Below are 203,421 nucleotides of genomic sequence, written 5' to 3'. Positions count from 1 at the left end.
GCCTGAAGGCACAATTCATCTACATATTGGTGCAGCCACTCTTACATGGAGGCATCAGCAAGGGCCATCATGTGGATCTTTCTCCCTCCTTGATTGCTGTTGCATTTTGAATCATTACTAGCAGGTAGGAAATACAGATGACTTTTGTGTATCTCCATCAAGCATTTTCTTTCACTTGGATGGGGTTGGATTGGAGAGGAGGGTAGTGTTTTTATTAATCTCATTCCTAACTCTCTTTAACCTATTGCCAGTCCTTCCTTGCAATTATGCTTGCATGGGAGTAGATCATGTCTTAACTTTGTATAAAGACAACTGATGTGGAATCCAGCATAAAGGTTTCATTACTAATTTCCCTTCATTCCAAAACAAACATATGAAATGGCAGACAGCTCCTTTTTGGTTTTTTAGGCTAAGAGACATGTTTATTGCTAATTCACCTGGTCCTGGTCTTCTGTTGTCAGAAGCATTTGGCAGGTCTTAAAGCAGGCATGAAAATTATGTGGCTCCACTTGTGCAAAGTTGTCACTTGTTGTGGCTTTACTTCGTGAACGAAGATTCGGGAAGGACCCATCCGTGCTTTCTACAAGCACGTTGATGATGTTGGATGTATCCTTCCAGCCTGTGCAATGAATTTTTCTGGTGGAGCACAGCGTGCACAGAACTGGCCTCACCCTTTAAACCCGAGGTTTGACTGCTGAGGCCTTGACAAGCATAGACGGTGGCAGCGAGGTCCTCGGGTCATACGTTTGGTTAGAGTTACATTCTCTTAGATGGTTGACCTTACAGGGTTAGACGAGCACCATCTGCCCGGGTTTGGGATTAGAGTTTTCCTTCTCCTAGGATGGTTGCCGTAAGGCTAGAAGCCCATCCTGCCCTTTGGTGCTCTTGTCAGACCCTTCGGTTGTGAGCTGTCTGGCATGGGAGGCCCTACCGGTGGCTATTATACCACCGCCAGCATAGCTCACAACTTCATTAGGGTATGCAAGCCTCTCCCCCACACAGTCAGAGCATAGCTGGAGGGGAATAGGAGGCCAGAAGATTACAGTTAAGGAGGGAGGAGCCTCTTTCTTCAGGCTAGCCCTGATGGAGCTGGGCCTGCCTGATCACTCCCTCTCAGGCCAGAAGATGACAGTTAAGGAGGGAGGAGCCTATTCCTTCAGGCTAGCCCTGATGGAGCTGGGCCTGCCTGATCACTCCCTCTCAGGCCAGAAGATGACAGTTAAAGAGGGAGGAGTCTCTTCCTTCAGGCTAGCCCTGATGGAGCTGGGTCTGCCTGATCGCTCCCTCTCAGGCCGGAAGATGACAGTTGTCACTTACTACAGATTAAATGTCACCTTTTTGTAAAATGTGTTGTACCTATTAGGTAGAAAACAGGAGAAAAGCGCCATATGCCCTGAAATGGTCAACTGTTCATTCAGGTTTTTTTTTAAAAGACCAACACGTTTTGGCCACTGCTTTTTGCTTTTCAGTGGTCTTTTCATTACTACCTATTAGGTAGCCATGGAGAGTAGCTTGTCCATTACTCTGTATTTGTACCACATCCACAGTGAAGTAGTCAAGAGAAACAGTATTGCAATTAGTGTGAAGTCGAAGACTTTCATGGCCTACATCCATAGTTTTTTCTGGGTTTTTCAGGCTATATGGGCATGTTCTAGAAGAGTTTATTCCTGATGTTTCGCCAGCATCTGTGGCTGGCATCTTCAGAGAATGCATTTACTTTGCTCTGCTGTTATGTAGGCTAAGAGTAGGTATTGCATAACTCTCACCATAGGTGAATTACAGAGTTGTTTTTATAACCTTTGACTCCTGCTACCCACCTCCTTTCCCTAAATGGCTAGAAAAGAAGAACTGCAGCTAGAAGTGTAAAGAAGCAGTGGTTGTCCTTCAAACAAGGTGCAGCCTCTCACATCTTTGTAAGCCTACAAAACAAAGTGTACTTATAGCCACTTATGTTTTAATTTTGGAGTGGCATGGCTTGTAGCAGGTCCCACACAGAGAGGAAAATTTGACACCAGACCTTTGAAGCTTGATTGCCCTTGATGTGGACGAAACATTATGTTAAGACGATAGATTTTACCATGGGGAAAATAGGGCTACCGTCTTCAATTTTTTGGGAAAGATAAAAGGAGTAGAGTAAGGGAGAGCAGGTTACACTGTGTACCTTATTTCATTTTAGGTGAATGTATACCACCTCTTCAGAGGCTCTCGCTCCAGAACTCATGATCAGACTAGCACACTGAAGCATGAGTAGAAGCTGGTGCTGTTCTTTGAGTATAGGTAATGTACATTCTTCTCAGCTAGTTTGTACTTAATATTGTGGCAGTTTTATCTGGGCCAAATGAAGTTCCCAAGCACTATTCAAAAGAAACCTGACATTTGTAGGAAATTTGATCCAGAGAATACTGCATATGTGTATGTATACATGCTTTCAAGTCACCTATTTACTTAATGGTAAGCCCATCAATTTCATTAGATTTTCTAAGGCAAGGAATGTTCAAGAAGTAGTTTCGCCAGTTCCTTCCTCTGAAATATAGCCTACAGCGCTTGATTTATGTTTCATTCTCCCATCCAAATACTACACAGGACTGACCCTGCTTAGCTTTCAAGTTGTAGTGCCAACACAAGGGAGCTCTGGCAGTGCAGTGGTTAAATGCTGGTCCTGCAGCCACAAAGTTGTGAGTTCAATCCCAGAGGCTCCAAGGTTGACCCAGCCTTCCATCCTTTGTAGGTTGGTAAAATGAGAACCCAGCTTGTTGAGAGCAATTGGCTTACAGATTGTAAACTGCTTAGAGAGTGTTGAGTTCACTGATAAGGGGTATAGAAATGTACATGCTATTGCTATTGCTATACAGTGAAAACAGATAGCAGATCCTTTACCGAATTTTACTTCTTTACCAAAATTATGAGCCCCTTTATTGGTACTATTAACAGATATATATATTTAAAAAAAAGAAATACAGGAAGAAAAGTCAAATAAAAGTACAGTTGTCCCTCCATATTCGCTAGGGTTAGGGGAACAAGACCCCTGTGAATATGGAAAAACAGCAAATAAAAGCACTTTTTTTACCTGAGAGGACACCTCTCTAGGAATCTCTAGGTCCTCCAGTGCAACTCTGTGGTCAATGTCCAACATACACTGACCATAGAATGGCACAGGAGTAGCTACAAATGGTCTTTCAGTGCAACTTTTAGTTAAAGTTGACCACAGAGTTGCACTGGAGGACCTAGACAGTCCTAGAGAGAACATATTAATGAAATCCATGAATAATCAAATCTGCAAATATCAAAGCCGCAAATATGGAGGGATGACTGTATTCACATTAAATTAATATAAAGCAATATAAGACATAACTAACGTGCCCTCTTTGCTACATATCTGTGCCTCTTCTTTTTCTTTTGGCCCCTGCAGCATTTACCACTGCTACTAAATTTCAGCAGCATGGTGGCAAAAAACGATGATTTCATCTTAAAATAAGAGGCATGCAGCTCTTTTTTGTTGCCACTGCTGCTTCACCAAAATTGGATAGTGTGGTGGTACAGCATTAGAAGGGTGCAAGCCAAGTACTGTACATTCCTTAGATATTTGTACCCCCATGGTAAGCAGAGCAGTTGTACATGAAAATGAAGCCTAAGCTTCTAGCTGCTCCATGCTGCAGGAATATACATTTTGCAGCACTCTTGCAAACATATATTTTTGTGATCTCAGCCTTAATGATTAACCAAACTGTAAAGATAAAGCTCACTTTCCTTTGCTTACATTCATAGACATAATGTCTTTCTGCTGGGTTATCTGTGTTACTCCCTTACAAAGGAATGCACCAATGTTTATCATTAACGCAAATACTCCCTGTGCTACCTTTTCAGGCAAAGACTTCCAAAATCGTTCACAGAAGAAAAGCATGAATCAATAAAATAAAAAGACAGTTACTTAAAACATTAGAAACGGTCAGAAAATTATAACGGTAAAACTGATTTATTTAAAGAATATTTAAGATCTAACTTGAGCAATGAGGCTTATTTAAAAAGAGGGAGGGCGCCATTCACACACAGGGCTGCAAGTGTATCTGCAAGTGATTTCCCCTAAGATAGCATATACTTTATTTTTTAAAAAAAATAACACACATTATTGGTGTACATTTTCTTTGAAAATATATTGGGTTTCTACAGCTTTCTTAATGAAAGACAGCTTCACAGAATTTGCTAAAATGGAAATACTAAAGGATAACAGTATTTTGGTTCATGTATTGCTTGATAATTGTATAGCTTCTAAATAGGTTCATGCTGAAATGTGAACCGAACACGTATATCCCCTATTCGTGCTATAAAACCTATCCTACAGCACATGAAAAGGTACCCAAATTTAATGGAGATACGTTGGTTTTACTTCTTGGGAGTAGTTTTGGTTCTATAAAATGGGCCAACATTATAAAGACACGTGAAAAATAGTGTATGCTGTTTTTTGTGCTACCTTGAAATTTGCAGAGCTGACTTACTATCTATACTCAGCTATAAGTCCAAAAAAATAAGCCCAAAAATGGGCTCCAAAATCCTAGGTTGATTTATATACCGGCCAATACAGTAATACTGCTCCGTGAGCCTTGGAAAAGCTAGTGGGGAAGGGAGGGAGGAGAGAGAGAAAGGGAGGAGTTTTGTTTCTTCTTCGTGGTCTCTGCGAATCACACAAATGGGTTTTATTCTGCGCCTGCGCAGCAATACTCGGAAACTTCTAGAATCTCTGGGCAGAATGCAATGTATCTTTCTGCAACTTTTTGGCGGTAACTCCGCCCATCCCTATATAAGGCCCCTGGTGGCCCGCTCCTCTTCAGTTCTTTCATTTCGCCACGCTAAGCAGCTCGAGGAACTTCGCTAGCGTTAGCTGTCATTCTTTGAATCTCTGGCTTTGGACTTCGATTTCACGTCTTGACCACTCTTTCGGACTTCGGTTTTACGGCTTGACCATTCTTTCTGGACTTCTCTACCCCTTCGGACTTCGGTTTATGGCTTGGCATGCAGCCTGGCTCCAACCCTTGTCAGTCCCTGGCTCTCCAGGGTCAAACCGATTGGATGGCTGCTTGACCTCGATTTGCATCGGTCCCTGATTCTTCGGAGTCATACCGACTGGATGGCAGCCCGACATCGATCCTCGTTGGTCCCTGACTCTCAGGAGTCATACCGATTGGCTTCTAGCCCAACTTTGAGCCTCGTTGGTCCCTGCCTCTCTGGGGTCAAACCGCTGGCTGGCTGCACGACATGGATCTTTATTGGTCCCTGACTTTCCAAAATCATACTGATTGGCTTACAACCTGGTTTCGACCCTCGTCGGTCCCTGACTCTCCGGGATCAAACTGATTGGATAGCTGCTTGATTTTGATCTGCATTGGTCCCTGACTCTCCGGAATTATACCAATTGGATTGTTGTCTGACTTTGGGCCTCGTTGGTCCCTGACTCTCCGGGGTGAAACCAGTTGGCTGGCAGCCCGACATTGATCCACATTGGTCCCGTACCGACTAAATGGCAGCCTGTCATCGATCCTCATTGATCTCTGATTCTCTGGAGTCATACTGATTGGCTTGTGGCCCGACTTCAAGCCTTGTCAGTCCTTGACTCTCTGGGGTCAAACTAATTGGCTGGCTGCCAGGATTCAATCTTCATCGGTCCCTGACTTTCAGGAGTCATATCGATTGGCTTGTGGCCTGACTTTGACTTTTGTTGGTCCCTGACTATGGGATCAGACCAATTGGCTCATAGCCACACCTTGATGTTTCAGGGTCAAACCGGTTGGCTCACAGCCTACCTCTGCCCTTGTCTCTTCAGAATCAAACCTATTGCCTCGCATCCCTGCTTCGATGCTCGTTGGCCCCCGACTGTCTGTGGAGTCCCAGATTGTCCTACAGGTGATCTTACAGGGCATCTCACCCGATTATCAGGTGGTTGCCAGGATACCATTATGATATGGCTGCATTTCATTCTCACACTTTTTTGAGAGGACAAATATTCAGGGCCCAACATTGGTTCCATTTATGCTGCATAAGAGGACTTGAATGCAGCTGGCCTCTCAATTTCTGAGGGCCGTTACTGGTACCACCACTTGCCCCTCGCTGCTCCATGCTTACTTTCGTGGCTACAATTAGATGTTCCCTCCAGCCAATGTGACTGTTGTTGGTTCGGGTTCGAGGCCATAGTGGCTCCCTCTGTACCAAGGTCAACTTCTAGCAATCGCTCTGCCAATTTGATCCCATGATTTCCCCTCTGCACATTGAGGTACACCGCTGGCTCTTGCCTCCCTGACTTGGGACCATTGTGTTTCCTCGGCACGGAGGTTCACTATCTGCAAGCACTCTCCCAGATTCAGGGCCATGTTGTCTCTCCCTTCTCAAGGCCCTCTCCGACTCCTACAATTCGTCCCTCGAACCATCACCAGGGGTCCCTTTGTTGCTTCCAAGTCAAAAATGATCCCTCTGGCACATACTCACCTTAGGCCCATTTCATTCAAAACCCAGTTCTGTTTCACGATATCATGGCATCGATATCGAGAGATGCCATCATCATTGGACTGGTAAACAGTGTCAATGCTCCTTCCGTACCAATACTTGACATCATGGCCATTTCTATATAGCTGATTCGGGAAACATGGTGCCCTCTCCACACTGAGGGAAGACATCATCATTCCAACATTACAAATTTATGAGGATATCTTCCCTCTCGGGCTTTATGGTACTATGTACAGATACCTTTGACAGTTTAATTTTTATTCCACTACCAGAGATGACTGAACATCATTTAATGCGGACTCTCAAGCCTGTCTTCTGGGTTGTCCCCCATAATCTTGGGAGCACAACTTGCGCTCTTTGGTACGGATAATCCTTCATATGAATGGCCTTTACGATTGTACAATCACTCATCAATTGATTTGCTCCCTCTATGCCTAGAGACAATACCATTGTACTCTCAGTACCAGCATGATTGTGATTGTTTTCCCCCTCCATGGGGTTTTTTGGTACCATCACCATCATTCACAGGAAAAAGGGTTTTCCACATCCCAGTACGAATGTCAGTTAAGGCACTTTTTGCCTTTTACCGTGGGCCACTATATATGGTGAGGAATACATGTCTGTTTTCTATCCCTGGGTCCATCCATGATGAATTGACACCATGTCACTCCTGCCACACTGTTTGCTTATCAGTTTTGGTTGTTCTGGCTGTGTCTCAGATCTGCAGGCTTCATTCTGATAGCCCAAGATATTATGCTCAGATACAGCATGTCTCATGGGTCACAACAATTGGACTTTACAGTCTTCTCATTTCTTTCTGTCTCAAATTTGTTGTGATTGCATGAGGTAATATTCCTCCTCTCTGGTGTCCACCTCTGTTCCAGAAATTATTACTGGAGCGCCTCTCCATTTCGATGTCAATAGGTTCTCTCTCTATGGATGGATTTCCCAACCATTTCGTTGCTGACCACAGATTGTCTATTTCATACTCTGTTAAAGACGACATTCAGCCCTAGACTGCTATGCATCCTAGGCTGTGTTTGTCAATGCCATAGTCTCCAAATAATGGCTTTGAGAGGCTTTATCAGGTCCTTTTTCCTTTCAATGACATGCTCAAATTTAAGGGCTTTATAAGCCCCTCTTTCCTGGTTATCAACATTCCAGCCTGTGCATCCTTGCATTGCTGTGAGCCCCTTTCCCTTCATGTTGGATTCAATTCACCCTTTGGATTAGACAATGTCTGTATACCAGACCTTCTTGTTTGTTGTCTTCCCCTAACTGCTTACAGTAGTGAATTTCCTTCTGTTCCACGTCACCTACCTAATTGGTAGCTTTGGCATAATCTCCATTGCATAGAAACCTGTGCTATCTAGGTTGGGACTTTTCCCTGACCTTAGTTTACACTTGCCATTTATTAAGGACCATCATGGTCTACCCACAGTCTCTCAAACATACGGTTAGCTGGCAAACCTGTTTTTCTGCCAGTGGGCATGTTTCACCTGCATTGGTGACTGTTTCCACTATGTCTCAGTAATGGATTTCTACATGACTCTGTAGAGTCGTCATGTCAGCAGGACTGTTTGTCCCCATGTTTACCTGCCCTTTGGTTTGGTTTCCCGACTGGTGATTCTATTTGGGGTCAATATGCCTTTCTAGTGTGGCATGGCACTCTCACCTCCACTGACCTAAGCTTGCTAGTCTAACCCACTTGTGTGATTTGCAGAGACCACGAAGAAGGACAGGTTACTTACCTGTAGCGGTATTTCTTCGAGTGGTCATCTGCAAATTCACACAACCCGCCCATCCTCCCCACACAGTCCTGCCCTGCCTGCCTCTCCTTGGGTCCTGGGCTGCTCCATGGAACTGAGAGTTTAGGCGGGGCTACCGCCAAAACACCTCTAGTCTCTCCAAGAAGGTTCCGAAGCTAGCTGTGCAGGCAGAATAACCCGTTTGTGTGAATTTGCAGATGACCACTAGAAATACCGTTACAGATAAGCAACCTGTCCATGTCCTCAGTAAGTATTAAGGAAATTCCCACTAAATCCAAACACTGCAAAGTATTAGAAAGAGAACCTTTTTGATCCATCTCAGAATTCAGTACTGCAGTTAGGCCTGGAAAATTGATGGTAGAGTAACCATTGTTGCCATTCACCTTTGAAAATCTTGAAGTATTTGCTTATAGGACAATGAAATTAGAACCTTACTGCTTATATAGAGCATAGCAGACCCTGAATTTTTATTTTTATTATTAATGAGAGAGGGAGGTTTTTTTCTATAATAATAAACTAAAGAAACTAAATGTAAAGGACAGCACAAATCTCAGTGTTAAGAGAAATGGCTGATTGAACAAACTTGTTACACTGAAAAGCTCTCTTTACTTAACGTCAGTTTATGAGTGTCAAACTTATACAGTACTGGAAAGCTTAGATTATCAGTTAATTTTTTTTAATGAAGTACCATAATTCCCAGAAACTGCCAGAACCAATTTATAGTTCTGTACAGTATTTGTCAGGTATGTCAAGTTTACAGACCGTTTTTGAAGCTGTACTTTCTGAACATTGTAACATTCTGGAAACTCTTATTTTTATTCCTGCACCACTCATTATTTATGGTAATTTTTCACTTTCTGACTCTACTGTCATAAAGAAAGAGATCTTGTACTGCTATTTTAGTCCTAGAAGCCTGTCATAAATACACAGAACCCAGCTGTGCTCAGCTGAGTGCTCTCCAAATCTGTTTGACTACAGCTCCCATGATTCCCATTGCTATGTGGGCTGAGGATAATGGTTGTGATCTAGCACATCCAACATGCACCATGACTGATGAAGGCTGGTATACACACATGAACTAATAGAAAATATAAATTACATTTCTCATCTAACGTGTGGCTGTATACCTGTGTGAAATAGTTATACACTTATGCAAAGCTATTAAAGGTTTTACAGTCTAAGGTAAAAATCACTCTCGGATGGCTTTTGCAACCCTTTTTAATAAGGATTTTAAAATCCCCTGCAATTTGTTTTTAAAATAATTTATTTTCTGTTCATTTCATTCTGTATTTATTCATTCCTGCCATCTGGAGGTGACTATATCACATTGCAAGGAAATGCATTATGTGTGGTAGAATTCAAAGACGTAGCCATGTTAACCTGGAAAATTAATATGCAAAGGGACCTTGCAGCCCCTTTGAGACTTAACTGAAAGAAAGAAGCTGGTAACATGAACATTCGTAGAATTAAGTCTACATCCTGAGATGGATGGAGTGGAAGATCCAGGGACAGGCGTATATAAGTAGCATGTGTGTGAGAATAGCAATAGAAATGTGAAAGTTGTGTATTGAGATGAAGTGAACAGTTTTAACAATGGTCATTGGAAGACAAAATCAGGAGGTTGCCAAATGCCAAGGTGAGTAGACAATCATGTCAATGAATATTGGTATATAGTGTGGGAACCAGAAAGAAGACTTGATAAACTGGCCAAGAAAGCCCTCTTGAGGCTGGTATGGTAGTGGTGGTGGTTAGCTAGTGCTATAATATGTGTAGTATGCCAGGAAACCATTGTCATTGTTCAACCCACTGTGGATGGACTGGAGATTGTGGATATATTTCAATTCTGGTGTTTCTCTTTCCAGTTTCCCTTTGTAGTTTTTTGTTCCAGGACCACTCTTCTGAAGTTCAAGATGTCAGCAATGACCTTCAGGACTCTACACTGGATTAACAGGCCAGTCTCTGTGCCAGAGGATAAATGGATAAATAAATCAGACATTAGGAATGGGAATATACAAAAAACAGTTGCAGAACACTTCAGTCTCCCTGACCATTCCATCTTACTGTGATCCTAAGGTGGACCTATAATGGGGTTTTCTTGGTAAGATTTGTTCCTCTGAAGCTAAGAGAGTATGACTTGCCCAAGATGATTCAGTGATTTTCTATGGCTGAGCAGGGATTTTAATCAGCAGTGGAGTCACTAGGGTTGGTGTCACCCAGTGCAGTAACTCATGGTATCGCCCCGTCTCCCAACTGACCTCCTCCCATACCACACTGTACAGAATCATACCATCCTTAGTAATGGTTTTTGTACTAATTTACTTATAAATCATAATTCCCATATACTGAATGTAGTGGTAATACTTGTGACATAAACAACTTGCAAAATTAAATTTATACAGACAGCCCTCCCCTTAGGCAGGCTTGCCTTCTGTGGCTTTGAGCTTATGCGGATGGCAAGCCCTGGCAGAAGTAATGGGCGTGTATCTGCGCTGCACTCCATTATTTTCTATGGGGCTTGAGTATACATCCTTTTCTCCATAAGCTGGGGGGGGGGTAGGTCCAGAATGAATCCCTCACGTATGGGGAGGGCAGACTGTACCTTTAAACTATGAATCATATACACAGAATAAATGTGTTTACATATACATAGTTTCATGTGGTTATAAAGTGAAAATTTGGTAAAATGTGATCTTTTTAAATTTTTAATATTTTTAGATTAAAATTTGAAATTTTAATTTTGTAAAAAAAAACCCTGGGGCCTTTCTTTTCTCCTTCCACTGAGCCATACCCCAGTCACACCATCTCTTCAGCATTTTAAAGAGATAGAGGCAAATGCCACAGCCCATTTCTGCCTAAATGCAGATGTCTGAAGAGCAGTGGTATCCCCCTTTAGAGTGTCACTTGGTGTGGTCCGCACCTCCCCCCCACCAATGTGATGCCACTGGACTCCAGAATCATAATCCAACACAAACCACTGCACAAAACTGGCTCTGTAGATTTCATTAAATATTAAACATTCACAGATACTGAAATTATCAGGGTTTCTTTTACCAATGATATCTTTAGTAATCCTTGTAATGATTTTATTTATTTATTTGTTTTAACGTGCCTTGTGATTTCAGCAGATTTGACTGACTGGAAAAAAGAAAACTAACCAGAAATGCACTCCCAATGTAATGTAGCTAAAAGGGAGCCAAAATGAGGACATTGCCCTGCCGTAAGAATTCTGCTTCCACAATGAAATGTTCTATAATTCCCCATTTTCTAGCACCGCAGTAATTTAAAACTTTAGTTTTAAATACAGGTTTGAACGATTTTTAGTGTTTCTGTAATACTATAAATTTGAGGAATGAAGGAAAAAATTGGGGGACAGAATTGTCATTGGCGGTCATAGGCCTCATTTCCCACTCCTCCCCGCTACACCTTAAACTTTAAACTGCTTCATTCTCAAGCAAAGGTCTTTGCTATTTCGTTCTGGCATGGGCTTGTGAAATTTTGAATGCTGATCCTCACTGAGCCATATATATAAGTGCAAATCAAATCACGCATTGGCTCAGAAGTTAAGGCCAACTGAGGCCCATAGGCTTTCTCCCCCATTAAATGTGCCTTGAATTCCAGACTTAAGCCCAAGTTTTCTGTTTAGGCAGTAGATGTTGTTATGACCTAATTCACTGAGATGTTGATGATGACTTGATAAAAGACTGTCTTTTGTTCTTAAAATGGAAAGCATATCACAGCAAAATATTTTCCAAAGGAAGCTGATCTGGATTCTTTCCAAAAAGCAGCCCTTTCCAAATGATACTCCTCCTTGTGCTGTGTTGTTCTGGTTGCTGAAAAAAAAATAAAATAAAATATGAAGCATATTAGATGCCATTAGGGCATTATTTAATAATACAAGATTACAGTATAAATATTTCGGATGACCAGCTAGATTATCTGTGAAGCACAGAAGGGAGAGATGGTGGTCTGATTTATAACTGATTTGTGAGTTTTAAATAGAACAAATGCTGTGCTTAACAGAGATTCTTTGATGAACTAGATGGGAAATGCTACTTTTTTTTTTTTTTTTTTAAGAAACAAAGTTTTATTGTGTTATTCTTCAGGGCCAGCCAGTTGTAATCGGACTCCCAACTTTCATCAGTCTCACATTATTTACCAGCATAGCCAATGAGCAAGGATGATGGGACTTGTCAGATGACATCCAAAGAACCAGTGGTTCCCCATTGTTTCTTTAGGGAATTAAAGAAAACCTGTTTGTTTCCCCGCATTTTCAGAAAGGACTCTAGACAGCTAAACATTAATTAATAATTATCTTGTTTCATTGCATTTATTGTTTAGATGGTAGTAGAATATTTTATCATTCAAATGCCCAATGGGATCTGAAATATATCTCTAAGAAGATTTTAAAGGTGGCTATACAGATAGCAAGGTCATAATCCATCCTAGACTTTGACTCTTTGAACTTACATTTCCCTGCTGGATACTGGCTCTGTATTGGAAAACAGAGTTCCGATCCCAGTTCAGCCATGGAAATTCACTGGGTGACCTTGGGCAAGTCACACTCTCTCAGCCTCAGAAGATGGCAATGACAAACACCCTCTGCAGAAACTTGCCAGGAAAACCCCATGATAGGGTTGCTTTAGGGTTACTGTAACACATAAATGTCTTAAAGGCACAGCAACAATTATTTATTATATAATTTGTATGCTGCTTTTAAGAGGACAAATCCTCCCAAGGTGGATTTCAAATAAAGTTGGAATAAAATAATAACCAGCTAATAAAGCAAAAAAACAAAACAAAACAAAAACCCTCCTCAGGATCCTTCCTGCAGGGCAGCTGGTTGGAAGAGGAGCAGAGCTCTGGCATAACTTTGGCCTACCCATGTACCTGCCTCCAGCCTCTATATTGGGCTGGACAACTGTGGCTGTCCAGATGGTTTTAGATTACAACTCCCATGACCCCTCCCCATTGTTTATGCTGGTTATGGCTGATGGACAGTGGCTCAAATTTGGTGTATATACTAAGTGGCAAACATGCTTCAAACCTGCGCCTTTCACCTTGCTAAATAGTACCGAGAGAACAATTGACGGCTCCTAAAAATATTAGTTAAGGAGTGTAGGCATTCTTCTTGCAGGCAGGGAAGTACGTTTTGTGGCATATTTTAATTTCAGAATTTTCTACACCGACAGAACCAATTCTGCTCTTTTAAACAAGAAATTGTTTAAAAGAAAGGGGGGAAATGACTACATTCTACATGGAGCTGAAGAAACAGAATATCTCAGGTGAGATAATTCTCCATTCTAGCTGTCTGTCTTGCAAACAACCTACTTCTGTTTGCGAGAATGCTCATTCTACAAAGGCATAAATGTAGGGAGGAAATCATTTTTCAGTAGCAAAGTATATACTAAGCATTCTAAAAGCTGCAAGTCTGTTCATTGGTACCTGCACTTAGAGAGAGAGAGAGATCAAGTGGTTCAGTATGTGGAAGACCAATGCCTGAGACCTGCTCCATGCATAATATTAGTTTCATATTACTTTCATTGACATAGTTCAATTCTAAGGAATAATTGGGCTTGGTGAGGAACTTAGAAGACAGCAAGATACTTTGGGGAAGGTGTGGACAATTAGATCAGTTTTATGCTGTAGTAGAGCCAGTTATTCGAGGTACTTTGGGAACTGTAGTTCAGGGGAGAGGCCTATAGCTCCCTAGCAGACAATTCTGTGTGCTTCACCAAACCAAAAATCCTAGGATTTCATGGGATGGGGCCATGACACTTAAAGATGTATGAAACAGACACAACTGTAGTGCAACTAGTGTTTTCTGGAGATGGATAAGTATAGAGGTCCCAAAGGCAGCTTCTGTGAACAGGTTCTTCTAGAGTAGACCAAGCTCCTGCTTGCACAATGGTTTTTGATTGCAGTATTTCCAGCTCCCAGCCAGCATGTCGATTGCCAGTGATTCTGGGGATGTTGGAACCCCCCCCCCTTCCCCCCAAAAAAAGGAACTCAGGGAGGATTATGTTTACAGGGAGCTCTGTAAATGAACAAAATAATTCAGTAAGCTCAGGAGTAGGTGTGCCAATTTTGCTAGTGAATTATGTTTGAATTTAAACTAAATCCTCCAGAGATAAAATGAAGATCTAGCTGTAGTTTACTTTGGGAAATGTTATGTTTATATCAGAATAGTTAATTTTACAACTAATTTCCCACAATAGTAGGGAGGGTTTAAGTTTGGGAATCTGAAATATAAATCCTGCTACACTGTGTAAGCAGAGAAAAATGGGGAAATTATATGTATTTTTCTGTTTTTTGTTTTTTAAAGCTTAGAAAGGTTACCCTTGTGCTACAAGTGAATATAAAGGCTAGGGAATGCTGGATATTGTGATCCTAAAGGTAATTTTTCTAGGCTCTGGTTTTGCAATTTGTTGCCATTAGGATTGGAGTCTGTACATACATAGCTTGAAGTGAGTGCCTATCATTATGTCAGGAAGAATGATAAACTTTTACTAGAAACTACTAGTATAAATTTATATATCAGATTCTCCCTCCTCATAAAAAGGAAGGATGTTAGGAAAGTTACTGACAGCCATATGAGAATATGTCAAAATATGTTCCGTTTCTGCCAGAAGAGGACTGAATCACTAGTGTCTTTGCTGTACCTTTGCCTTATATGCCATAATAAATTCATATAGAAACTAATTTTTCAGTTCACACACTTACTGAATTACCAAATTTGCATCTGATAGTAGGGTTGGAGAGAATTTAAATACAATAATTTGTTGAGGGTGTTATTTGCTGCCCTCCTTGCTCTGTCCTTACCTCCTGCAGTTGCTTTTCAACTCAAATCTTCTTTGTTAGTGATTTAATATTGTTGCTTGTTGTTTTTGCATGCAACTTTAGTACCTCTGAATTATTAATATCAGGAAGTTGGAAACCCAACAGGTTTTTTTCCATCAAAGGGAGCAAAAACATGCTTTTTGGCAGGGACTGCAAACACAGTTCTGAAAAGGAGGAATGGCCTAATACCTAGCAGCACAACTCAGTGGAAGAGTATCTCACTCAGCCACTATCATCTCCAGGTAGGACTGGAAAGGACTGCCTGAAACCCCGAAGAATCATAGCTGCCAGTCATTACCAACAATATTTGGCTAAATAGATCAATGGTCTGACTAAATATAAGGCAGCTTCTTATTTTCCTGTGGCACCTAAATAAAACACAGAACCTATCTAAGGAAAAACTGTCAGGATGTTGAATTTGAATGTTGGAGGAGAAGGACTATATATATAGCAGCTGGAGTCCCAATAATGTTGGGTCCCATTTCCCATGGGAGCCAAAGTGCATCACTGTCTCTTGAATTGTTTGAAGCTCTTTAACATATTCGATAATTGGACAGCAGAAGGGAGACTGGGATCTCTGAGTGTCTTAGGTAGATTAGCAAGAACTCCTAAATCTCAGTGGTTTAACAATAGCCATAAAGAACTCCCTCCCCATTCAATCCAGAAAGTTTGAGGAGAAACAAATGAATGTGTGTGAGACCTCTAATTCTGGTACTGAAACCATTTCCCTGGGCTGAAAACAGATTCAGAGGTGCCTTCACTTTTACTTGGTTCCAGCTAATGACTTTGTAACACTGTTTTTATATTGTAACCCGCCTTGATCTTTGGAAAGGCGAGCTATAAATAAAGATTTTATTTTATTATTTTATTAATAGGCCTCAGGGTTATAATGAAAATGACAAAGTAGACAAAGTAGTCTGCCCCACACCCATATTCTCTGGAAAATGGCTTTATTTCGATAAAAGACTAAGACTTAGTTTTAATCATAGTTTCTTGAAAGAACCAGGATCTGGTCCACCATTGTTTAAAATGCAGTTTGTTTTGCTTAATATTGGTTGTCCTCACCCCACAAAAATCTGGTGAATATCTGGTTGCTACACTTTCATCTTATATTAGCAAGGAATAGAGACAATGTTTCTCAGATTTGCAGTTGACAGCTAACTGGGAGGGGTGGCTACTACCTCAGAAGACAGAAATCAAGATTTAGGATAATGGAAAACTGGCTAGAACTACAGTTATAAAATAAATTTTGACATTGATGCATATAAGGCTCTATATTTCGGAAAAACCTGCTTGACAACAGTGTATGAGTTAATGATCTAGAATTTTTACAAATTAAACATGAGTCAACAGTGTAATGCAGCAGCAGAAAGAACTAACACAATTCTAGTTGCATTAACAGAACTGTAGTATCCAGAGCAAGGGAAGTAACAGTACCACTCTATTCTGCCTTGGCCAGATTGCACTTGGGATACTGTATCCTTTTCTGGGTACAACAGTTTCAAAAGGGTATTAACAAACTGGAATGAGTCCAAAGGAGGGTGGCCAAGTTCGTAAAGCACCACGAGGGAAGATGTGGTTCATGGACCACATGAAACCTCCAGATCTGTTTAGGGATCATCCCCAAGGATCATCCACTCCATTTTTTCTTTTTTGAAAAAAAAGTAATCATTTAAATTTTTTTTAAAAAACCCAAATTAACCATTTGCACTCTCTAATGCAAAAGTGGGAAATATCCATAATGTAAAATAATATTAAAGGGAAAGACACCCTCCTCATGAGTTAAGCCTGTGGTGCCTTGGCTAGAGTAAAACATTATGCAGTATCTACTGAAGGATAAGCAGAGCTGATAAGTTGTAGGGAAACCAGTGCAAATTACCAGGGCCCAGGGGTTCACAGGGGCACCCAGAGCCCACTTGTGTTCCATATGGTTTTGTTTTTCTCGTTAACATTGTTATAATTCTAATTATGTACATTAGGCATATTAATTGCTGCTTTCATTTGTTTTTTTTGCTTTGCTGCTACTATGTTTCTAACATCATATGACTTTTTGTTTTTACAATTACAACCGATCTGAGAGAACCAATATAATATAGTCCAAGTGCTGGACTTGGAACAGGGAGGCACAAATTCAAATCTCTGCTTAGTTGTGGAATTAACCATGTGTCTGTGGGCCTCAGGGGAAGGCAATGGTGTCAGAGGCAACTCTGAACTAATCTTGCCAAGAAAATCCACAATGGGGTTGCCATGAGTCAAAAACTACTTGAAGTCACACAACAACAACAACAGGGCACCACTACCTCTCAACAAACCTATCTTGCAGGATTGCTGTGAGGCTTAAAAGAGAGTAGGAAGCTATATGAAATGTACAGGTGCATTTGTAGCACAATTCAAATAAAAGAAGAACAGAAATAATACTACCGTAACTTCTTGTGATGCAGTGACATTTCCATTGGTATGCTCATGAAATCACTATTTTATGCCATTAGTTTTTCACTGATGGCAAAAAGCTACATATTCATGGAAATGCTCCAGGAAACCCCTGAGAGTGACTTGGCAAAATGCTGAAGAAAGTAGGAACAAATAAGTGTTAAAAGAAAAAATGTACATGCTAAGCTGATCATTTTATGGTAGGCTGTATGTGCTCCCACTTGGTTATTGTTTGTTAATGCCAGATAGTGCAATGATCCATTTTTGTACTTTTTACATTAGCACTCCTTTTCTCCTCATTAATTACATCCTCCCAGCTTAAACATATATAGTTATCTGCCAACTGAGGCAACTCTCCATGCATCTCATGGAGAGGCCTGCAGTCCACAAAGCTTATGCCAAAGAATGCTTCTCGGTTTTTAGAGTTGTATATACCGTTGGATAGATAGGTGAGGGTACCAGGTCCTGTTGTTTTTGCTGCATAAGATTTAACACAGTGCCCCTCCCCATAAAAACTTTAAAAGCGATTCCTTGGTGTAAGAACAACAACAACAACAACAAAAGATCAAAATAAGTTACAGTCCAGTGTGGCAGATGTTTTCCCTGGTAACACAATCCTTCTACATCTTGATGTAAATCCTTTCTACACCCTCATCCTCATAGCTGCTGTTTTGTTTTCCTGACAGAGTTTACATTGTAGAGGTAAATAATATTCCTTTCTTATGCACATTTGACTTAGCAGGACATATGTGTGAGTAAACAGTTTAAAAGCCCACATCATACTTCCTAGACAGTTAAATGTGGAATTAATTCTTTAAAAATATGTTATCCTTACTTTATAATTGTTTGGATCAATTTCCCTCTAGTTTGACGATTCACATCATGCATCTACCTTAATAATATTCTGTTTACTATCTCTTCTCTTTTCTCTGTCTCCTTCTTTCCTCAGAGTAGCATCATTAGGTGGCCAACTCAGGGAGCAAGGCAGGGAGCAATGAATTTCCCTCTTCCCACCCTCAACTTTCTTCCTGCTTCTGTCATGCCCCCACTCTCTTGTTTGCCTCACTTCCTCATAATGTAGCCTCCTTTGCTTCTTGTGCTTTGCTGCTCACCCTTCTGTCTCTCCTCACTCCCCTTACACCCTCACAGCATGCCTTGGTTGCTTCTTCCTCTCTGCTGCTCATATCTTTTACTCTCTGGTCTCTCCTATGCCTTCTGTTGCCTCACCCTGTGTCCTCATTTGTTCATTCCACTCCAATGCTCACACCTCTCACTCTCCTATCTTTGCTACTCCCTTTCTCAACTCATCTCCTCCCCTAATGATGCATTATTCCCTTGCTTCTTGAACCCCCCCTGCTTGCACCAATCACTCTCCCATCTCTCCTGCTCCTGGCCTCATCTCACTACACCTTTTCATTGTGTACCCCACACCTGTTCCTTTTTCATTGCTGCTCCTGCCTCCTTTTTCAGTTGCTCTCCTGCCTCACCCATTGCCTCCTTTGCCTAGCTGTGCACCCTTTACTTGCTTCTTTCACTGTGCCACTTGTTTCACTCAGTCTTGCTTCCCTTAAAATATCCTGATAGGCATGTTTTTAGAAGAACAAATTGACAGAAATGTGTCTCCATGTTTGGCCCCATATCTCAGATTCTACAAGGGCAAGAGACCTTTTTTTAAAAGAAAGAAAGCTTTAAATCTAGACCAGGGATGGTCCAAACAGACACCAAGAGGGGCATGCCTGAAATCCAGATAAAATCTGGGTATCTGGATGACATGGCAACCCTACACCCAGTGAGTACAGCTTTGTCCTCCAATATCTAGTTGCTCCTCCCTGCTTCCTCCCAACTTCTACTGTCTGTCCAACTTCCACTCCCTGCTTCCTTTTGTCCCTGTTAGCAATTGCAAGTTCTGCTATGACTGATTGATGAAAACTTTCATCATAGACTATTTTTTAAAGTTCATGATAAAAGCTGTTAGCTATGAGGAAAAGATTGATGTTCCAAAAAGCATGACTTATGATGGAACATTTTTACAGTGGCTTCTGAAATGAATTTCAGTACTGAAACTACTGTAGGCAAGCTGAACATATCCCTTGTCAGAGTCAGTGCTAATATGTTTTACATTTGAAAAAACCCTGAAGAACACCAGCTGGTTATAAGAATATAGACATGGTACGATCCAATCTTGTTGTTACATGAAGCTTCAGTTAAATTGACAGACTCAAGAGGGTCAGCTGATTGCTTGCTTCACACATTTAATGGAAAATTGATTTCTTGTTTCTAAAGATCAGGACCAAGCCAGAACAGTTAGTCAACATGGATAATTTCAATTTCATTGCTTTCAACAGAAATTAGTCATAATATAATTTTGCTTGATTGGGACAAATTAGTGTTTATTTTATAAAGTGCTTTTTGAAAAATGGAATGTTTAATTAAGATAAGCTATTACCTTCATGGGGAATGCTAAACACACACACACACACACACTACTTTGTCAAGGTATCTAAGATAGATAAATATAATAGATTAATCATAGAATCATAATATTAGAGAGGGCCTCAAAGTTTATCTAGTCTGGCCCACTTTAGATGCATGGGATCTGTTACTACAATCTCCTGAATAGGAACCTATCCACTCTATGCTAAAAATCCTCTAATAACATCAATGGAGGGAGTATCTACTAGCTTCCAAAGCACTATATTGAACTGTTGAACAATTCATATCATCAGAAAGGATCTGTCTATTGACTAGTGCTTTTTAGATTGTTCATGAATGTTCTGGAATTAGGGGTGAAAATGAACTGACCAAGTATTGGTTTGTTTCTTTGTCCCATGCCCTCCACTGAGCAAAAATGCCTTTCCTCCAATGAGTAAAATTAGCGTATGGCTGTCCTCCTCCACTCCACACTATTCCCCTCAAAGTAACCATGTGAGGTAGATCAGGCTGAGAATGTGTGGTTGGTGCAAGTGAATTATATTTCAACAAAGTAATATTGGGCTCAGTGGTCACTTGAACCTGGACCTTCCAAATTCCGACCCTTCACTAACCACTGCTAATTCACAAAGGACTGAGGCAACTTGGATCTCAAGAGAAGCATCTCTTTTTGTCTTGCTAATGAAATTTTAAAATTCTTCATGAAGTACCCGCAGCTTGATGAAGGAGCCAGTGAGGCTTTGAAAGTTTGCAACATGTATTTTGTGCATTTTAGTTTGGCCAATAAATGTATCACTGTTTTGTGGATTTTAGATGTTATTGTACTAACCATTACAGTTAGTCTCAAAGGTGTAATAGGATTCCTTTATATCCCTTTATATAGCCACTTGTATGGTTACATATTGGAATACTACTACATCACACAGGCACCAACATTATTCAGGATGATAAAAAGGAATTGCAAAATGTTCCAAAAGACATCTCCAATTTCAGTGACTCATACCACTCTCAAAGGAAGATTCAGGTTGAACATATAAGAAAGGGTAAAGGGATAAGTGGTATATGGCATGGAGTGAGGAGTTGTACTGCCAGGGATTGGCCAGGAAAGCAATGTTAGGGTTATGGTGGATACCACAGCAACAGTCACAGGTACAGCTCATAGTGCAGCAGGTAAGAAAACCACCAAGTCTATCTCGGAACTCATTATCTTAGCCCACATTAGAAAGCGGATTAAAAATAAAATGGCCATTATCATAATGCCTATACCTGGAATAGGTCTGGCTGCTACACTTTTTAAAATCTCTGTAACTAGAAAAGATGCAGAGAAGAGCAACCAATACAATTGAGGCTGGAACAGGGCTCCTAAAATGAAAGGCTGCAACATTTTTGGCTGCTTCAATTAAAAAAGAAAGAAAGAAAGAAAGAAAGAAAGAAAGAAAGAAAGAAAGAAAAGGGAGTGAGGGTATGTGAGAAAGGGTTGTATAAAACTGATGCAAGAAATTGAAGTACACTCGGCCCTCGGGTTACGAAATTAATCCGTTCCGCCGCCATTTTCGTAACCCGGAAGGCTTCGTAAGCCGAGAAAGCCATAGGCGCTAATGGAGAAAAGCCGCGATTTGGTGCGAAATAGCGCCGAAAAGCACCAAAAGGTTATTCGTAACCCGGAATAACCTTCGTAACCCGGAAATATTTTTTTTTTTTCGTAACCCGGAAATTTCGTATCCCGGCGCATTCGTATCCCGGGGTAAGAGTGTAATTGAGATATTTCTCCCTGTTTCCTGTAACAGAACCCAGGGTCATCCAGTGAGTGTGTGAGAAATACCCTCAAAGAGGAAAGAAATGAAAGTGGATGGAAGAATACAGAGAATATGCCAGAGGCTGTGAGCAACTGTTGATACACGTAGATTACATGAAATCTAAAGCCAAAAGAAGAACAGTAGATAAATCTGCTCATGCTACATGAAAAAAACAAACAAAACAAAAACAAAACCTAACCGTATGAAAGTCTTTGCGTTCATCTTTCTTTTATAGTGCAGTCATCAAAGTAACGATACATTTTTCCTTGTGTAAGAAATTAATTTGCTCTCCCATCAGATATTGATATGCTGTCAGAATATAAACCCCATACTCCTGTAGGTTGTGAATCAAGTCAACATATGCTAAACTCCAGAGGGATACAGAAGGTTAGTGCACTTTTATGTCCCAATTAAGCTTGTGAAATGAGAAGGGAATTAGTCCTGCAAAATAAAGGCTGCTTAACATTATCTTCTGAATAAAGAATTTAAGTGGTATTCCAGGAGTATTAACAGAATAATTTAAACTGAATAACAACAACACTTGCTAGTTTGTTTTCCATCCTGAATATTTTATGTGTGGGATGACAGTATGAGACATCCACATGGTTTCAATTTTAATTATAGCAATGAACAGAAATGGCATCCTTTCCAAAACACAACCTTTCATATAAATGAATAAAGACAAAGGGCAAAAGATGCAGGCTGTAAAGACATTGCTCACTGCATGGTTTAGGGTAGGGCTGGGGCCTCCCTACATTATTGGACTATAACTCCCATAATTCCTGACCAGTAGTTTTGCTGGTTTTGGAGGCCACCAACAGTTGGAGACACAGATTCCCCATTCTTGGCCCATGAAAATGAATGGGAGATATCCAGGACCACAAGATTAATTTTCTGGTAGATTGTGACAAAAGTATCTTTAAAAAGAAAGGAACACAAGCAATTCCAGTGAGATATTTAAATTCCTCCAGGCCAGGCTTGATATTTTTTAAAAATATTCTTGCACTTTAATGAAGTGAAGATTCTGTGATTAAGAATCTTGTTGGTTGTTGTTGTGTGTCTTCAAGTAATTTCTGACTTATGACAACCCTAAGGAGAACATATCATTATTGTATTATTATATTTATTTATATTCCGCTTTCCCCCCAGAACTGGGACCCAGAGTGGCTCACAACATTAAAACAACAATGCATATCATGGGGTTTAGTCAGCCTCAATATAATCTGTCTGCATTGAAGAACAAAACTGACAGTTCTTGTAGTACTGTTTTTTGTTTATAGAGGGCACCAATGAACCTTCCAGATCTTCCAGATCTATAGTGAAGAATTCTGAACTTGCAGGGATTTAAGACCAGGAGTAACATGACTCATGTAAGTAGCTTCATACTCTAATGGAAAGATTAAAGCAGGCAAGTTATTAATATGTTTGAATGCTGGCAACATACTTGACCCAAATAGTGGTGTTAGTATGGAGGTATTCACTTTAGAACCAAGTTGAGTATTAATACTATTACTACTACTACCATCATTATTCTCATGGAGTTTTATGTAAACAATTATAGCCAATGAAGTCATATATTAATTTCCTTCATCTGGACAAGGGAATTAATGAATGGAATTCTATACATTAAAACCAATAGGAAAGTTAGCTTGGATTGCTTTTATTCCACCAGGGGCAGAAAAAGATGAAAACCTGCACACATAACAGAAGGCAAAAGCTTCCCTCTATAATAATATGAGGGCCTGTATGCAGCATCATTGACAAGGAAAAGGTACAGCAGTCAGACTTGATGGATTGTACTTGGTATCTATTGACTGCCCTTTTGCTTTAAAAAATTGTACAAGATGATTTCAAGCCAGGTGTCCAAAACAGAAATGAAATATATACACAAGGGGGAAAATATATAGTAATTTCAATGAGATCTTAAGTTGTACATTAAACAGTTGCAAGAAGACACATATATCTGTGTTTTTAAAGTTTTTAGTTATATTCTGTCTACTTTGCATGTCTACTCTGAAGTTGCAATTCCTTGAAATGTATTCTCAAAGATTTCCTTTCTTAGACATTGCCACTTTTAGTACAGACTATTTACTTTTATTCTGGTCATCTCAATAAAAAAAGAGCTTGGGAAAGTTTCTCTTTTGGACTATACCTCCCAGAATCCTCTAGCCTACATTGGCACTGGCTAAAAGATTATGAAACCTATATTGCAAAAAAGGAACTTTTCTAATCTCCACAATGAAATCAGTAAGACTCTACAAATGGACAGAAGTGTTTAAAAACTTGAAGACAACCATTCACCTCAACTATGCCCTTTGGGTGTTTTAGTTTTCCTTCAGTTCTGTATTTTGAATATCTGGCTGCTTTTTGAATTGCTTGCTTATTGTTTTATAGATAGTATTGCTTTAATAAAAGTTATGAGCTACTTGGGTTGTGTATGAGGGGCCAAAAGGCAAGATATACTGTAAGTATTTTAGTAAATAACAAAAGCAAGTTAATTGTGATGCATGGTCAATTCAGCATGATACAAGAATGAAAAACACTACTCATTGATCAGCTTTGAAAATCCATTGTTAATTAACAGCATTCCAAATTTCTCTGATTTTCAACATTTCAGTGGAAATAACTGACACAAAATACATTGTTAAACTCCTTATTCAGTCATTGTAGAAAAATAGAAGTGTGTGGGACATTCTTAGTACAAAATGTTGACAAAGCTTCCCTACTGAAAGCATCAGAAGCTTTGGGTTTTTTAAGCATATATTACAAAAAATGTGATTCCATAAACTTTACATCAGATGCTTCATTGATAATAACAAAAACAATTCAAGAGAGACTTTAAGCTTTGTGTCTCACTTGCAACATTACAGCTTACACATGCATGTGTGTCAGAAGGATGTGGTTTATTTTTCTGTGCTAAAGGGCACACAGAAAGCTTAAAAGGGCATTCAACTCCAGTTTTAACAGTACACATTTAAAAATAAACTTAAGAAATTTACCAAGATCCTTCATAGAAAGGTGCCCTTTCCCCCCGAATTACAAGAGCAAAAATTTGGTTATCTCAAATAAGACTCTTTGTGTGCGGAGGATCCCTTTCACTTCCTCATGCATTTCCATTAGTATAGCAAGCTGGAGACACCAATACTAGAACTTTCTAAATTGTTCCCACCTTGACTTCCTCATCTGATCTTCCCTTGAGACTTTCAGTTAAAAGGCTACTTTCTAATATATGCTAGAGCATTGCCATGAAATTTGAGAGGAAACCCTTTCCTCTCAACCTTTTCCTTTCCACCCTTCAAGCTGCAGCTGAGCAAAAGCAGAGCTTGGAAACATTATTTTAAAAAATGTAATGTTACTCAATTGATGTTATTTTTGCTGAGGAATGTGTTATTTGTTAACATTACTCATGAATAAGAACAACAAAAAAGCAACACGTCATTAACATTATTTTTAAAAATACATATATATAACAAAAAAAATAACTAAAAATGGCAAAATCAAAACCATTTCCCCCCCAAATCTCCCCCCAAAAGTAAAATTTCATAATAAAGAGAAAATGTTACTCATTATGCAAACTGGTAACATTTATGTTCCTCATTGCTAAACAACAAAATAAAAAAGCAATGTGCTATGAGTAACATTTTTACTCTAAATAGCTATTTGCAAGCTCTGGGCAAAGGCATTATGTTCCAGGCCTTTGTTCCTAAGCCATTAGGCAGCAGAAATGTTTTTTTAAAAACAACATAGTGTTGTTTTCTGCTAGGGGTGTAGCCACCGGGTGAGGGGGAACGAGGACATTTCTCTCCCTCATATAAGAATCCTGCCCCCCCCCCCCCATAAATTTTTCCTTGAGTTTCTAAATTTTTAGCATTGCATTAATTCCATTGGGCATTTAGAAACACAGTTTAGGCATCCAAAGAAAAAGGAGAGGCACAGAGGCCTCTCCAGGAATGTGAGTATAGCAAATATAAGAAGTCTAGGTCTGATGGATTTTCAGTGTTTCACTCTCTACAAATGCTGGAAATTTGGAGACTGAAGGAAAACTTCATGAAAGGGGGAGAGTTGTCCTCATTTTGCTCCCCTGCAACTACATCCTTGCCTTCTGCTTTGTGCCTCCCCTCCTTGCAGTGTGGTAGGTAGTTGTGGCTACAACCGGTGATTTTCTGTAAATGCAGTCAATAACTTCATCTGTCATGCAAACTCCTTGTGCCCCTAAGCACAGCTTTAGAGATGGATGTCCCAATTCAGCAAAGGAGAGCCACATGCATAGCTGATACAGATGCAGTTGGGATGCTCCTCCAGTCCTCACTTGAGTCCAACATAGACATGTCAAATGGGAGTATACATCCTCATCTAGGGGTACTAGTTGCACATGACCAAGTGCTACTAGAATTGTACTGGGGTCAGGCTGAGCTATATGAACATACATAATCAGTATAATCAGACACCATGACAGCATACAAATGGCATCCAATTACTTATTAACATTATCTACAATGAAACCAACTTTACTTCAAAAGTGGAGAATGAAAGAAAGTAGCAATTTCTATACCTTTTTGGTGAAACCTGTCAATCTGGAATATAAAGACACCAAAACACGTCTTGCGGAATGGCCATGGTAGTTAAAGCCATACGGAGGGCACTTCTTTGTGAAAATGACTGGGAAAGGGAATGGATTTCCCCAAATCCAATAAGAATGGATGCAGATGGTTTTATCAGTCCAGCGGTAAAACAACATAACCTAGAAGGGAAAGCAGCTTCTAGGGATTGCAAATTACAGATTCATCGTCACTCCATGTAACAACTGGAATTCTACTCATCAAAAGTCAGTATACAGATGAAATTAATGTGAAAGATCTATCACAGTGCAAAATTTCTACCTGCCAACTAGATTTCTCCTGAGTTATAGCTTTCAAAACATGATTTTATATGCTTTTCTACGAAATTTTTTTTTTAAATTCTTCTGTTTACTTTTTTATTTCCAGATTAGGCAGGCATAAACACAAAATTAAGGCTGTACTAGTTTGCTTTCCTCTTTGAAGGAAATGTTTCACTTGGTTTGAATGGGCATTTGCACTATGTAGTTACAATTGTCTTATGCTCACACAGTTGTCTTTTTTTCCTGCCAAATTCCTTACTCGGACTGAGCAGTACTTTACCCTGATTGCTATCAAATTCCATGCATCTACTTTAGGATGATTGTTTTCAAGTTCATTTGGTCTACTTTACTTCTATTGAAGGAGAATTTCCAGAATTAACATAATATAGGTCCCTTGTTTTCTGTCCTCAACAACTATAATAACAACAGAAACTCTTCTTATCCGTTTTTTTCTCTGATCAAAAGGTTAATACATTTCAAATTATACTCTTCCTGAACCAACCAGTGCAATGTTTTACTATTTCACATTGCATGGATATGAATATTTTGTGACAATGCAACAATTATGTCATCAGCTCACATGGTCATCAGCAGATGCATCATTACGTTACTGGGACAATATCTTCAACAACACAGACAGAAGAGTGGATGGGTCAAAGAGTGCTTGTGATGAAAACGAAATATAAATGGTGTGAATGGGACTAATATTTATGCATGCCATAATGTACAATGGAGAATGTGTGTCTCTTGTGATATTGTTGGAATGCAACTTCTATCAGCCTTCCTCATTTGCTATGCTGGTGAGGGCTCATGGGAACTGCAGTTAAATAACATCTGAATGGCTATACATTTCCCATCCCTGGCATAATAGAAAATTCCAATTCTGCCTAGCATGCCGGTGAATTAATTCTTGTATCCAAACTTACATCAAAAGACATTCAAGGCAGTTTCCTACATGGCATATTTTACTGATGCCTGCTCACAGATTCATTCTCAGGAAAAACAATCTAGTGATCTTGTTCTGAAAGATTCTCCCCCTGTATTTGCCTTTATGGGGTAACCCTGAAAAGGAAGCTGGAAATATTACATTGAAAACAAGCCTGGTGGATACCAGTCAGATAATATTTGGACATCTTATTGCTACTGCATATTTATTTGGGATGGGGCGGGGGGGGGGGGACGCTACAGTAATATGTGACAAGTTTTCCTAATGGGAAAAAACACGATAACAATGAATTTTGACAGAAAGGTTATGCGGTGATTTAAATAACACATGCAGATGTGTAGAGAGGTCTTTTAATATGGCAAAACATTGGTAGGTTGTTGTCATACCCATGAATGTATGGAAAACTTTATTTAGAGTATTTATTTATTTAGTATTTATTTATTAAGTTGCTACGCATTTGTCTACATCTTTTGGGAGAGATTCAGCATCATGAGAGAGGACTCATCCTCAACTGGTCTTCCCCTCTGCAGCTCTACATGTGCCTCAATTCTACTCTGGAGGGCAGAGGACTTTTTAGAGCAGATCTGGGAACTGAAGTACTGCAGGGGAAGTGGAATCAATCTTCCCAAGTTTCATGAATGGATCCCATTCTGCTAGTGAGAGAGACTAACTGGATACATTCCATTAATTGCTCCTTGATACATTGCATTGAAAATTTGTTGTTGTTGTGTACCTTTAGGTCATATTGACCCTAAGGCAAACCTATCACTGGGTTTTCTTGACAAGATTTATTTGGAGGGGGCTTGTCTTTCTCTGAGGCTGAGAGGTCATGGTTTGCCCAAGGTCAAATGGGTTTCCATGGCTGAGCAGGCATTTGAACCCTGTTCCACAGTCCTAGTCCAGCATCCAAACCACATGCCACAATGACGTAAACATACATTATCCTGTAAGAATACCATGGGACTGAAGGGAGCAAGTTTAAGAGCTTTAGATATAGTTCTCCTTCCTAATGCACGGGTCTGGGATCTGCACAGTTGAATATACATGTGTGTGTGGAGGGGTGACCTCTGCTGTTTGCAGTGGCACGTGCACCCAGTGCACGCACCCTTGCTGGGCACACAGGAGCATGCTCCATTCAAGCCTATGTGGCTTGAATAAGCATGAGCCTCTGTTTTCTTGGGGGGAGGGATCTGGAATGGATCCCCCACAAAAATGGAGGGTCAACTGTATTTTGTTCTCTGGTGATCCAGTCATGAAGATGAACTAAGTATTTAACACTGCTCATTATCTTTGTAGCAGGAGCTAGAAAAGTGTGGCTTTTCAGGTATTGTTGGAGTACAGATGCCATTAGCCTTTGTTGGCATAGCCAATGATGACTGAAATCACAAGCCAACAATATTTTGACAGTTACCTGTTCTCCCTCCCTATCTTACAGGTTCAGTGGCTGGGACAAATTAGCCAGTTTGTTCCAATGTAAGGTTCAAATTGAACATATACATGGTGCCAATAAGGATACAGATGCTGTACCGAGTCTAGACATGGTGTCTACTCATTGGCAGTTGTCAACCATTGAGAGAATGTGACACTGGAAAGCACTTAAGGCACTACTCATAAGTAAAGATGGCAGAATGAGGCCTACAAATTGTGCTCACTGACAGAAACTACATGTGTGAGAGGCTGGCATGCTGGTATCTCATGAGAGATTTCTTTCTAAGGGTTGTCCAAAGGTGCAGCTCTTTGGGGGAATATTCAAGCTATATGAAGTACCTATTATGTTAATGAAATTCAGCTGAAATTCAGTTGTTTTCTTTCAGACAGAATGTCAGGTGAATATGTTCACTTTTGAATGATGTATAACATTCAAAAGTTTCCATGGCTTATATAGGTTATCTATCTACACAGGGTTTTTTTTTTTTAAACTGCATGGTTTTGAAAACCAAAGAGTTTCCCAAGGTATTGCACTTAAAGAGTAATAGCTCAACACACACACATCTCTTACAGACAAATGCCACACAAAGAAATTCTTGCCTTTGACAAGAATCAGCCACAGTTAAATTCTCGCTGCACAGCCCAAGTAACCATAAGTGGTTTCGCCATGTAACATGACAAAGAACAGGATCATTTTGTAAACAGTATCACAGTATATCAGGAATCGTGTTATAATTTCTTCACCCTCACCCCCCAGACCTATGGCTTTTTAGAGTTAGGTAAATCATCGCTTAATAAAACAGTGAGGTACTCTAAACAGCTGCCAGTCTGGTACAATGAGGAAATTGACATGCATTAAACAGGGCAGTTATATCAGGCTGCAAAACAAACTTGAATTAACTGGTATTAGAATAGAAATGTTTTCTTCATGGTGGGTTTCATTCTTTTTTGCATCCTATTATGTTCTAATTATATGTCTAAACTTACATTAATTAAACACATATATACATTATTTAGAGGTCCTTTACTACAGTACTTTTGTACATGCTGGGTTTATTACTAAACTCAAAGAAAAAGAAATTACATAAGGCATATATATGTACAGTATCTCACTGAACTGCAAATGTTTCTCTTCATCTTGGGTCTTAAAGCTGCAATGCAGGCATCTCATTCAAAACTGTCTTGGAGGAATATATTTAAAAAGCTGAAGTTAAAGCTTGGGACATGAACATTACTTACAGTCACTCCATTTGTTTTTGGCCCAGGGTAATAAACTTCTGCCCTTAATCTTAAAAACAAATTCTAAACCATATACCTGCATACAAGGACATTGGTTGTTTTTTTTCCCAGTTGAAAAAGAGAACAATGATAAGAGAATATATGGTAAAATAAGGAATATTGCAGCTTTAGTCAAAATGTTTGCTTATCTTTTGGCCAGGCAGACATTTTAGTCCTTAAATCTATGTTCTTCCTTCTCCATTGAAAGGAAGATATGTTATTTTCTGTCCCATCGTAAGTTCTAAACTTTGGACTCATTCTCTAAATTGGCCACATCGCCATTCCTTTCTGTTTGTTCTTCTTGGCTCTTGGCCTCCTCCTCAGGATCCATTTCGGCATGCTGGTCTAATTGGCTGGACACAGACCACGTAAGGGGCAATTCTGCTTTACTGGCCATCTCAGCCAGTTCTTTGGCACTACAAGGTGGTGTGTTGGTCTCATATGTTTCATGAAAATTGTTGTAATCAACTTCATAAAATCCATCCTCTAGGGTGAGGACAGGTGTGAACCGATAACCCCACAGGATCTCACTGGTAACATAAGAACTTCGGGCTTGGCATGTCATTCCTGGGAAGAAAAAAAAGAAAGAAATTAAAGACATCAAGATACCAGAAAAGTCTTCTATATAGTTTGTGAGTAAAGAGCTGAGGTTGAAAAGAATGCTGAATTCTGCAAGAGAGTAAACTATTTGCTACACTGAAGATCTACCAGGGTACAAAAATGATGGAATTGTATTATGTAAGGAAAGCAGCTGGAAGAATGTTCCTTCAGGCTGCATCTGCACTGCAGAAGTAATCCAGGTTGACACCATGTTAACTGCCATGGAATGCTATGGAATTCTGGGATTTGTAGTTTTGTGAGATATTTAGCCTGCTCTGTCAGAGAGCTCAGATATCCCACCAATCTATAGATCTCAAAATTCCATAGCATTGAGCCATGGTGTCAAACAGCATTATTTCTGCAGTGTGGATGTCACATCAGAGTTTTCTTATATCTCACATATACATGGTATAATTATCAACTGACAAGCGACTTAAACACTCAGACCCATACAACCTCACAAATTGTGTCAGAAAATCTTAATAACATGTATGTCAGCATGAAATGAGGTTCATTTTTCAATACTGAAAAAAGGGTCCCTGATGGATCCATGTACACTCATTCTTATATCGTGTGGTGCATCCACATGTACAATTTTGGCACTTTGATACCAGATCAACTGCCATAGCTCCATCCTATGGATGCTTATGATGTGTTATTTTTAAAAGATATTCAGAATCCTATGCCAGAGAGATCATACCCCTCACCAACACTACAAATACCAGGATTCCATAGGATTAAACCATGGCAATTAAGTCAAGACAGTATCATTGTCCTCTTTTTCAAATGGAAAAAAGCTATAATTGATGCATCCTTGTTGGTCTTTGTTCTGAAGTGGTATCTGAGTAATGCCTTTAAAAGAAATGTTATGAAAGTTAAAGTAGACCCAAGTTTACACCAGAAATAAAAGCACTTACAATCAAGGTATCATGGCAGCTGGTTTTATGGAACTGAACCGTTCCCCCTGCAAAACCCATAAAAATGGTTAGGCCAAGATCCTGTATTGGCAGACATAGTTATGACAAGGGAGTTCTGCCATCGTAGCTACTTCTGCAGATATTGCCCCTAGAAAAACCTACCTTTTAAGCTAGGTAGTGCCTAAGTGAAGGGTTTCTGAGCCACTGTAGATTGGAGCACTTGGAAAGGATGGCTGCAGTGCTGTCCCAGAGTATGTCCCAGGGTATGTTGAGACAGGCAGCTGGAGAGATCCTTCAGAGTCATGTCACAAGTGCTTCTCTCAATGGAGAGGTCATTTACCTGCACCTGAGTCTACAGTGTCTCAGAAAGCCTTAGGCTGGAGTACTGCCTGACTTAAGATGTAGGTTTTGGGGGTCAAGTTTGGTCACTGATGGTCTTAAATGTGAATCCTTAATGTTATGAGGTCATACCTCCAGCTTGCAGTCTCATAAATACTGACCAGTATGCCAGCCATTCGTTCAACCAAGTCACCAAGAAGGCCCTCTCCGTGTCCGTATCAAAGATGTCTGCCATGCTGGTGGGACTAAGATAAATACTTCCCTTGAGGATCTTAAACATTGGGCAGGTTCATATTGTATATAGAGTCCCCATTCAATGATGGTTCTACTCTAGCTGAGACTGATTAATAAGATTCAGACCATTTTTTCTGCCTCTTCTCTCTCAACAATTAGCATGCATGGCACTGGCTTCTCTCTCTCTCTCTCTTTCTCAACTATTATCGAATGGGGCATTTGAAAGGAAATGCATCAGCAAATGCTCCATGTAACTGTGCCCTTGTGATTTTTAGCAGTTTGGGGGGGAAAAATCCTTTTTTGGATCAAAACTCTCAGAATAGTCCAGCTACTGGCCATGTAGAACAATAACTCTTTAAGCTTTGGGGTTTTTTTTAAGATTAAAAGCAGACAAAAGATGTAAAAAGAAATCCTGGTGAGGAAAACTGTGAAGAACCAGACTAGATGTGGCATTAGTCCTGTGGCTTGGGTATTCTTCTATTAGCAAATAGCTGTGGGTGACGGAGAGGGATGGTTTGCACATATCAGACGGGGAACCTGGCATGGCAGAACTTGGGGGGGGGGGATGTGCAGGAGTGAAAGCAAAAAATTCCACACAGAACATAAATATGGTTTGAAACAACAAGTAGTCATAGCAAGATACAACCATCAGTGAAGCAGAATAAAAGTAGAATAATGACTCAAACTAAACCTTTATTCTTAAGGTCTTGTGGTTCTGATTAAAATCCCAGCTGACCACATTTCTTTCTCATGATGAGAAGAAAGCTGAAGAAATCCTGAAAACTATACAGCAACCCAGAGAACTAGTCAGGAATACCCAGTAGAGTGAATGGAAAATCCAGTCTGGGGGTTTGTGATGAATTATTTATCTTAGAACTCTTTGCTGAGGCTTATACTAGTGCTCGGGAGACAGACATTACAACAGACTGATGTAACAAGTTGTACCTCTTCTCAGAATTATTGTGACCCTCCATTATAGCATCTTAGGATTTGATTATATATGGCAGATGAGAAGTACATACACAGCTGTCTGGTTTTATAGACGAACCAGTCTTTCTCATGCGTGGAGTACAACTTTTATCCATTTGGCCGAAATGGGATTCTGTTTCTGTCAAGCAGGCAGATGTCTTTGTAAAACCTAGGATAGCAGTACAGCAGAGATAGAAAATTGCAGGAACCTACAGGGCTACATTAGCCCCCCAGGAGACCTTGGATGGTCACCCCCAATTAAAAAATAATGTTTTGCCCCCAAATTCTCTATAGGATGCTGTCTTTTTGCTATATTTTTGCCCCTCTGGACCATTTTCAGCCCTGGAGAGAGTATTCTGGAGCAACAGTGAATGTTCACCAGTCACTTACTATTTTTAAAAGCCCCCCCCCCCACCAAAAACGTACGTTGCCCACCTATGCAGTAGGGGGAAAGACAGGAAAATATCTGCCCTTCAGTTCATATCTCTGTTCCTGCGCCTGTTGCTGAAGTCCAGCCAACATCTGAGAAAGACTATTGCTCATCCTCCAGTATTTCATAGATGAAAACAGGGGGGGACACATGCAACCAAACAACATCAGTGCTGCTTGGAGTCACTTCTGGGTCACCAGGAACACATAGATTCAGCCTGGTAAGTGAGGGCATCAGACCAAAAATTGGTCTCCTGGAGAGGAATACTTTGACATTCTGAAGCCTGACAACAAGGCAGGTAAAAATGGATAAGCTAGGGAGAGATGGGACAGAGAATAACTAATTCTCAATATAACATGCTCTCCAGCATTTCACAAATGAAAATTGGGACACATGTGGCCAAGCATCACAAGAGTTATGTCAAAGTGCCAAAGTTTATTGAGGAAAAACACACAAGAAGAGTCTGCAGGAGCTTGCTTTTGGTTCAGCCTACTGGAAAGGGTAGGATTCTATTCCCTCGTCTCTGCTCCTCCTATCATGTTGAGTGCAATTTGAGCCTAATGTTTGCACAACATTTGGAAGGCTACATTTCCCTGCAAGGGAGGGAAATGCTTGCCTTGTCTCTTATATCTTCACATAGATTCCCTGATTGTATGGAACATTACATTTAGTTTCAAGCGAATGCTTCCATTTGTTGTTGTTGTTGTGTGCCTTCAAGTTGCTTCCAAATAACGGCGCCCCTAAGACCATAACTATCATGAGGTTTGGTTGGCAAGATTTGTTCAGAGGAGGATTGTTATTGCCTTCCTCCGACCCGACAGCATGCAACTGGTCCAAGGTCACTCAATGGGTTTTATGACCGAGCTGGGAATGAAACCCTGGTCTCCAGAGTTAGAGCCCAACACTCAAATCACTATGCCAAACACTTCCACACCCTCCAACATTTCATAGATTAAAATCAGGGCACTTGTGGCTAAGTAACATCAGAATGTGATGAAGATAGCAAAAGTTTTTGTTCTCATTAATGAGGAAGTTCTCAAAAATGAGGAAGAGCTAGGAGAGGCGGCAGTAGTTTGCTTCTGTCTGAGCCTACTCAGGAGTTTATCACATTGGCTTTGCTCGCACAATAGATGTGAGATGTAACTTTAAGAAAGGGAATATCATTTTATTTCCCCATTGCTGGGGAGTACACAACCCATTTGCAACCCAGGCTTCTCCGGGCTCCTCCTGCACCTTTTCAAGAATGAGATTTTCCCATTCTTAAAAAGACGCGGCAGAAACCCAGGCTGCATATGGGCTGCGTACTCCCCGTTGACAGGGAAATGCGATAAGATCTCCCTTCTTAAAGGTACGTCACGGTTCTATTGCAAGAGAAAAGCCATTGTGATAAACTCCTAAGTAAATAGAGTGCAAACTATTTTTGCACTTTGAACTCAGTTTATAGTAACTGAAATAAGCTCAGGACAAAGTGGGAAAGTGGGAGGAGGAAAGAGAAACTGGGACATTTTAAAAACAGCTGAAAAAGTGTGATGACAGGATTGAGATTGTCCCTGCCAAACTGGGACATTTGAAAGGTATGCACTTCATGGAAATCAGGAACTGGGGGATGAGGAGGAGGTTGAAGAAGGGATCTCTCTACCTCCAAGTAACCCTCATACATTCAGGTAAATTCCTAAACAGAGCTGTTATACTACCACATGGAAGGTTCAAATAGATAGTTTGCTTTTCTCTTGAAAAACTCATGTGGATTTTAAACCCTGACATGTCATTTCTTATGAGTATCATTAGAATGGTCCGCCCTCGAAGGCTGATGGAACCCAAAAGGTTCTAAGAGGCCCTAGAGGGTCTTATGGTTGGGAAAGACAGTGATTCTGTCAAAGCCTTGGTTGATACTTGGAATAACAATCTTACCAGGGCTATACACACCATCGCTCCTGAGCGTCCTTTTTGGCTCACTTCTAACAAAAAAACAACAAAAACATGGTACACTCAAGATCTCCGAAAAATGAAGCGAGTTGCGCAACGACTAGAACTTTCCCTCTAGATCCCTGCCCATCATGCTGACCGCCCAAGGAGGAGATGCAGTACTAACCTTACTTCAAATCATTATCAATGCATCCCTCAGGGAGGGGATATTTCCATCTAAACTTAAACTAGCAGTGATTAAACCACTCTTGAAAAAACTCTCCCTTGATCCCCTGATTAGAAACAACTATAGGCCAGTCTCTTTGTTACCATTCTTGGGCAAGGTGATTGAGAGGGCAGTTGCCTTCCAACTCCAGGCTGTCTTGGATGAAGCTGATTAAGTAGACCCATTTCAAACTGGCTTCAGAGCAGGTTACGGAGCTGAGACTGCCATGTTCACCTTGGTCGATGATCTCCGTCTGGGCATCGATGGGGGAAGTGTGACCCTGTTGGTGCTTTTGGACATCTCAGTGGCTTTTGATACCATAGACCATGGTATCCTTCTGGAACACCTGAGGGAATTAGGTATATGGGGCACTGCGTTGCAGTGGTTCAGATCCTACCTCTCTGGCAGATTCCAGATAGTGATGCTGGGAGACAGGTACTCTCATAAATGGGAGCTGACATCAGGTGTCACTCAGGGCACCATCCTGTCCCCCATGCTGTTTAATATTTACATGAAGCTGCTGGGAGAGATCATCCAGAGACACGGGGCATGGTGTTATCAGTATGCTGATGACATCCAAATCTATCTCTCTGTGTCCCCGATTGCTGCAGTGACCAAGGATGGCATCTCTCCTCTAAATGCCTGTCTTGAGTCGGTAATGGGCTGGATGAGGGAAAACAAGCTCAAGCTGAATCCAGAGAAAACGGAGGTACTTACGATAGGAACCCCTGGCCTGGTTAGGGAGTTTTGTCAACCAGTCCTGGACGCGGGTCACACTTCCCCTAAAGGACAAGATTCGCAGTTTGGGAGTGCTCCTAGACTCGTCTCTACAGTTGACATCCCATGTGGAGGCGTGGCAAGGAGTGCCTGGTATCAACTTCAGTTGATACGCCAGCTGCGCCCCTACCTGGCTCAGAGAGACCTTGAAGCAGTGGTACATGCACTGGTAACCTCTCGCTTAGACTTCTGCAATGCGCTCTACATGGGGCTACCTTTGTACCAAGTTTGGAAGCTTCAATTATTCCAAAATGCTGCAGCCAGATTGGTCACAGGAACATCAAGATCGGACCATATTACACCAGTATTAAAATCTTTACACTGGCTGCTGATTAGCTTCCGGGCGCAATACAAAGTGTTGGTCATTACCTTTAAAGCCCTACATGGCTCGGGCCCGAGTTACTTAAGGGAATGCCTCTCCCTACACAATCCGCCCTGCACTCTCAGAACCTCAGGGAAGAAACTGCTGGAATACACAAAAACTAGACTGGTCACTACTTCCCAGAAAGCATTTACAGCCGCGGCTCCAAAATTATGGAATAACTTACCGGAAGAGATCTGTCTTATTACCACACTAGAAGCCTTTAAGAAGGCATTAAAGACGGATCTCTTCCGGCGGGCATATCCACCTGACTTGCTATAGTTTAATATTCCCACTCTGATTTGATAATATGGCAGACAGACGATGATTCAGATGTTTTAATTCATCTACAGCAACACTGCTGGTTGATTAGTATTGTATTGTTATATAATGTTGTTTTTATTCCACTGTGCACTTTGTAATTTGTATTGTTGATACTGCTGTGATCCCACCTCGATCCGCAGGGAGAGGCGGGAAATAGAAATAAAATTATTATTATTATTATCATTATTATTATTATTAAAGTGATCCTCTAGACTAGAGAAAAGTATTGCAATGGAGCCAGAGCTGTCCCTAATGGTGTCATAAAAGGTCAGCAAATTGTTATTTATTTAATTTAGTATTACTTTATTTTTAATGCCAAGAAAGAGGGCTTTAAGGGAGATATTCTTTCTCAGGACCAAAATAACTTGGCCAGTGAATAAAACAGAAGATAAAAATGGCACCATTTGCTGCTCTCTCTCAGCCAACAAAATGTCTTTGGTTGGCCCGATTATTTTATTAATTTATTAAAATGGTTTTTATCCAGCCTTTGTATCCTGAAATTCAGGGAAGCAAACAGATAAAACAATATAAACAATTTAAACAATTCTAAATTAAAACAAAAAAATAATTAAAATAAGATAAAAATACGTTAATCCATTCAAACAAATTAAAGGAGCTTAAAAAGGGCAAAAAACCAAAACAAAACAAAAAAACAAAACAAAAAAACAATGAAAAGCCCCATAGGCTTTATTGCTTCCTTTAATAGGGTACCATTACATTGTCTGTTCCCATCATATTGCCAACATTGGTGGGATACAGAAAAGAGTCCTTTTGGCAGATCTCAGTTTTCTGGCAGGTACATGTAGGTAGATTAGAATGGCCACCTCTTCAGCTATGTAATTGTAACAACAGTGCACAACAAATGTGAGGAGGTAAGTATATTCTTGATTTTCTTTCAAAGCCCTACAAGCTGTAAAGGCTGTGCTTGACCAAAACTTCCTTGTACCTATACAAGGAGTATTCCTGAGATCTTCAGAAGGGGATTTAGATTTCAGCATAGAGATTGAGACCCATGTCATTTTGGGCCTATGCCAAACCGGCTTGTTTTTTAAATCAGCAAATTGGAGTCTAGCCCAGAGCTTGGAAAATTTACTAAACTAAAACTTCCATAAATGCATGTTATGGGACTTCTTGAACCAGAAAGGAAGCTTCCAAAGGTCTGCTCCAAACTAGATCTTGAGGCGTAGTGGAAAGGAATTAAAATTTCTGCAGACCAAATAGTTCCTGACTCTTCATCCTGAGGAGGTCCTTCAGTTCACTGACATGCAGTGGCAGTTCAGTTTCGTATTTGCGGTACCGGACATTGCTGTTGCCATTTGTGGCTTCTATCAATTCTGTGGAGGAAAGTGCTTTGTTCAGCCAAACAGATGTTAATGAAACCTGATGTCTGGAAATGTAGCGTAAAGCAAAGACGTGCTCTTCCGCCCTAGATCATTTGGCTACATGGCACGCGGTAAAATCTGCCATTTAGTGGGGTCAGGCAGGCAGTTTAGTGGCAAGGCTGCTGCTTTAAAGTGAGGGGACAGAACAGCAAAATGGGTGCATGTGTTCAGACATGAATGCACTGAATGACAGTTTTCCAAGTGGGGAGCAGACTGCCAGAAGGATACAGAGCAAGGGGAGGCAGCAAATAGAATGAAAAAAGAAAGAAGGAAAATAGCCTGGTGCTTGGAAGCAATGCATTCCAAGTAACATGTTCATTTAGCGGTAACAAGGACATCATGATGGCCTTTTTGAAAATACTGTAATGGCTGATAATGTATCCCTGAATCCTATTGGTTGGATCAACTAGAACAGATCCATTAAGTCTGTGGGATTTCCACAAGGGTTGATTCAACAGATCTACCCCTAGTTAGGCCTAGCAATAGTATCTTAGCTCTAATTATTATTTTTTTTCAAGAAACAAGTGAAGATTATTCTCTCTCTCTGATATTTACAGCAGAAATGATTGTGGATATTTTGAGGATAACTGTACACCTCCCAAATTTTAGACTACTTCCTTATTTTTTAAAATGAATTTTAAAAAGGAACTAAAAAGTCATAGAAAAGTAATGAGCAACAGAACAAGTAAAGTAGAGACTGGATGATGGATCAAGTTAATGGAGAAACAAAGCAATGTGGAAAATGAATATTGAGTAACAACAGTAATTGCTTTGCACCCATGTTTACATGAAAAGTTATTTGCTGAGAACTTCCAGGTCAGTTTTACTTTCATTTTTACAACTGAAAATGAATAGCAGCAGGTGAGGGAAAGGGGAATGTCATATTAAACTTATTTCAGATCACCTCCTCCTTTATTCCTATTCAGCCTGCTGAGAATTCACTATGAATGCCTAGACACTTTCAAGTCTATTTTCAGAATCTTAAGGACTTGAAATTTGCTTTTGCCCCTTTCAATTAAAGATTTAAAAAAACCAACAAGAGAAATACTTTGTACTGCACCTGGTACCAGATTTTCTCTTGGTGAAATAGCTAAGCCCAGAGGCACAGTCATTCCAAGAATGGACTCCCCAATCTACCAACAGGGCTTACTGCTGGGGTCTTCCTTTAAAGCCCCCGCCCCCCCCCCCCTGCATTCCATATGCTGGAGGCTTGATGAGAAATAAAAAATATGCTTCCCTGCCACCCACCACTAATGTGGCCTTTGTTGAAGAGCTCTTCAAATTTGAAGTTAGCCTTGTTGGTGCTGAAACAAAATTACAGAAGTAGAGCATGCCCACAGCATGATTATGGCATCATAAGGGCTCCTACATCTAGCAGCATCTGATTGGCTGCCTTATAACTTTTCAGGAGGTTGCTTAGTTATAGGCCTGCCATAAACTCTGCCACTATGTTTCTGTTCCTGTGGGTTTGAGCATTGCTGATATCTGCCCGATCTGGTGGGAAAAAGGATGACTATGAAAAAAGGTGAGTTGACTGACTTTTTCAAGGGGTAAGAGATCAAGAGTGGGCTATTTCTGTCATTTGTTGTTTGATGGCACCACCCATCACCCTTCATCCTTGGCATCTTGGATGGGGCTGATAGGAGTTTATTTGTTTATTGCATTTATAGGCTTTGTTTCTCCCCGAAGGGATCCAAGGCAGATTTAAAAAAAAATTACAATTAAATTTAAAACAGATAAAATCATCTTAACACAATATAAATTACATTTAAAAATATACAGAAGTTAAAAGTCATGACAAATACACATGCTCAATATAAAAACCACTATGGCATTCTTGTGTTTTAAACTCTTGCTTAAATAAAAACATCTTAGCCTGTCCTCGAAAAGACAGCAAGCTCAGTCTAGCTTCCTATGGAAGAGAGTTCCAGAGAGTGGGAGCACCCACCGAGAAAGCTCTCTCCCATGTCTTCACCAAGCAAGCCTGGGATGGTGGTGGGATGAGAGAAAGCTTTCCCCCAATCATCTTAGTATTCTGGCAGGCTCATATGGGGAGATACTGGGTTCAACAACACATGAAAGGTCTTGTGTTCCCCACTCCTGTGCTGGGAGAGGGAAGAGTGAAGGAACACAGAAATGTAAAGTCTTTGTTCAAATTAAATCTGGGTGAACTGAATGTCTCTGGAGCCAACTGTGCTTCCTTCAACTGTAATCTCCATCAACTGGTGGAACAATTACTTTGGGTTTTGCATGCAGGAGAAGTCAGATGATGGCAGATTTGTTTCTCAAGTTACTTAATGGGGTTGCTACAAAGAAGAGAGTAAAGGGGAGTAAGCTGTCCCCACAATATTCCCATGACCTCTCTTCCAGTTTCTCACAATTTCTGGAAGTCAGTAGTGGTCTACAGAGAAATATACTTTGGCCATACAAATGATACTCTATAATTTATATGATTTGCAATGTACATAATATAATACATTATATACAAACTAAATATAATTTGCCAGAGACGAATGTTATAAAAACTGATAGGATTTAAAGTATAGTCCTGACTAGTAGAGCTACCACTGGCTAGTTGAAGCTGTGATGATTTTAACTCCTCTGACCTATGCTCCATTCAGCAAGTCCTCCTCTCCCAGAAGAAGACATCTTCCTGCCCAACTCTACCTGCAATTTTAGGAAACTTGCTTGGACTGTTTTAACTCAGTTTATCATTTAATCACTTTTTATGAATTTGATTATGTTTTTATGATCGGGGGGAGGGTTGGGAGATGGTTTTTTTTATTGTACCATGTTTTATGTTTATACTGCTGTAATCCACTTTGATTCCTTGCGAAAAAGCAGAATATAAAGAAATTTTATTATTGTTGTTGTTGTTGTTGTTGTTATGTGTCACAGGAATCAGGTAGTTAGAATACAAGAGCTGCTGAGTAGTTGATTCAGTCTAGGTCAGTCATAGCAGGATGACTGGAGAAGTAAGAGGGTGTTCAGCAAAACAGAAATCTGGCTAAAAAGGCCAGGATGAAGTGAATCAGGATCATAAGTTGTTGCCAGTCCAAGGTCAAAAACACTAACACTGGAAAGTGCTGCTAGTTGCCAAGAAAGGAGGGTTGACAGCAACACGTTGCCAGGGAGTGATTTGGAAGATTTATAGGCAACTGTTTCAAGATCCCAGGTGTCTAATTAGGTCAACATCTCTTACTTAATAACTTCTGGGAATGGCACAATCTTTCATTGTCTCCTGGTCATTTGATGAATGATGGCAAGTGATCTCTAGAGCCTGCATCTTCTTGCTAGAGAGCATGCCCCCCTTGTGTATCAACCCCCAGTTCCTCTGACTCAGATAGAGTCTTGTTATCAGCAGCTGCAGATTCCAATCCAACCTCCTTCTCACTGCCTGAATTGTCAGACTCTCACAAGTCAGTTATGACACCCTTCCACTCTAAAGATGCAGTAAATGACTTAGGACTCCCTTCATCCTTGTCTAACTTTGTGCCAGTGTTGTGGCTAAGTCCCTGGGTTGAAGGAAAATTGGATCTGGCATAATGCAGCCCCTGGTGCCATTCTATCTTCTTCTTTTTTTGGCTTTCTACTGGCAGATCTTAGCCAGCACATCATTTTTCCTGGCAGATTTCGCTTTGTTGGCAGATCTCTGAGATCACCTGGCCAAAGAGGGTTCTGTAGATTTAGACTTATGCCTACAAACTGACACATTTTTGTGCTAGGATCAGCCTCTACAGGGAAAATATATTTTAGGTAGACTTGCTAATGCAAAATACACGGTCATTTTGCTTTCAGAAACCCAAATTGTGGTACAAAGCAGCCTGCTTTTGTGCATTTTACCTCTTCTATGTGTCTCCCATCATTTTTTTTCCTAGTGCTGCCACTTGGTGATTTCCTTTGAGAATTATGCATTAAGTATAATACCCTAAAAGGAGCTGGACAGACATCTCTGTGCTTCTGGACATGTCAACATGTGATAGGGAGATAGGTTTAAGAAGAATGATCTTAATCCTCTCTACCCCTAGAGGACTTTTGATTGGGGGAACTTCTTAGGCCTTTTCCACCTTCATCTTTCTCCTGTACTGTTGCACCTGACAAAGGTCTTCTATATCTCTCTGGTTTTGAGTTGAGTGTTGTCATCTTCTAGGTATTTGGCAATAAAACAGCCATCCCGCAAATCTCTTCTGATAACATCTAATTTCACTTTCTGGTCACTTTCACCCATTTCTCTCACTTTGACCCTGCTACAGTCTTTGAGAATAGTGTGTTATTTCAGAAAGAGATAGAGAAACCCATGAGGAAAGGCTGAATGGCAGTAAACAAAGCACATGACGCTATTCCAAATAATCACTGTGAGATTGTTGCCTCCATTGTCTTCCTGTTTTATATGGGTGAGTTAAAGACTGTGATCAGTTAAAAATTGTGGTGTAAAACAAATTTGGAAACATACACATATGTTGTTCATGCACAAGCAGTATTGTACCTTACCAGGGCAGCTTTAGTGCTCAGGATTCCACCAGATTGAGGAAATGTGCCAGGAGGTTGTGATATTGGCTGACATGGCTAAGAGTTTTTTTTTTTTTAAATATCCAAATGTCTCTGTTGTCCCAGGCTATTTTGTTACAATTGCCAGCACCTGCTGCAACATTCTCCCCCCCCCCCCCCCCCGGCCATCCTCAAACAGGTTTCTTTTTAATTTTAAGATAAAGTGGACCAGTATGTTTCTTTCCCTTCTCCTTTCTTTTAGTTTTTTAAAAGAGTTACAGTACTACAGTGTACCAGTGAAATGGCAGTTTTGCACTAGATAACTTTAAATTTAAAAAAATTAAAATTCAGAGAGGAGAAAATTTTTCTTTCAAACCACAGGACAACTTCAGCAAACCATTCCCTTGTCTACAAAAACAAAACAAAACAGATCTGAGAAATTACTATAAACAGTTGGTCGTTCCTATAGAACGAGTGGACATGGATTCCCTATTCAATCATGGAAACCCACTGGGTGACCTTGGGCAAGTTACACACTCCCAGCCCCAGAAAACCCTGTGATATGTTCAACGTAAGGTTGCCATACATTGAAGGCAGAGCAGCAGCAGCAGATATTTAACCCTCATGCATCAGAATTAAGAGAAAAACATGCACGGAGTGAGTTGTGGTACATATTCTGAACTCAATGAAGATTTCAGAGGATGAAAGGTCTTCTACTTTTTGACCCCAATGAGAATGCCTAGGTCCCTCTGAATGGGGTCAGCCAACGTTGCTGGATTATAGTTTTCCAAACAAAAACAGCAACAACAACCCCCAACCCACAAAAGAGTATAGATTTTTTTTTGAGCTGCCATAAAACGAAACAATACTGGCAAAATCCAATAGATTTGCTGGGTTTTTTGTTTGTTTTTTGTCTTTTTATTGTATGCAATAAGTGGCAGGAATTTTGAAATTTGTTTTTAAAAAACCTACTGTTCAAGTGACAATGCACAGAATGTTTGCACTGTAGATCTCACACTGTTATCAAACTTGCCAAAGCAATGCTAATGTGTGCTGTGTTGATATATACTCAACCTATGGCTGAACGTGTCTATTTTTCATTATCCTAACATTATCTTGTCACTGCTATGTGAAAGTAATAAGCCACAAGATGTAATCAATTTATTGGTACGGCTAATTAATTAAAGCATTGTTCTTAATTTTTTTAAAAAAAAATCCCAGTGTGATTTAAAAAGGCAGTTTTGCACATGATAAGGAGAAAGTGACAACTATTTTCATTGGATAATTCCAACTTCTTTTGTTCTGGGATTTTCTGGTAACATTCTGTTGTTGACATTCTCTCTTTTTAGCAGTTAACATTATTATGAATATTCTGTAATATCATAGCTACAGAGGGAATGACAAAATATACTTGTATCTAAGCAGTAGATGTTTTTCTGTATATCTGAATGTGCCACATATAATTTTAACTGAATCTCACTTTAATTGAATTCAGCTAAATGAATGGATGCTAACTTCATCAGACAGCAATAAGAGATGGAAAGATTATTCTTTGAATTTACATTTTTGGTTGACCAAAATATTTATTTCGCATTCTATGAATTTTACCATAAAGATCATTTGGTTTCTTTTTGCACTTAATAAAATGGGTCCAATCATCATAATGTGAAAATTACCTTTGTCGTTTGAGGGGAGGAGAAAGAAATTTAACTGTCAGCAGTGAGAAGACAATTAGCAGATTTCAGAGAGTCAGTGGGACAGTTAAGACAGTGTTGGAAGAGAATAAATGGGAAATGATGGATACATCCAGCTGCAGTAAACATATGGTGAAACTGAACAACAAATTATCAGGAGATGCTGAAGTGAATATGCTGAGATTAAGTGAGCGGAGCAATGAAAATAGTTTAATACTAGGTTTGTAAGATATCCTTTTAGGCTGGTGGATATATTTCCCCATGTATTTGCTTGCAAACAGGAAAAATGTCTAATATATTGCAGCTAATTGTTTTAATTAGAATAAATAAATTCATAACTGTTCAGCATTTATTTGCAACTGTTGGCAAACTCCATCTTTGGCAACAATCTCTCATACATGGTCTACTCATAGATGGGAATAGAGCGGACTGGTGGAATGGCAGACACACAGACACACATGACAGTGTATTTGCACATCTCTAGCATGTTGTGTCAGGAGCTCTGTACATGAAGATGTCATTGTTTTCATTTGATAATTGTGTGCTAGTGAAGTCCTGGTTTCTCCTTAATCTGAGAAGCAAAAGGGTGTCACTAGCTATAACTAGTTCTATAATCAATAAGGCCACAGTCCACTGGGTGTACTTCCACCAGTGGAATTGGCATGAGGACAATTCTCCTCCACCCCCGTACAGGGTAACCCAATATCCCACTGCAAAGGAGGACAAGGCACCAGAAAATGTAGGACATTCAAGAAAAATATAGGACATGACAAAAATCAAAGCTAAAAACACTAATCTAAATATAAATTCATGCTTCCTAGTCATGCTCAAAAGGGAGGACATTTTGGAATTCCTTCTGGATAGAAGGTTGAAATGGTTGAAATCCTAAAAAAGGATATCTGATTACTCTATCCCTATAGCTTCCCACATGCTCTAGAAACTTGTTCTTGAGGTATGGGAAACTCTCTGGAATGGGTTTCAGACACCACAGAGGACTGTGGGGCAAGATAAGAAAGGGTGCATCTGCACTGTAGAAATGATGTTGTGTGACATCACTTCAAGTGCTGTAGTTCCATTCTACGGAATCCGGGGATTTGCAGTTTTACAATCCTTCTTTGCCAAAGATTTCTGGTGCCCCATAAATCTACAGATCCTAGGATTCTGCAGAATGGAGCCATGGCAGTTAAAGTGGTGTCAGATGGCATTATTTCCACAGTGTAGATGAACCCAAAGTTTTGATTCTGCTGGCAGAAATAGCAAGATCAAGCTGAAGTACACTGTTGGATCCTGTCCTAAGGCTGGGGTTGCGGGGTAGTTCTAACAGAGAATCAGGACATTGTCCTCTAGTAAGAATTCTGCCATCGCTTCTAATGAATTTTTCCTCAGTCTCCCAATTTCTAGCATGCTAGTACTGTAATGTAAAACTTCAGCTGAGCATTTAGAAATGTAATGTAGCAAAAGGGGCAGGCAAAGTAACCAAAGGAATGCAAACACAGCAGATATAAGAATTCTAGGTGTGCAAGTTTTTCAGTGTCACTCTCTGCAATGGTAGACATTTGGGAACAGAAGAAAAAAAATCATTGGGAGCCAGAATTCTTATGGGGGGGAGCAATGGTCTTATTCCTCCCCCCCATAGCTACATCCCTATAAATCTGCGGCATCTGAACTATAGATGTTGGAGTGTGGCTCCCACCATCCCTGACCACAGGCCATGTTGGTTCCATATGTTCTCTCACTGCTACTTTAAGGACAGGTTATTCTATTGCCTTGAAAAGTGGGGTTTAGTTATTTATTTAAGGACTGCAAAGGGATCTTGCAGCACCTTTGAGATTATCTATGTAAAAGAAGTTGCAGGATAAGCTTTTGTAGATTTGGTCTACTTCCTCAGATGCTTGGACTGTTAGCCTCTCTTTTTATGCCTGTCTTAAAAGCAGCCAAGACTAGAATAAAAAAGTTTTACAAAAGCAGGCGGAGTAAAAAGAAGATCAAGTATCACAAAGTCAACAGCTTCAATCCTAAATTCCTGTGAACTGAACTTCTTACATGGAATGCTCCCTCTCACGCAAGGGTGAGCATAGTGTCACCCAGCAGGTTTCACGGCCAAGTGGGGAATCAAATCTTGGCCTCCAAAATCATAGTCCATCACTCAAACCATTACAGCACACTGGCTTTATTAAGTTTTAGATATATTTTTAATTGTTTTTAAGATTGTGTTTTTAGTAGGATTGTTTGTTTATTTTTTTTTTAAAAATTCTACTGATAGTTTTCTTTGTACCTTATTTACATTGGATGTAAGCCATCTGTGAAAGGAGAAAGGTGGGATATAAATTAAATAAATGAATAATGTAAATAAATAAATAAATAAATAAATAAATAAAGAATACTTGCATAGATTAACATGTCACAAATCTTATATTCCTGCTTCAAGCATGGTTGGTTACTTTTGTCTAGAAAACTGTAATTGGATCCTATTTTTAAAATCTTTGGCACCTCTAATCACAAGGAGAGCCAGTATGGTGTAATGGTTTGAAGGCCAGACAGATCAGGAATCAAATTCCTGCTCAGCCATGGAAAGGGACTGGGTGATCATGAGCAAGCCACACTCTCTCAGCCTGAGAACAAGTCAAAGTCAAACCCCCTCTGAACAAATCTTGCCAAGAAAACCCCATGATAGGTTCATTTTAGGGTGAGCATAAGTTAGAAATGACTTGAAGGCACAGAACAACAAACCCCTAATCACAAGGTGTTTGGTTTGTGTGTAATTCCCTCGCTGTGACTGTAATGCAGTAAAAGCAGGTTTTAATGCAGGTTTTCAAAAGTGTATATGTGTGTGCAAGTAGAGGGATGACTTTGTTCCTTATGTGCCAATCCATGCAACTCCCACACACTGTTCCAAGTATGTGGAATTTAACAACTTGGTTTTAAAATTGTTCATTTTCAGTTATCATGGAAATATATAACAGTTTCTTAAGCTAGCAGAGGAGACAGTGTCATTGAAGTCGAGCCAGTTATGTGGGTGTAAGATGATTAAGGTGGATGCGATGTAGGAGGAAAAGGAATAGTATTTTTTGTTAAAAAAAGGATTCTGTTTCTAACATATTTGCATTCTCTCCTAGAAAGGTTTGATTTATTTTTATTATAAAGATATCGCCAGCAATAAATCTAGGGCTTAATTCATTGTCACACTACAGTCTGAGCACCTAGTTACAGCGACACCAAATATAAAAATCGTGTCTGGAAACGACCAAATCAGAATGTAGGTATTTCACACTCTTAATTGGCACTTGTTCTACAAAAGTGCAAATTTGTGGACAGGCTCTAAGGCAGTGGAAATTTTTCTCATCTGTAGTGGATGATACAACTTATAAAAATAGCTGCTGCAGTTTTAGATGATGATATGCTTAAAATCCTATCTATCATCTGTAAAAGCTAGGAAGGTAGAGCTTGATGTCTTACTTTCAAGCAGTATCAACTGCAAAAATATGTGTTCTTAAGGGGAATGTGTCAGCCAGCAATTGACAATGGTACTGAAAGCTTTAAAAATGAAGACACAACTTGTTAAAATTTTTTGAAGTATTTTTTTTTTTTTAAAAACCTATCTGATCTTCAGGTGCTGGCTTCTGACCACTGCTGGCACTTGCCTTTCTTGGCTTTTCCTTCTATAGATATGCCACATATTCCTTTATTTAATTTGTTTTGTTGTTGTTGTTATATACCTTTAAGTCAATTCTGACTTACGGTTTTCTAAGCAAGAGGTATTCAAAGGAGGTCTGCCATTGACTTCCCCCAAGGCTGAGAGAGTGTGATTTGGCCAAAGTTTAATTGGTTTCCATACATGAGCCTGAGTTTGTAGAGAGGAAAGTGTTGCAGATACATTGTAGTTATAATAAATAAATAAATAAATAAATAAATAAATAAATAAATAATTTATTATTATTATCCCTCAATAAACTGATCTTCCTTCCTTCCTTCCTTCCTTCCTTCCTTCCTTCCTTCCTTCCTTCTTTTCTTTATTTATATGCCACCTTTCTCCCAGGACGGACCAAAGGTAGCTTCCACAACAACAAATAATGTCATGTGAAGTTGAAGGCTTTCATGGCCGGCATCCATAGTTTTTTGTGGGTTTTTTTGGTCTATGTGGCCATGTTCTAGAAGAGTTTATTGTTGATGTTTTGCTATATCTGTGGCTGGCATCTTCAGAGAATGCATCTTCTAGAACATGGCCACATAGTCTGAAAAACCCACAAAAATATAAATAATGTCACAGAATCATAGATTATAAAAACTATAAACAATGCCATGTTTGTTACTGGATATATTCCAATGTAAGACTTCTGTATTACCACAAAAAAAAAATCGATATAGTACCTACGACACTGAAATAGGACAGAAATAATTTTTTTTTGTATACTACAGGAAGTGATGCTCACTGTAAATCATTTTCACTTGCTATCAAATTGTCGTCTGCCTCCTGTCAAAGAATCCATCTTTTAAAAATATTCATATTTTAATGCAAGAAATTTCCTTCCCACAGAGCCTGATGGGAGGGGGGATATATATATAACAACCGTTCATTCTTATGATGACTGCTGTGCTCACATAGCATAGCAGAAATTAACACCCTACCATATCATGTCACCAGTAGTATTAATCCTATGCAAGAAGGACATATATTAGATGACAAGGCACAGGGCACTGGACTATATCTCTGTAGCCTCAGATCATGCATTCTTTTATAAAAGCATGGCTTTCTGTATGTTTTTTAATAGACAACACTTCATTTTAATGAATCAGACCATTGGTCCAGCTAGTCTAGATACTGATTATCAACACCAATTGGCAGTAGCTTTAGGATTTCAGGCAGGATTTTTTACTGGCCTTACCTGGAGAATCCAGGAATTTAACTTGAGGATATTCAGTTTACAAATTATGTGCTGTTCCACTCAGTTATGGTCCCTTCTAATGCACAGCTGATATTACATAAATGTATTCTGACAGAAATGTCAAGGAAGTTAGGTCCAAAACACACTGCAGAAATAATTCAGTTTGAGACTGTCCTGGCTCAACGCTAGGAAATTCTGGGAACTGTAGTTTTGTGAGACATTTAGCTTTCTCTGTTAGACAGCTCTGGTGCCACAATAAACTACAATTCCCAGGATTTCCTAGCACTGAGCCAGGGCAGTTAAAGTGGTCTCAAACTGGATTATTTCTGCAACGTGTTCTGGACCTAATTTTCTTTAAAAAATGTCTGGCTCTTTTCTCTTTGCAAAAATAAAATTGACTTCTTAGTGATTGTCTCCTTTGTCCAAAAAGCTTGGGACCAAAAGTGTTTTGGATTTTGGATTATTTATTTATTTTGGAATACCTGTATTGGCATATATGCACATAATGAGATATCTTGGAGATGGGACCCATGTCTAAACACAAAATTCATTTCTGTTTCATATACACGTTATACACATAGCCTGAATGTAATTTTATACAATATTTTATATTGTATAGAATATTTTAAATAATTTTCTACATGAAATAAATCACACAGGAGGCCTATCATGAGTAAATTGCCATGAAATCATCTGAAATCATAAAAAAGCGTGATTGGGGTTCACACCTCTGTATGCTTCTCTCGTCAGTAAATTGTCATGTCGGCGCTCACTTGTCCCATGAGTAAAGCATCCATGGAGCTCACTTGTCCCATGAGTAAAGCATCCATGGAGCTGTTATTGCCAAATGACAACTCCACGGACAAGCATATGCCTCAGTATTGATCTACTGATGGGAGAAGCGCATGTGGGTGTGAACCTTCAATCATATTTTTTTCATGATTTCAGACAATTTCATGGCGATTTACTCATGGTAAGCCTTCTGTGTTATATTCTCCAAAGTTTGTATATTTTGAACCTCACTATTTCAGCCAGGTTTTTGAAAGATTTTGAATTTTGGAATTCTGGATAAGGGAGACTGAACCTGTATTCCCTGAATGCCTGGCTGTGGGGAATAGGAGGGAGCCATGGCACTCTGGGAAGGTGGCTTGAACAATTGCCTGTTTCATGGTATAGGCATTGTCCAAGTTATCTGTCTCAGAGCACTATGGTTCCAAGGGTTGCTTTCCTCCCTTATTCAAGATACTAGGTGGCCTGGAGCCTCCGCATGCCACTGCTGCCACCATGTTTCTGTTTTTTTCTCCTTCTTGCTGCTGCCACCATCTTTGGTAGATGAATAAGAGCTTAATCAATCTGTAATGTATGGCCAAGATTTTCTGAATGAAATGGTCAGTGGGAATTGGCATTGACTTGTAGGAATTTGGCCAGAGGGAGAGCATGGGATTTGCTGTTGGCACAGAATGGAACATAATGATAATCTTAGTCTTCAGTTTTTTTAAAAAAAGAGGCTGGTGCTTACTGCTAAGATGAGCTCCAAAAATTCTGGGCAATGAGTCATATTCAACATTAATCCTACCTAGAGTAGACCTATTGAAATAAATAAGACAAGTTAGTTATGACTAATGTGCCTCATTTTTATGGGCCTACTGTTAATAGAAATAATGGTGAATTGAGCCCAATGGTAAATCTTCTGGATGAATGGGGATTTCAGTGGCCAGTTGGGAAGATTTCAGTTCTTTGTATAACCAAAGTATGCAAATCTGAAATTGTGCTTAATTTGCATTTATAAAAGGAGAATTTTTGCTACCCTGACACAGAATGTTCCCACTTTTTTGAACACTAAGTACAGACAGCTTTGATGATGACAATAAATACAGCTGTTTATTAGTACAGTACAAAGTCAGAAGGACAATCATCAGCCAGTCAACAGGTTTATAGCTAAAAGTCAGCTCACTTTGCATAGGAGTAATCTATCTGATAGCCTCATTTAGTATCTAAATAGCATTCTGTGTGCACACTTTACTGCTGTTCAAACACTTTTTCCACAGCTGGTGAGCATGGCTTTTTTTTTAAAAATGTAACCATAAACCCTTCTGCAAACATTGCTTTTTGAGCTGTCAAAAACATAAATGAAACTGCAAGCAGATTTAGATGATTAGCAGTAAGGAAATGAATATATCTATATACAGTGATCCCTTGCTATCCACTGGGGTTGGTTCCAGGATCCCACCATGGATACAAAAATCTTTGGTTAGTCAAGTCCCATTAAATACAATGGCATAGTAAAATGGTGTCTCTTACACAAAATGGCAAAATCAAGGTTTGCTTTTTGGAATGTATTATTTTAAAAATATTTTCAAGCCATGGATGATTGAATCCATGGATAAAGAATCTGTGGATAGGAGGGGCTGACTGTAGTTAATTTCAAGTTTTTAGCTTTTTCAAACTTGCATGTTTTATTAGTAAACAAATAGAAGAGTCAGTGTGATGCAACACTTTCAGGACACACCAGTTTAGAAGCCATTAATGGCTTGTGCTCCAAGCAGTAGGGCAGACTAGGGACCCATCCTATACTGGTGGGGTGAACCTTCCTGCATGAACCCCAGTTTCAACAGGAACAGAGAAGCAGTATGAAACTCCTGGCTCCATCCAGATGCAACCAGGGCCCCATTCCCACTGGCCTATAATGCAGATCAGGATGTGAATCATGGGTGCATCGTTTCCATTTGAGCGCACATTTGACCCGCATTGCTCTGATATCGTTCCCATTGGAATTAGACTCTGAATCAAATTTTCCTGAAAAACCTGAATTATAGGTCGAGAAACTGGTTTTAAAAAAACAGCAGCTTTTTAGAGAGTTTTACTGTGCCTCCTGAGTCTGATTTGTGGCATACGAATGGGAACGAAAGGGTGTCTGATTCTGGAACCTGGAGATGGGAGGAGCAGTGCTCAAGGGGCTGGCCTGGGGGTATCACCCTCTTTTTTCTCTTTCTGCATCGCCGGCACCATTTTCTTCCGTTCATATAGCCTTTCCCCCCAGTGGATTGGGAAGCAGGGTAAGGCGATCACGCTACATTGAGCTCCAAACACAGTAAACACATTACTCCCCCTGCAACCGCCCCTCTGCTCCACATTCATAGACCGATGTGTGAGGGGAGCCATTGAACACCATTTTAACTATTGTTTTTTATTTTTTTATTTTTTTCCTATTTTGCCTCTGCCTGAGCACCTGAGTGCCTGAGCAGCAGATGGGCTTTGCAGTACATGCCTTCTTGATCTCCCCCCAGACAGCCCAGGGAGCAATGGGGCAGGCAAAGGGATTTGGGGTGATTAGAGGTTCCTCTTCTCTCTTTTCCAAAGGGAGTCTGGGGAGACATAGAAGAGCCTGGACGCCAAGGGATTTGAGGGGAACAAAGGCTCCCCTTCTCTCTTTCCCAAAGGGAGTATGGGGAGACACAGAAGAGCCTCAGATGCAAGGGGTTTAGGACGAATAGAGGCTCCTTCTCTCTTTCCTAGAGGGAGTCTGGGAAGACACAGAAGAGCCTCAGATGCAAGGGGTTTAGGACGAATAGAGGCTCCTTCTCTCTTTCCTGGAGGGAGTCTGGGGAGATACAGAAGAGCTTCAGATGCAAGGGGTTTAGGACAAATAGAGGCTCCTTCTCTCTTTCCTGGAGGGAGTCTGGGGAGACACAGAAGAGCCTTGGATGCAGCCGATTTTCATTAGCTGACCCCCCCCCCCCAAAACCCCAACAGAAATGGGAACGGGGAGCAAAATAAGCCATGTCAAAGTACAGTGGTACCCCGGGTTACGAAAATAATTCGTTCCGCCGCCGCTTTCGTAACCCGGAAACTTTCGCTAGCCGAAATGCCCTTAGGCGCTAATAGCGAAAGCCGCGATTTCGTGTGAAATCGCGCCGAAAAGCACCAAAAATTTTCTTCGTAACCCAGAATAACCTTCGTAACCCGGAAACATTTAATTACATGGATTTTTTTCGTAACCCGGAAATTTCGTAAGGCGGCGCATTCGTATCCCGGGGTACCACTGTATTTAGAATCAGGTGATGACACTTGTGACGTCTGAAGCCTACAGGCTTGATTGACAGCTTGCGGACACAAATGGGAACGGGGAGCAAATTACTCCACTTTAAAATACAGTGATTTAAAATAAATGGGAATGAAAACAGGGTCTAAATAAATCAAAGTAATTTGCCCCTTTTCGTAATGGAAACTATGGAAAAAATTTGAATTAGACTTGGAAAATAATCCGAGTCAGAATCGCGCCAATATAAGCCGTTTAATCTGCCAAGTGGGAATGGGGCTCAGGTCTATTGCCTCTCACACAGTGTGTTGGCCTGAGGCTACAGATGTTCAGACTATCACTGTTGAATTACAAAGAACTTTGCTTTCTTGGGAATGCAGTTGATGGGTGGCAACTGGCAAACACAAACAACAATCTCCAGTTTCACTACTGGTACTAAAATATCTACTCACTCATATTTCTAGTCTGGGGCCAGTAGACTTTCACATACCATTTTATTTATTTTGATGGATTGTTGTTGGTATACCACTGGCCATGTTAGCTAGGGGATTCTGGGAGCTATAATCAAAAAATGAATTATTCCATACTTCAATTGGTACTGAATCAGGCAATTAGGACACAGCTAGTCTTGTTTAACCATATAAAATATACCTCTGTATGTGGGTTCCCATCTAGAATGTAACTGGATTCTATTTTATTTCGCCCCATTAATTATGTAAGAAGAGGACTACAGGAAAAGAAATTTCACTTAAACTTTAGGAGGAACATCCTGATGGTAAGAGCTGTTTGACAGCAGAATACACTGCCTCAGAATGTGGTGGAGTCTCTATCTTTTGAGGTTTTGAAATGGGGGCTAGATGGCCATCTGTCAGGGGTGCTTTGATTGTGAGTTCCTGCATAATAATAAAAATAATAATAAAATTTTTATTTCTATCCTGCTTTTTACCAGGCAATCAAAGTGGTGTACAACAGGTTAAAATACTTCCATATATACATAATGCCCCCCTTAAAACAAGATTAAACAATGTAAGATTAAAAACTACATATTAAAACTGACTGAGCTAAATAAAAATCATCATGGGCAGATTTCACTGGATGGGAAGTCTTATTCGTTTGTGCATGGCAGGGGGTTGGACTGGATGGCCCTTTGGGTCTCTTCCGGCTCTATGATTCTACGAGAAGCAGTGTCAGGAGGTGCTAAGGGACTGCCTGGCTGCCTTTAGCAAACAATAATAACAACAAACACACAAAACTGTTAATGCCCCACTTCATATGGCATTCTAGTGTTAGGGCTGGGCTATTGATCTTTTCAGTTTGCTTTAAATGTGCATGATTTCCATGGAGTATAAATCATCTTCTTGTAAACTTTATTCATGTCTGCCCAATGCTTTGAACCAGTTTGTTCTGCTCAGTTCTGTCAAAGTCATAATTGCAGTTCACTGTAATCATCACCACCTCCAAGCTGTAGGTTGACGATAATATTTTACAGTTTTTATTTCTTGGCAGCATTCTCAAAGCAACAAGTCTTTCTGCAATACAATCTTTATTGGCCATCAGTGCTTTGCCTTGACATTTTAACAGGTGTTTGTGGCTGCCTCTCCTTTTCCTAGGAGCACACCTGGTTTTTTTCCATTGTTGTCTTGTGCTCTGCCTTTATGAATTTTTCATGAAATGCCCTTCTATACACTCAAAGCCTATTAATGTTTTTATTTGGAGGGAACAGTTTGTGGTGGATTTTTACATGCTTTTTGTTTGGTAGAGTCAGCTCCATCTGTATAGTCCAGATGGACATAACCTTGAATTTGGTCACTTTGACATCTTGTTCTTACAAAGTTTTTGTTCCTCTGCCATAATCAGTAGGTTACATTGCCAACCGAATTGAGCTTTTTGGGGTAGCATTAGTTCAATTCTTCCTGAGAATCAGAACTTTGGTTCTTTTTTTTAAAAAAAGGGAGAGGGAGAGGATTTCATCATCACTATCATTTAATTTTATGGTATCATTCAGAGCTGAAGTTACTTTTTGAATTACAACTCTTTCCATAATGCCCTAGCCACTCTAGACATGTTGGTGATGATTTTGGGTACTACCTTCCCCCAAATCGCTTTTCCAACATCTAGGATCAGCATGTTTCTGATGTTATAAAATGGAAGCATGAAACTTCCTGTAATGGTGTGCTAAAAGTGGAGAGTATTTGGAAGGAAAAATGTCTCACAGAGCAACAGCAAGATGAATATAAATATTTGTTGTTGTTGTTGTGTGCCTCCAAGTAATTTTTGGTCTTGGAATTTGACTTTTTAGGTGAACCTAAGGCAAATCTATTATAGGGTTTTCTTGACAAGTTTTTTTCAGAGGGGGTTTGCCATTGCATTCCTCTGAGGCTAAGAAAGTGTGACTTGCCCAGGGTCACCCAGTGAGATTTTATGCTTGATCAGGGAATTGAACCTTGATCTCCAGAGTCATAGCCCAATACTCAAACCACTACACCATGGTGGCTCAAACAAATATTTGCCTTCTCCGAAATCAGACTGTTGATCCTTCTACCCTAGTACTGTTTACTCTGGTCGAGCAATCTCCAGCTGCAAAAATAGGTTTTTCTGAGGTCCACTGTCAGAAATTATTTGCTCTTGACATAGAGTGAATTCAGAGTCAATTGTTTAGACAGTTCTGTGTGGGGAAATCCCGACATTGGATAAACATGAAAATTTTAGAAAGTCTGACATAATAAAGTATATCTGATTTCTGTGACAACATATAGTTAAACAAACATGCACAGTTTATTTGCTTGAACTATTTTGTTTGAACTATTCTGCCAGCCAAAAACAGGTACAAATGACAAGACAGTAGGTCCTTGGTGTCCACGGGGCTTTGGTTCCAGGACCTCCCATGGATACCAAAATCCCTGGATGCTCATGTCCTTTCATATACAACATGCTAGTAAAATGGTGTCCCTTATATAAAATTGCAAAATCAAGATTTGATTTTTGAATTTTTTTTGGGGGGGAGGGGATATTTTCAAGCCACAGATGGTTGAATCTGTGGGTGCAGAATCCATGGATATGGAGGACTGACTGTATAGTGGTTTGAGTGTTGGAAGCCAGAGTTTTAAACCATACTCAGCCATGGAAATCCACTGGGTAACCTTAGGCAAATCGTACCCTCTCAGCCTCAGAAGAAGGTAATGGTAAACCAGCTCTGAATAAATCATGCCAAGAAAACCTATGATTGGGTTGACTTCAAGTTAGAGTTGGCTTGAAGGCATATAATAAAAAGTGTCAACATACAACAAGATACTTCTCATTTGCTATTCTAAATCTCTCTTAATGTCTTATTGGCCAATAAATCAAAATTTCAAACTGTCATGGGGGAGGGGATAAGTTTTTCCTGGAAGTAGGGTGGGAGAGCAGCCAAAAAGAAAAAAAAGCAATGCCTAAGACAAAAACAAAGTAGTCATTTATTTCTGGCAATCAGCATTTCCTTTTACTTGGCTAGCAATTTCATGTGGAAATAATGCCATATTTCAACATACCGTTACCTGGTGCACAATTTTTTACCTTTCTTGCAGTAAGCTGGATATACTTGAAAGTTAAGTCAGGGTCATATTCATGGATTTATAAATGCATACACAGCACATTGTATTGACATGGTTTCTACTGACTCAGGTCAGGGGCTGAGAAAATCTGTGTCCCAAGTTTTTTGGACAATACGGCTATCATAGTATTTGAAAATTATAGTAATGTCAGAAATACAGTATTTTTCAGTTCTCCTACCCAACCACGAGAAAAACATGGTAACTGATTTATCTCTGTCCCCTCCCCTCCTCATTCTTTTTGCTATGGCATGTTCCAAGGCCACCTAAATCCTGCTCCATTTTATTATTTTTTGCACCATCAAGTTGCAACAAGAACAAGATTAACCCTTGGACCTGATGATAAATGCTGAAATATTTCTGCAGGTTATCTTTTGTCTCCTTACACAATTCAATATCATCTTTTAATTCTTTAGAAGAAGTTTTAAATTACAGAAAACATGCAGAAAAGAAATGTTACCTGTTGCTTCCACCATTCCTTCTAGGATTACAACTATTTCTAATTCCTCTTTGGGTAATTGGGCTTTGGAAATCTCCCAGAAAGGACTCTGTTGGTTTATTTCATGGCTGATGATCAGTGGTGAAACCAAAAACAGGCGATCGTCCCCTGTATAATAACCCACATTGATATCTGTCTGATTGAGTGGTATAAATTCTCCCTCTTTTGTCTGTTTAGACTTGATCAACTTGGCTCGTATTGATGCTTCCACAATGTGCGAATTCCTAAGATCCCCAACACGAAACATCAGACAGAGCTTTCCATCTCGCATGGAAATGACAGCATTAGTAGAAAACACCAAGGTTTCTGCTCTCTTCTTGGGCTGAGAGATTTTTACAAACATACAGCCAACCATGAAGGCATTAACTATAGATCCTAAAACAGACTGAACTAAAAGCAGGATAATCCCTTCAGGACATTTGTCTGTGATGACCCGATAGCCATATCCAATGGTAGTTTCTGTCTCTATGGAGAATAAAAAGGCTGAGACAAACCCATTGAGGTTACTGACGCAAGGGGTCCATTTCTTATCCCCTATGTGCTCCATATCTCCTCGGATGTATGCAATTAACCACCAGATGAATCCAAAGAACAGCCAAGTCACAGTATAAACCATGACAAATATCAAAAGGTTGAATCTCCACTTGAGGTCAACCAAGGTAGTGAAGATATCAGTCAGGTAACGATAAGTCTCTCTTACATTTCCATGGTGAACATTACACTTTCCATCCTTCCTAACGTATCTCTGGATTCTTCGCTTGGTACATTCTTTGCTTAAGTGCTTTGGCAGATCTTCTCTGGCTTGTTTTGGCAACTTTGGTGGATGAATTGTAACAGGGCTCTCCACGTCCTGCTCCATTGAGTCTCCTTCCAGCACATTAGCTGCCATTAAAGAAAAAGAGAACATGAATACTGAGGTAATTTAAACAAGTGTGATTTATGAGTACATCAATACTCACTATATCATTTGTGTAAAACAACTGAAGTTTTTCTTGGGATACTAAAGCATCAATTGCAGACTTTTAACAATGAAAGGACCAATGTGGGCTGTATGATTATGACTAGTTAACTTTTATTGATAAAGTTAAAATAAATAGCCCATTTTATTTACATTTTTATAAATGATATATGCTATTATTGTTTATCACAATTACTTTTTTCCCTAATTCAGTCTCAATTTTCCTATAGGAAACTGAGGGTATGTAGCTCCCCAATTGACAACAACTTTTTGAGGCAGGTTAAGCTGAGAGATAGTAACTAGGGCAGTTTAACGGTTGACCAGGGATTTCATTAAGGGCTGGTCCAAACTCTAATCCAGATGTCTTCTGAGAAATAGAGTCAGCCTTCTGCATCCATGTATTCCACCATCTACATCTTGAAAATATTTTAAAAATATACATTCAAAAAAACAAACCTTGATTTTGCCATTTTATATAAGGGAAACCATTTTGCTATGCCATTTTGTATAACGAGACTTGAACATCCATAGATTTTGGTTTCTGGTGGTGGATGGGTGAATTTTGGAACCAAACCCCAGCAGATCCCAAGGGCCCACTATAATGACTGTGTAAATGAGCACAAAAGATTGGCTGTGGGTCTGAAGGCTCTAGATTGAGAAGAAACAAAAACTAGGTGTTGAAAGAAGTTGTACTGATGCACTATTTGGTTTTTAAATTTCAAATACAGAGTGGTGTTTTAAAACAAGGATGGGCTTTCCAGGTATTGCTGAACTGCATCTCTCAGCATTCTACAACCATAACTATGATGGCTTCTGAGACATGCCATACAACAGTTACATCTGGAGGGGCACATGATTCCTACCCCTGTTTTAAAACATATATTTTAATCATTAGTCCTTTCTTAGGCTTGGAAATAGAATAAACCCACAAGTCAACACTGGAAAGTAACAATACTTTGCAATGGCTGGAGAGTTTAGGAAGACCAGAGTTCAAATCCCTGCTTGGCTGTGGAAACTCATCAGGTGATCTTGGTTCAGTCACATTTTCTCAGCCTCAGAAGAAGTCTATGGTAACCCGCCATCAAATGAATCTTGTCAGGAAAACCTTGTGATAAATTCATTGTAAGGTCACCATAAATCAGAAATGACTTGAATGCATACAACAACAAAGTGACAGACATTTTTGCTGGCATCTATGCTAAATAAATATTCATGTTGAATATTACTAAAAAATGCACAGTATTTCACATTACAATACTAATTCCTGGCACTGTTTGACTAACAGTTTGACTAACAGAATAGAACAGGGAACTGCAGAATTATTAAGGTTGCCATGGTGGTTTGGATACATCCAAAATACATCAGTTTTGTTCTATTGGCCACCATTTTGCCAATAAGTGACAGACTCTCCAATAGACACTGGAGATCAGGGTTTGGTTCCCTGCTTAGAAATGGAAACCCACTGGGTGTCAGTGGGTGAAACATGCACTCTCAGCCCTAGAAAACCCTATGGACTTTATCATATGGGGAAAATTGGGGGATTTAAACAGCAAAAATCACGTGAAAATCACGCAATTGCGATTAACATTTTTACCTGACATTGCGATTAAAGTTCTATTATCATGAGAATAAACAGGCAATAAACAGCAACAAATCATTCATGGGAAAATCCCATGAATGATATGTTGCAGTTTGTTGCCTGTTTATTGCCTATTTATTCCTGGGATAATGGCCCTTTAATCACAGTGTGTGTGAAAATCCTAATCGCAACTGTGTGTTTTTCACACAATTTTTTTCTGTTTAAACCCCCAATTTCCCCCTTGTGATAAAGTCCAATGATAGGTTCTCCATAGAGTTGCTGTAAGTTGGGAATGACTTGAAGGCACACAAGAAGAACAAAGTAATACCAAAAATACCTGTGCATTCTTTTGCAGTTGTGTACAGATAGAAACATATGCTTATCTCCATGGACAGGAGGTCTTTCTTATACTTCCATACACATGCATATGTATCATCAGTTTCTTTAAATGTCTACTCCACTGAGACATCATATTCTTTTTCTCTCCCACCCCCTTCTCACAGCTTGTTCACAAGAGACCTGTTTATGAAATGTTTGACAGCAGATGGGAGGCTAAAGTTCACATGATTGAACACTCCTTTCAATAAAACTCAGCCCAAGAAATTTTGCTGCTTCAGATGATGAAAGACAAATCTCCCCTTGCACCATATTCCCTATACAAAATCCAACCAAACTGATAGCTGAATGCTGCTTCAACACTGATGAAGGAACAGAGTACCCTACTGCATTTGGGGACAGCAAACAATTCCTGTATATTACTGAATTTGTCAATAGTTGTGATCTAAAAAAACCACCAAACTTTAAATTATACTTTAAAATTATGTACAATATTATATGCACAGCCTAAATGTATTCATATGTATATAGTTTTATATGGTTAAAATGAAATTTTGAAAAGATGTGATATTTTAAATGAAAATTTTAAAAGAATTAAAAAAACAATCTTTTTTAAAATATTAAATTTTAAAATTTAAAAAATTTAAAAGAGTCTGAGGCCTCTCCTTTCTCCTCCCACTGAGGCTCTCCCCACTTACACCATCTCCAACATTTTAAATTAAAAATGTAAGCAAACACCAAAGCTTGTTTCTGCCAAATGGCTGTTGTTTGGGGACCAGTGGTGTTACCCCTACCTAGGGTGTCACGTGGTGCAGTCTGCATCCCCTGCATCCCTCTAGTGATGTCCCTGGTGGCAGGTCCAGCCATACAACCACAAATCAGCATGCCAAGGAAAATGCTGAACTGAGAATCTTGGGAAAAGAGTGCCTTTTTAGGGCCATCTAACAATGCTTTCCTCCTATAGCAAAGCTCCCTGTCTACACAGTGATTACTAAGCCAAGTGCAGCCTGAAACATTTTGCAGCCTGAAACAGAGCAGCAAATGATGCGCTCACCATATCAGGATGCATGGGAGTGAAAGCCACATTATTTTGGCATCTGAGGCTGCAAATTGTGCAAGCGTCTTCCTTTCTTCCTTCCTTTAAGGCCCGGAACAGATGCGTCAAATGCGCTGTGCTGGCACTGATACTAGGGTTAGGGACCGTGCACCAACCACATGGTCCCTAACCCTAGCACAGTGCGGCGGCGGAGTAATGGCTGCTTCCGTCCATACGGGCATTGCCATTTTGATGTAAGGGATGCACAGCATCCACATGGCACCGCACGTTGCTTCTGTCGCAAGTGCACCAGTGGCGCACTCGCGATGTCACTCTGGTGCCCCAAAAAGAACCCGGAAACACCAGGTTCTTTTTATTCTGGAGGGATGGCATGCGGTTTGGGGGCTGCGCCATCCCTCCGGAGTTAAAACAGGCAGTCTGTACTAACTCTAAGTATACAATAATTAATTAATTAATTAATTAATTAATTACAAAGACTCCTAAATCGGCTATCTGAGCTGGCTTCCATAAGGTAGGGCTAGTCCTACCAGAGTCTTTGACACAAAAGTTTTTAACACTAGCCTCCCTAGCTTCAATTTTTGCACCAGTAGCCAATAATGCATGATGTAATGGATAAATCGGAAGAAAAAAAGAAACCTGTACAGCATGTATTCTGTGGCAAGTTGTTATAGAGAACAGAGCATTGATTTTTTTTTAATGTGGGAACAGATGCTAGAATGTTGTTTTTATTTTGTGGCTTTGTTTTTCTATAGTGTTGTTAGAGTTAAGCTTGCAAAAATTTCTAGATGGAGGCAAATTGCTTCCAAAAGGACGAGCTCCTTAAAAAAAAATGTCTCAGATCTTTTTGAGCTGTCAAGCACATACTGTACCTGCCTTGTTTCACCTATCTGTATCAAAGTAAGGATAAAACTTCTGCATGCATTGAAATTCAAGCAATATACAGATATATTACACTATGTTACATATATGAAGTGTAGTCAGAGAATAAAATGGGCTACTTATTAGCATGGTCACGGATAGGCTTTTGAGTGCTGTAGTTTCCAAGATTGTTTTTTCTTTTTTCAGATAAAGCTGCATATACAGAGAAATTTTGAACTATGGAACTATGGTGATTCTGACAAGCCAGTATAATTTAATATACCTTTACTTGTACTACCTCCTCTCATACCTTTCTTTCATTTTGTTTCCCTCCAGTTAGTTGTTGTTGGTGTTGTCATTATTATTATGGTTTATTTATAACACTTTGTAACTTTGCACAGCACTGTACATAGTAATCAATTAAAATAAAATACAATAAAATAGTTTCTGTTCAGACAAATATTAAAGGCACTACAATAAGTAGTGAATATTAAAATGCCAAAGCATGCAGAGAAACAACCAGGGTGCAGTGGTGATATAGGGTTGGCGTCACCTCCCCACCTTAACCTTCTCCCATACCACACCTTATGGAATCTTTAGTAATGGCTACATCTGCACTGCAGAAATAATTTGGTTGGACACCACAGTGCTCCACTCTGGTGCCACAACCAACTATAATTTGCAGAATTCCATAGCATTGAGCCAGGGCAGTTCAATGGGATCAAACCAGATTGTTTCTGCAGTGCAGATGCAAGGAATGTTTTTTGATGTTACCCATAAATTGTAATTCCTGTATATCACTTAATGTAATGGTAATAGTTGTGACATAAACAACTAGAAAATTAAAATTATACCTTTAAATTACAATATCATATGCACAACATAAATGTATTTACATGTACATAGTTTCATGTGGTTAAAGTGAAAATTTGGTAAGATATGATTTTTTTAAAAAAATATAAAAAATTAAAAAATTAATTAAATATTTTTAATTAGTTTTTTTTTAAAAAACTGAGGCCTATCCTTTCTCCTCCCACCAAGCTTTGCCTCACTCACACCATCTCTTGAAACTTTTAAAGGGACATAGGCAAACAGCAAAGCCTGTTTCTGCCAAAAGGCAGATGTTTGGAGACATCTGGAGAACAGCCTTCACACAAAATACTGTCATACCTATCTAATGTCTTCAAGTGTGGAGGTGTCCACCAAGTGTTGACAGTTTACATTCATTTTGACAGGAGAATGTATTGAGGATATCTGGTGGTTTTGTGATACCTGTTTATTTATGGAGCAAAATATGTCTGGAGCAAACTCCTAGAGCAGAGCAGAGGATCTCTAATTTTGCATACTGTCTTCAAAGAGAGCAATTGTACTATAAGGAAATTTTCCCTTCAGCAAAGCCAGAGCTGTTTCTCTCACACACTCTTTCTCACTGTTTACATCTAACTGTAAACATTCATTCCATCTCTGTTCTCTGTTCTTTTTATACTGATTTGCTGTCTGTATGATTTTTAACACTTTTACTCAGCTGTCTGGTAGTGTGGTCTCCATTGTTCAGGTTAGTTGATAATTGGTGTGCAACCAATCCACAAAAAAAGTCACATTTACAAGATACAGTTGTAAAAGAGCTGTAAAGATGAATCTGTAATTGGTTGACAGATCAAATCCAGAAAGTGGGTTTTTATAAATGGCTTGGATGATGGAATGGAAGGCGACAAATCTGCAGATGGGGGGTGAGGGGATTGCTAGTGAATACTCCAGTCCAGAGGAGTCCTACTCTGAGCTGCATCAACAGGAGTATAGTGTCCAGACTGAGGAAAGTAGTAGTACCATTCTATTCTGCTTTGGTCAGATCTCACCTGGAATACTGTGTCCAGTTCTAGGCACCATAGTTCAAGAAGGATGTTGAGAAGCTGGAACATCTCTAGAGAGGGCAACCAGGATAATCTAAATTCTGGAATCCCAGTTATATGAGGAATGAATTAGGGTGCTGATATGATTAGCCTAGAGAAGAGAAAGCTGAGAGGTAACATGACAACTATCTTTAAATACTGGAAGTGATATCATGCAGAAGATGGAGCAAGGTTGTTTTTTGCTGCTCCAGAGACTACAATGCGAACCAGCTGATGAAAATAACAAGAAAAGAGATCCCAGCTAAACATTTGGAAGAACCTTTTTTTACTATAGGAGCTGTTCAACAGTGGAATAGATTGCTTTGGAGGATGGTGGACTCTCCATCTTTGGAGGGCTTTAAATAGAGTTTGGATGACATCTTTCAGGATTGCTTTAGTTGTGCATTCCTGTATTAGATGGCCCTTGTGGTCCCTTTCAAATATAATATTCTGTGATTCTATGATTCTGGGATATACAACTGATAAAAGAAGGAAAAGTCAGAAAGGACAAGAGGATTAAACACATCCATAACTAATATGCCAGCCCATACCACCAGTTGTTTGGATCTTAGGGACAAGATAGGAAGCAGTAAGTAGGGCATAGAAACCTACCACTACCACTAGAACACATTTGGTCTGTCTGGATGAGCCCATAAGATTTTAAGATGCTAGCTTGGGTCCCAGGCTTTTGTCTTTGGTCTCAGATACATGGCCCCATTGAAAACATATCTGAAACTGAATTCATCCCTTGGGCTAAAATGTGTTCTCTACCCTTGCTCTAACCACTATACAATACTGGCCCCTCTCCCCATTAATTAAAAAAACCAGAGATCTGAAATATGTAGTTACGCCATAAAAAGGAAGCATTGTCCCCTCTCCCCAGAGTGAACCAGCCTGCTCATACACTCTTATAGGAGAGTTTGACAAACTGATATATTTTAGACTCATCCTCATTTCATATTGATGTATGATCTTTTCAACCTGCTTACCCTATACATCTTAAAATATATCCAGCACAGCTCAGCAGGATCACAGATAATTCAAAGCTTCTACAGCTTTATGAATTCTAGATAGAAAAAAAGAGTTCTTTTTTAAAAAAAGTTTCCCTGTGCTTTGGTTGAAATAAATCAACTTGTAAAATTCAACTTGGTATATTTTAAGAAACTATGTGGTTGGTTTGCTATCCTGAACTGAACGTGCATAAATAAGGGCTGTTTTATTTTTTTTATAGTAGGGAATACAAAATGGAACCAATTTTATCTCTTTGATACATTGCTTTTTTCCAGGTACAGGTCAGCTTAAGATATAAACACCATAAAGGCACCAAATCTCATCTAAATTTGGAACTACGCAGGGTCAGCCATGGTTAGTACTTGCACCAACCCATACGTACCAGATGCTGTAGGCTATATTTCAAAGGAAGGAACTGGCAATTTTGGCAAATCCATGTCTGAATATTTCTTGCCTGAGAAAACGCTATGAAATGTCATAAGCTGACAGGCAACTTGAACACACACACACACGTACGTCAACCTGCATGTTCAAGGGAAAAAACAAATAAGTTACAGTTTTCTGGAAGGGCACTATTGTGAAATATGGTGTCCTTATTTGGAGTTTCTACAGATCGCTGCCCACTGAAAGACAAGATGCCTGAGATGCCTAGTATTCTTTTTGACATGCTAATTTTTTCAGTCACTGGGAAAATTACTCAGTGGCTGGAAAATTACTCTGAGAATCTCTCAGGCAGTAGGGCCATTGGCCTGCTGCCTGGGGGATTCTGGAGATGGAGGGGAGGAAAGTAACTTTTACAAACTCTACATAAGTTTTCTTTCTATGAGGGGAATCATGGAAACATGTAGCATTCCACTTGTATTCTTTAAGACAAGTAGAAACAGCAGCTGATGTATTGTGCAGTGTTGTGTGGATGAGACCATCTACATGTGTGATATGAGTTGTTACGATACTACTATGCCTGATCATGAGGAAGAATACTAATTCTGAGTGAGGTGACCCTAACTGAAAGTAGGACAGCCACACTAAAAAAGTAATAGGGCTCCTGCACATTTAATAGTCATGAGGAAGAGAGAATGTATTTATTGTTTTTTGTGGGGTTTTCAGGCTATGTGGCCATGTTCTAGAAGAGTTTTCTTCCTGACGTTTCGACAGCATCTGTGGCTGGCATCTTCAGATTTCTCGAAATGTCAGGAAGAAACTCTTCTAGAACATGGCCACATAGCACAAAAACCCCACAAAAAACTATGAATGCCGGCCATGAAAGCCTTCGACTCCACAGTGTACGTATTGTTCTATTATGTTTATATCCCATTTCCCCCTTTATAGACCCCAAAGCAACATACACACACTTCTTCCTCCTGCTTTATCTCCATAACAACCTTGCAAGGTAAGTCAGGTTGCAAAATAGTGAACAGCTCAAGATAAGTCAAAAATGTTAGGCTTAGTGGGACCCGAACCTAGGTCTCTCCCATTCCAAAATCTGCTCCTCATATGTATGTTTTAAAGGCGCAGGATAGAGTCCTCTTTTGCATCTCTAATGAGAGTGGAAATGGTTCTTTGGATTCTAAGTAGAATTTTGTGGAAAGTATATTTGACAATGCCTGTAATGTCTATAAAAGCTGAGCTGTAATAAGATGCAAATCCATAACTGGAAAACTAACTTAAAAGTAAGATTAAATAATAGTTCTTGGCCAGAGAGTTTGATTTTTTTTGTTCCATGTTCATTTTATATGTGTTTACTGCAGAAGCTGTTGGTTTTCAGGCAAATATCTAGTGCTAAAGTACCTAGCAAACGTAATCTGCCACTAGACACTGCCTTTCCAAAGACAGAGAAAGGGGCCAGGGAGATGAAGCAGATGGTGTACTCAGCAAAATGACATTTGACACACCTTGTTTACTTCCATATATTTACCCTTGTTGTCTGCTGCTCATACATAGATATACCCATCTTCAGGTTCTGCAAACAACATCTGGCAAGCCATTAATATAACAGCTGACTGTGATAAATTTCTATTAGCTGCCACTGACTTTAGCATTACACGGTTGACCTGATATTGGGCAATCAAACTCTCACTCTCATTCACATGGAAATTTCAGACAAGTTCCTGTTGGAAGTACCACTGCGGTTAAATAGCAAGTTCATCTTGCTTTTCATTTATTTGATCAGTTGTTACAATACTGCTATGCCTGATTACTTTCCATCTGAATTTCCCACTTTTCCTTCATTGACTTTATTATTTATTCATACATTTATAGTTGTCAGTCTTTTTTTTTCCCTTGAGGGAAGTTCTGTAGGGAGGTTTTTCCCTGTCACTGCATCTGAAGAACATGAAAAGGCTTGCCTGCTGATTCTATGCTTGGCAGGTAATAAAGGCAGGTACACAGAAAAATAGGAAGATGCCTTAAAGCAGGTCATGCTATTCATACATCTAATCCAGTATTGGCAGTGGCTCTGCAGGGTTTCAGGGAGAGGTCTTCCACATCACCTACTAACAGCTAGTGGGAAACCACTTTCAGGCAAGGAATGGATTCAGTTTCAGAGAATTTCTTGGATGCCATATTCCAGTGGTGGGTGAAAGGGAAGGACAAGAACTATCAGCATATTTTAATTCAAATCCATAAACAGCTTGGGACCTCAATATTTCAAGGAGTGCCTCCCTATATACTGATAATACGTATCTGTTGGAGGGATGCTCTGTGTCTTATTGGGGACAATATGCTATAGGAGGACTTAGGGGAAGGTCTTTTTTGCTGTGGCACCCTGGTTATAGAATGCCCCCCACTTAGAGGCTAATTGGTGCCAATATTGGAGTCATTTCAGTCTCAAATTTAAAAAAATGGCTTTTTATTATAGCAGTGGTTCTCAAATATTTTATCCTTGTGACTCTTTTTACATCTATATCTAGACATTTTCCACCCCGCACTTCAAATAGGAAAAAAAAGTTTGTTTGTTTAGTATGCATATTTTTGTTCACATATTCATATGTATCCATATTTTAACATCTTATAAAGAAATAGATCTCTACATTTTATAAAGAAATAAACATAGAATTATTCCAGCAAAAAGGAGAGAGGGGAGGATAGGAAAGGAGGCGCCGTTTGGTTGCAGCAGCCTCCATTGAGGGCAGGAAAGAGTGGTGTCGTGCCGCCCCTTTCTCTCATTCTATCAAGCCCCTAAGCTTTAGGAAAGGCATTTCTAGCATAGGAAAAACCAATACAGATGTTTGGAACGAGGGATAGTGTCATGAGGGAAAAGGCCATCTGAAGTAACCCAGTGGGCCTGATTTATCTCCAGGGCCTGAAATTCACAAACACTTTACTACTTGATTCTTCTCCCCGGAGATGCCAGGAATGGTAGCTGTGATTTTCTATATATAAAGCATATGAAATATCCCTGAACTATGCTCCCTACCCTGTCTGTTTGACTGAAACTGCATGGGACAAGTCACAGGGAGGTATAATTAGGATGGAGAAATAGTGGTTAGGGAAATGGTTAAGTAACTTTGCTACTTCCCTTCCAATAGTCCCTCACATGAAGTGATGTGCAGAAAAAGGACCATCACGCTACACATTTATTTACAAATGTTTACATAAATATTTATTTTATACCCCACTGATCTCCCTTTATAGGGCCCAAGATGGCTTAGAGTATTAGTCTAAAACAAAAGACAGTTAAAATTATATAGAGTATAAACACTGATTTGAGTTTTGAACATTGATTACTGGTTTGAGTGTTGGACTCCAATTCTGGACAGGGTTCAATTCGCCACTCAGCCATGGAAACCTATTGAGTGACTCTGGGCTAGTCACACATTCTCTGCCCCAGAAAACCATTTGATCGGTTCTTCTTCTGGTCACCATAATCTGGAAATGACTTGAAGGCATACAACAACTCTCTCTCAGCAATCCTATTAAAATATTTAAAACAGGTTAAACTACATTTGTATGCAATGTATACCAAAATTGCTCCAGAGAATTTCCCAGCCCTCAGCACAGGTTTCTGGAGTGCATGGGGGATTGCAATGGGAAGCTTGCTTTCACCTCTCCCAGATTTCAGTATATTCTTGTGTTCTGCCAGCAGATGCCTAGCATCAGATATTGCCTTGTTTTCTTCTTTATCAAAGTGCATTGTTATATGACTATCTCAAGGATAAAGAATGGGCAGTGTTCTGCCTTCCTTTCTAACAGAGAAACACAATGAAAAGTCTGGAGGATGGGGGAGAGAAAGCCTAAATCATATTTCTAAATGAGGGCTATAATAACATGCTTGTTCACAACCAAATGAAGTACACTAAGAATTTTGAAGTCGTCCCCTTTAGTGTTGTGCTTATTGCTTTTTTATTAGTCCTTCATCTTCTAGTAGTCTGTCTGATGGGAAAGAGAGCTGTAATTAATTTCCATATTCTGTTGGGCTGCTTACTGTCCTTTAAATTCCAATAACCCTACAACATCTTGCTTTAATTTTCTGCTAGCTTCTTTTGGCCTCCAACCACACTCCAACTCTTCAACTCATTCTCTTGGTCACTGTCTTGACCTAGTTCTTGCTGCAAGCTGTGCCATTTCTGACTACCTGGCACTTGACTTTCCACTATCTGATCATCATTTAATCTCCTTTGCTCTTACTTATACTCCTCCTCCTCGTCATACTGTTCAATGCCATTTTCGTGATCTTCAATCTGTTGACTAACCATCTTGGTCAGACCCTGGATTCATCTTTCTCTTCCCTAAATCTCAGGGATTCTGCTGATTCATCAATGTCTTTATTTAACTCCACTCTCTCCTCGATTCTTGACCATTTTGCCCCTGTCTCTGTTTGCACTTCTTCCTCTAAGACTAGGCCTCAGCCCTGGCTTACCCCATCATTAAGTTTCTCCGGTCCTGCTCTAGAGCGGCCGAACGTCTTTGGAGAAAGTCCAAACAGTGGGCTGATTTTATCCATTTCAAATTTGTTCTTTCTTCCTTCTCACGTGCCCTCTCTATGGCAAAACAGAATTATTACAAATCATTGACCTCCGCCAATGAGAGGTGCCCGCAGCGTTTGTTCTCCACCTTCAACACTTTGCTTAAACCTCCCTCTCCTCCTGTCTCTTCATCATTCTCTCCTAATGACTTTGTTAATTATTTCATCTCTAAGATTACCACTATTCGCTCTGAGATAGTCCACCCCAATTCTTCTTCTGCTCTTAATCTTCTATCGCCCTCGTCTAACAAATTTTCTGTGTTTCCTCCTGCCTCTTTGGATGAACTCTCTACATTTCTGAACTCTTCCAAACCTGCAAGCTGTTCTCTTGATCCAATTCCTACTCGTCTTCTAATTTCCATAGCTCCCTCTTTTCTGCCCTCGCTTCTCCATATCTTCAATCTCTTTCTCTCTACAGGCTCCTTCCCTTCGGACTTCAAACATGCTCTCATTTCCCCAATTCTGAAAAAAACCTTCTCTTGACCCCTCCTCTTTGTCTAGCTATCATCCGATTTCTCTTCTTCCCTTTCTTTCTAAGGTTTTGGAACGGGTTGTTTATTCTCGCTGTCTCGAGTTTCTTGAAGCCAACTCCATTCTTGATCCCTTTCAGTCTGGTTTCCGCCCAAGGCATTTTACAGAGACAGCTCTCACTAAGATCTCGAATGACCTTTTACAGGCCAAGGCTAATGGCCTTTACTCTGTTCTCATCCTTCTTGATTTGTCTGCAGCCTTTGACACCGTTGATCACTGTCTCCTAATTGACATACTCTCTGACCTTGGGTTCTCAGACTCTGTTCTTGACTGGTTTAGATCTTACTTGTCTGGCAGATCTTTTGCAGTAGTTGCAGGAGGTCAGACTTCTTCTCCTGTTCCCTTATCTGTTGGAATTCCCCAGGGCTCTGTTCTGGGTCCCCTTCTGTTTTCTCTCTACACACTGTCCTTAGGAAAACTCATTAGCTCTTTTGGTTTTTCCTACCATCTGTATGCCGATGACACCCAGTTATATCTTTCCACCCCTGACCTTTCTCCAAGGCTTGAACAGCAAGTTTCGTCTTGTCTCACAGCTGTCTCGCACTGGATGCGCCATCGGTGTTTGAAGCTCAACATGTCCAAGACGGAGCTTCTTGTCTTTCCTCCTAAGCCCACCCTTCAACACTCCTTTTCTGTCTCTGTGGACAACATTTCTGTTCAACCAGTCCAGCAAGCCCGCAGTCTTGGTTTTATCTTTGATTCTTCTCTGTCGTGTATCCCTCAGATCCAGACCACAGCCAAGGCTTGTAGATTCTTTTTATACAATATTGCCAAAATCCGACCATATCTCTCTGCCTCTACTGCCAAGATCCTGGTCCATGCCCTAGTGGTCTCACGACTTGATTACTGTAATGTCCTCCTGGCTGGGCTTCCTCTTTCTCACCTCCGTCCTTTAATCTCTGTCCAGCATTCAGCTGCACGCATTATCACATCCGCCCACCGCTGTGACCATATCTCTTCTGTGTTGGCATCCCTTCACTGGCTCCCCCTCCCTTTCCACATTCAGTATAAGCTCCTGCTGTCGACATTTAAAGCCCTCCATGGACTGGCCCCTCCTTACTTATCAGACCTTCTTTCTCCTCACCTTCCCACTAGGGCCCTCCGTTCTGGTAGTCAAGGTCTGCTGTCTCAGCCCAGGATTTCCTCTGCCCCATCCCAGATTCGCCCCTTTTCACTCGCTGCCCCTCACTCCTGGAACCTTCTTCCCCTGCAAGCAAGAGCCATCACATAATTGTCGCTTACTATTTGATGTTCTTTTGGTGCCTGTTTATCGAACCATTTCCTGTATTGCTATGTACTGTATATGTATTATCCTACTTGAGAGTATGTATTTTCCCTGGAAGAAGATTAACCATCCATTATGAAGCCAAGCCCTCCCTCCAGTCCATCTGCTTTGGTCCAGGCCTCGGAGGTAGAGAGGAACTGCTGGACCTCTTACTCTTTCCCTCCACCACTCCCTTCTCCTTCTGTGTCATGTCTTTTTAGATTGTAAGCCCGAGGGCAGGGAACCATCTAATTAAAAAGACTGTATGTACAGCGCTGTGTAAATTTACAGCACTTCATAAATAAAGGTTAATAATAATAATAATAATAATAATAATAATAAATTACAGGCCAAGATGGAAAAATTCCCTTTGTATGCTCATACCTCTTATTACCCTTTATAACTTTTTTTGTTTATATTTAGGAAATATATCACAGCAGTTCTCTTGCACTCTCTCATCTATAGAGTTGTTTGTAGAATTAGTTCTTTATGAATTCAGATGTCAAATGACCAGTCTTAAATTCTGGAATGCCAGTGTTCTTTATGATAGTTCCTGTAGTAGTCAAATGTCCAAGGACAGTCCAAAAATGCAGGCAGATGTATTGATTAAGTTTTTCTCAAAGTCATCAAAACATCTGTGGTAATTTTCATCTCTATCAGGATCAGGTCACTTGTAAAACTCTTTGATTTTATTTACTGTGTAACAGCAGAGATAGCTCACAACAATAGTATGTTATTGCTGGTGGAATCCTGCCCTCTCCCAGATACTTTAAGGACCGAAGGTAAACTCAAAGAGAGCAGGGATGCCCAAGACGTGTGACAGATGATGCCCTCATCTCTCCTATTCAATACATCCCAGTGTTTCAGCTGTGAGCTCTGAGTCCACTACAACAAAGGAGCTGACTGATTTGCAACACATGAACTAATGTGTAGATCAGAACATAACGGTAACTACTTTTTGAATTTTGCACATTTCCAAATTTTGCAGTACAGCTCCTGTCTCAAAAAAAATGTATGAACAGAAGAAAAAACTGAAAATTTAATTTGTCTGGATACTACTCTCATGCTTCAGAAAGACTTTCTATGCAGGGGAAAACACAAGACAAAATAAATGAGTGCTTCTTCCCTGATAGAACTTTTTTGTTGCTCATGATTTCAACTGTTTTCTGATCAAATGCTAAATAACCCAGTAACCATTGGTAACTAGCTTTGTGATCTGTCTGAGAAGCAAAACTTTGAGAGGTTCTTCAGTTGCTGTTCTCTTCACTGCATACAGAGGAGAATAGCTGGACGTGGGGAGGAGAGCAATAACAGAGAAAGTTTCAAGCAAGCCAAAGTCCAGGATTCTATTCTGGCTTTATGAAGGATGTTTTATCATAAAGTAGCCTTTCTCAGTGTGGCACATGCCAGGTGATTTACACTACAACTCACATTAACCAGCATGACCAATGGCCAGGGTTGATGATAGTTGTAGCAAAAAAACACTCAGAAGATGCTGCATTGGAGGTAACTGCCATAAAATAATGTCTATAATTTATGGGGGCTGGGATGCTGTGGGTTAATGTATCTCAGGAAAATATCTACAATTAGAAGCTATGGTACTAATTTGAGGCATCGTGGAGAATTTAAATTGCTGACTTGTAGCTGGTGCCTGGTGAGTAGCTGCTTGCTACTGCTCCTTCCACCTTCAACAATGTCCCAAAGTGGTGCTATGTCAAGTACTCTGAGCAATGTGGGAAACTTTAGATCATGGCTTGTAGCTGCCAGAAGCCTGGCATGAGAGGATCAACACATGTTTTGCTGCTGTTTGAACCTGCTGGAGCCCTGGCAGCTGTCCAAGGAACTGGTGTTGGTACTGCCATGAAACCTTGTTAGGAATATAGCTTGTTAATAGCACTGCACAGTTGGTAGATGGTTCCATGGAAGAACATTCAGAACATTCTATGTCAGAAGATGACATAGTCCTTTCATCCTAACTGCTAAGGGGAGGTGATTGATGTAAGAAAAGAGTAGGCAATTGTGGCTCACAAAATGCTTTTGGCTTACTTTTAATTCCCACCAGCCCTAGCTGGCATAGTCAGTGGTGAAGGATTATGGGAGCTGCAACCCAGCAAAATGCAGCAAGTCACCATTGCCCACTTCACCCCTAATATAAGGGGTATGTATGAAAAGCTAGAAGTAGTTTGGGACATTGGTGCAGAATGAGAGGGTGCTGAGACTTAGGACTCTTCATTGTATACAGAGGAGAATAGCTTGGAGGTGGGGAGAAGAGCAATAACAAGGATGTTTCAAGCAAGACAAAGTCCAGAATTCTGTTTTGGCGTTATGAAGGATATTTTGCTATAAAGCATCCTTCCCAAATGTGGTACATGCCAGATGATTTACAGTACAACACAAGTCCTGTTTCCATGTTAATGAAAGCAAATGCATACATACTGGTTTGGGAGGAGGCCTTAACACACATAATAATAATAATAATAATAATAATAATAATAATAATTTGTTTTATTTATATACCGCTATTCCAAAGATCATAGCGGTGAACAGCAAGTAAGCTAATTAGCAAATAAGCTAATTTGCCCCCAACAGTCTGGGTACTCATTTTAGCGACCTCGGAAGGATGCAAGCCTGAGTCGAACTTGGGCCCTTCTGCTGGTCTTGAACTCGCAACCTTGTGGTTTTGAGTGAATGGCTGCAGTACAGGCATTTAACCACTGCGCCACCAGGGCCTTAACACACATGTATCCAATTGTGGGATTAGGCATGTTGCAGCCATGGATGGTCCCACACTCTCTTTCCCAGACTGTTCCTTAATCCCGTCTCCCTGCCCTACTGATCTATCCAGCCTTTTGTTTTTTGTGCATGTGCAAGGAGGGGGGAGAAAGTGTAAAAAAGGAGAAAAGCAGCCTGGGACTAGTGTAGGGGTGGGGGGGGGAGAGGGAGAGAGGAGGAGACTGAGACAACATGACTGCCCATTCCTAGAGCTGCAGCTGGAAGCTTATTGTATGGGAGGGCTAATGCAACAATTGGAAGCTATTGATGGGCTTTGTCCAACAATGAAAAAGTGTGCCACAGCCATGAATAGACTATAGAACAGCTACAGATCAATCAGGACATTATCTGATAAAATTCTACCATAGATGCTACCATCTTGCTTCCATTCCACTTTTCTATCCATGCATGATAATCTCCTTATTTGATGTCTGGAAATACCCTTCTGTGCAGGTCAGTAGTTCACAAATTTTTGGGACTACCAGAATTTCTGAACTTTGGCCAACCTGGCTGGGACTTCTGGGAGCTGAAGTCCTAAACATTTGAAGATTGAAGTCCAAAACTTCTGGGGGTCCAAAGATTGAGAAACACTGGCATAGGATCTCTCCCGCTGGGCACTGTACATGAGGTAGTAGATTTACTGCCTGGTAAGAGTGTGTATGCTGCTTGGCTCTACCTATGTTTTGGTTGTACTTTTGTAAATTATTAAATAAATCAGATATTGCAAAAATGTGAAGAAATCACGTTTGTTCAGGTAGTGCTTCCCTCACAACCTTGGAACCTCTCATCATTTTGGAAAATATGGATTGCATAACAATAGTCAAGAAAAACTATTATTACTAATGTTGCGCCTCGACAAACTTTGAAAAGGCAACTGACTAAATGAAAATCATATCGCCAGAATCAGGACTTAGGGTATGTCACTGTCCTTTTGGATACACCTAAAATAAAATATTACTACTGGATTCCAGTATTGGAAGAAAGCCAAAATAAACAAGCAAGCAAGCAGCCCAGGAGATGACCCTGTTAAGGAAAATACTCTACTTTCTTTATCAGTATTATATGACATTATCGGCTTTTCTGTTAAACTTTAAAGTATTTCCTGACTGTGACTATATTTTTAATATCGAAACTGCATATCCTTTGCCTACTGATGTATATGGGACTGAAGTACTAAATACACATTTTTCCTAAGCACTTTATTCTGTGAACATTCTGATCCACAGTTCCAAATAGATTCATTGTGACCTGTGGCAACCAAGGACTTGGGAGCTCTGGTATTAAATCAGAATTTAATAGCTTCCCAGGTCTTTAGGGGATTCCACACTTTAGCCCTAGCAATATGCAGGTGTTCCTTGTCACTCGCTTCCATAAAATTGAAATGATAGCTGTGATCCTGGATTGTGAGATGCAGCTATCAGACATAACTATAATAATTTCCCACCCAATCCATTGTTTCTCAGCTTTAGACCCTCAAAGCCAGGCATTTCCTGGTTAATGGGGATTGGGGAGTGGGAAGGACAGGAGACTAGCTTCCAGCTATTTTTTGATAGCTGGATGTCCAGCAACAGCCATTTTCATGGACATTTGGGCATCCTCTGGAGGCCCTTGGGGATGATGTTACTGCTCTGCATCCATCTATAGGAAAATAGTTATATGCTTGACTGCTGCTCCACCTGTTCCCCAGGAAATGGGCAGGGTTGGGGGCAGCAGTGGAGAAGAGGTGTGTTTTGGGGGAGGGGAGATGCTAGTTCTTGTGCAGTTGGTAGTGAATTCTGATTTCCACAGAGACCGAAAAAGTGAGTTTCACTGGGTAAGTCTGACCTAATGCCACCATGATTCACCAACCATGTGCCAAATAAAATCTATTACCATTCTTAGAGGGAATCCAAATGGCTGGCTTTGAAGTGTTGCTTTCCACATTGTTCCAAGAACCCCCACCCCATACCTTTTCATATCATTTATATCTCTTTCATTCTGTGTTCCTTTTCCAGACCATTGTTGGTCCATGTTTTGTGGACATTCTTCTTTATTCTACAGTGTGTTGTTCTATGCCGTTCACTTTACTGCTCCAATGATTGTTTTTCACTGTTTTTTTAAGAATGTGGATCTAACCCATCTTGCTTTGGCGTATCTCCTGACTCATTCCTCCTCCAGAGCAGACAGTCCTTAAACTCAGCTTTCCCTACAGCATTTCCCCTCCTTGAGAATGCCAAGGAATTAATATTGTCAGGCAACTGTAGAAACAACTATTGCAACTTTAAAAATCAAAGTAATGTTGCCAAAACCATTTCAAAGGAAGAATCTTCTTTTTATCAACATCCTCAACAGGAATACATGATTACATGGATATATATCCTACTTTGACAATATATGTATATGATACTTTGCATAAAACAACTTTTACAAGCTAGATCTTTTGACATGTAGTGCTGTCAGAAAGGTTTTTCGCAGTTTCTTTTCTAAATCATCTGCAAGATATGCTCATGCAGTTAATATTGTTTTGGATCAGAAGAAGTGTAGTCAAGAAACTATTTGACTAAGATCAATCTTTTGGAAATCAACTTTAGTCATCCCTAAGTACTGGGTAGCTTGTAAGGGTTTGGGGGTTAGTTCTGCAAAACAGTTTATTTATTTATTTATTTATTTATTTATTGGATTTATGTTCTGTCTTTCCACCAAAATGGGATTCAAGGAAGCTCTTCAAAACATGGCCATGCAATGTTGTTTTGAAGAACCTGGGAGCTGAAAGCCAAAATCACCTCCCCCTACTTTTCTAAACTAGATTTTTTTGAACTACAACTGCCATCATCCCTGATCTATGTCCCTCCTTCAGGCAGGCATATAAAACACAATATATAATCTTCCTTTAAGGTGGTCACTTGTCCTGTTGTGTAATGTACTGCTCAACACTATGATATTAAAGGCTGGCAAACTCTTAAAATGAAGAAATATCTAACAATACCAAACAAACAAACAAACAATCTGTAGTTTCACACTTTCTTCAACAGCTATGCCCTTTCAGTGCCATGCTAACCTGATATCATGCCAGCGGGTCCCTGTTAGAATACAAAAAAATAATAATCAATCTCATGAAGAGGAGAGAGGCAATGCGATAGTCATCATTAAATCTTGGAACATTTTCCTATACAAGATGGAATGAGCTTGTTTTTTCTTACCGCAGAGGACAGAAACTAAATAAATGGAATAAACAGATTACATGGAAGGACATTCCAACCAAACACGAGAAAGAACTTCCTGATGGTAAGAACTATTCAAGAGGAGAATAGACCTGTGTTTCTCAGACTTTCTCATGTGGGCGACTAGCATTTTCCCCATAATGTACCCAGCATATGTTTGTGCCTTTTGGGTCCAACTGTTTCTTTCTTTCCTGGAAACTCTCCATGGACTGGCAGCCAATCTCTCTATCAAAGCTCCAAGAGCCATCACTTTGAGTAGCACTAGAACAGGTAGCCACAGGAGGTACCACAGTATCCTTTGTTGGAGAGATTAAAACAGATGTCTACCTCTCAAGGGTGCTTTAGCAGTATAATTCTACACTGGGAGAAAATGCAGGAGTGAAGAATGTTCATCTGTTTTACTCTACAATACCCACCAGTTCCATCTACTACATCTGTAATAGAATGTGGGAGTTGAAGTCAAAATCAGATTGAAAATCAAAGGCTCCCCATTGTTGTTGTTGTGTGCCTTCAAGTCATTTCCAACTTATGGGGACCCTAAGGTGACGCTATCACAGGTGATTATTGGCACATTTCTTCAGGGGAGGGGATGCCATTGCCATTGCCATTGGCATCCTCTGAGGCTGAGAAAATGTGCCTTGCCCAAATTCACCCAGTGTGTTTACAAGATTTCCCACCCCACTCTAAAATATGCTTTAACCTGCTTCACACACACACACGTCATTTTAAAGTTTCTTTCACACTACACAGTTACAGCATTTTTATACCAATTAACTGTTATGGCTCTATCTTATACAATCCTGGGATCTATAGTTTTGTGTAGTGCTCAGAAGTCACTTCTAAACAGTCTACACACCATCAACGTACAAACCCCAGGATTCTTCAGATGCAGCAATGGCATCATAATGCTATAACTGTCAGCGCAACTGCTGGGGTCCAACAACCACTATCAGCAACTCAAATGAGTCCTGGGGTTAAATCAGACCCTTGGAGCAGAGCTGGCAAATTTCCAGAAGCAGAAGTGTGGCTCCAAAGTCCAAGTTGGGATGACAGCAACTGGATGTCTTCCAGGAACTGCAGCAATGCAGGAACCTCCGGGGACACACAGCAAACCAATGCTATAGCTTCTTCTGATAAACCACCAGAGAAACTAAGTCTCCCAAAGTGCTCTTTATTCACAGTGCTATTATACAAAACTTGATCTCTAAAACTCCAAACCATACCAATCCAACTCCTACTACAAACCCACACCACACCCTTGCAACCCCTGGGCTTATATAGTCTCCAGACCATGTGGTCTCCCAAACCCAGTGAGTTCAGGTGTGTAACCATGTCATGTGTCTCCTATGCAATCTAGACACATGGTTTCATCATCCATGGCTACGTGCACTTGGACATTGAAGTGTCCTTGAGCCAATGAGCTTCAGCTGTGCTGATCAACCTTGCCACTCTGCTGAATGCTCATGGCCAAACACACACACATCAAGCATTTCCCTGTGTGCTGTGTTTTAACCCTTCAAATCCCTGACAATAACTGTGCAGTGTGAAAGAGACTTCAGACTGGGACCTCTCTGTAGAGAACCCAGAGAATTGCTTCTGAAATCAAATGGCAGTATCTTATTGCTTATACTGCTTGTGAATTGGTGTACATTGTTGAATCAAATTGATGTTTAGAATAATAAAAGGAATGGACAGTTGCTGATAACAGTTGATTTTCATCTTAGAGAGATTAATACCTAGTGGTGACACACTTTTGCTAGGGAGCCAAATGATATTTCAACTCATAATTATTAGAAAAAACTAATACAATGTAACACACTGGAAATGCATTTAGGTATGGTGCAACAACTATATTTCTGCATTATGTTGCAGAGAGGAATCCAGGAAGAACATGATTGCTTATATTATTTCTATTTAGGGAAACATTTTCTAGTTACATAATAAGAGGAAGAAAAATATGGACCAGAGAGATGGAAACAAAAGGAAACTTGGTAATTTGTTACGACTCTGTTTTAAAGGTCATCAGATCTTCCTGCCATGTGCTACATGGGTTTATTGCATATGGGTTTATTGTTCTTTGCTAAGAATATTCACTCTTTTCTAGTTTAGAACACTTCCAACTGTACTCACGCACATATTTAGCATGGAGGCCTGTGTTAATACCCTATTTTCAGTCTTTATTTGCAGCAAAGTATATTTTGGTCCTGTTATGTGCTCCTTCTCTCTTTCTGTGCGTCTCTGTGTTTACATTGTACTTGCTTATCAATTTATCGCAGCCCCATGACTGTCACAGGGTTTTCTTAGGTAAGGACTCAGAGGTGGTTTGCCATTGCTTTTTTTAAACAGCATCTGATATTCCTTGGTGGTCTCCCATCCACTAACAACCAGGGCTTACCCTGTTTACCTTTGAAAATCAGACTGGATCTGGTATTTAAGATGGATAATATGGATTAATCCAGCCTTCCTTAGTGTGGGGAGCTCCAGCTGTGGATTATACCCATCATCCAAGACCAGGGCTGACCAGGATTTAAAGGCTTTCCACAAAGATTTCCACCACAGAAGTTTCTCTAGTGGCTTTTTTCTGTGGTGTGAATTTCCAACCTTTTTGGGAGAAAGGCAGGCTATAAGTGCAATAAACAAACAAACAAACAAACAGACATTGGAAGGGGCATCTGGTAAGCACTATAATATGGTGAATCTGATCTAGATTTTATTCCAACTTTGTGTGCTATCCACCTCAAAGTTTTAAATAAAATTCAGAGTGCCTCACTGACATGGAAATAATGCCTCACTGACATGGAAACATCAGCCACTGGAAGGGGGCAAAAGAGGCACATTGTTGGTAGTGTCATGAAACTAAGGGAGGGAGAGGACATGAATTCAGCATGTCTACCACCCACTCAGTCCTTAAGCACACCCCCAAATTAAAGAGATGCTTAGACATGCTCCAAGCTGTTAAGACTTAACATCTTAAAATACACGAAGCTCTATTTTTGTCTTCACTCAAGTTATGAACCTCCAGTTCTTGTAATGCTGTCTGTGAAGGGCCACCTACTTCAAAAAATGGAATAGAATCTTCTCTTTTTCCAGCAATGTAGTCATGTTCTAATGAAAATTGTACACTGCTTTATTGAAGGTACTTCTGGAGTAATCTCAGCTGTACACAACCAAGCATGTATATACAAAGCCTACACAAAACAGTCAGTATTTTACTGCACCAAAAAGAAAAGATTTCTGTGGAAAAACAGAAAATGGCTAAGCTTTTAAAGGGTTTATCATTCTCTTGTAAAGAACTACTCAGCATTCTTGAATGAGGCCAATCCTTGCTACAAATTTTGTCAGTTTTAAATTTGTTTCAACTGACACCCTTGGAAGCTTTGGGGATTGTAGTCTGGTAGACCAAAAAGGTCCCACTACAGGTCGCTGGCCCCTTTTGCAGCTCTGTATTTCTTAGGGCTCAGTGGGGAAGGGAATGACTAGAAAGCTACCTCAGAATGTGGGGAAATAACAAATGTCAGACTGTCCCATGATCACTGGTCATGCCGACTGTAAGATTCTGGCAGTTGTGCTCCCCAAAAGAGCACTGAAATAGCTTAATAATGTGACTCTATCTCCTAGGATTGCTTTCTGCTCCAGATGTTTCCTCCCAGCCACTGCAGTATATCAAATTTGAACAGCAGTTCTTGCCAAGAGAGTTGTTTTCTATTGTTTATGTAATAATAATAATAATAATAATAATAATAATTTATTTCCTTCAAGGCTCAAGGTGGGGCATAGCATATTAAAATACAAACCACAATCGAAAAGAAAATGCGTTCAGAACGTCAAGGGGTTCAAATGTCTATTGCTGTAACTTGAAGTCGTGGATTTTATGTCTGTTTGTTACTTTTGCTCTCTTGGTGTAGCCACACTGCTGGATTAAAGCAGTTTGATATCACTTTGTCATAACAATAGCCTAGAGAATTTCTGAATTTGTAATTTGGTGAGGCACCAGAGCTCTCTGACAGACCAGGCTAAATACCTCACCAAGTGATAAATCCCAGGATTCTGTAGGACAGAATCATAGCAGTTAAGGTGGTGTTAAACTGCTTTAATTATGCAGTGTGGATACACCCTATGCTTTTCCTAGTATAGAATAATAAAATCATAGAGTTGGAAGAGATCACAAGGGCCATCCAGTCCAATCCCCTGCCATGCAGGAACTCACAATCAAAGCAGCCCTGACAGATGACCATCCAGCCTTTGTTTGAAGACCTCCAAGGAAGGAGACTCCACTACACTCCAAGGGAGTGTGTTCCACTGTCGAACAACCCTTACTCTCAGGAAGTTCCTCCTAATGTCAAGGTGGAATCTCTTTTCGTGTAGCTTGCATCCATTGTTCCAGTCCTGTTCTCTGGAGCAGCAGAAAACAAACTTGCTCATCTTCAATATGACACCACTTAATACTTAAACAGGGCTATCATATCACCTCTTAACCATCTCTTCTCCAGGCTAAACATACCCAGCTCCTTAAGTCTCTCCTTGTAGGGCATGGTTTCCAGACCCTTCACCATTTTGGTCACCCTCCTCTAGGCAGCCGGCACGTTTGTTTCCTGCATGGGTAAGTGATGTCAACATGGCATTTATGTTGTTGACGCATGTTCAGTGGTGAGCTTGGAAATACTATGTTACAAATAATGATGGTATGTAGAGAGATCTTGTAGAAAGAGGTTGGCGGCATGAGCTTTAGTAGCCTTTAGTCTACTTCCTCAGATGCATTTATTGGAGTGGAAACCAGGGACAGAAATGGAAATAATGGAAATGAAATAGCAAGTCCAGTTTTAACTATGGATGTTAGTGAACAAAGACATTAGGAACTTCATTTCCACACACGAAGGATTTTGAATTGACATTCTCACATACCAATGGCATATATATGTCCCTGGTTTCCATTCCATTAAATGCATCTGAGGAAGTAGACTGAAGTCTACAAAAGCTCATGCTGCTAACATCTTTCTTTCAGTTAGTCTCAAAGGTGCTACAAGATATCTCTACATACTGATTCTACAGACTAATATGGCAATATCTTTGAGTTTTACAAATAATGACATTACTGATTGTGTTGCTTTTTGAGACAATAAAGAAACATCAATAATACTTTGAAATGGGACAAGTACTAATCATTAATTTTGGGATGTAATGAATAACATTTACTCATTATACCAAAAACTGCATGATTAGTAACTCTTTATGTGGATGGGTGACTGTCAGAGAATACCAGGTGCTGTAGGCTATATTTCAGAGAAAGGAACTAGCAAAACCACCTCTGAGTATTTCTTGCCTAAGAAAAACTTATAAAATTCATGGTGTCACTGTAAGTTGACACGCAACTTAAAGGTGTGTATGTGCACGTGCGTGCGCGTGCACACACACATATTAATTAATTTATTACTTCTAAAGATTTTTAAGGGGGAAAATTTGGTCATTTTTGACTGTTATAGAACAATATGATAATAATGTATTACTATACTGAGTTAAGCCAGTGTGGTGTGGTGGTTTGAGCATTGGACTAGAAGTCTGGGGCCCCAAGATTCAACTCACTGGGTGACCTTGGCCAAGTCATGCCCTCTTAGATTCACCATAGGGTTGCCACAAGTCAGAAATGACTTGAAGGCACACAATAACAACAACAGCAACAACATCACTACTCATTATGCATAAGCAACATGTAACAAATTGCTTCACTGCCCCCCTCCCATAACATTATATGTTTCCTTTCATAATAATGTTTTAAAGCTCTGGAATGGTGAATGGCTAACGTGAGACTATTATTGATACAGATATTGATGAAGGGTGAGGGATTGGTTTGTTAGAGATTTATTTGGCATTGGCTCCATCCCTGTTATTTTCTCTCCTCTTTTGATTTTTCTGTCAGAAGAACATAGGGTACCTTTTGTGTAAACTCCAGTGTGACTGGAGCTATGTTACCTGGACCACTGGTTTGCCCTGAAAGTCCAATATATGTACATGTATATGTACATGTATGTGTATATATGATTTATATCCTGCTTTTCTCCAAAAAAGGGTTTCAAAGCAGCTTACAGTATACATCCAAACAAAATAGTTCAGATGTTTACAATCAATCCAATTGCAACATTACTTTTAAGAAACTAATTTAAAACAATTGAAAACACATAGAGTATATATAACATATATATATTTAAAAACAGTACACTCCTTACACATCCTTCTATCTCACCTAGTTAAACATGGACGTCCTGCTTAAACAGGAAGGTCTTACCCTTTTGGTGAAAAAAAGAGCAGAGAGGAGGCCAAACCAGCCTCCTTTGGGAGGAAATTCCATAGCCTAGGAGAAGCTACCAAGAAGACTCTTGCATGTGTCCTTAGCAGATGAGCCTAGGAGTATGGTGGAACAGAGGAAAGCCTTCCCCCAAGGATTGTAAATCTCAGGCAGGCTCATATGGAGAGACAGTCCAGATTTTTCAGACAGTCTGGACCTAAGCTGCATGTCTACCTGTCTTTCTGTTTATCTATGCACACCTTCAAGTTGCATGCTGACCCTATGAATTTTCATAGGTTTATGTTATGCAAGGAATACTCAAAGGTGTTTTTGCCAGTTTCTGCCTCTGAAATGTAGCCTACAGCATCCAGAATGGTTGGATGTGTCCTATCCAAATACTAACCAAAGTTAACCCTGCTTAGCTTCCAAAATCAGGTGGGATTTGTTGCTTTTAGAATATTCTTGGGCCATATTGTTCTTTAGCAAAGGAAAATTGCCAGCCCCTTTATTTGGTTGACCTGTACCCAATAAACAAGAAACGGAAGGACTACATTGCCATTTATGCACAAGTGTAAATGTAATAAGAATACCAGAGAAGGAGAAAAAGCAATAAAGCTTTGTTCTTTCACAGGGATTAGCCCACCTACATTTCCTTTAATCCACTTAAAATAGGCAATATTGCTGAACTCTCAAAGGGGATAGTCACACCAAATTAACATTCGAGGTGAGTCTATGTACTACCAGAAAAATGAGCAATATAAGTATTCCTCTGGGTAGACTTGTTCATGCAGATTAATTTGGAGATTAATCTGGACCAAGACATGCTTTTTTAAAAAAATCTCAGCCACATCCCCTCGATTGTAAAACAAACATTCTGTATTAATTCAATCCTATGAGCAAGAAAAGGGGAATATTTCTATTTGAAAGATTTTTACCTGGGTGTATATAAAGATGAGTTTTCATTCTTTGAAGAGTGGCTGTGTTCAATGTGAGCCCATGCTGTTTATGTTGCATTATTTATTTAATATTTATTTATTTCAAGGCCTTCTAGGCCTTCTGCCAACTCCTCAGGTTAACAGATAATAAAACACAATTAAAAAAAAAATCAAATCCCAACAAATTAACATCCAGCTCATTAAAATTCATACAACAACAATCTACTAATGATTGCAATGAACAGAAAGCAGCAATAAAACAAGAAATAGTAGAAATGAAATTATCCATGAAAAGCACACGAGGTGCCCCACAACAACAAATTAGGCAGCAGCCAAGTGTCATGTGTAATAGTCACTTCTTCTAATTCAAGAAATCAATTCTTCCTAGAAACTCAAAGTATGGCACAGTAGCTAACAAAAATAAATAAGACAAAATACATGCATGAAGCAAATCTATTCAAATATTGCAGGGTAGGGTACCTCCAACAAGACATCTTTTAGGAACACAATTAAAAAACATTTTGCATGTATTCTGTCTTTCCTTCAATAACTTTTTTGGGGTAAGAAAAAAAAAAAAGAAAGATTCAGTACAAGACACAGAAAGGAACATGGACCATCCCACACCCCTCTGCTAGGAAAATTTTATGAACAACGTAGGTTGATTCCATAAAATAAAAGCTTTATCCTTAAGCATCCAATGTTTCAGAAATAAAAAATCATGCATTAATATTAATACATTAAATTACATTGGGGGGGGGGGGATAAGCCATAATGTAAAGTACCTTTTCTCTTAATAAAACTGCGGTTATTCTGACAGCATTAGAGGAGAAAGAATATTGGGGGGGGGGGGGCACTTGGTTAGTTATGTTATTCTATCTCTCGCCACCCTTGTCCTCTGTGGTAAGTGATCAGCAAATGGGACAGGCAGTAAAGGAAAGGAGGAGGAAGAAGAGGAAATCATGTTTTACATTATTATGAACCAGAGGTACACAGGAAAGGAAAGTACAGAATGAGAAAGAAAGAGGGAAGAGTGGACCCTCCACATTTGCTAGGGTTAGAGATGAAGGATCCCAGTGAAGGTGGAGAAACTGCAAATAAAAAAAACCACTATTCTTTTTACCTAAGAGGACACTTCTCTAGGAATCTTCACGTCCTCCAGTGCAACTCTGTGGTCAACACCTGTCAAAATTTGACCATAGAATCATGCTGGAGGTTTTCTCTAGGGACATCTAGGTTCTCCAGCACAACTCTATGGTCAACCTGTGGCAGAGTTGTGCTGGAGGACCTAGAGATTCCTAGAGAGACCATATTAATTAAAACTGCAAATAATCAAATCTATAAAAGTCAAAGCCGCAAATGTGGAGGGTCAACTGCATATGAAAAGAAGATGGCCTATAGAGACAAGAGAAGAAGAAGAAGAAGAGAGACACAGAGAATTGAAAGAACACGGGGAGGGAATCACATCAGACTTGAAAATGAAGGCCCCGGAGGACAACTTGGTTGGTCTTTCTCTAGGCACTTTCACAGTACACAGCTGTAGCACTATAGGTCTGTCTGAAATAGCCAAAAAAAGAAAAAGAAAAGAAGAAAAGAAGAAAAAAAGTCAGTTTCATCCCCATTTTGAGCCTCAGCTGTTTATACAATGCATGAGGCTGAAATAGGGTGAACTCTGGACAAAGCTGTGCTCCTGGGGCAACTGAGGGAAAGAAGCCCTTTTGCTCTGCTATAATGCAGAAAGTGTGCATTAACGCACTGGCATATAAACAGCAAGACACGAGTATGGGAATTGGGAAGCCCCTGGCAGCTTACAAAAGCAGTCATTTTGTAGGGGTGATAGTGTGGGGCTGAGTATTATTGATTAGTGTGCAAAGTGGGGTGAGTCTGATTTACAGTTTATGTATCTGAATTTTTTGTTTGTTGCTTGCATCCTTCTGTATGATTGCATATGTGTTTCTTTTTAAACTCAGTTCAAAGCAAACTCAATCCCACAATTGTTTCCTTCTTTATCAAGCTCAAAGCAGGGAGCAAAGGTGAGGGTGGGTAGAAGAGTGAAATCATAGATGGGATTTTTCATCTACTTTGGGTACGATTTTTATAGCAGTGACGTAAATTTGAAAAGCAGGTTAGAATTAATGGAATTAATGTAAATGTTTCCTTTCACTCTAAATGTAATTAACAAATGTTTTATTTTAAAGAATAAATATAACAGGGGCCTGTTACAGACTGCCATAATAAAGCTGCTTCGGGTCTCTTTGGAGGTCTGCTATTTAAATGATGCCTGGGTCCTAAGAGTCCGGAGGTTGCACCAAAGCCACACTCCATTCCTACGCACTGGAGTGCAGCTTTGGTGCAGCTTCCGGATTCTTAGGGTGCATGCATCATTTAAACAGCATATCTCCAAAGAGACCCCAAGCAGCTTTATTTTGGCAGTCTGTAACAGGCCATAGTGACACTTTCCCACTAACTTTCCAGTTACTGCACAGTTTCAAGAGGAATAACAACATGAACGAATAACAAGGCAAGAAAGAGTAATTATTCCTAGTTTTTTGTGTTTTTTTGGGCTATGTGGCTGTGCTCTAGAAGAGTTTTTACCTCACATTTTGCCAGCATCTGTGGTTGGCATCTTCAGAGAATGCTGGCATGGAAATGATTCCAAATCATTGGAAGCACCACAATAAATCCACAATTCACTAAAGACTTCTGAAAACTATGTGGGTACAACCTCTTTTCACTGATGCACCTGATAAAGTAGACTGGAGTCCACAAACCCTTATGCCAAATGAAAGTTACAAATTCTTTAAGGCACTGCGAGACTCTTTGTTGTTTTAATTGCAGCAGATCAATGCAAATCCCTTCCTCCAGATCCTTTTCTGTTTCCTTAATTAATCGATCAAGTCTTCTGCTCCATATTTTGAATAGGTGTACCTCAGTTAGAACCAAAATGCATTGTTCTTCTGGATTCTCAAAACTATAGAGTGAACAGAAACATCTACTCTTCATGGCAGTTTTACAGTTCTCATTGAATTTAGGAGCACAAAAGCAAACCTTTTGTCCAGACGGTGTTCAAAAATCCTCCAGATATGTTTACATTTAAAACTGCCAATAACAGTACGATATCAAAAGTCTTACTAAATATAATAATCATATTTGCTGTTACCTAAGATTGCACCTGGCTGGATATCTCAGATACTTTTGTTATCCACGCAATAGAACACACATTGCTTATTGAACACCAAAAGCTGGCCTTAATGTTAGTTACGGCACACTAGAGATAAATGCTAGGGTAACACATGCTGCAAATAGTTTTAAGCCAGCTCCAAATAAAAAAAAATTTTTTTTTTAAATAAACCTTTTGAAATTCTTTTCTTCCTAATTATGCCAGACTGATCTCATATGGCTTTAATCTCAAGAACCATCAGATCATAGTTGTTTGTAAAAGAAAGAAAGAAAGAAAAATTTCATAGTAGTTTCAGCTGTTATGTTTAGGTAGGCCTGAAGCAGATGGCAAAAGGTGCCAGCTTCAGGCTGTGTTGTGGGTAGGGCATGCAGACAATGCATGCCCTAAAAGCAGCTGGAAGCCATGCAGAGAGCACACTGGGTCTGCACCAACCTGGAAGAGCCAGCACAAAAAGGAGCAATAAACAGCTGCTCCTGTCAGTGGCTGGGTTTAGGACCATGGTGGCAGCCCGCTTTCAGTGCTGTCTGCTCACCACAATCCTGTGCTGATCGGGGGGGGGGGGGGGGGCTGACTGGGGCTGGAGCAGCCAGAGGCTACTCCAAGGTGCTGGTCTGGTCTGCTTTGTCCCTTAGGTATATATTAGGAGAGGTTTAAGATTTTGGAACACTTATTCTTAAGTTCCAGAGCTCCAGTGCCACTTTTGCTGGCTTTGGGAAAGGAGACCAGTAACTCCACTTAAACATATAGTTCTGAGTGAGCAGCAGTTTATCCCAACCCAAAATGAATATTCCTGTAGAGAGCAGTGATTCATTGCACACGCCACAGAGGAGCAACAGTTCAGTTACCTCTGTCTTCTCTGTATCTTCATGCAACTGTCATGATAAGGAACAGCAGAGCCAGCAAGTGACCCACAGGATTCAGTGCTGTGACAGCACCATTACTATGCTGCTCTAGGCATATGAATAGGTGCCCCATGTATGATTGCCTCCTGCCACTTGTGTTTTGCATTGTAGTGTTAGCATGAAGGCACTGGGGGTTGCACAGAGGGAGGCCTAACAAAATCCTGGGAACTGCACAGTACTGGGAGCAAGATATTGAGACTGGGAGGAAAGCAAAACAGTCTACTTGTATGTGTATGTATGTTTATAGAAATGGCTGGTGGTTTGGGTGGGTGTGAGGGAAAGTAAAGGTCAGAGAATGAATAGAACAAAGACATGGACAGAGAGTGTGCATGCAAGCTTGTGAATAGGAGCTTGCATGTGTTTGAGAGAGAGTGAGGAAAAGAGAGAATGAATGGATGTGAATTGTTTGGTGGTGTGAGTGAATGAGAAAGAGAGAATGAATGAAAAGACACAGAGAAAAGAGAATCCCACCTGTTTGGATCTGGCCCTGCCTACTGTGGGCTCTGTACCTGCCCATGTTGTCCTGAAACATCTTCTGCTTTGGGAATGCAGACTTTGGCTTTGAAACATTTGCTCATCTTTCATACCTGTTTATCAGAAGAAAAATAGGTAGAATTTATCTGTTCCTTAAATGTCCCATCAGTGTCAACTCTGATTTCTAGTTTTTCTAGAAATGTGTTTTTTTCCTGAGAGACACTGGGAAATTTTAATTGGAAAATGTGGGTGGCTGAAATTTGTTTTATATGCTGCATGAGTCACACAAACACTTCTGACTCTTGTTTTTCCTAGACTATTAGGTTTTTATTTTGTGTGTGTTGATGATTAATTGTATCAGTTAAAGTACTACACAAGTCAAACAGGTATACTAACATGTAGAAATCTTTGAGGAAATAAATTGCAATACTTAGGGTGTTGTACTGGTCACTGACCGTAATAAATGACATTCATACTTAGGGCATGATCCAGCTGAAGTGCAAGTTTCAGGAGTTACATGTGAAAAATTCCCACAGGGTTCAATAAAGCTATATTGTTTCCCAGCTCATTTTTCCTGTTTTATCTGATCCAATTCCCATAGTTATTTTCTTGTCTTTATATTTTGTCTTGGCTATGGGTGAGGAGAGCAAATTAATTGATATAAAATTCAGATAAGACAGATGGGGAAGCCATGTGACTTGAATTGGTGGACCTGACTCTTCTAGACAGAGTTATTTCTTCTTTTTGCCCAAAGTGTCCATTTAAGTTTTCACTTTTGGTTTGTCCTCCATTTTAGATTCATGGGTAATGAAATGGCAAATTCTCTGTTTTATCATTTTCACATGATTTTTAAAATGGAGTGTTTAAATGATCCTATATAACATCAGCAGTTGTTGTTGTTGTTGTTGTTGTTGTTGTTGTTGTTAACTGCCCTTGAGTCGGCCTTGATTCACGATGACCCAGTGATGAGATATTGCCATTCCTCCCTATTCTCAACTACTCTGCTTAGGTTCTGCAGGCTCAGGCCCACAGGCTCCCTGATGGAGTTTAGGCATCTGCATGTGACCCTCCTCTCTTTCTGCTTCCTTCTAATTTGCTTAGCTTTATTGTTTTTTCCTAATGAGTCATGCCTTCTCATGATTCGATCAAAGTATGACAACCTCAGTTTCATCATCTTTGCTTCCAGGGCAGTTTCATCCTAGGTTCAGGAAATCTTTATTTAAATTTCTTCTTTATCTATACTGAATTTTTGTAGTTCCTCTGTGGTCATTATATTCAACAGTAAGCCTGCTTTTCCACTTTTCCTGTTAACTTTGTAATTGTTCCAAGTCTGTGGTGTTTTCTGCTAGTAGTATGGTGTCATCTGCTTATCTTAGATTGCTGATGTTCCTTCTTTTTATCTTCACTACTCCTTCTGACCACACCTGCTCTTCATATGATATTTTCTGCATATAGGTTGAATAGGTAGGGTGATAGAATGCAGCCTTGCCTGACTCCTTTGCCAACTGGGAACCATTCTGTTTCTCCATTTTCTGTTCTGACCATAGCCTGTTGTCCTAAGTACAGATTTCTCATCAGTACTATCAATATTAGCTCCCTAGGAGACGTTGGAGGGCTGCACCTGCTTCCACCAAAACAACAACAAAGAAATAAAAGGGAAAAAAAAGAATGCCCCCAAATGCCTGTAGGGGATATAGGGGCAATTTCACCATGTCTTGAGGTGTTTTTTTAGAACCTCTCTCCTAGGCCTGAAATGCACATCTTGGCCCCTTGTGTACATTTTGGAGCATTTGGTACCAACAATACCAATTGTATTTTTTTAAAAAAAAAACACCTGGGAAGCCTAGAGGGCCTCCAGACTTGGTGAAAATGCCATCCACACCCCTAGAGTGCATTATGGAGTACAGTTTCTATACATTATGAATGAGACAAGAGTCTGAATCCCATTGGTTAGTCCCAACTAGATGAGATTCATCAAATTATGAAGCTTATCGCATCGCGTTCCGAGAACGTTATTGGAACCCGATTGGAACAGAACACTTTTAACTTTACCGCACGTTTATGTCCCCATCGGGTTCCCATCGCGTTCTACATACCCCTCAAAGCGTTCCATATGTGTTCCTCGGAGGGAACGGATGAGAAAGTGATCCAAGCTTGTGGAAACGTTTTTAAAACGGTCCAAGAAATGTGAGAGCGGTAATGTAACCGTTCTTACTTCCGTTCTCATGATCTGCCTTGTTTTGATTGGCTGAACGGACTTCCCTCCCTGCATTCCTCCCCATTCCTAGAGCGTCGGTTTTCTTGCTCTCCCTGGGACTCATCGAGTAAAATAAATAGAGAAAAAAAATCAAGCCCCACCATTTGTGAGGGCTATGTGTAGATAGATGTGTGTATAATTATGGTATTATATATATGTATATGGAAAACTCTCTCTCTCTCTTGCTCTGTCTCTATCTCTATATATATACATACATATGTATATACAACATATATATATATATATATAAGAAACATGTGAAATATGTAATAAATAGAAAACATGTTTTATACACACACACACACACACACACATATATATAAATGACATCTATATAGATTAGTAATATCAATGTTTGTATATATAGATAACAGGCAATATATATGTATATTTATATATTATAGCTATATTACATATATATGTATATGTGTGTATGTGTAATATATTATATATATATATGTGTGTGTGTGTGTGTGTGTGTAATATATATATTATGTATATATTACATATTTATGTGTGTGTGTGTGTGTTTGTCTATATGTGTATATAAAAAATCAAGGCAGTGTTTGAAAACATTTTTTTTCTGGGAAATCCTTTCCTTCTGTGCATGTGGTACTCATGGACAATAATACACTGTATGTCATCTTTATGTATGGTCATAAAGATGATTGTAGTAGTTTTTTTGCATTAATGATTAGTTGTCACAATACATGATGGACGAGATAATAAATAAAACGATGTGGTTGAGGTATCATTTCAGTAATAATGGGCCAAAACTTAGTACTGCAGCAAATAGGTCCAATACGATCAAAAGCTGTATTACTGGTATGTTGTACGTGGTGCGTAAAATATGTAAAGTGTTGATGATTGTTGACTTCTTATCTTGCACCTTTCTTAGATTTTCATGTCATCCATAATATGTAACCTTATCTTAGTAGTTAAAAAGATCCTGACATGGAGCTTTTTTTTAGGAAAGTGAAATTAACTAAATTTATCACAACAATCCTCAAGATGAATTGTGTGTTAATGGATGGTCATGACCACGGTATTCCCTGATGACATGGATCAGAATACTATGCTTTCATTGTAAAAATGGAGTTTTTTGCATGTCGAGGAGGTAATATAATAATGTAAGGTTGAAAAAACATGAGCCAGCAGAGGCTGGTTACAACAAAATTGTATGGGGACGTTATATTTTGTGTCTTTTTAATTCTTTCTTCACATCCATAATGAAGCATTTTCTAGCATGATGGAGTAGGAAGAGTCCACAAGGGCCATCCAGTCCAACACCATGCCATGCAGGAAATCACAATTAAAGCAATCCTGACACATGGCCATCCAGTCTCTGTGGGAAGACAAAAAGAGTTTCTTTGGGCATGCGGAAATTGGATATCCACATTTCATTATCCCAATTTTGGAGGACTTCTGTGCTCCACCAGTTGGAACGCTCGCGGGGTCTCACCCACCAGCGAGGGATGCGAGGCCAGGTGGACATCCATGCGAGACAACCGGTAATATTTACATTTCCACTGCCAGCTAAAATTAACAATTTTCTTAAAGCAGCTTTTCGTCGCTTCAAGAGAAATAGAGTTTTTGCAGTGTGACTTCTTCTCCTCCGTCTTTGCTCTTCATCAATCTTTATAATACTGCACAGTAGCTCCAAAAACACTTCCTTAGACGCCAACTTTACACCCCACAAAAGGTCACCTGATTCAGTTCCGGGTGAAAAGGAACAGTAGAGTGATTACGTCATCATTACAAGGTCCTCCGAAATAAATACGCATGCGCGAATATTGAAACGTTCTCATACTTATCACGCTTCCTATAAGGACAAATGCGGTAAATTGTGTTCCCGTTACGTTCTCGGAACGCTTTACATTTTCGAATGCGATAATATCCGTTCCCATAACGTTACATCTTGAAACGTTTTCGGAACAGAATAGAAACGTTTCAGGCACTGATGCGATAACCTTCTATGTGTCTATATATGGCTAAATCCCATTGATTAAATAAGTTTCCTTTAGTCAGAACTAACAATAGTAGTTAGCCTAGTTTTATTTTGAGGATATGGAAATTCTAACTAGGAAAACTTGCTACTCTTCTGCTGGAAAGCTGGTTGAATGACTGATCAACTGAAACCCTGTTAATCAAGAGATGAAGAAGTGAATTAAATAATATAATTTCTTCTTTTGGTGTTGACCTTTTCCTGTCATTATTTTATATTACTGTTCAATAATGTGATAATCAAAATATAATTTAATTCATCGTTTCCTCTGTGTTGCATAGTTTGCTTTATTTATGATTGTAATAACATGCAAAGGTACACACAGACTACTGATGAAGCTTCCTATAAAAGATTCTGTAGTATAGTGTGAGACAGTTTACACATAGCTCTGGAGAGTTTCTGAAGTATTAATAAAAATAACAGCTGGTTCAGATGTTATATACGTCAACAGGACTGGTACTATTGTAGTAGATTCCTACTCCTGGATATATTGTTTTGAGAATTTATTACAGAAAATCTGCCTAGCCTGGAAAGCTATTTCCTGATGATGGCCACCATTAACATCTCCTATAGCATCCAAACATGATATTCCAGAATCAGTTAATGGATTGCACTAAATGGATTTCTGAGGGACAGATATGTTCATCATCATTACAAATACAATGCCCAGAACAATTTCTGATATACTTTTTTCACCAAAATATCCACTGATTTAAGTGATTTGACTGGCTATAACAGAATTTAAACATAAAATTTATTTTTCACATGGTTGAGATAAGTGGGGAAGGTGGACAGAATATTGCTAGGAAGTACTGATCTAGAATGCTGAATGTGAATAGAAACAGAACGGACAAAACATTCCAGGAAACCAACTTTTAAACAGAAAAATGCTGGTGGATTTTTGAACTCCTGCTTTGGCAGAGCTTCTCTTGCATCAAATTAGTCACGCAGTGGACCAGAGCACAAATGGCTTCATATTTTTGCCACTCATTCAGTGGAGCACACAAGGCCTCAATGTACAAGCAAAGGTTGCATTTTCCAAATGGATATTAGTCCCCAGCAAGTAGCGGCAATTACTGTGTTGCTATGCCAGTGGGTCTTTATGTTCCAATAGTGTTCAGTTGGTTCTTGGCCTTTTAAACCAATAAGACTTCTTTTTCTTCTTAAATTCAGGGTACAGCCACCATTAAGTTATGTGTGAAGAATTAGATTATATGAACACTCAGTCTAAAAACTGAAAACACCAGAAGGCTTCAGAGCTGTGAAAGCACATTCTAACAATTTCTAATATGACGTTTTGGTGGTAGCAAAATAAATACATAACATGATAACCTGAGGCTGCTTCTGTTGCTTTATGAAGTAGTAGGCTATATAATAGCTTTCAAAGAAGAAACATTTTACTTGTAATGTACTGAGTTACAATTTCATGATTAGACTGAGCCTCTGAACTCAGAATATTAATGTATGCATACATCAAGCACATGGTGTATTAATGAGTTGAGTTATTTGAAACATATGTACAAGGACATAGGCCTATCAAATTAAGGAAGTCGAATAAATGTGCCAACCGCAGCAGGTCATCTGCTTTCCTTGCATGATGTGACAGTGTAATGCAGTGGGCCCTTGATATTTGCTGAGATTTGGGTCCAGGACCCCTTGGGGGTACCAAAAGCTATGGATGGTCAAGTCCAACTATATAAAATGATATCAAAAATTGGTGTCCCTTATGTAAAATGGCAAAATCAAGGTTTGTTTTTCGAATTTTGGATTTTGGTTTTTTGGTTTTGGATTTTGGGGAAAATGTTTTCAAGGCATGGACTGTTGGTTGCAGAATCTGTGGAATATGGAGGGTTGCTGTATTGAGTGAAGGAAGGTATTAGTTTGGAGGTTAAAGACCTCCAATGATAGCTTCTCACCTAAGTTGGTGTGTGTGTGTGTGTGTGTGTTTCATATTATATAATTATTGTGCTATGATTCCACTTTAACTGCCATGGCTTCATCCTATGCAATCCTGGGATTTGCACTTTAGGGAAAGATACAGTTAGCCCCCCTCACAGATTCTGCATCATGGATTCAACCCTCCATGGCTTGAAAATATTCCATAAATAAATAAATAAATAAATAAATAAATAAATAAATAATCCCAAAGCAAACATTGATTTTATCATTTTGTATATAGGAGACCATTTTACTACACCATTGTATATAATGGAATTCGAACATCCACAGATTTTGGTATTTAACAAGGGCCTACTGTATTTAGAATTTTCCATCATGCTTCCCAAGACCGCAGGAGTGCATAGGATCTTGCCTTAGCAAATACATAGCATCAAAGTGCTATATTTGTGCATTAAAGGAGTTGACAGAGATGGAAAGAATTGAAGTTGGCTGTAGATCTCTGGGAGGTTTGCAGTAGAATAGCAAAGACTTTTGAATCCAGATTGTTTTAACAGCAACAAGAACAAAATTACTCCCTTCCACAATCCTGTTTGGCTTGGGGTAATGAGGAGTTGATTTTTTTTGGGAACCAGCTGTGAGTTCAGTTCTGTTCTGTTACTGACAACAAAGTCCTAGGCAAAAAAGGGTTCAAAGACATCTTGTTCTTCAAGCATATGTTTTCCAGTTGTTTGGTGATTTTTTGACTCTAGTACATAGTGGTTTTCATGTCAGTAGGTGGAGAATCAATTTTGGGTTTCATTCCAAATTTCAAGTGAGCCATCCACAGTGCTGAGCCTATCTTGGGAGCAGGGTTCAGCCCCATGGGTACATCATTTAAATCTGAGAGTAAATGCCAGAGCAGAGTTATGCCCTACTGGCATGGAAGCTGCAGGCTGATTCTGGTAAAATACAAAGCAACTCTAAAATGTCTGCAGTCTGCTCACCTCTTTTGTACCCACGTTGCCCCATTAATGAAATGAAACATGAACACCCGATAAACCTATGAATCTATTTTCATGTGGACATTTTACAAAGCATATTTTGCATAATTTAACACTACATATTACCAAGCAGCAAAACTTGATTTATTTATCAATCAATTATACATTGGGAGCTGCACAGCAACAGCTACTCTACATAGTCCTGACACTTAAAAGGAACACTAATATTCCTATGCTTAGAGAAATAACTAGATCGGCTGCTCTATTCCATCATCCATAGCCAATGAAATTAGCAACTCATTGGTCCCAGGGAGGAGTATAATGAGGAGAGCAAGGAAGGAAGGAAAGAAGGAAGGGTAGCAATTTATTCAAATAAAGCCATTCTACTAATGTCTTGTGCTTCAAAGCCACTAACCTAACATGATATATATATTTAATTTTCAGGCTTCACAGAACTACGCCTCCAAAAATGGGAGCAGTGATTCATTTTCTTCCCAGTAACATACATCCATGATAAATTTTGTGCTGCAATTTTTGTCTGTACTGTGCAAGTATAAGAGCTGAATTGTACAGTGTTACGGAACCCTGCACATAACCAACATTGTGTAATAAACCTCAATCAACAATCCTTTCCTCAAAAGAGAAGCAGCATGTGGGTGGGGTGGGGGTCAGAGGTCTAGCAGGAAAAGTAGGATCAATAGTGATGCCATTTAAGATTAGACTAATGGGGCCTGAAGCCAGAGGATGGGTGAAAACTACCATACAGTAGATGGCAGCAGATGATGGGGCTGGCAGCACAGTGGGAAATAATACCAGAATCAGCGCCCAGCCTGGACATGCAAAGACTGATATCTGTTGCCAGAATACCCTTTTTAATTCCACTATTAAAAAACAAAAGAAGAGAGGTGGGATTCATCATGTTACTCATGGAGAGCTCAGCATCACTCTGAGAAAATGAATATGGCAAGGCAGGCACCATGATGGCTGCTAGCTGGATTTAAAAGGGAATATAAGTAAAATATAAGTAAAAAAGAAGCAGGGCAGGGGAAAGAGCCACTATGTTGTAGTGGTTTGAGGACTCTCAGCACTCTGAGAGACCAGGGTCAAAACCTTGCTAGGCCATGGAAACCCAGCTGGGTGCCCTTGGGTAAGTCACACCAGTCTTAGAGGAAGGCAAAGGCAAAGCCCTCTGAACAAATCTTGTCAAGAAAAAATTTGCCATAAGGTTGCCATCAGTCAGAAATGACTTGAAGACACACAATAGCAGTATACGTATTTTTAAAAAGCATTTCTAAAGTCTGCCCTCCTCTGTTCTTGCTGTTAAAAACAGAGTTGTGCTAACCCATGTGGGCACTTTGTGGCAAGGTTTGTCTCTGCACCCCTAATTTTCAAACCTGCACAATCATAGGCGATTTGAATGCCTGCATAGAGATATTAATTTATGTATCAGTCAGTAGTATAACTGGCCAATAGTAAGCCTTTTCACTGGCCATAATGCTGACTATGGTGGTCACTTTTTAAATTCTCATTCTGTGTCAGTTGCCTGAAGATTATCTATGGGATGTGGAAAATAGTGCATAGACTTTGATTGCCTGAGCATTCCCAACTCCCCACTGTTTTATTCCCCAATGCTACAGGGTTTGAGAAAGCACAGCCATTACATTTTAGGTAGTGCCAGGTTGCAATATTTTAGAACAGGGCTTGGTTTAACAAATAAACTGAACAGAACAGTATGTCTTTTGAAAATAAGGAACACTAGATGCTCTAGATATTGGCAGTTTTCTAAATGGGAACATAAACCAGATTTTGAAAACCCCAAAGCCATACAAAATTCTTCACATGGAAGATGTTCAGACCTTATGCTCAGTTTTTAGCTTAAGTCATTTTGGAAGGACAAAAGCCTCATTCTTAAGCAGTCTCTTGTTTCAGCTTTGCATACACACCTTTGCTCATGGTTGGAGCCTAGGGGTCAAACTAGCAATGATGTGAAATGTGTTTTCACAATTAATTTAAATTTTATTTAAATTCAAATAGTAGACATGTTGATGTATGTCAGAGATGTCACTAAGGAGATATGGGGAGTACAGCCTGCACTGGGTGACACCTCAGAGGGGGGTGGTATCCAATGTGTTGGTGGGAAAGAGTGAAGAAGTTCTGGGTTTGACAGGTTTGTGGTGGGGTTGGGAAGGGACTCTCAACTCTTTCCCACCCAGCTAGCAGCTCCATAAGACCTAGAAATACTGCAGGTTGGGAGGAGCAGGTATGGCAGTTCTGGGTCTGCCAGCTTTGCTGGTCAGTTGGGAAAGGGAGCCTCCTTCATCTCTTCCTTGGCCAGCAGTTCCTTGTTCTGATTTTCTTTGGTGGCAGGGGGCAGCATGGTGGCTGTGCTGAGTAATATGGAGGCAGGTGCATAGGGAAAGGAATCTCCCTGCCTGATTGTGTATGTGCTGCCTGGTCAAGCCACTGCTTCTGTAGAGCTGGAGAAAAAGAAGGAAGTCCTACTGAAGCACCCTGTCTTTCATGGGGTCGGGAGGGGTCCTCACCTTCAGCTCCCCTTCCCAAGATAGGCCCTGCCTTGGCTGCCCACCCTTGGAAAGCAGCACCCAGGTTTGGGGAGGCTTTTTGGGTTGGAGGGAGATCACTGCTGCTGCTGACTCCTCCTCAATTACTGCACAGAGTGACATCAACCTTAATGATGGCACTGATGTATGTATGAGTGATGGATAATTATTTAGATTACAGCAGGAGGAAAATATGTCAATGGGGGATATTTCCTTCCAGTGCAATGAGCAGCTTCAGGGGGGAGATTGTTAAAATCAAGTCTAAAGGAGAGAGGGAAGGGTTAAAATTCATCTTCCCTCCTGCTGCAATCTCAATAGATTTCAACCCTCAGCACTTTGAATTTGTATTAAATAATAATAAAAACCCAACACCCTTGCACTTAAAGACTCTTCTAATGTTGCTTTTAGTTTGGCCTTAACACCTAACAGTCCTCTGCAAAACCCTTCTTTTGTTCTATAATGTGTGAAGTGCTTTAATCATTGCTGAGGAAGCTTTTGTCACCTGCCTTTGATGACCCAGCATATTATCTGTCTTTTTGCCACCTCAGGGGGTGATGTGAGCATACTGTAAATTCTCACATCCTTTTGAAGCTTTATTGTATATAGAATGTATATTGTATTATTCCATTAATATGCTCAGCTAGCAAAAGTGAAAGACCACTTTACAGATGGATCAATCAAGGAAGCTATGGCTCTGAGTTTGCAAGATCTTAACAAGGCTGTTAATAACAAGGTGTCTTAGAAGTCTCCTGTGCATAGGGTTGCCATAAGTCAAAGCCCACTTGATAGCAACGAACAACAAACATGCTCAGCTAGATCTCTGATGGAAGTGGAGTGTCTTCTTTCTCCCCTGCTATCTCTGTAGTTCTGCAACAAAGAATATGTGCCAGCAATTGTTTCTGTTAAAGATGGCCTCAGTGTTTAACCCTAACCCCTATGCAACTAAGGAAAATATGTCAATTGGCTACAATATCAAATTTAGTGTGCTTTCTTTTAGAATTATTTTATTTTTAACCCCTCCCATAAAATGCCTGTAAAATTTGATTTCCTTAAGAAACATGATTTCACTCTTTACTACAAAAAATGTGTATTTAAGGAGCGAATTTCACACTCCAGCCCACACCATTCTGGATCCATACTATTAGTGGTATGGAATCTTCTCTAGTTGTAAAGAGTTTCTTCAGAAGTATTGTGATTTGTCCAGTCTTATTAGAAGTGAGGCTTTCTTTCTTTCTTTCTTTCTTTCTTTCTTTCTTTCTTTCTTTGATGTCCCTTCATATTTTTGTTTTCATATATAGTGTGATGTCAGCTACTCATCAATAATAAATATTTCTGTGGGCCTTAAATACACACTTGAAGGAAACCTGACTCTATTGTGATGCCAGCACCTCAACTGGGGGTGAAGCAGACAGGCAGCTATGAGTGGCCTCTGGCTACTCCAGCTGCAACCGGGCTGTGATCAGCCTGGGACTGTGGCAACCGGAAGGCCTACTCCTGAAGCAGGCCACAGTGGCAGAGAAGCTGCTGGCAGGAATGTTTTTACTGCTCCTTTTTCTGGCGGCTCTGGGCCACCTTAGGCAGCCTTGGAGTGGCTTCTGGCTGCTTTGGGTGTATGTGTCATCTGCACGCCATGCCCCAAAGCAGCCAGAAGACACACTATTTGGCCCGTCTGTTTGGGGCCTAGGTTTTCCAGATCTCAGGGCATTACTTTAAGTCTCAGGGCCTAGACCATATTCAGTCCTCCAGTCCAGGGAGGGAGGCAGAAGTTTATGGTGAGAACATTGCCTTGAAAACAATGTGTATAGATATATTTTCCTCATTTGCTACACTTGTGTGATTGTGGTTGATACTTAAGTTAGCATGCATAATGACACTGCCAGGGGTTGCCCCATTTAACATCACCTGTGTAATATAAACATGATCCATCCCCTGAGACATTACAAAGGATAATTCCTTGGTCTCTGGTTTCCTGAGTGATGTCCTGCATTGGAAGATATACTGTAGCTATGACAGAACTCCATCATCACAACTATGTCTTCCAATATAGCCTGAAATATCTTAGGAGCCAAGCAATCCTACCAACATACAGATTTCCAAGGCACTGCTGATTGTGGTGTGCTAGTGCCTCACTCACCAGTGCCTTGGAAATGCCTCAAAAATTCCTGTGTTGTTGGGGCTGCCTGGCAACTGAGATAGTTTTTGGGGACCTTTTCCCTCATTGCAATGGTGCGATGACAGTAAACATGAATTCCAAAATTGGTGATGTTGTTAAGTCTGCCTTATGACATCATAAATACTAAATAGGATGCCAGACACAGTGTTTTTGTGCAAACCTCTACAATTCTCATGCATATGTATTTCCGTGTAGAAAATTTCTTGAAACAGTGGGATGTGCAAATATGGGGTGAGAACAGTGCAGAAATATTTGTTTTATTCCCAGTGGGTAGAAAACAATAGAAATTATTCATTCTTATTTATGAGAATACAATAGTTGAATATTAACTGGCAATCCTCCTAGCCTCCATGAGCATTTAGCATTTTACCTCCAACTAGCTATTTTACAGTCCCCACTCTGCTTCCTAGGGTTGGTAGCATCCCATTCCCTGGCTTTTCATGGTTAAAACCTGAGATCAGGAAGCAGGTGTCCTGTTTAAGGGTGGCGAGTGCCACAGCAGCAGCAACAACAACAACGACAACAAAAAACACGTCAGATCAGTCCAGGCTCATACAGAGATTCAGCAACAGCAAAAGCATGGTTAAGGCAGTCCAGCATCTAAGCATGAACAGCAGTTGTGTTGGAGTTCATAGTCATTAAGGGAGTAACCAAAGAGGATAATCCAAACAACAGGTTGAAATCCAGAAACCAATACAGCAAGGGGCATCCAACTGAGACACATATGGATTTTGGAGCAGTTGTTTGCAATAAAGGAATGGGATTGGCCATGCTGATTTACAGCTGGATGTAAATCAGTAGAGCTGTCTTAATTGCTTCAGTATGTTCTTTTAAGGTTGGCCATGCCTTTTCCAGATTTTTAACAGCAAGCTCAGGCTCTGCTTCAAACTGTCCAAGGGCAGTTGGCTACCAGCCTCCTCTCCCTCCAAATGGAACCATTTACCTCTTCCCTGCTGCTTAGTTTCTGGGCAAGATACAAAGTGTTGGCTATTACCTTTAAAGCCCTAAATGGTTTGGGTCCAGGTTACCTTCAGGATCGCCTCCTCCTATATTATCTGCCTTGTACATTCAGGTCCTCTGACAGACATTTACTTCAGTCAGCAGGACCAGGTTGGCAACTGTCAGACAGAGCCTTTTCTTCAGCCACCCCTAGACTGGAATGACCTGCCAGAAAAGATTTGACAGCTGAATACACTGTCTGAATTGAAAAGAGCATTAAAGACCAGTATCTTCTAGCAGGTTTATCAAGGGGATTTATAAATTGTGAATTTTAAATGATGAATTTTAATGTGGATTGTTTTAATATGTGAATATTTTATTTGTCCTTTTGAACTGATTCACATGGTAACTGATGAGTTTTAACTGATATTGTTTGTTAACTGTTGTTGTTCCTCATCTTTGTTGGGAGAGGTGGGTAAGAAATAACATCAACAACAGATAATACCACTCCTGGCATGTGGAGAGTTTTTCCAGGCTTAGTCCTTTTGCTGTAGCTTGTGAAAGGCTTACTTTTACATTTTGGGAAGACATACATACATACATTATTCCTTTACAGAAGTATATGCTTGGTATGCTGTGATGTGCCTTCCATGTTATACCAAATTATGGTAATCCTAAAGCAGCCTATCATGGGGTTTTCTTGGCAAGATATGCTCAGAGGGGGTTTGGTTTTGCTTCCCTCTGAAAGAGAGTGACTTGTCCAAGATCACTAAGGGCCCAAACAGACAGGCCAAAATAAAGCTGCTTTGGGTCACTTTGGAGGTATGCTGTTTAAATGATGCATGCATCCTAAGAGGTCGGAAGCCATGCCAAAGCCACGCTCCAGTCCTAAGGACTGGAGTGTGGCTTTGGCACAGCTTCTGGCTTTTTAAGATGCGTTTGTTATGAAAACAGTATACCTCCAAAGTGACCTGAAGCAGCTGTATCTTGTCCTGTCTGTTTGGGCCCTAAGTGAGTTTCCTGGCTGAGCAGGGTTTTGAATCCTGGGTTCCAGAGTCATATGTTCAAATCACTACACCACACTGGCTCTTATGCTTGTTAAACTTGATACATAAAACACCTCTCTTTCTCATTAAGTCTGTATTCTTACATACATTTCCATAAAAATCACTCCCACTGACGCTTATTTCTCCATAAACTTTCACAACCAGAGTTTCATTACTATTTGCTCAAGATACATTATAAAGTTGAACAGCAGATGGGCCTGAGCTATGTATACATAACAGTGTTTATTTTAAAAGTACAGAGTATGACAGACTGACATGATTGTATTTCTTTCGGAATATCCCCTCCACCCAAAATACTTATGAATGTCAATTAATAATTTTCATAGAATATGTGTAGAATATGGGAAACAAACAATACTGTACTCTATGCTGAAAATGAGTTCTGTCATTTGTTTATTTCTTATTCTGCACAGAGCCATTCAGCAGTTAAGAAGGGATTCTTCTCTTTTCTCCTTCTCATCCTTCTAAATAGTGCTGATCCAAATACCCCTGATCCCACAAGTGCCCCATCTTATAGTATATTCCACATCAGTATCAGTGCAGTTTTTATGAAATCATGTAAAATTTTAAAGCATGCAGCTGTATTCAAATGCTACAAAAAGACACATGTATAAGATATTTCATTTCTGAAGGGAACATGAGCTCTATCTAAGCAAAAGAATAAACACTCTACCCACTGACAACATACTGTGGAACTGGGGCATTCCATTTTACAGTCCTCCCACAAAATGCTAAACTTTTCATTAAATGAGGAAAATCAATTCTAAATATCAAAACCCAGCAGGCAAGCCATCTTAGAGAACAGCCTCTATCTCTCTGGCTCTGTTCATTCTCCTGCCTAATTAAACAAACACTCCTGCAGGCTTGGACGTCAGTCGCGACAATGTATTACCTTTAATGTTCTCAGGCACTTGTACAGCCAACGAGAACTCAGCTACTCACATGGAGTCCAGATTAAGTTCATGTGCCTATGCTGCCAGAATGCTAACTTTCTATCATCTGGACTGTATGCCCTTATTAAAGCACTTTCCTTTTCTCTCCCCCATATATTTAGAATGAAACAGCATTTCCAACTTCTCCAAAGCAGTTCCTGGGTCTAGATTACACAGGTTGAAGAAGAAGCAGTTACAAAATGAATGTATCAGTTTGCAAAAGGAAACCTGTCATAATGGTTGGTGGTGCTTTAGTAGCATGGGGCTGCCTGTCCAAGTTACATGTTTCCTACCTTCTAAATGATCATCTACTTTTCAGTTTGCTGTGTAATCTATTTTTACTAAAATACTGTGCCTGCACTCTCTCCTCTTATATGGGCTGTGACAGCAATGCCTTGTTGTAATAACTGTTAGGCAAAGAATGTCATGTTACATTCTTTTCTCTAGAGTGACTGGAGACACTAAAATTCTGTGACAATTAGTTTCCTTGAATGTAACCAGCCAAACCAATGGCTAACAGCAGACCAAGGCAAGGCACGAAAAAACTCTTGAACTAATTTGGTTGCTCATTTAAAAGCGTATAGAGGCTTGCATCCAAGGATTTCACTGTGCTGCTGCAAGGATGGTTGCACAGATCCACTATGAGTGCCATTCAATGGAGTTATAATTGTGCCAGAGCTTGCACAACAGTGGTTGCACTACCAGATTGTCTCCGATAATCCTTTACAGAAAGGTGCAACTGTGCTAGCAGGGCTTTTCATTCTATACAGTGCTACCTCGGGTTACAAATTTAATTCGTTCCGCGGCGCCGTTCGTAACCCGATACATTTCGCAACCCGAAAAGCCGCTGGAAAGCCGCTAGCCGCTAGCCGCGCTTTGAATTTCGCGCCGAAACGCGCCGAAAAGATTTTCGTAACCCGAAAAATCTTTCGTAACCCGGAACAGTTTTTTTAAATCTAACTTTTTCGTACCCCGGAAATTTCGTAACGCGGTGAATTCGTATCCCGGGGTACCACTGTAGTGTTAAACTGGAATTAGGTCATGGACTGTTATGTGAATGGTGCAGACCTACAGGCAAAGGTGATCATTAATGCCACAGTCTATCTGGGCACATCATTATTTCATCTCATTATTAGAGTAGTCAAAGGTTGCATTAGGACTAGTCACCACAGGAGGACACATACAGAAGTAAACAGGTAGATAATTAAGGCTAAAATCCTATGCAGATATACTTCGAAATACAGATGGGATAGAAATGGGTTTAGTTCAGACTATAAAATGAGACTACTAATTAGCAATTCCAGAGTCAATATACAAACCAGAAGAGTTCACTTTGAATAGTCACACTTTTCTGAATTTTGCTATATAATTGTCTTATGGTGAAATATATTTTGTGTATGTTATGGAAGAGTAGCCACATAAATGCATAAATAAGCTACAAAAATATCTAACATTTCAAAACGTTTGTAGTAAAAAGAAACAAATCCTCATTGGGTGGCTGATGAAATTCTTCAAGCCATCAAAGAAAGAGAAAAAACAAAAGGAAAGGGGGACAAAATAGGGTCAGAATCCTGAATAAAATGGTTCAGTGGATTGTGTGTAGGGTAAAAAAGAACTATTATCATAATCAAAGCAAATTAATATAATATAATATAATATAATATAATATAATATAATATAATATAATATAATATATGGAACAAGAGACCTCTTCCACAAGATCAAAGAAATCAAGCAGAAATTTAAATGCAGAGTAGAAATTCTATATGATCAAGAGGGGATGACATTACAAAACAAAAAAAAAATATGGAAGTAATACACTAAAGAAGCATATTAAAAGAGACCTATTTACCTATTAAAACTAGGTCCATTGCCATTAAAGAGAATACTATCAAGTTGGTCCATCAATCGTACCTCACCCCAGTCAAACTGGCTCGTATGTCTACCAATGCTAATCCAAAATGCTGGAGGGGTTGTGAAGATAGGAGAACCTTTGTATATATGTGGCTGGATTGTCCCTTAGTGCATGAGTATTAGACAGAAATTTTACAACTGATCTCCAAGATCACTAAACAAAGTATACAATTATTACCACTCCTGCTCCTGTTCTCCATTTTTACGAATGAAAATAAAGCCCTGCAGCATAAAGAACTTATTAGTTTGCTTCTGGCTGTTGCTAGGCTTGAGATAGCCAAGAACTGGAAAACTAGAGAGTTGAATATTGCAGGATGGTGGACTAGACTCTGGGACTTGTGGTTAATGGAGAAAATGGCAGATAATAACAACAGAGCAAGAGGCTTACACTCTGTATTGACCTTTCATAAGAGTTGGAACCCATTTATTGAATACATCCAGCAAGATTTAGTTTCTATACATTCCCCATTTTTAGCTAAATTTTTATGGAAAGATGTCTTTCAGGATCCCTGAATACATCTTTTATCTATGGAGTTTATCACATGGAGGAATTTCTCTTAATTTCGAATGAAAAGAAAGTGGGGCCAGAACACATTCACGTGAATTCGAATTGCGTTCGAACTGACTTCCCTTTGCCAGAAAATAACTTGCCATTGCCTGAAATTGTGTGTGATCACCTCTCATGCAATAACGTGAAACCCCACGATTGCGTTCAGACTGACTTCCCATTGCCCGAAATTGCGTTTGGTAGTCTATCACGCAATATCGTTAAACCCCATGATTGCATTCGGATTGCCATTGGATTATACTTCCAATTTCCCTTGTCTGATAACGTCCTATAATTGGCAGGGCCTTATCTGGGTTATTGCCAGTATTTATTGTTGTTTTGGTGTACTCTTTGTTGTCATGTTTTGTTTTAGAAGGTATTAATAAATTTTAATTAAAAAAAGAGACAAAAAGATGACTGATTTCTTCAGTGCTGAACTTTGACAGTGAACCCACAATTTTGGAAAGTGGAAGATGCTCTCAAAGCACTTGAAATAAATAAATCACCAGGAACAAATGGCATACTAGTAGACCTGTTTCAAACTATAAAGATGGAATCCATTCAATTTCTATAAAACAACAATCTCCCCACAAATATCAGAAACAAAATAACATCCTACAAGCTAGAAATGCTCAAAATACATTCCAGTCCCCAAGAAAGGGGACACCAGGGTTGGAGTAACCACTGGATGATTGCATTAATTTCTCATCAAGTCAAGTGATAATCAAGATTGTATGACAAAGACCTTTACTACACATGGAGCAAGAAATGCTATAAGTCAAAGCTGGGTTCAGAAAACAAGCAAGCTGCAGAGATAAAATTGCAAACATACAATGAATAATGGAGCACACCAAGGAATTTCAGAAGAAAATTGGATAGTGCTTTATAGATAAAGCATCCGGCTCCGTGGATGATGATGATGATGATCATCATCATCATCATCATCATCATCATCATCATCATCTATGGAACACTCTAAACAAAATGGGTGTGCTACAACTTTTGACTATCTTGATGCATGACCTATATTCTGGACAAGAGACTACAGTCACGATAGAATAGGGAAAAACAGAATGGTTTCCAATTCGAAAGGGGTGGGTGGTCAGGCAAAACTTCATTTTATCACTCTATCTGTTTGATTTATATGCACTGGGTTTAGAAATAGAAGAAAAAGGTATGACAATGTGGGAGGTGGATGAAACATCAACAACTTAAGACATTAAGATGACACCATATTACTAGCAGAAAATATCAAGGGCTCAGAATGAATACTGAGGAAAAGCAGTGTTAGAGTTGAATATTAAGAAAACAAAAATAAAGACTATACATGATTTAAACAACTTGCAAGTGTAGGAATTCAGATTTTACCTCCTGGAATCTAGAATACTTTCTTTCCAGTGCCACATGACTGGAGGGAAGAGGGGCTTGCCTGTATAGATATTCCTGCACACCGCCTCAACATAGAACAACACAACAACATCTTGACAAAATGCAGGGCTGTGGATTTGGGCAAGGCAATGGAGGATAGGGATTCTTGGAGATGTCTTATTCACAGGGTCACCATGAGTCAGAATCCCTATCCTCCATTACCTTGCCCAGATCCTGAAAGCCCTTGCCCATAAACCCTCTGATTGAGTCTATCCATTTGGTTTGTGGTATTCCTCTCTTTCTTCTACCCTCTACCTTTCCTAGCATTATTTTTTCTAGTAATCCATGCCTTCTCTCATTATGTGCTCAAAGTATGATAGTCTCAACTTGATTATCTTAGGCCTGTTACAGACAGGCAAAAAGTACGTGCCACGCACATACTAGGGTTAGAAAGGGACGTCCTTTCTGGATGCCCCGAACCCTAGTACGCGCTCGGTGCGTACAAAATGGTGGCGCCCATTCCACATGGGCGCCACCATTTTGACGTTGCGGACACCTAGCGTCCGCACATCATGCAGGGGAAATGACGCCACGAGTGCGCTATTGACACTTTGCGACGCCATTTCCACACCGCAAAAAGAAGCCGCTTTTTGCGGCTTCTTTTTGCTGTGCGAAGGAGCCGCACAGTTTGACCGTGGGGGCTCCTCTGCGCAGCAAATGATGGTGCTGGCAGACCGCCCTTTTTGGGCGGTCTGTAAAGCACCTTAGCTTCTTAGAACAGCTCTGGTCTGATCTATTCAAGAATCCATTTGTTTGTCTTCTTGGCTGTCCTCAATATCAAAAGCAGCTAACAACAACAACAATGTAGCTTACACAGCTATCCTGAATATGTTTCCTGGATGTGACTTTCTAATGCAGAAGCATGGGGTCTTCTTTTGAGAGATTCAGTGTTCTCTGCTTAACAAAGGGGTGTGTGACCTCACAAGGAACGGAGACATATCTCAGAGGAACTACCTTTTTGTATTGCTCATGGAATTCATATTTTTATCTCCTGTACTCTGGAATTTTATATTTCTTGGACTCTTCCCAGTGACACATGACCAGGATGAGGAGGGGCCTGCCTGTCTGCATAGATACCACTCCACACCATCTCAGCACAGAACAACACAAGAACAACCTCTTGACTAAATGCAGGCCTGTGACTGACATTGTCATATTTTAATTTCCCCCCTCTTGTATGAATTTAAACTTGTTTGCCTGATGAAGAAGCCAGTGCAGCTTCACAGGCTTGCATCATGTATTTTGAGCATTTTATTTAGTCAAATAAAAGTTTCATTGTTTCATTGTTTTGTGGATTTGGGATGTTATTGTACTTTACAACTTTAAAGTGGATAAAGAAGAAAGCACAATAATTGAAGTATTTCTTGGCTCAGTCACCAATAAAAATGGAGACTGTAATCAAGAAATTAGAAGATTAGGGCTTAGAAGGGCAGCTACAAAGGAATTAGATAAGGTCCTTGAGTGCAGATAAGTATCAAAGAATCACCCATGGCATTGCATTTCTAGCTTCTATGTATGGCTGTGAAACCTGGTCAGTGAAGAAAGTTGACAGGAACAGGATCAGCTCATTTGACATGTGGTGCTGGAGGAGTCTTCTGTGAGTACTGTGGACTGCCAAAAAGACAAATAAATGGGTCCTGGAACAAATTCAGCCTGAACTCTCCCTAGAAGCCAAAATTACTAAACTGAGGCTATTGTACTTTGGATTTTTCATGACATGGGAGGACTCATGAGAAAAGATGATAATGAGTAAAGTGGAGGACAGGAGGAGATAAAGACGATTGTGTTAGGGGTGAATAAATTCAATAAAGAAAGCCACAGCCCTGACTTTGCAAGCCCTTAGTAGGACTGTTAATAACAGGGTGTTTTGTTAATTGCTATCAAAGCAGACTTGATAGCAATTAACAAAAAAATGCCTCTTCTCTTTTTGAGTGATGTAACAATCCAATATGACATCCTATATGTTGACCATACTTCTTTTTACCGCCAGTTCTCCTCCATGTACAATGCTCTTTCTAGAAAGACTCACCTGGCAACAATTTGGATGTTTTTTCACATCAAGGTAAAGACATTTTGGAAATTACCCATTTTCAATATGTCATCCACCTGATTTCATTTTGGTTATTTTTTTTATTGCTCTCATCCTTTGGGGAAAAAATGTCAGTATTCTTACTGTTCTAGTGTATCATCTGACTATATATATTTATAGTTCTTTAAGCTGGTCTGAGAAGTTGTCAAATGAAAGGCTGTATTTACATTTTTCAGAAATAAAACAAAATAGCCATATATATATATATATATATATATATATATATATATAGTCTTCGCATCTTGAAAAGTCAGGTGTGAATGAGACTAATTGAATTATTAGTTTTATTGTGTGCATGCAAATTTAATTAATCAGTCTTAATGGTTAAAAGATGATCTCAGTATTTACAAACAAACTCCCACTGTGATTAGGATTGCACAGATCAAATAGATATCATGGAAGTGTCATAATGGGATGCACCATCTGAAGACTCTTCCAGTGAAGATGACTGCAAGACCCATTGGTTTGAGGATAGTGAGGACCTGGCTGTCCCTCCAGACATAGGAACCTCAGTGGTGCAGCAAACTGTGTTTTTGAACAGGAGCAGTGTGACTCCAGAGACAGACAAGATGGCAATAAACCTTCCTTAATTTATTTTACAGTACTTTGAAGATAACTTCAAGGCTTCCAGAAGGAGTTCTTGACTACAGAGGAGTTTTCCTTGGGATAAGAGATAAATTGAGTAAGGTCCTCCTCTCTGGGAAACTAAATGTAGGAATATCTGTAGTTGAACTTTCAGTGTTGTTTTGACAACCTAGGCATGAAAGCTGCACAGCTGGCTCAGGCAAGATGTTGAGAATTATAGTGCCGCTGAGTGCCAGAACCTGCCTTCTGTTCCTTCTATGTGGATCCTTATGAATAGCCAGGGCCTGACCATTTGCCTCTTGGAACAGCTCTGAATGTAGATCCAGGGTAGAGTTTTGACCTTGTACTTCTGATTTTTCCTCTTGGAATACTGCTGCTTGCAGTTCTCAGCTTGTTAGACTTTGGAATGCTACTTGACTTTGGTTTTGGATCCTTTTCAATTAGCTTACCTTAATCTATGGTAGGGTTGTTTGTTTGTGATCTACTATATTGTGGACAGTTGCTTTGGATAACCCTTACCTGGTTTGTCTGCTGCCATGTGTAGTGTTACTGAAGAGACTTTGGGTTGTTCAACCCTGCTACTGCCTACTTTGACACAAACAAACAAACAAACAAACAAACACAGTGGGGCCTGCTAGAGCTGAAGCTAAAACAGATTTGGTTATCCCACTCATAACTCTTTCATTTTACATACTGAAGCATATTTGTTCTTATGTCAGCTAGTCTGTATCTACCCAAAGTTCCCTCATTTTGGCCACATAGCTTCTAGACCCATGAACAATGGTCTTGTTACTGAGGCAAACTAGAATCATAGAATCCTAGAGTTGGAAGAGACTGCAAGGGCCATCCAGTCCAACCCCCTGCCATGCAGGAAATCTCAATCAAAGCATCTCCAACAGATGGCCATCGACCCTCTGCTTAAAGACCTCCAAGGAAGGAGACTCCACTACACTCTGAGGGAATGTGTTCCACTGTCGAACAGCCCTTACTATCAGGAAGTTCCTCCTAATGTTGAGGTGGAATCTCTTTTCTTGGCGCTTGCATCCATTGCTCCGGGTTCTAGTCTCTGCAGCAGCAGAGACTAATATCAACACTTCCCTTAAGTGTGATTTTGCATTGGAATTTCGGGTTATGTTGTAGTGGGAAAAGTAAACACATGGCTAAATTATCATTTAAGTGATTTATTTATATAAACACTTCCCTTTGAGAGGATCACAGTGTGATATAGATATCTCATTCTAGATACATCCTTATAGAGGCTTAGGCTGCTCTAAACTGCAGAATAATGTACACTGGTGCCTCGGGATACGAAATGATCGGGTTACGAAATTTCCGGGATACGAAAAAGTTGGATTGGCAAAAACTGTTTCGGGTTACGAAATATTTTTCGTGTTACGAAATTCATTTCGGCGCGAAATTCAAATGCTGCAAAGTGCAGCTATAGGCTTTCCAGTGCTAACGGATTATTTTTCGGGTTACGAAATTTTCGGGTTACGAAAGGAATGGCGGAACGAATTAATTTCGTAACCCGAGGCACCAGTGTAGTTGAACAGCGCTTTAATTGCCATGGCTCAATACACTGGAATTCTGGGATCTGTAGTTTTGTGATATTTACTGTCAGAGAGTGCTGATGCCACAACAAACTAAAATCCCAGGATTCCATATCACTGAACCATGTCAGTTAAAGCAGTGTCAAACTGCATTAATTCTCAGTATAGCAGCAGCATTACTCTTTTAGAGGTAGATTTTAGAAACATACCCATGTCAGTCTGGAATATTCCATGCATCTGAAGGAGCAGACCAAGTCTATGAAAGCTGATGTTACAACTTCTTCTACACAGTTAGTCTTTTAGAGGTGTATTTTTATATTTTTAATGTAATACAGTTTACATGCTATTCAGACTTAATTTATTACCATAATATGTTCACCTCTATTACATTATCAGCAATAGAACAGATGATAACACCATCCTGTATAGCTTAAATTCTCAAACCAGAGAGGAGTGGCTGTCTTTCTGTTACCAGCATTAGCAGATATTGCTAAAGGTCAGCCATAAGAAACAGCTATTAGAAGCAACTGTATGGGAAGCCATTGGAAACAATTATGAGGCTTCTTGGTGTTTATATGCTTGCACTGGATTTTACAGAGTTTGCAATTAGCTTGTTGACATTGTTCAATCTATGGATTTACTGGACTTCATTCTAGGTGTAACTTGAGGTACTCTTTTTTGATCTGGATTGCTGTTGATCTTACTGTTCTCCAATTAGAGATGAATTTCACTGGGCTTTCTGGCATCAAACATGCATTATGGTAATTGTCCTAATTAATTACACCTAGCTTTGTTATCTCCCCCCCCCCCCCCCCACAAATATGCTGACATATTTATTATATCTCTCTATAGTTATCTGGCCAAATGCGCAAACTAAAGTATAATCCAGTTTTTAAAATCTGGAACCAGCTGTCTTAGTCTTTATCGATACATCATTTTTTGCCCAGTGCATCACTTACTTTCATATTAATATTTTCTATCAACCCACATCAGGGTCTGAATTTGGCAAAATACATATGAAAACCATGTCTAGCGTAAAATACAGTGATCCACCACAGAAAATTATTTCAGTCTTATGGGTGGGGTGGAAATATCAAACAAAAATAGTGCTAGAATTGCTAGTTTTAATGAATCGAATATATATTATACATTCTGAATTTCTTTTCTCTAGATGAAAGTTACTCTTCCTAGAATATCAATGCTACTGAAGTACCAAAATGTCATCATATTAAGCACAGTAGCTTTGAAATGTTAAAACAAACACACACAGAAGTGATTAGAACCAGCCACATTTCTTTAAGCTTGACATGCAAGATTATGTAAGCATATCCAGCTTTTATCTCTACTGCTGTTGAAAGCTCTGGCCCAATAACAGGAGCATGTGAAGGGTTCGCATATTATGATTGTCTAATTCAGAATTATGTGTCTGGTTTATTTTTTTCCCTATAACAATGTCCATAGTTTGCAATAATGGGTTGATCTGTAAGTATGGTTCAAGATCCACTGATTTCCTTATTTAAAATATTGCTGGTGTAGACTAAAAAGAAAAACCAACAAACAATACCATAACAGTGCTGACTGAATTTTAAAATATCTAGGCGAATTTAAAAAACAGAGGTTTCTTGATGATTAAAAGAAGACAATGCCAGATGAGTTTTATTGGGGTCCACAGCTGATAAGGCCTTACTTGCTGATGATATCCACCTTGCCTTGATGGGAGACGCATACAGAGGATCATACAGCATAGGCAGATGAGGGTAAGGTTGCATTTACACTGCAGAATTAATGCAGTTTGACACTGCTTTAAATGTTATGGAGTTGTGGTTCTGTGAGATATTTAGCCTTCTCTGTTGGAGAGGTCTGGTGCCACAACAAACTACAAATCGCAGGATTCCATAGGATGGAGCCAGAACAGTTGTATTTTTAAGGCAGTACTGTTCGAAGCAGTAGCGTTCGAAACTTTGTTCTTTCAGGTGTTTTGGACTTCAGCTCCCAGAAGTCCCAACCAATCTGGCCAATGATAAGGGATTCTGGGAGCTGAAGTCAAAAATATTTGAAAGACCAGTTTGAGAACTAAACTAAAGTACCTTGAAGCTAAAGAAGGGCTTTAAAAACTCAAGTATATGTGGTTTGATTTGGGCTCAGAATGGACTGCTAGTCAGTGAAGTTATCAGAACTGGTATAAAATGGTCATCAAGTCCAATAACTGGACTTTGTATTGAGTGAAAACTTCCAGGGTCCCATCAAAGGCAGCCATAGCCATACAACTACACACATAAAGTGCAGACCTAATCCAACTGGAGTTGCCAGATTATGGATAATCATAGTCTTCTTGTTTTTGTTTTGGAGGGTAGCTGCTGCTGAAGCAGTCATCTACTGGTGAAATAGCCTCGGTTCCTTAGAGGCCTCTTTGGTCTGACACACCTAGATTTGATAGAATCCACAAGGTACAAACCTGTTCTTTCCAGAGAAGTGTGTTTGCAACCAGAGCAGACTGCATTTCAGGCCTCCAGACACAAATTCCATTCAGCCAAAGTACTTCAGTCTTTTCAGGATTTAGCTTCAGTTTATTAACTCTCAAGCAGCCCATTATCAGGCTCTTGCACTAAGTCAGCACTTCCGAAGCTTCATCTGACTCTAATGACAAGGAGTACTAAAGCTGAGTGTTATCAGCATACTGATCACATTTGCCTGCAGATCCCCAGGTGTCCTTGCCTCACAGTTTCATTTAGATTGGGGTGGGCAAGTGCACCACACTCAAAGGTCAAATTTCTGTTCCCTGGGGACACTTCAGGGTCCACGCAGACCCTCAACAAGAAAACCAAACCAGTTATCTGAAAATCCACTTCTAGATTTTTTAAAATGGCTTTTAAAAAAACGTTAAACAGTGCCTACAACTTACTAAAGGGTAATTGACTGAACCCTTCTAGAAGTGGCAATTAACCCTTTGTTATCATCAGAAAAAAGGATGGTTCAGGAAGTTTGGAGCAGTTGAGGGCTGCAAAAAGAGCCTTGGGGGGCTGTATGCAGATCCAGGTTACAGATCACTCCTCCCCCTAATATAAATGTTAGACCGTGTGTGGAACAAGGTAGAGTCTTGTGGTGTCCCATCAACTGATAGTGTAGATGGACACTGTGTTCACTGCTATCAAATTCAGAACTTGGGAAAATTAGCTATATGCTGGCAGGGGTATTCTGATTGGTATGGTCCCCCTTTCCATGCTCTTGAAAACTCTCTTTTATGATTTTTCTCTCTTGACAATTTTATAAAAAGTTAAAAAGTTACTGGAGTAGCTATAAAGTATCACATTTCTAAGGCAGTCCTTGATGATTAAACTTGTGATAGATGCTTACTGGAAAGCTTTATGGCTCAAATGGACCAACCTGATTTTAGCACTTCAGACATTCAATAGGTGAGGATTTTCGCTTGTTTAAAAGCTGCTTAATTTTCCTGTTTTTAATCACTCAGCTTTTTCAAAGTACCCAACTCAGCAGCCCTTTGTAGCCCCTTAAATTTTTCAAATCATATATATATATAAAAGCCCTTCATCTCACCTCATATCATGATGTCATTATCACCCATTTTCACCTCCACATTTACTAGCAGGGATCAGGGAATATACAGTGTTACAGACTCAGGATGACATGGGTAAACCTTTGCTTCATATTACAAAGTGGGCAGTCTCAACCTGGGAGTGCCAATTTCAGCAGCAATACTTGCTCACCATAATGTATGTTTCTGTTCTGTAACTTCTGTAAAATAAAGCTGACTTTACAAATTATTGTAGGAAGAAGGTGCCCCTACCTTGCTTTATCAAGTAGAACATAAATACTAAGACATTATAGAACCAAGAAGTGTTGTTTAGGAGGATGAGGAATAATGTTGTTTGGAGTAATGATTTGAGTGTTGGACTACAACTCTGGAAACCAGGGTTCAATTCCCCCCTTGGCCATGAAACCCATTGGATGACCTTGGGCAAGTCATGTCCTTCTCCCCGGCTCAGAAGGAGGTAAAGGCAAATCTCCTCTGAACCAATATCACCAAGAAAACCTGAGGATAGCTTTGCCTTAGGGTTGGCATAAGTCAGAAATGACTTGAAAGCACAGAACAACAACCAAGTGGGGAAAGCCAGCTTGCTCCTTTAAAAACAATATAAGGTTTAGTTCTAATGCTGGAGATGGGACCATATTTTGTTCAGAAACAGGTAGATAATCCAAAAAGAGCAGACATGACTGCAGTGGAGAACAAATTCACTGCTTTTTGTTTTTAAAGAAGAAGCACATATTCACATATCTGCCTGTGAGTTCAACCTTCCATTTGATCCTTTCCTTTTCAATACGCACACACACATCCCCCCAACAGTTGCAAACTAATTGTAGGCGTGTGTGTCTGATTTGGCAGGCATGTGTGCATGAGGTGTTGCTTGACTCCAGTTATGTCAGAGGTGTTAGTTAATAGGCATGCATGACAACTGTTCATATGTCTGAGGAATCCACATTGTCTACCTTTTGGGAGACAGAATGGGATTTTGCAGGTTCAGTTTGAAGAATATTGAAAAGGGGGATAATTTCTTTAATCAGAGCCTGAATTAGGGACAGAAGAAATTTCCCTGCGTACACATTGTACATACTCTGAGAAGCAATGGTGTTTAAAACCACAGTGAACACTCTGAAAAATTAACATTTGTTTATCATATATTTCAGTGGTATGTGCAAAAGAGAAGGAATATGACCTGCATTAGTTTACTATTTAAAGAATAGATGTACAGATGGAGAGGGCAAGGGAAGGATGAAATGCACTGAAATACAGAATTACAGAAGTCTCTGGCTGCAAATGTAATATAGGGAAGCCAAGTAACCTATTCTGGCTCTGTCAAAAAGATTAATTTAAAAGGGAAAGTCCAGAATTGTTTTGCCAGTAGCTATTATCTGGAAGAACCAGAAGTGGAATAGTTAGAAGATTTTTATATGAGAAGTTTGGTGAGCCTTCAGGAACTCCTTACTTTGAGTGAAATACTGTAATGGATGAACCCCCACAGAATTTAAAAACAATCCAGTTCATGATATAGAAATCCTTGCAGTAAAAATAATGAAAATGGCCACACAAGATCCAGTCAAGCACACCATAAGATTTTGAGGATAATCTAGAACCAAACATTGAGAACTTCCTACTGTATATGCAATAAAGCTAAATTTAGATTCCCAGTAGCTTCAACATTCAGTTACTTTATTAAGCATCATAAATGGATAAAAGTCTGATCTATCCCATTCTAAACTTTACTGATAAAGTTATACTTTTGAAACAGACTATACAGCACGGTGTAGTAATTCAAGGGTTAGTCAAGGGCTGACAAGACCCAGGTTGAAATCCTCACTAAGCCCTGAAGCTTTCTAAGAACCTTGGGTAAATCACTATCTCTCAGCCTAATCTACCTCACTGTACATTGTCTTGAGCTCCCTGGAGAAAAAAAAATGAGAAAACAGTCAACCAGTCAAACCAACAAGAAATCCTGGAATGCTAGCAAAAGTTTTCTAGTGGTGGAAAATTCACATAAGCCTCTGATATGACATCAATTTCCATTTGATTGTTTCTTTTGGACAAATGTCTTGGGGAATATGTCTCTTGATGTGAAATACTACTACCAAAACATTCCAGTGGTTAACCTTGACAAATAATTTGCCAGCTTTTTTTATGTGTGGTGTTTTCCAGCCTGTGAAGATTCATTATGGAAAGCAAATCAAATCAAGATGGAAAGTTGGATAACAACCCAAGGCTACAGCTGTGAATTAGGGTTGGGGAATGAACTGCTTCACAAATGGTGTTGGATTATAACTCCAATCATCTCCAACCATTAGCCATGTTATCTAGAGCCAATGAGAACTGGAGTCTAACAACATCTGGATGGTTAAGGTAGGTAACTTTATTGTTTGCTCATTCTTTCATGATCTGAAATTAATAACTACTTGTTCAGTGGGAGATTTAATTATTTGGTTTATCTTTTCAAAGGGAATAGGATGAGTGGAAACGATCTGCCATCTGTATGCCCCCCCCCCACTTCTTTATCCATTCTTATTCACAGGATTGTTCTAGACCTATCTGGCACAAAATAAAAATTGGATGGAGTAGAACTCTGCTCTGTCTATTGAGGAATGGCAGCAGTGCTACTGAGTGTGAATTGGCTATCTTTCATATGGATGACTTGTCAATACAAGGGAGGTAATGATTCACATAGTCAAGAAATGAAGCCTTTGTTAATGACTTTGTCCTCCTCTTCACATACTCCATGGATGTTTAATTTTTGATGTATATTTTTTAAAAAACATAATGCACACTGTTACCCAGGTTTGTGGCAGCAGCGGTCTTTTGAACTGGGAATTTGTTGGCTCAAGAACTGCACATAATAATAGTTTCTGAACAAAAAATCCTCCCTTGATCCATCTTCTGGGGCTGCACATAATAGTAACTGACTGTGCAGTGAGAATCAGTGCACAAGATACTTGATTTGGAAGACAGTGTCAGAAGCAGGAGTAGATTCCCTCTGCCGAGGTGGGGAAACTTTGGTCCTCCAAATATTCTGGACTATAACTCTCACAATCCCTTGCCTTTGGCCATAATGGTGGGAGGGGGGATGGGATCTCTATATCAAAACAGGTTGAAGGCCAAATGTTTCCTCTCCATCCATGTCTGCGTCACTTTCTCTTAGAAGCAGTAGCTATAGCCAGTCTTTAATTGTACTGCATAATAGCTGGTCTTCAAAGAGAGATGACAGATATAATTATTTGGCAATAATAAATTGTGCCAGCAGTACACTAAAATTACAAAATAATGTTTTAAAAGAGTTCTAAATAATCTATTTATTCTAGGATGAGAATACTTTTATTATTATTATTACTTTAGTAGGTTATGCTCATCTGATCAGATGCTGGCTCTGATTTTCTCCCCTCTGGTAATTGACAAAAACAGTATGTCATGTGGCAGGTTCCTGTTATGCACTGGCATGAGTCCATCGCTTAGTGTTTTCTATGTCCAGAAAGAAGAATAATTTAGTGCAATAATGAATGAATCACTCACATGTTGGGTTGAAAGGCCAGAGCACTGCCTCTAATTGAGCTGCACCACACGAAGGATGTGTTACTCATGCAAAATGCAGTTCATGTTCTAGGAGTCACAGAAAAGACTGACCAGTGTATAGGGCAAATTACCAGTTTGCATTATTTTAATCCCATTTTCTTCAAGATCCAGGGACTTGGGGGGGCGGGAGAGGACATACATGGACCTTGGCTTTTCTATGCAGGCATGTGGCCCACAGTCTGGACTTTCCCCACCCTGATGTAAGCGTCACAATGTTAGACAGCTGACAAATGGAACCATATGAGAAATCTACCTTGTTTTCCTGACAAAACAAAATAAAAGATATTTTTTCAAAAAGTCTTACACCTTTTACTTAACAAAATCTGTATAAATTAGGACTATTAAAACCTGGTATGGTCTAAGTACCTATTGCTTCCAGAGTTCATAGCCCTTCAGCGTTTCATGTTATATCAACAGCTTTAAATCTGCAGGGGATAAAGTGGTTTGTTTTGTAACACAGAAACCTGCTATTGTGAGTTAACAGATCATAAAAATATGACTGATTGTAATGTACTTATCCTAGGCTGCAATCATTTACCTATCCAGTTAGGAGTAAAGCAGCAATCCTATATGCACATACCTGGGAGTAAATAAAAGTGAACTCAACAGTGTAACTTACAGTGGACCCTTGTTATACGCTGGGGTTTGGTTCCAAGATCCCCCGTGTATAACAAAATCCGTGGATCCCATTAAATATAATGACATAGCAAAATGGTGTCCCTTATAAAAAATAGAAAATCAAGGTTTGATATTTGAAATGTATGCTTTTTTAAAAAATATTTTCAAACCATGGATGCTTGAATCTGTGTATAAAAAAATCCACGTATAAGAAGGGCCAACTGTATTTCTAAAGACATAAGTATGCACAGGATTCTACCATAATCCATATCAAAGCATGTGGACAGTACCTCCGATTAAAACTGTATGGGTTTGGGCTATAAAATAGCAGTTGCTGGTGTGGTTAAATGTGCATGTTCTTATGAAGAAGATACAAATGTATCAATGCACTCAGAGATATGAATGTGACAACTTGCTATCTCATGTAAACCTACACTTTCTCTGCTGTGGTTTGGTCTCGTCTCATGATTCTTAATTCCAACATGAATTTTACTACCTTCAGCTTCATTGCTGGGTGTATCCACACTGCATAATCAAAGCAGTTTGACATCATTTTAACTGCCACAACTCTATCCTACAGAATCCTGGGATTTGTACTTTGATGAAGCACCAGAGCTGAATGTCTCACCAAACTACAAATCCCAGGATTCCACAGGATGGAAGTTCTCTCTAGCCTGCTGCAAGTCTTCCCTTTTCTGTTGGTGTTGTCATTGCAAGGTCTCCATTTGTTACAGCCTCTGTCCTGTCTGTCTGTCTGCTTTAACAACAATGACTCTTTATGCTGGTTCACCATAATATCATAAACATAATACAGCATAATAGCAATCCAAGAGGATTTTCAGATTTGTAAAAAGGAATAAGAACAATTTATGGAAAAATTGTCAGAGAAGACTTTATGGTTCATGCTGAATGCATTGCATTGATGGTGGTGCAACCATTGAAAAAGCTCTGTCCCAGATACATTTTGGGATTACTTGAATTGCTTTAGGCCCATGCATGTTGCTGCTGCTTCCTCTGTTGTGGTTTAGTATACCAGTTTGCAATTTAGAATTGACCCTGCCATGAAATAGAGTGAGATGGATATCTCAGGTAGCTCAGCTGGGGCTCACAAAAGGGCAGTAAATTGCTGTTTATATAAGTCCTTACTCTTTTGTTTCTACTGACAGGGAGAGGAAGAGGTATATGTAGGATTTTTTGCCTTAGGTATGAAAATAACTTGGTTGGTCTGGGGTGCTATGCTTTTTCACTTTATTTGGGAGACGGTGCTATTTGCTGCTGTGCCTCAGGCAAGAAATGTCTTGAGCTGGACTTGTCTCCAAGGAAATGCAGTGTTGGACCTGACATCAGTGTGGCATGTGCCTCATTTTTTCAAGTAGGAAGAAGCTCCAGGGATAGGGCAACTCAAGTTTGTTTTCCTTTGAGAGAGCCTTGGAAGTGTATGGTCTATTTTGTAACCTTTGCTTGGTTTACAGATATGTAAGCAGAGCATAAGTGAGAACAGACAACACACACTTCTTTATCAAACTCTCAGTTTGCTTGCTGTGTATGTTCCCAAAATAACCAGTCTGCAATTTCTTCACACTCACCCTCCCTCTTATATCACCTCTCCAAGCAATGGCAGCTGGTACTCAAGAGACATCTCTAGGTATCTAGAGGCCATCTCATAACAGTCATTTGGATCAAGGTAACAACCAACGATTAGGCTGTTAATAAGAAATCTTCCCAGCAAAGGAAAAGTTGCTATTTTGGAGCCTTGGTTTTTTATGAGACTTTAAACCTAGTGCTTAGGAAATCTATAATACTAGTGTAGTAGCTAAGGGTTAAGTGTGGCAGGGTTGTGTGTTCATCTTCATTTCAGCAATGATATTTATACAAACTCTCATGTGTGCATTTTTTGTCAAAGCCCTTGCTGTCACCTGGACTTTCTTCTTTTCAAAGCAGTTTAAGGATCATAGGCGGGATACAGACCACCCAATCCGGGCGGTTTCCCGTCGCCCTAGTTTGCTCTGCGGGGAAGCTGCACCCTCCAGACCGCGGTGCTTCCCCGCAGAGCAAAAAGAAACCTTAAAAGATGGGTTCTTTATGTGGCATGCTTGTGACGCCGCAATGCGCCAATGGCGCACTTGTGGCATCACAAGCGCGCTGGGATGTGTAGACGCTAAGCATCCATCATGTCAAAATGGCAGTGCCCATGTAGACAGGGCGCCACCATTTTGACGTTCTGGTGATGTATTAGGGTTAGGGAGCGTCTAAAAACTATGCTCCCGGGCAACCCTAGTACGTCGTCAGGATGTACTAAAAGGCCCATGTAAACAGGGCCATAGATAGTTCCTCTACCAGAAAAAGGCAGTCCCATCTTCCAAGATCATACAGAGTACATTTGTCCATTTTCCAGAACTCCACCTTTTTGGCTTCAGTCTGTCATTGTCCTATTCATCAGGGTTGTTTGACCATTGCTATCACATTTATACGGGTCTGAATGGTCTTCCATGCAGAGTAAGGAGGGAAGTATATGGCCACTTGTGTTAACAGTATCTACATAGCAAGTCTTAAGAACATTGACTAACATAAGAGGAAAGGGTCTCAAATCCAAAAATTTATACCGAACAAGACCAATATGCCTCAAACAAATGACATAAATAACATAATATTTCAGATAATCCCACTAACCTGTGCAGACAACTAGTAAACCAAGGTTAATAACCACAAAAATGGAGGCCTGGATAGAATTCCAACAACTCCTAACATGAATTACAAGCTCTTATAGAATACAAATACAAAAGACATACAGCACTCAGTATGCTTAACATCTTAACGTTCTGGAATAAGACACAGGAATTTATCACCAGCCTGGGTTTTCCTGCCAACAATTGCATTAGTGAAGCAAATGGGAACATACTAGTTTGAGAATGTTCAGTATTTTCCTTAATTGTGAGAGTGTGCTGTGGGTGTGCTGCTTGGAAAATGGTTCCTTCCACGCCAGTTCTGTAACCCTGCCTTCCTACCTATGAACACATAGGTCCAAAACACACTACAGAAATAATTCAGTTTGAGTCCACTTTAAAAGCAATAGCAAGTACATTTCTATACTGCTTATCAGTGCTCTTAAGCGTGCTGTAAGAAGTTTACAATGTATAAGCTTATTGCTCCCAACAAGCTGGGTACTCATTTTAGCGACATTGGAAGGATGCAAAGCTGAGTTGCCCCTGAGCCTCTGGCTGGTATTGAACTCGCAACCTTATGGTTTGTGAGTGAGTGGCTGCAGTACAGGCATTTAACCACTGTGCCACCAGGCCTCTTTCTTGTACTTGCTATTGCTTCCCTTCCTATCAAGTACAGTGGCTACAGTAATAATAAAATTGAGAATCTGATATGAAGCATGCCTACTATACAACTTATTGCATAAGTTCACCACATATTGTATCAACCCAGCAGCTTAGCATTTTTGAAGACAACAGTCTCTGACTATGATTCTGAGATATTATAAACAGCTCCATGATAGATGCACAACAGTAAATTTAAAGAGACCCAATTTTATCTACACTCACAGCAACAAAAGCAATAAGGTACACAACTGGGGTAAAAAGCATCATCTAAAGAAATACCCATGTCAGATCATCCACACACAATAATTAGCTCATAAACCATAAATACAGAGAGGATATAACACACCCATGAAACACTAAATGAAAAGAAAAACAATTTACTGACAAATATGTAAATGGTCTATATGAGTAGCCTGTGAGTATTTGTAATCTGTGATATCCATTGCTGGAATTCTATACAGGCCTCCATTCTTGTGGTTATTTATCTTGTTATCTGCATGAGTTACTGATATTAACATTGTTTGAAATATTATATGCTGTTTCCAGCATTTAAGACATGTTTATTTGTTTATTATTTATTATATTTATTATTTATTGATGACGCAAGTCTCAAAAACATGGGTGTATGTGCCTTCAAGTCTCCTGTGTGGTGGTCTCCCATTGAAGTACTAACCAGAGCTGATTCTGTTTAGTTCCAAGATCAGATGGGATCCGGGAGCTTTAGGATAATCAGGAACATAACAGACAATGGATGTGAAAACAAAGGTTTTATAAAGGCTTTGGCACATGCACACAAAAGGTTTTTCCTGTTGGAACTACCCACATTCTGCTTATTCCATTCAACAAGCTAGTCAATACTTCACAACCAAAGAACAATCTACATGACAGATTGTAAATTATAATGTTCCCAAATAGACAAGCACTCCAAATTGATTCCAAATTGAGAGAGTTCAATAAAGGTCACCTTTCTTTTAATAGCTTGCCCTCTGCTTGGATAGTGGGGAAAAAAGCTGTGGGGTGCCTGCTATTAATTTCATTTCTAAATACTGAATACTGTATGAATTTTCCAGTAGAATTCAAAAGTTAATTAGAGATGCTGGTGAAGTTGTTATATGCTGGGGGGTATCATACTCTATTTTCCTGTTTGGAGTGATCTTTTTTATTACATGTTGGACACCTGTACTCTAAACTCTTACTTTGCTCTTAATAACGAGTGGAACTTGTGCTTAGGAGGAAGGGTCAAGAGCCAGTGGAGGTTACCTGGAAGATGAAATGGTTGTAACAGCCAAGGCTGTTGGAGCTACCACTGCTTCTTCCTCCACATCTCAGTAGACAATTGAGAGCTAGGTTGCTGGGATCCATGACACGCAGAAAACAGAAGCATTTGACAGCTGTTCCAACAGTGTGCTGCTGGCTGCCTGCTCACTCACCCCCACATTACTGTTCTCAAGCAGCACTGTATAAACATGCATGTACCAAAACATCATGAGACCATTTAGAGCTCTTGCAGAGCAGAAACCAAATCAACTGAAGGACTTTTAAAGTCAAGGGCTATTGGCAAAGTCTGTGTAACCAACACTGAAGACAAGTACTGAAGGAATTTCAGTGTTAGCAACCAAACTCTGCATTAATTCTAGCGGTTTCCAGCTACTGCACCAACTGGTACCTAAGAACTCCTAGGTTATTTGATGGAATAGATAAACAGGCAAATTTGTAGCCATTGAGGGAGTGGCACAAAAGAACTGGGTTCAGCTGGGTTTAGGCTTCTGCGTTTGCTGGTTCAACAGCAAGTCTGCGTAGTTTCAGTAGTACATTAGACCTTCCTTTTGCTGGCTTTCCCCCACAGTGTCAATATATATAGTACTAGTTTATATTCCAGTAAAGTTATTTTTGCTCAACAGCTAATAATGTTTCTCCATTCCACTGATACCTTCCCTTTCTTCCAGGGAGATCTGGTCACAGGCAGTAATCCTTTGTCATGGTCAAACTAGACAGTACCATTTTTCCAGTCATGCTCACCTGGATGGTGGAACACTTCTGATTGTCATAGTACAGAATTTTCCTCACCTATGTATTTTGCATTTTGTTTTGGTCATCAGAAGTTATGCAAGCTTGTTGAGGCACATATCTTTGATGAACTCATTGTGCAGGAAATCTGGATTAATTGCAGGGAACAGACATCCCTCTTAACATCTGGTTAACCCCATTCTGTCTCTTCTTCATAATCCCAGTCTGTCTCTTCTCTTCATGAAGCTAATCCTCTTCTCTAGGTGAAAGATGCATAGGTGACAGCAGGGCTGTATCATACCCTCCAACATTTCACAGATGAAACTGGGACAAGTGTGGCCAAGCAAGAGGTGGTCATTAGAGGTGGCAAAAAGTAATGAGGAAGAACAAACAAGCTAGGAGAGGCTACAACAGTTTTTTTTGGCCTGAGCCACCTGGAAATGTCAAAATTCCACCCCTTCCTCTCCTCTCTTTTGTTGAGTTAATGGAGCACAAACTACTTTTGCACTTTTAACTGAGGCTGCAGCAACTGAATTAAGCTGAGGACAAAGGGAGGAACTAAGAGAAGCAGAGAGAAACTGGGGCATTCTAAAAGCAGCTGAAAAAATAGGATGACAGAACTAATTGGGACTGTCCCTGCCAAATCAGGACAGTTGGAAGGTATACTATCTCAGCTCCACAATCCCACAACATGGTTCACCTCCCTTCATGCTTCTTATGCTTTATGGGGAGGGGGGGGGGAAGAGATTCATTATTGGTGGCATAAATTCAGTTTGAATGGAAACAAATCACATGTATTGCATTGGGACTGATGCTGGTAATCCCTGCCACCCACTGAAGAGTCCTGCCTGGGGAATAATAGTGTAAGAAAATGCTGATAGTCTTTCTTTGCTAGCAGAAACCATAGCAGTACTTTCAAACTGCACTGTCACAATGTAGGTTGTTGCTAACAGGTGATGCCAGATATGAAAATACTGTGATTTGCTTGTGTGAGTGTCTTGCATTTTTCACAGCAGAGTTAAATATGTAAATATTTTCTTATTCAGCCCCCTTAAAAAAAAAAAAAAAAAAGGGGGGGGGGAGAAAAGAATAAAGAAAATAAAAGTTTAAATACCTTGATTACTTTGTCTGTTTCACTATGTTGCTGTAAAATATTGTTTTAAAATGATAACTTCCTTGTAGGTGGCTGCTTACACACCACTCTCAAAGAGCTGAGGCATCACCAAAAATTAAGAGGAGAAAATGCAGTACAGATTTTCTTATATTTCTGTGTACATAAAATTTAGAAATAATTATTATAATTTGATAGAAATGCTATATATGTCACTATAATGGGGAATATTGTGACCAGGTGACCATGCATGCTTATTTTGCTACCTGTTTGGAAGAGCTTATCAAGCAGAGGATACTTTCAAAGAGAGGACTGCCTTCTGACAGCCTATCAAATAAGAGGATTGTTCCCTATAATGTATGGCACATGGATACTCTTCCTTCCTTGATCAAATTTTTGTTCAACTGGCATTGCTGATAATAACCATTTCTAGAACAACCTGACAAGAGGGCTGGTAGCTGTTTGCCTCAAGAACACTTACATTCTGTGCCAAGATGTCACATTATGCAAACTCTGGTTATTTATATGCAGATTTAGGCTTTTCTCCTTACTGTGCACATTTAGAACACTGCTTTGTCTACCTCTCCAGAAACAGCCAAATTTGAGGGCAGCTACAAAGGCATGTTGCCATGAAGTATATATGTGTACAATCATCACATGCAGTCTGTCTTTAAGACTTTATCACATGCAGCTTTTAAACCACAATTAGAGCTGGAAAAAGCAGCTTTGGCTATACTTATTGCTTGATGATGCCATTACATTTTATAAAGTCTGAAGTAGCAAGAGGATACATCAATCGTGAGATATTGAGAATGAGTGTCAAATGTATACTTAGGCATAAAGTGAGCTAAAAGACAAAATCTGTTGTTATAGTTATTTTAAATCCCACTGGAAGTGGCACTGTGTTGTTTTTCTTGTGTTTTAACAGATATTTTAAATTGTGATTTCAGATATTTGTAATGGGTAATTTCAACTGTGTTTTTAATGTTATTTGTTAGCAGCCCTGGGCAACTGCAAGGAAAGAGTATAAAATGAGATGGTGGTGATGATGATGATGATGACAACAGTGAGTCCCCATCACATCATGGATGAGAGCAGGATCCATTGCTGGCTATGTACACTCTCTCACTCCCCACATCTGTTGCTCTCCATTTGTTAGTGAAGGGAATGCCTTCTTGAATCTTTTAGAACAGTGCTTCTTGAAGTGGTGGTCCATGAACCAATCCAGATCCCTTTCAAGGAAAGAAAGCCAGAAAGAAAGAATTGTATCCAATGGGCATAAATATACATGACCCCAGTATCTAGCACACTTGAAAAAAATTGCTAGTCCCCCAGATGAAATGCATTGATTTAAAAGCAATCTTGATAGGGAGCATGTGTTTTACTGCCTAAATAGGGCTTTCCCAACTAAATCTGTAAAGAACTGCAGACTTAGTGGTTTCATGATTGATGCAATATGGTGTGTTGTTCCTTCAGTGCCAAGCCATGGTTTAGTGGCAAGACAATGATCTTCATAAGCACACAAAGCCAACTGAAGACAAGATGAATTCTTGGATCAAAGGCAGCCTTGTACTAAAATAAATGTGCTGATGAAAGGAACATGGCACCACACTGTACAGGACAGAGAGGAAGAGCGTGTGGCCCTTCAGATGTCCTTGCATGGCAGCTTCTAGCAGCTTTAGCCAGCAGAATCAAAGGTGCAAAATGGGAGGAGATGCGGTTCAACAACAGCTGTGTATTTCCTGTCATATACTCTGGTGAGTCTGAGGAGCCACTTTTCTAACACTAGCATCCATCCTGGATCATACCAACCCAGAAAAATGGAATAAGTATAACAATAGCAAAGAAATCCCCGCAATTCACAAAACCCCCAAACCTAACTGAAGTCTATTTCCAGTTTTGGAGAGATAGAGAGAAAAAAAACCCTTTTTTGGTGATAGATTTCTTGAGAAAACAAGATTGGTGACCTCTATTTTGTTGTGTAGTAGTTTGATTGCTGGACTACAACTGGAGATCAGGGTTCAAATCTCTACTTGGGCATGGAAACTCATTGGGTAACCTTGGGCAAGTCACTCTCTTGCAGCCTCAGAGAGAGACAAAGGCAACACCGCTCTGTATAAGAAAATACAATGATAGGGTTACCATAGGCTGGAAATTCCCCAAAAGCACGCAACAAAAACAACCTCATTTTAAGTAAGAACAAACAATTCTTCTGAGAGGCTACCAGATGCAAAATATTTATGTATTTTTTTAAAAAATGTAGGGTTTGGTTGCCCCGAGAGGGGCACAGGGGTTGTAAAAAAGCCCCAAGGGCTGTAGCATTTGCTCGCCTGCCATAACTTAGTGGTCTAAACCCTATTGTTAATCCTCAATAGAGTAGACCTATTGAATTAATGGGATTTGCCTAATTATTCAACCATTGCAGAGGTCTATACTAACTGAAACTAACCAACAGGACGCCACCACATACAAGCCCAAAGACTGTAGCGATGTCAGCAAGAAAAGCTGTCTAGACAACCATACTGTCTTTTTTTAGAAGTAACAATATCATGTTTTTAATGGTAAGCTTTCCAGTAAGGACAACATTTTCTCTCACGACACTGTCTTCTCACTTTGATATTCCAACAGTTTTATTGACTAAGAAAGTGGATAAACTACTGCCAGTGTGAGACATGTATTTATTTTATATCCATTTGCAAGCTGGCAAGCAAACATTTCTACCGCAAAGACAACATTTTAGACTTTTAAGATGCCTTTAGGATGGAGAAGAATAACCATAGCAGAGCTAAGCTGCTTTTTGCAATGGTCCAGAAAAACATCAATAAGAGATAACACACTTGGGTAGCACTGCAGATGAAAACATTGTGGCCAGACCAGGTAGAAGAAAAGATACAAAAGACGTATGGAAGAAGACATCAATCCCATCTAAAGCTGTAGAATTGGCAAGCCCGATGTATACATTGTTTTAGTTTTTAAAAACACAACTGTGTAAAAAACAAAACAAAACAAAAAATCTGTGTCCATTTTGACATATTATTAGGTATTTGCTTGATATGGGTAACTAATAATGAAAACCAGTCTTATGTTTAGTACTCTATACTTCTGAGAAATGGGGGCACATGGCATTCTTTGCTATCATCTAACTAGTCTCTTTTTGCATCCATTCTAGTGAAAGCTGAGTGGAAGTATCAAAACCATTGAACTTGATCAAGAGGGAGTTACAGTAGGCCCTTGGCATTCACTGGGGTTTGCTTCCAGGATCCTCTGTGGATATCAAAATCTATGGATGCTCAAGTTCCATTCAATACAATGGTATAGTGAAATGCTGACCCTTATATAAAATAGCAAAATCTATGTTTGAATTTTAGGATTTATATTTTTTTGAATATTTTCAAGCTGTGGATGATTAAATTCATGGATATGGAGGGCTGACTGTAGTTGAATTTGTATTCCACTGAAATCAATGGGGTAACTCAGTTATGATGTTAATACCCATTAATTTCAATGGAAACAAAGTGCAACTAACAAACACCTTCTTGATTTGTTTTTATTGTGCACATAGTTATTACTCCCTAATAAGCATGACTGCTGCCTGAGCCTGGCTCTAGTCCCTTGATTCTGAATGCTACTATAAAAACAACAACAAAACTTCAAGGCTGGGGAGAGCTTACATTGGAGCTCAATTGATGGTTCCCACAGACAGTTTTGGTCATAGGCAAGTCTATTGTTTCTTTAGCCATGTGAGAGTTTCTGAGGACTCTGCTTCCCTTCTAGCTATAAACCAGTTCATGCAGAATAAACCCACGGCAGCTGCAGCGCTCTTTTAGACAACACTGCCTTTCTTCCAGTGCTGTCCTTCATTCAAGAAGGAAAAAATACTTATAAATAAATGATATACGCTCCTTTCCCTTCTTCATCACTGAGAGCAGCTCTGTTATGTGGAGCTGCTTTCAACTCATAATGTCTTTTGCTCTGCCTCCCCCACTCCCCAACCAGACTGCTGTTTTCAGCTTTCTAACATCTTTTGCTATATATAGCTAATTTGTCTAACTGAGAAGAGGGCAAAGAAACCCTTTACTTTCTGTAGGGAATACCAGCAAAGCAGCATATATCTCCATGGAAACATGTTTCTCAATCCGTCAGCTTCCTGCAGTACCTAATGCATAATCTGTAATATAGAGACTACTGTTTAAAATTAACATGATGTGTGTCATTTCAGGATTTAATGTCCATTTTGCAGGACTCTTAATTAGCTCACTGTTCCCAGATCATTAAGAAATGCTGTATTATTTTTTTAAAAAGAACTCTAGATAAGCTAATATTCTCTCTATCCCTCATTAAAATGCATCGTTTGACTTTTTGCCTGCAAACATGTCACAAATAGGGGTTTCTATAGTAACACAGGATACTGGCTTAATTTGAAATTGTAATCCTTGCACACAAATGAAGATTTTTATCTATTAAAATTGACTTAAATAAAATAAAAGAAAAATAATTTGACCATGGTGTTAAACTTTGCCCTGTTATAGTGACATGCTGACCTTCTAAAAATCTAGTAAGTGTGGTAATACTTTAATTCAAATAGAGTTCTTCATTTTTTTTAAAAAAAGAAGAGTATTAAACATTTTAAGACCTGTGCTTTCATCACATCAGTTATGTTAAAAGCTACTTATTTTTAATTTTGTAGTTGAATTGCATAATTTCTGCATATACAACCTGCTGGAATAGGCATCCTTTGCTTTAAACTAATGAAGAAGTCCACTTGCATTTCATAATCTGAAGGCATCTGATCAATGAAATTACAATTGCCTTAAAATGTTCTGCAACCATTCTCCCCTAAAAAGTGGCATGTAATAGAACTATATTGAGGGTGGCGTAAGCTTGTTTTCTATGGCTCCAGGGACCTGGAGCAATGGATTCAAACTAAAGGAAAAGAGATTCCACCTTAACATTTGGAGGAATGTCTCCATGGTCAAAGCTGTTCGACTGTGTAAGACACTCCCTCAGAGAGTGGTGGTCTCTCCTTTTTTGGAGGTTTTTAAACAGAGCCTGGATAGCCATCTGTTGGGAGTGTTTTGATTCTGTCTTCCTGCATGGCGGGTGTGTGTGTGTGTGTGGACTGGTTGGTCCTTGTGGTCTCTTCCAACTCTATGATTCTATGCTTCTATGATCTATACAAGTGATATTATAATATATTACATAGAGATAATTAATGTAAACATATTAAAATTATTTTTGAATGGTATGCATGTATGCTTATGATAACATTCATGGTAGTAAAATTCTTAAAAATATACAGTTGTATCTGAGCATCCGTAGATGGCAAACCCCATTGTCCTCAATGGCTACATGCATGTCGCACCGCCATTAGGGAGAACAGGACTTGTGGTCCCATGGTTTTTTTTTTTTGTATCCGTGGTGGGGGAGGGTCTGGAATGGATCCCCTGTGGATATGGATATCTGACTGTGGTCTGATATTCAGTATTGCAGCTACGGATTCATAACCTAGAGTTTGGAATCCATAACTGATCTGTTAACTGGTGTAAATGCCACTCCAGCTCACCCTAAGAGCCAGCTGCTGGATTGGTGAACATTTCAATACCCCTCCCACCAATGAGCAAGGCTGTGACAATCAGTAGCAGGACCCATCATGTGTCATTGTCACAGCCAGACAGGAGGGAGGTGTAAATGTCATCCTTCTTGAACCCTGATTGCAGTGGTATTGCTACAGTTGATATCACCCAGTGCAGCGGGTGGACTGCCCTGCCCTGCCCTGCCCTGACATCCCTCCTGCTGCCTTGCTCACCTCCCGCCAGCTGGCCACCCAGAGAACTACTGAGGAGGGTGCCACTGTGGCCTTTGGAGCATGTCTTCAGGGTCTGCTCACCCAGTTGCCATACTGGAATTTGAAGGCACCACCCTAGTAGTGGCTACCTTCCAGTCTGGTGTGGCTGCTGAGTAAGCAGCCATGCCAGACTCTGAAGGTATCCCATCCCCAGCAATGGCTTTCAGAGTCCAGAGCAGCTTCTGAGAAAGTAGCCAGGCTGGACTCTGAAAGCACCTCTTCCCAGCAATGGCTGCTGATGACAGGAGCAGCGCTGCATCCTCTAGAGGGCCCATTTAGAGTCTGTCATGGCTTCTGGGTGAGTGAAAAAGGGACATGATTTCCTTTCTCACTTGCCTAATAGCTGCACCAGTCCCTCTGGGTATACTGTCCCAATGGGTGAACCTCCCCTTCTGGGGTGTCACCTGTTGTGGGCTGCACCCCCAGTGATGGCTCTGCCTGATTGGAAGCTGAATGGACCTCCTTCAACCAATGCTGTGTGAGTGGCAGGGTGGGCCAGGGCAGGAGATGAATACAGTGGGCCCTTGGTATCCTCTGGGGTTTCGTTCCAGGACCCCCTATGGATACCAAAATCTGTGGATGCTCAAGTCCTTTTAAATATAATGGTACAGAAAGATAGCTTTCTCTTTTATAAAATGATAAAATCAAGGTTTGCTTTTTGGAATTTATATATTTTAAAAATATTTTCAAATTGTGGATGCTTTAATCCATGAATAAAAAAATCCATGGATATGAAGGGCTGACTGTACTTAGCTGCCTCTGTTGTCAAACGTTAGGCAATTGCTAGGGATAGGATCTTCTTAGTGGTAGCTCCTAGTTGTAGTAAGAACTCTCCAGAGACATAGAGATGACACTTTATGTATTATCTTTTAGACATCAAATGAAGGCAATATTATTCTCCTAGTTTTTTTTGGCAGAGGGTGCTTTAAGTCTGTCTTTATAGCTTCATTTTTAATATTGTTACTGTTTTATTGTATGGTTGAGGGGATAAAACCTCTCAGTTGTTCACCACCTTAGATGTTTCTTGTTAAAAGAGAAGTACGAAAAGAAGTAAACTACTTGCTTACCATTGGTGAACGATAATGGAAACCTTGTCAGAGGAACAGATATATGTAGCTCTGTCATAAATATTTCTGAAGAATGTATTGTTCCTGCCATCTCCCACTACCTTGTAAAAATGATTCTGAAAAATATGAGCTCTAGTCAAAACTATATGAGCTTTTGTGATGTCACAAAGCACCTATATGACAGTTGCTATGGCCTGAGTGAGTTGCACTCTCATCTGTGACATCATGACAAGGTAAGAGTAGTTACTGAGGGAGTTTACATTCAGAATTTATTGTGTGTGTCAAGGAGACTACTTGTCTAATCATAGAAGATGATCTATGTGAAATTCCATTAACAAGCAAAGGAAAAGTGGTAAAAAGAATGAAGTCTCTTTAGAACTGAGGTTCTCCCCAGAGTTCACGACAAAAATGTGATTTGTTAAAAGTCATATGAAATATGGAGCTAATTTTCAGCTAAGGTTTGACTCCACATTTTGAAAATAATGGACTTTGGTGATATTCAAAGCTGATATTTTTGCTAATGTAGAGCTGGAGGGCAAAATGTTCAGAATTGTAGGCATATCCGACTTCTACAGATACAGTCGGCCCTCCTTATCCACGGATTTTTTATCCATGGATTCAAGCATCCAGGGCTTGAAAATATTCCGAAAAAGCATAAATTCCAAATAGCAAACCTTGATTTTCCTTTTTATATAAGAGATACCATTTTGTTATGCCATTGGATTGAATGGGATTTAAGCACCCACAGATTTTGTTATCCGTGCGTGTCTGTCCTGGAACCAAACTCCAGTGGATAACAAGGGCCCACTGTATCTCTCTTAGTAAGAAAGTATTGGTACCCTGCAGCCTATATGGTTCTCATATAAGGCTCCTGAATAACTATTTTGCCCTGGGATGGATAGTTGTGAAGCAGGCGAAGCAACTGATCAAGACTGTACTAGTCAACAGATATCAAAAGGAGAAGTGAATCCACAGCAGAGAGGAAAGAAAGGGGAATAGGCTGTCAAAGAACATGGTAGTCTGGATATTCAAGGCTCCTCCCTCCCTCTGTGTTGGTGCCTCAAGTGCATCTACACTGTAGAAATAATGCAGTTTGACACCACTTTAAGTGCTATAGCTTCACCCTATGGAATCCTGGGATTTGTAGTTCTGCAAAATATTTAGGCTTCTCAACCAAAGAATGCTGGTTCCTCATAGAACTATAAATCCCAGGATTCGCAAGTAGAGATATCTTGTAGCACTTTTGAAACTAACTGAAAGAAAGAAGTTGGCAGCATGAGCTTTTGTAGACTTCAGTCTACTTCCTCAGATGCCAAAAGCATCTACAATTCTCCAGACTAACATGGCGATATCTTTGAAATTCCAGGATTCTGTAGGATGGAGCCATGTCAATTCAAGTGGTGTCAACTGCTTTATTTCTGCAATGTTGGTGCACCTCCAGTCAACTTTGCATATGCCCCTGACCCTTCCTTTTTTTCAAAACAATTGTGTGCACATTATAGTCAACAGAATTCAAATAAATACATTTATTAATTGGTGTCTTCATGCCCTTAACAGACTTCCAACATGATTCTAGGGCTGCATACAAGACAAAAAAACAGAGCTTGGGGGAAATTATTTATCTGTTACAAGCCCACCCCACCGCCCCCAAGGCACCATTGCTACTATGCTGGGTACTGGATTCTGGAAATCATCCCAAAAGTAATTATTCTAAGTTGTAGAAGAAAAAAGGATAACCCCTACCCAAATAGGTTCTTAACATTTCACTCAAGTTTGCCCTTTTGAACTGATGCAAGACAAGCAACATAGCCAAGCAGATATATGCTTGTAATGGGAGAATGCATAATTCCAGCTCATGTTATTAAAATGGATCTGCTTTATTGTTTCTACACAGCCTAATGTATTATAATGATGATGCCCTATAGCAGTGCCCATTTTGCCTTGCCAAAAGTGTTAAATCATGCAGGAAAGTCCCTTTCCCTGTGTACTGGAAGAATGGCTCTTTAGTCATCACTTTTTTTTATTCAAGAGTGCCTTTTGATCATTTTATCTCCAAGTAGGAGTTTGCAAGATGATTATATTGCTGGACTAATACACGGTGAGCAGCTGTTTGCTTGCATCTCAAACACATTTATTTCAAAATCACTCTTCCCTTAAAAATTGTCCAAGTGTCTATATAATTTGTCTTGCCATGTTTACCTTCTGGAACAAAAATTCAATATTTTTGATATCTCGATAATTCCTATGCAAGTCACACACTTCTGTAACACACTGAAAATACTTCATCATTGTTCAACCATTTTATTACTCATAGTGGCTCACTTTGAAGGTTATCAAGCCATTTAAATCAGAATTTTTATAGGAATTCTTTTCTAAGACCCCTCCCCCTTTTTTCGTGCCTAAAATAGGCACCTGACAAAAGTCCTAGGCTACTCCACATAGTTCAGAAATATATAGTCCAAAGCATAAGATAAACGTTATTTCAGAGAACAGTGGATATCACGTAAATACAATGTGAGAATACAGATGTATCTTGAATATTATGTTTTTTAAAACATGTAACTTTAGTGTTGCTTTCTAAATATGGTAGATAAATACAAGGAGTTGAGTAGATTTATTTTCGTTATCTGTATTCCACATAGATTTTTTTTTATTCATAGTATAAATTCATACAGGATTATATTTGTTGTTATTGTGCTGGTCTATGACCATAATAAAGATGAACTGAAAATATTTGTTGTTGTATGCCTTGAAATTGTTCCCAATTTATGACAGCTCTAAGGCAAATCTATCACAGGGTTTTCTGTGAGGAGGCTTGCCATTGCACTTGCCCACAATGACCCAGTAAGCTTCCATGACCAAGTGAGGATTTGAACCCCAATTGCCCAGAGTCTTACGGGCTGTACAAACAGCCCCTAAGGGGCAGCAAGCAGCCATCACTTTCCTGACTGGATCGGGACCGTGGCAACCTCACGTCGTGACCCCGATGCAGCCTCTGGAGTGTGCAAAAATGAGCCACAAAAAACTCTCTGAAGGGCAACATAGCAGTAGCACCAGAGTCTTGTCATGATGCTGCATGCCATCTGGAATGGCGCACAGCATCATGACACCCTGTGGGTAGAGTCAGGTGTCCAGCATCAGGACACTGCACCCTGACTGTGCCCACAGGCCGGCACAAAGGGCCAGTCTGCACAGGGCCTTAGTCTGCATCCACATTTCAGCAATAATCTGGTTTGACACCACTATTACTGCCATGGCTAAAGGCTATGGAATACTGAGAATTGTAATTTTGTGAGACATTTAACCTCCTTTGTCAAAGAACTCTAGTGCCTCAACAAACTACAATTCCCAGAATTCTATAACATTGAGCCATGCCTGTTAAAATGGTGTCAAACTGGATTAGTTCTGCAGTGTGGATGCAGTCTTTGTCCAACAATCAAACCACTACACCGCATGGGCACCCTGGCTCTCAAAGGATTATACAAAATGACTAAATAAGTACCTAAATAAATGATTTCTCACTATAACGTAGCTAGACTTTCAAACTGTGAAGAGTCTGTTCTGTATATGTTCTCCTTTTCCTGTTCCACCTTGGATGTCAGTTTGTGTTAGACATGGGATCTTCTCTTTTAGATTGATTTGTCCTTTGCACAGATGGTTTTCAAAGTGATGGCTTCAGGCACCAGTGAAGTGGCCTTTTCGTCACTCTTTTCTTTTTCAGTTGCAGGAGTTAGTTGTTTGGATGGAACTACTTTCAAACACACCAGTAGGTGTTTGAAAGATTTCCCTTAGCATAAAGTAACACTTTCTAATGCTTAGGTTGGCATTTTGTTCTGATATGTGGTGTGTGTCTTTGTGTTTCTTTTTAAATAAATGTATTCTTTTGGTGCACAGAAGTGAATTCTGGGTATTTAATTAATTAGTGTAAAGTTTCTAGGTCTCTTTTCAGGCCCATATTTTCATAAATGATAAACTCAGACACATTAGTCAAGGCAAATTTGTAGTAGTATTTGAAAGCTGTTGTAAGTAAAAAAAAAAATCAATTACACTTTAATGAAAGAATAGCATGGAAAAAAGAGTTTGTAAAGGCTGGTTTGAAAGCTTGAACTGAAGGGGTCAAGTGTAATTTTTGTGGAAGACAGTCCCATAGCCAATGTGTTCTGACCACCAAAAATTAAAACAAAACTTTCAAACCTACATAGTCAGATCATAGCACATTTGAAAAGAGGCCCTGCATGTTTTGACTGTATTTTTTGTGATAATGAACCACAGAATGATAGCCACATATTTTTGGGAGGGAAATAGATTCTGTAAATGCATTCTGACTGTGAAACATTTTATTGTTGGAATGAAAGAGTGCTACACTTAAGGGTTGTTGTTATTATTATTATCTGCCTTTAAGGCGACCTTGGCCCATGACGACTCTGTGGACGAGACACCTCCAAGAACCCCTATTTTCCACTTCTCTACTTAGTTCCTCCAAGCCCATGCCAGTGTTTAGAATTTAGGCCTGTGCCTTTTATTGTAATGTTTTTAAGTGTGTTTTTCAACATTTGTTTTCTATTTTAATTTAGATTTTAGTTTTTGGCAGATCTCATCAGTGTTAGCTGGCGTGAACCTCTTTGTGCGTATGAAACTGGGGTATAAATTAAATGAATTAATGAATTCAGGGTCTTGGGAAATATTGTTTGTAGCTCTGCTGAAAAATCTTCAAAATGAGGGTGTTTTTTGTAAGAGTGAAAAACGTTTGTAAATCCCTATGCCCTAGTTCAGTTATAAAAAGAGGCAAAGAGCTTAAACAGATGATTCTGAAAGCAAAACCGAGAGTGAAATCTATTCAGGCAAGAGCTAATGTTTCAACTGAATTATCTTCTAAATGCCAGAATTTAGATAGTGGTTTTGAGATGCTTGCATCAGTGGAACTGCATTAACGTGTGTGCAGCTTCATTGGCTTAAGCAGTTTTAGGACTCCTTTGCAATGGAAAAAATGACTAAATCCTACCTTTGGGATCTCTCTACTTTCTTATTTATTGTTATCTTTAAAACAGAGCCTTGCTGACTAGCTACAGTCAATGGCACTGTTCTGTCAAAGTTCTACTGTGGTTGGAAATTGTTCATAATTTAATCAATGTAAATTTCTAAATAATTGAATCTGCTTATCAGTTTGCTTTTTGGTTTATATAAAAAAGAGATACATCTTAATCACTTACGTGAAAGTAAGTTAAAAAAATAATCAGCATGGAATAGATACAAAGAAACAGAGCTTGGAAGTAACACCTTAAAAATAATGTTGTTATCCATTAGTTGTTATCCTTTGGAGGAAATAAAGGCATAATGGTGTGCCTGTCATTTGAAAAATTATTGCCTTCTGGTAATACCAGTTTACTCATTTCTTCCAAAAGGTAGATGGGGAGATTTTTGAGCTTTGGAGACATTTTCCTATTTTTAAAGTTTAACCTCTCCTAAAAAAAAACAAAAAAACAAACAAACAAACAAACAAAAAAAACAAAAAAAAAAAAAACAAAAAAAAAACAAACAAACCTGAAAATCAAAGAACTATATTTTTGTATTGTATTAGTTAATTACTTAATTAGTAATGCATTGTGAAGCTAGGAGATCGTTTTCATTCCAGTGAAATGAATTATATAGCAAAGTAATATAAAATTAGAAAATAAACATTATTTAGGCTGTAATCTGATGTCTGGTCATTGTTACTGTCTGCCTTCAAGTCATTTTTGATTTATGGCAACTCTAGGTGACTCTATCATGAGAGTTTCCTCAAGATTTGTTCAGAGGAGGTTTGGCTGAGAGAATATGATTTACCCAATGTAACCCAATAGGTGTCCATGGCTGAGCGAGAACTCAGACCCTCATCTCCTAGAGTCCTACTCCAATGCTCAAACCACTACACCATGCTGGCTTTTGTTAACTAGTTAGCTTAAAGTCCCATTGAATTCAGTGATGCTTATTTCTAAGAATACCTATTTAGGATTACAGTGCACCCGCGTTATATGCTGGCGTGTTTTACGTGGCTTCCAGCATACGCTAGAAGCCACGCTGGAAGGAAAGGAGCTGCATGCCGGAAGAAAACAATGAGGAGCGCTACCATGGCATGCATCCTGTGTGTCACTGCCACGCCGCTGTGGGCACGAGCCCCATTCATTTGAATGGGGCTTGAGCATCTGCGTTTTTCTCTTATGCAGGGGGATCCAGAACGGATCCCGTGCATAAGGGAAGGGATGACTGTACTTTGTTAAGAAAGTGATTGTGAACTGTCTATATTTAGCCAAATCTGGAGCAGGGACATAGACAAGTAAGGTCCTTTGCAGACCAGTGAAAAGCGCCGGCCTCTAGCCAGGTGAGGGCTGAGCATCCCCATGCTCAAAGCCCTCACCACACTGCCCAGGTGCCATCCTGGCATGCACCTGTTTAGATGGTGCGCACCATGATGATACCCCTTTGGCACTGAACCCAAACAGAGCTGTACCAAAGGGGCGTCATCAAGCCATGCAGTAGTGGCTGTGGTGCCCCTTTGAAGGCACAAAAAGGAGCCGGTTTTTCCAGCTCCTTTTTGTGCTCTACAGAAGCCAGATCAGTGCCGTGGCATGCGGTTGCCGTGGCACTGATTCAGGGCAGAAAGGGGTGGTGTTTCTCTGTCCCTTCCTGCCCATCTGTTGAGCCCCTAAGTCATAGCTAGAACATGTGAATCATTTGGAACATATGAAATAATAGTGTTAATGTTTATGTTGTAAGAACAACAGAATATACAAGATTCACCTGTGATTTTTCTGAGGGTTTTGAGAAATTTGAGAAATCAGTTACAAAATAGCAAAAGTCTCTAGAAAAAAAAGATATCTAAGGCAAAAGTTATATTTGAATAACAGTCCAGTTCCAAGTTTTGCCTTCCTGGCTGGTCCCCTCTTCCATCAGTGGACTGTGGTGGCCATCCTTGCCTCTAAGCAGCAATGCTTCAAGTAGTGTGAGCTGCTAAAGTCTAGTCATCCTTCCAATTTCTTTTAATTCATCAGAGCAAATTAGGTCAAGGATATCATGTAGCTACAGAAAGCCTGCTTCCACATGGGATTTAGAGCTGTACTCCCCCATCGTACTGACTTCAGAACCAATTATTTTAGTGACTGGTAATTGTGCACAGTAAGGAAGAACAGCAGTTTCTGTAAGGAGAGACATGATTCTTCTAATGATAATGAGAGACATGTAGAGTTTCGATAAAGACTGAAGGAGATAATTTTTTAAAAATAAAACTATGGGAGGGGGATAAGAAGTTGTTCAACAGCTCTGTCAATTTGGCCATTCCAACCCCACATCTTGAGCTTCTCCTAGAAGAAAAAAAGAAAACAACCTCCAAATACAGGAACTTGCCTTTCACTGATTGTCCTATATAGCTTAGTATTGTCTATACCCTGGTGATCATCCAGAGACTCACATACTGCCTTTTTGGCCTCCCTGGAGCTCCAGGGGGCTGAAGTGTCCCACTGAAGGTGACATTTTGGCAAGCCCAAAGTGATGCTTTGTACTTTTAGGCCACATTTTAAAATAAAACTAAGGCTGTTTTGAAGGGTCCAACATGAGAGGACCTAGCTGGCCCCAAAAAGTGTTTTCTGGGTGAAAAATTCAATTTTTCAGCTGAAAGCTTTTTGAACAGGTGTCTGGGGTTGTTGGGGATATCCAAGGAGTTCCAAGAGACACAGAGAACCCCTCAAAAAGAACTGCATGTAGCCTGATGACTCAAAGACTCCCATCTTCAGCCTATATCAATTGGTGTCAGATGTCTATGGACTAGACTACATGTAAACATAATATGCATTTTTACACATATGTATTATGGATAATTGTATTCACTTTACTGCACAGATTTGCATCTATTTGCATCTATTCACCCTCCCTCTACCAAAAAAGTGCAGCAATCCAAATGCATGCAAAGGAAATGGCCACACGTGATATTGTGCATTTCCGTGGTTTCCAGTGGTTACTTAAGTAAAAACCATGAAGCCTTTTCCCACAGAATGTAAGCAATTTTTTAGGGGGACCACACAAAAAAGCCTGAATGCCCGAAAATTGTGTGTGGCTGGATCAACATTTTATTAGACTGGGATGTGGAATATTTTAATCATGTAGACTACCCCTAAGCTATCAAATAAAAGTCTTTCCCTGGCCCAGAGCCAGACCTGCTTTGAGGAAAAGATTGAATCTAGATGATGATGATGATGATGATGTCAGTGTCAGGGATTCAACCTGTGATCTTCTACATGCAATGATACAAAATATGGAATCTATGACTTGATTATGATCCGTTGTGTATACTATCAATGACATATTGGATGGATGTAAGAGAAGAGTGATATGTCTCTTCCCTTTGTGTGTGTATATTGTTTGCCTTCAAGTCATTTCTGACTTATGGCAACCCTGAGGTGAACCCATCACAGGGTTTCTTGGCAAGTTTCTTCAGAAGGAGTTGGCTATTGCCATCCTCTGAAGCTGAGAGACTGTGACTTGCCCAAGGTCACTCAGTGGGTTTCTATGGCTGAGCAGGGATTTGAACCCTGGTCTCCAGAGTCTCAGTCCAAATCTCAAACCACTACATCACACTGGCTCTTCCCCCTACCTTGTTATAGGTCTTATACACCCAGATTTCTTTTGAGGGAGCTCATTGTTGTATGGTTCCTACCTGATCTTCAAAGAAGGCAGATTAGAGGAATAGACTGCTAAGCTACTATGGTCCAACTATATCATGTGTCCAGTCAATTCTCTTGGCCTCAAAGAACAAATAATTCTGGCCACATTTTTTTTTAATTTCCAGAAATATCTAGAATGTTCTTTTCTAGGAAGCAATCCTTCTTTTGGGATCTTATTCTGTACTTCTGGTTTGTTACTATCTTTAAAGCAGAAACCTTGCAGGCATGCATTAGTTTAGCTACAGCAATTGTACTGTACCGTCAGATTTAGAGTGGGGGAGGAAGTCTTTTTGAAACACACTCCCCATGACAGGTCTTTGTTTATAAGGGCAATTGATTGAGCATGGGTGCTTGAGTGGGTGGCTTATTATCTGAAAACACAACTGAAGTACTGTAAATTTAGCAATCAACAACCACCTTCACAAAAAGCCACACTCAGTGGTAAACAATAATGTGTGTATGTGTGTGGCAACTAACCTTCCTTAACTTCTTCTCTCTCTCTTTCCTTTTAGTACTGCATCAGAGTACTGTTCATCTGAAAAAACAAATATGCATGCCAAGAAGCTGGGGATATTCCCTGCTCCAAATCCTAATGATTCTCAGATATGCCCTTGTCAGTGGGAAAGAGCGTGGAACAACATTTGCTGCCAGTGTTTTTAACACAATGTGTATTTGATCTGCAAGGATATTGCCTTCTCCTCCTGCCGGAAAGATTGTTCCAAAAATTACAGAACAGAGGGAAGAGGGAAATGAACTACTACAGGCTGTCCTGAATCTGAGGGAGGTTCCTTTTCATAGTGAAAAGTGACATTTAGCAGAGGGCACAATGTTTCACATAAGTATCAGTATTCATATAAGTTGCATGTGTGAGGGAGGAAGGAATGCTTTTGAATTATTCAGCCCGCTTTGTCTTCTTATCAAGAAGAGGGATGAGATCATGTTAGGGTAGACATACTGCTGTGTGGATTGTGACCTGCAAACAGGAAGTGACTTTTTCTGAGTCTGGATTATAGCTTCAGTCTGACTGTGGCATCTAGCCCCAAGTCCCTTAAGAGTATCATAGATTTTTATTTGGAAGCGTTAGAAACTCAAGAGAAACATCTTCTCCAGTTTAGAGATCTTCAAGAATTGTTGTACTTGAGGATCTTCTTCCTTCCTTCTAGTGAACAGAAGAGGCACTACTGGGCCACAAGTCATGGGAAGTGTGGAGACCTTAGCTTCATGCAGAAAGCAGTGGACTTCTGAAGTGAAGGATGGAGAATCATCTCTGTGGAAAACAGACTGTTGATATGAGGGATCCTCTTTTTCACCCCATCAGTCTCCTGCATATGTGACTGGAATGATTTTTAAAATAGAAAACCTTATTGCACATTGGATTGCTCTTTGCTGGATTGTGGTAGATCACATATTTTTCTCCCAATTTGAGAAAACTGTATTGAATTCAGACTAATTGGCTTGCATTTTAACATAACATTTGTTCAACATCTGTACAACTACTGAAGATATCATCTCACATTGGTTGCATATATGTTGCATATGTGTTACATATATACATTAAGTGTGGTTTCACATGGTCTACCTAAAAATGTTTAGGGAGTTGTCTGTCTCTTCTCTGAACAATACACAGCAAACTACATGTATGTAAGAAGGCTTTTAATGTTGTGACCCAACTCATGATTTCTATCAGTAGAAGGATTCTAGTATTTGCACTTCAAGAGTTCTGGTATTCCCCTTGGTCTTAAGAATGGATCCAAACATTCTCACTTTTCTAACAGCTCTTCCTTAGCTGAATAGATAAGCTACACACACACACCCCCCAAAATCTAGCTACTCTTTTTCTAAGATCTCATGGCAAGTGCTATTGATAGTTACTTGTCATAGGAATGCAGGAAGCTGAGCCAGGCCCTTAGTCCCTCTTGCCTGTCTGGGAGAAGCTTTCTACTTTTTAGGATTATTTCCCAGTGCTACCTGGAGATCCCTACAGTCTTCTATTCAATGACTAATCAAGCAAAAAACCACATTATCTTTTGAAATCAGATGAGAATATGCTGAAAGTAATAAGATGTTACTCTGAGAAAAAAAATTACAACCCAGAATTATGTTCTACATTGTTTATAGCCTATAGAGTAAAAGCAAACTTTTCCTAAAGGAGTAGGCCCTAATGTAGCCAAAGCAGCACCATCTGCACAGAAAAGGAAGGAATCTGTGAGGCCCAGGGTTTGTAGAAGAGCAACAACAACAACATCTTTAAGAAAAAAACCTAAACCATGCTCAGTTGGCATGAAATTATGACCGGTGATGGTGAGAGGAGAACACCAGGGGAGTATCCTGGAAAGGGGCATGGAATTCTTTCTGGATCCCTGACCACCCCACATTGTAGTATCTTGTTGCACATCTCACTTGTCAAAGTAGAGTTAATATTCTGCAAGTTTCAAGGCCATATAACGAACCTACACAGGTGACTCTCTTTAACATTGTGAACTGCACTGATAAAGTCCCACTGGGGAGTCAGCACTGTGTACAGATATGAAACAATGGAAGAATTAGAGAAGGGAAGAATGAAAGTAAACCTGGCTCAGTTATGCCAATCAAAGGCAAAAACGTTCACCGTGAAACATTTCAGACACTTTTATATTATTTTCCATAAACTCAAATAAATATTTCTGTCAAAATTCTGCTGGTCATGATTCTACATTATTAATATCTGCTTTATAAACATCATCAGTCTGTAAGCAAACAGAAGCTTGCTTCTGAGGTAGTCTTTTCCCACCTTAGAGAAATACCAATAGAAGAGTGTGCATGAAAAATGCATCAGAATGAAAAACATACAGTGTTTTGAGAAAGACCTGTGAGTTCCACTGGACCAATATGAAGAACCTCTTACTTTAGCTACAGAGAGAATTGTATCAGCATAGGGAGAAGCAGGTACTCTGCGATGCATGAAACATAATGCAAGCGGTTTTTCCGGTCAAATTCACAACAGCAAACAACCGCTGTGAATATTGGCTAACCTGACCTGTGGACATGTAGCAGGAAAAAGACATTCCTGTACTTCTTGAAATATTTTAAAATGTTTCCCCCAGTAATCTAGGAAAAAGTCTGTTTTCATCAGTTGGATGATGTGAAATGTTTTCCATGGAGAGAGGGAAAAAAAGGAGGGGATTGATTCTTATTGTCCCTATATTGAACATTCATACTGTGAAATAACCTTCCCTTCCTTTGGCTAAAGACAAGATGAAGTCCAGAACAAAGTGAATTTTCCACTGTCTGGTGTACTTAACAATGATGAACTCACAAATGCAGAAGGTTCATATTGTAATCCTTATCCATATAACGTATATAGCACAATAAATCTGTGTATAGATATTTCTTACAAAAGACTTGATTGTATTCAGGATTGGTGAAAGGTTTGGTAGGAGCCTTGCTTCCTCAGAGGCTCCATTCTTCCTGCCCATGGTGTGATGGGCCCCGTTCTTCCTATCATTTCAGCAATACCAGATGAAGTAGCAGAGAAAAAGGCAATCTACTTGACAAAGGTTGCCACTAACACTGAGCACTTCAGTTCTACCACAATGCATCTACAGCCTTGATATAGTGATGCTATATAGAGAGTTCCTGCATGGCAGGGGGTTGGACTGGATGGCCCTTGTGGTCTCGCCCAACTCTACAGTTCTATGATTCTATGCTGTGGAATTACAACATTTCAGAAATTCTGAGGGAAATTAAAATGGTCACCAGTCATAGCTGGCTGAACTGTGGTGTGGATCAGCTGCTGATTTACTGTAGCTCAGTGCTGGCCCTGAGTGCTGTCACCACTAGCCTTGGACAATACCACACATCTTTCTTCCATTTCAATGCACCTGGATGACCTTTTTATGGCTAATTTGTTTCTTACATTTACAGACAATAATAATGATTTAGTTCATACATCACTGAATATAGCAATGATTAAACTTTCTGTCATGTTGAGTGGCTGGCACATTTCATTTAATTGCAGAAATCACAACTGCATAAATCCCTTATGAAGCAGTGGATGTCCAGATATTCAATATTTTCACTTTTGAAACTCATCAGTTTCAGGAAAAATAAAATATAGAAATGGCTTTCGGCCAGCCCACCATCAGCACAGAAATACCAACTTTCCCAGAGCTCTGATAAATCTTTTTGAATGATAGCTCCCAGAATCCCCTGGTCAGCATAGTCACCAGCTGTGCTGGTTGGGAAATTCTGGCAACTGTATTCCAAAAAGTAACTTCCAAATTTGGGCCTTCTCACTTACTGTATTGTTGGGCTTCCTGTCCTTGCACTAAATGAAGAGCTATTACTGGAATAGGGCTTGTCCTTCTATGTGAGGCTGAGGGAGGCAGCTGTCTTCAACCAGTAGAAACTGCTTTCACTGCTTTACCATTCTTCTTGAAGCATAGCTAATTTCTTTTTGCTGAAAGGCAGAGTTGTGTGTCCTACCTTCAGACGGGGTGGAGGATGCTGCCTCATTCTCAATGTTGAAGAAAGATTCAATTGTCTGTTTAGCTATCGTCTGTATGTGGTGATAGCATAATGTTTATCCAAGGTGTATAGCTAGCACCTAAGTCATTTTGAAATCTAAGACAGAAAACTGAAAGAGCACCCCTGCCATTTCCAGACAAATTCAACAATAATGAAATAGGCAACCAACTAATTGTTGTCCTTTCATGACTCTCAGAATCTGCTGCCTGAGACTTCTGCCTGATTCTGCCTAATAGTAGGATTGGTTCTGCCTGAGGATCAATTGAAACATATCCATATATCTTTTCAGGTGAACTATCATTTTATATGACTGATGGAAAGAACTAATTTAAAGCCGGGAAACCCAAGGTTTTTGACAATGGTATTTTGACAATGGTATTGAAGGAAAAATTAAGGATAATAAAACTGATCTATACACACACACATATAAAATGATACTGATAAATTCTGAAAAAGACTACAGGGCAACAAAAGCAAACAGATAATAACAAACTGTCTACAAAGCCAAGCTATGTGTGCTTGTACAGTTCAAACATGCTCTTTTTTGGCCACTTTCCCATAGTACAGAAAACAGATGCTCCCATCATAAACATTTAGAAATTGTCAACAAACTCTTTGGTCCTAAAGTCACACTTTTCTAGGTTAAACACACCAAGCTCTTTTCTGCATTTCATCATATACTGTTTAGACGTTTTATCACCTTGCAGTTCTCTTCTGAAAATACACACTGTGTATATTTTCTTACAGCAAATATATGCACTTTGTGGTGAATTTAAGACGAAGTCATGGGAGATTATCATATGAGGGATGTGACTTCATTGTCCTGTTGCTGCCCCATCCTTCCTGCCTGATTGTGGAAAGGACTTTCACACATGACCCGGATTTGATGGGCGAGGAAGCACGATGGAGAAGCGATCCCATTCCTATCCTGTCCTCCTTGTGATAATCTCCATGGTGAGCAACTGATGGTCCTCTAGATATTGTCATTTGCAACATCTCCACTGACAACACTGATGAAGGATTGCTTGAGATTGAGGCTGCATCTGCACTTCAGAAATAATACAGTTTGATTCTGCTTTATCTACCATGGCTGAATGCTGTGGGATTCTGGGATTTGTAGTTTTATGAGATATTTAGCCTTCTCTGTTGGAGAACTTTAGTGTCATAAACTACAAATCCCAGGATTCCATAGCATTGAGCCATGACAGTTAAAGTGGTGTCAAACAGCATTAATTCCAAAGTGCAGATGCAGTCCCAGTCTAACAACAGTCTGGAGGACAATGGTTGTATATCCCTGGGCTAAATTTTTTAAGCATGTTGTTGAAATTGTACCCACAATTTATTGTTGAGCATTTGCTTAAGTATTCATAACTAGAGCATTATAGTATACTTTATTCTGGTATCTGAATGTAGGTTACAATAGTCAGTCTTTAGTCTTGATCTTCCAGTTGATTCACACAGTAGGAACCCAAATAAACAAGGTTTTTCGTGTGGTTAAAACTGACAATGACTGGAAATTGTTCCACTCATTCATTACAGTAGGCAAGCCATACCAGCATGGAAGAATTAAACAGTCACCTGCATTTTAAATAGAAAACGTTTTAGTTTATTCTTAGTATTCAAAGCAGTTAGAGATAGTGTAAGGCACTTGCTGAAATATAACGCCATGCATTCCCTGTTCTAATGCCTCAGTTAAGATGGATTGGTTTAATCTTCTGTCTATGAAATATGGATGGCATTCAGTTAGTGACATACATAGGTGTAAGTTCAAATTATTCCTGTTTATGATGCTTTGGTCATTGTGGAAGGATGAATTATCTAGCTCCTTTGTGCAAGAGCCAAACCTGCCTCCCAAGACTCATCCGCAACCCACCTCACTAATATGGTCACATATTGGCTGGTGGCTAGCTCCAACCCTCTCCCAGTCACTCTATGATTGTATTGGGGAGGGATGTACAAGAAAACAGTGAGTTCCTGGAAGTGGAGAGTAGAGATTTGGCATAGTTCTGCCTGGCAGAGTTTCACACTACAGCTCATTCATACATGTTAAGGGCCTAACATGAGGTGAAATATGTATTTGAAAATGGCTGCTTAATGCTGTTGATTTTACTTATGATGGCTTTTCCTCATGCAGCTTATTTCTACTTTGTCAAATGAGTTTTTCTTATTCTGTCACTTTAGGCCTTTAGAGGATAACATAGCCAAATGGCATCTGTCCTTATTTGAGGTCTATAAGAGAGGAAGGGAGGAGGTTGTGCTGATGATCAATCTGTTTCATTGTTCGAACTGTATAACAGATTTCTAATTTGCATTTCTAGCTAAATGGAAGGAAGACAGAGGGACTTTCAAGGCACTACCAAAGTCTATTTCAAAATACTACAAGGGGTCATTTATGGACTGAATGAAAGGGATGGTTTTTTGTTCTAAATGGCAGGTTGCCCCATCTCTAGAAATTTCTCCTGATAATGGTATAGTATAGTATGGTATAGTATAGCAGTGTAGCATTTGAAGCTCTAAATAGTTATTCAGAGGATGCAGAATGATTGTGTTAGTAGAGCTACTGGCTGGAATTCACTAAGTCAGTTATGCATAAGAAAATGTGTAACTCTAGGTTATGCATTCATGACTGTTTTGTATTCATGATCCCTATGTATGCCCTGGTTTGGGGGACATGTAAAAGTCTGTCAATCCTGGGTAACAGCCATTGTGACTGATGGGGATCTGTTCCTCTGTTGATCAGGAAGCAATTGACTGACAGTCCCACTATTAGCATACTCTACACCCCTTTTCACATTTCATATCTAGCATCAGGCTAAGAGGTCACAATGATCTTAGGAAGTTTCATATAGGAAAGACACACTGACTCAAATGCATGTGGAAGACATAGATAGTACCACAGTAAAAGATAAATGGGTTTTCTAATCACTCCAATCTCCCCCAGGATTTCCACATATCCTCTCACAATTAGGGGGTCATTCCCACTGGCCAAATCAGTGACCAAAGTGCAGCTGGAGACTCCTGGTAGCATCAGTGGCTTTTTCCTGTGTGATAACACCTGTTCTCATGCATTCCAGCCTGATCCCATCCCATGCCCAGATTTGGCAAGAAATGACGTGTGATAAACTCCTCTGTCTCATCCATTCTCTGTCTTCCATTGAACCCTCTCTTCAGGACTGCTATCATCCCTTTTAATTCCTGTGTGGTTTTTTTTTTTTTTACTATCCAATCTTTAACACTTTTCTTTCTATTGGCTTTGTAGGGTTCTTGAAATTGCATTACCTTTGTATGTTTGCATGCACCTTAACACATTTCTAAATAAAAATCTTTTATTCATTGAAACATAGGTGGAAAGGTCCCTTTAAGTTATCACCTCTCACAGGCTCCCTTGTGAGCTAGCAATTTTCCTGAAACACAAAGATGATCCTGTCACAGTTAGTGGGGACCCCAAGTCCCCCATCTTTTTGAGTAACACTCCACCTGTATGAGTTATCTCTAGTATGAGGGAAAATTACAACAGGGACCTTGCTCCTGCCTGTCTCACCAGAGATAGCTCATGAGAGGGAAAGGGACCATTTGTCAGCTGCTTCATGACTGAAAGGGGAACAGCCCTCTACTGATCACAGTGGTATGGTAAATAGGGACTGGCCAGGAGCAAAGTGGGAGTCATCGCATAGTTACATAACTACAGTGGTTACACATTTGTTACTAACCACATTTGTTACTAGTCTGCATTACCACACTATGGACTTATGTCTTATGGTCAGCACATTTACCCTTGCATTTGCAAAGCTCTTCATATGAACTTGTACGCCTTGTGGCAACTCTGTAAGGCAGATCAGTATTGTTATATTGCATGCAGGTTGAGACTGGGAAAAAGTAGTTTGTTGAAGACTACCTAGTGAATGTTTAACTTCCACCCCCATTCAGTGTGGCATTCGCTGGTGGCCCATGGTCTATTCAGGAGAGGTGCCTCATCATGCAGAGCTGCCCACACTTGTTCTCCAACATAACCCAATAAGCACTTAACAGTATTTCCAAGAAACCAAAAATACCAAGCTCTTTCATTCTCCCAGGCAAAGCTTTCTTCCCACTCTTATGTTTTACTCTTGAAACCTTTTTCTGTTTTTCAATCCACCCTTCTTTTCCCAACTGTACTCACTGAAATAGAATACATTACTGCAGCAACAAATTTCACCAGTGCCATGTAGAAATAAAATCTCCCCCCTGTACACCTACTCACTACTACACTGTTTATACTTGCAAAAAATGACATAGACCTCCTTAGCCATTATGATGGCAATATAAAGCAGGAGTATGTAGAATCGTCACATCATTGCAAGAATAAAAGCTTTCCCTTGATTTCTGAGTGAACAATGTAAAACCCTGAGACTTTGATACACCACTCAGGTTTCAGTAATGCTTGTTCCTGTGCTGGTTGGGTGGCAGACAGCAGCTTGTGTTTGGCTAGATAATGAATAGCAGAGTATTCTGAAATAATAGGCTTTCCCTAGAATTTCAGGATGTTCAATATAGCTAGAGGCTGACTAGCATACATGTAGTGTTAAACAGAGCCCACCTACTATTAGGCAGAATGAAGTAACTGCCTTAAATGGCAAGTACTTGGAGACAATGGAGGAGTTCCTGGGCTGTTTCTACCTCTATTGGAAGGCACAGCACTGAATGCCACAAGGCTTGTCCTTAGCTCCCCAAACTAAATTATTGGCTCAGCTATGGTAGTGGAGAATGCCATCCCATCAACAGTAAACCGGTCACCTTCTGTACATGGAGTGGTAAGGCATGTCATCTTGTCCTTTGCCTCAGTGACCAAAATGTCTTGGGCTGTCCTTGCATTAAGGTTGCTGATTAATATTCCTTCAGTTTGTAAGATTTTCATAAATTTAATCCAAAGAAGTGGGTTTATAGCATGAAAACTCTTGTGAAAATAAAAAAAGCAGTTAGTTTGAAACATGCTGTCATTTTTTTCTTTTTCTTGTCCTCTCCTCTCCTTCCTCTTTTGTATGCTACAAAAGATTAACACAGCTACTTCTTTGAGGTGTGGGACACAGTAGCATTACTGGGGGTGTGGGAGTTGTAGGCACCTGGCCCAGCATACCCTCCACCTCCCTGCCACTCACTATTCATGCGATGAGTGGCATTCAGCAGCAAGGTGGGCTGTGCCCTTTTGGCCCTGCCCCTGAAGCCCCCCCCCCCCCCCCCGGGGTGGCAGTGGCAATGATGCCACTGCTGGGACATCTTTCATTTCTGATCTAAATTATGTGTAGTTGTTTTCTACAGCAATATGAAAGTGAATGCCTTTTAAATTGCTTGATGTTCTCTTCTGGCAAGAAGAATTCAACCACTAACTGCCCATTTGATATGGATGCCCCATGAAGACAGCTTCCTTCGGAATGTTAGCTCACAGAACACTGTCTTGGGATTCTTAAATTGCTTTACAAACCGCATGGAAATAATGTTATGCTTGATACACTATCAGGGGAGAAAATTAGAGTTTCATTTTATACAGAACCTTTTATACTCAAGATATCCTTAAATACTTTACTGTAACAAATTAGGTAAAGGTTGGTCATGGATGACATGTAGGCAAAAACAACATTCATCATTATATATTACTTAACTACAGCTGGAGAAAGTACCTCTTTTTGAGCAGAAAAAGATTTTGACTAGGCTGATATCAGTGGCACTGTTAGGGAATTTTAGATTCTGATGTTAACGGTATTATGGTCTCCTTTCTTTAAATACCAATGTGCATTTCTTCACTTGCCTCAAAAGGAGATGACACTGGGGCTGCTCATTGTGATGAGTGGGACCTTGGTCTTGTGCCCCAAATTCCTACCCAGATGGCATACACTGGCTGTAATATTTTTTCTGTTCTGTGTTTTATATATAGTGTCATAAACTATCTCCTTTCTGCTTTAAAAATCACAGGAAGGACCACAGCACATCATATTTTACTATTATTTTACAATTGTTTCATCACATCTTTTTGTAATTAAAATACTGTTTAAATTCTTTCAACAAACGTACGCTATTTTTTGGTTAAAACATAACATTAAACTTGAATTTATCGGCTTTTACATATGTGTAACCTCCAAATTACATGAAACAATAATAGTTCATTTTAACAGTATGTAAAGCAGCTGCCCAAGGAAGAACCTTCTCAGTAGTGGCCCCATGTCTGTGGACATTCCTCCCAAGTGACATTCATTGTTTACCTTCACTGATGACATATTTTCTTCCTCAGGTAGGCTGATAGTCAGCCCTTTATTTTTATTTTTGCTGTTGCTTTTAATATTTAAATTTTATTACTGGATCTTAACATTCTCAGCATTCTAAAGTTTTACTGTTTTGATGCCATTTCAATGTATACCACATATACCTGACTATAAGTTGACCTCATGCATAAATCAAGGGCAAGTTTTGGGGTCAAAATTATGGATTTTGCTATGACCTGTAGATAAGGGTAAAATTTAGGGGCATATAGCAAAGATTCAAACCAATGTAAAAAAAAACTTATAAAATTCCATCAGGCATAACTGTTTGTGCTTACTCTTAAGACTAGATGAATGAGAAAGTAAAGGGGGTTGGTGCTTCACATATTACACTCTTGCTTTCAACAGGAGATGGTTCCTTCTTTCAAATAAGAGTTAAGATACAGTACTTACATTGACCCATGGATAAGTCGACTCAATTTTTTGGGGGTCAGTTTTTTAACCTAAATTTCTAGACTTATACATGAGTATATACAGTATATTTTTTGTGGCTGAATATTCCATGGTTTTATTTCTTGTTTCTTATTGGTCCATTCCAGTGAGAATTGTTTTTTAGAAAAGTTTGCCCGAAACTTTTTTCTACAACTCCCACACCCCTAGTAAGTACTTTTCTCTGAATATATACATCTTGTATACAATTTTGTATAATGCATACATCTTTTGCAAACAAATTTTCTGATGTGATGCGTTTATCTGAACTTTATTTTCACACATATATGCACTTTGGTGTGCACTTCCTTTCACACATACATTTTCATATATATATATATATATTTGATTGGACAACTCCATTGCAAAATTTTTGTTTCAAAACGATGAAAGTTAAAATGGAAGCTGACTGAATTTCTCCTTCACCCAAACACAGAGCTGAATTCACTCAGGATCAGTAAATCCATCTAACACTTGCAATGCTTTCAAAGATTTCCACTGCCATTACAGTTTCCTGGAGATCATATATATTCCTGATAATTTGAGGACCAATATAGGACAATCTTTAGTAAATGTAAATGTAAAAGTAAACCTAACCCGATCTTATAAAGTTGGCTGTGGATTTATAGGTTCAGTTTGAATGTGGAAGAAATTGACATTTCATGGTGTGGTTAAGACTGCTATATTCTGTGATAATAAATGAGCTGCACTACATATGGAGATTTATGGCATGTGTAAAGTGCAGATTTAAAAAGAACTAAAGAGAGTGGAAAGCTGCATGAATCACAATAGTGTGGTGTGTGGTGTTTTTGTTATGAATTAATGGAGCAAACCAATACATGTCTATTCAAAAGTTAGTGCAGTCACATTCAACGGGCCCCACTCCTAGATTAGTGGGTATAAGACTCCAGCTGAAATGTTTCATCTTCTGCTGAGGACTCCACCCTCAATTTTGATGTCCCTCTGATAAGGAGGGCCTAAGATATTGATATTTACAGTGTGAGGTACAGCAGCCTTTTAAATAATTAGATTGACAATTTTGAGTTAGTTTCTGAAATAGTACATGTAGTGGTTAGAGGTAAATGCTCAGTACATAAACCTAGCTTCCTCTGGCTCTTGTAATCCAGTTAAATGTCAAAGCAGTAAAGTGTTGATAGTTATTTGTTCATATAGAGAACACTCAACTTATGCTTGCAGTGGACTGAAAGTGAAAGTTAGATTCATCGGAATGTAAAATGCAGCTTATCAAATGTAATTAACATTGTTGACAGGTTTGCATGCTTGAATGGCTGGTTTCATGATATACACATTTTGGTCAAGATCCTGTACATGTTAGTATAGTATACCATAAATATATGCTAGTGTAATTACAGTGGATCCCATAGCTGTACAACAGATTGTGTAACATTTGCACAATGGGTGTCATGGCCTTTGCTCAACTGTTCATTAGCTCCCAACCACCAATGAGCTCCTTTCTCATGAGTCAGAAAGGGGGCTGTGTGTGTATGTGTTGTGGAATGATTGGCTGCAATATAATCCACAAGTACATAACCCCCGAGAAACTACAACCACTTATGGAACTACAGGCTCCCATAGGCTCCAGTCTTGGCAAACCCATGGCATAGCAAAACTCTGAACAAGATTCAGGAGTGAATTTCATTTTCCACCCAGCATGTCTTAGACTGCCATTTTGCCTCAAGTACTTTGCAGTTAATTCATTTGATCTATCTAAAGGCTTCAACCTAAGGTTGCACAGACAAGGTCTGGGATCACTAATCTGGAAAACTGCCTAATGCATCAATCAGACTGAACTCTCCCTAGAAAGGTTATTGTATGGAATAAGTGCAATAAAAAGGAAGTGTCTACACTCTTCTGTCTTTGTTTGTGCTAAGAGAATGGAGATTAGGGGCTGTTAGTTGGGTGGTTGGTATATAGATCTCTGCATATCATACTAGAAGTGTTTCTCAGTTGCTTTTACTTTTCTTCTCTTTTTCATTTTTTGGCTTCTTAGTGGAGTCTGTCTGTTCAGTGCTGGTAAATATTTTTACTATGTGTTAATAATACAAATGCTAAATATTATAAAAGATTTTTAACCTACAACAATAATTTGCCATCTAATGGATGCATCATGGGGCCGTTATTATCATTTTGAATCACCACACTTTGATGTGAAAACCACACTGCTTATTTACTTAGTCATTCACATTGTTGTTTGGACTAGTTTAAGACAGGGCTGCAGTTTTTCTTGATGGAGAATGACATCACACTTAGAGAAAAATATGAGATTTATATCTGTTCAGGACATTATGTGAGGCTTGTGTTCTGCAATTCACAGCTCAGGAGTCAGGGCCAGCAATGTTAGAGGTACCTTCACTCTCCTGTTTCTGCCACCCATGAGCCATATCCTCCATGAGAGGAGGTGGAGCAATAAAAGAGGCAAAAAAGAAACTGAGTGGGGCTGGGGTATATGACAGCTTTCTCACTGTCATACAGCCTTCCATATAGAGAGGAGCCATTTGAATCAGAAGTGTTGTGCAACTCCTTTTCATAGTACTTTGGCCTGTCTGAGTGCTTCTATATTTTTCTTCAGAATGGACAAAGTATAGCTGTGGGGTTGCATAGACACATAAAGTTGGAAGGGAAAACAAGGGCTTTGAAGTCAACCCTCTGTCATGAAGGAATACTCACTGAAACCATTCCCAAAAGATGACCATTCAAGCTCTGTTTAAGTACCTGCAAAGAAGGGAGGTTTACCACTCCCCAAGACAGTATATCGCATTGCCAAACAGCTCCTACAGTCAAGAAGTTCTTCCTGTGTGACATACATGTAACAGCTGAACCTCTTTCTGCAACCAAATGGTCCATCAAGATTTTACCAGACTTTTTCTAGGGGAAAAATATTGTTAAGAAAACCCTATGATAGGGTCGTCATGTGTGCACATGTGTCTTCAAATTGCCTGTCGACTTATGGTGACCCCATGCATTTTCATAAGTCAGAAACAACTTGGAGGCACACAAACATCACATGGCCTGATCTGGTATAAGGCTGCTTCTTATGTTAATATGTTCCAGTGCATATAATGATTCCCTCTGTTAGGGATTAATTTTTTCCTACACTGTCTATATCAACCTTGTCATTCCTTTTCAGCCTGTTACAAACAGAATTATACAAAGATAGGTTAAGATACCAATATTCTTTCATTCACCAGGAAAGGATCTATGGTTCTTTTAAAACAATTCATTTATTATCTACCCACTATTAAGGAAGCTAATAGAAAATTCAGTCTGTAATTTAAAACAAATGTATGTGCAGTTATCACCACTGCCAGCACTCTGCTTTCTGTGTTCATGCTTTCATATCTCTCTGCTGATATTGCCAGTACGAATATTAATTAGTGCTGAATGGACCGTTTTCCTAATGCTGACACCTGCCTGTTAGAAATGGCCAATTCATTATGAACTCTCTTGACTGTAATTGCTTTTTAGCCAGCTGCCCAGATTCTATAAAGGTGGCTTTCGATTTGATGGCCAACCTTTTGTGACATGCCCCCCTCCCTTATCTTGGGAATATTTTTAGTTCTTTATCCACCAATTGTCTCTCTCTCACACAAATTATCGGCTTCATTTCACTTTATTCATAGAGTACAAATGTCTTCTAAAATTGCTTATTATGCATAAAAGGGGAAGGTATTATTAAATTGGCTCTCAAAACCACTTCAGCATGATAGAATCTACAATTAGTGGAGTTGCAAACTAATGGAGGTATTGTGTTGAAGCATCACTTCATAAAAAAAAAAAAAAACCAGGACAAACCCTCTGGTTCACATAGTAAATTACTGTACTTCAGAAATATTATGCCCTTGAATGTCTGTGAATAAATGTGGCAGCTGTCTGTGAAATGTAAGATCGTCTTAATTTCTAGGGGAAAAAAGATTGGGGCCCATCTATCTAAGGAAAGAGGTTCACATCTAGAACCTCTTATCTCTAATCCCTGGATGATTCACTGTGCTTATTCAGTAGACAGGAACTGTCCAAGAGCTTTTGGTCCAGTCCAACAGAGTTCATTTTATGAGGGCTGGCATGAGACATTTCACTCCCTGAATTGGAGCAGCAATTAATATCACACCATTATTGCAGCAACATGTTTAGTTTCTAAAGCCAAGCAGGTCATTTTGCCACCTGAGGCAGAAAATTTGACAAGCATACCCATGCCCCTTGGCTTTAAAACAAAGCAGGTTTTTTAATTCCCAGATTGCCCTTCTCTTATGACACCCCAAATTTTCCTGTGGCAACAGGTACATCTGGCTATGATTTCTTATTTTTCCACGAATTTACTGAATTCAACTTTAAAACTATCTAATACAATGTCAGAACATGAAGAATTACATTAAAAAAGGAACTAGTTACTCATTACTCTGTCCACCCAACAGATCTTAATTGTAACTGTTACTAGAGCCCAGAAAATAGCTTGCTGAATTTTCCTTTACTAATACTGTTACTACTACTATTGTATCACTAAAAAATATAGGAAGATAGCATCTATTTCCCCTCATTATGATCTTGAGTGAATTGACATGGCTAGACTAATGTCCCCTCCCAACTCTGCATCTCGGCAACACAAGCATAGCTGAACCAACCATACAGCTGCCATGTGAACGACATATCAATGCTTTGGGCAGGTATGAAGAAACAACATTTATTCAATTCCTCCTCCTTCCTTCATGTTTGAGTCAGCCTCAGTAATGCAGACAAATGCTCAATCCTCCTCTAAATGATCTTCTTTGGTCCATGCAAACCCAGCTATAACAACGGTGCACCTTGTACGGCTGCTTGGTGCAGCCAGCCTGGTGAGGCAGTTTTCTGGTCCCCTGCACATTGCTACCACCTCCTCTATCATTTGGGTAGAATGGAGGAAGATTGGTGAACTTTGAAAACCTTTTAATCTTTTTTTTTTTTTTTACTAAAGTAGTGCAGCTCATGTTTTCAGTATGTCTCCCCCACTTCCTCCTCTCTTGTGACTTGGTCCTTTGTTCCTCAGATGCATCATTCAGGAGGTGTGGGGGGCTGATGCTGCACCAGGTGATATCTCACGGGGATGTGTGGCACCACTGTTTCTCAAATGTCTTTTTGGCAGAAATGGATCACGGCATTTGCCACATCCTTTTAAAATCCTGGAGAGCAGTAGAAGAAAAGATATGAGTGGGCTCAGTGGGCAGGGAATGGAGAGATCCCAAGGTTTTTTTTTAACAATACTTTTTAAAATTTTTCTTTAAAAATCACATTTTACCAAATACTTTAATCACATGAAACTATGTAAATGTAACTACATTTTGGTTGTAATTATGATATTGTAACTTAAAGTGTAATTTAATTTTTGCTAGTTGCTCATGTCACAGCTATTACCATTACATTCAGTAATATATGGGAATTAACATTTTATGGGTAACGTTAGTACAAAAACATTACTAAAGATTCTGTATGGTGTGGCATGGGAGGAGGTCAATGGGGGAGACACGATGAGTTACTGCACGGGATGATGCCAATCCTAGTGATGCCATTGCTTTCTCATTAGCACTTGCTCTTAGCCAAAAGGACGAGAAGAATTCCTCATTAGCTACATAACATCCCACAAAGAAGGGATACAATGGCAGCCATTATTGTGACTCTTCTTCCTTCCTCTCCCATTGCTCAGACTGGATCAGAATACACAGAGTTATAAATAAAAATAGAGAGAAAGAGCCCATTATATTACATGAGAAAGTAATAAAATACAATCATGGCTATTACAGGTTAAAAAATAACACTATTCCAGCTATTACTGAAAAAGGTAAATAGTAACCAAAGTTACTCTTTACAAATAACATGTTACTTCCAAGCTCTGCTCAGTAGTCAATATTGTATCCTGCAGAAACAGATTTCATAAGCTTACTGTGCACTGAAGGAAAATAATAACCAACTTCTTGTTTGTCCCCTGTTAAAATGCCCCTCAGGGATAGATTTGCTGTTCTAGTGTCATATGTTCTGTGAGTGATACTTGGCACAGAAAACAGATGCCAGAGCTGAACTCTGGCAGCAATGAAATTCTCAATGCATGGCTCTGCAGCTATACATCTTATATATAGAGAGTGCATGCATGCTGTGACTAACTATTATGACTAAGGAGCATTAATGCCAATTGATATAGAAAACAAAGCTAAGTTGCCCTTACATTTTTTCTCTTACACATGACTTGCTTATTTGATCTACCTTAATCTTTTTGTAAATCTCTTAAAGCAAACCTGCCTGGACTCATGACATGCTAGAGATTGCATGCATGCAATGGCTAACTATTATGGTTAAGGAACATTTGCACCAATGGATATAGAAAAGAAACAAAAGTTTTATTATAGGAACTCCATTACATATAGGAAAGCTTTCCAAGGCTGCTAGGCTCACAAAGGGCATTCCCCATCTCAGCCCCGCAGATTTGGAACACCCTCCCCGACGAGCTTCGTTCCGTCACCTCCCTAGACCTTTTTAGAAAAAAACTCAAGACTTTTCTCTTTCAACAAGCTTTCCCCCATGTATCCTGATATTGTTTTCCCTCGATATGCACATTGTTTTATCCAGCTAGTTTGTATTGGGTTTTAATAGTTGTATGGTTTTAATAGTTTTTAATTGTAATTTTAATAGTTTTATTATTTGATTATGATTGTAATATGTTATGTTTTATTTTGAATTGATTTGTTTTGTTCTGTTGCACACCGCTTTGATCTATTTTGGAAAAGCGGTCTATAAATAAACTGTATTATTATTATTATTAAAGTGGAACAGAAAGAACAGGACTGAATTAGTTTTACTTCTGGAGCAGCAAGATAATAAAACGAGGTGGAGAAAAGAGGTGCACTGATCCTTACAAATATTAGTCTATATCTCATAGAGGTTGGGATAGGTGGATAAGATGTGAGGAGATTTTAGGTTGCTAAAACACTATTTAATACTATTGTGGCACTCTCTAAGACACATTTAACTCTTTAAATACTGAACTTCAATGCATTTCCAAGAATATCAAAGATGAAGAAAGTAGCTTAGCTCAAGAGCTGGATTCTATTTCAGAAATGTTCTGAAATTTTAGGAGTGTGCAAGGAAAGCTGGAAAACTACCAAATAGAGTGTGATAAGGAAGGGGTGATGGCCATCTGGGGAATTTCAGAGGGCTAGACTGGGTCTACTGGAAGGTCTGATTTGGCCCAAGTACTTGAGGTTTTCTACTCATATCACAGATGGAGTTGTTCTTGTTTTTGTATTGTGAAGAGATCCGAAAAGTCATACTGTCTTGATACTTGGTAAAGGATGGGATTTTGTTTTCCTTTGACTGAAAACCCATTTGCCGGCATAATTAACTGGCAGAAGAAGATATAGGGTCAGTGGCAAAGGTAAGAGGCCTGTGGTGCCACGGAAATGGTGGAGTGTCACCAAAAGTGGCCCCCATCACTTTTAGCTTTTAGCTGGTAGCTTCATCTTTCATCAGGGAGCCCATATGACAGCCTTATATCCTGATACGAATGGTTTCAGCTGCTCCCTCTCTCACCATCATTATGCCCAGGTCAAAAAAGTTTTAGTGACACATTGGCATAATTTACCAACAGTATCCAACCTTGCTGTGGAGAGATGTTGAACAAGGGATACTAGAGATATCTTTCCAAGAGAGGTCACCTCTCTTTTCCATTTTCTTGGCTTAATTTTTTTGTTGGTGTTATTTGTGTATGTTGTGGATGGGAGTATATCTTTTTAAAAATAAAACTTTATAAAGAAGAGAAACAAATAGGACATAGTTAACAAATAATTCTGTTAAGAAAACTGAAGAAAAACAATGGTTAACCTCTCTGCCCACCTTCTGCCCCATGGCATTTGCCTTTTAAGTGGGAGAGACAGATACTTCACGCTCTTCTCCACAGGTGATCTGTGCTGTAAGAGCCAATTACTCCAAACATCAGTTTGGCAAGAAAGTTTCCTTAATGATCAGAGCAAATTAAAGAATTACTCAGAATTTGGCATGGTGAAAGAATAGTTTTGCCAGAGTGCTACAGTTTGGAGACAGTCACTATGAATGTCTCTGTTCAAATGCCAAGATTGATATATTTCTCTGCACCAGATAATAATAATGTTACTCTAAAAGGCGGTATCAGTTGTAATTGTCTGATATCCCTGATTGACAAATCATAGCAATACCATTTCTACTATGCCTTTAGTTTAATCCTTTGATATCAGTTTGTTATTGTAAAATGTCAATTTCTGCAACATTTTGGAAGTCATTCTGTTGAGACCTCATACCAGCAAAAAGGAGTGCATGAAGAAATGGAGTTGAGACCTCATACCAGCAAAAAGGAGTGCATGAAGAAATGGAGTTGAGACCTCATACCAGCAAAAAGGAGTGCATGAAGAAATGGAGTTGGCAGATGAATCAGGAATCTGAGCAGAGGGTGAATATAACCAGATTAGTTTGTCTTGTAAGTTCCTTTTGTCAGACCCACCACCTGAAAACCAAAGGGAGGTGGAGGTGAGGCAGTGTTCATTTTTATGAAGTTTCGATCCAAATAGGGGATCTTTCCTGCATATGTCAATTAAAAACAGAATATAGTATGGGATTTTGCATCTGTGGAGACTACTTTCTACTCAGAAAAAGTACAATAATAAATCAATCAGTGACATACAGAACAAAGTGACATTTTAAGTGGAGTGATCCTTTTAAATTATTTAGGTTATTATAGATGCCCTAAGTAATGATTTTGCTCAAAGTTAGCAAAGGCTTCAAATACAGATTTTATTCTTGATACAAGTGGTCTGTTTGCTTTTAAACTGATGCCTGTTCAGACACTTTTGTATCTTCAAAAGTTTGTACAATATTGAATAAAGCCTATGTGGGAGGCTGTTCTACTCAGAATCAATTTTGGAAAGAGTTCTGAATTATGAACTTTACAAGGTCAAAAATGGTCACTGGCAGCAATAAAATTACCTCTGATCAGTAAAAATGTGTGAAAGCATATGAACAGTTATTTCACAGATGATTCAGAGCATGTATTAGCTTGTAATTTATTCATTTATTTTTTTAAAAGTATAAACTACCCTTCATCTGTAAGGGATCCCAAGCTGGTGTGTGCATCACTGCTAGTATGGCAGATCAGCATTTTTTTTTTCTTTCCAGTGGGCCAAAGGATTGGTATCTTTATTGTGACATACTATAATTGTATCTGCATCTTTTCTTGGAAACTTGCTGTGGGTGAGCAGCTGATGGCTTGAGAACAAGCACCATAGGACACCATTTTGAGTTGCCTGGTGTAAGTGACATTTGTCTAGCATTGGTATCTATTGGAGGAAAAGTAGTTGAATCATCTAATTCTCTCCATGGCACATATATATATTCAAAATATACTGGGCACAGTGCAGTATGTTAACAAAATGCATAGCTTCCTGCTTGCTACTAACATTCTCAAAATAAATCACACACACACACACTAGTCATTTTGAGAATATTAGTAGCAAGCAGGAAGCTATGCATTTTGTTAACATACTGCACTGTGCCCAGTACATTTTGAAAATGTTATCAATAATAAATAATATTGAAAAGAAAATAACACAGTAACTTGTATTACAGGCTTTGATTCTGAGTTGGGAAATCTCCCAATCTCTTCTGGCTCTATTCCTAGGCTCTAAACTGGCAAACACGACAAATCAATCAATAGAGCTTTTCAGTCAGTGCCACTATGGGTTCATTTGTGGCTAAATATAGATGAGCTTGTTAGAAATTAGGAGTGAACACCTAAGCATAAATAAAATAAGTGCTTCCTCCTCTCTGCTGCTGTACCTATATATGGGTGTCTTTTCTAGTAACCTCTCCTTTTTGGGTGATAATAATTGCACAGGTTTAAAGGAGGGTGTCCTTTTGTTGCTTTTGCTTTCCCCCCTGCTATTCTCCAGCATAAATAAACTCATGTTCTCCATGTTTGGGCATGAGGGAGGAGCCAGCCCACACTTGCTTGCATTTGCTTTGTTAGTAACAGATGTATAGTTACAAAAGCCTATATTGAATCCAAATATGACAAGCAGGGCAGAGTGACTCAAATAAACTGCACAACACCTTGGCTTTTTTCAATAAAAAAAAGCTTGCTCAAGTGAACAGTTGTTTTTCTCTTGCCAAGAATATAGCAATCCCTGTATTTCAAATTGATTTCCAGCCCTTTGTTTCTTTGCCTGTCCTTCTGTCTAAAGACTGACTACTTTAATAATGTCTAGGAAAGACACTGTGTGTTATTTGTTCAGTCACTCTCACTTCCTTATTTAAGATGTTTCATGTATTTGCCATTATTTTCCCTTTTATTTTCAGCATGGGGCGACATGGCTGGATTGGAAGAAGAAAATTCATTTTCCTGCCAGAATGCTGTAGTGAGCTTGTTGTTTCCAAGATGTTTGAGAAGAGATAGGAAGGCAAAAAGAGCAGCACAATAATGGAATGGTGGTGAAAAATTGCTGGTCAGGAGGAAAGAAACAAGAAAGCTGTAAACTCCAGAAGGGGGACATAACAATGGGATTCATGGTACCATAAGATAACAAATGAATGCATTATGACACAGGCTTTCAAGGGGCAGAGCACACTAAGCTTGATGCATGGAACAATAAACCTGGTGCAGTCCAAAATGATGCCTTCCAGATATGTTGGACCACAGCTCCCATTAACCCTAGCTAATATGCTAATTGGCCATAGGGCACCCGATTGTCAGAGGGGAGATACAGTAGATACTGATAGCATGAAAGCATTCCCCATTCTAAATAAATTGCTGGGCTACCTCTTTTTGAAACAGTGTCATCATTCATAGCCTTACAGATGTCCAGTCGAGGAATAATATATTTAATGACAAAGCATTTAACAACCTTTATTTTTAACCTTTCCAAATGGCTGCTAAAGTTAGGCTAATCTTATCTCTGTTTCTGAGACAGGGAAATGAGGCTAATTAAACTGATCAAGGTCAGCCAACATGTTTATTGCAGAATAGAGATATCATATTGCCAATCTTAGGTCAAAGAGAAATCAGACTTGAAATACGATGGCAGCAAGGGTGGTCCTACTTTTTAGACAGATGTGGCAATGCCCACATAACCCATAATACCTCTCCATACTATCAAGAGGAATTACAAAGGGGTAAACCTTGAAAAGGTGTATGTTGTACAGGAAACTAGAGAGCCAATTGGCTTCACCTATGATGAATCCTTGGCTTTGGGCATCAGCCACCATTGGGTAGCATTAAAGCTAGAAGCAGAACTGAGTGTGCTACCAAGTTCATATGAAGTGGTGGTACTCTGCATATGTTTTAAAGTGTAGCAATTGAAATACATTCCCACATCAGCTTTTTAAAGTTGTTTTTCTCCTGGTGGGATGCCATATTGAGATGCTAGTCCCTCTAGAAGAAAAACAGCTTTGCAACAGCTACTTGAGTGTGAAATATTTGTGTGTGTGAGAGTGTGTGTGTGTAGGGGGCTAGTGGTAGTAAGGATTTCTATTGGTTATCTAGAGCAGATTTGGTGCATAATGCTTTGTTCTGCCTCATAAGGGCAGCTCTACCGCTAGGAACAGTGAGACAGAATTTCTCAGGCAACAAAGTTTAGGTGCACACTCTTAGCTATTTTAATAGTTATTATTGAAGGGTAAGGGGAGGGGTTTCTTATCTTCTAAAGTATCTGGGTTAGCTTTGGGTACTCTGCATCATGACTAATTTTTGTGTGGGTGGGCATTTACTACACTGTCTCAGTCAGAACAATGTCTTGGGTCAGTTTTGGTGCTTCAGGACCAGTAGACCCAATTAAGCACATGTTTGCAAATATCACAATTTGCATAATTTTTACAGTCATAGAAAATAGCTTCTCTTTCAAAAAAGGTAATCTAGATTTTAGCCATCAAGTGCATTATTACAACTCTGAATACCTTGCATTAAACAATATGCTCTATCTGTGTTTGCTTGTAATATATAAGTGTGAGATTTTGTGCAATATTTTTTTATAAAAACTTTTATTGTGTATTGCAGCACAGCAGAAACAAACAAATCCTTGTCATTTCAGATTACATTTTTAGCTCTGAGTATAAATGCAGTCAAACCATAGAAGAACTTATCAAACACAACTGCAGAGAGATTTATAATCCTTTGCAGGGAAGAGAATGAATTTAGGCAAGAATTGTAAGGAAAGCAAGTCAAAATCATCCCAGTGTATCTTTCTGTATGGCTCATCAGTTGCTGGCAGGGTAAATAAGGCCCATGTTCTCATTAACAATGGAAATAAATGAAGAAAAATAATCATTTCTTTGAGCCAGCAAGCTTTGCTGCATGAGCTTCCTATCCAGTGCTGCTCACCCCACTTTATCATACTGGACATTTACAGTCCATTTTAAAACCATTTTCCAGTGTAATGTTGTTTCAGTGTAGTCTGGCTGCCCTGAATACAGTCAATAAACTATCCTGTATTTGAACCATAGGCTCCTCTTCTCATCAGACACAAATAACATAGCTAGTAAGGGATCCAATTATTAGTATTTTTGGTCTTATCTGCACTGCAGAAATAATCCAGTTCCACACCACTTTAACTGCCATGGCTCAATGCTATGGAATTCTGGGAATTGTAATTTTGTGATACATTTAGCCTTCTTTATGGGAGAAGGCCAGAAACAAACTAAAGTTCCCAGAATTCCATAGTATTTAGCCATTGCAGTTAAGGTGGTGTTGAACTGGATTATTTCTGCAGTGCAGATGCAGCTGAAGCATCTCACTGGAAGCAGCAATCCAAAATATTGTCACCATCTCATATGCAAACTGAGGGCTGGCCCAAATAATTTTGCTAATTTATATAAAAGACAAGATGGTGTTTCCCTGTCCTTCTTTTTGTGCATAGATGTTGATTGGTGTGGCAAAGAAATCTTACTTCAATATAGGATACAGGATGGTTTTCTCCATTGCATGGTGTCCTGAGGGCAGTAATGTAGTTTACAGGAGAGATTATCACATGGAGTAAGGAGTGATCACTCCTGTCCTTAGCCTGTCCTGAAGTCATCCTTATCGTGTTCGTATTTATCCTGCCTTTCTCCTATCAGAGGCACCCATCATTGTTATTAATGGGAGTGTCTGTTAATACAAAGTGACAGGGTCTTGCCACTTCACTGATGGGAGAAGGATGGGATAAGCATGATGTCGTCTGAAAATCTTGAACAATAAAGATGGCTTCAGGATGGGATAATGATAGATATCATCTGTAAATTTTAGCACGATTGCACCATAAGGACAGGATAAGGGCGGGAGAGTTCTGTCCTTTACCCCATGTGATAATCTCCAGGGTGAGGAACAGACTGACTGGCAAATTCAACTCTGTCATCCAACAGAGGGGGAATGGCCACTTTATAATTAGTTCATATGATTTGGCCATATACATGGGGTGGAACAATAATGTACAGCTTTGAAGAAATCTGTTCAGATTCAGAAGAACAGATGTGTTGTGGACATCTAAAGCTAAAAATACTGGGCTGGATCCATTGCCCATCTTCCATAGATGGAATGCTTCAGAGTACAGGGGATAATTTGGGGGATGCCTCTACTCATACCAGAGCTCACCCCTTCACCATGACCCCCTGACCACATCATGGGAGGGAGGTTAGAGTCAGTGGGTACAGGTTATCTGAAGGACAGTATCTTCACATATGAGCTGGCCCAAATTCTAAGATCTTTGAAGGAGGCACTTCTTCTAGTTCCCCAGCATTCATGGACACATTTAATGGGAATGTGGGAGATCGTCTGCTTCTACAGTCTGGAACTTCCTTCCTAAAGAAGGTTGGGCTGGCTTCCTCATGGCTGTCCTTTTGCTGTCAAATGAAGACTTTTCTGTTCTAGCATGCATTGGGAAATTGATTCTTTTTTTAAATAATAGGTTTTCTGTTTAAGTTCTGTACTGTTTTAATCTATGCTTTAAAATTAGTATTTTATTGTGGACAGTTTAATCTTAAATGTTGTATGTTTTTAACTACCTGTGATTTTACTTGTATCACTTGGTATTCTGTAAGCTGCTTTGAATTCTACTCTTGGTGGGAAAAGTCAGGATATAAATAAAATCATCAATTGAGTGACTGGGTATAAAAGATCTGGATCCAATCCATTTTTCTTCTTTTGTTTTAATTTACTAGCATACACCATATTTAACAATAATCTAGTACTGAAATCTACACTAACTTCACCTCATATAGTATAAATCTTTTTTGGTCATCTTGATGGCACATTCCAGCATTCTTCACCACTGGGTGGCTAGAAGTACTGGCAGTTGCAGTGGGGTAACAGCTGGAGGTCTGAATAGTCCCCGTCCCCATCCCTGGTCTGGACTTACATAGAGTAGACCCACTGAAATAAATGAAATAATGACTAACAAGACCCTTGGACTTCACTGGGCTCATTGCAGTTCATTAGCACCTGGAGAGCCATACAATTTACATTCCTGATTTAGAACCAACCCATTATTTTTCTTTTATTAAGCTTTTATTTTACAGCATTGGCTTTCAACTTAGAAATCAATAAAACCACATATCCCTGTCCTATTTGGATCAATAATACTGTGAACCTGGGAGTAAAAATCCCAACATCTTTAATTTCTGTCTCTTACCCACACATTTCTAATCCATTTTATTATAGTCTATTCTTTTTAATACTTGTTTTCCAGTTCAACAGTTTATTTATTAAAGCCCAGGCTGTCAAACTTTGTTTCCCGACATTGCTTAATTTACTGATGCAATTCACCTTTTTGTAGGCAAAACATTTTAAACATATGTATCTTCTTGAAATCAATGGGAGAATTTTTCCCATTGATGCCAAAAAGATTTTGTTATGACCCTTAACTATCAGTGCCTCCACTATTGCTCTACATGAGACTGGACTTTTGGGGGGAGGGGAAGTCCCTTCAAATCTAACCAGTGGACATTGCATGTCTAATACTTTGCCCCTTTTGGAATGTCTCTGTTAGCAAACAGGTTGTAATAGCCCTGAATCAGGCATCCATGAAAAGATGTGATTACTCAAGAATTTCTCTTCTTCTATTTTGAATATTATTGAAGGGTGGCTATGCCTTTCTAATTCTGGAGTCTTGCCAGAGTCACAGCTCCTCTGAGAGTGGCACTTAGATGTGAACTGGTGATAGATTTTTTATGAAGTGTATCATGATTTTTATACTAAAAACTGATTAGAAGGAGTTGAGAACTCTCATTGTACAATTGGAACAGCACTTCATGGAAAGGTTTCTGTGGAGAAGCCAGGAACAAGCTATACTTTGAGATACCCATAAGGTTTATATAACTTAGAAGTACCATTTTGACAGCTAATAATTAAAAAGTGCTGAAGTAAGACTAGAGAAGGAAAAGATTTGTGAGGCTTATGAATATATCTACTTTGTGAGGTTCTATGAACACACTCATACCATGCATTGGCCTATGAACATATCCAACTTGAACCTCCTGAGAATGGTGGTGGAATGAAGCACATTGTGCCTTAGAAATGTTTTGTTTTGCCTTTGGATAAAAAAAAACAAAACATATTCACAAAACCATGTGTAAAATTAAAGAATGCATAGCAACATGCCTGTCTCTGAAAAATGTCAAAAAGGCATACAGTTTGAATAAGTAGTGTATAGACCAAAATACACACAAGTTTCTATGTGGTGGTGGTGGTGTGGAATTCTCACAGCCTGATACAGAACTGGCATGGTGAGAATGATGGTGGGAGTTTGAGAAACACAATGAAAAATGTGGCTGACAAATTTTCGCATCCCTAGATAAAAATCATCCATAGGTAAAGCTACTTTTAGATGCTTCATTGCTATGACATGGCAGACCTGGAACTTGAGACAGAAGGATATTGCTTAGGTTATGATGCTTTAGATTGGTGGATTTCAAACTATCTGGTATGGCAACCAGCAAATCCTTCTCTCCATGTACCAGGGCATGCTACCTTTATTTGTGCCCATTGGTTATAATTGTTTCTTTCTTTCCTGGAAACCTGCCAGGGACTGGCAGCCAATGGCTTGGAGAATGCCCCCGGTCCATGCACCCCTACTTTGAATAGCACTGCTTTAGCCCAGCAGCTCTTAATCTGTGGTCCATGGATCTCTGGAGGGGGGGGGGAGCACAATGTCTGTGATGTCTGTGAAGGAAAGAAACAAAAAGCCTCTCGATTCTAGGAAACTATGTAGTGAACAGACAGATAGCAAGTGTCTCAGCTCTGTCTCAGCTTTGCGTGTCATGTCAGTGGCCCTTGCTCCCTTCCTTGGGTGCTTGGAAGCAAACCAATTGATGAAGACACTGAGAGCCCACCTCCCAGTGACCTCACTACTCCTCTCTATTAGTCTTCTAGTCTCAGGGATGTTTGCAGCTGCCCATGAAGTGCTTGGCAGCGGGCAATGGGAGAGGTGGTGGAGTCCATTTTCATAGATCTTTGTTAGCTCACTTGACATAAAAGACTGGTTTAGAGACTGGGCTTAGTGACTGTTAGGCTAATTGGGGCCAATCATCTCTGGTTAGTAGATTGGAGTGTGTATAGTAATATTGACCTGTGACTGAAAAGGCTAGGAGGATCTGGGGCAGTAGATGATGAAGCTTTTGATTTCTTCTGGAATGTAACTTGTCTTATCACACCAAGCTTGGCTTTGTGCAATGATAGAAACTATGGAATTATCAGTCACATATTTTGACACAGATGGAGAGTGGGGAAAGACTCTTGGTGACAGTAGCTGCCCCTTTTAGTGTCTCTTCCTTTTAATCCTGAGTTATATAACAAGGCTTGTAACAATATAACAAGGCTTGTAAGTGAAATACAACACCAGCATTCTCATCAATCAATCAATCAATCAATCAATCAATCAATCAATCAAAGTTAACAAGTAATATTAAGCCATGATTTGGTGTTCAGGTATTTATTACAACGAAGGCGATGACAGAATAATTCCAATAAAAATCTTAAAATAGGTGTGTGTTCCTTTACTTTCTGTCTGAAGGCCTTTAATGAGCAACTTTAAATAAATATTTGATATACTTTAGGGTTTAAAATCTCGAGTTATGTATTGGTGGTCCACAGCAACAAAAGATATTTAAAGGGGGTCCCAGGTAAAGAAAAGGTTAAGAGTCTCTGCTTTAGATCACTTTTCCCTAAACTGGTATGCTCCAGATCTATAGTCCCAGTGCATTTGAAGGACTCCAGGTGGGGGAAGCTTTTGAAACTAAAGTTTAGACAGTGCAGATCACTCCCCCAATAAACCTGTGTCCCAAACTGAATTCAGCAAGGAGCTTAATGTTTTCCATTTGCCTTGAAGGACAACGCAAGTATCTAGCAATTACCAGTGACAACAGTGAGGCTTTGCAAATTTCGACTGCAATCAAGGAATTGCACTGGCTGCTGATTTTATATTGTTGATGGAGATAACACCACTTGTGACTGTAACTTGTCAATCACTGTTTTAGTTTGAAGCCAAATACATTACATTTCTGTTTGCCTTGCTGAGTTACCATTAATAACATCCAGTGCATTCCTAAACTGTACTTTGTACTCTCTGGTAAATACGTCAGTAGAAACTGTGCTAATATGAGAGGATGATAATGAAAAAGATAGGAAAAAACACCAAAAGGGGATGTTTTTTTTTGCTGGGTGGGGAACAATCCTTCCTGAAGTACACAGTGTTCTCATTGAAGGAATCTTGAGCTTGAAGAGGTTGGTAGTGGTGGGGGACTGGAATATAAAATGCAGTGGCAAAGAAACCAGTAAAAATGGATTTTACCTTTATAAAGAAAATGGATCCTTCATGTACTTCCATTTATGAGGCTTCTGTGTAAGCCTCATTGATAAGGAGCAAGCCCCATTGATATGGATCCAGCCTGTTCCTTTCTTACCTAGGAGGCTATAGCTCAGGTAAAGAATACACACTATGCATGTCAGAGATCCCAGGACCACTTCTTGGTGTTTCTGGGGAAGATAGGGAAGAATCCTGCTTGAAACTCGAAAAAGTCATTGCCAATCAAAATTGACAGTCCTGGGTGGGAGGGACCAATAGTCTTGCCTCAGTAGAAAGTATATGTGCTTACATCAGTTTTGAGTAGTTGTGTATAAGATTGTACTGCCAATCAGCTTTTAAAGCAGGTCTACTCAAAGTGGTAATCTCTCGCTACAGTTCCTTGGCTACCAGTTCCTGGTCAGTTTCCAGAAAAGAAAAAAGCACTTGTAGCCAGTGGGCACAAATATAATGCAAGTCCTGTGCATGCTGAAAAAAAAATTGCTGGTCTTCCACATCATATAACCTGAAAAGCACTGTTCTTAAGGATTACTTTGTGACATCAGACTTTTATATGATGTATACAATTTAAAAACCCTCAATAAGAATGTATTTGCTAGTTACTTTTATATCCTACATTTTCTCCAGTTAGTTGTCCACATCCCAATTTTGGCCTGCAACAATCTTGGGTAGTAGGTCAAGGTGAAAGAGAATGAGCAGTCCAAAGGATGCCAGTAACATTAACAGCTGAGTAAGTACTTGAACCTGGCTCTCCAAAATCCCTGTCTTAACTTCCACACCACACTGGATTTATCTAACTATGTACTTAGTTTAACACTTTATCATGCCACACAACAATAACATAAAGCATGCCAAAATGTTATTCACTTAATGCTTTCAGATCTGTATATTTGTACCTCTGCCAATGCAAAATTCTGGTGGTCAGGGGAACTGGATTAGAATTATACGAGACTGGAATGCCACAATTTATACCCCTAATGCATCTTCTTTTCTCATTTGAAGACACCAGAATTACTTTTAAATGCATAAGCTCAGAAAAATGGGATGGAAAAGAAAAGCATAAGAGTTCAGTGTCGGTAGCTAATGATTTTGTTCCAAACACCCAAAGTCTTGAAACAAATACTTAGTACCAAAATAACCATGTAGAGATATTATGTTTCTATAACAATCTAGCTTCATCATTTACATATCCTTTTCAGAAAGAGGCTAATCTCAAAAACGATTTGCATCTCCCATGAGCTTTGAAAGGGCATAGATTACATCAGTATTTGCTAAATCAGAGAAGATGCCTTTTCCTTATAATCAATGTCCATACACCAGATAAACTGAATATTTCTTCATTATACCCTTTGGACTTAGCTTGCCATTTCATTTTTAGAATAACCACTCTCTCTTTCTTTATCAAATATACCATCCTTGGCATTGCTACTATAAATGCTTAAAATCCTACTGAAAATGAATTAAGAAGACCAGCACATTAATTTAATACTATGAATGATTCACAGACCACTCATGTTTGTGTAGGTCCATCAAAATCATTGCGGGGGTGTGTGATCTCAGTCCATGGTCTTATCCTCTTTCTATGCATAGCAGGTCCTTCTGATTTGAGAATATTTTTGTTCTAGCAAATATTGGCACACAACACCAGACAGCAGGATAGCAATCCTACAGAATGCCAGCATCATTACTTTGCAATGAGTGAAGGTCAGTGGGTGGCTTGACTTTCTTATAATTTAAAGAAAGCTTCCTGCTCTGTTTCTATTGCACTGAACTGGCAAACTTAATCTTGGCTGTTAAGCCGATGCATGCAGTTTCCACACATGGCTGGTTAGTTATATAACGGTGCAGCAGCACAGCATGTAGAGGGAAGAACAAGAAGGAAGGCAGCAATAGAACCAAGTGCCTCATAATCATTTCTAAAAAACCCCACCCTCATTTCAGTTTAGGAATATTAGCAGCTAAAATGGAAGAATCTCAAGCCAAAGACTACTCAGGCTTAATAGAGGGCAAACTTGTATTCTTTGCTACCTCAGAGGGCAGGATGAGTACTAATGGGCTTGAGTTCAATGGAGTACAGCTGTTTGTTGGATATTGGGAGAAACACTTTGATAATGGAACCAAAGTAACTATATAATGGAGTTAATATCATTCAGCATTCAGCCGCACGCATTATCACTTCCACCCACCGCTCTGACCACATCTCTCCTGTGTTGGCATCCCTTCACTGGCTCCCCCTCCCTTTCCGCATTCAGTATAAGCTCCTGCTGTCCACGTTTAAAGCCCTCCATGGACTGGCCCCTCCCTACTTATCAGACCTTCTTTCTCCTCACCTTTCCACTCGGGCCCTCCGTTCTAGTAGTCAAGGTCTGCTGTCTCAGCCCAGGATTTCCTCTGCCCCATCCTGGATTCGCCCCTTTTCACTCGCTGCTCCTCACTCCTGGAACCTTCTTCCCCCACAAGCAAGAGCCATCACTTCTTTTACCAGCTTCAAAACGGAGTTGGAAACCATCCTGTTCAGAGAAGCGTTCCCAGGCATTGCATAATTGTCGCTTACTATTTGATGTTCTTGTGGTGCCTGTTTATTGAACCATTTCCTGTATTGCTATGTACTGTATATGTATTATCCTACTTGAGAGTACAGTCGGCCCTTCTTATACACGGATTTTTTATACGCGGATTTAAGCATACACGGATTGAAAATGTTCCAAAAAAGTATAAATTTACCTTGATTTTCCATTTTTTATAAGGGACACCATTTTGCTATGTCATTATATGTAATGGGACTTGAGCATACACGGATTTTGTTATACACGGGGGATCTTGGAACCAAACCCCAGCGTATAACAAGGATCCACTGTATGTATTTTCCCTGGAAAATGATTAACCATCCATTATGAAGCCTCGCCCTCCCTCCAGTCCATCTGCCTTGGTCCAGGCCTTGGAGGTAGAGAGGAACTGCTGGATCTCTTACCCTTTCCCTCCACCACTCCCTTCTCCTTCTGTGTCATGTCTTTTTAGATTGTAAGCCCGAGGGCAGGGAATCGTCTAACTAAAAGATTGTATGTACAGCGCTGTGTAAATTTACAGCGCTTCATAAATAAAGGTTAATAATAATAATAATAATAATAATAATAATAATAATAATATCTTGTGGGCTGTTTCTCCCTGGAGATCTACAAGCAGATACTGGTCAGCCATTTGTTGGGCATGGCCAGTTCTGGATTTCTTGCACTGAGAAGACCATCGGTCTTGATGGCCTGCAATGCCCTTCCAACTCTATGGTTCTAAGAGAGGTTACATTTAAAGTACAACATGTGCAGACAGGCAGTAATATGTAAAACAATCATGTTTTCATCCCATGAATGCTATAAAGCTGGGATTGTAAAAAAGCTTTGGAAGAAATCCCTCACCAAAGGCTCTTGAGTAAACACTACACCCCTATGTTTAGAAAAACAGATTGTCCTGTCATTGTCCTGTCACTATAAACCAGAGTACAGAAGTATATTTGCCAATTTGGCAAAGGGCATTAGGATTCCTCATGGTAGTTGCCCACTTTGAAAGATACAATAAGTTAACTTCCTGCTTACTTGCAGCAGGGGAAGCTGCACCAGAGGTGCAGTGGCCAAGGCCTTGTCTGCCCTGAGCAGCCCAGAGTATCCTGGCCCCACCACTGCCTAGTTTTCTCCCCATTGCCTTGGCCTTCATTCACACATCATGAATTAAAAAAGGACATTGAGAAACTGGAGTGTGTTCAAAGGAGGGCGACTAAAATGGTGAAAGGTCTGGAAACCATGCCCTACGAGGAACGACTTAGGGAGCTGGGGATGTTTAGCTTGGAGAAGAGAAGATTAAGAGGTGATATGATAGCCCTGTTCAAATATTTGAAGGGATGTCATATTGAGGAGGGAGCAAGCTTGTTTTCTGCTGCTCCAGAGACTAGGACCCACAGCAATGGATGCAAACTGCAGGAAAAGAGATTCCACCTCAACATTAGGAGGAACTTCCTGACAGTAAGGGCTGTTTGACAGTGGAACAAACTCCCTCGGAGTGTAGTGGAGTCTCCTTCCTTGGAGGTCTTCAAGCAGAGGCTGGATGGCCATCTGTCGGGGGTGCTTTGATTGTGATTTCCTGCATGGCAGGGGGTTGGACTGGATGGCCCCTGTGGTCTCTTCCAACTCTATGATTCTATGATTCTATGACAGCTGTCTGCACAGGCGTCCCACTGGGCCATGTGGCCTGTCCACCACTGCTATGGGTTGCTCGCTTCTGAGGTCAGAATGAGGCTGCCAGCTGGTGCTTCAGAATGGATGATCTGTGGAAGTGGTGGATGCACCATGCAGCCCAGTGGGACGCCTATGCAGATTTCAGCTGTGGCACAGAAACAGAGGGCTCTGGATCCTCCTGGAAGATCTGGAGCAACAGATTTTTTCTCTGTTATGCCCCAGCTCTGATGTGCTGAACATGGTCCAGATTGCTTGCACCAGAACCAGGTTTTCGGCCATGTGTTGTTTTAAAGGGATGTTTTAAATGCAGGGTGTGGGAAAGGTCAGGCCTTTAGGCTCATGCAGACAAAGCGTAAATGAGGCGCTTTTGAGAGTCCAGTTTGGCCTTCTGAGTTGCTCCAAATGGACATGCCACTTTCCTCATGTTATCATTTGGTGACTTCCTAGATTTTGTACAGTCCCCCTCCCCCTCCCCCAATTCTGAAAGTTTGAAATGCTTTTCCTAAGGCTCACTTACTGGCAGTAAGAGCTTTAAGTTACAATAATTGGATAGTTTTGACTTTCCTCTTTTCCTTTGACTGTTCCTGCTGTAATATATTGAAGCAGATCAGTTTCTTAATCTGGGCAAGATATGCTAGAATGTCCTGGTATATGTACACCATATACCCCAGGCTTTTTATTGTATGTCTGAGGAGACTAGATCCCTTGCCTTATGAACCTGGGCATGGAAGGAAGTACTGAACAATAAAGCCTGCATCTTGTAAGTATTTGAGGAGCCTATAGTGTTACTTCTGAGAACTCAGACCTTGAAACACAACACCCCCCACTGGAATATTCCCACCCACCCTCTGAGAACTTCTTTGAATTTGGCCTTTGACCTTGGGCTATGCTTTATGATTTATTTAATGTATTGTCCAAATAAGTAGTGGGCTCAGCTTTCTCTTTTGTTTGTTTCTCCTGTAACAAAATGGAGCATGAAGACTAAGGCAAATCCTGGATTGTTTTTCTGGTTTGGGAGACAGAAGCGGGAAACGATTCTGTGCATGGGCAACACACTAGGCAAAGCTATACAATTAGGCACTAAATTGGCAAATTAGGTCTTTGGGTAATCGGAAAATTATCCCTGAAGTCATGAAAATGTCAGCTCTATGTGTGGTAGATATTATAAAGTCAAAATTTGTGCTAGGGATTACTAGGAAAGAAGTGGCAAAGAAAATTATAATTATTGCTGTTGTGTGCCTTCAATTAATTTTCAACTTATGATGACCATCACAATATTTTCTTAGCAAGCTTTGTTTAGAGGGAGTGTGTGGCTTTTACAAAATTACCTAATGGAATTTCATGGCTGAGTGAGGATTCGAACCCTGGTCTCCATAGCCACAGTCTAACACTCAAACCACTACACCACACTGGCTCTCCAAAATTATAATGCTTTTACATAAATCATCTCCATTTGCAACATGGTGTACAGGCCTGAGCCTGTGATATACTATCAGAAAGTACACTGTAGAATCAAGAAAGATGCACAAAAAGGAAACTCTCAAGCTCATAAGCCTCCTTTTTGACTAGCCTCCCAATGTTGTTGTTGTGTCCCTTCAAGTAGACACCATTGGGTGTTTTTGGCACGTTTCTTCAGAGGAGTGTTGGCATTGCCTTCCGCTGAGGCTGAGAGAGTTTGACTTGCCCAGGGGCACCCAATGGGTTTCAAGGTTGAGTGTTGAATTGAATCCTGGTCTCCAGAGTCATAGTCCAACTACATCACACTAGCTTTATTATGTTTTAAATGTTTTTTAAACTGTTTTAACTGTTTAATAAACTCTTCCACAATTTGGCCACATAGCCCCCCAAAACCCATAAAAAACCATGGATGCTGGCAATGAAAGCCTTTGACTTCACATGTTTTAACTTTGTGTTTTAGTAGAACTGTTTGTTTAATGTTTAAACCTTTCTACTGATAGTTTTCTTTATATCTTGTTTACTTCTTCTTTTATAAACATTAGAATTGTGGATTAGTGAATGATAGTAATGGGTAATGGCAGTGGATTCAGGAAAGGCAAAAGAAATAACTTATAGAATTTGCTAGTGCAAAGTGTGATGGATATGTTTACTGCATAACTTTAAGATAGAGATCTGATCAAATCTTAGAGGATAATTGCTTTATCCATATTACCTGTGTCTGAGGAAGAGGAGAGCTTAGAAAATGTTTGTGGCACATAGATAAATGGTAGAGCACAGAAATTCTCATATCCTTGGTTTGTCTTGGCTGGCCTACCTAAAAAGAATAACAGGTAGCGAGGCTGTTAAAGGTCCTTGTTGGAAGAACTTGGAAAACTCCTGCCAACATAATCAGAGCAGACAGCATTTGGCAAGGCAAGGCAATGGTCTGACTGAATACAGTACAACAGAGAATATTCAACAACCATTTAGAATGCAGTACACAAGTTCTGGTGACATTCATGCTTTAAATCCAGCATTTTTGGTGGAAACCTAACACTCAAATGCTCAAAACTCTCAAGCTCATAAGCCTCCTTTTTGACTATCTGTGGCATCTCGTAGGGTCACTCTCACTATACGGATATTGTCTACTCCATTACACTCCAAAGGAGTGTGTTCCACTGACAGTAAGGGCTGTTCAACAGTGGAACACACTCCCTCGGAGTGTAGTGGAGTCTCCTTCCTTGGACATCTTCAAACAGAGGCTGGATGGCCATCTGTTGGGGATGCTTTGATTAAGAGTTACTGAATGGCCCTTGTGGTCTCTTCCAACTCTATGATCTTATGATTCTATGATACTGCAGCAATTCTTTTTGGCGTTGGTATCATGGATATGATGTAGCAATGGCTCACTGTTGATTTAGGCATCATATTGATTTCATTCAGTCTTCTATCTGGGGACATCTAGAATGTATTATATGGAAACAAATATAAGCAAGCATGAAGATATGAAGTTGCTGTTTGTATCCTTTCTGTAGTGACCTTGATAGAGACTACTGTGGCAAAGAAACAGAAAAGAGATATAAATGCATTGAACAAAAATAGTGCAGCAGTACTGAAACTGCTGATTTCTGTGAAGTGTACTTGTTTCTCTTTGATTATTAGACTGGACGTAGTAATCTTTTTTCCCCATAGAGGTATTACAATATCAGTGTAAGTCAGTGAAAAGCTGAATAATATCACAGCAAATCAAACTGGAGCGGCTCTGTGGCAAATGATTTCGGTTCTTTAAAAAACCCACTAGGAGTGACCACCAGAAAGTCAAACTCAGCACAGATCACATACTTCTGTTAAGGGATTGTTTCTGTAGCAATTCATATATGCTATTTCCACAGCAACTAAATAAGACTCTTTGCCTCTTAATTGCAATTTTGACTATCATACAAACTAGTAAAAATACATTTTAAAATAGACTTTCTTCTCACTAGATAATACAATTACCACTTGGGATTTCAACTGATTGATACTAAAGTTCAGAAAGATTTGAAGAGACATTTCAGTTTCAAAAAATTGCTGCTCCTCACCCTTTCTTCAATGTTGACTACCACTTTCCCTTAACAGAACAATGCTAGAGAGAAAGAGCAATATGTATCGCTTGCCAGAGGTGGACTGAAAGCCAGAGATCATCATTATAGATGAAATGTTGAAGAAATAACAATCTACATATGCCTGTCTGCTCCCAGAAGGAATTGTCTACCCTTATAAAAGTTCTTCAGTAGCAGAAGAGAACAATTGTAGGCATCTCCCAGTTTCTATGTCTCCTTCATATTGGTCACTCACTGGGTAATAGCACTTTAGGACTAGAACTTTGATGGTTCCTTTTTCAGACCACAGTGCACAGATCCAGCATGATGAGTGGCCAATTTTATTTTTCATAATGAAACTGGGAAAGTGGCCCTCAGTGAAACTGGGGAAAAGGGCCAGTTTCCACAGTGAAATTGTAGTCTGAAAAACTAACTTATCCAAGTTCAGGTGAGGATATCTTGTTTTCCTTCTGATTCTTCTGGATAGAGTTTAGGGGGGAAATCCTTTTTAAGCTGACAGCTCCCAGACCCCCCCCCCCCGCCCCTCTTAGCTCTGCCTAAGAGTTGTAGTCCCAAAAAGGAAACATTCCCTGCTTTGTTCTGGATGCTTCATTTTAGATTTGGAACACAAGGACTACTTCTTATTTGTCAGGTGCCACATCCAGTAGAAAATGGGTGGTTGCTCCGTATACATCAGGCAGAAAAGTGAGGGCACCCTGGCCATGAGATGTAGCCTAACTATAAGGGTACAGAAGAATGCCACAATGTTGCTGTTGGTATAGAAGTGGCACTGAAGTAGTAGGGAATCTTAGTAGGTTCTTACTAGGGAATCAACGTCACTTTAGCTTCCCTTGCTTTAGTCTGATAGATACTACAGTATTTTGAGGACTTCAGTCAGTCAGTCAGTCAGTCAGTCAGTCAGTCAGTCAGTCAGTCAGTCAAGCTATTTTAGTGTAAGTCAAGGAACTCCGTATGTCAGCATCCTTGAAGCTATTACTTCTATGATCACATCTGTCTTCTTTAGGGGATAAGCTGAGGACTTTGCTTACTAAGGAACTGATGTCTTTTGATACATGAAAGACAGGATAGTTCTTTCTTAACCATCGTGTGAGTCCCTTTAAGCAGCTTCCTGAAAATGAGTAGAAAACATGGGTGCAGGTATCAATGGCTACATCTACACTGTAGAATTAATGCAATTTTGGATATTGCTTTAATTGCTGTGGCTCAATGCTATGGAATACTAGGATTAGTAGTTTTGTGAGATATTTAGCCTTCTCTGTCAGAGAGTGCTGGTGCCACAACAAACTACAAATCCCAGGATTCCACAGGATGGAGCCATGAGAAAGCAGTTTCAAACAGTATTCATTCTGCAGTGTGGCAGCAGCCAAAGATTGGGACAGAAGCAGATTCTTTGGTCTTTTTCCCAGGAGGAGGATGAAGCTGGCTCTTATCTAGGAAAAGGGAGGGGAGCATTGTGGTAAATTCAACAAAATACTCAGAGAAAGAGATAATCAAGTCAGAATAGGATGACTTCCCTACTCCATCCCAATCAGCATTTTTAGAAAGAGCAAGAGAGCAAGTTTACAAGTTGAAGAAAAGTATCCAACAAAAATTTCCTGCAGAGTTGTTTTTAGCTTTCAGGAATGAGCAGGGTGGGGAAGGCATTTCCAGATCCTTGTGGTGATGTTGGCAAGAGGTGAAGGTCTTATGGCAGGGAGAGGACTGATGGAGGACATTATGGCCCTGATCCTCAAAGCAGTTTCCAGGGGATATGGCTGTTAATTAGCAAAATAAAATGCAGATGAGATCCTAGACACATCTGTTCTGTCCTTTAATCTTCAGTGAGATGGAATGACCCTTGGCGGGGTTCAAATTATGAGCAATGATACAGAAGGATGCATCATACATTTCATTTTCAGGTGCTTCCACAGGAGGTTTTCAGAGCACACCTACATGTGTAACAGCTAGGTGTTTGCAACTGTGGGCCAGCCATACCTGGATGCAGTTCTCTGTGAAGTGTTGTAGCAAAGCCAAGGCAGCCCTTGTGTAACGTCTGAAAAGGGTGACCTTATGTTCCTTTTGGTTATGTTGTTCTGATCAGAGAGAGAGAGAGAGAGAGAGAGAGAGAAGCAGCAAACGTCCTGCAATGCTGCAGCACAAGTCTGAGATGGATAAATGAATGGAGGGATCCTCTGATTAAATACTGCAGAATGCAGTTGATTACACCATTGAATTAACAGCTCATTCTCTTGCCACTTTGTTTTGCTTCCAGCTTATTTCTTCTTACTTTTCAATCTATACATCATTGTTTCCTTAGAAAGAAACTTATGGAAAATTCAGCAGAAATGCAATGAAGTTGATGAAAGGGGAAAAGGCAGCAGTATTTTAGAATACAGATCATCTGCATGTTTCATTTTCCTCCTCTAGACCCTTCCCCATTTGGATATCTTCATCCATCTCCTTCCAAATCTCCTGTGCTGGAATGAACTACTACTGATATTTTCTAAATCTTTTCCAGTCATATGTCTGATGTACCATCCCAGGGAAAGCTGTACTGTACAGTTTCTTCCAAACAGAAAAAACCCTCAAACAATTTGGCCCCTACCTCTTATGTTACCTAACATGTAGGAAGAAAATGGCCCCAGAGCTGTTGCTGCCTGTGGCAGAGCATCAAATACCACCTGCCAATAATGCAGTCTGCATTATTGATGGGCAATATCAAAATAGTTTCCATTCTGATTTAATAAACTATAAGCATTACATATATATTCTTTTGGTGGAAAATCTGTCCTTGGATGACCTCAGTGTTGTGTGCCAGTCTAATTATCTAGCCCTATATGGCTTCTGTCCAGACTAGACAAAACATTGCATCTCTCCACATAAATCTGCAAGGTTCCAAAGATTCATGGGGTAAGGCTTTCTCTCAGGTCTGCCACCATCATAGGCTGACGAGGGCATGAGAGAGAGAGCCTTCTCAATGGCTGTTCCTATCCTCTAGAATTCCCTTCAGTGGGAGGCTAGGCTGCCCTCTTCTCTGCTTTGCCTTGCCAGCAGGTAAAGGCATTTTTATTCAAGCAGGCTTACAATATATAATCATGTCAAAGAGGCTTTTATATGGACTGTGTGTGCTACTTATGTTCTTTAACTTTTGTATGTTTACATAATTTTATATAGTTTTAGCTAAATGATTTTAATTGTTTTTAAATGTTTATTGTTTTAAAATTATTTTATCTGTGAGCCACCTCGGGTCACTTTCTGAGAGGAAGGCGGCATGGAAATGAAATGAAACAAACAAACAAACATAGACTGTGCTCTCGAGGAACTAAGATTCTTGTAAGAATCTGCTTTTTCTAGTCTAACAATCAATTAAACAATTGGTAGTCAGTGGCTTCCATGCTGGGGTGGTAGTGGTGGTTTGGTGAATCTGTTCTGGGTTCTAGTCTAAACTCTAAAGGAATTATCCAAAGTGCAGAACTCTATCTGTAAAATATATTGGACTACAACCCCCACAATTCCCCACTCAGTCAGTCAGAAGACTTCATGTATGATCTTGAGACAGTCCTTGTTTCTCAGTTTAACCCATTCCACAGGTCTGAGGGGAAAATGTTTCTGGAGAGGCATATTTCCTGCCTGGAGTTGAATGGATGAATTATGAGATATTAATATAATAAATGAATAACTTAAAAATCCATGACTGCGTGAGTTAATAATTCTTTCTTAGTAAGTGAGGCAACATTATAATTCAGATCTGTTCACAACTCCGAACATTTGGCCCTCAGACTCTGCAAGAGTGTCACTGAGATCTATTTTTAAAAGAATAAAAAATGTGTTGAAAATAAACCCCGGATTACCTATTGCTTCCAACAAAGCTTGTATGTATACTGATAGGAAATTCTAACAACTACCAGTACAAAATCATACATGGAAGACAAATCTCACACCCTGAAAAACCTCTGTGATCACGATCAACAAGTACAAACTCATTCAGACTGTAGCAACAGTAACATCAATGCTTTGTGATGTCACAAAAGCTCACCAAGGTTTGCCAAATCTCACTATTTACCAGACACATTTTGTAAGTAATGTGTAGTGACATACGCATATAACAAAAGATGTTTCTGTAAAAACCTTAAACACCGTACTTCATATAGCTCTTCCTCTTAGGTGGATCCAAGCAACATGAGGTTCATCATCAAGGATAAACAACTGGACTGTTGATTTTATTCTTTGTTTTATTTTTATTCCAGTTTTCAGTATGAAACTTCCAATATGGCAAATAACAAAAAAGTGAAAAGGAAAATAAACACAAACATACAACCAAACAATAAAAACCAATAAAAGATGTAAAATAGCAACCCTCAAGGCAGAATTAAAGGATCATCCTTCAAATGCCTGGGAGAACAAAATAGTTTAAAGCAGAAATTCCTCCCATTGTTTTTACTCTTACTGAGTAAAAAAAATTCCTGCTCACTTAATACACCTGAAAATCAGAACATGGAACTAATACATGGATTGCAGGACTATTTTAATGCTGCACTGTATCATTTCACTTCTGCACAAACCTTAAACGAGTATATTTAATATATCTAGCTAAAACAAATAATAGTGTGTCACTTTCATCATGTTTTCCTCTGTCCACTTTTTAGATACAAAGACACTATTAAAAGATGTAGCTGAGGGGAAGTCTATTTCTCTTATTACAGTTTTAATTATTTTGTCTTTGGAATGATTTGCTTTGCAAATGAATACAAGATTTCCACTGAATGAATAATGTAATAATCATGCATTGAACAAGATGTTAATACATTTACAGGAGGCAAAATATCATTCACAACATGGTGAATTAAATACTAAACTTCTGGAAAAATAGCAGTGACTTCTTCCCACGATCTAGTCTGGAGCCTGGATGGCTATAGTAATTTTTCTTTCTTTTGCTGTTTTATCCTTTCTATTTCTGTCTCCCTTCCATCTGAAATCCCATGCAACAGAATGTAAATTGGATTTAAATAATTTTGTTAGGCATTTAAGAATATTGGCTTATACAATAAACACAATCATCCTACTATTTTAGGCTGCAATCCTGTACCACTTACCTGGGAATAAGCCCCACTGAAATGAATGGGATATACTTGGGGTTAAACATGATTTTTTTGAAAAGGGTTTTGCAGGCAGAAGCACAGAGTTTGCAGCAGGATAGCTATACTTTTCTTCCTCAGCCTTGTATGGACAGCAGAGACTAATATGGGCTTTCACAGCACTAGATCTTCTTACCAGTTAGCCCCTTTGAAAAAATGTATATAGTTTGTACCACAGTCATGGGCAGTAAATCTTTGTTCTGTAGGGCACTGAATCTTGGATTTACACAAGTGTGACATGCAGCATGTACATATCTGATGTAAGCTAAAAGAAATTACTGTGCTATTGATTTTAGAAGAGTCAATTTTTTTGTAACTTGCTTTTATTAGTCTCTGCATACTGTGAGTTGAAGTTGTGACAACAGCATAAACAACATCTCATTGGGTTCCACCATTCCAACATTGCATAAGCTGTCACTGAATGTAATTTTACCCAAAGTAATAAAGGAACTGATCAGCAGCCACATGAAGGCAGGCACATAGCACAAATGCAAGGAAACACCAGTGTTCTTCCTTATGCCTGAATTCTTTTAAAAATTTCCCCCTGTTGCCTTAATCCAGTCATTCCGTCCCTCTCTCCCTCAAATTCAAATTATTTGCACTGAGATATATGATGATGTAACTTAAACCGGTGAATCACAGATATCTGACATTTGTATACAAGGGTATATTTTCAAACATTTGTTTCTCTTCATAAAACTATCTTGCAAGACCACAGCAATAACAAAATATATTTTCAAAATTCAAAAGGAGAAAAAAAAAAAAAGAGAGAAAGAAAATACATTGACACAGGGAACAGCACCAAAATGACTCATGGAAAGATTTCTTTCCTAAATGAACACTATTATTTTCCTGTTTTCTTCTCTGATCTTAATGATCTTGTATTTCTATCAATAGAGAGAAACAATAGTAGCAAGAAATAGAAGCACAGAACTAGCAATGTCAGTGTAAACCAACAGACATATATGTGGATATATTTTAGGGAAGTTCTCAAATAACATGAAAACAGCCCATAGAATGAAAAATGTGAATATATTTGTTACATTTGTTTTTCCCTTGTGCTGATCAGTTTAGTTTTATCCTGTGGCTCTGATATGTTCATGAGACAAGCCACCAACCAAACAGCTGTATGAAATGATCCTATATTTATCCATCTTGAAGCAAGTCCCATTGTGTTCAATGGGATTTTCTCCCCAATTCATATACAAAGGGATGTGGTTATGGTCTCTGCCTCGTTTACCCATATTTTTGACAACATTCTTTAAACATTACATTAAACATTATTTAAAACATGCAAAAAACAAAACAACCCCCCCTCCAAACTCCTAGCTTCAGGAAATCTGTGGGCTGCTTTAGATTTCTATGATGTTGGAATGAGATTCCTGTGGACGAAATGGTTGTGGAATGCAAATATAGGACGTGATAGTAATTATGAAATGTAAAAAAATGTAGCTTTTGCTGGAGTATGTTCACAGTTTGTTTTTTTCCACTGTTACATAAAAGTTAGTTCTAACAACATCTTCTCAGCATGAGTGTGAAGACAAAACTGAAATAAAATACATGCACTTTAAAAAAAGAAAACTGTATTGGCAGGTATACACATTTCTAATTTCCCAAGTGAAAAGAAAATTGTGTACATATGGTGCAGTCCACTGAGTACTGCTACTGTGCCAACCTGGTTTGTTCCAAGTTTCACTGAAATGATGAAGTTTCATTGCAACTACTTTCGGCATTCAGTTCTGCATTGATGATCTGCCAGCTGAGGGACATAGAAGGGGTGGGCAACATATGACACATGGGTGGTGTTCCCTTCCAAATCAATTTTTGTAACCTACTAAGTCCCCACCAAAAACATGCCATTGCATTTTGGTAACAAAATGTGCCACTGAATGTAGGTACCAACTGAACAAGCCCTGTTTAAAGCAGGTATTTTGTGTCAAGTGTTTTTAAATTGAGTCTAATAGTTATTGCATCAATTTGGTGGCACCGTCTCAATTTTGGCAGGTGTAGAGGCAAGGGGAAGGAGCCCACACCTGGGGTATAGGAGCTGAGAGAAATTTTGGTATGCTAGTGGAATGTCAATTTTTTTTTGTGCTATGAAAAGCCGAAGGGCTAAAAGAGGGCAGAAGGCCTTTACAACAGTTATAAGAGCAAAATTGTGGGTAGGGCATGGGGGGCAGAAGGGAGGAGCATATTTATGCTCTATTCTTTGCCCCTTCAATCCATGGTCATGCCCCCATAAACAACATAATATATCACCTTCAGACCCAGTGCAAATCATCTCATAACCTTGACTTGGGAATGAGAAATGAACTTAGAAATAGCCTCGCATCTTAATGATTTGTCCCATTCATATTGCTATGAGAGAGCATAGGCTATGGTGTAATGCAACACCCAGTCACACACAGGAGTTTATCACATGTGAGAAATTTCTCTTAATTTCAAATGAAAAGAAAGTGGGGCCAGAATGCATTCACGTGGATTCGCTAGTTCAGCAAATTTAGGTGAATGCTAATTGCGTTTGAACTGGCTTCCCATTGCCTGAAAATAGCATGCCATTGCCCGAATTTGTGTGTGCTGGTCTATCACGCAATAATGTGAAACCCCATGATTGCGCTCAGACTTCCCATTGCCTGAATTTGGGTGTGGTGGGCTCCCCACATTACTACATAGTATTTTTGTTTCAGTAATTTGGGTGTCATGTGCCATCTTTGTACTATAAGGGTCCTTATGCATAACATGCTTTTCTCTGCTAAATATCTTTAGTTGAGACAGACTGCAACATGAATGCTGGGTACTACTTCCATGGGGCATGTTTGTTATAGTAATCCTGGCCTGCCTTTAAGGCAGCAAATGCAGTCTAAAGACATTTCAGCTGCTGCTGGAATTGGTAGGAGTAGGAAGACTTCAGGACTGTGGTGCTGACATTGTTATTAATGAGAACCACAAGATCCAGCAACTGGAGCCTGATGCAAAAGATGCATACATAACATTCATGAATTCTGAACCCAGGTGTCTGTTTTGAATCCTGGAACTGAATGAAGATTGCACCGTCCCTTTCACACATTCCTGGCTGCCTCAAGAATTAATGATTTCAACAGTTTGATTTAGTGTGTGTGGTTGTGTATGCATTTATGAGGATCATTTTGTTGCTGCTATAGTTAAAAAACAGAATCAGAAATGTGAAGTCGAAGGCTTTCATGGCTGGCATCCATAGTTTTTTGTGGGTTTTTTGGGCTATGTGGTCATGTTCTATAAGAGTTTATTCCTAACATTTAGCCAGCATCTGTGCCTGGCATCTTCAGAGAATGCTAACCTGAAAGAGAGTGGGTTCTCTTATAGAACATGGCCACATAGCCCAAAAAACCCACAAAAAACTAAGAATCAGAAATCTTTGCTGAACTACAGCAAACCACCCAGACATCTAGCAGCAGATCAGATCAACTGACCACATCTCTGGCCTTTGGTTTCTCAACCAAAGTGGCATCAATGCATAACCATCCTTTATAAATAAAAGAAAAAAAACTATTACAGGTTTATGTGGAAATGGACTGAAATGAGTGGTACATGAACTCCCTTTTCTTCTTCATTAGGAAGAGCTGCTCTTTCCGTGCAGACTGCATTCTATCTACATAGTACACTGATTAAAACAGTTGCTTAGCTATTATCTAGTGCCCTGAAAAGTTGAAGCAATGAGCCAGCTAAGAACAAATAAAGGGCTCTTTTACAGATTACCCAATCTTCTTTTCAGTCCTTTTTGCCTGATCCATTTTGCACCTACTGAAGATGTCCTGTATTTCAGTTTCCAAAGGGTCTAACGGTGTTAGACTCTTGTGGCTAAAAACCAACAAAGAGTTTTGTGGAACCTTAAAAGCTCCATCCAGTTCTTTAATAACAAACACATTTATTATACTAGGGGCTTTTGTGGACTATGGGCTATATTCCATAATAACACTCTAACAAATGTGTTAGTTTTCAAGATGCTATTGGAGTCTTTGTTGTCTTTATTTCATGTAACTATTCTGATATTGCACCATTGTCAGGCACAAAACAGATTATTCTTTTTAACATGCATCTGGATAATGTCATGTATGCCACAAGTCTCCCTTCACAAGCTCAATACATTCTTTATGGATTTTAATTTTTAAAATGACCATAACAGAGCGGAAAGTTTCAGCAAGCCACACTGGTTTCCCAGCATGCTATCAAATGACTTAATTCACGGGCCTTTTGATGCTGTCCATGGTGCTGCTGTTGAGTTTGCAACAGTTCTATGCAGGGCATTCTGTAGCTGCCATGCACTCGTCTTTAACACCGAGCCCTGAACGTCATCGCACAGATCAGCCATGGATAACCCTTGTGTTATCCCACACACTCTGCTTGCAATCTATGGGATAAATTCCCCTCTCTTTGTTTGTTCTATGGAAGAGAAGGGAATATTCCCTAGGTCGCCATGGTGATAGTGAGCTCTGTTCCTCAGAGCAAGACAAATTAGGCACCACCTCATTAGCTGGAAGACTTCTCTAGCTTGCTGCTCTGCCATCGCACAACTCCTTGAAAGATTCAGGAAGGCACTGGATGCCTCTGCATAGATTAGGTGACATTGCATCACAGTGTCACATATCTCCTTACTTTCAGGGCCTCCTTCCAGCACAACCATTGGCCTGCTGCGATGCCAATCCAGGGTGCCATCTGATGAAATCAGGGACAACCATGCCACTAGTTTTAGCTTACCACCAGCCTTGCTGTTACGTAGCCCAAACTTCATGTGGATGTCCTTCCTGCTCAATGGGCACTGACAAACTAAGTCGTATTGGAAGCACTGCCTTGTTTTCCCTGAGCGCCTGAATTTGGACATTGAGTGCCTTGATCTGTTTCATAACTAGGTTCTACTATGTCTTCCCCACTATCAGGAAAGAAATAAACATCATTGTGTGTTCTTGGTACAATAATTCAAAACAGAACAAAACCAACAAACAGCAGAACCCAATAGGCTCACCAATTCAATACACATCTTAAAAACAACAACAACAACATCACCACAATGACAATTTTGTAACTTCAGAGCGGCACCCAAGTCTAATTTTAGTCAAGCAGGTTTTTTTTTCTTTCCAGAAAAGGGAAAAAGAAATTACAACTTTCCAGGGGGAGGGGGCATCTGTCTCATTATTCCTCCCCCCCTCCTTTACCCTCCCCACCCACCTCTGGATGTGGGGGCAGTAATCCCCAATGGTGAGAGCCCTCTTTTCTTGCTGGTAAACAGGAGCGCCACCAATTCAGAGTTGAATGAGATTTCGGAAGCAGCAAAAAGAAGATAGACGCGCTGCTTCTCTCTCTCTCTTTCTCTCTCAGAAACACTACAGTCCTCCCTCCATATTCGGGGTGGGTGGGGAGGGGAATGAGACCCCTGCGAATATGGAAAAATTGTGAATTCAGAAGCCAGTTAAAGGGAAGGCTGAGTGGGGAAAGAGGAGCAGGGGTGCACGCTCATTCCCCTACACCCCCCTGCCCCTTTCATTGGCACCCTGCCCCTTCTCCTCCACATCCTTTCCCTGGGCATCCAAGGAGAAGATGGGGAGGAGAAGGCAAGAGGTGCCTTGGCCTCTCTGACACCCTTTTCCTTCCTGATCCTTTTCCTGGGCATCCCAAGGAGAGGATTAGAGAAGAGAAGGCAAGAGGTACCTTGGCTTCCCTGAGACCCTTCTCCACCCCATCCTCTCTTTGGGCATCCCAATGAGAAGATGGGGAGGAGAAGACAAGAGGTGCTTTGGCCCCTCTGAGACCCTTCTCCTCTCTGATACTTTCCCTGGGCATCCCAAGGAGAGGATAAAAAGGGGAAGGCAAGAAGTGCCTTAGTTCCTCTGAGTCCGTTCTCCTCCCTGATCCTCTCTTTGGGCATCCCAGGGAGAGGATTGGGGAAGAGAAGGCAAGAGGTCCCTTGGCCCCTCTGAGACCCTTCTCCTCCTGATCTTCTTCTTGGGCATCCCAAGGAGAGGATGGGGAGGAGAAGGCAAGAGGTGCCTTGGCTTCTCAGACCCTTCGCCTCCCTGATCCTCTCTTTGGGCATCCCAAGGAGAGGATTGAGGAGAAAGCAAGTGGTGCCTTGGCTTCTCTGAGACCCTTCTCTTCCCTGTTTCTCTTCTTGGGCATCCCAGGGAGAGGACTGGGGAGGAGAAGGCAAGAGGTGCCTTGGCCCCTCTGAGACCCTTCTCCTCCTTGATCCTTTCCCTGAGCATCCCAAGGAGAGGATTGGGAGGAGAAGGCAAGAGTTACCTTGGCTCCTCTGAGACCCTTCTCCTCCCAGATCCTCAAACGTTTGAAGCCAAACAAAAGGGGAAAAAAAGCCGGGAGAGGGGTGACGTACCCACAACCAATTGGTCTGGTTGCCTTTCCCACAGCCCCCATCTCTTCTTATTTTATTTAGTCTCCCCCCCCCCCCCATGAAGAAAATCTGAAATGGACCCCCTCTTTTGTTATGTAACTGGCATGCTTTGTCAGAGAAAAAAAAAGACCCCCCCCCCGGAACTTTGAGAAGGGATGGAGTTCAAGAACCAAGCCCTCCAGACACATATCTTTCTGCCAGCATCCGGAGGACCCTAAAGAAGTGCCATACCTGTTCACTGCACGTTTCCCCCACTCACTCGATCATGATTCCCTTCTTTCCCAACGGAGCAGGACTTGGGTTTGTCCGAGAGAGGGTGGCTCTTCCTCAAAGAAGAGGGGGTGAGTGGCTCAAAATAAATAAATAAATAAATAAATAAACGATCAATAAGAAAAAGCCAGCCTGGGATTTGTTGTTCTTCTTCTTTCTAAAGAGACTGATGTCCAGTTTTTACAAGGATCAGGTGCTCCTGTCGGGGGCTTCCATCCTCCATGCAATTTTTCACCCCTCTCTGGACCCCAAAGTGGTGAGTCTTCCTCAGTTCACCAGAAGAAAAGGCACACAGCCTTGTCACAGCTGCTGGAGTTGGCACCGCTGCCCTCTTCGCCTAGGCAGAGTTCAGCTGGGATGGAGGAGGCACCATCAGGACACAGCAAAAGGGAAAAGGAGGCAGCCCCAAGGAGAAAGCTCCAAGGGGGCTGGCAGAGAGGAAAGTGATGGAGCACCACTCGGGATCAGCCCGCCGCCTCAATGAATGCCACTCCGTTTCAGCCAGGCGAGGAGAGCTGCGCTCACAACAACAAGGCAACCTCGCACAGCGCCATCTAGTGGCTCCAGGTGGCGATACAGGATAGGGAAAGGGGGAGGGGGGTTCTTGTGGCTCTATGGAGGCAGGGTGACCAGACCTCCCTCCTAACGGCAAAGGAGGACAAGGCAGGGCAAAAGGGAGGACATCCAAGGAAACAATGGAGGGCATGGCTAAAGAAAAGCTAACAACACACATAGGAAACCGTGCTTCTTATTCATACTCCAAATGGAGGACATTTTTGGGGATGTGGTGGCTCAAGTGGTTAAGAAGCTGACTATAAACTGCAAGATTGACAGACTGGCATTTCGAGAACCGGGTGCTGCATCATGGGGTGAGCTCTCATCATTCGTCCCAGCTTCTGCCAACCTAGCAGTTCAAAAGCATGCAAATGCAAGTAGATAGGTGATGGGAAGGTAAACAGCATTCTGTGCAATCCTGCTGGCCACACGATCTCAGAGTAGTCTCTGAAAACGCTGATTCTTTGGCTAGTAATGGAGATGAGCACCACCCCACACGGACATAACTCGACAACCTTGTCAATGTGGAATACCTTTACCTTTACCTTTACCTGGACAGAAGGCTGAAATGGAGGACATATCCAGGAAAAAAAAACCTTTTTAAAAAAAGTTGCATGCCTTTGCCTGGTATACCCTCCATTCTGTCTTTTCTTATACTGCTTAGAGACTTGTGATTTAATTATGATTTTTATACAACACAGTTTTTTTTCAAATGAAGCTCCCCCCACCCCCGCAAAAGCCAATAACTACCACAACATGTAATTTCCCACAGACTATGAGCTTGAATGATGAGATTTTGGAAGCAGAGCGCTCCTTCTTTTCTCTCTCTTTCTCTCACACAGAAAGACTACAGTCCTCCATTCATATTTGTGGGGGTTAGGGAATGAGACCCTTGTGAATATGGAAAAATTGCCCTGTTTGAAGGGGAAGCTTGTTTCCTTTTCAGAGGCTTGATGGAAACTTTGCGGTCTGTGTGGCCAGCTCACTCCATTGCCTAGGAACCTTCCCCCACCCCAACCCCCAGCAGAGCTGGTAAACCTGCATCAAAGTGCTAGAACCCTTGTGAGTGTTTGTGTGTGTGTAATTTGTAGAGATTTTGAAAAAAATACATGACAATATGCCAGAAAAGAATGTACCACCCTTGTTGGGTTTTCTTATCCTGGGACACAAACCACTTAGAAGCTCATAGTCTGTGGGAAATTACATGTTGTGGTAGTAACTGTCTTTTTTTTTTTTTTTTTTTTTTTGGCAGTGGTGGTGGTGGGGAGAAAGCTTCATTTGAGAAAATCTGTGCTGTATAAAAATCATAATTAAATCCCAAGTCTCTAAGCAGGATAAGAAGAGACAGAAAGGAGGGTATGCCAGGCAAAGCCATGAAGCTTTTTTTTTTTTTTTTTAAAATATGGAAGTGTGTCAGATCACAATCTCAAATAACTCTGTCCTCTTGCTGATGTGCCCATTTGTGGGACTCTGTCTTGAGGGATTGGGTGCATTGTTTCAGTGGCACTTACTGTATATTCCTCACAGTCAAAGTGACACTAGAACCCCCATGTTCACTGGCAGTATATCTTGGATTGCCAGCTCTTCCATGATATTTGTTTTGTGAGGATAGATCACTTTCTTGATCACTCTTGAAGAAAACAAAAAATCTTTGTAGGATTCTTTCCAGGGACAGTCCAGGATATTCTGCTGCCTGATGAGAATGGGAAAGTACTTGCCTTCTGTTTCTACACACAGAAATTAACTGGACTGTTGGATGAATGTTTCTTCCATTGGTCACTATGGCACCTGGAGTTAGCCTTATCCTCTAATCCAGTGGTTTCCAAACTTTGGCTCTTCATCTGCTCTAATCCCTTGTTGTTGCTCCCTATCCCTCACCATTTGGTATCTGAGGTGGCCTCCTTGCTCTGCCTAATGACATTGCTGGCCCTGAATCTTTGGCCTCATTCAGCAAGGCAGCCATTTGTAATGACATGTTAAGTGCTTCAGCCCAAGGTTTTGCTTGACAGGGGCCAGCTGGTGTCCATTACAGGCAGAGCAGTTTTTGTGGTTGGTTTCCTATTGTGAACACATGGGTGTCCTATGGAAAATAGAAATACTGTAATATCATGCCTGTTTACTGCCAGTCTTTTTACACCCTTGCATCCATGCTAGATTCCTTAATACTGAAAAAGAAACACAATGCCACACAATGGTCTGAGAGCCCAGGAGAGGCAGGTGGTATAGTGCTAAGACGGCTGAACTGGACATTAGGAGATCCAGTTTCAAGATCCAAGATCCCATGAAACTCACTGGCTGACCCAGGGACTTGGATGACTGTGGGCCATTCACTGTTCTGATTCACCTACTTCACAGGCCTGTTGTGTGGACTGGGGGGGGGGGGGCAGAGTCACCTCTGGTGCTTTTCAATTTATTGGAAGAAAGGCAAACAAAGATGTATCTCTTTTTTTAAAAAAAGGTTTTTTGATGTTGAAACAATTCTAATGCTGACTAATGCTAGGTAGGATTTCCCCCAAAGAATTCTAAGTGATCATAAGTGCAATTTCTAAAGGAAGGGTGAAGTACAATTTTAGTAAATAAACAAAAATGGGCATTACCAAGATTTAGAGTGCTAATGGGGAAGGATAGCAGCAGAATGAAATAACTCATCATACATCCAAAGGGAACAATTCTGTGAGCCCTGGATTAGATCTACTTTGTAATCTGACGATGAAATGAATTTTGATCCTTGAATGTTCATGCCAGAGTAAATGTGTCACGCTTTAAAGTGCCACACAGTAATCCTTTCCTATTTTTTGTATCTGACTAACATGGCTACTTCTGTAGAATATCTACATTGTAGAAAGCTCCTGTGATTATTGTTTAAACAATAATGGGCAAAAAGATGAAACTGCTCAAAAGGATTTTGTATAGGCCTGCAGTATCTACCTCTGAGCTTAACTACAATATTTTTGCATGGAAAGAACAGTTCAAAGCAGTTTTTGAAAATGAAACCTGTTTGGATCTCTTTCATTTGAAAGAAATGTGAGGCACTAAGTGTGAGTTCAGTGAATTTGTATCTAACTTGACACAAGTGAATGAATGACTTTCTTCCTCCCTGCTTGCCTCTCCTCAGAACTGCTCTGCCATCAGGAACATGGGGAGCAGGCACCCAAGGAAACAGATGCTGAAGGGCATGAGGTACTGGAGGGAATTGCTATAGACATTATCATTTTTAATCCCCTTAAGCTAGCTTGCTGTCTTCAGGTTCAGTGGAGGGTAGTGCCCCATTGGCAGTGTTGAATCAAGATTCAGCTATCACACTAGTTGTGTTCTGTAGCTGGTAAAGAAGGGGAACCATTTCATCTTTTGTCTTGGGCAATAAAATATCTTGGGCGAGTCCTGCCACTACCATTTATCCCACTACTGAGGGACTGAGATTATGCTCCAGTCTTGGGCAAGTGTTTCACTTTGCTTGAACCAACTGTGGCTAGTGGCTTCTTTGTCACTGAGGTGGTGGATCTACTCCAGGTTTTGGACTGAACTTTAATTTTTTAAAATTTAAATGTAACAACCGAACAATCTCAGTATTACATCAGTTTCCCCACTTCTTTACAAACAACCCACCCCCTTCCCACCCCTCCCCTAATTCATACTACATAATAGAAACACCACTTCGTCAAACCTCTACAATTTCCATTCTGTTCCTTGACATATTATTATAGTAGTGCTTATCTAATCATTAATCCAAAATTTAACCTGGTCATTTGGTGATTTAAATTCACCATTACTTTGACACCATAAAAGTATCAAATGGCTTCTGTGCAATAAAAAAAGTCTTATTTTTTATCTTCTTCTGCTAGTCTCAATTTATGTTAATTTCTCTGATAGGGCTATAGGCCATAACCTGTTTAGCAAATTCTTAACTGATAAATTCCTGAATTCTCCCCCACCCCCATTTTGACAATGTCTAGCTTTGCTGTGCACAATATGAGGTCTTTATGTGATAATTTTTTATTCTCCCTTTCAAAGGAAATATTCAAGGTATGGAGGGTGGATAGGTTTCAGCACTTTGGATAGTTCCTTTCATACTAAAACTTAGAGAGGATTTAGCTCCCCACTGACAAGGAAGGCACCAGCTGGCACTGACCTGAGCTGTGCAATGATTGTCACATTCTCATGATTCATCAGCTTTGGTTATATGAATAAGCTCTTGGGATTTGCCTACTTAAACTGAGCTTTTAAACAGTGTTTCCGAATGTGTGAACAAACACTGTCCTATCTCTATCAGAAGATTAATCTTTCACTTATGCACCAATGAGACTAGCTGACATTCTCAGTCACATGTTGAATTGCTCTTTTCATGATCAACTAAGAGTGATCACTTCTTAATTATCTTACAACATTGCATTAGCTGTTGCACTGGGAGTTTATCAACAAGACTTTTATTTCAATTAAAATAGAAAGCATGGCCATAAAGTTAAATCTTCTCACACAGAAATGATATCAATCCATCCATCCTTTATTTATAGCCTGCCTTTCTCCCAGGCTGGGACTGAAGGCAGCTTACAAAAGGATATTCATGTTCCAATGATATTCATTTTTGCACTGATTTAAAAACAACAACTCCCAGAGCAGGTCCATTTTGTAGCCAGAGAAAAGGACTTTACTTTAGTGCACAAAAGCAAAGTGGACTGGTAGCAGAATCCTTTTTTCCAATGGTTTACTTGAAAGCAAAAGCTACATGGCCCACATAGCTCTGTCCTGTAATGAGGTAGAAGGTTTTAAAAATTAATATTTAGCATGCATATAAAGATGTATTAAAAAGTTGTAAGAGGTACACATGTGGAAGCATTTGGAGTTGAGGCTCCAAGAATGTAAACAGGGATTAAAAGCAAGGCACAGGTTGACCTTAAGTGAATGACCCTGGAGTTCTCTGGTGCCTGTTGCTGGCTGGGAGACATAACTTATGACAGGGAGACATCTCCGTCAAGAACCAGAAGGGGGGTGAAGACAGATAGAGGGAATGGAATGTGGCTAGAATGTACCTTAATGTATTCATAAATCTGTACTCTGATTGTAAGAAAATTCTATATGTTTAACTTTTGCTATGGCCAATGAAATATACTGGATGAGTTTCTTTGTTTGAACCCCTATAAAAGACGCCATTTTCTTTAATCCAGGGCTCCAGAATCTGGTTTTGGGGAATACTAATTCCTTCTGTCAAAATAAACACCTGTGTTTTCAACTGATTGTGGTCCCCTCCTTATCTGTTCTGTCAGGCCGAAGTTGCTGTGGGCTTTAGTGAGAGAAGCTCACAGTTGTTTGAGTTTCCGTAGCAGTTTCTACAACAGTAACAAATGAAAATGGCCAGGATATTCAGGAGAACTGGCCAGTGTACAGTGCAGTGTATATGTGCTCTAAGATTTATTAATAGAGGAACTATACTAGGTACTGAAACTGGTTCTCCAAATAGATTCTGAATCCTGGAAAGCTTCTTTAAAATTTAGAATGCATCCACTAAACCACTGACATAGAAAGTACTGCCTGGGGGACTGCTCACATTGGTGACTAGGATCTATCACCTGGAGATGTTGCCTTGCTTTGACCAGTCCTGGATGCCATTGATGCCCTTTGTGATTCATTTTCATAAATATTTGCTTCATCTTCCTTACCTCTGATAATCCCAATTGTAGTTTCTTTTCAGATTTGAAAAGGTATTGAAATGGTGCACAACTTTCCCGTAAGATCTGTTTAAAAAACAAAAACAAACACCAGCCAAATTATGGTATTGTGTAGAGGCAACTCCGGTGTCTCATGGAGATGATACCATCTGTTTGGAAAAAATTCAGAGCAAGCTGAACACTATGAACAGGAGGGAACAAAGACAGCAGTGGGTGGGAGCTAGCCAAGTAAGCCTTGTTATTTGAGTCTTACTAGAGGGAAATTCCCCTTGCCCCTTTCTTTGGTATTTCTTCTTCAACTTCTTTGCCTTTTGGCAGCTATAATTCCGAGGCAGTGAGGTTTTAAGTCAGGATTCCCACAGAGATTGTGCTCAGAATGGTTTATGTAGCAAATAATAAAGTGGATTCTAGCTCTTATTCTTCCAGACATTAATTAGGAAATGTAATGATCATAAATCCTCATTTCTTCTCTCCTGTGCCCTCATTTCTACCAAGATCTCCCTTTATGATTGCTGAAGTTCAGTGTATGGGATAACCAGAAAAAACCACACTGGTTCACTAAGAGTTAATCATAATATAAGAAAGATGGCAAATTATTCCTTTAACTTGGGTACAGAAGTCTGTTTATGTGCACAGAGACCTTGCTTGTTATTTTAATTCTTCCCATCTCTGCTATTTCTACTACTTTTTTTAAAAACAAAAGTCTAACTTACAAGGACAGTAACATATTTTTATGTGTGAGTTCCACTATGAAACAATCCTTTCATTTTGACTCTCCATATTACTTTTTCTTGAAAGATGATGTCATCTCATTTTAAATGGCAGGTGTTTTGACTAGTATTTAATAATAATTGATAATTTGCAAAGAGAGTTGTAGTGGGTTGGAGTGTTCACTGTTTGATGTCGGACTGTCCTGCTACATAAAAATGCCAAATTGCTTTGATTTTACTGCCTCTGTCTCCATCTACCATTTTCTGGCTGCTTGGCTCATTCTCCCATGAAAGACAGCTGTAAATGTTGGCACTTTGCTTTCCTGTGCTATGCGACTATTTTATGATATTTGATAATCAGATTATGAGGTTCTTTCTGTTCTGCCTAATTTACAACTTCATTAACCTATATGAGAGATAGAAAGGGGGAAAATCCACTAATCAAGCAGAGCATGTAGCTATGAAAGCAATGAGCTTTTTACATTACATATTGTATTATGGATTATGGATTATAACCAGAGCTTGGAAAAGGTGTTGTTTTGGATGACAGCTCTCAATATCTCCCTGTCAGTGTGGCATGAAAATGAAAAATCCAAGAAAGAGAACATTTCTGATTTCTGATTTTAATGTATGTGATACTCTATGACAGGGCTAGGGAATGTATAGTCTTTCAAATAATGTTATACTACAACTCCCATAAGCCTTAGTCAGCATACCAATGGTGTGGGATGATGGAAGTTGCAATCCAGCAGCCACTGGAGAGCCACACATTTTGTAGTCTTGCAGTATGAGCACACTGCTATGGATGCCTACACAAAAGTAAGCCTTATTGAGTTCAGTGGGAGTTACTGTACTCCCTCTGGAGATCCCTAAATACTCTTTAATTCTTGAAAGGGAGACAACGAATGAATACCAAGTGCTCTAGGCTATATTTCAGAAGAAGAAAGTGGCAAAACCTCCTCTGAGTATTCCTTGTCTAAGAAAACCTGATTAAATTTGTGGGGTTGTCATACATCTACAGACACAAATATCACACTTGATATCACACAAATAACACACAACAAGGGTGTATGTACACTATAGAAATAATGCAGTTTGACACCACTTTAGCTGGCATGATTCCATCCTGCAGAATCCTGGGATTTGAAGTTTTGTGATGCACCAGCCCTCTTTGGCAGAGAAGGCAAAAAAACAAAAACAAACAAACAAACAAACAAACAAAACCAAAACCAAAACCCCTCATAAAACTACAAACCCCAGGACTTCTTGGGATGGAGCTACAGCACTTAAAGTGGTGTCAAACTGCATTACTCATATTTCTACAATGTAGATGTAACCTGTGTGGGCAAGCCCAAGTCATCATCATTTTTTAAAAAAGTTTTATTTCCATTCTACTTGAATAAAAATAATGTAGAATCAAGAAAAGTGTAAAAAGTGTGGGTTGATTGGTGGGGTCACATGCATGAAAGGATGAGTGAGTGAGCATGACAGAATCAGCAGATACAGCTTGCCCTCTAGGTCCATTTAGGTCCTTCTCACAATCTATTAATCTTCAGTTAATGTACTTTCAGACATTCAACTCTCACTCATACATGTCTGAAAAATAATTTCCCTCCTCATCTCCCCAATTTTACCCGAAAACATAAATTTCATTCCCGTTAAAAACAAAATGAGAAAAAAAGAATTCCCGAACTATTCTGTTATTCCTTGTTCAGTTAATATCTCCCTCCTTTTCCCCTTCTTTCTCAAGGTTAAAGAGGCAAGGCTCCCCCAAAGAAAGCAAAGAGCAGGTGCACACAGCTGTAGGACTAGCTAGAGAAGAAGTCTGTTCTTTACCAGTTCAACCTTTATTGTCTTGCTTACTGCAACCTGACATTGAAAATCTGTGTTTCCCCAGCCTTTGTTCACTACTTCCCCAATGCTGATGCTGCTAAAAAAACCTTCCAGTTAGACAGAGGCTGAGTAACAAAGAAAGGCTGAGTAAGCATCAAAAGAGACTTTGTTGACGCGTGTGATAAGACTCTAAGTTCCATGAACCTTTTTTATGCTCCATCTTGCACTGGTGCATTGACACTTGGGTCCTCACTGCTATTGCAGGAAGGAATTTCCCTCCCTGACCAAATATTAGACTGACTGTGGCAGATTTAAGCCCCTGTTAGGCACTATTTACCTGGTGTGAACCTAAACGTGAAGATGGGAGTGCCTAGCTCCACGTATCTATTGTCACTTTCCTCAGGTGGGAAATGGCAAATGTGAAGAGAGGTTCCTGTTTGCAAGGAGAATCTCCATGTGAGCAAGGGCCTGGAACATTCACATAAATGGGGATTTCCCCCCATTCCATCCCGATTCCGCTTTGTGCCCGGGTCGGGATGAAAAGTGCATGCGATAAACTCCTCAGTGGGATTTGTTTCCAAGTAAACATTTTACTTTATGGACCACCCTGCTCTGTTTATTTTTTTTTAAAAAAACTGTATGCTAATCTATACCTAGTGTACACACATTACTGAAAAGCCTTTTTGCTAACTATCAGGAAGTTTGATATAAATCGTAAAATAATTATAAACAGAGCCCCAAATGGCACAATTAGAAACCAGCCAAAATAGATAATTGCATTTCCAAAGGGCTGACTTTCAACCTTCTACTAATCTGTTACAATATAAAATTTGGAAAGTTATTTCTGTTTCTTGGTAATAGTCCAAGTATATAATAGCTAATGTAAAAACAAAATCGGCTGCATTTAAAAAATGTTTGAAAATGAATACTATAAATGTATGTATTCAGACAGATAAAGATGTAGGCACACAGAGGTGTATATCGCAGAAAGGTTAGGGTAGCTGGATACATGATGATATGCTTTGGGTCACCGAAAACTATTTAACCTTCTCTAAGACACAGCTCACAAGAAGCTATGGAATGCTTTCAAGATCTGGAAGTGCCAATACATTTCATAATTCTAATGAGAAATCTGTACTTAGGACAAGAGACTACTGTTAGAACAGAATATGGAGAAACAGAATGGTTCTCAATTAGTAAATAGGTCAGGCAAGGCTGAATTCTGTCACTCTATTTGTTCAATGTATATGCAGAAAATATCATACAAAGAGCAGATTTAGATAGGGAAGGAGGAGGAATGAAAACAGAAGGAAGAAACATAAACCATCTAAGATAAGGACATGACACCATACTACTAGTGGAAAATATCATAAACTTGGAACAATTACTAAGGACAGTTAAAAAAGAAAGTGCAAAGATGGGTTTACTATTGAACATAAAGAAAACAAAAATAATGACCACTGAGGATTTACATAAACTAAACTTAAATAATGAGGAAATCAAAATAAAGATTTTCCATACATAGAATCAAACACTGATCAGAATGGAGACTGCAGTCAAGTAATGAGGAGAAGGAAGGAATGGGAAAGGCAACCATGAAAGAACTAGACAAGATCCTAAAGTGTAAAGTGTAGAAGGCTTTTCAGCCTTTTGGCTAAGATCATGTGTAGTATGTGTAGTGTAAAGATATACAACTGAGCACTAAATTCAGAATTGTCCAAGCCATTTTATTCCCCATCACCATGATTGGATGCAAGAGCTGGACAGTGAAAAAAGCTGACAGAAAGAAAAACAACTCATTTCAGATGTGGTGGAGAAGAGTGCTGAGGACACCGTGGATGGCCAAAAGGACAAACAAATGGGTCCTTGAACCCATCTGTTTGTCCTTTTGGCCATTCTGTGGCCTGATCTGCCCTTGGAAGCCAAGCTGACCAAACTGAGGCTGTCATATTTTGGCCACATCATGAGAAGGCATGACTCATTAGAAAAGACAATAATGCTAAGTAAGGTACAGGGAAGCAGAAAGAGAGGAAGACTACACATCAGATGGGTAGACTCAAGCAGAGAAGCCATGAGGCTGAGCCTGCAGGACCTAAGCAGAGTGGCTGAAGATAGGGAGGAGTGGAGATGTCTCATTCACAGGTTACCATGAATCAGAGCCAACTTGAGGGCAGCTAACAATAAGCAACAAGAAATCTTCAAGTGCTACATGTTGTTGCATTTGCAACACATTCAAGACCAGGCCATCCCCTGTACATCACAATAGATCACAAAATATTATTGTTGGGAAAATTAATCCCCCATCAAATTTCCCTACAACTCTGATGGCTGCAACCATGCGCAGAGGGAACAGAGATGCCTAAAAGTGGTGATGGATGGTGTCATCATCCTTGCTAGTATCTACTGTGTGGATCTTGTGAAGCCTGGTTCTACTGCACTACTTTTGAGAACAAACAAAAAGAGGTGGTCATCCCACATGTTCTCTTGTTATGCACAGCATTTAGTTTCCTAGTACCTATCAGCACCAGAAAGGTAAATTAGGTGAACAAAGAGCTTGTAAAAGTTACTTTTCTGGACAGGCTGATAGAGGAGTGTGAAACCTTTAGTCTAAAAAGTAACTTTTCCTAGCTAGGGGTGGACCTTGATTTGATGCAATGGGACACCTCTTAAGTTCTCCAAACTTTTTCATTTAGCCTTTAATTTCTGGGTGTCTGTGCAGTTTAAGTAATGGAAATGAAGAAATGCTAAAAAGGGCTAATGACAGGGAAATGTTCATCTTTCAGTCCTCCAGCAAATTGTTGCAGAAATAATATATATTTTTCTTTAAATGTTGGTTTTGCTCCAAGATGTTAAGCACCACTTGCACTTTCTTTAAGCAAAGCCTTTATTTATTTATTTAGTTTAAAACAGAACACTTATCAATGGGAGTACAGAAATGACAGGCCAAATCTGCAGCACATATACACACATATTGTTTGCCAGCCCGGGCAAGCTGTACCAGTTCTTTGGAGTCTGTAGCAATCTCTGTCACTCAGCATGAGTAGCGCTTCTATTAGGAACTTTGTGTTGTACAGCTCCTGTGTGAGGAGTGGCAGGAAAGCAAAGAGGCAGGCAGGTGGGCAGCCTGCCAGACGCCCACACATTGCTGCAGTCTGCCTGCTACAGGGTGCTGGGGAATGTAATCTCTCTTGAAATCCATTTGCCAGCTCTCAACTTTGTGCTTTC

The 203,421-nt window shown here is 39.8% G+C and overlaps 1 protein-coding gene across 2 annotated transcripts; it reads right to left on the bottom strand.

The window, feature by feature from the left end:
- Positions 1 to 28,827: 28,827 nt before the first annotated feature.
- KCNJ6 (potassium inwardly rectifying channel subfamily J member 6) lies at positions 28,828 to 191,522 on the bottom strand. Of its 2 annotated transcripts, none has more exons than XM_089512003.1 (3): positions 191,397 to 191,522; positions 57,901 to 58,821; positions 28,828 to 30,852 (listed from the first exon to the last, which is right to left on the bottom strand). In XM_089512003.1, exons 2-3 carry the CDS (start codon positions 58,796 to 58,798, stop codon positions 30,527 to 30,529), a joined length of 1,224 nt encoding a protein of 407 aa, XP_089368129.1. In that variant the 5' UTR covers positions 58,799 to 58,821; positions 191,397 to 191,522; the 3' UTR covers positions 28,828 to 30,526. The 2 variants fall into 2 exon arrangements, with proteins under 2 accessions (XP_089368129.1, XP_089368130.1); XM_089512004.1 differs by lacking the exon at positions 191,397 to 191,522 and adding an exon at positions 80,762 to 80,807.
- Positions 191,523 to 203,421: the final 11,899 nt, after the last annotated feature.

This window comes from Sceloporus occidentalis, unplaced genomic scaffold (genome assembly GCF_023333645.1).
Source record: "Sceloporus occidentalis isolate IW3139 unplaced genomic scaffold, rSceOcc1.0.p SCAF_2, whole genome shotgun sequence".
Classification (NCBI taxonomy): Eukaryota; Metazoa; Chordata; class Lepidosauria; order Squamata; family Phrynosomatidae; genus Sceloporus; species Sceloporus occidentalis.
Note: the sequence above shows the minus strand (reverse complement) of the source record. Positions and strands in the feature narration are given on the sequence as shown.

Coding starts and splice junctions, on each gene's coding strand:
- KCNJ6 (XM_089512003.1), bottom strand. CDS start 58,798: ATGGAGCAGGACGTGGAGAGCCCTGTTACAATTCATCCACCAAAGTTG. Junction 30,853..57,900: donor AGGAATGGTGGAAGCAACAG/GTAACATTTCTT, acceptor TTTTCTTCCCAG/GAATGACATGCCAAGCCCGA.